Source organism: Phoenix dactylifera, chromosome 7, assembly GCF_009389715.1.
Source record: "Phoenix dactylifera cultivar Barhee BC4 chromosome 7, palm_55x_up_171113_PBpolish2nd_filt_p, whole genome shotgun sequence".
Lineage (NCBI taxonomy): Eukaryota > Viridiplantae > Streptophyta > Magnoliopsida > Arecales > Arecaceae > Phoenix > Phoenix dactylifera.
This window is the reverse complement of record NC_052398.1, coordinates 14,426,081-14,669,543: the sequence shown is the minus strand read 5'-3', so window position 1 is coordinate 14,669,543 and position 243,463 is coordinate 14,426,081. Positions and strand designations below refer to the sequence as shown.

The following is a 243,463-nucleotide window of genomic DNA, read 5'->3' as shown; positions in this document are numbered from 1 at the left end:
AATTTTCCCTAGCATTCTTCACTATGCCAAGAAAACACTAAACTTTATTAAGTTTGTGATTGTTACATTGGGGATAGATGAAGAAAATGGACGTGTTGTACTTTGAACAACTGCACTTTGCAAAAATAACAAATTGAGCTCAAATAATTGATCAACTTTAGTATAACTTTCATGTTATGCTCTCTAATAAAAGGAACAAAACTTATACAACAATTGCAGCTGAAAAACTCCTCTGTGTGGCGAAAATTCAGGTTTCTGATGTATAATTACTTACCTTGTGTTTGGTTGGGGTTACGAAAGGGTGGAGGGATGGGGTTGGAAGGATGGATGGCTTCCATCCACCGTTTGGTTTAAAAAATTTAGGAAGGATGGATGAAAAGGAGGGATTGCCCACCCATTCTGGCCCACCAATTTGCATGCTCCCAAATTGGAAGGATGTAAGGAAGGATGGATGGAGCATGTGAGGAGTGGATTTCTACATTGACAAAATTATCCCTCATTATTTTTTTTGACAAAATCCTAACACTTCTTTACTTTTTCATGCATTTTATTTATAGATATTTTTATTCTACCTATACTATTAATCCTATACTATTAAATTTTATTACTAATTCTTTTAATTTTAGTACATAATTTCCATAATTATAGGTAAATAATTATGATTATCTTCTATATTTCTATTTATACTCACAAGTTTTTAGTTGGCTGTTATATAAAATTAATCAACTATTTAACTTAAATTATAAATTAATTAGTTATTTATATAATTGATATATAAATAAATTAATTCATATATAGTTAATTTATAAAATTATTCATTAAATATTTATATTATTTTTTATATAATTATAACTTATAAAGATTATAAGTTTATGTATATTTCTCTTCTTCTTTAGTATAAATAAGTCCTATAAATTGATAATGATAATACTTTTGTACCATAGTTTAGTAAAAATATCATACAAATATCATCCATCATCTCTTTTGTTCCTTCTATGTCAAACAAAAGAGGGTTCCTATCCATCCTCTCTCTCATCCATCCTTTCTCTAGCCTATCTTTTGTACCAAACAGAGGGTTAAAGTTGTATGCTTGAATAGTTGATCATTTGGTATACTGACTTTCTTAAGAAACTTGTTTGACTACCTTGCTTACTTGTAATTCTTGTGTTATTCATCTTGAGCTTTGATGTCGCATGTTGACGTGAAAGATGTATGGTTGGAGTTGATGCCAAAGGGGTTTCCTTGTAGTTGAAAAGATATATGAGGATGAGATCTCAGATATTGCTTAGAGTTGGATTTAGTTTTTACTCATGATTTCCAATTACATATCCCCTTAATAATCCTTTGGATTTGAATTTCAAGTGTTAGCTTTGAGGCTTGTGGTTATGGAGAGATTAAAGCAATCTGTGAAGTGTCTGAGTGTTGATATATATTTGGCATTTGAACAATATGTGTAAAATGAGAAGGGACTGATTTTACTTTGTGAGCTCAAAGATCTGCTGCTTGTGCATTACAAAATATACAAGTAGAATTCCATTGAGGCTAGTATTAAATGCTAGCATATTAACTAGAAATATCAGCTGATAAATCTACAGAAGGCTTTCAAATGAGAATATCAATGGTTGCATGCAGCTATCTTGTGATTAGTAGTGGAGGATGTGATTTGGAGCCTGCATGTATATGAAGAGGGAAGTGGGTTCTTTTATTTGCTTTATACTAGTTATTAGGATCCTAAACTGAAAGGAATGGAGGAAAAGGGTTCATCTAGCCGACCCCAACTAGCTTAGGATTGAGGCTTATTTGAGTTGAGTATACTAGTTGCTATTTTGCTGGAGATATGGGGTTCTATGGTGTTGTCAACTTTATGGGAGTGAGGAGATATTAGCAGCTATGTGTGCTATGATACTATGACACCAATATGTTTATCGGTTGCCCAGCTTGATCAACTTTTCCTAGCTTATTTCTGTGTGAGGTTAGATTGCTATAGGTTTCTGGGTTAGGTTAGGATAGGTGCTAAATGTCGTGGCAATAAGGATAGCTAACATGCTATGTGGGTGGGGGTGGTTCTAGTACTGAGGTTTGGGTTATCTAGAGGGACTTGGGTTATATTACTAGAGAGGGCGAATACATGATGTTTGTATTAGTGTGTATACCTCATTATCCTATGAAGGCTGAATATATGTGTGTGCTTTCTTTTGGTGTACTTGCAATCGTGATGGCTACCCTTCCTTTGTTTTTGATATATGCTGTGCAATTGCTGCCCCATGCCTCTTCCAATTATTATGCTTGTTTATTCTTGGTTTCTAACTGCCCATCATTGTTAGAGCACTTAGATAATCTAGACCAAGTATATACAAATGCCTCAATAAAATAACAACGCCTTTGGTAGGAACTTTACATGTGCAGTTCTTGGTGATGGCTGGTGAGTAGAATTTCCCTTGCTAGTGGTGTCTAAATTATATAATTAGTTCTGATCTGTTTAAAAGTTCCTGGGATGTCGTGTGACCTCCACTCCTTGTACAAGAACACCAAGTTGGCTTCTTTTGCGGATGATGTGAATCATGTGATTTTGGTCTACTAATCAGTACTTCTGGTTTTATGCTCACAATTTAATTCAATTTATTCATTAACACATATGCTTAAACTCCGGTCCTTTTTGTTTCTATGTTGTTTCAATTGGAGCTTGATACCTTCTCATTTGAAAGATACACATATATGAGTTGAACTGTACGATCTTTTGTCAAAATTTCTTTGACAACGTCTATTATCTGATTGGTTTTATCTTTCGAGTACCATATGAATGTGATCTATTAGAATATTATGTCAATAATGACAGAGGACATTGTATAGTTGTTGACTGCAGGCTCATGGTAGACACTTAGGTCGGGGTTGAGAATTGGAGGGCCGACGAGGCTAGGGCCCTATTTTCCATTTTTTTTCCGGTATGCGTTCGCGCTCGCAAACATCGCGAACATAAACACTAAACATCAGTATCATGGATAGCACCTCACTTGATCTTACTGGGTGGGGTCTCTTTCACATCCTTTGTTTAGTTATCTACTTCACTTTCGATAACCTCGGCAAAAAAGCTCCCGAAAAGAGCTTACTGGCTTATTTCATTTGTAGTAGTTGAGCGCTTGAAACAACAAACTTGTTGTAGATATACAAATATGAGGCAGTATGGAAGATATCCTGATTTTGATTCCATGACTTCTCTCTTTAAGTTGCATGTAAAATTAAAGTGTGGTGCACATCCTCGTGTACCATAGTTTGAGATAAAAGCATGATCATACTATTGTTACATTTTAATGATAATCTTACTTGTGTGCTCCACCATGTCGTGTTGTTATGTGAACTGTTTGCAGTGCACCTTCCCCTAATGTTACATTCCCCCAATTTTGTTGGGTGTGAGGCCCAATAGTCCCACATCGAAAAGACTCGTTTCAGAGCCTGGGCATATGAGGCGGGTGTCTCCTAATCCTGAAGACGCGTTTTGGGTGGAAAACAAAACCGGGGAGGGGTGAAGGACGCTTGCGTGAAGCCTCAGAACCGGACAATATCTGGCAGGGGAGCCCCGTGTTCCCCCCTCATGTGGCTCCCACGTGGGCACTAGGTGCCTCACGTGCCTCGCAGAGGCGGGGGCGTGACATTTGGTATCAGAGCCGAGGACGGCTCTTGTCCGATGGTGGGAAGGGTATTCTTAGTCAACAAAATATGTTCGGATGACCTATATGTTCACAAACACTTAAAAGTAGCAAAAATGACGGTGAAAATGAGTTTTTTGATGCATAGGATGTATGTAGATATGGAGCAAGAACTTTTAGATCACTGGTGGCAATCTCTTGTAAATATATTGTTTTCAACTTAATTCTCATCGGTCATGCCTGATTGTTCGTTTCTCCTGCTTCTGTTCGATAAGAGAATAATATGCTTGGTATGTGCAAGCTATGATCTCAATGTGCTGCAACTGCACAATGTATTGCCCTTGCATCCTCTGTGTACTCTTTTCCTTGGTTTTCCTGTTTGAGGACGTGCCCCTTTAGTTTTTCGTATACTTTATGCATGTCCTGCCAAAAGTTCATGCACTTACCAAGAAAAACATGCGTCCATGTCTCCTAACCCTTTCCCCCCTGCCACTGTGGAACTTTGGCAGTTCTGCATGATAGGTCTCCCACGTGATCTACAATTTGCTTACATCCAATTTTGAAATTGGAAGGTGATGATGAACACAAGAACCATGTTTTTTTTTTAACTTTTCTATTAGATTTTTGTAATTGGTTTTTAATTTTCTTCCTGAAAGTGGACTGGAATTGGTCTTTAAGGAGCAAAAATGTAAGTTTTTGCGGTATTCGAGCAGTAGGAAACTGCCTACTTAAATTTGCAGGCATCAGATGCTGATCATGAGAGGATATCACTAAAGATGGCTGAGCTTTGGTACAGGTTCGCCATGTTTTCTTGAGTGATTTAATCTTTTTATTATCATGGATCTTATGTGACAATATATATGTCATTTAACATTTTTCAACATGATTTGAATTGGTTTAAAGGTTTTGAGGTAATTTGAAATTTTGGTTCTTCTGTTGAGATAATGATAAAAAGGTGGCAAGTCCTTGCATTCCTTCATAGTTTCTGCAGGCTGTTTTCACTTTCTTGTTTTCATGTTCTTACTGATCCATGTGCAGCATGCATGCATACATTGCTTCCAGGCCTTTCAGCTCTTCTTTTATTTTTGTTAATTTTCTGGCTTGTAGCTTTTTCTGTCCTTGCTTTCAGGACTTCCATTCTTCCTACAACTTTGAACCCTTTATCAATTAGGCACATGACTTGTGATCAGAACTAGGTATATGCATCATTGAAGGCTTCTATATTTGTTCTTTGTTTTAGCTTTTTACGAGGAAAACATGGAATCGATGCGATATTCTTACTGGTTGATGTGCTCATGTTGTAATCCTAAATTCTTTGTTGGGAATTCATAGTTGTCTGATTTTACTCTTGGTTTTTCATGGGGAACCTCTTCCCATTTGCTTGAGCTGCATAATCTTTGCCATTGCAATATCTAACCACCAATCATACTCTACCATTGCCTGAATAGTCAAAGCATGCCAAAGGCAATGGAGTGACTCGTCACATGGCCAAGATCTTATTTTGCCCTCCATGGCTTTGTCAACCACTTATTTGCCAATTCTCTACATCTTTTTTTGAGTAAAATAGTTGGGGATACCTAACCCAATCTTCTATTAATTTTGTCCTATTTCTAAATCTACTTTGTTGTATCGGTCATTTTGAATAATTGACGTCACGCGCCTTTGATTGGGAATGGTAATTCGAGTTAGCCATCAGATTTGCAGTACAGTGGTGATTTGCCTCCAGCTAGGGTAGGAATTTGTTTCTTTTCTTTGCAAAAACACAGTGAGGTTGGAACTAATTGCATCTAGGAGCATTTGAGAGTTCTTTTTTTTTTTTTTTTGCAGAATTTTCTGGATTGATTGGTAACTAAAGCATGTTTGGGCTCTAAAAATTGTAGTTACTAGACATAGTAAGAGCTTATCTACAAAATTTGATTTCCTGATTGATGGATGCAATTGTCATTCATTCTGGGGTATTGGTTTAGTTTTCATCTTCTCTCCTAAGGTCTTGCCACTGATATAATTTTGAATTAGTTCTTTGAGTGAAAATGCTTGAATTCGCTTCAGCAAACAGGTCCCAGCTTCCAATGCACATTTATAAATCTAAAAATTGATGTTTCCGCCAATGTCGATAGTTATTTTATCCACTTAATGATTTTCTCTCTCTTTTTTTTAAATGTTACACATTGGAGGTTTCTGAATTATTTTGTCTCTTGGTCTGAGATGGGTGATATATAAATTAAAAAAAGTCTAATGCATATATATACCTGATCCATCTATCTGAATATTTGATAAAAAAATATTAATATTACCGTCCATTTTGCACATAGATTCGGGAACAAAATCATCAAGGAAAAAGAATCTGATTGTTCTTGTAAATTTGATAAGTAATTATATTTCTTATGGAAAATCTGTAAGCTGATACAAACCCCTGCTACTATAACTTGTTGTTACATCATTATAACCAGGTGATGTTCAAGGTAAAAAAAATATATATATATATATATATATATATATATATATTAAAAATTAATTTTATATATAGTAACTTACAGAACTTATCAAACTGTTCTGTAAGTTGTCCTTCTCCATATAGTAGAACAAGGGATATATCTATGGATGGCCATTAGGAAAATTTAATTAGCCTTGTAACAGTTGATTGAGACAATTGGCCACCTCTCTAAGCAGCATCAACCACCCTAACCCATTCACTTAAAGAAGTAATGCCCAATACACCCACATAATAACCTTCCAACATAATAGCTATAACCACAACCACTGAGCCTTGTCCCAACTGACATGGACTCAGTTCATGAATCCTGATTAACATAGCCATTACTTTATAATCAGCATTACCTCTATCCTTTATTTTAGAAGCTAATAAAAAGAGGAAAACCTATGCACATTCTAATAATTGACAAGGTTCGTTAAGGAGAAGTCAGAGATACACATGTTGATAACCTAAACAGGAATAGCAGGCAGGGACAAACAATAAAATCCTAATGCATATCATAGATATCCTATCAACTTAGATTAAATAATATGCATCCTAAAAGTAATCCTACAATAATTAGGTTCTGAAACCACCAAATAAGCTTATTTGAATTATAAAAGAAATAATAATACAAGGGATCATCACTAAAACTATCTACAGCTCTATACACATCCACAATTTCTTCAAATCAATCACACAAATTCACCAGCAACAACAATGTCTTCCCATTCAGCAAGCAATGTCCTAATCTTTCCGGGCCACCCATGTTTTTTCTGATTTTGTTGGCTGCACTCGTGCACGTGCTGTGTGAGGCACCATAATACCCAAAAAAAATAAAAATTCCTAAAAACTCTTATGCATTATAGTGATTATACATCATAAAATTACAATTACATTATTATCATCAGCCCATTATCCTATCATATCACCAAGCCCAACCTTAAGAACCCATAAAATTAGACAGAGAGCTCCACCACCCAAAATAATTTTCTTGTACGAGAAAAGAAGATTGAATTCAATAATTAAGTAAATAAGAAGATACCCAATTGGGATGATAGCAGGGGGCAATGGGGAATGATGAAGAAGAAGGAGTACCCAATTGGGATGGTAGCAGGGGGCAATGGGGAATGGAGAAAGACCTAGAAGATGTCGAGGATCTCAAAGATGAAGCCATTGCAGAGGGGGCAGTTGCCGCCGCTCACCCACAGCTCCCGCGAGCACAGCCGGCAGAAGGTGTGGCCGCAGGGTATAAAGGCAGCGCCTTTGTGCCTTACCATGCACACGCAGCACACGTAGTACATCCCGCCGACATCCCCCTCCCCGTCCTCCGCCACCTCCTCCTCCTCTGCCGCCGACGCCTCCTCCCCCTCCCCACCCCACCTGTCCGTTTGCTCCAGCAGCGCCATCAAAGAAATCGTCACCGGTTGCTCCGCCGCCGCCGCCTCCGCCTCGCCGGCGCCGCTTCGGTTGGATCCCTCGCACCCCTCCAGTTCTTCTTCACCTCCTCTGCTTCCGCCACTCGCCGGAGAGTCCTCCTCCTCCGCAGTCCCCCTGGCGGCGGCGGCGGGGGGATTGTAATCGGAGACGATGGCTCCGCGGCGGGAGGCAGAGCCCCGGAAGGTGATCTCGGCGTTCCGGATGGAGACGGAGCGGGAGATGGAGCGGCCGAGGGTGGCCGCGGGGTTGGGGCGGACGGAGACGACGACTTCGGGATCGGAGATGGGGCAGGGGTGGCCGGAGGGGGTGGCCCAGACGGCGCCGGCGCCGGTGCGGTGGAGGCGGAGGCGCTCCTTCAACGACTTCCAGTTGATGCCGGCACCGGCGCCCCCGTTGACGTCATGCTCCTCCTTGATGATGTCCATCAAATTCCAGTGGCTGACGCTGCCCGGGCCGCTCTCGGCGGCGAAGGCCTCCCGCTTCTCGGCGACGCCGGTCGGCGCCGTCGGAGGATTGGGCGAATCCTCGACCGCAAGCTGCTCAGAGAGCGTCATGCTCCGCCGGAGCTCCGTTCCTTCCATTTCTGCTCAAATTTCGCTTGGAAAGACCCAAGAACCCAACCGTTCTTGGGGTGCAATCTAAGCCAAAAATCCACCCAAGAATTCGAAATCAAGAATAAGCTTCGGACTCGAAATCCCGCATCCGCGCCGATCGAGTCTTTAACGGCAACATCGGATTCCTTCCACCTGCGACGAGTAAAAGGCCCAAAATTCGCCCTTTTTCACCGAGAAAAGCCCGGAGGAAAAAAAGTGATTGGATTAAAGCTTGCGAGAGAAGGATCGGATCTCGAGGGATTTGGTAATTCGCGTTCGATTCGTTCCGCTTCTGTCGTCGTCTCCTTCGCCTCTTTTCTTTTTCTGCGAAGAAGAGAGAGAGCGAGAGAGTTGTCCGACTCCGTCTCTCCCTCCTCGCCGTCTATTTGAGTCACCCGGCCCAACGGTCGAACTCTAAAATTACTCAACCTCCCTGGCTTATTTTCCTATTCTTGTGGAGGCCAAGTGTACATTATACATCTTTCGTTCCCCATAGAAATCATACTCTACACCATGTATACCAACGTGGTGCGGTGTGCATCCTACCAATCATGGTATCTTCTTTCTATGGGCTAATTATCGAAACAAGCCATGATGAATGGAGCCTATAAGAAGAACATACGATGATCGATGTGGTGCATGTGGTGTAGAATATAATTTCTCGATTTTCATGTGGTCAACAATAGCTTTTTTTTTTTTTGATAAGTCGGAGAGATTATGCATGTCTAGTATGAAAACATCCTATAAGATCAGAAAGAAAAAGAGAATTTAAAAGAGAAGGTATGGTTTTATAGTTGTGCCAGAGAGTGCCATCGGAAAGCCAAGTAATGAAAGAGGCAATCTAGTTCGTCACTCTATTCATTTTTCTGTAGACATGGAAAGCTTAAAAAGCACTACAATCCCTATCAGCTTGAGGATGTCCTGTAGCGGTGGGTGCCCACACAACGTCCTATAATGACCTCGAATCTATTGAATTACCATAGCGGTGTCGCTTTCAATCTGAATTCGATCTGCTCTCAAGGTGAGTCTGGCATAGGTAAGACCCTCCTAGGCTACCCTCAACTCCGCACTAGGAATAGTGACTTCAAAATGCAGCTACCCCCAATCACAAGCAATCTAGAGTCCAAACTTCTGATCACAAATCTGACTCCAACTCTGTTACTGTCCTCAGATACGCTGTCGTCGAAATTAATCTTGAGAAAGCTCGGAGGTTGGGGCTCCCATCCGATGAGTATCGTTTGGGTCGTTGCAAGAGCTGGACGGGAGTTCCAGATATCCTTTGCAATCATGGCATCTCCAACGGAAGATGACTGAGAGACCTTGGCCGTCTGAAGTAAGGCTCTATCGACGACCAGCCTCGGTGTTGTCTCTTATTCTCGAAGATCCGAGCATTCTTGTCCAGCCAAATATGGTAGATAAGGTAAGTAGCCCTCAGCCCCCATGGTCCCAAAGCAGAAATCTTCATAGTTCCTTCCAAGCAATTCAGAAAGGTAGTGACGGAGGTTGTGGATTGTCAGAACCTCCAATCACCTCCAACCAGCATCTAGGTTTGCTTGACCTCGGGGCAGCAAAATAATGCAACCGTCTCCTCCTCCGGACATCTGTCGCAGGCATATGGAAGACTCAGCCCTCTGCCATGCAGTATGCTCTTGGTTCGTAGGCATCCCTATGCCATCTTCAAGAAGAATAAGGCAACTCAAGGTGAACACGAAGCTTCCAAATCTAGCCACCACTCATCCTCCACATAGGCATAGCCCTATAAAGATCACAAAGGTCACTGGCCCTCACCCTTGATCTGCAATATGTCCTCAGAGCCCACAAGCTTAAGCTATTGGAAAGATCGGTTCGTGCTAATAAAACTATGTGGCACCTCTTTCATCAGCCAATATGGGACTATAATAATTTTCCCCATGATCTAGGTATCTTCTAGTGAGAGGCCCATATAACTAATAGAAGTTGTCTCCCAATGGGCTTGGCTTTGATACTATTTGTCGGGGACTCATAGCTCAAAAGTTTAAATTATTGGGAGGTGAACTGGTTCAGACTAATAAACCCATGTAGCACCTTTTTTATTAATCAATATGGGATTATGACACCTAACTGACCTTCAAATGCTAGTGGGACTCTAAAGAGAGAGTGGCAACTTTAGATATCCAGAAAAGAGCTCGGGAAAAAAACACCATGTATTGGATATACAGGAAAATCTAGCTTGAGGTTGACGTCTGCATCAAGTTCTCATATGTCTTCGGTGTCTCAATATAATATCCATTTGGAAGGTGCTTGGTTGGTTCATCTGACATCCTTCATGGTTGCATGGAGTCAGAGTCAATAATACGTATCTAAAATATTGTTTTTGTTAGTCTAATTGGTCTTATGCTGATGCAACTAAAGTAATTCAATGGGCACCACAAGCATCCTGATCAGGATTCAAAGGCAAACCATACCGTTCTATTGGATTACTCAAAGGATAAGGACATAGGGAGAATCGTACGACATCTACTTTCTGGTATCTATGACTGATCTTCTTTTTCAGTTCTATAATTTTTTTATTTTCTAATTTTTACAAATATATTTTTTTATTTAATTTAAATCATCTAATTTATTAAAAGGAAAAAAAAAGCGACGAGGACATAATTCATGGGGGAAGTTGGATTTTGTTGCAACTCACCATGCCGTTCATGATGTGATCTAAGTCTTTCCAAATACCAACAAGAATTTTTGTGATGAAATCTTATTGAGAATGGCATATGGACCCTCAATTTGAGATCAAAATTAGAGGTTCAACTTTCCAATCATGGTTGTCCATATATCATGCAATGATCCTGAGTATGCAGGATCTCAAGCTGTCCTTGAGCATGGTGTCTTTGTTAGAGTTTTAATTTTTTAAAATATATATATATATATATATATTTTATCTTCTAATCTTTAGTTATTTTAAATATTTTAAAATATTTTTTGAGACATCCAGAAGAGTTGTGACTCTTTGGTCTTCGGATAGAGCTTATTCGAGATTAATCCTAATCCAATTCAATTTTTCTCTCTTTTTTACTAGTACTCGAAGAGTTTTTTCCATAGAAAGAGTTCTTCTACTCTTTTTTTTTTTTTTCTGGATATTTGAAGGAGCTGGTCGGGTCAAGCTTCCTCAGCAATCATGCCCGTTAGAAGAGAATTGGGCTAAAGCCGGATTGTTGTACCATGTATATCACATGCCTCATGTAAGTTTTTTTCAATCTTTTAAATTTATTTTAGTAGGTTATTTTTTTATAAAATAATAATATAATAATTTCTAGGTAATAGTTTTCCAACAGTCTTATGTACCATTTGAGGTCCTTAAATTATAGTTATGCCAATAGATTATAGATATCTGACACCTTAGCCACTCACAGTGAACCGTATAACACACTAGTATTATAATGCTGTCTATTCTTTTATACATAATTAATAATTTGAAACTCCCAGACTTGCTGGTTTGTAATGTTTCAATTGGCTCCCCTTACTTTTTGATGCTATACCTTCATATGTTCCATTTCTGTTAATTTCTTTTTATTAAACTTTAATTACATGCCAATACAACTATCCTTTTGTATCTTACATCAGATGCATCATGACTGGCACGTACTTCTAAAAGTTTTTTAGATAATTGGGCTAAAAATTTTATTAGATTCGTAGATTGGATTAGTAAAATCATAAGATGACACTAGTCTCGCGTGAGTACTGCCTACTGAGTTAAGGGACAAAATACTCCATAGAGATAGAGAAACAGATATAAAGCGAATCCAGAAAATATCTTCAAAATGATAAACAACAAAAGAAACGACCTAATTAGTAGCTCTGTTCGTCTTCCGAAACACATGCACAACCTGGAAGACGTTACACTCCTGTAGCAGCCGTTGGACGTCCTTTAGAAGTAGATGGCCGAACACCCCAGCTCCTTTTGTAGAATCCACCAATCACCTCTACTGAGTCTCTCTACAAAGTGATGCATCGAGCCTCTAGAACTTACCTCGCATAGGAGACACTCTCTCAGACAGCCCTAAATTCCGCCTCTAGAACTGATCTATTTTCTTAAGTATTCAGAAATAATTTTAGTTTGGACCAGCTAAATCCTATAGAAAAATGAAATCTAAAAATTGGATTTAGGGATACATAAGTAATTTACCCATCACGTGACCATCGACCATGCCAATGCCAACGAATACAGTTTGGATTTTCCAGAATTTTTGAACTTATACCATCTATATCATCAATCTAAGCAACTTTTATTTGTTTTAAAAATATATCCAGATATCTTTCCATACGATACTAACGAACGCAGAAATCTAAAAGGGGCTAGAACTTATCTTGCATAGGAGATACTCTCTCAGACAATCCTAAATTCCGCCTCCAAAACTGATCTATTTTCTTAAGTATTCTAGAATAATTTTAGTTTGGACCAACTAAATCCTATAGAAAAACGAAATCTAAAAATTGGATTTAGGGATATATAAGTAATTTACCCATCACGTGACCGTCGGCCACGCCAATGCCAACGGATACAGTTTGGATTTTCCAAAATTTTTGAACTTATACCATCTATATCATCAATCTAAGCAACTTTTATTTGTTTTAAAAATATATCTAGATATCTTTCCGTACGATACCAACGAACGTAGAAATCTAAAAGGGGCTAAAACTTACTTCGCATAGGAGACATTCTCTCAGACGGTTCTAAATTCCACCTCAAGAACTGATCTATTTTCTTAAGTATTCAGAAATAATTTTAGTTTGGATCAGATAAATCTTATAGAAAAACAAAATCTAAAAATTGAATTTAGGGATATATAAGTAATTTATTCATTACGTGACCGTCGGCCACGCCAATTTCAACAGATACAGTTTAAATTTTTTAGATTTTTTGAAATTATACCATCAATGTCACCAATCTAAGCAACTTTTATTTGTTTTAAGAATATATTCAGATATTTTTTCCGTACGATATCTAAGGAACGTATAAATCTAAAAGGGGCGTTAGGAATCCAACGGATCCTGAAGCTGTCACAAAATCCCGTTGGATCCCGAATTCGTTACCACCGTCCTTCAACGTCGCTCGTCTTTATTCGGAATTCAAGCCGCCCTCTCCCGGCCCCGCCGGAAACAGCACCGAAGGCCACACCGTAGAAAGCTATTTCTTCGTCCAAGAAGTCGGCCGAGAGGGAGAAATCGAGATAGATTTAAAAGCCCTTGATTCGTTGGAGAAAACCGAGGAGATGATCCTGGAATCGGTGGAGGAGGGAGGGGAATCGATGATCGGAAGTGCCCTAACGAGGAGTTTGGGGGGAATTGGAGGAGGAGGAGGAGGAGACGGAGACCTCCTTTTCCCGCCTACGAATTTTTCGATGGTGGACCGGGGGATCTACAGGTCGGGATTCCCCAATCAGGAGAATCTTGGATTCTTGGATGCTTTGAACCTGCGATCCATCGTGTGAGCATTCGTTTCCTTTTGTCTCTTTCCTTTTTTTCCTTTTGATGCGTTCTTGAGTCGGAATTGGGGTTTGTGGGTGGGATTTTGGGGAAAGGTGCGAATTTGATTGCTGGGTTGTGGAATTTTGGGCAGGTACCTGTGCCCGGAGCCGTATCCGGAGGTTAATGCCGAGTTTGTAAAATCTCGGGGGATTCAGCTTTTCCAGTTCGGGATAGAAGGGAGCAAGGTAATCTCTTTTCCCTGGTTTATTCTTAGATTTTCTCTTCTTTTCAACTAATCTTCGTGTGCATGCAATGAGAAAATTTTCCTTTCATGTGAGTAGAGATGATTATTTCAAGTTCTTGTAGGACACTTGTCTTAATTTTGATTGTTTTTTTATACCTTTTGTGTTTTTTTTCTTTCTCATCAACAATTTAGAAGATCACTGACAACGAGACATTTGATGAATCCTTGTTTTTCACAGTTAGAGATGGAATGCATCATTGAGATTTTTTTGAAAGAGATATAGCATGAGATCAAAAAGAGAGATTATTAGGAATAGACATGGATCCTTTTGTTGTAGCATGTTGTCTTATGATATTTATTAAGGGGCGCCTTTATAGGTTAATGTCATTTCTGGGCATAGGCCAACATGAAGATGCGAGGCAGACAAGAGTTCATGGGCATGTAGTAATAAAGAGAGCCTGAGCAAAGTGGAGTTGGATTCTTTCAGTCTTAGAAGAGGTGATGTAGCTAGCTTGATAGTTTTGGCATCTTCTATTAGCTTACAAAGAATCAATAATTAATTGTGGTTTTGGGAGGGGAGGATAAGGTGGTTGGAATTGGGTTGTATGGCATTGGGACTTGATGAGGCTACTCTGATGTCTAAAAGGTTGGGAGGTACATGGAAGTATGATGTGAGCCATGGTTCAGATGTGCCTTGTGAAGGTTGGGAGGTGGAAGCTTGACAAGGCCATAGGGTGGTATGCATTGAGTGTACCACTAGTTGTTTGTTTAAGACCTTCAAAGGGAAATAGGAGAGTGAGCATATAATATAACAATTGAGTGATTTGCTGGGGTATATGGGATTGGGATGAGCTGGTACATGTATTCGCTAGATTCAGGGCACAAGATAACAATGAGGATGATAAAGAGAGGTAAAATGGTGCTTGTAGTAGTTTTGAGAGATGGAAAGAAAATAAAGATTGGGAGAAAGTGGGGGAAAACAGGGTTATGAAGAGGCATGAAGATGTGTTGAAGGTGTACAAGATAGAGTTTTTGAGTACAGGACACAAAACTTGGGAGTTGAGAGATTGCATGGTGCTGCTCGTTTAGAGCTGATCGCAATGCTTCCTGATTGAAGATTGTTGATCAAGGATTCGATGTCACAAAACTTATTATGCAAGAAGATAATTACGAACAAGATCTTTAGTATTATATTAATGCCACAGGCCTAGTTATATACTTGAATACTGGATCTTATTTCAGTCCTACAATGACATATACATCCTGTTTAATAGCGGTAAGTTTGCTGTTATTTTGTGAATATTATTTATAATACTTGAGTTTCATTTGTTCGTATTACATGGCAATATGATACTTTTATATGTGATTTGCATGAAGCATGCATGGGTATACGTAGCACAACTGAGAACCAAATTTCACAATGGCATGTCAACTTATTAATATTATATCTTCTTTGTATGTACAATTTCATGCCGTGTTCATGTCTGCATTTTGAGAAGTTGAGGAGCTTATTTACCATGCTCATGGATATGCCTTCAATGCCATTTTTTATGATTCTTGCTATGAAACTCCACATCTGCAGGAGCCTTTTGTAACCATACATAAGGATACCATCATGGAAGCTCTCAGAGTCTTACTTGGTACTTAATTAAGCGGCATCGTTTAATTCAAGTTTCAGATTAATTTTCTCTCCCATTCTTTTATAGTTTGATTTTGGGCACCGAGCAATCCATTTGCTTAACTCCCTTTTTTTTTTCCCATTTGCTGGTGTCTCAGATATAAGAAATCATCCAGTTCTGATTCACTGCAAACGAGGAAAGGTATGAAATTTTGGTCAAATTAACTTGTTATTTTAAATACCTGCATATCATTTTTTTTAACTCTCTGTCTTCCTATGTTCTGAAAATACTCGTGTTTCATTCACATACATGAAAACAGCATCGGACAGGTTCCCTTGTGGGCTGTTTCAGAAAATTACAGAATTGGTGCTTGTCCTACGTGTTTGAGGAATATATGCGATTTGCTGCTGCAAAAGCTCGGGGGTCGGATCTCAGGTTCATCGAGATGTTTGATGTCTCATGCATGATGGAATGCGTGCTTGGCATCATATATCGTTACCATGGTTGTGGTTCCCAAGCCAGGCGCATTAGTTACCGAGACATGTCATAGCATACAGCAATCTGTGCTTGGCAATCATACATCATCGCCATGGATGTAGTTCCCAAGCCGGTCACCATAGTTACCTGGACATATTATAGGACAGAGGCATCTATCAAACCTGATGCCCGTTCATCTCATAAATCTCTGTTCAATTGCTTCCCAGATTTTGTTTTGGTAGGGAGAAGCAAGTATTCAGATTGTACTGCCATGTCTTTTCTATTTCCGATACTGCATGCAGCATATGTTAGGAGTCATTTTTGGTTGTAAAGATTAGATAAACTGATTCATGTCGACTTGGTGAGATATTAGTTGTTTGCAAAGCTGTGAAAAGTAATTCTTTCACTTCTTTTGTGTTTGAGAAAAATGTTACATTATTTAATAGCATTTGCCCTCGAGAGAAGGACAAATTATTCTTCGCACTGTGCATCACGCCAATAAGCTTGTCCCCTAACCGTAGGCCAATCATCAAGATGAGTGTACGATGAATGGGTCTCACGAGGAGATGAGGTGATTGACATGGTGTACACACGGTGTAGGGTATAATTTCTTGTACAAAAGAGGAGTTTGTTAGGGCATATATATATATATATATATATATATATATATATATATATATATATATATATATATATATATATATATATATATATATATATATATATATATACATGATTTACTTTTTGTTTTTGGGATGTTTTTGATTAATCCCAGCTGCCCATAGCCTTGCTGTTTCCTGGGTAAACACCTTTCCAGGTCGTGCCTTTAACAAAAGGTTGAGCCTTTAACAAAGGCATGACTACAAAAGGTTTGTACACATTTTGTGGGAAATCAAGCATGCTAGATAGTTAAGTGCTTTCCATCACCAATAAATCTAGGGGAATCAATGATTTTTTAATTCTTAGGATATTCATTTATCTCGTCATATTCATCAGAGCATGGCCACTTATTAAAGATCGGTCGATTAAATCTTTTAAGAGTTTGGCCAATAAATTTAATTAATAACTAAATAACTCGATCCCTACTCATTTCTTATCGAGCTGAGGATCATTTATGAAGCCTCGATTTGCAGCCATACTTGGCTGATTTCTTATGAGATTAGAGTGTCCATCATTCTTTTGATCAAGTTTTGGTCATATTGGGAAATTGAATTCATCTTCAAGAAACTCATAATTCAAATATTCTTCTCATTGCCTCCTAGGTCCTGGTTGAGCAGGCCTCTTAATATCATTTCTATTGATTTTAGGTGTGAGTTGCTTTGATACACCGACAATTCTTTTGATGCTTCTTTCAATTGCCCTAGTTACTTGATTTTCATTGGCCTGAATATCCCTCCTAGATGCTTAATTCCTCATTATCTAAAATAGCCTTGAGAAATAGTTGCATAGCAGGAGCCATCATCTGGCCAATCTCTTTTGTGCCATTCCTTTAGCTGACTTATGATGTTGATCTTGTAGGGACTGATCGACCATTTCTTGGCCTTGTGAATTCAATGGGAATTCCTTTTGATTACTGGAAATTTCTTCCCCACCATTAGTATCAACTACAATGAGATCATTTTGCTCAAGAGGATTCTCATTTTCAAGGTCATTGATTGTGGTGTCAACATATTCTGTATAACCATTCCCTAGGGAAGTTTCATCATAGCTTACTATTTAGGTTCCTTTCTTTAGCATTGTATCCTGCTAGGTCCCACTGAGCATGCCAAAAATATTTTCTGAGAAACTAAACTAGTAGCCGATTAGTTCATTGTTGTGCTAAATTGAGCAAATAGAATTTGGTTGATTAGGGAACAAGATTCAATGTTGTCTTAGTAAGAGGACTTAAAATTTTGCATAGGAAAATGAATAACAAAAACTAAGAACAATTATCAATATTAACTTATAAAAAGAGAAACTACATAAGATTTGACTACACAGAAATAGAGTTACACTGATTCACCCTAAGAATAATAGGCTTACGACCATCATGCCAGAGAAGGAGATAAGGGTCATAGATTCTTCTAGAGGATGCTCATTAATCATTATGGTTGAAGATAGGGAGAGCTGTTTAATGGTTGTTCTTTTGCTTTTAAATGTGACAATTACTAACAACTAAGTAGAAAATTTTTCATAGGAAAAAAATAATAAAAAAACTAAGAACAATAATCAGTATTAACTTATAGGAAGAGAAGCTACATAAGATTTGACTACATAGAAATAGAGTTACACTCATTCACAATAAAAACAATAGGGTTACAACCATCATGCAAGAGAAGGAGATAAGGGTTATAGATTCTTCTAGAGGATGTTGATTAATCATTATGGTTGAAGATTGAAGATAGAGAGAGTTGTTTAGTGGTTGCTCTCTTGCTTTTAAATCTGACAACTAATAACAACTGAGTAGAAAATTTTATAGGAAAAAGAGTAACAAGAAAACTAAGAACAATAATCAATATTAACTTATAGGAAGAGAAACTACATAAGGTTTTACTACATAGAAATAGAGTTACACTAATTCAGAATAAGAACAATAGAGTTACAACCATCATGCCAAAGAAGGAGATAAGGGTTATAGATTCTTCTAGAGGATGCTCACTAATCATTATGGTTGAAGATAGAGAGAGTTGTTTCGTGGTTGCTCTCTTGCTTTTAAATCTGAGAACTACTAACAACTTCTTTCATGCCAAAAAATTTGTAATTTAATATTGGATGCCCAAAAAATTTGTTTCTTTCATGCCAAAAAAGAGAGAATCTATTTGGTTATGTAATGATTGGAGAAATATTGTGGATTATTACTGCAGATAGAATTTGTTGAGATCTCTTTTGCAATTGAAATGAGTGTATAAAAGTTTTACCATAGGAAGTTGATAAACCTTCGAAAAGCTCCATTAATTACATTCCCTCTGAGAATACCAGTCTTGGTTCAAACAATTTACTCATCATGCCACAAGGTTGATTGAAGAAAAGACCAAGCTATCTCGTTAGTGCTCTTAAGAAAAAAAGTCGAAACATAATATTTGTATTTTCTGATTAATATGGTAAATGCGACCATGATGGAAGAAGAATGCCAAATATTCAAGATAAGTTTTACTTGAATGCCAAAATCTAAGCCAACAAATTCACCTAAAGTCTTGCTGAGGCAACCTAAAGTCTAAAGAAAGTGTGGGGGCTTCAACTTGCAAATAGATAAAGCACCAAAACTTTTTTAGGCAGCTACTAATAGGCTTAAGGTGAAGCTGGACGATAAAACTACCAACATAATAAAAGAAAGTTATCAAGAATGTAGCTGCTGGCTACTCTCCCTTCTTTCTATTCAATACTTGAATCATTAGCATTGGTGTCGATGTTGTAAACGAATTCTACTTGGATTATGCAAGGAAGAACCCACTATCCTTTTTTTAATTCCACACCCTGTCTCCATGAGAAACCCATGCATAGTCCAATTATATTGCGGTCATATTTGGTTTGAAGGAGTTAGGTTCTAAAATGAAAAAACTCGCATTCCAACCTTTTGGTTTGAGAAAGTCTGATTCAGATTCAGATTCCAAGGGAGAACAGAAATACCCCAAACCCTTAGAACCTTATCCTGACTTTTTTTTAGTTGTCAAATTCCATCCTAAATCCGATTCCAATTTCAATTATAAACCAAACATGTGAAGAAATATGATCATTTCGATTTTCTTTCTAAATCCATCTCAATTCCAATTCCGATTTCAGTTGTTTACCAAACATATACTTCTCTCTCTCTCTCTCTCTCTCTTTCTCTCTTTCTCCATGTCTAGATGGAAGGAATTTGCCTTCTCTCATGTCCAGCTCCCCTCTAAGTTTATTAGATTTTGCTTTGATCAATGGTACCTTTTATAACACTCCACATAGTTTCTTGTTTTAAGCAGATCGATGGTTAAATTATTTATTTTATTATTATATTTATTTTTTATATTATTTTTAAATTAATTAGTTGATCTACAATGCATCATATGGCCATAGATGCTATCAATCACAGCCATTCATTTTCTGAGCTTCATTCATCATGCGTCAGTGTACGGTTAAAATGAGTGGCTGTGGTTATCACCATGCGCGGCTATAATTTCTCTCATTATCCTGGCCCCTACTGCGACTGACCAAAGACCACGGCCACGCTAAAAAAATCCTTGGGCGAGACCCCTGTGGCTTTCGCCTACCGCCTTTGGCCCACTTCTCTCCCAGTTTTGGGACCTGATAAACGATAGACGTGGACGCCGAAGAAAGGGACGGCCATGATGAAATTTCGCCAACGTCCCATTGATTTGATCGCACGTCAATCAATTATCTTGTACGATTCTCAAAATTCGTGCGCAGTCGGGAAACAACGACTGGGATGAAATCAGAGCCGCCCATCTCTTAAACGCTACCGAATCAAGTGGCCTGCCACTAATTAAACGGTGCAGAGGATAAAGTATAGCTTAGCTGGCCATCTGTACCTTCCCCCGTGATGGCATTAAGTTGTAACACCGCAATTTGTCTCTGGTCGGTTGATGATTGCAATGATAAGACTTATTATTCCATAGAAATCTAGTCTAAACCACAACCAGCCAAATAATAATAATAATAATAATAATACACATTTGCAAATTCAAAGATTTTTTTTTTCTGTAATAAATGTTTCGTACAAATCGGATACGAATATATCCAAAAAAAATCAAAAGATAATAAGTCCGGAAGTGCACCGAATAATTTTCTCTCATCTAGCCAGAAAATCTTTATACAATGCTGAGGCACATACGAGACTATCTAATCTGCTGCTTTGTTGGCCTCACAATACGCATGCTTTGCACCTGGATATTCTTGAGCAGCAGGTGGTGCTTGCCCACCTCCTCTACACCTTGCTGAATCCAATCAAAAATTGTAGCCGAATCACTTTCAAAGGAGATTCATCGTCTAGCATTTTAAACCTTTTTGTAATATTGCCTTTCTGACATTATGTGTATTAATAGATTACTATTTGACTCGATACTAAAACTATATACGAATCAAATTAGTTTCTTCTTGCATTGAAAGAATACTGATATAGGATCATTACTTGGAGCAATGGTAAAGACTTGGTATAGAATGACGTGGATTTCAATTATAGAATAACTATTCTGTATTAAAATTGTCGGTGGCGGTTAGATCTGGCCCAAGTTCACCTCTATCAGAATTCTGAATTATAGAGCACATAATCGGATATGTAGTTTACTGAATTTTTTTTTTCATATATTATATATATATATAAATAATAGTAAATGAACAATATCGTTGCGAAAGATGCTATCTCTTACTCAAATTTATGCAAGCAAATTAGAATATATCTAATGATCTAAATAAAGCAATAATGTATTTGTGATATTTGTTTCATTAAGCTTATTAATTATTGGAATCATCTAAAGTTTCAGTAAATACTGCTTTTAGAGGTAGGATGTGATGGTGAGTTTAAAAGGTCCTTCCCTATGCATAGATTTAAGTGTAGTACTACAGAAGAGGTTCATTAATATCTCTTTAGGGTGCCAATTCGTTTGATATGATAGCCACTAGCACTGTACAGCCCTATGCGGTCAGAAGACTCCGACTCAATTGTGGAGCCTATCATACCTTTTTATCAGGAGTAAAGCAGAAGCAAAAAAGAGAAGGATATGGCTTTAACTTCAGCGATGGATGAATTCAGTTTTTATGACACCGAGAATTACAGGATTATTTTTAGTCTTCGAGATAATGATAGTACGGTTGGAACAGAGCTAAAATTTCATCGGAGTGATTCAGATTCGAAACGCACGAATATTGATTAAATATGGAGATCAGATGTCCTCCGCCTGATTTGCTCGATGAAGTCACCATCTGGTCTACCGGTACCGAGATGGCGCTGGGGTGACGTGGATAATGAGCCAGTGGAGAAATCCAAGAATCGGAGAGGGTATGCGGAAACTTGCGGCCTGCATCGAACATTCTCTAGTGGAAAAGAGACCTAGTAGGGGCTGCTATGAGGGTGAGGTTTTCTCTTCCCCTCTTATTTTTTACCCAAAAAAAAAAGGTAGAGATAAATTTCGAGTTTTTTTTAAAAAATAGATGAATAAAGAATTGATTAAAAACTCGTTTGTTTTCAAAAAAGCGTGTTCACTGGAATAATTAAAGAAATAGTTTATATTTGGTTGATTTTTTTTAAAATAAAAAAATAGCTTTTTTATAAAAATAATATATATATATATATATATATATATATATATATATATATATATATATATATATATATATATATATATATGCACAACAAAATAGATGCTCAAAATTAATAGAAAAAATTTATGTGATAATTATTTTTCAAAAATATCTTTAAACTTTTAGATAGAATGAAATAAAATTTTTTTATTAGAAAAATAACAAATATTTTATTTTTTAAAAATATATGCTTAATAAAATTAAGTCATTTCGTAATATATCATTTCTTTAATGATCAACGAGACATGTAAAAATTATTAATATCAATTTTCTTTAAAAATATTTCAATCAAAAAAATTCTTCTCATGAATTAAACGGATTATAAAAAATTGTAACAAAAATAAAAAAATAAAAAAATAAGAGACAAAACAGCTCTTCAAGAGCGAGATTTGATCTTATCCTTTTGCTCCTGTTTCCCCCTCGATCAGATAAAAAAAATAAAATAAAATAAAGCAGTTCATGACATGACCAAAGAGCACAGCGTACCGTCACGTTATCTGGTGCCAATCCTATTCTTTTTTTCTGTTCACACGTCAAAATGTGGCATACCCGTGATTTCCCTTCCTCCCATGGGCAATTCCGTACTATCGACCGCTCTCCCTCCGCTTTCGAAACGGGACACGTTTCGGCCCGGTGCGCCCTGGAGGACCACGGCCGTCCGGCGAACTTGACACGTTCCCGTCTCCCTTGACCCCAAGTCCTTCCTTCCTTCCTTTTTTTCTTTTTACCTCCTCTTTTTCCTCCACCAGATAAACCTTAGAAATAAAAACTAATCTCGTATTATTATCCGGAATATATTTCTTGTTATTAATCGCTCCTCGCCGTCGTTTCGCTCATCGTCTTCTTTAAAGCGGACGAGGATGGGTGCGACTCCCTCCGTCTCTATCCCTTCGGCTCCTTCCAGTTTCTTCTGGAAGCTTCGCCGGCGCTCTCGTTGGTCGCGGTATGGCGCTCTCTCTCGCTCTCTCGGGGATCCAGGTATCCATCTCGCTGTTCTTCTATCTTTTGCTTGTTCTTGGATCGGAGAGTGGGGTTTGATATTCGTAATTTGGAGATCTGGTGGGGTGCATCAAGATTTTAGACCTTCTTCGCTTCTTTTCTTGTTTGGCGGGGAATTTTCTGGAAATTAGTTGGTTTTCTTGAATTGAATGAATTGATTTTCTTTGATATGGGTGCAGTGTTCGGCTCTTGCTGCAAGATCTCCGTTGATGATGGATTCTTGAACCTGTTGTTTCAGTCGTTGCCGATTTTAACCCGTCTTTCTCCATCTTAAACGGATTTTCCCTTTTTTTAAATCATTTTTCTCTTTCCTCGAGGGTGAGATTTCTTGTTTTGATGCGAGATCTTCGGTTTTGCTGAATTTATGGCAACTCTTTAATATTTTCATGTTTCAGTCGGTGGTGTTGTTGGATTTGAAGCGCTTCTTAATTATTCGACTGGTTAGGGTGTCGCTCTCTGGTTGGATGATAGATTTGGTTTTGGTTTTGTGGGGACAGATGATGGTGGATTTGTGCTTCGGCCTGGCTTTGGTTGACAACGAGAGAGAGCACGCTGGTCGGCAATCATGCTTGGGGCCATGAGTGTGTACTGGCGTGCTCCTTCTCGTTGTCACTCAGCTTCACCCAGCAAAGCTGCTTCCTTTTGTTCTTGGACTTCATAGTTGGTGCTAAGCAGGCAACGTTGCTTCAGTCTATTGGATGGTATTCATCTCATTCTATGCTGGAAACTCACAACAACTGGATATATGCTCCGTGTTATGTGCTTACTACGTTTCCCCCTTATTTGAACTGATGTTGCTTTACTGGGTGACTGATTCTTGTTTGATAATTTTCTGATTCTGGTGAATTATTGCGTCATGTTTTCTAGTTCCCATAAACTGAAAGAAGTGTCTGAAATTGTTCAAGAAACAATCAAATAGTAGGAGATCCTGAATCGGTTGATCAGCATTGAAATTGTGGAACAGTATTTTGTATGCATTTGCTGGAGAAAATGGGTGCTGATCGCCTGTGTTTTTTTTCTCCCTTTCCCAGCCTTACGGTCCTGCTTTTATTATTGTATGGTGAATCTCATTTCAGGAGTTGTCCTTTCATTTTTTTTAATTGAGGGGCCAATTGCTGAATGTGTTCCCGAATATATTTGCTGGAGCATGCCACATGTTCATTCTTGGTATGGGTCATTTTATCATTTTGTTTTCTATGAACGATGCTTCCTAATGCCTTATGGTCCTCCTCTTATTATTGTATGGTGGATCTCATTTTAGGAGGTGCCATATATATTTTTTTTTCCCTTGAGGGGCCAATCTCCTGTATGTATTTACTTCAGCATGCCATTTTTATTCTTGGTATTTGTCAGTTTATCATTTTGTTTTGATGAATGATGCTTACTTATCGCATGATGCTCTTGTGGGATTCTGATAGTTATGTGCTATTAGTGCTGCTTCAATTAGATTGACAGGTGCCTATGTGATAGTTTATCTCATAAATGTACTCCTTCTGTGCATTTCTTGCTATGTTTTTCTTATCCTCTACGTATTTTCTCCAAGTGTATGATATTGCAGATATGATGTTTTAATACTTCTGTTGTAATGATGCTATGCGTCGCTTAAGGTACATTTTTTTTCCTGAAACTGCAAATGGAATCAGCCCAAGATTTATTTCATATTTCTGTCTTGGCTTGAGCCCTCGATTACTTTAGCTGATCCAGATTATTGTCAACATTTCATTTTTAATTCCTTCAGTAATGCGATTGATATAATGATATCTTCTTATGGATTAGATACGAGGACAATCTTAGATACGAGATATCAGATATTTGAGATTTAAGTGGACGAAGCTGACATTTAAAGGGGGGAATGGAGATAACGATCCTTAGCAGCTTTGCTGTGTAATTTATCTACATAAGTGGGTAAATTAAAAAAGCAAAAAGAAAAAGTGAACCAAGCCATAATGGTGCTGATGGCTTCATGATAGATATTCATAAAGCTATCATATAGATTGTTGATCAAAATCAGCAGATTATAATATCTGTACAAGTGAAAGTGATCAATAAACATTAATTTTCTTGATTAGGCACTGACACCTGATCAACTATGGACAACAAGATCCTTTGATCAACACAACACAATCGTATTCCTTGGACCAATATTTGAGCATCAAACACTTCCTAGATGCTTTTAGTGAATTTTGATGAGAGGAGAATCTGCGGGTGCATTTGGTTCGCGGCCGAAGTCGGAATTAGAATATTTTTAAGTAAGTTATTGAAAAATCAATTAAGTAGAATGGCTATTTTTGGAAAATTATTTTTTAAAAATAAACCTGGAGGAATAGGATTTGAATTTTGGGGGAAAAGTTGGGATTAGGTTTTGGGGGATTAGGGCATTTGTGTTCTCTCATGGTATGGAAATGAGAGTAAGACTCTTCCCAATCAAACGGCTAGAGTGAGAGTCATTCATTCTCATTTCCATTCCAGAGCCCAATTTTTCTCAACCAAACATACTCTCTTATATAGAAAATACCAATTATTATCACTCTGTAATGATTCAGATAACCTTACTATAAATAGTTGCAGTCCACATAGTCTTCATAGGAAGTTGATTAGATGTACTATATAGGTGCATCTATGTGAATGTAATTAAAGATATCCCTTAGAATTATAGATTGTAGTAGGCACAGGCATTTGGTAAGATTGTTTAGTGTGATATATCTCAATATACAATGTGCTAGATTTGTTTGGGCATCACTTTATGTAAATCAAAGGAATAATAATATAAAATGTCATACGATGGTATCACTATATATCTGCTATTTGTAGAGTTACTAGGAACTAGGGCCACGCAATGCATGTTCTAAAAAACAAATATAAAATTTTGAATTATATCATAAAGAAATTGTGAAGAGAATAGTGGGATCTCTCTCATTTTTTTCTATGCTATTATCCTTAAAAAGAGGGATTAGAATAAATCTAGTTTTGGATCAATGAGGAATAAAAGGAACCAAAATATCACCTTCCTAAAAGCTACGGATTATAATCCAATCCAATTATTCTCTCTCTAGAACATCTAGGATTATTTAAATAGGAATTAGTTATGCATTCTAGAAAAGTGGAAGTTGCATTTTTTCGATAGCATAGAAGAGAATGGAAGAGGAGGGACAAGAAAGGGGAAGAGAATAGGAGGAGATGCCAAATTTGTCGACATAATTAAGCAAACCTCTACTTTGATATCGCTTAAGTGTTGCCTATGTCTATGACTTGACATCTTTTTAAGCTTTATTTACATGCTTGCAAATGAGGGCAAATCTTTTCATCGAACCTATTTGGAAGTGGTCTATGTAGTACCTTGGTAAGCATATTAGAAAGGAGATCATGGTGAAGAATTCAATTTCTGGCTTTGTGCGATGCCTTACATTGCATAATTTTCTCTAGATAGGTTTATTGCATAATTCAATGACTAATGAGCTGAAGAGTATTACAGGAGACTTATTTGAAGTTGAAATTGTCATCCATTCTTTTACTTGGTGGGCTCATGATGGCTTCTTTGGAGGCTTTAGCAAGTTCCATTTGTATGGTTGAGTAGTTTTTGTTTTAACTCTTTGTTGTTGTCGATCCCTTTCCACCTATTGTGTCTTCTACCTCGGCTATTCGTTTGGTCTCATCTGCTTTTCGAAGTCTCAAATTAATTAGCAATAATGAGGTCAGATCATTTGACCATTTCGCTTATGCTACTTCCAACTGGACACAACCGTTGAATTTTGGGTGTGCCTAATGTAGAAAAGACATCTTATTGCTTGTAAGTATAGAAACCCAAAGATTTTTCATATTCAGGTCAAAGGCCAAACAAGAACTTGATAGTCGATGATAGTCTCTGTCTTGAATTGAAAGATTCAATTCCTAAATTCAATTGAAAACCCAACAGAGATTTTATCTTCACCGCATCTGGTTTCTCCTTCAAGGTTTTAATTAATATGATACTGAAGCTCTTTTATGGCTGCCTACTTTCTGTAGCCATTCATCGTATGGCATCATCATGCCCTTATTTGTCCACTTCAAATCCACTTGGTGTAAAAGTTAATGATTTTTACCTTTCACCATATAAGTTGCCTTTTTGCTCATTGACCACTGCATATAATTCTACCATTTAATTTGATAAGGTTATTAGCACACATGGGATTGCTCACGATTTTTAGGTTTGGCAATGCATCTACCCACCAAATTCTGTAAGCACATACGAGTGCTTCTCTTTTGGGTGGCGGAGCACACAATGCTGTGTGATTAGACCTTTACTTTAATGCTATCCAAAATTTTCTCCTTTTCACCATGTCACTTTCAACATGACAAATTTGGTGGCGTAGCACGCAGTGCCACATTTTCTCCTTTTCGCCTTGTCATTTTCAACATGACAAATTTGACATAACCTATGTAAACTACATATAAATGGAATGAAAAAATGGTTGAAAAATTTAATATCAAATTTATGCACATTATAATCTTTATATAAGAGAGTCGTTAAAAAGCTTCGCAAAAGAAGGCTCACATTTGTCATGCCTGTGCCAGCCAAGCTGGAACAGTATTCATATTGTGCCATTAGTATGCTGGCACTTTGGCATACAGTAAGACAAAACAATACATAAGATGTCTTATATTACTTTATTTGATCCTTTCTTGAACTTAAAGTGGTCCTGTGAAAAATGCTTACAGATAAAGCACACGCTGTATTTGTGGATACTGTGAGAAAGTCATATGCTGCCTCTCATGGTATTCAGCTTCTCTATCTACATCATTGTTACGTCCCACCAAAATGATTGGTAGACATAGAGAGGGGGTAGGTTGTGCATATCCCGTACCTATATGTTTAATATAGGTTTTTGGACTCATATGAACCATGTATATATATTGATTTCTAGATGTTGATTCATTCAACTATCTGATAAATAGGATGCCAACTATATATGAACTAAGTATGCACAATCTGCAAATAATAACCATACTTATTCGATGTGAGAAACATTAAAAGGCCCACTTGACTTGTTTTTTTTTATCTTCATCAGTTTATTTGAATCAACTTGAATTTGATTCCATCAGTCATGTGTTGCCTCACCAAGGATTTAAAAAAACAAAGAAACAACTTGATGCAATATTAGAATCAAATCGAAAAATTTTATCTTCTCTTTAGATTGATATTGTTTAACTAATTATAAAACTTATAGGAAAATTTATAAAGGAGAATCCGAACATCTTAGACATATCTTCCAACCTTCTCTCTTCCCTGATAGCAAGCTTTTCACATCTCCCCCCCTCTCTCTCTTCCTCTTCCCCTACACTTAAATGAGGTTGACTTTAGAGCCCCTACTACACATCGGTCCTTCCTTTCTTGTATCACAAAAGGTGGGACAAGGAGAAAGAGGTAGTGAAAGGTTGAGGAAATTGTGGTTTAGGAGAGAGAAGAGTGGAGGGTAGAGGTAGGGGAGTGAAGAAGATATGGTGGCAGGAATGAGTGGAGATCAAATATCGATGAAATTCTTGGAAGAGCTTTTTTTTTTTTTTTTTGAGGGGGGTGGCGGGGGAGTGGGGGGTGAGAGGCGGTTGTAGCAATGGAGATGACTCCATATTCGACAGATGGGAGGAGGAGCTATTTTATGATATTTTATACCTTTTTAGAAACATTTCTCCTTGTGGTTAAAAGTTCCAAAAAAGCCTATTTCTTATAATACACCACATAAATGGAATATAAGTCTGGGTGCTAAGATTTCTTGGTCTTATGGCATAGTTTCTTCAAATTTAGTGACTTTCCATGTCCCTCTATAAAAAATTGAAAAACCACACTACCCAACATGGAAAAAAGCAACTCTCATACACAATATGGGCCAACACAAACTTTGAGCAACATGTTGTCTATGCAATGCTAGTAACCATGGTCCACCATATTGGCATGTACTATCTTATACCTGGTGTATCGTACCATGCCGGTACCAAATTGAGACTCAGTATGGGAGAGCCTTTGTTCGCCGAACCGACCCGTATTGGGCGTACTAACACTATACCAGCGTGGTATTGGTACAAAGTCCGATATCGAGATGACAAATCTTGCTAGCAACCTTTTAGCGTAATATGCAGCCATTTTGATATCTTATAATCTTTCATTAGATTTATGTAGTTCTATTCTATATTGTATCTATACCATTTACCCAAGGAGATGCCATATAGAAATAATCTATTTTAGAAGGAAGGAATATAGTGATGAAATTCTTGATTGGATCTTCTCATAGGAACAATCTATTGTGTACCACACTACCCAACAAGAAAAAAGGAACCCTCAAACATAGCAATATGAGCCAAAGCAAACTTTGAGCAATATGTTATCTATGCCATGCTAGTAACCTTTAAGCATAACATGTAGCATAGTGTATGGTGCATATTGACTAATGCTTTGATTTTGCATTGGATCAACTTTATAGGCACTCTTTAATTCATGTTATAGGTCTTTTGAGTGATAGATTCTCTATGTACATTCCATCTTTACTTATCCTCACAAAAGAATATTCTTGAGGTTATTTATGGTGGGGTCAAATGTGCTAATTGAATTGCTAACCATTTCGCTGCTCAGCAACATCGGTTGCATTATAGGTTGGCTTAGAAAGACAAGGTATTTAGTAGATGCTGGCCTACTTTGGTGGTGGCAATAAAGGTGTGGCTACATGTCTAGGAGCAACATGGCTTTGTGCTAGAAGCTAAGTCCACCTTAACAAGCCCACAAGGGCACTAGGATCCTATAACTCTAGGGCTGAAATTGAATCGAATTCAGATTGGATATCCGTATATCCATATCCATGTTTTATTTGACGAATATTGATAAGGATATGGATATTAGTCGAATGCAAAGATTCATATCTATATTTATTTTAAATGGATACAGATACTGGAAGTATGGATACAAATATGGATATAAGTCGGATAACTAAACATTTATGACCATAGACTGAAAGTTATTACTAAATGGATGATAAATTAAGTTAATAGCATGTGAATGTAGTTATATATTTTTCTTAAAAGTTCATAAGTGCTATATAAAATTAAATAGGGTTACAAATAGAATCAGATATTCGGATACAGATTAGATAGCTATCTATTCATATTTATATTTATTTTTCTTTAGCAGATTTGAATACGTATACGGATATTAATTGAATTCTCAAATTTTTATCCATATCATAGATTCGAATACAAAAATAGATCAGAGCGGATATTATCCGGTCCACTTTCATCTCCATATAACTCCTTGTGTCCACATGCCTCGAAACTCCTTAGGGCTCACTCTTCTTGAGATATGACCAAGCTGGATTTTGTTGGCTTCCAAAAAGCTTCCAATCAAGGTTTATTGAATTGATGCGTCTTGCCCGTATTGGGCATACCCTTCTATATCCAGCATATTATACCGAATACCGAGCCAAGACAATTTTAGTATGCCAAATCGAACCCTATATCGAGTGTACCGATACTGTACCGGTATGATATCGGTCTAAAGTTTGGTACTTAGATGGCGAATGTTTCTTCCAATACTTCGTGTGGCATCGGTCCTGCATGTTCACTAGGACCAACTAATCATGGCTTATGCAATTAGGCTTTCTAACACCATTGTCCATGCTATAGAGCTTAAAGTGGCCCAAGAGAGGATCAGCTATGCTTTTGAGCACTTACAGGGACACCATTATGGCTCAAGAGGGGCGTAACAAGAGTGAAGGGATGTCTTTGTCAATGTTCAGACCTTTCTGGTGTGCCTACTTGACATATGGCTTCTTTCATTGGCTAGACCAAATGTTCACGTTTGACATATTTATGGGGAGGCTAATAAGGCAGCCAGTTAGGTTGCTCACCGAGCAGCCGATCATGGGGGAGTCCTTTCAGGGTCTAATCTTTGACGATGCATATTGAGGGGTATTCGAGGGCTGAAAAAGAGGTTTTTTGAATTTATCAAAAACAGAGAGGGTTGTTTTTACATGAGAGTTGTTTATATGCAACTCTTACCACAAAAAATGGCAGTAGCATATGCTTTGAAATCTTTGTAAGAAAGTCCTGGTTCAAAATGTGTCCATTATCTTCTCTAAATTTATGTTGTCAGAATCGGAAGTAGGTGCAGCAGTGGATGCAAAGAAATGATATTTTAGAAATGCTTTTAGCAAGAAAGTGCATGAAAGTGGCTGTAGATTCCAAAGGGTACATTATCGTAGATATAAGATTTTGAGTCCCGATAGCTAGGGCCTAAATCATATGATGAGGTTTTAAGTGCCACTGACATATAGGGTGTGTGGTTGACATAACAATTGCTGTATGCTGTGTTGACATACCATGTACTTGATTCAATGGGCATGAACATAGTGGCAATAGCAGTCGTTTTTTAGTGCGGGCATGGGTTTTTCAGTTCTTCTTTATTAAAAGTTTTTTATCCTTGACTCTTCCTTAGTTAAAGAGTATCCTTGTCTGGTATCAGGTGGGTACTTTCATATGATATGGTGGACTGTGTTGGCTGGTACATACCATATTAAAATAATTTTAATTTTTTTAGTTTTCCACTATACCTTCATGGCTTATGGTAGTTTTTATCGATTAACTTTTGGTAGTTTTTTTGGTTACAGGTTAGAGATACAGGTTATAAGATTGAAAAATAAAAGAATATTCTTTCCAAAAAAAGTAGAAGAATAAGAAGATTAAAAATGAAATGAACTATGATTAAAAAAATATGGAGAATAATTGGAAATACAACACTTAGGAGAGCAAATAAATGGAACTCACTCATTGCCAGTTTCGTATAGTTTCTTTGGGCCTTGTAGACATCCAGGTCATGTGCATATTGGGGCCCTTGGATTAGTATCAACATGGATATTGTTCTTATCTCTATTGCTAATAATTTGGCTGTTAGTGTCCTAGATAGTAACTATGGTACTGATACTTTATTTGATACTAGCCTATCAATCTAGCTTGACAAAATAGGAGGCAGCATAATTGTAGGAGCATATGATTGTGGAGGATCATATTAGCCAGTATATTTCAGACAATGCATATTTGACCGTAGGAGGCACCAATGGATCTGAAACTATTGTCCTGCCTATGTATTAGACCTTGAGATGTCCAGGAGACATACTCGGCATGTGCATCATTGGTATCACCAGCTGCATTTCATAGGTGAGATCTCCTGGCTCTCCTATGGTGTTACCTTGCATTTTCTACGATCTTTGCTTAGCACTTGTTCTAGAACAATTCTCAAGTCCCTTCGATATGATATTTTTTCCTCCTTCCATCTATATCATCCTCGTGCTTTTCATGGTTCTCATCCTGCATGGCATGGTCGTACAAGGGCTCACTGGTAAAATTCACTTGTAGCCTTACCCTGGCCATCAAACCCATCACTTGCCAATCTATGATTATCATGAGATGACCTAAGCAAGCCATTGCCAGAAGAATCAATAGTCTTGTTGCTTGATCAAACAAGTTCCTTAATCTACTTTTTTTAAGGGCTTCACAGCCTTCTTTCCCTTCTTGCTCATGGTCTAACAGGATGTCTTACCCTTACTGGCCCGTCCTTCTAGCTCCCCTGAGTGGCTCAACTAGCCACAACATTAGCCTCCTCGATTGGCCTATCTTCTATTGCTAGGCACAGGTAACCTGCGAGGTTGGTGTTTTTTGTTCTGCACACATTGATCAACATCTTCATCCATTGGCTCTGTGAAAAAAGTAGTCAATCTAGAAGAATGTCATGCACATATTCTTTGTCGCATTTTTTAATTCTTCTATCTAAAAAATTATATTTCTAAAGAACTATAGTGAAAAGTAAAAAAATATGCCCTTGTGTAGATCATAGTTAGGATTACAACATATCCTAAAATCAAGCAAGATAGAAAAATTGTATGATTTTCAATCTCAAAATTTATATTCTAAAAAACTATAGTGAAATTAAAAAAATTATGCCCTTGCGTGATCACAGTTAGGGTTATAACATATCATAAAATCAAGCAAAATAGAAAAAATGCATGATTTTAATCTTTTTTTTTTAGAAAACAATAGTGAAAAATAAAAAATTGTGCCTTTGTGCAGACCATAGTTTGGTTTGCAACATATCAGAAAATCATAGTAAAATTCAAATACAGTATGATTTTCATTTATTTTCTAGTCACTTTTTGGCAAAAAAAGGGAGTGAGGAGATTTTACCTCCATGGCCGATAGCCCAAGATTCAAGGAGGTAAAAGTGGTTGTTTAATGCACTAAAGACCACCCCAACGGTTGCACTTTCCATCTTGTCTCCTAAATCCTATATGCTCAGCGCCTACATTTGGTGACAAAAAAAGTCTTTCGATTTAGTTGAGTTGGTGGGTGCTGATTTGTAGCAGTAGATATGGATCAGTTGGAACATGTTTGGGCCTAGACCCATGTTAACATCCAGTTCTAGCCCTCTTCCTCTCAAGTATGAGCTAGTATACCTTGTACTGGCTGGTTTGGGCTGGTTAACCTTGGTTTTATGCGTTAAAACAACATCTTAGACCCTCATAGATTTCATATAATAGAAAATTTGGGTACATATGTGTGTTGACTATTGTATAATGTGTTTTAGAGATATATGATATCTTAACAATGCATTGAAATTAATTTATTGAGAGTCCTTGATTATAATGGACAACAACCATTGGATAAAAACTTTTGAGACTAAGATTTGTGCTGATAGTATCATATTATATAAAATCTTTTGAAGTCTAAGATGCTGGAAGTTTTCTAAGTGGACTTTTGCATAGAGGCGAATCTAGGGGTAGGGACCTTTGCCCCCCCTCCCCCCTAATCATTATAGTACATTAATAGATTAGAGAGAGAGAGATGGATTATGCTCCTCCCGATAGGAGATAATATCAACTTCTCCCGATTTCTAAATCAATAATGGGGTGCCCAAATTTAGGATTCACAATATTTTATCATGATCTATATTATTAATAATATTTTACAACCAAAATCATATATTTTGATAGTCTCTAATCTATGCATCATGTTGACGCAAAAATGGATAGCTTTCATTGTACTAGTGAGATAAAGCATTTAGATTGAGAAGAAAGCATATTGATCATGTTAAAACATGTGTAGATTGCAAATCAATAGATCTTAATGGTGTGATCATAGCGAAACATGGTCCCATACCTTTTTAACTGTTTATTTTCGCACAAAACATGTATTTTTTCTTTTGTTTCTAACATGGGTGTTTAGTGGTAACAAGTCATGATTAATGGAATGAATCTTCAATATAGATGCCCAATTGTTGATTTTGGAATCGAGAGGAATGGTTATCCTCTCCTTTCAAGATGAGTATAGTCTCTTATGTATAATAACATACATATATACATGTATGTGTGTATGACACCAACCAATTTGGCTCTGGCCCCTTACAAAAATTTGGAATACCATGCCCCTTCCTGCACACCCACCCACTAGACATCATGTCATTTGATACATGTTCTTTTGTTGTTATTGTTCCATAATTCTACATACCTCCAATTATATGACTTCTCATCAAATAGGAAATTAAATTTTATATTGTAAACAATATCCTTATTAAAGATTGGCATAAATCAAATAAGGAAATGTATTGTGTAAGCTATCTTTATTATTTTATGACCAAATAGAAGAAAGTACTCAAGTCTTGCCACTGAACTACATGGTCTCCCTCTTGGACTTGTCACCACCACAAATGACTCTCATTTTTATTGTTAAAGGCTTTTTCTGTTGGAATTTATTTTAACTTATGTTTGATTAACAAATTATTATATTTCATGTCGTTACTTTATAGATATCATAATCTCCTTCCTTCCTTTCTCATCTTTATTGCTACTCCTCTTTCTTCTTGTCACCTATAGATGTAAATCCTTTTCTCAAAAGGCCTCCTAAACCTCCTGTTCTTTCCTTAATTGCCAACTGAAATATAGTCAAACACTTATTTCATTTTAGCATCTTACTGCATTTCAGGTTCTCCTCTTTTTTGTTGGCTGGCAATGATGTCATACCAATAAGTTCATGTTCATCTAATATAAGTTGGAAAACTTGGTAACACCAAGATTTCTTTAGGGTAAGATACAAGAGACACCCTGATGTAAAACAGAAGCATGATAAAATTCATAACCATCGAGACCAGTAAGAATGAAATGCCCTCTAATCGTCTTTTTTATTAAAAAAAGTAAAATAGAAAATTATTTACCGATAATGATATTTACCAATGCGACATAAAGAAGCCATGACAACTAATTATTGTACTTAAGTAAAGGCGAGCTTGTTCGAAAAATAAAAGCATGAACTCTCTTTTGTGTGCTTATGTGGCCTTATTTCTTTTGTGTGCTTATGTGGCCTTATTCCTAACTCTCTTTTAAAAAGATTAGCATGCACTGAGAAATATCATGAAATATAAATTGTTATTCTTGTCATATTATAGTTTTCTTCTTTCAAATGTTGTTTAAGAGGGACTTGTATTGGTCTTGTTGTCATGCGATATAAATACTAGTGTTACGGAACCACTTATCTAGTCCAACCCATTTTGACAGTTGAATCATTGGTTCATAGTTTGATTGCATGCAGGTCAATGATTGGAGAAGGAGACAATCTGAGAGATTTTCTTTTCTATCTCAACCTGCCCATTCCTCTTCTCAAATCCTAGGTCTCTTTCTTCCATCACTTCAGCAAGGTGGCTTTTCCATTGTCAGCATAGCGACTCAATTTGAGCTTCGACAACAAATTAAGCTTTACTGTTGGAAAATTGCTGTTAAGATAAAGCTACTATAGTTTGAAGGTTCAAGGTTCCATATTTTAGGGTTTCCCCCATCTCCAACCTCTACAGCTTCAACAGAGTGAGAAAGTAGCCTCTACAGCTTCAACAGAGTGAGAAAGTAGGCGAGGAAGAGGAGGAAATGGTCGATTGCTGATAGTGTTACTCCCCTACCCTCGATTTGGTTCTTTATAACAATGTTGGTGGAGAACAAGAAGAGAAAAAGGCAAAGGCTTGGGATGGTATTGGTGACCAAAAGCATTAAGGTGGAGGCTTCTTGCTGGATGGCATCATTGATGACCGAGATAAGAGGAAAAGAAGAGAGCAGGGGAGGGATTGATTAAGAAAGATTGGAAGTCAAGACTCATTGATTTGAGATATCTTTTCCTTTAATTTAATTTAATTTAATTGTTCCGTGCAAGTCATGAATAGTGTGATCAAGTGGTTTAAATAGTTGAATCGCTTGATTGCATGGGTTGAGTAGGTTTTGAAAAATTTTGGGTTTAACAATGAACCGATCGGGTATTAGGTGTCAATGATTGATCAAACTAGTTTCAAGATAACTTTCTTTCATATTCTTACTCAAGAAAAGAGGCTTCTTTCCATGTTTTTCACATTCAAGTAAATACTTAAGTTTATATTTTGATTGTAAATGAGTCTTGGCCTCTTTTAAGATTTTTTACTTCCTACCAAACATTCCATTTCCACCAATCCCCCCCCCCCTCCTCAAGCTTTCAATAACATTTTCTATCATTTAAAAAATTGCATTTTGACCCAGCACCAAAAATCTATAATTTGGTCTTTAATTGAAACATTGCACCTTTATTTTGATGAAAGTTGAATTTTTAACTATTTTTATTGAACTGAATAGTCATAGTTACTTATTTACATGTAATGTCTGAACTAAATAGACATTTACTTAAATGTTATTCATTATATCAGATTTGTCTTCATCTACCTACTGAGTCATAAGGAACTAAAAACAAACTTTATTTACATAGAGATAAGTGGGAAAAAAGACAAGATAGGAAGCTATATATACATATATACATATGCTTATACACACACGTATATATACATACATTCATGTACATCGATGCATAATGTATGTATTTAAAGACACACATAGACATAGATACATACATATATACATCTAAAGAGTCATTGATTGAATGAACAACATAAAGAGAAGATGGAAAAAGATATGATAAAAGGAAATTAATGAGTAAGAGGGAGTTAATGGTTTGGAATACATGCCTATGTATCCTTTATTTCTTTAATAACGAGGATTATAGTGCAGATTTGCTGATTTGCACAGATTAGCACATATCATGTTAATGCCTCATTGGCCTGTGCCATTGGTTGTGTGCCAGTGTATGGCAAGCACTAGCACCACTTGTGGCGCTCAGAGCCTTGTTAAGGGTTAGGCTTTCAACCATAGAAAAAAGACTATTTCCCCTACAAAGCAATGCAACAATGTTTATTAAATGTAAATTTTATGTGCAATATTTACATGACCTCGCATAATTTTATAAATAGCTGCATGTAAATTACAGTGTTCATTTGCTTTGGGTTTAATGTTGTTTTGTTCAACTCAATGCACAACCTAAAATATACTGCATGTAAGTACACTAGTTTTGAAAGAAGAAAGAAAGACCTTTAACCTTTGGTGCAATTATTGTCTTTGTTTTTATTATCAGTTAAAGAAGGCTTCCTTCCTCTTTCCAACTGCTCAAATCGGTTTCTTCATCTTTTTCTCTCTAATTCTTGAATGTTAGTTGAACTTACATTCTGTTCTATACTTTTCCTGTATTCTTTTATTCTAAATCATCTTTTCCTGCTGCTTACTCTTCATCTTGTTCTCTTCCTACTTATGATGGTTTTCACAGTAAAAAACACACACAATCCAACTTAGTCAATTAATTGGGTTCTAGAGATTTTTTTTTATTTGTAACCATTAGTCAATGCAAAGCATCTTACTTTTAAAATTTTGTATACTTATTTTTTTCAGTTAACCATTTAATGGTTCATTTGAATGAATAAATTGGTCGAGTGCTCCACAGTTGAGAGTGTTTAATAAATTGTTTAAACTTTTGAAACCATGATCTTTGGAACAAAGCACAGCATTCATTTTATTGATATATTGGTGTCTCTTCCTTATGGATACGATATCAGGAAAGACCATAAGGATAAAGCAGCTACCTATGGACTGCTGCGCATTATTCATGATTGCTTTTTAACAGTGCCACTTTTTGATGTCAAACCAAATATTATTACTACAACAGTTTTGCAAATGATTTTGTTGTTTAGAGTTGAGATGTACAAGGGTTCTTGTAACACATGATGCATGATGAACATTTTTTACATTTCTAGTTTGTAGAAGCCAAGTTACTACAACTCAAGGAACTAGGATGCTGCATGTTATGGAAGCACCAAGTACATCGGGTACTTTTTTTTCTTCTTTTAGTCTGTCTGAGCGTGCGTGTGCAATCTTATGCTAGCATGCTTCTGCAACCTTCCTGTTTTTCCCTCTGTGAATAGGTTCATGAGAAACTTCGGCACAAGGTTGGTGAAGCTGTTGATATATTACACTGAATGTTAAGCAAGGCAAATGAAGCTCAACTGATGCCGGGGGGAGAAGCTCATCGCCGGTGGTGTTACCAATCTGATTGGAACTGTCCTTTGGCTTCCCCTTTGATGAAGTACAACTTGGGGTTTCCATTTCATGGTTGGCAGTTGGGGCGCTCTGATTGGAAGCCGTTGATTAAATGAGACAGCTTATTAGCAAGTTAAAACATCAGTTTGTATCCTCAGGTGGGCTCCTTGTTCTGCTAAAACCAGTGCTGTCTACCACCTCCACATTATTGTTGTCCTCCTTACTCCTTGAGTGGGTAATCAGACATACTGATGCTATTATATCAGACTTTTTTTGGGAGAGATATGGAGACTGGTAGAAGACCACTTAAGCTGGTAGCTTGGGATCAGAATTGCAAATCTTAGGCTCAGGATGGCTTGGATGTCGTTAATATACGAGGGTTGAGCTCTTCTTGGAAAGTGACTGTGGCATGTAATGGCGCCCACAGGAGCTCCTCGGTGTTGGTTGGTCATGGGAGCTCAGTCTATTATAAGAAGTCTGCCTTTGACACTGAAGAGTCTTGAGGTATTTGTCTGTTCTTCACTCTTTATGAGATAAATGAGTGATGTGATGATGTCTAATTGATAACATTATTCATTATTTTTTTAAAATCAAACATTACTGTTGCATGAAGTAATTATTTTAGGGGTGTGTTGAACCTTGAAATAGCTCTCAGGTTTAGTTTAGTTTCAAACAATGTAGAAGGGGAAGGCAATAAAGAAGAGGCAGCGCATGTGCCAGACATTTTGCTGCAGTTTTATGCCCTCAACCTCCTGATGTGTGCCTTTTCCTTTATTTTCTTTCTTGTCAATATTTATAAGTGTTTTTTTTTTTTTAAGTTTCGAGCAAATCGGTTGGGTAAGTATTTTAAGTTTTGCCAAGTCTTACAGCACTGCAATTAATTACAGCTTGAGATTTTGGCTAAGATCAAAGTGATTGAATTCATGTTAAAGATATGACGTAAAGAGCTTAGCAAAAAAGAAAAATGACATAAAGAGGTGTGGATCTTACACCTTTTACATGTAAATGAGGAAAAAGAAACAATGCTTTTTCTTAAAAAAAAGTTAATGACATGATATTTAGCATCGTCGACGATTTAACCATATTAAGCTCGTTGTTTAGATATGATAAAGATGAGATGCCTCTTGTATATACAAGAGGCATGATTGACTAGTTCTTTACATTTTTAATCAGTTTTGATCAATTAAGGTTCAATTGGTTGCTCTAATAAATTATCCTTTGGATAAATACCGCAAAGGATCATAGATGCTGAGAATGGTCTAGAAATTAGAGATTATTGCAATAGAGGAAGTTCTAGAATATCAATCTTGAAAACATAGGATAACCAACTCCCTGTGGAATGTGATTTTCTTTATTCTGTTTTTTTTTGAGTTTTTATAGTTCATAGTTTTCTCATTTAGCATAATTCTTCTCACCATGTTGTTGACATCTTTCCACTGTCAACCACGCAAGGAATATACGAGAGAGAACATTTGAGCAGGTCTTAAATATAAATCTAACTTTTTTTGTATTAAGCCCTCTATGGTTGCTGTGAAATTGAAAGAAATATAAAATAGAAAAATTAAGGAGAAAATTTCAATAGAAAGTTACTCAAAAAGCTTTTTTTTTTTTTTTAATGTTTGTCATATCTCTTAAATATAGTTTTTCTATGAGAGATTTTTCTTTTTCACTTTTCAAAATTGCTCTTTGTTGGAGAATCAAAATTTTAGGATGCTTAGAGAATATTTTGATCCTAGATTTTCTTTCAAAAGTTTTGGGGTAATTACCCTTGACTCACCTATTGTAAGATCTGATTTAACTTAGCTCATTATAGTTTACAAAGTAACACTTAATCTACCTAAACTCAGCTCCGTTCTGACACCATGCTGCACCGTTACCGACCTGTGCAATGACAGAGCATAAATTCGTCTTAAAATAAAGGTCCAGGACTCATTTGCACTTAATTTTGAATCTTTTTCCTCCTTAAATCTCCAAACCGGAATTTCTTCCACTAAATCCAAATCTTTTTCTACAAATTAAATTAAAAAAATTAAATGTAACTGATCTCCTTTTTCAATTTTCTTAGCAATCAAGCAGAATTCGAAGATAGCTCATCGAACTATATGCCTCATCTCCTCAAATCCATTGTGGAGCTCAAGCTCTGTCTAGCTCAAGGTTTAGCTTATTGTCGAAGTCTGATTCAGCTGAGCTTGAGCTAGTTTGATGTCATATAAGCAGCCAAAGGCTGCATGTCCTTGGCTTGACAAGCTTGCATGAAGGCTACGTTGGACGTGAATCATTATCTTCTTCATGTTTGGTTCTCTGTACATTTATTGCTGCGTGATAAATAACTGATAAACTCATTCCGCGCCCCTTCATCTTATTCTGGTTCCCAGTCTTTTCGAGCCATCAACCATGCTTTCTTTAGCCTCTTCCCACCTCCTACAAGACATTTCCTGGGTACGCTCTCTCTCTCTCTCTCTCTCTCTCTCTCTCTCTCTCTCTCTGCTCTTATGATCGGAAAGTAATATTCTTGTATTTCCTTAGTCTAAGCGAAAGCCTTGTCCCCTTTACACAGCTGCAGAGCCCTCCCTTCGGCAATCCTGGTCGCGAACAGCGTTTGGTGCCGCGTAGGAGGAAGCCCCATATCTCCCTCGTCAGTCCCCTCCTCCTCATCTCTTCGTTCCTTTGTATTCTCTCATTTTCGCTCTTTTTATCGTTGGAAGTTATGGTTTCCCGCTGTTGGGGTGTTTTGGTGCCTGTTGCGGTGAAATGTCTCGAGCCCCCTCGAATCAGTATCAAGTGTTTGTGGAAATGCCTGCACACACATATAATTAAGTTTGATCGGAGGAGTTTCTTATAGCACGTGGGTCGAGAAAGAGCATAATGGAAGTAAGCTAATTGTCCTTGTTCTCGAATCAATCATGTCCAGATTTCACAACTTTCATTCTTTCAGGACTTTTCCCCCACTCTTCCTAAGCTTTGGACATGGTTTTGGGCATCTCTCTGTACTTCATTACATGTCCATTCCATTTCAGTTGGTCCTTGATGCTCTGCTCTTAATTAGTATTTTTGATCGGTGCGCATGGAGAGTGAAAGTGGTGGCGGCTTGAACAAGGAGAGTAGAAGACTGCAGCATGTGAGATATCGCCCCAATGAAAGAAATTGTTTAACATCTGCACATGATAGGCAATATGTTCAGGATATGGTAAGAGACAAATGTGATGACATAGGGTCAACTAGTCACAGGTTCTTAGAAGAAGTTCAACAAGAATAGAAGCAGTTAAGATGTCCATGGAGCAAGTGGAACATATCAACATAGTTATGTACTTCCACCAACAAACTAGGCCCTATTTGGGGGAGCTTTTGGAGTACCAAAAATCACTTTTTGGCCCTCCAAAAGTACTTTCAGATAAAAAATGGTGTTTGATAAAATTTTCGGAAAGCTGTTTCAGCTTTTGCGGAAAGCTGAAAACAGCTTTTGGGGAGAAGCTCCAATTTGGAGCTTTCCGAAAACGCTGTTTTCAGCTTTGTCGGAAAGCTGTTTTTTAGACCAAAATACCTCATTTAAATCTCACTTTTTCTCCCCAAAACCCTCATCCCACCTCTTCCTCTCTCACCCATCCCCTTACTCTCCCTCTCTATCTTCTTCTTCCTCTTAACGCCGCCGTCACTGTTCCTTCTTCCTCTTCTTTTTTTTTCTTTTTTTTTTTGTTTTGGGAGCTCGTGGTTGCCCATGGCGGCAGCCACCATGCCGGCCACCACCCATGGCCGGCGACCCCTCTATATTTCAATGAAATAAAATAATAAATAAATAAATAACTAAATAAAATAAATAAAAAAAATAATGAGTGAGTGGCAAATAATCTGATCTAAATAAATAAATAAATAAATAATATTAGTAATTATTTAACCAATTTTATCACCTAGCTAGAAAATTTATTAGAGAGATAAATGGTTATTAGAAGGATAATAAATTAATTTACACTAATAATTATAATATTTTATATATTTATTATTGTATTATACTATAAATATAATATTATATTATATTATATCATAATATATTGATATGTTATGTTAAATAATATAATATTATATTAAATTATTATTCTATAATACATAATGTATAGTACTATATTATAATAATATTATATTACATTACATTAATATTATACTATATCATATATTTATGTATTAATACATATTATATTTTATTATGCTCTGTTGTATAATACTGGTAATTTTTTTTAGGGTCATTTTGTCACACAAAAGTACTTTCTCAGTTTGTTTACCAAACACATGTTAAAGTGCCACAACATTTTAGAAATGTAGTTACCAAACAGCAAACAGCTTTTTATAAACGCTCTGCTTCAGACAGCTCTACTTCCAAAAGCTCTACTACTAACAGCTCCCCTAAACAGGGCCGTAGATAACCACCAGGCCTGTAAGCCATCTCAATGCCTAGAGTGTCAAAGAGCTACATCATCTTGCTAGAGTGAATAGGGTCAGTATGTCTCCAGCGTAAATCATGTTCTTAGGATAGTGTTGAAGAAGGTGTGAGGTCACGAGTTAAAATGTGAATAAACATGGTGTTGTGGTTGTTCTAGGAATTGCAGTTCAGTTGGAATGGCTTCTATCTTTGTACATCTACATTGTGTCTTTAAACTTAGTAGCCTATTATTTAATGAGAAACTATTTTGGAAGCAGCAAGTGTACGTTAACGTTGTAAAATTGGTGGTACACATGAAGTGCCTAGAAGCTTTTATTAACTGCCAAGGCATCGCAGAGACGGGTGTCCTATTTTATCACTAATATTACAATGAAGGCAAATCTATCTTCTGGGTCTTAATGAAGGCAGTTTTATGATTCTTAATGATCACACAACTTACAGTGCCTTTTCTTCTTTCTTCTTCCTTTTTTTTTTGTTGGGGGGGAGGGGTGCCAAAATCAACATCTCAGATTTCAATTTTCAGCACAATTTATTCATGCAGCATGCATATATTTGCTTTCTCAGTGAAAGCATGTCACTATATTTCAGACGTTCACCTAAAACTTCAGATAAAGAGGGGAAAAAACTGTAATGCTGTGCATGCTCCAAAACTTCTCACAGGAAAACATCACAAGGCCTTCGACAAGCAAGCTATGTGCAACCTCATTGGGCGCCCAAAGAACATCGAATGCTGGTAATCTCCTTGTCGATGCTCCAACAGCGACCCCAGGGAGTACTGCTCCCCTAGTTCTAGCACTACAATCTACTGCAAAACAAGATGTTGCATGTTTTCACTTCCCTGGACATAACAGAGGGAAAGCAGCCCCATCCTTGATGTCGGAAGTTACTGGGCTGGAAACTTTTTTACATGACCTACCCGAGCTTCCTGAGCTTGATGATCTGTTCTCTCCAAAGGGTGTAATTCTAGATGCCCAGATGCAAGCTGCAAAACTTTTTGGGGCATCTGAGACGTGGTTTCTTGTTGGAGGCACCACCTGTGGCATCCAAGCATCAATAATGGCTACTTGTTCCCCTGGAGAAATACTTATTCTTCCTCGGAATTCTCATATTTCTGCAACATCTGGTTTGATTTTGTCCGGTGCGATACCAAAGTATATCATGCCAAGGTATAATTCTCATTGGGACATTGCTGGTGGAATAACACTATCACAGGTCGATAGAGCGGTGAAAGAGTTGGAGGAAGATGGAAAAACAGCAGCTGCAGTTCTGCTCACGTCTCCAACTTACCATGGCATATGCAGCAATGTGAGTGAAATAACAAAACTCTGTCACGCTCGCAATATTCCTGTTATAGTTGACGAAGCACATGGTGCTCATTTCGGCTTTCATGCCGAGTTTCCAAGCACTGCACTTGAACAAGGCGTTGACCTAGCTGTGCAATCTACCCACAAGGTTCTGTGTTCTCTGACCCAGTCATCTATGTTGCACATGTCAGGGAATCTTATAGACAGGGAAAGGATAAGTAGATGTCTTCAAACACTACAGAGCTCCAGCCCAAGCTATCTTCTTCTTGCATCATTGGATGCTGCAAGAGCTCAGCTAAGTGAAAATTCAGAGACTATTTTTAACAAAGCCATGGACTTGTCCTTGGAAACTCGCCACCAGATCAGGGCAATTCCAGGTGTCTCGGTGTTGGATTTAACAAACTTTATTTCTGGTTTTCCTTCTATCGACCCTTTGCGCATCACTCTTGGTGTTTCACAGCTTGGTATATCAGGCTATATGGCAGATGAGATATTATATGAAGGACATCATGTAATACCTGAGCTGGTAGGGAGTCGGTCATTAACATTTGCCATCAACTTGGGGACTCGCAGGGAGGATGTTCAAAGGCTTGTATCGGGAATAAACTTTTTATCAGCAAATTACTCCAAGGAAAATGAGTTAGAATTTAATAAGGAGGATGATGGCTGTGAACCTTTTTCTAGTATAACTATGAGAATGAGTCCTCGGGAGGCATTTTTTGCGAAGAAGAGGAAGGTCGATATTGGAGAAAGCCTTGGGCAGATATGTGGAGAATTAGTCTGTCCATACCCACCTGGTATTCCACTACTAGTTCCTGGCGAAGTTATAACTGAGGAAGCTATACAGTATCTGTTGGATATAAGAAGGATGGGTGCTGCAATCAGTGGAGCATCCGATCATCAACTATCTTCCATGCTTGTGTGCAATGTATAACCGAACAGGTAATTTTTTGTTAAGATTCTCTCTTTGGGGATTGACCCTCTCATTTAAGCTTGAAGAGGGATCAGGATAAGGTTCAGAATGGAGGAGAGCTATCTAGGACAAAGCTAAAAAATGAAGAGAATGGACTGAGATGATTTAAAAGATTATATAGTGGTGGAAAGAAATCCAGTTAGCTTGCTATGGATGGTCAAGACATTCGATGCCAAAAAAATGACAATAATGGAGTTGTAGAGCTCAATTCACAAAACAAAGTTCAAATCAGTAAAACTCCTAATTTGTCTCTTAATTTCTTCTGATGGTTTTTTTTTTGTGGGGAGTGGGGGGTGGTTATGACTTTGCTTTTATATGGTTCAATATTGAAATACGATTGTGGATTTGTATTTCTCTCTGACATGACAAATGGTGCTCTCCATTGTTTTTTTTACCTTTTTTTGACAGAAAAGGAGGATTGGGACGCCCCCCTTAAGTTGTTATTTATTAGAAAGATTTACAAAGGTTTTACTGAAGTTTTATGTGAGAGCCTTTAAGTGGTGCTCTCCATTGTTTTTTGTTGTCTCACTTCCGAACTTATATTTCATTGCAGTGGATGATGATGCATATCCTGAAATCTAAGTGGTCTAATGAATCCTTTCAATGAAATCTTGTCTTATAAGATCTATTAGGGATGATCTACAGCTTGAATTCTCATAGCTATTGTGAACTATCTCTGAATTTAAGCCCTCCCAGCAGCAGGCTTTTAAGATTGTCTTGTAATTCAGTTTTTTTCAGCCATGTCCTTCTATTGGTTAGCTTCTATAAAAGGATTATCTTTTGTGGATTTTATGTAATTTTTCTATGAGAAATATTAGCGAAGAAATATTTCATTTCAGCCTGCTTCTAACTTTTTTGCATTATTTTTACATTATATCTTTTCTTGCGAGCAAGTATATATTTTATACAAGGACTATAATACTTCGGATATTTTTTCCTTAAATGCTATTAATTGTTTTGGAGATCTCAGGAGATGGTTGACATGTACATAAGATTCAAACTTCGAGATTGGACTATAATTAAATATATAAATATATGGTCGGAGTTTAAGTTCATATTTTATTTTTTCTTTCTATTTGTCAACATTTTAATCTCTTATTGTGCCTTAGATTTTTCATTTTCCAAAACATTGGTAGGAGTGATACTAGCAAGCTAGGCACTCAACAGACAAAATGTCTAATATTGCACAGAGAAAGAAATTAGACATTGATGCGTCATAATTGTAAAAAAAATATTTTGGCTGATATATACCGACATTTTTCAAAATAGTGGGGTTGATATAATTGGTCCTGATCTATTTCGTATTTGAAGACAAGTGGATCGAGTCGGGTCTAAAAATTGGACATGATCTAAATTCTAAGTTTGGTCTGACTCTTGCATTTTCAACACAACTCGAATGTTCATATATTATCTAAATCTGCTCTGAAAGTAGAAATAATTATTATTTGCAAAATAGGTGTTTAGAAGTTCAAAATATATTATTATATACGAAAGTATCAAGAAGAGAAAGGATCTAAGAGAAAGAGGGACTTCTTCAGAAGGCTAGGCTTGTTAAAGAGGTTTCTTTTATAGATAAAAGATAATTATTTGAGAAGTGGAAGATCTTTTTGTGACTTGCTACAGGCTACTTGGTATGCTCAAAACCTAGAATTTTGAACACATTCATCAAGTTTTACCTCAACAAGTTTAGATTTAATTTGAATATGGAGTTTTCAGCAGGAGTTGAACTTCAACAAGTTTGAAATTTAGAAACTTCAAAAAGTCTTTTATTCCTTCAAGGACTAGAGAGTAGGGGTTTGTTAATTATGTGGAGATTGATTAAGCTTGGGCCTTATCGAGCTTGGCATGAAGTCAATTTCGAGCTTGAATTTATTTATCACTATTTAAAGCTCAATTCGAGCTTAATTTCGATTCTAGCCAAACAGATCGGCTTAATAATCTTAAATCAAGTTGAAATTAATTAGATCTTGGATCAAGCTCGATTCAAACTTGAATGGAAGCTTGACAAAATGACTGACGCATGGTTCAAAACTTGGGTCCACATTTGAATTCACATTTAATTGATTCAAAAAATAGAAAGCTACCAATTAAACCTTTAATCCAATAATCAATATATATAATATACTCTAAATAATAAATTGTATATATTATATGATATATAATATAAACATATTCAAGTTTTTTGGGGCTAAGCTTGATTGAGCCAGGTCATTTTTTTTTGGCCCGGCTCGAAAAATTTAAAGTATATTTTGCTTGTTCAACCTTGATCCAAACTTCGAAAAAGTATTAATATTAAAAAAAATAAAGTTGAAGCTAATTTATATCAGTAAAAATTAGTTGTTGTAAAAAAACTTCCATTGCTCACTCTCTTTAAAACCAACAAAATGTTTCCACATCATCTAATACAACGAGGGCGGGCACCCTTATTCTATTTAATATTAAAAAACTTCCATTTAATACATCATTTGTTAACGAAACCCTGTATTCTATTCTTATTCTACTTCTTGTCCTTGAGTTATATAGTCCATATTGACGCTTAGCCCCCTCTATGGACCGGACGGGCTGATTTAGCCCGGGAAACCCCGTATGCCGCCGTTGAAGCGAGCGGTCACCGACATTTTGAATTTCCCGCGCTCCCCCTTAATCGCTGCACTCTCTTCAACGTCAATTTCTCGCTCTCCAACCGAAAGCCTCACCTCACTCCACCAAGATGCGCCTCCCCTTGTCGACCCCATCCATTCTCCTCTACCCTCTCTTCCATTTCCCATGGAGAACCCTCAGAGAGCTTTTCTCGGTCTGCTAAAAGATTCCTCGGGAACCACAACAACCCTTTCCGACGTCGAACTTCTCCATTCCAGAGCAATCAAGGTAGGCTTAGCTCGAGATGGGCAGGTGGGCCCCGGTCTTCTCAATCTCTATGCCAAGTGCAGCTGTTTAGATCTTGCACACAAGTTGTTCGCGGAAATCCGTGAAAGAGATGTGTTTGCATGGACTATTCTGATCTCGGGATTCTCTAGGAATGAAGAGTATGAAACGGGGTTGAGACTTTTTATCCGCATGCTAACTGAGGGGATTTTGCCTAACCGCTTTACTCTCGCTAGTGTTTTGAAGTGTTGCAGGGGCTCCAATAATCTTAAAATGGGTAAGGGGATCCATGGATGGATTATAAGGAATGGGGTTCGACTGGATGTCGTGCTGCAGAATTCGATTCTTGACTTCTATGCCAAAAGTAGTACCTTTGAATATGCGGAGAGAGTTTTTGAAATGATGAATGAGAGGGACGCTATTTCATGGAATATTATGATTGGTGCTCATTTACAGAATGGAGATATTGATGGATCGATGAAAATCTTTAAGATGTCGCCCCTTTGTGATGTCTCGAGTTGGAACACCATTATTAACGGGCAAATGCAGAACAGGTTGGATATGAATGCCCTGCAAATTCTCTACCACATGGTGGAGATTGGGCCTAAGTTTAATCAGTTCACTGTCTCTATGGCATTGGTATTAGCTGGTAAATTAGCTCTGCTGGAATTGGGAAGGCAGCTTCATGGCCAAATACTAAGATTTGGGTATGAGCATGATGCATTTGTTAGGAATTCACTCATAGATATGTACTGCAAGTGTGGCAAAATTGAATTTTCGTCAATCATTTTCGATAGTTCATCCCAGTGTATTGATGGTCTAATGCCAAAAACAATTGCATGGAGCTCTATGGTTTCTGGGTATGTGCAAAATGGTAGGGGTGAAGAAGCACTGGAGCTCTTCCGTAGGATGTTTCATGAAGGAGTCAAGGTGGACCAATTCACTCTCACAAGCATCGCTGCAGCTTGTTCTGATGCTGGAATCTTAGAGCAAGGCAGGCAGGTGCATGCCTGTGTTGAAAAACTAGGCCATGGATTTGACACCTTTCTGGCATCGGCTATCACTGACATGTATGCTAAATGTGGTAGCTTGGAAGATGCCTGTAAAACTTTTAACAGCTTTCATAGTCAAAATGTTGTGCTGTGGACTTCTATAATAGGCTCTTATGCTTTGCATGGGCAGGGGAAGGAGGCCATTCAGCTTTTTGAAAGCATGCTGCAGGATAAGATAATGCCAAATGAGATAACCTTTGTGGGGGTTTTGTCAGCATGTAGCCATGCTGGTTTGGTTGAAGAAGGCTATAAGTATTTCAGATCGATGCAAGAAGATCATGGCATAGTTCCAGATATCGAACACTACACTTGTATGGTTGATCTCCTTGGTCGAGCTGGTTTGCTTGAGAAGGCAAAAGACTTCATTCATGAAAACAACATCAGCCATCACACTGTTGTCTGGAGGACATTATTATCAGCTTGTCGAGTGCACAACAATATAGAAATGGCAATACAGGCTTCTGAACAACAGGTTCGATTTGAACCATGTGATCCTGGATCTTATATATTGCTATCACATATCCATGCCGCGAAGAGGAAATGGGGACAGGCTTTCAAACTGAGGAACTTGATGCAGGAGAGAGGGATCAGAAAACAACCAGGTCAATCTTGGATTCAGTTGAAGAACAAGATTCACACATTTGTTGTGGGGGATAGGTCACACCCCCAGACAGATGAGATATATTCTTACTTGGAGTACTTAATTGGGAGATTGAAGGAATTAGGGTATTCAAGTAGAACAGACTTGGTTCTCCATGATGTGGAAGAAGAACAAAAAGAATCAGCTCTAAATTACCATAGTGAGAAGCTTGCTATTGCTTATGGGATCATTAGCACTCCTGGTGGATCGCCTTTAAGGGTCATGAAGAATCTGCGTATCTGTGTAGACTGTCATGAGGCTATCAAATATGTTAGTCAAGCCACAGGCAGGGAGATCATTGTTCGAGATACTTACCGATTTCATCATTTTAAGGATGGCAAATGCTCGTGTGGGGATTACTGGTGAATGGAGCTCGATTATGTTATACCTGGCAAAGCTTGCCATCAAGATACTAGAAGTTTTGATCTTGTAGTGGACTGACCTCTTTAGACCAAAAGAAAGGTATGTGCTCTTAAAACCACCATAGTTTCATGCAATACCCAATGCAAATACTAAATTATTTGTGTGGTGCAATTCAACTTTTCATTGTATAAGTTTCTGGGGAATGCAGTTTTTGCACCTTGAGTCACTGTCTAAAATGCTGCGAATTTATTGCTGGTATTATCTTTAATAATTATGATTATATTTTGGTAGTGCAAATATTTTCAGTAACTTTTTCAGCATTGCTCTTGACATCTGTCTCTCTTTGTTCTGTCTAGTTGCTGAGGAATTTGTTTATTATTTTTTCCACAAAATCTTTTTCTGGATTTCAAGTAATCTTTCACCATCAAAGTTTGCTTAATAACCGAGTCACAGTAAAGCCCATTTTACCCACTTTGAAGAAAAGGAAATCTCACCTAGTGTGTGTATGTCTGAAACAGTGTCATACTAATTCGATGCACTACCCATTCCAATGTTCTGCTTGACTCTTCCACATTGTTATTATAGTTACCTTTTATATAGTACTGTAAGACATATTTTTTGTACAAATTATATCCTCAGGGAAAATGTCATAAAAGAGTAGTTGGACCTAGGAGGAATTCAGAAGCATAGCAGAGACAAATACCCCACTCTATTTAGAGACATATTATCAGATACAGTTTATGGCTATGGCCCAAGTAAGTGGGAAGCAGTGATGATTTGAAGTCTTTATACAACCTCCACTTCTACTTATTCCTGTCTCAATCAAAGCTCATTCAGGCACCCATTCTCCTTCAAGTTTAAGATTCCTATAAGGCTTGAGTAGTGGCTTTAACTTAGTGCTTCAGAGTCGTATTTTAAAAGCTTCACTTGCCGTCAACCATGGGAGTAATTTGTCAAACGTAGTGAGGTGGTGGTAAAGGTGAATTGCAGTCCATGGAAGCAAGCTAAGATCTTGGGAGCAGTTCTGTACTTTAAAGGACCGCAACAGGAATCGTAGATGCCTTCACTAGACTTGTGAGGAAGAATTCTTCATGATGCCAATATGTTTTTCTAGTGAGATAGCTATCATCAGTATAAGTGTTATTACTCATCCATCATTTCGTCATGTAACCAACCATTCTTGTTCTGGAAGCTTTTTGACTGCATGGTTTTATCTTAAGCCAATAAAACTGTAAGAGCAAAATATATTTGATTTTATTCAAAGTAGCACCATCTAGTCTATCAAGAAAGCACTATTTGTCCCAGTATGAAATTGACAAATCTTTAGGTTCCTGCTCTATAGCTCTCTGCAATCCTGCTGTGCTTGTTAATTGAGATCTGTCTAGTGTTAATATCTTAAATTTCTTACACTTTACTCTTAGACCAATCTTAAGTTCCTAATTTAGTAGTTGTAAGCTGGGAAAAGTAAAGTACAAATGGGTCTCAACACGATGCCTTTGTGTTCAAGGGAGGGATGAAATAGAAGATCCCAGATGATAAGAGGGAGTAATAGGAGAAGGTTCTCAGAACACACAAAAAGTAGTTGGTGGCCTCAAAGTGCCCTACAAATTGGACTTGCAATCAGCAAAAAGTGGGTAGCAAAACCAACTAACCCCACCCACTCCATAATATCTCCTCCCCCTCTGCCTTCTCTCACCAAACTCGAGTTACTCCTGTCCCTGAAATCATTCAGACTTGCTAACAAAGTCAACACCACCCAATATAACAAATTTGCTTGCACTTCATTTCTTTCATGCCATAACCACCATTCTCTTTCTCTTTACCTCCTACCTCCCACTTTGCCCATCTTCTCTGTTCCATTCATGAGGCAATGAGAGACCGAAGGATGGAGAGGTTTGTCGTCCTTCCGTTCTCCATGGGCTGCGTTTCTCAATCGAGCATCGCAGTTTGCATAAGCCAACCAAAGAGAGCACAATCAGAACCACCTCCGCCAAGACCAAGTAACATTCTTCTTTCTTAGTTCTTATTAAGATATCTAGTAGAGGTATTTTATCAGGTCTGCTCCCTTATGTGTTTGTTCTTCTGGAAGGTGGAGAAGGTGAAAGCCAATCCGATGGGAAGATGAAGGGCTCATCTGTGCTTCTCCCACTTCCTCGCCCTAACGTCTCCGCGGGGTTTCAGAAGCTGATCAAGAGCTTCAAGAGCTTGTCTCAACTGTTTGAAATATACAAAGAGGATGATGAGGAGATGGAGATTGGATTCCCAACTGACGTGCAGCATGTGTCCCATGTAGGATGGGATGGTTTCAACAATGTCAGCAGCATGAAGAGCTGGGATAAAGCTCCAGAATTCCTCTCTCTGCCATCCCTCTCATTGAGGCAGTTTGAGCTGGCCATGGCAGTCCAGGCTGGTGCCCCTCCACCCCATGGTCCTCTTGGGGCTTGACCACAGTGAGGTGTAGTTGCCCTGTTCTTTTCTTTGGTTCTTGCTGTTGCTTGCTATCCTTCGGTGATGGTCATGAGAGGTGCATGTGAATTGTATAGATTGTTTTAATATGGGGATCTTTAGCATATCCTAGTCCTTTTTGTGTACATGTGAGAGCTTGGTTTGTTCACTGAGTGCAATAAGAATAATATTAAGTCTTGCGACCACAAGTCATAGCCACTTGGACTAATGGGGTATATTTCATGCCACCTAGAAGGGGCAGCATCTTTTTTGAAGTTCATGTGATTTGACAGCCCACCAAAACCTCTCCAATTGTTAATGATTTTAGCCTAAATAAGTACAAAATAAGAGGACCCAACCTTGTTTCTATGCACATTTAAAATCTCTGTCCCCTGTCCTGAGAGAATGAAATCCAATAGTCTTGTTGGTGTACATTTTTTGGCAGGCAAACCTCGACAAACCTTGCACCATCTTACATCACTCTCTTGTGATGCCAAGGGAAATGAAGTCATGGGACAACTCACTAGTTTATTAGGAGAATTGTTTCTGCTGTAGTACAGCCTAGGTGTCAAAGTTCTGTAATGGATGTAAACGGTTTTGTATCTTAGCTACCATGGTATGTACAAAAATTCTTATTGCTCTCCTTATAAGCTAGAAGTAATACTCAATCTCTTTGTTTATGATCCCATCAAATAGAATTTAAGATTTCCATAGCTAAAAGGTAGATTGGTTCAAGATTTGGATCGTAAAATCACCATATTCGAGCTAAAATATTTTGATTAGGTGCTTTCCAATCTCATTTGCATGATTCTTTGCTTCATGACAGCTTAATGTTGATGTTCTTTTGTTGCATGGTGTTGTCTTTGGGAAACCATCATTCTTTTTTATAGCTTTCCCAATGTCAAGACGTCTCTTCATCCATATCATGGCTGTTCCCCTTGAGTGCTTAAAAATACATTTGGGAAAAGATGTCTTCTTGCTTGCAGGGCTGATGTGGATTCAGCTAGATTTCTAATGGTAAATAATTTTTTAGCATGTCAAGTCTATTTCTTGAGCTTAAGTGGCCGACATGGTCCTGTTCTGATGGAGAGCTATCCACTATTGTGCAGTTCAAGGATCTTTTTTTTTTTCTAGCACAGATTTGGGAAAAAACAAGATAACAAATCCTTGCTAAAGCTATGGAAAATAAGCCTAGCCCATCATACGTTTCACTAAAAATAAGAAATATACCTAACATCTGCTAATGCAGCATCAGCAGAAAATTTAGATAAATCTTTATGGAAAATAAAGGAACCTTAAGTTCTTAATTTTCGATGAAAATTTGCTAGGAACTGTCACACCCTGATTCTAGAGCATAACAAATACCGCATATCTGCAATGTGGACTATACAAGTATATAAGGATACTGATCAAAGAGTAATAATAATAATCCTTCAATTCTTGAAAATCAATTTAATAAAGATCCAATCGATTTCTTACAAGCAAATATTTCAAAGTAGCGAGAGTTATAATCTTCCAACCAATTATTCTCATTTAAATCAAATAAAACGTCCAAAATTAAATTGAACTTGAACTAAGCTAAATTAAACGAAGCTAGAAGTTTAGATGACTCAAGTATCTTCAAGCAATCTAGCGCACTTCTTCAAGTTTCAGAATTTGAAAGTAGAAGAAGAAAAAATAATGAGTTGCACCAGCCAAGTAAGCAACATAATATATCAAAGTGAGATCCAAGCATGCCAGACAAATAAATAATCAAATAGCATTATATTGATTGAAAAGAAATTAAATCTCAAATAGTACAGGTATTTTTTTTCAAAATTTATTTTTTATAAATTGATAGTAGATCTAACACTAAACTATGGCCGCATAGCCAATAGCATTGGTCAGACAATAGATACAGAGTCCACAAAGTGCCACATAACAAATACCACTATTCTAATCAGTAGTAGTTCAGTATCGAAACTAGTTTCTCATATTATAAGTCGACAGGACCAATATATAATCTCCAATAGCAGGGTCAGGTCATAGCCGTGCTGAAATATATATATATATATATATATATATAAACAATTTCACAAACTACTTAGTGATCAAATTTTCAAAATTTATTTACAAGAATATCAAAATATGTAACATATTTTAAAACAATTATGACCGCAATAATAACATGCTTGACCTATTTAATCAAACATAAAATAGAGATCATAACTAAATTTAAAAACTAATTGTCACAATATGGTGTTCATCCTGTGAAAGCTATTGTCACAATGAGTTCTACTAAAAGCTCGTTAGCCTCCGGCCAACATGCATGGCATTGGTGTCCTTTCTCAGCTGTTTGGCCCAATAAAGTCTCAGTTTTCAGGTGGCTAAGTGGACCATTTCAGTTTAGCTGAAACAAATGTAAGTTCCACAAGGACTTACAGAAATCCGTGAACAAATCTGGAAGTAGTTTATTGCCTAAATCTGTCATGCGAAATTAACTCTAAGAACTAAGTTGACAGAAAATCTAGCAGATGCTTCATATTGCAGAAGTAGTAGATAGTTGTGTTGTCATTTCAAGTTAGGTTGCATTTTTCTTTTATAACCCACCTTCAGCAGATCCACTATTGTATACATAGTGATACCACCTATTTGTTGGACAAGAAATTCGAGTCCAATTGGAAGGGTTAAATTTTATTGGTGTAAAACCTAGTACTATATTCTAGTTTGGTTATCTCTTTCTAGTTATATACAACCCATAAATTTTCACTGTCATCATAGGATCCTTAGGCTCTATTCAATTTCCTTCATGATGTGCATCTTCCCACCGAGACAACTAAAGAATTCTGGGATTCCCTGGAAGCTGAGTATGGAATGGTTGATGTTGGTCTAGATCGGTTTACTATATCCAGGTTTTACAATTATGCCATGGTGGAATCTAAACCCATCAGTATCTGGATCCATAAATTCCAAGATGTCCTTCGAAAAGTTGAATTAACCATATGTATTTTTTCTTAGATTATAAGGTTCGAGCCTTGACTGGCACTCTTTCTCCATCTTGATCAAACTCCTCATGAGAGCTAAGTCATAAGAAAAGCTACTTAACCTCAATGGAGGTTAGTAACTCCATTAGAATTGAAGAAGAGAATTGATTTAAGCTTAAGCACGCAATCAGACTTTGAACTCAAAATTAACCTAATTGAATCTAATCAGAACCAAATCAAACCCCGAGGGGAAGAACTTCAAAAAGATTGAAGAACTTCCAAAAACTTCCTCTAAATCTCCTAATAACTTACCAAACTTGACCGAGTCAGAAGGCAAAAAAGAAAGAGATCTTTCTGCTTCGCATGCACGCAAACCAACAATGAGGTGAAGAATTGCTACCATAAAAAGACTAAGCTACTAAAGAAAAGTGCAACTAAACCTCAAGTCACCATTTTCGGAGATGGTGCTGAACTTTTTTTGGGTCGGATGCTCCAGATCCCTTAATAAACCTCATTCTTTCATCTCATGATTGGTGGCTTGATTCTAGAGCAAATATCCTAGCTCTCCACCTTTCATGAATTATGTGGATGAGGTGTAATGCTCGGAAACAGTTCAGCAACAAAAGTGTTGGAAAAAGGTCTAGTGGACTTGAAGATGACATTTAAAAAATTTCAATCCTTCATGAAGTGTCGTATGTCCTCAATATTAAAAAAAACCTAATTAGTAAATCTCTTCTTGTACATGAGGTTTACAAAATTATAGTAGAATCCAATAAACTTGTAATTACTCATAACAATAAGTTTGTAGGGAAAAGCTTTGTATCTAGCCTATTTAATCTAAGTTGGTAGTTCCTCCAAACTTTGATGATGATGTTTCTTCCTTTGTTATATATGGTCTTAAAGAATATATATATATAATGTTTAAGCAAGACGAAAAGTTTGACTCCAATCCTCCACTACGGTTTTAGGTCAAGACTTAGTTATTTTTTGCAAGTCATTTGCATGCATCTACATAATATGAAATTGAAGTAGAGTTTATCTTCATCTACATAATATTTTGATCACTTTTAACTGATCAAAGCAGCTTATTTCGAACTCGAGCCTACCATTTATTTTGGGAAATTTGTTTTTAGGGCAGTATTTTTACAAGCATCGTTCGAAGCTCGCATTCCTTTCCATTTATTTTTGCAATTTATCTTGATATTAAAATTTTAAATTATTATTTTATACAATTATTGGCAATTTATAAGAACTATAAACTAATAATTAATAATGAGATCTATATTGAGTGGTGAATTTTGGACAAGACTTTGGACTCTCCCTTATCTCTTTTCTACTCAGATTGTTACTCCTCTTCATACATATTGGATCGTAAATCTTTCATGTGCCTTGAAGACTTGCGCACTCTTACTTGGCCAATCCTTTCACCATTCTTTTGACACAATTATGGGGATTGCACCATCCAATGGCAACCCTCTTCTCCTCCTTTCACCTTGTACCTTTTCCTATCAAAGTGGATACAGACCTCTTGTTTACCCACCTACCATCACCAACCAAGATATACTCAATTCTCAAATATGTCTAATGATCTCAATTTTTGTACTATATACAATTGCAGCTTTCTTTTTCTATGAAAATCTTAGTTAAATTCAAAACTTCTAGTAACTAATGCTAACTTTATTGCTTATGTCATCAACATTTACTTTATATGAAATAATAAAGTAAAAAATGATATAAGTTTCCTTGGCTTTGCATCTAATTCTAAGTTCAAATTCATATTTTATGAATATTCTATATGACATCATTAAAGAAAATCCATACTTGATGCATCAAATTCCACGTGGCATGCTCCACTCTATTTGACAATATATAGTCATCTAAAAACATAGATACAAAGAGTGACATTAGGTGGGCATGAAGTAGCTGTTTCGACAACCTTTTGTAAATAATCATATCTATAGCCATTTTGGTAACTAATGATTTTTGCTGCTTTTAATTAACAAATCAAATATTTTATATAGATTCCTTATTTATAGTTTATATTTAATAATTTATAATATGAAAAGCTAATAATTTTTTAATCTAATTTTAAGTTTATATTTATATTTTATGAATATTCCATATGACTCTACTGAAGAAAAACCATATTTTACTCATCAACTTCCACATAGCACACTACACTCCACTATATATATATATATAGCCATCTAAAAATATTAATTACAGCACAACTCTATTTTTAATGCAAAGGGAGTGGCAATATAGGTGAGCATGAAATGGCTATTCCAGCCATATTTTACGGATAATTATTTTTGCTGCTATTAATAAATCAAAATTTTTATACAAATTACTTATTTAATCCAAGTTTTATATTTAATAATTTAAAAATATAAAAAAATAATCATATATTTTTTTATCAAGAAAGCTTTCTCAGATTAGATCAATCTAAGTGTGCCTTAATAGCATACTTTAGTCCACATCACCGCATATAACCTTCTGAAAATATTAATTAAAGCACAACTCTACTTGCAATGTAACAGATGAGTATGAAGTGGTTGTTTCAATAATCTTATTAACAAATTAAATATTAAACTTGAGTTCTTTATTTCAACTATTTTAAAATATTTTTTATATTTAATATTTAAAATTTGAAAAGCTAATCAAATATTTTTGCATGAAGTAAGTCCAGCTTGTATTAGATTGGCCCAACTACACTTTAATATTATATGTAGCTCTATAAAAATATTGGACTAAGTTCTGCTTGCAATATAAAGGATGTAACAATAGGATGCAGTGGTTATTTCATTAACTTTTTACAAATAATAATTTTGCAGCTATTAACAAATTAAATTTTTTATTTCATTATATATTTAACATTTTGAAATTTGAGAAGAAAATAAAATATTTTTGTATTAAGAAAGCTAGCTCAGATTACACCTCATTAACAAAGACCCCAGTACATGTCAAGCATAAGTAAATTGAGAAGTTATCAAAATTAACTTGGTACCTTTATAAATTGATTAGAATTTGACATTTTAATATAAGATATATAAAGTAATTTTATTTTTGATCTTTTTATTGGGTTATTGGCATTACAGTTGTGTTATTCTTTTTGGCCCCTCTGGCTTTCGCTCGCGCGGGTGAAAAGGCCACTAACGACTGGCTGTCTCGGAGCGGATGGCTGGTTTTTATTCCTCTCCTCACACTTTGTGGAGAGGAGAGCTCTTCCTCCTCCTCTTCCCCTCGTCCCTTTTTTTATCCCTCCTTCTCTTTCCCCCCTCTCTTCTCTCCTCTCTCTCTCTCCTCCGCCTCCTCGTCCTCTCCTCTCTTCCTCGCTCTCCCCCTCTGATCGAGGCCCCGACCGCCCGCCCGGCATGGGAGAAGCTCCGTCCTTTGCGATCCGGTGATGGGGGAGGCCCGCCCATGGACTACGACGGCGCCGGGATCCAGAAGCGCGGCGCCAGGGCCGCTGCCGCGGCCGTAACGGAGGCATCGTCGTCCTCGCGCGCCCCTGCACTTGATGAAGGTAAGGGTTAGGTTTTCTCGATGCCGCTCCCCTTTTTCCATTGTTGCTCGTTCGGTTGGTCGCGGAAATATCGCGAAAGATTCGTGTTTTGGGGGATTTTTTAGGGAGGGAATCTGAAAAGTCGGGTTTTTTTTTGCTGTTGAATCTGGGGTTTCCATTGGTGGAATTCGGTTCCTGAATATTTACTTACTTGGATTGAAGTGCCTTAGCGTTGAAATCAGACTGCTTTTACGGAATGTAAAAGGAAGTTTTTTTTCGTCTTTAAAGTGTTTTTATTCTGTTTCGGTGTGTTCATTGTTTGCTACCTTTTCGTCATTGGTAAGATTTGCTTGCTTTGTTAATGTCTTTCTATATCTATATTATTGCTGAGGTTCTATCTTTCTCGTATGATTTCGTGATCCCATCTGCTAGAATTCCTTTTGATTGTTTGACTTCAGAAGAAGAATGTTGCAACGAGAGCAGCTTTTATTGATGCATTTCGGTTCATGACTGATGTCAAATTGCAAACTTTGCATGATTCAAGATTTCTTTGTAAAGCAACTGCTTGCGTTGAAATTGCTAGTGCAGTCAGCACTAAATTCTATATAATCGAGACCAATTGTTGTTTTGTTGTGGAAATGAGAAATGTACTTTTTTTCTGCATATATATGGATCTTCCTCTATCTTATTGTCAAAATTTATTCCCTTATGCAATATTGGCAATTCATTTTTTTCTGCATATATTATTTATTTCGCTATTCTTGTTTAAATTGCTTTTCGTCCTGAAATGGTCCCTTTTCAGTGTATAACTATGTCAAGTTTCCCGTGGAAGCATATGGGATGTATTTTGAATCTATGATTCTGGTGCTACTGCAGAGACAATGTGGCAGATGAACCAGAGGGGAAGTGAATCTGTGGAATCTGGACTGTATCCTGAGCGTCCAGGAGTGCCAGACTGTGCTTATTACCTCAGAACTGGCCTCTGTAGATATGGGTTGACTTGCAGATACAATCATCCTCCTGATAGAAAGCTGGTAAGTCTGATTGTTTTTTTAATTGTTTATGCTGCACCTATCTGGAACTGTATCTGCTTGATCATTTTGCAATTACAAAAACATGGTCTTTCTGTCAGTATCTTTTTTGTTCCCCCCTCCCACTCCTTCGATATGATATTCCTACTGAGTGCTGATATTTATTACTGAGTTTCTTTATCAAACTATAAGCTTTTAATTGCCAATGTGCTTTTGACTAGTTATTATCTTTCTATAAAGACACTGTTTACCCTCCATTTATTCCGTTGTATTGATTGAGGCTGATTGAAATAAGATGTGGACAACCCAGGTCATAGTCCGGCTGTAAGATCTAATTATTTGTCCACAAAAACACATGCACGCACTTGGCACTTCCATGTATAGGTATTTCAAGATATATTGCTTTTCTTATAACTATCTCCACTCTCTTGGTATCAACCTTACCTTCTTCTCTACCTATTGGTATAGCTTTTCTCAAGTCTAGGGAAACCTTAAAAGGTTGCCCTACAGTTCCATGGGTGTAGATCACATCGGTGTTGTCAATGGCACTCCGAGCGCTCGCCTATATGCCCAGGCGAGGTGAGGAAGCCCCTAAGTGCCTGAACAGCCCCCAGGCGCACTGAGACTACTAAGACGATGCAATAGGTGAGCACTTGGGACAAAGCGAGAGGTGTTTGGGCAAGTGCCTCTCCAATGTCCAGCAATTCTTCCTTCCCCTTGTCTGTCCATTCTTTTAGAGATTTACTAGCTTTACTTTGAGGGTTATCTTGGTTTATTGAAGTCTATATAAATAAAGGCTACTCTAGGATGTCCAATGATTTACTTTTTTTGTTATGTTTTGTTTAGGAACATCAAACATCTTATGGGAAGTGATGTTTTGCTATCATGTTTGAATTTTAAAGCTACTAAAGGATGTCTAGTGGTTTTTATTTTTATTTACATGATATGAGAAGTGGTATTTTGATGTCATGTTTTGAAAGATGTGAAACACACTATATAATATACAAGACAATTATGATTTTTTATGGTGAAACATGAACAACTAATCTTATAATGCTTGTATGATTTTCAGATGCATATAGTGTTTATTTCTAATACATTTGCTGAACTTTTATTTGATTAGTGCTTTGCTTTCTTCAGGCAAGCACCTTTTTGGCATCTAGTACCTTAGGCAATATAAGGATCCTGTCGCCTTAAGGGCTTTTTTTTGCTTTTAATAACCTTGGATCCAAGGTTCATTGAACTAGTATCGGAGGTTATATTGGTCATCAATCAACTCGATACAGTTCAAGTCTGTACCATGCCACTTCGGGGTGTACTGAAACAAGGACATCTGAAAAGGGTGGGGGAGTGGGAGGAGGGAAAGGAAAAGAGAGAGAGGAGGGGGGAGAGGGAGAGGAAGAGAGAGAGAGAGAGGTCGAGAGAGAGGGGTTCGGATCCGGTGAGAGAGAGATAGAAGTTCGAATCCAAGGGGAGAGAGAGAGGGAGGAAGAGAGAGAGAGAGGAAGGGAGGGTGAAAGGAGAGGGAGGGGGAGAGGCCTAGATCCGGAGAGAGAGAGAGAGAGAGGCTCGAATTTAGTGTATGTGTGTGAGAGAGGCTCAGATTCAGTGAGAAAGAGATGGAAGCTTGGATTTGGCGAGAGAGACGGAGGGAGGGAGAGGGAGAGAGAGGAAGGGAAGGAGGGAGAGAGATGCTTGGCGGCAAGAGAGAGAGAGAGTGGAGTGAGATACTTACCTAGCTAGCTTCATCATCATCGTCGTATGACGACGGCATTGAACCCGCCGAGGGTGGAGTGGGGTTAGGGTGTTGAAATGGGAGAGGGGTGAACAAAGCGAACCAAACAGGGGAGAGGGAGATTATATTCCAAACCAAACATCTAAACTATGCCAGTAACCGTTCGGTCCAGTTCGATACACCCCAAACCAGTCAGTTCATCGCGGTTCAGCAATCCCTGCTTGAATCACATATCTAGCATTAGCATATAGGTGTTTTAGATTTCATGGTTGGCCCCTCTTTGTTTTTAAAAGATGTCTGTGTTAAAAATTTTGCACCAAACAGAGGATTTATGTCAGATGGAGAATTGGTTGTGAACTTTAGTTGACTTTGATGGATCATCCATTGTTCTTAAAAGGCTGAGTCAGTATAGATTGGACAAGCTTATGACTAAGGTTAAGGCTATGGTCATGCTTGCCCTAGTTCAAATCTCAAGGTATACTTGCTCTTTGAATAGTATGAAACCTCTTATCTATCTAGATAATTTATCAACATTTATGGTAGTGACTCACCCATGTTATTTTTATTTTCTGAAATATTTGCAAGTTGATAAATCTGATCAATGATGCTCTCTATATTACATGCCTTTGACTATATTCAAAATATTAAAAACCAGGATGAGCTTTTTAATTAGACTCAACTATTGATGGTTGAGGTTTACAACCACTATATGCTATTATCTATAAAGTTACTGAAAGACATTCGCAAGGTAAAAAAAAAATAAAAATCATCTAAATATTTTATGTTTTAGAATAGAAGAACTCCACATGTAACAAGACAAAACTTGTAGGTTAGCCTAGAGAACTATTTTGTATTTTATGTTTGCTGAAGACAAACAATAATGCCAAATGGTTGAAAAACTGTTTGGTATCTCTTCCTTAAATGCAAAATTAATCCTTAGACGTTATTTAACAGTCCTTATTCCTTCTACTTGGATAAACATTATGAATTTGTCTTTGATTTGTTGAACAGCTACTTCCCCTCCTCTCTTTCTCTATCTCTCTCTCTCTCAAACACTTTACTAGGAGCTTAGTTTTTTCTGGACATGCTTACACCATTTTGTTGGCTTTCTGTTACTTTATCCTTACATGCTACATGTCTCTCGCATCTTAAGGTTCTTCCTTTTTGTGTCATCATTCCTAGTTTTGCCACATATATAATCTAACATCCACGATGCCCAGTTTATGTGCTTGAACCTACTTCTTTGGCAACCAATATCTCAATCCAGAGAATATTGTGGGTATATTCTTCTGTTATGATTTATGGAATTCTTAAATTGTATAATGTATGGCAGTAACACAACTAAAATGTACTTCTCTATATCATCCACCTTACACTATGTCTAGAGTTGTGCCCATTCTTTTGTTCTCTTGTATGATAAACCTTGCATAGTGAATAAGGTATGGTGCCAATCATTGACTTTGATTAAGTTCTTTCTTTAATATTTTGTATTAGTTTATATGAAAATCACATTCCATTTATAGTTTTTGTATATCTTACATATAGACCCTTATCTTCTAAAGACTTCCTCATAATTGACATTAAAACATCAGCAAATTAAGGATACCATGCCATTTCTCTGTAATATCAAGCATAACTTGATCAACTATTCAAAGAGTTATGGACTTACGCTACCCCCATTTGAAAACTTATTGAGTCACAAATACTTGTAGTATTTATTATAATCTCATCATTTATATGCTTAAACTTTTAAAATTCCTTTTTAGTACATGTTTATTTCAACATCAGTGAGATTAAAATTTGTGGTATACGAGTTAAGTCAGTTAATTTAAGTTCCCCTTCCATCAATTGTTTAATCAAGCAATAGCCTTTGTGATCTACCTTCGATTTGTAATTCAAATATGTTAGCAGTAATGCGATTTTTTTTTGTTAATTCTTGTTTCATCATTCTCTCTCAAGCTCAATAGTGTGGTTCATAAGTTAACTCTCACAATTGTTGTTCTATATGTTTGCACACACATTCCTCTGTAACATTGATTTCTTATAAGGGTGTCAATGGGCTGTCTTGACTGGTTGCACCTACGCCCAACATCAGCATGGATTTAAAATACTTAGGCCCAATCTCAGCCTAGCCGAATCGAGGCCTGAGCCTGACCTGAATACAAGTATATTCTCAGGCCAGGTAGGTCCCAAATTCGGCCCCCTTCATTCTAGACTACTTTCTAAGCTTGGGTCCACTTTGAAGTATTTTTGGGCTTCCTTAGTTTTGAGCCTAAGCAGGCCTTAGGATCTAATATAAAAGCTTGTGCATAGTTTGTTTAGGTCAGGTTCTTCAGGCTGCTTGGTCTGGTCAATTACGTTGATGGTTTGCTTATAAGCAGGTAGTATTATACTTCTTTGATCCTGTGAAATTTTTCAAATTTTGAAGTTCTCATTGACTAAACTAGCTCACCAAATCAACCTAAGTTCTCCAACTTGAACGGCAAAATTTAATGAGATATTGCATCTCTCTCTTACCCTTTTCATCCTTTCATCTTCATCTCTACTTTGTTATGTTAACAAATTGGTATTCATGTATCCTACTTATGGTTTTGCTGATTTTCCTCCAGAATATTCACTTGCTAAATGTTAGAAAAAATATTACAATCCTTAGGGTCTGTTTGGTAATGCTTTTGTTTTCTAATGTGCAAAAAGAAAATTAAACTAGACTGAACAAATTATCATTAAACCCTTTTGTTTTTTCAGATTGTCTGTAAAACCTTAAGAGCTTTGGGCAGCAAGAGCTAATACTTTTAAAAAAGTGAAAAGAAAAGCAAGGAATGGCAGAAGATCCATGCAAATGCTGTCTCTAGCATCAATCTCCATGCACTGTTTCACTAATTTGTAGTGAAACAAAAACACAAAAACAGCAATAGTACCAAATAGGCCCTTATTCCCTTGACCCACATACATTGTTCCTAGTCCTATTGTATGCAATGTGATCCACCTCTTTTATTTACTCTTGCAAAAAAGCTACTTCATAGATAAAACTTCTCGTCTTCAAAGATGATGCCATCTATTCCTTGCTATTTTCACTTGGTATGCATTTAGACCTCAAATCTCTCTGCAAAGTATATTATGGTTGATGCTGCTTACCTTCAGATTCTTCAGGACAAAAGACTTTTCAGAGTCTAACATCTGACTCCACATCATATACTATAACAGCTTTCAAGCTTTACTATTCAATGATTTTTAAGAGATGTTACACACCCCTTGCTACATTTTTTACCTTATTTTGGCAGAATATGGCTTCATCCCATTTCTTCTTGCTCATAGTGTAGGAGCATAACCAGTAGCTTATGTTGCATAGTTTTACTCCACTTTTTAAGATCTTTGTATTTGATTTATCATTTCTTCTAAAGGGAAAATAATTAATCTGCAAGCATTTAATAAATCCTGACAGTCAAGCAAATGACTTGGAAAAAGGTTTGTACAATTTTAGTTAGTATATTGGATAGTGCTAGTTTTACTTGTGCTGATTTTTTTTTAAAATATCTTTTAAAAGAAGAATGTTTGAAAGGTTTTCTTTGCTTGCAATATTAAAATGTGGCCCTCCTTGCTTGCATGGTTCTACCCTAGTTATGGGCTATCGCTTAGATGTAGTTGAGGTTAGATGACTGAACAACAAGGCAACTACCCTTGGTCAAAGACCTTATACATAATAGATTTTTCTTTTTTCCACTCTGACATTACTGCTTCTCCTAAGGGAACTTGAACTAAGAATATAAGGGAACACTTGGTTACTTTTATCATATTCTCTTCTACACTAATCAAGGCAATGTTTTTGTGGACAAAAAAATCAAATCATCTCTCTTCAAAGTTTTTCTCAACTTCGGTAAGCAAATAGTAATATTTCAACATTAGACTAACTATTACTATTTACTATAATTTTTCTTTTTAGACAAGTGACAAGCTTATGGGTTAATGCAAACCCGAGCCATACCATCTTTATTTACGTTATGGAAGGCGAAAAAAGATAACTTATTTATGATGATAACTTATCGATATGATTATTTGTTATTTGGATTCAAGTTATCTACAAAGAATCACTTAAAGAAAAACATAATAAAAAGCTTTTCTCCCATTCAGTATAAAGATGATTGAAGGCAGAATGTGTACTATCTTTCCATGATTGTTAGCTAAACTCTATTCCATATGTTGCATGTTAATCAAATTATATGACATACAAGAATTTCTAGCCAGACATATTAAATTGTCCAGAATTATTCATGATCATAATGTTAGATAACCTAGAAATCTTTTACCATATATGTAAATGCTTTTATTGCATGTGGTTTTGATCTTGTATTGACATTTAGTTTTTTGAATGTTTTTTATGTGCACTTATATAAGAGAATTCTATGAGAATTGATGGTCTTGATTAGGTCCTGTTAAATGCCAGGCTATTGCTGCTGCAAGAATTAGGGGTGGATATCCTGAAAGAGTAGGTCAACCTGAATGTCAGGTAACCTTACGTTATCATTTTCCCCTTAAATCAAGTTCTGTTTATTTCTTTTCAAACTTTCCCTGCTTTTAAAGGTTTATTGGTAGTAAATACTTTTTGATCGATTGTTGGATGGTCAACTTGTATGTTTCAACCTCCTAAAGAAAGGAAGAAAAAGGAAAAAAAAGAAAAAACTCCTGAAGTGAAAGTGCTGCACATTATGATTTAGTTGCTTTTGGTCAAGAATCAACACATGGTGCTGCTGTGCATCAACGGTTTTTAAAGGCGCATATCTTGGCCATCTCAGGCGGTGATTGATACCAAGATGTACCAAGATAGCGGTCTATCTCAACTGAGATGGAACACTAGAGGAATTCAAAAGAAAAGAGACCAGATATCCCAAGATCTTTGCCAACATCTAATGGCTGAGATTTGAAATATCTGCTAATATGGAAGAAAAAGTTTAACCACTGTTTTAGGACTTAATTTAATATTTAGTGAATAAAAACACCATTTTGAAAACTCTACTGAAAATATTGAAAAATCGTGGCTGATACATCACTATTGTGTTGATTGATATCTCCAGGCATGTGGGCCTACATCAGCTGATGTAATATGAGCCATATTTTTTGTTTTTATCTGTGAGTGATGAAAATCTTGGTGTACATTGGAGAAAGCGGACTTGTTCCTAGCCATCTGCTTAGATGCTTGAAAACCTGGTTTATGGCTTCTGCCACTCCATATAAAAGAAGCAATCTGCTGATAACTTGTTATTTGATATATCTCTACTCAGGATTTGTATCCTTATGGAATTTAGATCTCTATATGGAACACTAACCTGAGAAAATTATGTGTTGATTCTTTTGGGAGATGTATGCTTGTGTTGAGAGCTCAAGAATTGAATGGCAAGGGATGGTTGGCGAGCAAATCTTAGCACTATAAAATCTTGAGTCTTCTTGGCTTCTGTCTTTTAGACCTATAGAGCTCCTGTATGATGCTGATTCTTTGTAAGACCATGCTTAAAGATATTTGGCGAGAATTATGCATTTAATTTCATAACAGGTTGTCTCCTTAGAATACACTTCTATTTATTCTTTTTTGTACAATATATTCCATTTGTTTCTTGCAAGGATCCCTTTGCTGTTTTTTAAATAGAGGATGTGATCAAGCTAAAGTCACAAATACAATTGCTGTACAGCTAATGTTAAGTGGGATGGTCACTTCAAACTAGTCTATGTTATTGCTTTAATGATTTATATATCATAATGCAAACTACTTTGAGTTGCTTGTTTGTGAAGCCTGTGATGCAAGTATCGGGCATCCTCAACAACCCTGCCATCTTTTACTAGATTCACCTCACACTAAGGGAGGGAAAAAGAGTTTTACATCAAGTTACAAGATTAATAGAAAATTATTTTTAATTAGGAGAATCATGGCCATCCATACTTCATATCTCATACACTGCATATGCCCAATGCTGGTGGTGTATGTTGTTTGAAGCATGGTTTGCTGAACTAGCCCAAACCGACTGGTTCAGCACGTACCGTGACGGTACTAGCGCTAACCCGTACGGTTCGGCTGTGGAAAATGGGTTAGACCAATTTTTGCTGTGTACGGGTGTGAACTGCATTAGCCCGCTCGCGGGGGCCCGCGCTCTCACGGTCCCTGTGCTGGGAACCACGTCCGCATGCAGTTCTCCGCATCACACGGGATATTTACTGCCACAAAGTGGCATTTAACGTGGGGCGCGCGCGCACAGAAAAGGTGCCGGTTTGGTACCAGTATGAACCGGAACTGTACCGGTTCCGGTATGGCATACCTTGGTTTGAAGCTAATGATGACGCCAAGAATTTATATAATTAGGCCAGTAAAGTACATCGGGGAAGAAGGGCTCATCAAAGCCTGAACTGTTTGGGCATTAACCTCCTATTTGAATTCATCTAGAAACCAAATTCCATGATTGTTGATAATGTCTGCTGCAAATAAGAATGAAATTTCATAGCTTAAAAAAAAAAGCATTCCTGTTTTAAAACATCTAACTTATGAATACCAGAAGGTAGCAAAAACATAATCTCAATATAATTTTTATGGAGGATTCCTTAATTAGATGAACTAATGAAGTGTCTTCTTTGAAGAAGCCCAGGAGATGGGCTTGCAACTTCCATATAAGTCCAAGTAAGACAGCTTGAAAAGGGAAAAAATTTTAAATGATACAGGAATCATGACATAAGAATGAAGAGAGAAAAAGAAGAAAAAAAGATCAAGTGCTGCCTGGTCGTGATGTGTTTTGCACTTCTAAATGGCAACTTGCAATAAGTGGTAGAAATCTTCTTTCATTTATAGAAACCTGCCTGAGTACAAATTTTGAACAGACTTCTCAATTGTAACTGCCACAGTTATGAGATTCACTTGAATTGAGTGCTCGTTGGAGAGTTCAATACTATATGCTGAATTGCTTGGCTCATGGCTTAGGCAAAAGAAAGAGAAAGGGGGAGAAAGGAAGAAGGTGGTTCAAGTACAACTGCCTCTTCCTATCTCCACTCCCTATCATTGATATAAAGAGCATTCCTTGTTCTCCTCATCCTCTCCTTTTTCTAAGAAGCATTATAAACTTTCTTTCTCATTTTCTTCCTACTTTAATTCAACTTGTCTTTATTCTGCACGTGGTGTTCTGATCTGATGCCTGTAAACAGTCCACAGTGAGGTCAAGGGTGGTTACAGATTTGAAAGCATCTGATGCACATCCCGAAGTGTTTGCTGTGTTGAAATTTGTCTTGTTTGAAAGCAATTTTTTTAGGATACATGTTGTCCTGGTCATGTTAAGATGCATTCAAGTCATTAACATTGACTTCAGTCTGTTATTTTAAAACTGTTTTGTGTAGTCTAATGGCATTGTCTTCCTTTCAGCAAATATTTGTTTGGACTTCATTTCTGTATTTATTTAATCTCTAATGATGAGTGATAAATCTAATTTTCTTTCTGTCTACCCTTTCTAGTATTATCTTAAGACTGGAACATGCAAATTTGGAGCTACATGCAAGTTTCATCACCCCAAAGATAAGGCTGGAATTTTTGGGCGAGCTCCACTTAATGTTTTAGGATATCCAATTCGTCCGGTTTGTGATTGCTATTTGCTTTTATTATATTGTTTCATTTGCTAAAGAATTTTAATAACCATTCCTGCATTTCAGTAGTGTTTGCATAATAATTTGTGTATTTTTTCTTTTTGGTTGTAGAATGAGAAGGAGTGTGCATATTATTTAAGAACTGGACAGTGTAAATTTGGGAACACTTGTAAATTTCACCATCCGCAACCTTCTAATGCAATGGTTTCCTTACGTGGTTCTCCTGTTTATCCTCCTGTATCGCCTGCCTCTCCTGGTCAACAGTCTTATCCTGGTGGTTTGACAAGCTGGCCCTTATCGAGTGCCTCTTTCATTCCAAGTCCTCGATGGCAGGGTCCTTCTAGCTATGCTCAATTGATTCTTCCTCAAGGGTTGGTTCAAGTACCTAGCTGGAATGCATATCCTGTGAGTTCGGTTTGTGCACTTACATTAGATTCTTGAATACCCATCATTTGTATAAAAGTTTACTAATTCTCTTGATTATCCAATATAAAATGCATCTGACCCCTGGTTCATGTCAATAATATGTGAATTTTCTTGATAGTATAAATACTCTATTGTGTTGGTTTATCATGCTTATATACATTTTTGTGTGTGTAGGGTGCTCTGTAGATCTCCCTTTTGATTTTCTTTTTTTATTGTTTGTGTTTTTTCTTTGGATTTTGCCTACTAGGAAACTACTTGTAAACATATTCTGTTACTTTTTGAGTGTGCAATTACTGAGGTGACTAACATATTCTTCTCTTTTTTCTCTTTCTTTTGCTGTCTATTTTCTACTTTTCTTTCTTCGTACCTTTTATGTTACAATGCAAACACTGGAGCCGTGACTCCATAAAAATAGAACTCCTTTTCTGCTGTTGTTGCACTCTCCTCAGATTTGGTAAGAGATTTACGAGGAAGGTTTTAAGTACCAGGTCTTACCTACCAAGCGTACTTTATTGGAATGGTAGGGAATTACTTCTCAGTACACCCCCCATACCTACCCTACGTACTAGACTGCCATGCTGTACCAACACTCAGTATGCCATACTGGTTGGTTGCTGGTACAGGTACTGGTATTGGTACATAGAACCTTGATTACAATCATAGTGTATTAGCATAATATGGAAGTTAGTTATTCAGGCTCACCACCGAAACTATATGTCCTCATGGAAAAAAATTCTAACTTAAAACATGTTACTGGTTGGTGAGATCAAGGCCATCCAGCAAATACTACTACTCTTTTTTACTGGCATGCATATTAGGTGCCAACTTCTTGCTTCCATGATACAAATTTTTGGTCTATGAGAGCCAATATTTTATTTGAGGCCCCTTTGATTGCAATATATTCTTTTCCTTTCCTATTTGCCATTGGCAAGCAGACAACTTCTGTTAAAAGATACAGATATGTAATGTTACATCAGTTGAGGATTATGAAAATCAATAAAGTCAGAAACAAGGCTTGGAGATAATATTTTGGTAAAATGTGTTTCTTCCTGCCATAGATTGTTGAATGCCATTTTAGAAAAAGAGCTCTCGTTAAGAAATTTACTACCTGGCTCCCTCACAGTCATATTTTTCTTCTGTTGGACCTCCCACCAAGAGGCATGGTGGGTAAATCAGAGACTTTCTTGTCTGCCTTTCTTAATTCATGAAGCCAGAGTTTGCAAATTATACTAATAGATGCAGGAAGTATCCTAAAACAAAATTATTATGTGAGAGGTAGCTACAGGAACTGCAATATCGGGAAGGCAATCATGTTTTTGCTTCCACTCTCAGCTTTACATTCTTAGCTTTATTTTCCCCTTTTTATTCGCACTTTTCCTGATAGAAGTTTTTGCCTGTTGTTCATGTATCTTTCTTCAATTAGTGCACATTAAGCCTGTATAAGACTTGGTTTGATCTTTACTTTATTCTTAGGCTCTACTGCTTTACTGCAGTTGATATTGTATTCTCACTTTACTCCAGCATTATGTTGGTTCTCCAATTTATTGGTATTACAACAAACAAATTGTTGTCTGCTGAAGTGTGAAAGCCAAATATGAGTCACTGCCTATGATTTCTGTTGTTTTGATTGATTTGCTTGGTCTGTCAACCCCTGTATAATGCAGACAACCATTTGCACAAGTATATATGGTGAATGATTTTGCTTCCTATGAAAGTTTATGTATCCTTGTAGGTTTATCCTAAATAACTTGATGTTGTGCTATGTTGAGCAAACATCCTTAGAAGTTAGAACCCTATATTACTTCAGTGTCCAACCATCTTCATCAGTTTCAGTTTTCCTCCCGACTCTATGATTTCTTAGATCTGATATTAAATTATTTACAGAATTTATTAGAAGTACTTTTATTGTTATGTTCTGAGTTTTCTCTTCAGGGACATTTGGGGTCTGTTTCATCTTCTGAGAGCCAGCAACAAACACCAGGGACTGTTCAAATGTATGGATCTTCTCGCCCAAGTGAAACAAGTATGGGAGTTCAAGGGACAATCTCATCATATCGATCCAGTTCAACTCCTATGGGCCAGTATGCATTGCAGAGGGATAGTGTGTTTCCCGAAAGGCCTGATCAACCTGAATGTCAATTTTACATGAAGACTGGAGACTGCAAGTTTGGTGCAGCCTGCAAGTTCCATCATCCTAAGGAGAGATTGGTTCCTGCTCCTAACTGTGTGTTGAGTCCATTAGGCCTTCCGCTGCGCCCAGTAAGTTATACAGTCAACCTTCGCATTTCCCTAATGCCTTGATTGAGGACCCATGAAAATGTTTTAATCCATGCTGAATAACTTCTGTATCTGTTTCCTAGTCAGTTGCTGGAGATGTAATGAGATCATGTTCTTTTGTTTCAATTTTTTATGTTATTGTGCAGAACTACCTTGTCCCGCTGACATTTTCCTGTATATAATTTCGATTGTTTATCTTCTTTCATATCAATATGTTGTGTGCATACAAGTTGCAGTTTTCCATTCATATAACTGATTTGAAATGGATAGCTTTACAAATTAGCAAGATGCAACTATGAACATTTCTTGATTAGCAGTAAGAAAGTGGGACTGCATGGACTGTGTATGGTTTATTATAATTACCACATAGGAGCAAACTTTCTTAATTAGTAGCAAGATTAGGTTGAATTGTGTCAATTTTTTGGCACCCATTAGCAGATAGTCCTTGTTGATTTTCCTAAAGAACACACTTTTTGATTAGGATATCAATTGATCTAAGTTAGTTATTGTGTGGTGTTTTATCTTGGATTAAGTCTTGAGTTACCTCTTTAGTTCTGGACATTGCTAACAATCAACATGCAACAACATAAAAGACACTTGACTACTGAAAGAAGCATAATTGAAACATCTAGCCATGAATTTTCTTCACTTTTTCGAAAAATATTGTGCAATCATATAACAATACGTGATAAAGATAAAAGATTAGTACATACCCCATCCAACATTTCCTAGCATTGTAGTCATTAGTATCAACATACTTTTGCTGTTTTGCATAATGTGAAGATCTTGTAGCAGGCTGAGGGACACAAACTGAGTGTTGAGGAGGAACTCATCAATTACTGAATCTATATTGGTCTTGTTTGTAGATTTTATAATTTAAATTGTCAAAGGATCAACAGTTTGATACTGGCACGTGAGATAGTGCACAGCAACTTTGTTATGATAGGTTCATAGCCTCTTAAATTTTAACCCTTGCGACACTTTGCTCATCTCAATAACCATTGCATAGTTATGTTATCAGTCATTCGAGATGCTTGTGTAACTTTGAATGTGCCAGATGAATGTCTTGATGCTCCTTTTAGGTGGGAAGAGTTTGTTCACCTCTGGTGCAATCACTCCAGATATATCTCAACATTTTAAAATATAAAAATCTAGGGAATCCTCAAATGTCCCTTCTTCTGTTCTAAAAAAATAATAGAAGGATCAAAACAAATGCTTGCATGTGTATTTTATAGTTTTCAATTATTTTTATCTATTTTCTTTTACTAGCAACTAAGGTTTTACATCCTATTACCTTGCCAAATAACTTATTAAAAGAGTAATTTATACCTAGTCAGAAATAATGATACATGTCATTTTGTTTTTAGTTTTTTAAATCTATTAATGAAAATGCCAACTTAGCAAGCAGGTCAAATTGAATTGATGGTTGTACTAGAGACAGGTTCAGATCTTTCTCTTTACCAGGGTTTGGGTGGTCCATAGTTTTTAGGGGGAGGTCTAACCCTTGTCGTATAACCTAACACTTACACATCTCCTCTAACCCTAACCCCCCCCACCCTGCCTCGCCTGCAGAAAAAAATAAAACGAACACACACCCCAAATAAAAAGCACTTAGTTGAAGATTATTCTAATATTTAATTGCAAGGCTAAAATTTAAACATTTTAGTGGATATGTAGAATGGCCTTTAATGTATGACATCCAAATAAACTTGAATAGATGAACTTGTTGGAAATATGGGCTGCTCTGCATTTGTCATGATTTGGGTGAGAAATAAGTAGGCATTTTGTTTCTTTGCTAGAATTGGAATTCTGATTTGTGGTTGACTTAATTTCATGAATCCAGCCATGCGTACATAGATTTGTGATTTGCGAAATGTACATAAATCTAATGAACAAAAAAGTGTTTAATTCTTTTTTCCAGTATTTTAAAAAGGACTAAGACATTCATTTGCCTCTTTGTAAAAGCCATGAACTGTGTTTGGATAGACTTTGGCATCCGTTCTTCCTTTAAGTCTATGGTCGTATATAGGGAGGGGAGAGGTTAAAAAATGTGGAAATGATAGGTTTTTAAGGAGTAAATGTGCTCGGGATTTTTTTTTAAGGATAAAAGGTGGGAGAAAGAGAACCCTCCCCCAACACAATTAATGGCTATTATTTTTTCAGTGCACTGGTCTTTGTACATCATTTTCCAAATTTTTGAATATTTGCCATTGGTTTAGATGGCAGTTTCTTGCATTTCAGTCTGTTTGTATCCTTTTTTCTCTTTAGGTTGGGAAGGGGGGGTCTAGATATACACTACAATGTTTAGCTTAACATTATAGGTTCTGTGACATTAGTTAAATAGAAAATATAAAATATTATATGAATGGAACTGCATTTTAAAAAGTTTCAAATTTTTCATTGCAAATCTTTTCCTGAAAGCAGCAATTTTGCTGCTGAGTGTATTTTCCTGATTTTTTAGGAAATGGTGGTGCTTACTTTGTTGTTTCTTTTTTTACCCCTCACAGGGAGAACCCTTATGTGTATTTTATTCTCGTTATGGTATCTGCAAGTTTGGTCCAAATTGCAAATTTGACCATCCCATGGCAACTCCCATGGGAATCTTTGCATACAGTCTTTCTACATCTTCGTCAGCTGATGCCCCGGTAGTTCGCCGTTTATTGGCATCCTCATCAGGACCTTCTGCACTTACATTGTCATCGGAACATCCTGTTGAAGCTAGCACTGGAAATTCCAGACAACTTTCCATGTCAGAGTCTCGGCAAATGGCTTCTGGTGATGAAAATGCTGAGGCAGATGGATCGCATGCCACTACAAGCATTGGGCCAGTTTCTTCCTTTTCCTAACCTTTGAGGTAAGAGAATCCCTGTAAATTGAGTTCCGGTGCTAGATGTACAGTTTTTCAAGAAGAGTTGAAGCTGTTCATCTTAAGATATGTTTACTTGACAGAAATCTCATTCACGTTGTTAGATCTGCACACTGTTTTATTTTGAGTTAAAGTATTTGAAAGAGAAAAGGTTGTTTATTTTTTCCCATTACTCTTTTACAAAGATCACCTTTCCTGATGGTCTGTCTGTGTCAAGCTATTGGTTCTTACTGTATCAGTTGTCTAGATCTCTAATCTAGTAATTACCTGTAGCACATTGGTCATGATGCACCACTTCTTCCTTGTCATGTTTGCACATCAGGTCTTAATCCACCATTATAGCTGTACCTTTCTATTCTTTTGTTCAACCTGGTTTTGATATTCCAAAATTCGAAGGTTTGTGGGGAATCTTCTTTATTATTCCCAATTGGTCTTTTTGATTGTGCATATCGGTGATACATAATGCTCCCTGGTGGCTGCTGACATTGTGCTCTAGATGCTGAAGACATTTGAAGTTTCCAGCTTCATGTAAAGGAAGCAACCTCAGAAATTTGTATTTTCAAACTGCACTTGCAAAGACCATCTCGCTATTGTCATTGCTTAAGCTCAAATACATCATTGTTAGAGCTCTAGAAACCTGCTGTTCTCCATTGTCCATAGGATTGCTTGGTTTCCATCACAAGCTTTGCAATAAGCTTCAAGTTTTTCAGCCAGGATTGTGGCAATAGACAGATTTGTCAATTAAAATACCCTGCTGCATCTGAATCAATTATGCATTATTGTACTCATTTTTGAGTACTACGGAAGTCTATATCACTTATAAATTGCTGTTCTTTGAATAAATTTTATCTGATTAACGGCTTCTCCAATGTGACCCTCGTTAATGTTTGTTGTGGGTCTGCTAGTTGGCAAGTAATTGAAAGGCTGCTTGGATCCAAGCTAGATGTTTTGAACATAGGTGAAGTTTAAATTTGCTTTTTGGAAGCTTTCTTGACAAGGCAGTTAGTTTACCAATTATTAGGAAGCATATACATTTCTTCAGTGCTTAGCTGAATTAGTCCTATAATTACCTTGTGATGCTGACTAACTTTTGAAACTTATTTCGAGTCACTTGTATACTGGAAATAGGAAATTCAAGGACTAGGAGTATCGATTGGTGTAAATTGTATTCCATCTGGTCAAGGTATCGGATTTGGCTTTCGTGGTAAATTTGTATGCACAGAAATTGACAGTATTTACATTTGCTCATTGCTACAGCATGAAGCTTAAGCATTATGAGCATCGAATAGAAGGTTCTTCTAAACTAGGTAACCGTTGGATGTAAAACAACCAACTGCTGCCCAATCAGTTGAAGCAAGTTATATATTTCTGATTTTAGCTATCATAGTGGATTGAGAAGCCTCTGTTGTTGATCATTTGATCTAGTGATATAATAGCTAATATAACCCTCCTTGTCTGGTTGAGGGCTCCTCATGCCTGTGGCAGCTTTATCTTTGTGAGCCTTCAAACCGAGTGGTCTGTGCCATGTATATTTGCAAGAACTCCATGACTGCGATAGCTTTAAAATCCTGGAACAGCTTAATGGAGCACAGTGTTGTGATAACTTGGAAATCCTAAGCATCTCAATGGAGTCCAAATCCTGACTTCAAAACAGTGAACTGACTGCTTAATCCTTGCTGATTCCAGGAAGGCCTGGAAATGTGGTCAGTGTGATAACTACTGTGCAGATTCAAGGCGTATCTGAACAAGTCTGAAACACAGGAGACTACTAAAGAAAGGGAAGGTTATGTCTTAGAATATTCATTCATACTTTTGTTTTATTGGAATCAAGACCATCAGATAGTTCCATATACATTGATTACATAAGATTCATAAAGCCGCCGTATCTGAGGACCATTTTCCCTATACCAGTTATACATATTCCCTTGGCCATCCTGTTCCATGGCTTGTGCTTCAGGGCGTGGGCAGGCTAGGCCATGCTTGGCTGCTCAAGAAGAGCTCCTTGAGGGGTAGGCCAGGGTCTGAAGTCCTGTAAGGCTTTCTCACATACGCATGGGGTTCATATTTCCTGTCAGATCTCATTTCAGTGGTAGAATGTCCATTAGCAGGTAAACATTGTATCCAGTATATAAAAATTAGGGGTGCAAATGAGCATAGTTGAGTATCATGCTGCTCAAACTTGGCTCGATATATAAAGGAACTGCTTGAGTTGGTCTCGGGTTCTAGACAAGCTTAACATGTATATCCTTCTGAGCAGCTGATTAAATATCAACATAGCCTGCTTGTACATCCATCTAAACTCGAGCAAGTTTACCAAAAAAAAAACTTCTCAAGCCATCACAAGTTGATCAAATATCAACACGGCCCGCTTGTACATCTATCTAAACTTGAGCAAGTTTACCAAAAAAAAAGAAAAGAAAATCTTCTTAAGCCAGCACAAGCTGTTCAATTTTGATGATCAGTGCTGTTGCCGAAGAGAATTTGTCCTGTACCTGGTAATTCTCTGCAGGGCATTTCTTCTCAACTAGCTCTTTTTCCTAATTACATGGATGCTTGTTTTCTACTTTTTTTTCTTTCTTTTTCTTTCTCTTTTTTTTTTTCAATGGTGAAGGAGGTCAGATCCAGTTAAATACATCTCATGAAAGACACACCTGCGAGAACAAAGAGACAGCATCAATTCTATTTTCAGTAGCTTATCCTATCAGCCAGACGGCTACCTGATTCCCCAAAAGAGTACCGAGGCAATGAAAAGAATCTAGTGACATCCGACAAAGCCTAAATGTTGGAAAAGGATAAGGTGATGTTGCCAGGCAACAGAACTGGCAGAAGGAAAGTGCTTGCATTAAATCCAAGCAATCACCGTGGCCTGAAGAAGCTGCCAGCTGCCCTTTAGACAACCTTTCTGCGCCACAGCCAATTCCATGGGTGGAACCAGAGCAAGTCACCTTCTTTCAGCAAGAAGATCATGCCCTCAATCATTATAGAGCATATGAGAATCTATGCGAGCATGTGTTTATTTCCGTATTGGATATGTATCATCAAAATTATTTAAGCTGGATCAAGGACTCCAATTAAATATTTCTAGGTAATCAATTAAATATTTCTATGTAGCTCTTTTAGGTAAGGTCTTGAATTATTACATCGCACGAACCTAGCACAGAGGTATCTCCCCTCCCTTCAAAAAGAAGAGCCTTGGCGCCCTAGTGTACCAATGTTGAAGATCGACACTTGGTACACACTGCTCTGCAGTACTCATAGGATAGAAAAGTCGCTTTCCTTCTCACTAGCTAACAGATAGATATTTTCTTTTGATAAAGTCAACCTTGGGTCCTCCAGTACATTCAATAATCCCACCATAGAATTGGAGTGAGAAGCCCCGCATTGACCCAAGTATGACACAAACCCATTTATACCAAACTCGAACCTACTTAAAGGAGGTCGGTTGCAGATCAAGTCATAAATTGCCATACCTAAACCTCATACCCACCCCCTCTTCTCCGAAAAACATAATTGAACCCAGAAATTCCAGTAGATTTTGCATAAAATCCAATTATTTATTGATTTTACAAAAAGGATTATATTTATTTTATTTTTTCTACAAATATATACATATTTTACGGTTCGGATGATTTTGCCCTTGGTTCTAAACATAATATGAGCGATACACAAGTTTAATAAGCCTGATAAATACTTTCTGAATGCTCGATATATATTCTTTCCTTTCAAAAAAAAAAACAAAATAGAAAAGAGTTTGATCCAAGAGTCGCACCCGTGTATAACTACGGGGCAGTTCCCCCTCTGATATGTCACTTGGAGTGAAATCTAGTGGATATCAATGGCACGACGCATCCTGGACCCACAATTTATAAACAGAGCAATATGACCACTGAGATAACACTAAGATCATCGAATACATATATTTCAAATAATTTTGGATATCCTATATAATATTGTTTAGACTATTCCCCATCTCCTCCTCCGTTCGCACGATAAGATCTTTTCATTCGCTATGTTTTAAAGGGACACAACCATAATTATGTATTTTTTCATGGGTATTTTGGTCAAAAAGTCAGATGTCATAAAGCAAAAACAGCTTCCCAATGTTTGCTAGAAAGTACTTTCCGACAAAGTTAAAAAACAGCTTTCACACTTTTTACCAAACACCACTATAATCATCCATAGTGCTTTTGAAGAGCTAAAAAATGCTTTCTAGCTCCCCAAAAGCTTTGCCAAGCAGGGCCTTAAAAGTAAATAAATAAACAAGTAAACAAGTTCAACCTACTCTTGCAAAATCAATTATTGAGTTTTTTTAAAACAAAATCCACAAGGCTTAATGATGCATGCTTTCAAAAATAAAAAATAAATCAATATCAAAGGCTCAATAATAAAAAGATAAACAGTTCTAAGATAAGGTCTGTCTGATCAGAATCCTGGATGGGATAAATCATAGTTTTGCTGGATTCCAAATGTGCTCACTACTGTACTCCAGATGGTGAATGGCACAAGATGATTTCTACTAAGTGGAGCCACTAAAAAATAAACACAGGCTATGGAAAAGTTACAGGCTAGTTCACATGTACAGAGAACAGAAGACTGGGGGACCTCGGTCAGAAAAACTTACCACCAGGATATAGTATGAGAAGGCCATGAGGGTTCTGTCAGAGAGTCCGGATGTAGTCTCATGTTAGAATATCCTTCACCAACAACAAAAGAATGGTATGAAATAGAGAGGAAAAGGTTCTCTGAAAATGAAATTAGTGTTACAATATTTCGAACAGAGGTAATCAGATATCTCAAAAGAAAACACTAATTTAAGGCAGCATCCTATGAGGAAACCATGTACCAGTGTCAGAATCTTGCCCTGATCCTATCATCAACCTGTAGCACAAGCTTTCTCCTAATGAGGCCAGTAATCATCATTACCTCGCTTTTTCACCAAGATCTGGTTGTACTCAGGTTGTGATGTCTGTAGAAGAACATGACTCAGTAAATTATTCGTTAGAGAATTTAGAACAAACATCAAAGAAAACCAGATGAAATAATTTACAGAGAGATTAAACTAGAACCAGTTAATATTAACAAGTATAAATGCCAAGATGGGACGATATGCCCATGCAGTGAACTCCCTCTGAAAAATTTGATCATCATCAATATATCCAGCAGAAAGAATATAACAAAGACCTGATTAGATGCCTTTCAAACCTCATATCTATTTCAAGCATGAACTATCTAATCAATCCATTCAAAAGAATAGCACCAACAAGATACACAAGAGTACCCTTGTCGCTAACAATTAAAGAGTGGACGTAGCTCTGTACTAGCTATGCTGACAATAAGTGTACCTCAAGCTCCTTTCATCCACAATCCCTACATAAGCATGAGGATGCCATTTGTGTGTCCGGAGAATCCACGACTGTATAGAGCTTAAAAAATAGTGGATCCTGCTAATATCAGCAAACTCCAAGAATAGACCCACCTACTAGTAGCCATATTATTTGGACTTACAGGCCCGTTGAGATTTCACTCAAAAGGACGGTTCAGATCAACCTCTTCTTCCTGATTAGATCTAAGAAATCTTTCATAACTTCTACGACACCAGAGTTCTGTTCCTGATCAAATTGAAATGCCTTGACTTGCAAGGAATTTAATTATATAGTTTATCATTTATTTATTCATTTTGTTTGTAATGATGACAACAGGGTTCATAGAAATCCACCTGGTCTGAGAATTTTAGGCTGTTTCTGGTCCTACCAGTTTTGCTAAAACAGTCCAGTTCACAGAGAACCCTGTCATGGTTGTGATTGTGCAAACACGAGCTATATAGTGGAAAGCTATCAGCAAGCTACATGTGCTTGTATCTCTATACCATTCACATTGGTCAGATTGCTGCTTATCAGACTAAATATAAAGCCATAAACACTTCAAAGAAAGCAAGTAAAACACATCAAACTCATTTCCTTTGCCTAGGTGCAACAATATTTCCACATGGAATGTCTGTTGGAACTCAGACACTAGGGTCATCTCGTAGCCAGGTCTTGGTTCTGATACCAGCCTCGATATCATCTCCATCCCTACTGCTGATGTTGTCCCTGATAGTGCTCCTAATAATCTACATGGTTCAGGTCTGGACAACCCATGAGAGGCTTAGTTGGATATGCATACTCCTCATGGGGAGGGTAAGGTTATGGAGGGATGTATTCCTCATGATATAACGACTGGCTATACACATGGGGATCATACCGTTGAGTGGGGTCATAATGTTGACTCTAGCTGTCTAATTCACTGATAGATCTAGTGGGTGAGGACCATGAATATCGTAAGATTCTGATACATCCAAGAGACCTACTTGACATGGGACATCATCAGTATCATCAACCAGGTTGCATGCTCAAGCAATGCTGAGTCCCCTCCAATCCACTCGGAGTGCGACATCATTGCTCGAGTTGTATGCTCGAACAATCTAGGGGCCGCTCCAATCAATTTGAGGTGTGATCATCAATGGAATCGCATGCTAGAACAATCCTGAGTTTCCTCCAATCCCCTCAAGATGTGACATTATCAGTCAGCTTGCATGCTTAAACAATTCTAGGACCCTTTGATATGGCCTCAACCTAGTAGATGACTAGCCATGCTCAGTGGTCCAGATCCTTGGCGCATTGAAACCACTAGGCCCACATCATAGCCACTAGGGCCATCATTAGCCGAGCTATCAATATCATCCTTACTAATATCCTAGGATGATCTGAGCAAGCCAGTATCAGAGGGCTCGAGAGTCTTGTTATCATCATCTTGGACAAGTACCTTGTCTATTGCCTCCAAAGAATTTGTTGCTTTTCTTAACCTTCTTCCTCCCAGTCTAGCTACTCCTCTAACATGATGGGTGAGGCTTACTGCCCTTGCTGGCTCCACCCCTCTAGCTCCCTAGAGTGGCATGGCTAACCCTAACACTCCAATTGCCCTAGCCCCCTGGCTAGGCCTACTAGATGGCTCTTAAGTCTCATAAGTTATGGTCGCCACTTGCCCCCACCATCTGACAATCAAACCATTTGTTAGGGTTCTCCAACTAGCCATCATCTCCTCCACTAGCGCTTGCCCCTAGCCAGCATATGGAGATGGCATGTTCTCCTCTACCTACTGATTAACATCCAACCTTGTTGGCTTTCTAAAGATATGGCTAGTCTAGGAGGATCATCCAGCTCATCCAACTACAAGTCACCCTGGTTGGATTGGTCTTCAAGCCATCCTACCATCAAGTCCTCCCATCATAAATGAAGTCCTTAACTCATGGATCTTTGAACTTCTCGTGCCACTTTCTGATGAACTTAAATTTCAACAATGGGTCTTAGTATATTCTTGGACCATATTCTCTAGCCTTCTCTATGTGAGGCAATTTCTTTGCTATGGATGAGAGCAAATATGGAGTGGTTCCACAAGCAGCCACTAAACGAGACAATCTAGGAGAGGATCTAAGCTACAATCATTCTCATGTGGTTGCAGACGTGTCATAATGGAGCCATCGCTCAACTGCAAGCACAAATGGAGACAATCATTCTCATCCATAGCAATTTCTTTGTTATGGATGAGAGCAAATATGGAGTGGTTCCACAAGCAGCCACTAAAGGAGACAATCTAGGAGAGGATCTAAGCTACAATCATTCTCATGTGCTTGCATATGTGCCATAATAGAGCCATTGCTCAACTGCAAGCACAAATGTTGCATATAAGTCCTCAATTTCAGAGCAAAACTTAGAATTGGAGCTCGCTTAGGATAATAACTAGACCATTCTTGTATCTGCTAGTGGTTGCTCCCGGCTCGGCAAAACTCTTCATGGCTTCTGTAAGTCTGTAACTGGTTTTGTCACATACAATGGTGATGGTTGCTTTATGCTTGAGCCTATATACCACATTTCCCAAGGAAAAAAGAAATATTCTTTTAACAATACCTGAATAGCGATCCCCTTGTACCAAAGTGAAATAATTCGTCTCATGAAATGAATGTCTATCCAAAATCCACATCCCAAAACTCACCCACAATTGGGTAACATAAATTTCCTTGACTGTATGAAAAATTCTTGCCACCATTCAATCTTAACAAAAATGACGGAAAAAAAAAAACATGAGAAAGAAAAATCCCAGATTCCCAGTTGACAGCTAAAAGATCGGCATCTCGAATTAGTAACTTGGGCTAAATTTTCCTTTAAATTGGGTGAGAAATCCCAAAACCTAAGATTGAATCTTGATTCTTCTAAATTCCCATAAAGCTCTCAACTTTCAGGAGATCTCGATGCAAGGATTAAAGGTTCAATTAATTTCATACAAATTCCTTTATTGTAAGCTACTTTCTTTTTCTTGGTAGGATCAGGATTCAGGACTCACCAGATGTTTAAAAATGAGGAACGCGATGAAGAAGAAAAGGAAGAAGAGGATCTCGAACTCGGCCAGGCGGACGAAGGCGAACACCGCGCCCACCACCCTCGAAAGCAGCGACTCCCGCCGGACCGGGCCGCCGCCGCCGCCTCGCCTCTGCATCGCCGTTCTTTCGGATCACTTCCCGAGCTTCCACGAGAAAAAAAAGGCGCTTCTAATTGATTAGTTATCGTGCAGCAAAATTTTACTATATTATAATATGGATATCTTAAAAATAAAAAATATTAAAAATATTTTTTTTTATTTTTTATTTAAAAGTATTGAATTGCATGACCATCTCAGATCTCTCCAGGCGTACTTAAATTTATAGCGTTGGGTTTTCAAAGTTTTCTTATTTTCTTTAGGATACGGATAATCTAGAAAATAAAGAGATAAAAACAAGAAAATTGTCTCCTAAGTCTAATAGAACTTCTAATTTATTTAAGAAGTATGTTTAGAAGAAAAGAGTGAACAAAGCTGACTAACAATATTTAAAAATTATCTTTATTTAAGATTGTATTAGTATCACTGCCAGTTTCTAGTTTTTGAAAAGCTAAAAAATGAAGCAAAGTTTCTATTTTTAAATTTTAAAAATATAAATATGTTTGGTATGGTCGATTATTTTTAAAAATATAAACTTGTAAGATTGGTAGTGATGGTAATAATGGCAATAGTGATATTTGGTAAGAATGGAGGAGGTGATAATAATAGAGCGGTGGGGGCCATAATGATGATGGTGGAGCCACCAACGGAATAACAACAAACGATAGTAGTAGTTGTAGTAATATTGTCAACAATCATGGTAAAAATGATAGTGACCGAGACGATAGTACATAGTAGACTAGTAGCAACCATGGTGATAGTAACAATGATAAAGATAAAAGAAATTCTTTTCCTCTTTTAAGAAAAATGAAAGACACTTTTAGTAGCTCTTCATTTTTTGAAAATTAGACCGTGGATTTCTTAAAAACAAAAAACAATTGATTTATCAAACTTTTATTTTTTGCTGCAATTTTCATATTTTGGTTTTCTAAATTAAAAATAAAAAATTACAATCGCACCAAACATGGCCTATATTTACAAATAATATTTTTTTAAAAAAATAATTAGAACTTCATCAGCAATCATGAGTTTTCAATAAATCGGATGTATCTTCCTCATCTGATCTACTCTTCAGACAATTCAAGATGTTTTGAAAAGCTAACCCGATGTTAGATATAATAAAAAAAAGTCTCACTCGAAAATTCTATCTATACTAATAAGTATAAAATTTCCTTCTACAAAACTTGAGCTTATTGGGACACCTGGTCAGAGTCAAATGCCACTTTGAAATCTTTCATGAAGTTGTGCTAGAGTATGACCAGCAATGGTTAGTTACACCACCAATGACTGCAAGAGTAGCTCAACTACACAAGTCAAATATTATGAGGGAGTCAGCTGCAGATCCTTTTCTCCATTTATATGGGAGAGTTATGCCATTTTGTATTTGGTTTGTTGGGTGATTTTGGATTGGTGCTTTAATCATGCATGCATCTCCTCTCACAAAAGAGATGGGGAGAAGACAAAGGCATAGACCCACCAGTCCTCCCTCCAAGCCCTGTGAGCATTCATGTGATGGGCCTCAGTATTGGTGTCCCTTTATAAATCTTGTTTTTTTCCATGATGTTTGTGGCATGCACAGTGACCATCATTTTGGTCCTGCATGCATATGGAGAAGACTTTCCAGACCGACAGATAGAAGAGACGAGAGGTGAAAGTAAAAAGCGTTAACCCCCCCAGATCCCACACTCAGAAAGCCTTTCAGCCTCCATTCCTCCACAGAACTTTATCTGCCCCTCTCAAGGCTCCAACTCGCCCTCGGCCACCTTTTCTCCATACCATTTTTCCCACCTCCATCTCCTCTTACTTCCCCCAGCAAAACTGAAGCCTCCTTGATTCTCCCCTCTTTTAAACCACAAAAGAAAGAAATCCTCCTCTTCCTCTGAAGATAGCGAGTGAGAGAGGGAGATGACTAACAAACTGGGAGCTCTCTCTCACTACCTCCTTTTCCTCCTCTTCATAGCGACTCTTTCTGATGGGCTGAGCTCAGATCATGTGAGTTTTTCCATCTTTGCTTACTTGGGCATGGATGCGAGCTCTACTTCGCTTGATTCTAATGGGATTTGTGCCATGCATCTCGGCAGGGTCCGTCGAGCGACTCAGCAGCGATGAAGCCAGTGGCTGTGCTCGGGACTTTGGCACTGAATGAGACCAGAAGGAGGCTTGGGAGCTTCCAGCTATGTGCTCTCTGTACCTGCTGCGGAGGTCCCCAAGGAATCTGCCTCCCTTCTCCCTGCTGCTATGCCATCAACTGCCACATACCTAATAGACCCTTTGGCTTCTGCTCCTTTGCACCCAGGGCTTGCAACTGCTTTGGATGCCATCTCTGATCCATATGTCTTCCATCTTGTTTATGCTTTTGGTCTCTACTTGCTTAGTTTTTACGTTGGAAGTTTTAACTTGGGGGGAAGACAGAATGATCGTCCCCCCTCCCTGTAGCCAAACGGCATTGCCTCTGCGCATTAGTACTTCATTGACAGTAGCATTATTATAAGAAGTGGACCTGTTTCTGGTGGGCTCTTTTTTTTTTTTTTTGCCTCCCTCTTTGTATATATCTGAATACATCCAATAAAATTATAAAAAAAATATTATAAAAAAATATATATGTGGCAACAAAATTTATTCATAATAATTCATCAAAATAATTCTGATGCCATCCAATTTACTGCACCATCGGCTTTCCAATATACATAAGAAACATGAAGGGGATGAGAGTCCAATGACCTTTTTTTGTTTAGAATCCACCCATTAACTATCATGGAGTCTCCTTAATTTTAAAAGAATGTGGTTGGCCCTCAGAGAATACCATGCATACTTGGGTCCCTCCTATGCTCCTTTCAGTTCTGCACCGGGGACTATCAATATCAAACAGATGAGAGGCCCTCAAGCTTAGGTGCAAGGTTCTTGTGCTCATAGCTAAGGTGTTCCTGGACTTAAAAGGCTAGTGTGGTGCTTGTGGAATTAGAGATATAGATACTGATATATGCACTGTTTCTTTAACATATGCACTCTCTTGTTTATTGTCTTTCCAAATACTGTCCAGATAGAGACACACAGGGATGGTGCACCTGTCAACTAAAGAGACCATGGATCCCAAGTTTGAATGTTGGCTTTGATATTTTTACAAGTCGCTGTAAAACAAAAAAATAGATTTGTTGTTCTTTTATGGAATTATTTTATTGGTTTTGAGATTGATATGAATCATTATTGAATTGTGCTGTGTCGTCCCAAGCCCGGCTTCCACCTCGCACGACGCCCGAAAGCGTTGTCTTGATTGGAGGCCTCCAACGACGCTTTCAAGTGTTGTCTGTTCTTTCATGCTTGCTGACACTCTATAGAAGTGTCGGCAAATTTTGGCACCATAGCCAAAATTACCGACGCCACTTCTTAGTGCCGGCAGTCATAAGTTGGCTTTGCCCAATTTTGCTATTGTGACTATGTTGTGAACTTGCACCAATCAGAAATACCAATGATAGTGGGAGTTGGATGGAGGCATTTAAAGATTATTGTCTTGTGGTGTGGGATTAGATACTGCGACACTACTTAAGTGACCTAGATTGTTTACTTACTTTTCCCTCATTTGAGCATGGAATTATTGTGGTCATGTGAAAGCAGGAAAGAAGGGAGGCCAACAATAAAAGGTGCAAGCCTTGTGCTTTCAGTCCTCACAGTACTCTTTGGTTGACAAAGAGTAACAACTTCCAAAGAGGTTAAAGTGAGAGATGAACAGGGTCCAATGGAATTGCAACCTTTTTCAGCCTTACAAAATTTTCCTAGGAGACATACTGTCTTGATGCATTTGGGATTTCATGAAATTGGACCCCACATCCTTTATTGCAATCTGTGGTGCCATGGATAGCCTCTTTGGAGAGACTTGAGGAATCTCATTGACCTCCATTCTGGATGCAGTGCACCTCCATATAATTACAATGAGGATATATTAGTAGCCTTGGGGGAATTATTCTATTATTAAGATCCTGTTTGGTCCAGGATATGTCAGGGCCTTGCTTTTGAAACTCATGACCTTGTCTGCCATTTAGAACCAGATTAATACAAACCTGGCCTTCAGCTCTTGCTGCTACCTTGGTGCATTGTGAGTTGGGAACTATTTGCCTCTAGTGAGCTTCAATGAGTTGTTAAAATTTTCTATATTGTACTCTAGAGGGCATCAATCCATTGGAAGCAATACATAAATAGATAGGCTTCATTACTCGATAGCTGCCTTCTAAAATCATTTAATCATTACATCAGGGAAAAAATATTATTAAATATGTAGAAATTGTAACTCATGATTGCATATAAGAATGATTCAAGCGCGAAATGACCCGTAATATATGCATCTATTACCAATATATCTCTATCTACTAAGCCAAATGTGTGCGCATTTATGTGATGATGGAGGTGTAATGGTTGAGCAAAAGTAAAATTGGACCATTTGTGCAAGAACAAGTAAATAAAGGTAACCTAATTTTGTAAATAGAAAACAAAATGATATTTTTTAGCTAATTTTCCTTGATGTCATCTCTGAAAATTATTGTTTGAGATTGTCTAGTTGAAAACCATGAAATTGAGCATGTTCTACACATTGGCCATGAACTACACATATCATAAACATACATAAATTAAAATTCTGTTGCTTTAATTATTTCAAAAATATGACCGAGAAAGTCAGTTGCATTGTTATAGAAAATTGCGTAATTATTACTCGATGCATCTAAGGATAACGAAAAAACCTCCAAAATACTTTGCCCTTCACTTTCGAACAAGTAGGAGTATTTTAATTCTTAGGTCGTGATTTTATGCTTTCATTTCTCCCATTTTTTAGGTTAGTCACCACATGTTGTAACGCGATGCCATGATTATGTCAACCATGGAACTTGTGATGTGTGCACAAGTGTGCCAAAATGTTTTCTCAGTCACCTGAATGTTCAAAAAATCATGCCATTCATAATCTACACACCTTATGTTTTCAAACATAAGTTAAAACAAACAATGCATCATAAACATTTGCCATGTTATAAAAACAAATCATCCACTCTATGTTAATTAATCATCCTTTCATTTTAGGGCAATTAGACAGGCCTAAAAGCCAAGAGAGGGATAGATCCAAATGCTATGCAGGTACAACTTCAAACATGTTAAAATATTTATAAGCTAGCATCCAATGTAACGACGAAAAAATATTAAGCATCCATAAGCAGATTGAGAAGACAAATTTAAGCAAAATCATTGAGATGAAGGCCATGAACTGCCACTCCAGATAGTTAAATATGGTATTAAAACTAATGAATATGCTTGCTTTTTGAGAAATTCTGCTACATGAAAGACTTTGAGTGCATCCAAGGGCTTTCACCAATAAGAGAACATTCCTATCCATCAGATCTGAACCCTTCTGAGTAGATCCATTTATTCATCTAACAACATTTTGCACATAAAATAAAAAAGAAAAAAGTAGTTACTATGTCATCAGAAAACAACTTGCGGTGTAGTTTAACACAACACCAAGAAGACATAAGGAGTCTGCTGTTCTCTGTTTTCTTCATTGACGAAGAACTGATCAGAACATCACATCCATCTTGGAGACACTTGAACAACACTTTGGCGGGGCCTTATTAGCTGCTCTGAGCTATTCCTCTTCTTCTTGTTCGAGGAGACAGTCGGGCTGAAATAATCATGACTCCTTTGAGGCAAAGCCGCAGCTTGCGAGCATGCTTTTCTCACAGGGATTACGGTGCGCTGCTTCTGTAAAGTACCATTACATGCTATTGAGTTCCTCCGAGTAGAATTCCATCTGCTGTAGTTCATGCAGCTTTGGCTCCTGCCACCATGCTGAAACATGTTCTCTTTGGGACTTGGGAAGTTTCTGCTCTCCATAGTTTCAGCCGAGTACATAGTTTCCTCCCCACTACTAGACCCATCCCCCTCATTTCGAAATTCAGAAACCTCCAATGGAGATGAACTGGACTGCACCTCACTGCAGCAATCCTCTTGGCATGAACCAACTGGGAGAACTTTATGATCTGCTTCAGAATTGGCTTGTGGCACCTCCCATGTTGCATTACCATTTTCTCTCGATGAATTTCCATGTTTAGGTTCTTCAACATTTTTTTCATTAGAGAACAAAAGAGGGAGCGGTAGAACAATAGATCTTGAAGCTCTTGGGGGGAAATTAATATCCAAGAGCTGGACTGGGGCATGTTCCTTCTTCCTAACTGGCCCAGATGTCAGCCCTGGGGATTCAAAGATGTCAGGAGTCAGAATTCCCTGCTCATGGGCTGCACGTAAATCAACAGGTGGGTTTTCCCCTTGGGAAACTTTTGCATTAGTTATACTACTTGATCCAGTCTCATATGTAGATTTTGAAGCTATCTGTGAGGATGATGGGACATCATTCTCCTCCTCGATAGACTTGAATACCTGACGCATGGTGAAGGAAGCACAAGAATGCTCACTCTTCTGTCCAGAGGACATCAGTCGAATGAGAGGCAACTTGGGCTTGCTGAGCTCATCCAAGCTGCCCTCCCAGTGCTGATGCAACCAATCACAGATGATAGGAATTGGGATCCCGAACTGCATATGTAAATCCTTCTTCCATGACAGTGATGATGAAGAAGATGCAGAAGACGATCTTGCAGTAGGAGATGAGGCAAGTTTCATGGGATCACAGACCATGAAAGCAAGATTTCCTTGGACATCAAAACCAGCAGATCCAGGGCACCATGTCACACCATCTGTCGAGAGTTTTATGAGATTGTCAGTGGCTATCGCTACTTTTCCCTCACCAACAATCAGCTCCTTTTTATCTGTGCGCCCTAAAAGGTAAACCATGCAGCCCAGATCCAGGCTCGGGTTGCTGCAGGTCTTCAAGTAATGAGGATGCTGTCCCTGTGAAGTTGAATCAGCATCCACAGTGTCAAGCCCCACAATTGTAAGATCAAGAACAGAACTGGTAATGAAAAATCTGGAAAAAGAATGACAAATAGAAGTTAGGATAACTGTTCCATTAGCTTGACTAACCCAAAAAAGAAAGAAGAAAAGAAAAACAAAAGAGGCATGAAGATTATACACCCTGATCATAAATGCAGTTATGCCATGCACTATCTTTTGTCATGAACAAAACGTATACGTTCTAATGAATAGATACATGCATTGTTTCAGCAAAAATAGATACATGCATTTTCAGAAGAATAATGCAATACAACCCAGATTAAATTCATAGAACTAGAACTGCAAATGAAGTCATATATATAGCTTAGCCCAAGCGAAAACTAGGAGACAAAAGATTAATTTGTCCCAATTTATTTAGTTGGCATTTCATATAGCCAAAACTATGGATTTATCAGAGATAGTACTTATTATCAGGAACATAAAGATCCATTTTTTGTTCAATAGTAATTGACCAGGTGAATATCTGCAAAGTGTGACTGATCTTTGGTAGTGACCCATGGCAAAATCATGTAACTAATGGATTAAAAAAAAGTACACGAGACTGCACCAACTTTCAGGATTTAAACATTCCACTTTAGGAACATAAGTCTATACAATGAAGCAATATAAGTTAAGGAGATAGTTTTATGCTGAATTGCTGCATAAAAGCAAGTAATATGTTAGTGATATGTCCTTCCTGTTAAAATTTAAGTAGTAGTTAGTTAAGTCAATATCCTCAGCCAGTCACATGATGCAACAAAATTTCAGCTGTTGACCACCAGTAAAAGGGTATTTTAGTCTTTTGGATACACATAATGTCAGCCCAACTTACATTAAACTTAATGGTACGCCATATATACTGGTTGGCTTTATGTGATGATGCATTATCCAGTAAAGTTCGAGAATTTCATGGCTGTCTTGTAAACTGGTGCAGGATTTCGAGCCCAGGCAATTTTGAGAAAGAAATAGGACTCTTGATTAAAAAAAAAAAAAAAATTCCCCCTAAGTGGAAGGAGATCTGTTTCAATCTGAACATTTTCCCTTCTGAAAAAGACATCAAACCAGATCTTGATTATTTCAACCATCTCAGATCCTAGATGTGAATACAGCTCCAAAACCCCAGTCAAAAAGAAGGTGAAAACAATTGATTTTTATCCCATTCATTTCCCTCCAAGCAACGAAAAACAAGATAAGGAACTTCAAGATCTAAGTGCTGATCACTAATCCTTGAAAAATTCATTTCTCCCTCACACTTTCTCCCTCACACTTTGCAACAACTTCCAGTGGTTGATTGTGATTGATGATGCCTCTCTTATCAATGCACAAGTGCAAAGAGGAATGTATTATATGGCCTCTCTTTTTTTTTAGAAGAATATGGGAATCCACCCATCTCCATTTACAAAATGTACTCTATAGCACACATACGTGATCAAATTTAAAATGACATAATGCACATGCATGCTAATCAATGATGTAATATGATTTGCCAACCATTCAAGCTGTTTATCTGCAGCTCATTGTATGCGGAGCTCCAGGCTCCAGCACATACATGTGATTATCTTTAACCACAATTATTGGTGTACACTTAAATTTGTAAGGATCATCATACAATCTGATCTCTATCACCATCTGCAGTTGGTAAGAAATGCTCTGTGAGTTTGTGTCTAGTTTCTCTTCGATTGTGGCATTTTTCTCACCCTAACAGTTAGTCAAGGTATCCCTAAATGCAGAAGGGAATTTAAAATGTTTTTTATAATCCTCCAAAAAACAGAAAGCAAATATGACAAGTGGACCCAAGAAAACTCTACAATAATGATGTAACTGCAGAAATCTATAGGGCTAGCAATTAGAACAAATGTGATGTAATTAGACTTCAAAAAGGAAGTAGAACTATTTGATAAGCATCCTCTTCCTTTGGTCAAAAATGTCTTGCAAATTCAAAACTTGTACAGAAATAATTTTGATGTTGTAACAGATAGATATTATCCAAGATGAGTACCATAATACTCCAAAGAAAAATTTAGGAAAAAATTAAGTTTGTACCAATCTTCGCTGTGTGCTACAACTGAGAAATAAAAGCCAAGAACAATAAGCATCAAGCTACCAAGTTCTTTCCAAACTTAGTCCAATGCTAGCAAGGTTTATGCAGACTCATCAAGATCTTGGTTCAGCATTATCCTTTAGTGTTTGCTATAACTGCCCATGTTCCCTATCATAGAGGTGACTACTATGGCAATTGTGATTGTTATTCGAGGAAAACTCATGGACAAGGCTTCCACATAACCTAGTGATGAAAAATCTTGAGATATTGTTGGCCAAAATGGCCAGTCAGCAAATTATACTTCTGAAATTAACAATATTCAACCATCAGGATATCAAATTATACTTCTGGAGTTATGATTCTATGAGGATCTCAGATGAACCAAATGAAAATAATCCATCTTATTGATGGTCGCTTCTACAAGTACATAGCCAATAAAAATTATATCGGCATATACATTAAAATGATAGCATATGATGACAAACTTGAAGAATAAATAGAACACATGTACTTCAAGCTTGCTATGCTCTTCTCTATCAAAAATGGGCCAACCAATTGAAACTGGAGATAACTATTCATACAATATAGCTCAAACAAAGTATATCCAGCAAGAAGAGAAATCAGTTGCTTAAATTTCTAGGAAAACCTGGTACCTAGAGAAGGACCACTATGGAAATGATTACCACAAAGCTATGCATAACATGATAATTTGACAAGTCGACATCAGTGTAAATAAGAATGGTTCAAGTTACTATGGCATAATCCACCTAAAGAAAAGTAATGGAAGTTGACAACTTTCAATGCATTAGACTTGTGTTAAGATCGCATACGAGACTGCAAAAAGCAAATGCTCATGCCCGCAATGAAACTAATGAGAGCTAATGTTCAACCAACTCAAGTCAGAGGAAAGGGTTGATCCAAAGATATCCTCCTCATAAGGCTGAGGTTCATAAACTTACTTTTTCTACAAAAGAAACATAAGTAGGTGGGCATGCCCAAATCACCCCTTAAATGATGCCATCAATATACCATCAACTTCCCCGGCATTTAACATTTTGTTTACTTGAACAAGAAGTATGATGAATGCATCCAACCTAGACTTAGTAGGATGCCGAGGGCAAGAACTTTGCCAAACATACCATCTGTTCTCAACCTGACAAGGAAGTGTAACCAACCATTTGATGATCTTAAGAGAATCCCAATTCTTAGACAACTTCAACTCAAGAAAGTTACAGCATCAATGACAACAATATCGCTCTTATCATCTTAATGACTCAGAAGGTCATCAGATCTCGATCAAAAAATGCCAGGCCCCGCAGTCACCGTAACATGTTACACCCCACCCCCCCACCCTCCTCATTTCACCCTAAGAAAATAAGCACCACCATCGTTATTCCAAGTCCTAGCCTTTAATAAAACTGATATTTTGAGCACAAATCTAGGGAAACTGGAGACTGTAATCGATCACAAATCTTAGTTTTGAGCAACATATTGCAGAGATCAGAAACTGAAATGCAAACTAGAAACACGAAACAAGAAAGATTGGTTGGAGAACAAGGGTTAATGATGCACCTATGGGGGACGAGGCGGGCAGGGAGGCGGCCGTGGCAGAGGCGGATCTCGGCGGCCTCGGCGGCGGCGACAGAAGGGAGGTTGGCGTGGGTGGTGAGCAGGAGGTTGCGGTGGATGAGGAAGCCAGTCCCCCAGCCGCCGCCGCCGCAGCCTCCGGCGGCGGAGATGGCGGCAAAGGCGGAGCCTTTGGTGGCAAAGATGCTACCTTTGACCCTCTCCGACCTCCCTCCCCCCGAGCAGAAGCACCACCGCGACCTCTCTCCAAAAACCCCCATCTCCCCTCCTCTGCTCTTCTATCTCGAGAGTTTCTCCGATGCGGGTGGCGGCAGGACCCTAATGCAGCGTGTCGGCGGAGCTCAGCTGGTAGCGAGAGGTTCCGGGGCGTGTCGGCCGCCGGAGGCCAGAGTATCGGGTGTCCATCCGAGACGTTACGAAGCTGACCTACCACCCTCTCAGGCAGAGACGGTCTCTCTCCCGGGAATGCAGGGGGCTTGTCCCAAACGGCACAATTTTTCACTCCTCCAACGTCTAGAAGTGACAAATGAACTCTTCTTTTGTCCAATAAATGCTCTCTCAACTTGGGAGGTGTTTTCTATTTGAATAGTAATGAGATAGAGGTAGACCAAGGGAGAGCAGATTTAAGGGAGAAGAAGGCAGGAGAGGTGGTGGAGACGAGAAGTGCATGAGAAGTGTAATAGGATCATGCAATAATGGAAGGCATGGGTGGATTTTATGGATTGAAGCAATCCTTAGGAATTCTTGTACAGTGAAGGATTCCTTGGTTCTAGCGGACTGGTAAATCACCTTTCTTGAGCTAACTTTATGTTCAGGGTGGACTTTCAGCTGTGGGTCAAGAGGGGTCCCTCAGAAAGCTGACAACTTTTTCTTTGATTTGGGCACAGAGGGGATGAGCTTGCCTTGCAAGGGGGTTATGCTGGGCTTATTTTTGTAATTTATGTTTGATATTGAATCAACTTGGCTATATTGGTTGGAGATGGAAGGTCTTTTGAGGCTGAGGAAATGAATATTTGAGGATTATATTTTTAGGGTGTCAATGCAATAATGGCCAGGTTTTTGAGAAAAAAAGATGATTTATCGTGAAAATTACTTTGTTTTTTTGTTTTTTTTGTTTTTTTTTGTAAAACGATGACTCACACTAAACAGGTGTGAATGTAGTCAATAAGATCAGAAAATAAAAAGACATACAATTGCTCAGGCACAGAAGCGTGATCCGTCCAAATAAACTCTCCAGAGTGGTAGGCAGAAAAAGAGGTAATCCAATCGGCAGCACCATTTGCCTCTTTGTATACATTTATGGACTGATAGAAGCTATACTCTTCCAATATCCAGCGGATGTCAAAAAGCAGCGGTCGTCCTCCAACAATATACTTCTGACTCCTAATCCACTCGATCACCGTAGCCGAGTCTCCTTCGAGAGCAATGTGATCCATGCCCAGCAGACGTCTTGCATAGATGACACCCTTTCATGCAACTCTGAGCTCGGCATTGACAACAGTCGTATCAAAAATTTGCCGCCCTTCTGCTGTCACCAGCCTGACATTGTGATCTTGGATAATAAAATCGGCGCCACCTCTCTCGCCAATACAGCTATCAACGTTTATCTTTTCTCAATGCTGTGATTTGTTACATTTTAGGTTGAAGGTGATGTCATTGCACATTGCGAGACGTGCCATCCAGATAGGAGGAATCTGTCCGCAAAAAGTTGGAGTTAGGGCAGTTATGTCCCATTAGAATTGTGCTATTTGGACTCTAGTATAATTTTTCAATTTATTGCCTCGCATCAAAGACAAGGCAAGGAAACAGAAAAGAAAAGAAAAAAACAGGATAGAACCACTCCCTTCTTTTTCTACCATTTTAATGAAAAAGGATAGAATGCTAGTGTATACCTTTTTACCTACGAGTTACTTGTTTTGATTGTCTAGAAATATATTATATGTTTTTAGCATTTTGAAATAAATTCATAGTTTTTCTTTACTCAAACTACTTCTAAACGTTAATTTTGTCCCTGTATCCTGGCTAATCTGTGCAAGTTGAAGTATAAAGGATCTTGCTGATTCTCTAGGCGTGAATTAAGATAGTTTTGCAAGTGCCTTGCTGATCATGTTAATATTTTTGATATTGTAGAGATTTTTTTGAGAAATGTAGTTATCGAGCAATTATGAGATATTAACATGAGGAAAACCAATGCAAATCTTAACAGAAAACTTCAGTTGTTTGACAATAGAAATCTACTTATTTATAAAAAAAAACAAAATCACATCAGGTTAATGCATGACCCTCATATTTCCATACGTCTCATTACACGTATTTGAAATAGAGATTCTTAGATATCTTTGTTGATTCATGTATATCAAATTTGATACTATAAAGGCAACATTTTTGTAAGAACTAACCAAAGAAAAGTGATCCTATGTGTTGTAAAATTATATACATCGAAATAGGTATTTTGTAGTTCCTATGAATAAAACTCTTTGGCTTTCTTTCATGACTTTCTATTGTAATAGCTTTCTGTGTTCATTTATTATTATGAAAGGAGTTGCATTTAACTAAATCATGAGCTTAATACATAGTCGAATAATGGCTGAGTTGGATGCTTACATCTACCCTAAACATTTTACTAAGAAAGCCCTTTAACTTTAGATAGAGTGAGATGAATTGTGAGTAATGATTGTCACCTTTAAAAAGTGAAAGGAAAAAGTTTTAAGGATTCCTTAACTTTGGTATGTATCAAAAGGCTTTAATCTCGACATGGATATATAATAAGACTTAGTAATTTGATTGCTAGTCTTGATTATTACAAGCCCAAAATCTAAGACTTTCATAGTATTAATTAAAAGCAGTTTTTTTGATGAATGTGCCTTCTATATTTGTTAATTTTTCTCTTGATTTATAAGTACATTATTTTTAAGAAATTAGAAAATACTATCGCTCCACTTCATGAAAGAACAAAATAAGTACATAGTCTAGAAGATTCAAAGGTAGGAAACAAAAAACTAAGCAAACATAATGAAATAAACAAGCTCAAGATAACAAAGAAATTATGTTCAGTTCATGGTAAGTGCTTGACTCTTCTATTGAGACCCTGAATAAAATGAATCTTATTATCTCTTATACAACCCACCAAGAAGCAAGCACTGCTAGATTTCCAAGTTCCAACCTTTTTCAAGCATCTCTTTATATGTGTTTTCCTCCACTAGGTCCAATATGCAGAATGTGATGAAGCCTAGTGTAGATGTGTTTTATAGATGCTTATGATATTGTCAAAATCATCTAAAGAAAGGGAAATTGCAGAGAAAGGTGCTTGGTATATGCAATTGTGACTTTGCAGACAGCTAGAGGCTCTTATCTTTATGCAAGGAAAGTACATATGATTGAGTTAAGAGTCACTTAGGAAGGTATGTAACATTAAATCATTGACTGGATTAACCGATGGTACGAGGTCTTACTCGATATTATTCCACTCCTCATTGACATTTGATGATCTACTAGCAACTTGAATCATTCCAAGTTACTCAAATATGGTGAATTATACCAAGAAGCTTTCTTTGGTATTCTTCTTCCTCAACTCTTCAAGTTCATAAGGAAATTCTATATGCTGATGCTTATAAACATGCTTATTCCTATATAATGATATTCATTCATAAAAAAAAAAAGAAATAGGAGAGCAAAAGGTACTTAATAGATGTTTAAGATGTTCTCAAGTTAATCCAAAAAGGGGGATATTGAATACATTCAAGAGGTGTAGCTATGGAGGCACATCTCCATGACCTTTTCCTTGGTTCTTAGGTTTATAAGAGCTTTAACAACAGCAGCAGCAGTCAAAGAATACATTCAAATCTACAACCCATTTTATTACTTTTTTGTAAGCATATGAAGTTTTAGATACCAAGCTATATAAATACTTGGCATTCTAGTGTACTTGAATAATCCATAATACTCTTGAGAACAAATGTTTTTAGATAATCAAATTTTATCATGTTGAAATGAAAGAACATATTCTTATATTAAAGAATCAAATTAAAAAGGTTTATTTGAGGTATTTGTTTTTCAGCTAAAGGTAAATTTTTTTTTTTCTGGATGCCTGATTTCTCTTGTCTTCAAATATCTCTATCTTCAAAAAAATTTGACAGAGCTTTTTTTGTTTGTTTGTTTCTTTTTTTTTCTCCTGAATATACAATTGATGTGATCCCAGACGATAAACTGAGTTGATAAGTCTTACCCAAAAAGGAAAAGGTGGATTTATAATGACTTTATGAAAGAAGCACAGATGGTGGGAAAGAGTAATCTAAGATAAATATCTGAAATGAAATGCTCAGAGTATCAAATCTAGCAAAATCTTAAAAGATTTCCGCGATGGTAAATCGAAAACTTAAAATGGAAGCATTTTGGCAAGATCAAGCACATACTGGTGTATATTTTATGACAAAAAAAGAAAACAAAAAAAGTGAATCGCACTAAAACTTGTGCACGGCCAAAATGGACGCTGTCCGTCGCCGAAAATCCAGATTCGAGGGTTCTTGTTTCTCCGGCATTCCACCTCTGGCTCCGGCGGCCATGGTGATGGTCGGAGGGGGAGCCACGGCGGCGGCGGCGGCGGGGCCTGGCGAGGTGGAGGCGGGGTTCGCGAAGCTCCAAGGGGAGGATTTCGAGTACTACATGCAGACCTACTCGATCATGCTGGGCCGCAACAGCAAGAAATCGGTGGTGGACGTCGACCTCTCGAGTCTCGGCGGCGGCATGAACATCTCCCGCCACCACGCACGCATCTTCTACGACTTCCAGCGCCGTCGGTTCGCACTCGACGTCATCGGCAAGAACGGATGCCTCGTCGAGGGCGTCCTCCACCTTCCGGGCAACCCCCCGGTCAAGCTCGACTCCCAGGATCTCCTCCAGATCGGCGACAAGCGTTTCTACTTCCTCCTCCCCACCCGCTCTATCTTCGCCTCCGCCGCCGTCGCCCGCCGCGTCCCGCCCCCGTCCCTCCCCCCTCCCGCCGCCGGGGTGGCCGTCCCGCTGCCTTTCGCCCGCAAGGGCCGCCCCCGCCCGTCCGATTTCCGCGACGGCTCCTACGATGATGAGGACGACCGGGAAGAGGAGGAGGAGGATGGGGTGGATGACGGCGTGGGGCACGTCGGCATGGCGGGGAAGAAGATTAGGAGGAGGGGTTCTTCCGGGGACATGGAGGGGTTTTTGGGATATGGGGTCGGTGCTGCGCTCCCCGGGAAGGCGGGACCTTCTTCGGGACAATTGGGTAAGATTAGAACTGAAAACATTCAATTCTCTCCATCCCTTGCTGGATTTATTTATTTCTTTCTTTTTTTGTGAGCCTCCGTTGCTGGTCTTATTAGATGATGAGGGATGATTATATATGTTTGGAGTTCGCTTAGATTCTTAGTGTGAAAAAAAAAAATGCTTTCATTTTTGCATTGAATTGTAGAAATCACCTTTTATGTTTTTGAATGGAGTTTGGTAACAGATTTGCATGCCTCTGGATTGGTATGGCGGACAGATCATGAAAGGTTTGCTGACATTGAAGGAAGAAAAGTGCATTTAAGGGCTTATGATTGGAGGAGAAGATTAGGGATTTGATAGGAATCTGAGTGGATAAATGTTTGGTATTGAATTCAGGAGAAATGAAGAATATATCATCAATGCAAATGCACAAACAAATGGGATTGGATCCGATCAATGTAATTCACTATGTTTCTAGTGGCTGAATGAGCATTTTCTGGGCCTCCCTCGCTCCCTCTCTCTCTTGTTTGATCCAAATGAGGAGTAAAATCTGACTAGGATTTCAATCATGGCGAGGTTTAGCTTATGCATTAAAAGATTAGATTAGGTATAGGATTGAACCCTTGGAAAAAAGTTGTTCTAATCATTGGTTTCTGCTGAATTTTTTTAAGGGCCTTAATCAAGCACCTGATTCTGCATTATTATGTATGGCTTTGGTTTATCTCAATGAGACGAACCTTCAGGAAAGTCTCAAAATTTTCAAAATGCTCTGCTATAATCAAGTTCTCTATGTCCTAAAAGTCCAGTATCAGGAATGGTGTGGGCAACCATTAGTTGGTATATTCAGTCTTTAAAGTAAGTTAAAAAAATTTTGATTAGTTTGTCCAAACCAGTGATCTAGCGTGGTTTTATTCCTCATTATTCAAGTAGTTTTTTTAAGAATTTAACTATATAATGTGGAAGGTCATCCCACCAATATTGAAAAACTATGGACTAATGATACCTACCGTTTAAGTGGGCTGTGTCAAGTATTCTCCTAGAGGCCATTTAAGGGTCCCAAGACTGAATCAGGATCTCTAATTGTATGCTTATATGCTATTTCTGACAGATATAGGTGTTTTAGGTGGTTGTTTAATCTATATACATATAACGCATGCTCATTTATTATTTGAGAGTTTTATGTGTGAATTAGTTGCTGAGGCCTGTAAAGCTATACTTTTAAGTATCATATGTCATGGGCAGATGGATTTGAAACTACTCTTTGTGCTATTTATTTAGAAGACCTGTGTTTCACCTTCCTAACAGTCCCTTAGCTTGTTACATTTTAAGCACTTATTTGATTTATTTCTTCAAATACATCAAGGCTGCTAGTATTTTTTTTCCTTTAGCAGTTTGGTCATTTGATGTTAACACACTTATTATGGATCTTCGAAATTTGAATCTTCAACTTATGGAAATCTTTGAATATTCAACTTTTCGAAGTCTTTGAAGGTTCCACTTTTTCTATAATATTAGGATTAATGTTAGTTGGTAGGTTATCATTAGTCGGATTTTCATGGGCCTGACAAAGAACTTGTTCATTTGGGGAAGGGGAGATTATTTTGCATGACATTCCTCCTTGCTAAGATCTATTCAATTCTTACTATTTTTCCTAATATTGTCATTGTATTTATGTTGAAAAGGTGTTGTACTTTTTGTATGGGATATAGTTTGTTACAGTTTTTTTAAACAGTTTCCTAATTGTTGATTCATCAACATCACAGACAACTATCTCAACTGTCTAATATAACAACCACTAAGAACCTCATAGTAAAAAAACAAAAGCTTGCTTATATTATTCTGAAGTGTTAACATGTAGCAGAGAATTTTATTCTGCTGTTAACAAACACTTATGACACTTCAACTTTCATATGTTCTTTGTACTGGCTGAAATGGTTTATGCAATAAACACAAAGCTAGTATTAGTGCCACCACCTTTTCTTATTTACCTTACATTTAACGTAACATGAAACACAAATTTTTCAATATAAAATATCAATGTTTTAAATTCGGGCAAGATGGGGGGTGTCCAAGCTATCTTGCCCCATTCCTGAGAGAAAACGAGACGGGCGGGTGCGGGACTCCAAAATCCATCCACGGAGGGAAAGAAGAAGAAGGATAAAAGAAAGAAACAAAGGAAAGAAGAAGAAAAAAAAAAGGAAGGAAAGAAGAAGAAGAGAAGGGAAAAGAAAGAAAGAAAGGGAGAAGAAAAAGAAAGGAAGGAAGGAAAGAAGGAAGAAGGGAAGAAAGAAAGAAGAGAAAGGAAAGAAAGGAAGAAAAGAAGAAAAGAAAAAAATAAGAAAAGGAAATAAACAAAGAAAGGAATATAGTAAAGAAGAATGCAAGAAAGGGAGGGTATCTATCAAGACGCTCGATCAAGATGGATCACCGGAATAGGGTGGGACAACGAGACATCATATATTATGGAGAAATTGGGGCACCACTGCTCCACGAGATTTAGAACGTTGTAATATACCATATTTAAGATATTCAAATGCAAATATATGGTTGGTTGCCTTTTGTAGAAGGTGAAATTGGAGTGGATAATATATGTTTCAATCTCTTTATGTCTAATTCTATCCGAGTACGAGAGCAAATTTGAGCATCATACTAATATCTGTATCCATCTTTGTATCTGCCAATAAGAACAAATACATATATGGATTTATACACAAGTATCCAAATCTTTATCGGTGCCATATTTATTAGACTCATATTGCTCTCATAGACCCAAAGTGGATTGGATAAATGATGGCATTATGCCTTCAAATGTCTTTCATACAGAGACATTGTTAATTTGATTGATTTCATCCTTGGCCATTAACAGTGACAATTTTAACTTAGGGTGTGCGCTTTTATATAGCTATTCTAATCAACAAGACGGTCATGCCATTAAGTGAATGCAGTTACCATTGTGGATCTTTGTACACCATTTGGTTGTTTTACAAAGATAATAAAGAAAGGTTGGAAGAAGCTTATATGTAAGTTAATCAAACATAAAGTGGAATTATGTTCTCTCATGAAGTTTGCATATACTATTGAAATGAATACATTTATGTATTATTGACTAAATAATTCTGTAACCATATTTGTTACAAACAAATATATATCGCTTATAACTGATTTATATCCATATCTTTTATGAGGAAGTATGAATATTGCTAATATCCTATGGTTTCAAATTCTAGGATCCAACTAAAGCTGATAGGGGGATGGAATTTCAGTTTGTTCCCTTCCTTTATCACGTCAGTGATCAGTTCCGGCTGGATATTTCAAGATGTAGTATTAGACGACAATATCATATATATAATATATAGAGATGTGACTTCATTATTGAACCTTTTGTGCTTTCATTTATTTATTGTATTGAACTTAGGTTCCCCTTTTGCAGCTAACATATTGGTACCCTGCCATGCTAGTTTTGAAAACTTATAGTTTTGCAGCTCAACTTCCATTAGGCGCTTCGTGCTGTAATCAGATGCCTGTGACATGTGGCATTTATCTGTTAGTACAAGTTCTATAGTATGCTAATGTTGCCAAGATGCCTGTTATTAACAGAACAAAGAACATCTTACCATCTGTGTCTGAAGTTGTCACCGGCTGCAGTAATTAGGGCCCTGTGAATGGTCTCCTTGTAGTGTTCTTAAGAAAAGAAGTTCATGCCTGGGACACTGCACTCACTTGCTAGATAAGTAATTTTCAAGTTCCTGAGTTTGATCTTTTGTATATGTAAATGTGTAGGCATACTTGTTCACATGATGGATTAAAGATTAGTTGCTAAATGGTATACTAGTCATATAGCTATAACTTTGTTAAATAATTTTGAAGCTTTAAATGGGCAATTTCTCTCTTAAATAAATCGAAATGCTTCTTCAGTGCATGTTGTGCTGCATCTTTGATGCACCAACATCTTTTCTAAAATGGTGTATTCTGCCAGTAATCTGTAATTTTATCTTCTATATTCACTCCAACCTATCAAACAAAGGGTGATAAGTGTGTAAAAAAACAAAGGTGATAAGTTATCTGCATTGACCTTAACCAAAAGGTATCTTATCTGTTTGAGGCTGCCGCTTTGAGCAAGTAAAATGTTTTATGACTGTCTCTAGCTAGTGTCAGCCCTTTGGAATTGGCATCCAACTATTGGCCCAGCTAGAGTAACATGAAACTTGGAAGGCTGGTTGGCTGGTACAGAGGCTTATGTTGTGGTTATGCACTTTAAGCTCATGCGACCAAGAAACAACTTCTAAAGTTCCCAAGAGTTTTGAACGTAGAGCGATAGAGGAATAGTTTTCGATAACAAAACTACATGCCACTTTAAGTTATCAATTCTAAACCAGAGCCAAGCACAATTTCTAGTTGATAGAATAGGTAGATTTGTATTATCGCTTGCATATGAATGAACTGGAAGCGTTGTTCTAATATGTAGGGCTCATTTGGTTTGTGGGAAGCTTTTCCCTTTCTAGGAATATGATTCCTGGAAAACAAATTCCTAGGAAGAGGATGCCTAGGAAAGTACTTTTGGCATGTTTGGTTGACCATGGGAAAGTGACAAATTTTCAAAATGCTTATGTTTGGTTGGCCATCCACTTTCCTGGGAAAGTTGTGTATAATTCCTATCATGCCCTTAATAAAAATTAGGTCTTTAATGCCTCTTTAATGCTTCTTTAATGCTGAAGGGTCTTTTTGGGAAAAAATAAAAATAAAGTGATTCCCGCCTAATGGGAAAGTAACTTTCTCATGTTTCTCATGGGAAAGACTTTCCCATGAAATGTGGGAATCATATTCCCATGGGAATACAACTTTCCCATCTCTCTCCTTTGAAAACTCCAACCAAACAAAAGGCATCTCATTACTTTTCCATTGATCACAATTTCCCTCCTTCTTTTTCTGCGAACCAAACGAGCCCGTAGATGTTTCCATATGTCACAATCTTGTATATAATATGAGAGTAGAATTTATAGCTAGGAATTTTCTTAGGATGACATGATTTTACTTTCCTCTTTTTCAGAGAAAAAGTCGGAGACGAGATCAAGGGCTGACAGGGAAGCAGATAATCATCAACTCTTGCAATTAGAAGAGAAAGATGTTGTTTCATCTGTAGCCACAGTGCTGTCTGATCTTTGTGGCCCTGGAGAGTGGATGCCGATGGCAAAGCTTCATGCGGAGGTTAGTTAGAAACAATGCCTTATTAGATATCTCATATCTGTCTCTCTCTCTTTAAAACAGGAGTAATGATATGATGATGGCTGCCATTTTCTACCATGAGTTTAAAGCAGTCTAGGCTTATCTAAGTATCTTCCACCAAGTAATACATATCATGCAATGCTGGACACAAATACATGGAAACATAGAAAAGAAGTGCTTTGTTATCAATGCATGATATGCATTAGATTTTCTGATGCAGTTTGCTTTCCAGTTCTCTTTCATATAATTGGTTGTTCAGTTTTTACTATAGTTACAAAGGCTAGAATTTATATGTTTCCAATAAGTTGTGATTTCAACACAAAATCCCAACCTGACTAGGAATTGCAATCATAATTCAAACAAGACCCAACTATGCACTGCATTTTCAATTTTTATTATTAGCTTATCCACGCTGGACATATTATATGGCCAGGACCAGATTCTCTTTTTCTTCTATTTAGTTGGTTAGCATTTGCCATTGGTTAAATCTTGTGTGGCAATTCAGTTATTGCTTTTGGATTATTGAGTCTTAAGTTGCACATCTAATAATATATATCTTTGTGATAGTCTCAGTAAGCTAGTATTGTGTGCTAGAGGTACATATATTTCAAATATGGGTTACTGTGATTTCTATATCATAAACTGCAATGGTAATAGTTTATTTTGACAAGTATTGGGTGCATCTAATCCATACCTAAGTAAAAGATGGGTCAAGTACATACCAAGGGGCTGGGCGGATATGTGTGACCTCACAATTGGATAGGCATTTTAATGGTGGTGCTGTTATCCAATGAGAGAAAGGGAATAAGGTGGATGCTGCTGTGACTGGCACTGAAGATAAAACAGGTGAACTATTGTGATCGTGCATACTTTGGCTTGCCAGGGCTTTACCCTGGGTGGAGGTGATCATATGTTCATAGCAGCTTCCTCAGTGCAGGTGATCATGTGCTTAGAGCATGCAAAATGCATCATATGGAGATGGCATGTGTGTGTTGGCATTATAATAATAGTATGTTGCAGACTTACAATTGTTCATCCTGTATAATTCTGAATTAAGTTTGATTTATGTGCATCAATATACATCATGAGGCTAGCATTACAATATTTTCCCCTTAATTTTCTGATGGCATTGCAGCTTATTTTGAAGTGAGTTTGTCTGCTTGATGGAAGACTTCTTTTTGTATGATCCATCAATTATTCATCCTTGGCAGATAATTTTGTTATATTTCCTTGCCAGTTACAGCCACCACCTCCATTTGAGTATTCCAGGACCTGCAGCTAATTAAATGCTTGCTTTATCCAGTATGTAGTCTCTTAGTTCTCAGTATATTAGAGCTTATGGTTTTCTTGCAACTTGATCCAGCTCGTTGAACAGTATGGCAACATATGGCACCACAGCAGGGTTAGAAGATACCTGACATCTGAGGACTGGTCACCAAATGAAACCAAAGGAAGACCATGGTTTGGCCTGCTGACGCTGCTAAGGAAGTACCCGGAGCATTTTGTGATCAACACAAGGTCGAAAGGGAGAGTGACCTCGGAGTTTGTCTCGTTAGTTTCCTTGCTCTCATGAGTATCGCCCGATTGTATGTGAGTCATCAAAACGGCAAGATGTTGTGGCAGTATCCTATATGATCCGTGTTGTACCTTTCGTTTATAAATATAAGATGTCTGATGGATCCGCCACCTTGGTTCAGTGGCTGATTGTATATTAGTTCTTATCTCTCTCTCTCTTACGCACAGGATTTTATCAAAAGGTGGAGGAGATTTTGAAAAAAATTTCACCTTATATTTCTTTTTGCATGTTTAAGGCATTTATTTATTTGTTCACCGGAATGACTAAGTCTTGAATTTCTCTTATATTTTTGTGCAGAACTCAGTGGATAATTCTAGCCATGTAGTTTTTTCGAGTAGGGTCAAATATATATATTTCTACCATATTTTCATACTGGATCACATATTCTTAATACGGAGCTGTTCATTTTTTTAGTGCTGCTGCTGCTGCTGCTGCTTCTTTTTTTTTTTTTTCTTTTTTTTTTCTTTTTTTTTTTGACAATGGTGGCTTAGATTCGGCAAGTGCGAATGCAGCCAACAAAATCAGCCAAATGAGATATAAAATGATCATTCAAATTTAGCTTACCCAACCTATAAGCCTGACATCAAAATATCTATTAAGTTAATTAAATTTTAAAAAATAAAAACATGATCGATAAAATCACAACTGTTTATTAAATTTTTTTTTTAAATTATCAAATCTTCTAAATGATAAATAGAGCAAGCTATTCACGAGCCAACTCTAGTTCACCGGTTTAGTTAAGAAATGGACTAAGCTAGTGCTAGAATTAACTTGCTTAAATACTAATTTACATATATTAATATATTATAGATTATTTTATTATTATTATTTATATAATAGTTATAAAAATAATTAATTATTATAAAATATAAGATATATTGATAATAAAATCGAAATATAATTAAACTTATTATTTAAAATTATATAAATGAAAATTTAGAATAATTCCAAACTGCCAGCGGTTCATAAACACCTACCTGTAAACGGAGACCGCCAAAGGTCTCTCGTGCCACCCACGCCTCTAGAGAAAACAAGCGAACACGAGGAGGTATTCCAAACCCTAAACCCTAGTTCCGTGAGGCTCGCCGAAACCCTAACCCTACCACCATGATTTACGATGTCAACTCCCCTCTCTTCCGCTCCTTCCTCAGCCAGAAGGGCGCCGCCGCCTCCGAGAAGCGGTACTCTCTTCCCCTCCCCCCACCCCCTCCCCCCATCACGATATTTGTTGTTTGAGTAATTCCCGTCGAAGAGAATTTAGAAGCACTGATCTTGTTGATTAGATTCTTAACCCGTAACAACGATTTCTCTTCATTCCTCCTTTTTTTTCGATGTACAATTAAAAAGGAGGAAGCTTTAGATTTGTGCTTTCACTGTTCAGAAGACCTAGGTAGATTGTATATATTTTTTTTAAAATGCTTTGATTTGTAGAAGTCTTTTTATTTGGCCCAAAGTTCGGTTCCCAGTTTCAGGAAATAGAAGTCTTTTTATTTCCTTCTCTAGCATTTGTTGACGCAAGCTGTATAGGCTTCACGCACGAAAGAAGGGGGTGAAAAATAAGAGTTTTTGATGTCGCTAATGTTGCGGCTTTATCTCGATCACATTGTCATCCTCTCCATCTTTTCTTGAAAGCTTAATGAGGTGTTAAAGGTGCTCAAGGGAGATATTGTATTTGCTAAGATTTTGTGTTTGAAGTTATGCTGTAAACAAAAAAGCAAAACTGATGTAGAAATATTGCTTGAGATATACTTGGATGTAGTAGCATCAAAATATAACCTTTGGTTATTTCATTATTGTTTTGCTATTTCATTGTTTCATTATTTCATCAAGATGGTGACTTATTAGGTGAATCTTGGCGATGAAAAAGGAGTCGTCAAAGGAAGGTGCATTTTAAGGAAAAAATAGAGAATACTATCCATGAGAGGCTATCATCGAAAAAAAAGAAGAGATTTTTGACCTTGCTTGCTCCAGTCAAGCTATCATCCATGAGAACTTATTCTCAGCATAGATCATCATGGTGAGAAATTTGAGGAAGAACAAGAGATTTTTGACCCTGCTTGCTTCAGTCAAGCTAGATAGCTGTTATTATGATTCTAAATTTTGGAAATTGTAGCTTGGGAGACATCTTTCTTAATTATACTTCATGGTGTTATACATTTCGAGGAAGGAAGGTGCTCATGATGTGGATGGATATCCCTTGGTTCTTTCTAAGATGGATGTTGTCAAACCTGCTAAACGTGCTGGTTTGATCAAGTTCAATTGGATATTGCTAAACATGTGGGTTATGACCCCTTAACCATCATTTTAAGGGGTTGGCGAGATTTCAGCCCAATGAATGCTAGAATTCATTTTACGCTACTTTTAGTGGAGTATGAAAATACTCCTGTATTTGATCTATTCAGGCTATTTTCATACTCCAAATCTGGTATCCAAGCACCTCCATAGAAATTTTATCCAATGCACATGTAAGATACCAGCGTATTGCCCAATGCTTTGGTATTCTTGGGTATCCAAACATTGCCTTAATGTTAAATTTAACTGCATTGTGATTGATGTCCAGAAGAAGATTCCATTTTCTGCAATAACCTGTATAGCTATGCTTAATATGCCTCTGTATATTGTTCGAATGCCCAGAACTCTATTTCTTGACATGATCTCCCCTCTAGTAGTTTTTGATTGGGAATTTATTGCTTTGTTGGAAATAGGAGAATTGAAGAGCAGAAGCCAAAGGAGCAGAAGCCGAAGGCAAGTGAGAACAAGCCTGTGATGATGGAATGATGGTAATTTGAGCAAATGAGAGTGTACTGCATTGGAACACTTCATCAAACAAGGACTGTATTGCTTATCTTGGCTTATATTTGCCAGATTGGATTTTGATGTGTGTACCTCATTTATCTGGACCAGTGTAAGTGCTTAAATATCACATCTTAAAATTTGTGCATTTACCATGTAGTTGTAAGGTTTTCCCCCATCTTCATTAGAACCTAACAGAATGGTAGTTTTTCCATGATCTGCAAGTAGTTTACACTCCTGGATCTCTTTGGCTGTGACCAGCTTGAAAGTTCATTGTAGAAAGATAGAGGTGGAGTGCTTCACCAGGATGTTATAGGAAGCCATCACAATGAAGAATAACCAGAAAAAATGCAACACTGCTGCTACCAGTGATCCATGTCTTAATTCGACATTTAGAAATTTTTGCTTTCAACATTATATCTTGATCAGAGAAAATTATACCAAATCTGGCCTGATGAGGCAATGTAATCTCATTTTTATGAACAAAAATTAGCCATACTGGTTCAGAGGGGTGGGCCCAACCTGAGGCAATAATAAATTTCTAGAAGATCTAACACCATCTAAAAGTATCTAGTATCTCATTCTTGCATCATTCTAGGCCTAAATTTGGGCCAATTGCCCTTGTGCATCTTGCCTGGTTTCCCTTCTGCATCATGACAGATATGTAGCTGCATGCCCCAAAGCTTATAGCCTTCGCTAGAAAGAGCAGTTCTATCCAAACCCTTCTCAGTTTGTCTCTGCTATTTTGACAAGGATCGCAGTGACAGATCCTGCACTTGGAGGTTTGAAAGATCTTGAAGTTTTTATTTTATTGCAAACATATGCTTCCGATGCAATGAATATACTGCACACGATATTATCATCGGTAATATGATGAGAAACAGAGACCTTCATAATTTTCTTAATGTTAGTTTTCTTCATTTGATACGCACAATTATGGTTTGCATTCTGTATAAGTTCCTCCTCTCAAGATGTGTGCTGCTATTAGGAACCAAGAAGTTAGTAACAAAACTATTTTTTTCGAGAAAAGGAGGGCTGGTCCACCTGAGTTCTCCATAGAGTTAGTGGGAGTACATATAAGATAAAGATGACAAAATAGGAGCTATCAGTGACATAAGATACCCTACACATAACGTTACATTAGGCGTTAGATGGTAGTAGATGGTTGAAAGATGACAAACAGAATCTAAGTATATGTAATTGGTTATATATTACCAAGATTCCTAGATCCTGAACTCAACAATTTAGCTGCAGAGAGCATCTCGTCACGACTGCTGTTCAAATGCCAATCATTTAAGAGGGTCATTTTCAACTGTTTCCTGAATTAATGTCTAACTAGAAACATAAAGTTCTCTTTCTACATATTGACGCAAGAGCAAGGATACGTACAGATCTTACAAATGTGGCAATAAGAATCCAAGAATGAAAAGTCATCAAGAAAATATTTGGTAGTAACCGGAAGAAAAAAAAAGCATCCGTAGCTTTCGTCCAAGGGTCAAGTCTCCAGCGAAAATTGTACAGGCGGACAGTCCTTCAAGGAATCTATGCTTTAAGACCACACCATGGTCCTTGGAAAATCACCAAGTGAAGTTTACCCCAGCGTGAACTATTGTTTGACAGTTTTTTTCCAACTGAACAAAGCTGAATTCCTTCATTCTTCTGAATAGTCATAACCAGGTTCTTTCTTTGTGCCCCAAAAATCTGGTCAGAATCGGTGCCGGATTCGTCTCCGCGTTACAAAACTTTCATGGACCGTCACGTGAGCGTTTGAATTCAAAAATATGTGCCTTGAAGTGTTAATTGGCAGAAGATAACTTGACCAAAGAATGGGAAGAGTCTTTGCTCGTTCACAATTCCTACGAGTTGCTCAAAGCTGGAAGAGATTCTGTGGTTGGACTGGTACCCATATCTTTTGTCTTGTGAAGAAGGAAAGTTCCTGAAAGAATGGTAACGAACCCACATATCTCGGTCACAATCTGTGATGCATTCTGTGAGTTCCAGTCCTGGTTCGTAACACAGTAAATCAGGAAGCAGAAAAATGGAAGCAAGATTAACATACTATGAAAACATTCAGCTTTAGTAAATGACAGTTGTTGCTGAGATTCTGGAACTAGGTCCAATATTTACCAAGACATAGCATGCTGAGTATAAGACTGAACTAGAAAGCAACAAGGAATGTTGAAACCACATGAGACAGACGGGTTGAAATTTTCAAAGAATCTAATGTCATGCATAAGTTTATGTATGAAGGAATCACTAATTAGAAGTGCTCATGGACTGTCATAAGCACAGCCACTAATGTAGTCAACCCAGTCAGCCAGCTCGAGCCAGATAATCATTACATTGTTCAACTTGGGAGCTTGTAAGGTATTGTCAAAATTTTGATTAGTGACATAATGTCATGTTTACATGCGGTGAAACCCGTTCAGGAATTTTACAGCTATTTTCCCATTCACATCAAAGAATTTGGTAATCAAACATTAATGTTGAAAGTGTTCTAACCAACCCTTAATTTCTGAATTGACTCCTTTCTTCAACATATTATAAATATGTACTATTATAATATGTACGATCCTCTACTCCTTTCTTCAACATGGTAACTGTCCGGTCCTATTATGTACTATTGATGCAGGTTAGGACAAGCTCTGTACCAAATTGATGCAAGACATGCTCGGGAGGCAGGGAGATTAGGATGCTTCTGATACCAAATTGATGCAGGATGGAAAAAGAAGGAGGAGGAGAAAGAACAAGGGAGGAGGAAAGAGAAGAAGAAGATGGAGGAGAAGAAGGCAGAGGGAGAGAGCAACTCAATATATTGTATTCTTAAATCTCAATAATGCAAACTATATTCTCAATTAACATAGCAATGAGTTTATATAGATAATCTAAAATCTTAATAAGAATCTACATAGAAATAAAATACTGGAATTCTCATAAAATTCTAATCCTAGAGTCCACATAAAAATAAAATTTTCTAATTTTTAAATAAAATAAATTTTTTTATTTTTTTTGTTTGCACCTAACAAGAGTGCGTCTAGATTTCTTATTAGATGGTCCTCTGTCAACTATGCTCTTTTAGCCACTTTTCTCCACCTTCATTTGTGACCATTAAGTCTTGCTCCACTTTTTCCCCCAATTTTGTTTTTATAGTCTCCAATCATTTCCAGTTTGTTGATGATAATCTGAATAAATTTTATTCTTGCGAACATGATAAACTAAACATGAATCTGAACATCTCAAGCATGAGCACTGAATGCACATGATGCTGTTAGAGTATTTCAAGCCAATGGAGAACAAACAAATCAACTCATATTTTGATTGCAATAAATGAGATGGAAAAAAAAGAAGACAATATTAAACATGATTTGCTTGTGCAGAACTTTTATGATATACACTAGTAGAGAGAGAGATTTTCAAGCCTCATCCTTGCCTACTGTGCAACTATTAGTCAAATGTAAACATAAAACAGGGAAAGCTACAAGTTTACTAATCACCTTGAACATGATCATGCTAGCAAAAATGGTGAGAATGGTAAACATCACATAGTAGACTGGAGATATTACAGCAGTATTGAAGGTGTCCAATGCCTGCATAGATGAGTTAAACAATTATTAAGAAGTTCCTAGAATACATGTTGATTCCCTGGAGACTCAGAATTATGATCAGCAAAATGAGAAATCATTGATAAATTTATGATGGTAATCTGAGTCTGATTTGTCTGGGATATATACAGGGGAATATTTAATGGACTTCATTACATGCACGTGCGAAAACCACAAAAATGACATGAGAAATGATGCATTTACATTGCCCATGTTACAAATATTACAACATAGCTTGGTGTCTGATGAAATGCATGATTTGTACAAATATGGAATATGGACTAAGCATTTCATTGAGTTAGTGAAGTAGCTATGCCCAGATAGTGCAAGATCCAGCTAGCAAAGGCTGAGTACTCAAAAGACAACTAGCTAGGCCTAAGGAAGCCATCATGTAAAGCCCTCTTGGCCTTAATGACATCTTACCATGGCTACAAATACTCACCATTTCATTTGGGGGAAGGGGGCTGCAAAGCAGGAAGAATTGAGAGCATCCTTTGGGAATATGCACAACAAAGACTTTTCACGATTTAAGAGGCAACTCCCAAATGCCCTTCCCTCCATCCCAAACAGGACACGAGAAGGACCCTAAATTTCCTAGGCTCTGCTTGGTTGCTGAGAAAGTGGGAGAAAGAGTTCGTTAGAGGAGAAAATGACTTTCCAATGTTTTGTAGTGAAGGGGATATTCATGAAGAAAATATTCAGCAACAATCACAATTTATATTATTTCTAGCCACCTTAAATTCTTTCCCTCACCAAAAAAGGTAGTTTTTTCGGTTAAGAAAACCAAAAGTTATCTCATTTGGATAAGACAACAAGAAAACTTGCCCATAACAAACCACCTCCTGCACAACCAAGTAACAAAATGTTTCTCTGCAACTTTTTCTTTGCTTTTCCTAGTGCAACCAAACAACTAAAAATATCCAACTTTTATTTTTCATTAAAGCAAATTTTTATTTTTCATTCACTTCCGCAGCAAACAAACAGAGCCTTAAAGTAAAAGGAATTTCAAACTCTTTTATCAATTATGTAAAAATAGATACCTCCAATTAGATCCGAGAAGAATGTGAGAAGAAAGGGAGAGGAGGGAGAAGGGAAAAGAGAAATGGAAAGTGGATCAATTCTCAAAAGCAATAGATAACTAAAAGAAAAACCCATCCAAATGCTCAAGGTTTATTCAACAAAATAAAAGAATCTCTCTCTATGCTGCATATATATAGTTTACAATGAGAAGAAAGCAAAAACACTTATAACTTTAAACTATTGGATGGAATCATTTGATTTTATTTAATTACAATTGAAAATAACTTGTAAATACCAGAATACGAAAATATTCATCCAGTGTTTCACAAGTTAGGGGCTAATTCGTTAGTTTGGTTTTATGAATTGTTTTATATTTTTCTCCTTTTCACTTCTTACTTGCTTGTGCTAGGGGTTCTACCTGGTTATGCACTTGTTTCTGTCATTTTCTTAATGAAGCCACAACCCTTTTCTTATTTTTTTTTAATAAAAAAATCCAAGCTATTATAAGGCCCCTAACATAGCTCCTATACCTAACCACGGAACCTCAAGTAACACCCGTAATATCACTCTCAATGGTCCTTCAAAGCGGTGTAGTTATGAATAGAAAATGAAGGTAAGCTTTTGTGCAATTTCTCACGGTTAACAAATTTAACTTTTTTTACCATCTTCTTTCCAAAGGAATATCTTCTGTGCAAAATTCGCAATCTCAATACCAAATACCATATCAATACCTTATCGGTTTGGCTTGGTTCGGTACGGTATGGTATGGTACACCTCTATACCAAAACAGGTCTCTAGCCATTTTTCTCAATATTTATCTCGGTATATCTCCAATACGAGCCGGTACGTACCTCAGTACGCCTTAGTGTGGGGCAGTACGAGGCCTGTATTTTGACTTCAAGTGAAGTTTCGTACCGATTTTCTTCCGATACGATACGGTACACCCCGTATAGGCGGTACGGCAGACCATGCTTCTCTACTAATGTATTCCTCTAAAATCTATCTCAACATATATCTTTTTTCCCAAAGTAATTGTGAAAATAATATGCAATATTTTCCTCTAGTATCCTTAGGGTTTTCGTTTATGGAAACAAGGATTTCAATCAAGAGATCTTGACCAGTACAGTTGGAAATATGATTTTCCACTTGGCACATAATAAAATAGCAATATTCTCCTTGTATCCAATCTTCTGTAACTTGTCATCCCCCACGAATCTATTTTGTTCTGAATTATTTCTAGTACACATTTTTAAGGGTAATAATAATGTCCTTCATGATTAAGGATATTCTAGAATTCAGTAGCATCTATGTTCTACAGCATGAAGAAAATACTCTTCATTTGCTTCTTCTTAATTTTATATCTCTATTATATTTTTCTTTACTTCTATAAACAATTCCAACAACGTTTTTCCCCTATAAAATGTCTAATCTCCACAAACCATATAATTCCTAAGCTCTCATATTCCAAAGCATTTTCTCCAATTTAGATGGTCTTATAATACCGAAACCCATAAATTGCAGCTTAAGTTTCACAGACACGCTGCAACCACAAAACATTCAAGCAGCAACTCCACTTCATATAACCTGCTATGTTTTTTATTTGTTTCGTCTACCTCCCCAGTTTTCTTTATAATAGAGTCGAGATCATGGAATGCCGTACCGGTCCGTACCGGCCGGTACGTACCGGTCCGGCCGTGGACCGGTACCGGAACGGATAAAAAACCGGTATTTCCCGGTTTTTTATCCGAACCGGCCGGTACGGGTGCGTACCGGCCGGTTCGGCGCCCGTACCGGCCGGTTCGGCGCCCGTACCGGCCGGTTCCGGCCTCGTACCGGTGCGAACCAGCCGGTTCGCACCGGTATGATTTTTTTTTTTTTTTTAGAACCACAGCGCCGCGCGCTGTGGTTTTTGAAACCACCGAGTACCGGCCGGTACGGGACCGGTACCGGCCGGTACGGACCGGACCGGTACCGGTACGGCGGACCTTGGTCGAGATACTGGAAAGGTCACTCTAGACTGTCCCTCGGCAATCAAGTTTGACCAGGCCTTATTATCATTTGTATGTCCAAAGAAATGGCATTTTATGAATTCTTACTGAAAAAAAAAAAATCAGTTTCTTATTAAAAAAAAAAGCCAGTTGTTATCTTCCAAAACCATTATTTGAAACTCAGCAGTTGCAGTTATTATTTGAACAGTTATCCATTAGTGCTTTGTTTTACGAAAACTGCATAAACAACAAATCTTATTTCTTTATGCAATCAATCACTTCATCTATGACAAGTGTTAATGGCTAAAGCCAACAGTTTAAACAAATAAGTAAACTACAAATTAGACTCCTATATTGTAAGATGGATATTATTTGCCAAATTGGAAAATGAACAGCCAAAATATTGGGTATTATTTTCCTCTAAATGAACAAAAATAGCCTTTGAAAATGCCTTGCAGATTAGTGCATTCATGTTCACAAGTCCTGATTACCTTGTTTAGATAGTTCATCTGCACAAGACAGCAGATAATTACAACAACTGTGAAAAACCAAGTCTGAGGAAAGACAAATTGATTCAATCCCTCAAATGTAAGCTTTAGGGCAATACCCACAGCTTTTACACCCATAACCTGCACCAAGAATACTAATGGATAATTAAATGCATGAAAGCATGGATATATGAAGATTAAATTAGCATGTGAAAGCTGCTAAACATACTGTTAGGGAACCCATGAGCGAGCATATTCCGACATATACTACCAAATGTGTTTGACCATATCGTGGTGCCATTTGGACAATGAGGAAAATAACCAAGAACACAACCACAACACCATATGCAATAAATCCTGTAGGAACAAAGATCTAGTTGTTAGTTTAATATCTACAAAAACACCAAGGTTTATGCAGCTTGGGAGATACACATACACATAAGTACATGTATGGATCTATACATCTATAGATGTATATGTGTATGTATATGCATGTGTTTTTGTGTGCAGGCGTGCACATGTGGTGCGTGAGAAATAATCAAATGCAAACCAAGCGATTTAGGTTCAATTATTCAAAAGCACAGGATGATTAATAATGGATAAATATCCAGCACAAGATGTAAAAGATATGCTTTTAGATGACTTCAATATTTCCATGAGCTAACATTCAAGATATTAATCAAACTAATATAATGAATTTGACTGAAGAAGCGATATCAATCTTGTAATATAATGAATTTGACAAATACAACAAATACAAAAAAGGATAAACTGATCTTACTGACGTGAAAACATTTGGCATATATTTGCTAAATTACCTGGTTCAGTGGCAAGATCCCACACTTGTGTAACTGATTCAATATCCCGTTCTTTTGGGGCATGTAAAACAATACTAGTAGAACCCACCACGCAAAGAACGCAACCAAGAACACCAAATATGTGCAGTTTTTCCTTCAGCATAAAATGAGCTAGCACTGCACTGCATGAAAGTAACTCTCAGTAGAGAAATATTGTGTATTTCTGTTCTAAACATTTTCAGTCCTGGTCTATTTCTGTACCTGACAATGATACTAAGAGCTCCCAATGGAGTTACAAGAATTGCCGGAGCAAATGCATAAGCAGCAAAGTTGGCTATCTCACCAATTATCACTACAAAACAATGATGAATTTATAATATATGTAAAAGTCACCATAGCTGTCAGATTATGCTTAAATGGCTTTAAGAAAATGAAGGCTACAAGAAGATATGATCTTGGATGTCGAGAAATTTCTTCAATGTTACAGTACTATATCATGGAAAGCCAAATTAAAAGGTTTCTCATCTCAAAGTACCAATCAAAATGCTTCTACATTACAAGTGAGCAGAAGCAAGATAATCTACTTCTGATAAGCAACTTCCTCAAAAGTCAAAAGATAGAAGTGTATTTTAACTTAAAGAAAAATTTGTTGGCATGCATTATTTGATGGGCAAAATTCATCTCAAAGTGCTAAGTTATTGGGCCACATATGATGCAAACAGAGATAATCTTTGAATTCATCTGCCAAGCTGTGAAGCTTGATGTGAGAAGATATCTTGCACTATTCTAAAGGACATCAATATGCCCCAGGAGCAAAAAATTTCTGCATCTTTCCCTTGGACACATCAAGATAAAATTTGCCCCTTAGGGTTTGCCCACCTAGAGACCCATTAAACATCAACTCCAGAAAGCCCCTTGTTCCCTTCTTCTCTATCCATGATATAAAGTCAAAATGTTCTATTAGAAGTTAATTGCTCTTTTTCAATGCATTTGCTAGTCAACAAAATTGTTTTGGCTCCAGAGACCTTGACTACACAAGTCCACATTTCTCATCATGATCATAGGCTTCATAAGTCCAATGGGCTGAAAGATAGGATCATAGAAGTATACAAGAAGGATGGGTTAGAGTAAGAGGGCAATATAATTTGATGGGCTGAGAACTAGAATGGTAGAATTCCTGGTCAAAATCAGGGTTTGACGGTGAGACTCAAATCCAGGTCCTTACTACCAGCATCCAAAGACTCTACCAACTGCACTAGTTGGCACCCTCAAGTCTAGAAGTAATATTATTGAGCGCCAACAATGAACAGACTTTATACGTAGGCAGTATGACTTAACCTTTTGTAACTAACGCATGTTGAAACCCCACCACATATGATGGCACAGATAGATCAAGTCCACTGCACCCAACCAATTGCATGGCACCATATCCAATTATATCTATACGTTGCTCATGATGTAATAAAAATGACAAAGGGTGGAGTTGCTTTAAATACAAATATGTGCTCTCCAAAGGTTTAAATCTTTGCCTATGTTCAATTTTCCACCTGCACGTTAGAAACTCTGATGCTTGAAGCTCATCAATTTTTGTCTCAACAAATAAAGAAACCAGAAAAAGGGTAAAGAACTACACCAAAAACCATCAAAGGGGTCGATCATTGTTCAAGAACACAGAAACTTAGATGTATCAAACTCATAATTTTTACTCTTTCAAATTTTTTCACACTCCTGGCCTATGGACATATTTCAGAATTTTGTAGGCTTGCTACCTAAAAACATGGATTAAAATTTGAATTTACTACACTGACAACATCAGGTCGATCTGACACCTGGTGTTGGCAAGCTAAAAAATGAGGCAAAGTTCATATATGCATGCATTTATGTGGGTATATGTACACATGGGGTGGAAGAGGCCTAATCTTTTCTCTTTCCTCCTGGTATTCCACAAGGACTCCTGTTTCTCTAACTAATTAACCACTCAGTCCAGTCATCAAGTGAATCCATAAGTGTCCACTGTGGGTTTGCAGCAAGATTGGTTACCATGAGCTCGTTAACTGTCATGTGAAACATGAACTCAATTGAGAAAAGCAAGGATTCACGATCAGGAATTCAGAAATGGTTATTGAAAACCTAAGGGCTTTAGCTTCTATCTTTGGTGACAGGCTCCATGGACTTGCTTTTCACACCAGAGCATAAGGAAATTAGATGGGATCATAACCTTTAGTCATGGAATCCATTGATAAGCTGCAGGACCATACCAGTAGTTTAGAAGAATCATATGCTCTTTTTACAGATAATAACGACATGGAGAATATACAGGCTTTGGAAGCACGCTATATGCATGATATTGTGTGCAAGTTCTCTAGATATCACCATAGACCAAAAATCAGAGTATTTATAGACTGGTGCTTCTTTGACCCATTAACAAAAGCTCTATATTCCAAATGGTGTTTATGTCTCTAGCTCTCCAGTGGGCACATTAACTCTTATGAATGCACATACGCAGAGCAAATTTATATCTAAACCCACACCAGAATGTCAAGTAAGGGCCGCCATAGCCAGCTGAACTGGAAGAATTTTACTAAGGCAGCATATATCATGAATGTAATTAATGACATCACATAGTGAATTTACATTAATGCTCTCATCTAATTTTAAGAGATAAAACTTGTTTCTGCATGAGATTCAAATGTGAAAAAGAATATCTATAATGTATTATAACACATTTTCACATTCTATAGAAAGAAAACATTAGAATGTTTTAGAAAACATTAGAATGTTTTTTTAAAAAAAAGAAGAAGAATTTTCAATAGTTTGCTTACTAGTAATCATTCCAGCCCACCACATTGGCTCATATAAGTATGAGTACCCTCCTGATCCTGCAATAAAGAAAAAGCAAAATGGCGTCACTGTTTTAATTCAGTCACATTTTTTCAATTACCACCTCTCTAAACAAGACAAACATTTCCCAAAGCACCATGCCTGAAGATGAGCCTCAATCCCCTAGCACCCAAACCCCGAAAAAAACATATATAAATATCAGGTTTTTGACACCCAAATGAGTACTGATCTTCCCAAATTCAAAAATAAAGAAAAAATAGGAAAAAATCTTTAATATATTTGATGATTGATTCAACAAGACCCATATGGAAAAACCCAAATTTCTGAGAAAGATTCAACCTGCCCTGATTCCAGTTGCCCCTGCTTTCTTGAGCCCCTTCTTCTTAATAATGAAGCTGGACCCGATGAAAAAGCTCGATGAGAGGGCCAGTGCGAGTCCACGAAGATTGTCCTTGGACAACCCCGAGCCCCCCATGGCAAAACTCAAATCCCCTTCACCGGAATCCCTCGAAACCTAATCCCTGTAACCCATTCCAAATCCAGAACAACAAAATCGTCATTTCTCTCCCCAAACATCAAAGAAACATCAAGAAAGATGGAGAGAGAATGGGAGAAGATCTCAGACCTTGGAATTTTTGGGTCAGAAACCCTATCAACACCCAGCAAAATGCTCGGGATGGATCGATAGGTTCAAAGGAGGGGGATATTTGGTGGATTCCGCTGTGCTCATGGAATTTGGAGCGAGAGAGACAGAGAGAGAGAGAGAGAGAGAGAGAGAGAGGGAGAAAGGGATTGGACTTGGACGGGGGCGGAGACGCGCAGGGCAACGGGCCTCCGCTCCACAATTTAAGATGACCTCCGAGTCCCGCGCTCCCCCGTGCGGGCCCCTGTGAGTCTTCCACAACGCGATTTATCTCTGCTGCCGCTGCATCGTCCATCGGATGATTAACGTACGGTTTGGATGGTCATACAGATGTTTCCTTGTGGAGACTCGCACTATGAGGTTTGGTTAAATTGTTCCGGAGTTTTTGGAGATATTTATTGGAGGTTTTATTAAATTTTGGCACGTGGAAGACATATTAGATGAGTGTGAACTTTCAGTTTAATTAAAATATTTTTATATAAATCGAGAAATATATTTTTAATTTTGAAAGCTATATTTATTAAATTGTTCTGGAGTTTCTGGAGACATTTATTGAAGGGTGGGAAGATTTAAAAGATAAATTAATTGTATTAGATTTTTGGCACGTGGGAGACACATTGGATGAGTGTGACCCTTCAATTTATTTAAAATATTTTTATATAAATTGAGAAATATATTTTTAATTTTGAAAGCTGTATTTATTATATATTTTTTTTTTTTGATAGATCAGGTGCATTATATAGTTTTTTTATGTGAATATATCCAATAAAATTAGAAAAAAATAGTTTAGGAGGGATGAAGGGTCTCGTAGCTGTCCTGAAGAAAGCCGCTAGAGTTTCGAGTAATTAAAAATAATTAGTTGGATTGGAGCGAAACGAGTTGTAAATCTCATATTTTTCTTTTTCACAATTAAAACCAAGCAAGAAGTGTGTTCTTTCTTTTTTTTCAGAGAGAGAGAGAGAGAGAAAGTAGTTATAGTAGTGGAGATGATGAACATTGGGTTGGTATCTGTGGGGATGAGTGGTTAATATTAGAATGTGCATGCTCTTTATAGGCTTTTTGAAGAGAGTATTCATCTGAATTAGGTGCTGAGAGGGTTGGCTAGAAGGTGAAGGGATTTTGATAATTGAGAGAGCTAAGAGTGCATTTATTTTTTGTTGCAGTTTAAAACATGAAGAAAATTAACAAACTAGGTGTCATGGACTTTTTTTGTGCTGTAAAATTGTATAATTATCTTTATTATTATTTTTTTTCATGGACAAGTGGATAAACAAAGAGATCTGTCTACTTATTCATTGAAAAAAAAAAACACACACGAAGCCTCTTAGAAAAGGTTAAAAGAGAAGGCCCCAATCACCACAAAAATATTTATTTTTATGTTTCATTTCCTCTGGTCATATGTAATGTGGTATGTCATGTGGGATACTATTCATTCATGGATTTCGCCAACAATTGCATCTCTTACTAATTATATATTTTCTGCTTCAAACTCTTGTCCTTTGATGCATCTTTGAATGTTCCTAGTATTGTCACACAGTAGTCCTTTCTTTGAATTTTGGTCTCTGACCAATCATTTGCTTTATATTTATCTTCTAAAATATTTCCCCTCTGCTACTTTAGTTGCCATAATGCTTTGGAACTGATTCTTTTTGTAACTCAAATTTCCAAGTGCAGTCGAAAAAAGAATCTGCATATCAAGTTGATGGCATTAGAAGGTTTTATTTTTGTGGCTAGTAGGCTTTTTTTCCAAGTTCAATCTTGCATGAAAAAAGAATCCATATATCAAGCTGATGGCATTAGTAGGTTTTATTTTTGTGATTAGTAGCATCTTCTTTTTATTTCGCACGCCCTGCAGCTTAAGACTTTTTACCGCATGCTCATTAGCCTTCTATACTTCAAAATATTTGAGTTGCCTGCTTTAAAATTCGCGACATAACTTTTGCCATTTTGAGCATCCATTGGTGGCTCTTTTGCCTTAAACAAATCTTGTTGTAGAATTATCACTCTTATCTGCTAATTGTTGTTGTTTCTTGCCAACTTAGTTTGTTGTTTCTTACAAGCCAGAACATTGCACATCTCATCAATGCAGCATGTATAGGCCAAGTGCCTTTCCAAACGGGCTTTTAACCATTGGAGCTTTATTTCTAGGGTTCTTCGATGATTGGATTCTGTTGAGATATCAATCTAATTGCCTCCATTGTCTCGTGAGGGTTTTCAGGTTGCTAGTTCAGCTTCAAGAACCATCTCCTATTAGAATCAGCTCGCACCGAGATTTATGCTCTTACAAGCACCTTCTCTCCTTGGCCTTTACTCATTGATTATATTGGTGTATTTTGCTTGCTCTCATGAGTCATTTGTTGAATACATTCATGCATCTTGGCTCATAATGTGGAACTTGGCATCTTGGCCCACTTGTATTTAATTTACATATGTCATTGCTTCAACTCCTAAATTCTTCATTGTCAATAAGCAACCTACATTCTATATTGTCTGGACATCTTTTTCATGGGAAACACTTATTATATGATTTATCTCTAATTTATGGGAGTTGTCAAAGAGGCATGGAGTAATTTTTTATTATACAGTGCAAGCATTGAAGCATGCACATATTTAGCATGGTCTTATTCATATATTTATTTCTTCATGCTTCTATAAACATACATCCATACAATCCATACATATATATATATATATATATATATATGCATATGCATATGTATATATATGGATTGTATGCAATAAGTTTGTGGATGCATGCTTTCCTGCTATTTTTCCTTCATAGGAGTTTATATCTGAGTTCATGCTCTAACAAGATAGTGTGTACAGTCCACTTGTTTCTCATGTTTTAACTTTGACTTGACTGAAAAGAGGGGAGTTAAAATCCTTAGGTGATGCTTTTGTTTGCATTGTCTCTTATGTGATTCTAATAACATCTAATCGGGAAGAGATCATTAATGCGCAAACAACAGTTGGCCCTTGTTGCTTCCTCTGGCCACTAAAAATAATTCAGATCTATAAGGTTTTTCAAGGTATGGAGGCATGTCTGCGCATCGGTTGCGCGTAGGAAGAATGATTTAATTACAATTTTGATTGTGTCCTATTTATTCTGAACTTCTAAATGGTGAGTTAGATTAGTGTATCTAGTACTATAATTTTTTATTGATGTTTGCCAGCTCTTTTGAAGGAACCCAATTATACTCTGCATTTTTGCACATAATACAGGATTAGTGGCAGCTGCTGCTTATGCAAAGTATGGATAACTTTTTGCAGGATAACAACACCTCTCCATTTGTTATGTCTGTTCTAGGACTTGAATTTTTTTCTGTTTTTTTTGCACCTCCTGTAAATGAATAGTTTTTCTTTTTTTAAATTCTGTTTTCCCCCTAAGTTTAAGTGGATAATTGACAGCTGACTGCTCTGTAAATGGGATTTTGTTATATTTTTATTCATCATAGAATGATTGCACACAGTGATCGTTTGAACATCTGATATCTTAGTTCAGACCAATTGCGACGGAGCTGAATGATGCTTGCGATAAGTTATTGTATTGTTTGGTGATATTTCCTGCACAAATGCATATTTTGCTGTTCAGAAAGGAATGCTAGAGTCAATTAACATTGTTTTTTGGGGAATTTTATTATGGCAATTGGCAAATGGTGATGTTCGCATTTATACCTGGCTCCAGCCCTACTTGGTGATGTTCAATTGGTTGTCATGGTGTCAATGTTGTGTGAACAAATGTTTGCTAAATGGGAAGTTTGTTCATAAAATATTATGTTCATATATTCTGGCCAAGAACTGGCAAAGCAAGTCTTCTCTACTATATTAATTTCTTTGTTTGTAAAACTAATTGCTATGGGGCGTTTCGAACACTTTAATGGTAGTGCTTAGTTGAACTAAACGACAATTAAAGATCTGTTGGAGCTGGTTATGGCTCTTTTTAGGAGTCAAGTAAGAGAATTTAACAAAATTATAGTTTCTTGTAATGCCTTTTAGAGCTCTATTGAGAGTTATTTTGAGCTTTAGAACCTCAAAATGAACTCAGGTCTTCAAAATCTCCTTGACACCAAATATGTAAACCTGAGAGAATTCATTCTGTTGGCAGTCGATCTCAGCTCCTTTTTATGAACTTAAGGATTTAATTTGAATTCCGGGGTTAAAATCTTGGGTTACTTCGTATGCATGAGACAACATATAAAAGAAAACCTTATTCCAAGAATGAAAGTCCAGCCCTAGCTGGAATTGTTATTTTGGAAATACAATGTTGGCTGAAACAACCGTTCCTTGCTGCATTTTCTAACCTTGTTTGATCAATGATCATACTTCGTATTAGTGTTCAGCATGTGCAGATGGATGTTTACTTTGGAAATGTTGGGTATCATCCTCTTTTAGATTTTGGGTTTGGACATTATGGGGAGTGTAAGTGGTACCTGAAAACCCAAATCTTAAAACATGTTAACTTGAATTCGATCCAATGGATTTTAACTTAAATTTGGTCAGTTCTATTGGATGATAAGAGTTCAACACCGATGACCTAAGCTATTAAATATGATCTATTATCTCTAAATTACTTATATATAAAAAATATTTGATTTCAAAATCTGTAGCCTATACATTAAATGGTCAAAAAAATAAGTAATTCAAATAATATGATAAGATGCGTTGTTTTTTAACCTTTTGATGCATAGGTAAAAGATCAAAATATCATACAGTCTTTTATATAAGCAGTTTAGAGATAGTCGATTAATGACTTGGATCATGCATTGACCTTCATATCCATTCTGCATGTGCTTGCTAGAGATCCCAAATCGACCTTGCTGGTGTCATTTCGCCAAACAAATAATAGAAATGAAAACAAAAAAAAAAAATCCCATCAAATAAACCATCTGCGTCGAGCTTGCTAATTATAATCCAAAGGCAACTTTGTGATCTCAGCATCAGGCGTGCCGCTCCCTCTGGTAGAGGGAAACTGGTAACATGCAAAGCCATGCAGCTTTAAGGGAAGCACAATTTTATGGAACTCCAGAACTGCAGAGGGTATACTCTGATTGGAAGTAGCAAAAACACCAAGTTTGACATGAAAAGAAGACAAGAGGAACAGAACAGAAATAAAACCTCATTCAGCCCTTTGTTAGGAAGAGTTTAAAAGATTTACAAGGTATCTTTCAAACCTAAGCTGAACAGCCAACTACTAAAATTTCCCCACCAACACTACCTTCTATCTCTGTGCTGCTATCTACCTAAACTCAAGGGAGGCCAAACAACAAAGGATGACAGAAGCCTAACACCAACCTACACAGACTAAAAGAAGAGCATAGAGCTCTCCTCATCCCTTCAAGGAACGACAACTATCTGCCTCAAGGGGTGTGAAATGTTAATACCCCCAGCGTGCCTCACGAACTCCTCCGGTGAGAAGGAGCTTCCATGGCAAACGCAAATGATGCTCACCTCCGACTTTGTGTATCTGTGGAGGAATCCAGTGATGGTTCTTCCATTGGGTCCATTCCCTGTAGTTGAGACATAGGGCATTCGAGGCAGAGAGGATGAGTCATTTGGGTTCTGATCCTCTGCGCTCGGGATTGGTTTGTTCACAGAAGTTGCACCATCGAGTTTCCCCATGGCTGAAGTGGCTGAGTTCAACACCAAGCTAGACCCTGCATTGCTGGTGATGATCTTCTCAGTACCTTCTTCACTGCCCTGGGATAGAGGTGCTACATGGTGAGACTGATGCCCTTGAGAGTTGCTGACTTGTGATGACAGTTGCGAGACAGACTTCTCCGCCATGGTGTGGGTCGTTGAATGGCTCCTTGCATCATTGCTGATATTCGATCCTGAGGGACCGAAGAACAGTGGTTAGTCCTAGATACTAAGGAAGAGCCTTATGTTCTGAATCCAGACATATAGGCATGAACAATGAGACAATGAAATGCATTTGAGATCATTTCTATCAAGAAGCAAATGGTAACTGATAAGGAGCTTACAGTATCATCCACAGTTCTCTCTCAAAAAACAAAAAACTTAGACATAATATCTTTCATACTTAAGGATTGAAAACTTTGATACCAGTAAACCTAGAAATAATATGTGCAGCAGAATTTAGAGTTATAGCATCTCGAACGCTGCAGACCTTATCAATCAACCATGGGATCTACTGCATATGAGTGTTCAACTCCAAAGGGCAGTACAAGAGCTACATGAACAGGGCATGAAGGTCCCAACAAGCAACACATCGGTTTCTAACATATAATCCCTGCGTTATTTGGTTAATGTTGCTAAAATATTGGGTTTCATTGCACGAACATCCTGAATTGCTGATTGCTTCACCATGTACCAATCATCAAAAGGTACATTGCATTTTTTGGCATTCCTTGTGTGGCTAAACTATGAAATGAAGCAAGTAAACCTTATATATGTGTAATATGATAATGTTAACTACTAATGTCAAATTATTAAAACAACAATGGCTAAAACCTCTTCCATCTGCAGTTAAATAGAGGTTGGCCAATCCTGCACAAGAGCTAATGGAAATCAAATTTATGTTCAGCATGCACCAATGATCAAGGTTTTATTGCACCCTGAAGGGCTTCTCTCGTGGTTAAAGTCATACTCAATAAGGGAATTAAAAATCCACGACCAAGCATTGCAAACATTTTAAATTTAATTTCCACACGACCTTCCTATTTCAACAACCACACCCCAAAATTCACAAGAAAATTAAACATATCAAAACTTAACTCTAGATTTAGATATACAAAGAACTTAGACATCCTAATCTAAATCCAAGAGCCTGTTTGGTATTGCTCTGTTTTTGTTTTTTCTTTTTTCTTTTTCTGCAAATCATTTGTAAAATCTTCAGAGCTTCTGTACAAAACGATGCCAAACAGGCCCTAAATTAGCCAAAGATGCAGAGTTTGAAGTAAAAATGTAATTTTTTAAACAAATTCATGTTAAAAGTTCAACAAAAATTCAAACCAGAAAAAGATAAGCGATATATACCTCGAAGCGAACCAATCTTCTGATCCGAAACCCCCGACGAGCAGCTACCAGAAGAATTAATCGACGAAGGGGCTCCATTAACCCCAATGTCATTCCCACCTTTCATATCCAAATAGCGAGCCCCATTGATGCCACCATTAGCACTCACAGCCGGCACAGCAACCGGCGAGCTCCGGCGAGCCACCTGCTGGAGCACATTCATCCCAGCATGGGTCGACCCATCGGCGGCCACCGGCAAAACCGCCGGAGCCCAGCAAGGAATCACAAGGGGAAATCCGAGCACCTTCGGGACCGGCAGGTACTGCACCTGGTGGTAAGGATGCTGCATTGCCATCGCCGGGAACGGATGCGAACCGTACGCCACCGGATTTGGTTTATCAGAGTTAGGGCTAGGGTTTCGAGCAATGCCAGCGATTCGGCCGTCGCTCTCCCACCCCGTCCGGCTGGTACTCCACCGGTCGGCCGCGAACGCCTCTCTCTCCCTCGTCGCCCGGTCTCGGGCCCTCAATTCCAGAGCCTGGACCTCCAGCGCCGCCCGATCCTCCGCCGGAACGCCATTCCCAACATCAAAGATCCCATTTTTCCTCGCCTCCCGCCGCCGGAGCGGGTCTCCGCCGTCGAAGGGAAGACCCTCGCCGGATCCTAACCGGGTAGCGGTTCCGTGACGGGTTGGACCCGGATTCGTGGCCCTCTGGGAGCTCCCGCCGATGGAGAGCCCGAGGCTGAGGTCGACTCCTCCGTCCTCCGCCGGATCCGGATCCAAAAACTCCATTCTTTTCATATTTCTCGGCATTAACGGGATCGGATCTAAAACTACAACTCCATGGCTTCTCGGAACCAAAAAAAAAAAAAAAAAAAGGATCTCGGTTGAAGGTTAGGGTTTGGATTTGGATCTTGTTCTCTTCAATCTTCTTCTTCCATAGGAAAAGAGAGGAAGAGACGAGGCGTGGCATATAATTTGTCGAGGTTTAAGGGATTTTAACCGAAGTCCAGGACGGAGAAGGGAGCATCCATACAACCACCCGTCGCCGGAGGATCTGCCACGTGGCAGTAATTAGAAACCGATGATCTCAGTGACCGACACGTATGCGCGTCTTCCTTAACTGGCTGCAAAGCGTTTCCCCCGTTCCATCCGCCTCTCGTAACGCCACCCAGAAAACTATCCCAGATCTGCTGTAAAAGGCGACTCAGCATTTGATTGAACGACCCAGATATACGACACGTGTAAAATCCCTTTGGATCATGGTGTGTATTTAGTGGGCCCGGCGTGCCTCCTTCTCTTTCTGATACGTGGTGATCTTAGATATGCTTCACTACGGTACTTCGGTAGATTATGATGGAGTACTTGATCCAACGGGTTAGCGTGGCCGCCTGCATGGCTGGAGGTCTCAACGTGGTCGAAAAAGTCGTTACGGACTGCAACTGACACGTGGCGGTCCTGCGGCCCCGTGCTCGGCGTGATACTGACACCTGGCGGTCTGGCGCGCGAGGCCGGCGGCAAGGCCACGTAATCGAGTCGAGAAGCCATGCGGGCTCGGGCCCTCGGTACTATCGCGCTAGTCCAGAGATTGCCACGTCGAGGGAGAGTGGACACTGCATGCAGAAGAGGCACGTTTCCGACAAGTATGTGCGAGTCCTTTTCGGCCTGACGGCTACGTGTCGAACGGAGACTAGGTAGCTGCTGGGTTGAAACGTGGCATTCTGGCAATGGATGAGCCGATGACTCGTGGGGGATTTCCGGGTCACTTCAATGTCGTACGTCGCCACGTCGTCAATCACGGTGCGGGTCGAGTTGTTGGGCCCACCACGGGAAGGATGAGTACGAGAAGAGTGGGAGGGCCCGCAGAACGCAGTGGACGGGATCGGTGGTGATCTTCTGACCGCGGCCCAGCTGTTTGATTTATTTTTGGGTACGTGTTTTGTATCTATTGGCAGGAGAGATGGGTCGAACTTCTGTGGTACGTACTTGGGTGTTTCTTTACCTTTACTTATCTTTTTTTTAAAAAAAATTATAAAAAAATAACCACAACTACTGGTTATTAAAATACATGAGAATTGTCATTTTAGAATAAGAATTTTGTTTTGAGTTTTTTTTTTCTTCTTAGAAATAAGATGGAAGAATTTCCATGGAGAGTAACTAATCAAGTTGCCTTATCCCTGTGTCGTGATTGGCCAACCAATTTGCCCTCCCATTAACCCCTCTATATAAATATTTTTTAACTAACATGTCAACAAATCACAGGAATCATCCTAACTTGAGCAAGCCATGTCAAAACATGCACAGGTTTGACAGATTTCTTAGGGGTTAGGAATGTTTGATTGCAAGAAAGTGGTTAAAATAGAAGGAGATCACTTTGTAAAAGGTTTCCTTTTGAAAATGATATTTGCTGAAAGTAGAGTTATGATTTGGAATAGAGGCTTCTTTTATCTCAATATCGTTATAATAATGATAGAGTAAAGGCTCATGATACCTTCCATAAATGGGATAGGAAAATCGACTGATACCACCTAAGAAAAAAATTGATGGCGAGCAGCACAATGATCGGCATCAATCAGTAGAAAATGACCCTAATTGATTCGAGGTCGATTGCTGTTGCCAATAAGGAAGATCCGTCGTTGCTTCCAATTTTTTTATTAATGAGTACATGTATAAGGCAACCAAAGAATGTGCTTTGCTCTGCACATTCTCTCTCATAAAGCATATATTGATGGACCAACATAATATTATTTTTATTTATTACGTATTAAAATAATACTAATTAATTATAATGAAATGTAAATATAACCATGGTTGACTAATATTATTTAATACTTATAATTAAATATAATATGACCATTATTGCTTGAACAAATCATATTATTTACTATTAGTTTAGTATTCATATAATGAATATAAATTGTTACTCTTTTGCCTCTGCGTCATCAAGATACTTTACCCACACTGTGTAAAAGCTGAACAGTAATGCCCATAGCTGCTTAGGGTTGGAATAAAAATGACATTGAAATAAACTCTCCACCTTCTTCTCCATGCACTGTTAGTTATGCATATGCTTTATTTGCCGTGCCATTCCATCTGGAATCAGGAGCATGAATGAGACCATTCTAATCCAAAATTCCATCATAAAATCTAATCAAGCCCCACTCAATGCGGATCCAATGGAAACTTATCATTTGGATATTACCATACACTCTCAAGCAAAATTTGATTTTCTACCGAACATAGACCAAGTCTAGAAAAACGCAGCATTATACCATCAAGTGTTGGAAAAAATAACATCGAATATATATGTTGCTTGATTGTGTTGTCTGCTTGCATGTATACGTATGCTACAGTGTCTCCATAAAAAATGAATAAATATATAAATAAAATGAGATAAACAAAATCAAGCTGGTGAACGCAGTCGAGCCTCATCCAATATGGGAAACTCAAGCTAATTTAACCCGTTACACAATTTTTTTGATCTAATTTCAGCAGGGCAATCCAATGACTGATCCCTATCCTAGTGCAAAATGATACCTAATCGACGCAACCTTTGGGAATCTGAGATGGCACAAGGGATGGCTTGATCAAATTAGGGGGAAGGGGCATTAGAGGACTAACAATCCATAGTATTCCATAACCAAACATGGACTCAAATAGAAGATGTACCTGGGCCTTCAGCGAATCTTAGCCCAGCTTGCTTTTGATTCGTAGTCGAAAGACGGTGCGATAAGAAGGAATGATAAATATTAGTCCCATATCGGAAGCTAGAAGAGGAGCTGTGTAGTCGGTTCGCCTATAAAAGAGGAGGAGCGGTGTTTTTTAAAGTCATCTTTGCGCTTGGGGCAATGACGCAGCTAGTGAGGTTATAACCGAGGCGCGTCAATTGCTGGTTGAAAACTATTTCCAAACCCCCTCTTCGGCCCGGGTTCAGCCCGGTTGCCGTTGAGAATTTCTGGAAGGGCTCCCTCTAACCCAGGGTAAAGCCCTACAAAACTCAAATGTAAATTTTAAAAATATTATCTTGCTTAGATAAATTTTTTCCGTAAATATCTTGTTACAGATTAAGATCGGTTGATAATGTTTTAAAAATTTTGCAAGATGGTATGAAATTTTACATTTAAATTAAAAATTAATTAAAATTATGAAAATATTTTATTTTTTTTTAGAAGCGGATAGTAGATTAACCTATTTTACTAAAAAATAATAGTTTTTGTTATCTAAATTATTGAATCAATTTTTTTAAGCAATATTGCAAACTAAGCGTAAAAATAAATTAAAATAGATAAAAAATTAATTTTTTTACATGTAATTTTTTTAAAAAATTATATGAATATCTTCTCGAAATGTTATTTTTATATATATCCTTATAAATATTTTGGTGTGCATTCTTACTTATTAAAAGTAGCTCAATTATTTTTAATTTAAACTACTAATTTTTTTGGCGGCATTAATTATTTTTAAAAAATATTTATATAAATTTTAATATTTAAAAGGATAATTACTAAAAAAGGCTCTGAAAAAAAAGAAGAAGAAAGCCTCATGTTTTCGTTTCTCTTCCCTCCGCTTCCCCTTCCCCTTCTTCGTCCGTCTCCGCGGCCAATGTGACGTCCTTCCATTTCTCTTGCGCGATATGCCTCTCTGGAAAACCCGCTGCTCCTCCTCCTCCTCTTCTTCTGCTTTACCATTCGAGAAGCATCTCAAGTCCATGCTCTACTCCTCCTCCTCCCTCTCCTTTTATTACTCCCACCCTCTCCCCAAAACCCTCCACCGCCGCTCCTTCCGAACCCTAGCCTCCGCCCCCCCTCTCTTCTCCTCCTCCGCCGCCGCCTGCCGCCCCTTCATCCTCTCCGCCCTCCTCCACCGGCCGCGCCCGCACCGCCTCCCCCGTCTCCTCTTCCTCGCTTCCTTCCACCCCGCCCCGAGGGCCTTCTCCTCGGCCTCCTCCGGCCAGGAGCTCGAGTGGCGCGAGGGCCACCACCTCCATCAGCCGCCGCAGGAGAATCACTTGCTCTCACCATCGGCGCCGTCCTGCTTCGATGATGACGATAATGGCGGCTACCGGGACCACCTCCTCGAGCTCCAGCAGGAGAAGCAGAGCCGCTTCATCCCCGTCAAGGCCTACTTCCTCTGCACCAGGTCCTCCCCCCTCGCTTTTCTCTCTCTCTCTCTCTCTCTCGCTCTCGCTCTCGCTCTCGCTCGCTCGCTCGCTAGTTTCCCCTTTCTTTAAGATTGATTCTTTCCTGCTGTAACTGCAGTATTGATTTGAGAAACCTGCAGTCTCAGAATGCTCTCAATGTCATCCCCCCGAACTCTCGCGCCACCAACTATGTGGTTCTCCGATACTACGATGTTAAGGGCGATCCTCAAGTAGGTTCTTTGCTTCTTGTTCTGTACTTAATAGTTTCTTCTTCTCTGTGTTTAGATTTATTTTTCTGTTATTTGATGTTATAGAGCAGATATTTACAGTAAAAAAATGGAGCTCCTATGATATGGTGTGTTCATCTTCTGTAACTTCTGCACCTTGAATTGGATAATACTTTGCTTGGTTATATATATACCTGTTCAGATTTTTTACTCAATTGCATATTTTATGCTTGCACTAAGCTGGTTGAACTTGAATGTTGTTTGATTGTACGGGAATCTTAATTATTGCAAAGCCGCCCTCAATTTGTCCTGCCTCAAGAGGGCTGTAGTATTCATCAAAGGACTTCCGCAAGCAATGATAGTTGTTGTTGCAATTGTTTTTTTAAAATCCATTATCAGTGCTTTTCTCAGATTGATTTTTTGGTTATAGGCTTTAATTAACATTTTTTTTTTGATCTTTTCCTACAAATTTGATAAGGTTTATCTGTATAAACACCTTTCCTTTATGTTTTGTGTTTCACTGAGACTGTTTTATGTTGTCATATGCTTTCATACTGGAGGTTCTTTAGAAACTAATGGAAGCATTATCATAATATGCTGCATAATAGGCTGTGGAGCCACTATAGTATGCCTAAATCAGTAATGCTGGTTGGACAAAAATTTAGACGATGTGACACTATCTAATGCATTCCTAATTTCAGGGTCTGGAAGTTGCTTTTGGAAATGAGAGTAATTGCCATTATATGGTAGTTTTTCAGTATGGTTCAGTTGTGTTGTTTAATGTTTCTGATCATGAGGCTGATGGGTATCTGAAGATTGTTGAGAAACATGCATCAGGTTTGCTGCCAGAGATGAGAAAGGATGGTAAGCATGCCAAAATTGCTTAAACCTCTTAGCTTACAATTTACCAAACCAACTCCTCATCAATCATTTAATGTTCAACTGCATGTACATTTTTCTGGAAGAATCCAATACTAAGAAAATTTGAAAGGATATAAAACTGAATTCATGCATAGGTACTTTCTTGATAAGAATCTTTTTGAATGCAGTGCATGTATGCATCTCCACTTGGATGTGACTCAATTTGAAAACGGTTCAGTGCGAGACGTTATTCTAGCTGAAGGATAACGTTGTAAATGATGGGAGCTCGAAGAATCATACAACAATGATATCATAGTTTAGATGAAATGTTCACGTACGTTGTGGAATGGGCATAGCAATTGAGATCCTCATGGCCCTTAAAAATAATCATGGAAAGTATACAAATGAGTAGATAAAACTGCTGTAGATGTATTTTAAAGAAAAAAAGGTAATACTATATTGTTACTATGCACAATCTTTAAGACAGGTATAGCCTCTTATTCTAATAATAGAAGCCAATGTCTAAGCTTCTTAATTTTAAAACTTTGCAAGAGCTGATATGACTTTGGGAGAAGGTGGTCAAATTTCTGTAGTGCGACGAGGGAATTTTCAGATTCAATATTTGAACTGTGATGCAAGTTCCATTTCAGGACATGGTTCCTCTTTCATGTCATGACTTGAGAACCCCATAGTTTTAATAAGATAAGGTTTTCTTACTTTTGGGACGAGTGATGTTTTCTGGATTTTTTTTCTTTTCATTTTGTTGTTACCATTTGAAGAATTTACATCATTCTATGATATATTTATCTCTGTGCTATTTAATTTTGTTGGTTTTGAGGTCCTTTTTTTTCTCTTTTCAATATTCTGATCACCTTACAAAAGATTTTTCTAGCATCCTTTCATGCCTTAGTTGTTGAATCATGCCCTAAGTGTAGTCTTCTTATCTCTTTTCATTATTCCAGGCTCACCAAGTGCTTGGTGTCAGTCTTTGAACAGTCTTTCTTCCCTTTAAAGATGTGGGCCTCTTTTTTGATTGCTACAACTTTCACAGTTTTTGAGATCTGCATTCTCACTGACAATAGTAAGTCTTAAATGACTTATGATTGCTTTGCACCTTCAATTTACTAAGCATTTAGTGACTTTGTTTCAATTTGCCTTCTGTTAGCTTTGAGTATCTTGATAAATGGCACATCAAGTGCCATGAGATCCAGATCTTTTTTTTTTTTTTGAAAAAAAAGAAGAACTGCTATCGTCTCTGCTCTCAAATTTTAAATTTTCTTTACTTGGAGGCAGTGTGAGTTTTAAAAACTCATTATGCTTATATATGTTTTTGTTGTTGTTCTGTATCTAAAACAATCTTATGAATGCAATGTTTGTATCCTTTCCCTAGTTAAACACTTAATTCATTGTTTTACTAGTTTGTCCATTACTTGATTCTCAGGTTTAGATTTTAACCAGTAACTCTTAAGGTCCACTACTTGTTCAGCTGCTGTGTTTCACCATCCATCATGCTTCCTTAAATTCTCTTAGTGACATTGTTTGGTTGGCGTTCTAATACATTTTCTTCTTTTCCATGATGTTGACATTGCTATTCTGTGAATACTTGGTAATTTGGATTGTGGACTTCACCTTATATGCTTGATGAATAAATGAGGAGCAGTTGTCCTGAAAGCAAATGGCCACCCATCATTTCACAGTTTGCAGAACCTTACCAATAAGTAAAAGATAAAAGAATGGATCCTTAAAATGAAAGCTAGAAAATTGATGCTCACAGGAAAGAAAGCTTATATGGAAGGCAATAACTAAATAGGTTTCGGTATCTTTGAACTCAGATCCCAGAGGATTTATGTGGCTAGCCCTTCAAAAGAACCTAAATTGACCTGTTACCCAGATAGGAAATTTGAGCTATTGGTAAGATGTCTTTCTTAACCTTTGCCACTTGGAGTACACGCATGAACTTGTACTTCTTACGCTGGAAAGAAAGAAAGTAGGTCAAACTGCCAAATCATGGCAAAATATATTGCGGTCTTTCTTTTAATCTAGATGCACTGGATATTTGATTGACTTCAGTAACTTCTTTCTCCATTTCTTTAAGAACCACATAACCTCGAGACAGCCATCTTTACTTCCTCTATCTCAGCATCTAATGCATTCTGTCATGTCTTCCATTTTCATTTCAAGATTCTTACTTGATTACCAATTTTATCATCCCCAATCAAAATTGGTGCCTCATTTCCCATAAAATTGCTTGATTGAAGACTGACGTTACATCTATCTAAAACGGCTAGCTTTCTTTTTTCTTTTCTTTTTACTTTGTCGAGCATCCTATTCTACATTCTGAACGTTTTTGATTTAAAGATTCACGAAGATGCCCGAATTATTGCTTATGACTTACAGTACAGCAAAGCTGCTTTCTAATGAATATAACATGGTCCCCCTCACCACCACTTCTAAATCTTATTCAAGTCGTCTCCTAATGCAAGTGGCATATAATTCATGGCTCTTAGCAAATGCATCAATACATCCTAAAACTTGTGACCGCTCACTAGCAAATGCCTATCCCTGATTATCAGTTCACCTCATCATTTGGATTCAACCTCATGGCTACTTCAGTGCTTCTATTAGTCAACTTAATATCTTCGATGCTATCTAGTTATCTTATCCTCTCCTTATCTGGTTCATAGATCAACTGCCTAGCTTATTATACCAGCCTGCTGGTGCATGTACAATACAACACATACCTTTCTATTCACTTGATTTTTTTGAGCCCCATTTATTTATTTTAAATGCATAAATTTGTCAGTATACTAATTCTATATGTACATCTCACTCTATGTATAGGGCACTAGTCATTCTTGTTTGTATTTTATTTGCTATTTGCTTAGAGATATAAGGGGAGTTGCTATTCATCCAAAACTTTCCATGCATCAATGAAAAGTGGTTATGGATGAGCGGCACTGATCTTTCAGAATCTAAGAGGTAAATGATGCTTTGAAGGTTTTCTTGATGAACCAGCATATAAGTGTGTGCCATTGTATGCACAAGAGCTAATGGTGAGACTAGTGGTAGTTGCAATTATCTTGCTACCTTGTCAATTGTCATAAGATTAGTTGGTTGATTATATTAAAAGAATTCAATGATTTATATTATTTATTAGGGAATGCTTTTGCAAATACAGGGAAAGACTTTGGAGGGCATGGATCAAAAAATAGTCAGACCAGATCTGAATATTTGTTATGCACTTTAGTAGGAATACATATAAGTGAGGCTTTATTAAAAATTGATGGGCAATTTATCCTGTAATCGGCCATGAAAGATGTATAGTACTGGGAGATTAAAAATTAGTTGAAGACATTTGTAATGATTATTGCATGCTTAAGCCTGAATACGATGATTTGGAGATTTACTTTGTAATAATTGTGATCAGTACATGCCGATGAGGCAATGAGTGATCGTATTCCAAATGTAAGTCAAATATGAGATATTAAAAGGAAAACTATCTATAGTGGAAGGGAAGAAACATCCAGAGCCTAGAAAGTCAGCAGCCTTCAGAGCTTATAAAGGATAGTGTTGAGATTGATATGTTGTACAACTAGGAAACATATGGTTACAAATGAATTCATGAAAGAAAGCTTAATATAAATATAGAGCTAATAGGGGGCAGTGTTGAGCTTGATATGTTGTACAACTAGGAAGCATATGGTTACAAACGATTTCATGAAAGAAAGCTTAGTAGCTGATATATTTTGGATTGATCATTTTCTCCATTTCCTTTCTTTAGTTTTCTAGACCTCTTGATTTTAGTGCAGAAATGATTGCATTTGAGTCTATACATTTCTGCGATGAGCTTTTATTACTTTGTTTCTAATCTTATCCCAATGGCATCGTTTCCATTTTGTTGAAAGTTTAATTCATTGCTTGAAAACAAAATCTTGATGTTAATTCATAGAGCAAGGGATAATGTGCATCATCATGTAATCTATTAATCATAACAGCATTCTCAATGTGAGGATGCTAAAGTCACACATATTAGAAAAATACTTGCTGGCCTACATTGCAGCAATGCATTATCCTTTATAGTGTTGAATGTCGACTACTTCATATGATTTGATGCATCTAATACCTTGCATCAAAAGTAAATGCTTCATATATCTAGGTATCTTAATTTGTATCTTTTCCTTTGACATTCCATAGTGGTTTGAATTCTTGAAATTTAGATTATGCGGTAGTGGAAAAACCAACTCTAGAGACGTGGATGCAAGGTGGGCTTGACTACATAATGCTTAAGAATCTGAGCATAGATGGTATTCGCACCATTGGAAGTGTTCTTGGTCAAAGTATTGCTCTAGAATACTATATTCGGCAAGTATGTTGGAAACTGTTCCTGATATTGTAAAATATTTAAGCATTAAAAGCAAAATTGTAACTGCTGCTTTCATTGTTTAGGTTGATGGAATGGTAGCAGAATTTACAGATATCAACCGTGAGATGGAGAAAACTGGTACTTTTACCATGAAGAGGAAAAAACTTTTTCAGTTGGTTGGGAAGGCAAACTCTAACTTAGCAGATGTTATTCTAAAACTCGGGCTTTTCGAGAGGTAATTTTCCAATACTATGAGTAAATTATGTTGATTTTGGCAAAAGGTTAAGCTTTGAATCTTGCTGCGTATTTCAAAGTTGACAGTGGTCAAACCTATGTTTGACCTTTTCAACTGTTACATGTTTGGCTTTTGTTCTATCCAACACATTTATAGCAAAGGGTTTGTATTGAAAATTTTGTACAAACCTTTTTCTTTTAATTCTTTTTGATTTGTAGCCTCTTGGTTTGAAATTATTTTACTTGATGTTTCCTAATCATAGAGTAATACTGAAAGTACAGAAAAAAATGATTGAGTTTCTGATGCATTATTTATGTCTAATCCTATTCCAGAATTTTACAAGTAATGGTTGAATCTTGTTGGAAATTGCATCATACTTGTGTGAACCTGGTTATATTCTTTCAGGTTGCTTACAAGTCTGAGAGATGCTAGAGTTGAATTTTGTGGAAGGGAGCTTCTGAGAAGTGAGATTTAATACTGGAAACATGGTCCAACCAAAATGTTCTTGGACATACTCAAAGATGATCAGACATGGTTAATCATGCTGTTCTTTTTCCCCCCTGATCAAATGGTTAACCATGGTTTGATGATGGATTAAAGCATCTTGTCATGCTGTACGGCACATATCATGGAAGCAAGAGATGCATGGCATATAGTATTACCTACGTATCTTTCATCTCTCCATGCCAATCTTTGTTAGTTTGTGCCACCATGAACTCTTAAAATATTTGCCTCAAGCCCTAGAACATGGCTGGGCATGTGTCCAGCATGGCATGATATGTGCTGCGCCAAGCTGTGATTGGCATTGGTGCAGCACGTGGTTCTTTCATCCTAAGGCTGAATATGGCCGAGGGTCATGATGACAATCTTATTCTTTTCTAACTTCCTAAGATGACTTTGGACTTCTTTTGTGTGATGTGGAGACAGATATGCAGTATGATATTTACCATATACAATTGCATATAGTTGGACCTCAAATACAACTCAGAGCTTTATATCCATTTCAAAACAACGAGATCTAACCTTAGTGTTCAGTTTGTCACCTAAAATAGAATGTATTTACCTTCTGTTATCATATAACTATGAATAAGAATAATGTCGACAAGGTTATCTAACAACTTCGTATTAAAGTAATGATGGTGTCCTAATTTGGTGGATGTTTTGAAGCTTACACCTTTGATTTACACATACTACATGTATTCTAGAGTACTCCAATTGTTTTAATAAAAGTTGAAATTCTGTTAGAAGATTTAGTTTAGGCATGTACAGATATGAATTCAATTATCATCCACTAGGTGTCTCTAGCTCCTGCTGTTCCCATGTCTTTTTTCTGACTGCTATGGATTTCCTTGTTACAATATGAAGAGATTTATACAATGTGGTCTCTGCCAGCTGATTTTTAATATTTATAATTCTATATATTAAATCATCCCCCTACCTAAATTCACCACTTGTATGCGACATATACAGTCTATTACTGTGGACTATGCAACCTGTAATAAAGCAAATTTGATGAATGAGTAGCTATAATCTGGATTACCGTCTGTTCAGTCAATTGCTTCTCTTTTACTGCTGATCATGTCTCACTTCTGTAATCTTGAAGTCCCTCTCTTTAAATGAAGCATCAAGTCCTTGAACTAATGTAAAAGGAAAGGAGTTAATAAAAGTAAAGAAACAATTTATAATGTTTAAATGCATTACCAGTACACACCTACCATTCTTTTATACTTGTGCATGTTCACATGCTTTTCAGATATGCCTGCAACCATACCATATCCATTAAGCATTCTACAAATATATATGGTTGGCTTTATAAATCCTTATTTACCTGACATTTCTTTGAAAGGCCATGAAAGTTATTATAATATTGTTACTGCTTCGGGAATCCTTCTTACTGCTTCCATCTATGTTAGCTCAGTCTTTCTCCCTTTCTCTAGCCCCTTAAATATAAATTCAAGCACCTGTCATTTGCAGGGCCTTGTCGAATATAGGCTGCATTTGCTCATTCAGTCAATCAGTTTTTATGTTCCCTATATTTTTTTTTCTTTGCATCACCTTCCCTTCTTCTAATGTACTTGTTCTTCACTCTATCCTCTGTTGTTGAAACTGAATCAGATACAGATCAGATTTAGTATATCCATACCCATATCCATTTTTTGTTTGATGAATGCAGATCGAACATGGATGTTAGTCGGATAAAAAAATTCATATCCATAATTGTCTTAAATAGATATGGACACAAAATCGAATATTGAATCCATGGATATAAATCTGGATATAACTCAGATAATTTAACTTTATTACCTTTAAATCAAAGATATCTCTAAGTGGAAGGTAAATTAAGTCAATACCATGTTAATATTGTCACTTAATTCCTTTAAAAATCCATGAGGGTTATGTAAGATTAAATAGGACTACAAACAAAGCTGGATACAAAAAATTTCTTTGCCGAAGCTTTCTGTTAAAAAGGGGGGGGCAATCCTGTAAGTCAATGCAGTCAAGCTAGTGGGTAGGGAGGTCCAACTTTGCAATCTAGTGAGTCGAGGAATGAGAGCCAATAAAGCAGTTTTTCTCCAATGGATAGGCTTAGTTTAGCTCACGAAGAAGACGAAGACCTCGCTGTCTTATTTCAGGCCTTAAGGCACAAATGCCCATGTATATGTTGGGTGTTAGCTCTTTTCAAGAGCAAAAGACCCCTTAGGGGTCTAGATATGGAAATGGATATGCATATTGGTTGGATGCTCAAATTTGTATCCATGTCCCGTATAGATTCGGATATGAAAACGAATCTGGATGGATATTATCCGTTCCACTTTCACCCCTATTATCCTTTCTCATATATGCACATCCATCTCAAAAAGTATGTTTTAACTCTTCAACTTCTACAAATGCTAAAGTTGCATTTTTTAACTTTTACAAATGCTAAAGTTGCATTTTTAACTTTAGAGAGAACATAATTGTCTAGTACAAAGAAATATCACATTTAATTTAAAATTTTTTACATCAACATTGGTTTTAAACTCCATTAAAAATTGCTAGGAGTAGAAACATGGGCATAATCGAATAGTTCAATCATCAACCATCCCGGTGGTTCGATGTTGGAAGTGAGATGATTGTACACCAAAGATTATGGTTTTAGCTAAGTACGTTCTGCTATAGATATCCTTTGTCAGGATTTATGGTGGGATCAAAAGTGACAGAATTGAAAAGGTAAACCATCGTTCTATTACTTTTTTATATCCAACTTGATGGTAGATGCAAGTTCAGTCCCAGAAACACATTTCCAGAGTCCGGACTATTTGCTCCATTTATTTTTGTTCTTAAAAAAGCTTAATGGACCTTTCATCTTGGTAGTCTGATTAAGGAAAATCATCTATGTCTAGATATTTATATACATGTTCAACGAAGTTTTAAAATTCTTTGGTGTTCATCTATTTGTTCTCCATTTAAGTTGTTTGATGGCACTTTGTCTTAAAAGCATATGTCAGCGTTCATTATAAAAAAACATATGCTGAAACTACATGGCCATAGCTATTAGCCTAGAATTATAGCCGATTCATGCTTTATAACTGTGTTCTTGCTTCAGGTCTGATATTGCTTGGAAGAATGCAAATTATGCCCAGATATGGGAATATCTTCGGGATGAGTATGAGCTTACCCAGAGATTCGGAAGCCTGGATTTCAAATTGAAGTTTGTTGAGGTAAGCATTTCTTTCAGCATATTGCTTTCTTCGAAGTGTCAAATCATGTTGATCTAGTTTTCCTGATATCTTGCTGTTCTTTTTTTGCAGCACAACATTCGCTTCCTCCAGGAAATTCTTCAGAATAGGAAATCCGTTTTCTTAGAATGGTTAATCATTATTTTGATTAGTGTGGAGATCCTGATTTCTATCTATAACATTGCTCGTCGTTCGCTATGATACAAAAGCCTTCCAATAACATTATAAAATAAATGGTGATAGAAATTTAAATTTCTTGTGTTCCTTGGTTTCATATCTCCTGACTACTTAAAATTTATCAGAAAAGGGGCTTTATCTTGGTTCTTTCTTCCTCTTGTAAAAGTGGTTATATTACTGCATCTACTTTTGGCTGTGTGTCATGATCAAGACGCACCTCTCATCAAAAGCAGCTGAGAATTCTAAATTTTAGTGCAACAAAAAAAAAAAAAAAAGCTTGTGATGTTTGTGCCAAAGATCTTGATTACTAAAAAAGAAACGGCACTATTCTTATTTCATATTTGCAGGTTGCTTAGATATCTACATTGGAGTGATGTGGTAAAACGAAATTAACGAAGTATCCAAAAAAAAAAAAAAAGGTAAATCAGCCAGGATGGTTAGTTCTAAGGATAGATGCATGGTAAGTGAATAGGGTTCTGCACAATCGTCTTTAGATTTGTTTGAGGCGGCAGGAAAATCCTGCATCTTTTCGATTACTACTACCGCATTATCCGCAGGAAGCATTCACGTAAAGTCGTTCGTTCATACCAATGTGAATGCCATCATAATACAGAACGCATGGTGCGCCGGGTGAGAGATTTGGTGCATAGGAATTTGTTTGAATGCTTTCTCGGAAATATGAGCCGTTCCCGTTTCACGCAGCAATTTGAATGCTTTCTCAGAAATATAGAAATGTTGTCATAACAATTCATGCTTGGTGACCTCCTCCACAACCCACCAACCAATCCTGATGGAGAACTAAATATCAGGCAAATCCTAGTAACACAAAGCCCTGGACAACCGCGGGGTATTGGTGGTGCCAAGTGGTGGCTGGCCAGGATGGATGGCGATGGCAGCTATGGACATTGTGCACCCTAGATGGCTTTTGTTTTTAGTTTTTATCTAGAAGATGATATTATTGTTTAGGATTTTTTTTTTTTTTACATGTATGCCTTCCTAAATATATAAAATTGCATGAATACTCTCGTAAAAATTACTATTTGCATATATATATATATATTTTGCATATGCACCCGTAAAATCAAATGTCGTTAAAAAATAAACGGCTTTAAATTAAATGATTGAAATACCCTAATGGGTAAATAAAAAAAGTTATAAGGGTATAGATATACATAATAATTTGACGAGGGTATTTATATAATTTTTTATATTTAGAAAGGTATACATTCAAAAAATTTATTAGAAGAAAATCAAAACTCAGCTCGAACTTGCTAAGTTTTTTATAATTCAGTTGGATCGACAAGTAAAAAAAAAGATTGAGCCATATATATATATATATATATATATATATATATATATATATATATATTGCATATGTACCTGTAAAATCTAATGTCGTTAAAAAATAAACGGCTTTAAATTAAATGATTGAAATACCCTAATGGGTAAATAAAAAAAGTTATAAGGGTATAGATACACATAATAATTTGACGAGGGTATTTATGTAATTTTTTATATTTAGAAAGGTGTACATTCAAAAAATTTATTAGAAGAAAATCAAAACTCAGCTCGAACTTGCTAAGTTTTTTATAATTCAGTTGGATCGACAAGTAAAAAAAAGATTGAGCCATATTGTCAATTTTTTTTTTGTTTAAGATTGGGACTCGGGTCAAGTTGAAATATTAGGTGATCATTTTGGTAACGCTATTCTCCATTTGATTTTGCTATAATTATCATTATTAAATTTATGACATCTATATATTTTTTATTATTTTAATCATATCAAATTTAAATTAATTATAGATGCTTAGAGTAGTAAAATATTTTTTAGTGATTTGTAAATATTGAGTTGTTGTTTGTTTTCGATTCAAGAATTTCGTAAAAGCAATATGACTCATTTTATAAGAGTTGATATTACAATGAGATCATGTGGCATAATAATATTAATTTTTTTTGCCACATTTTTTTATTAAGAACAACTAAATTATGTTTATTGAATTTTGATCATTTTTTAAGTGTATACCCTCTCAATATGCGTAATTGCATGAATACCCTTGTAAAGTTGTTATTGCATATGTATCATTATAAAATTTTCTTTTACACGTCTGCCTGTAAGGGTATTTTGGTTATTTCAAATTTAAATCGTTTATTTTTTAACATCATTGGATGGCATGGGTACATGTATAAAAAAGAAAGAAAAAGAAGATTATATATACAAAATAAGTATTTTATAAAGATATACATGCAACAAAAATTAATGGAGTTAAAAAAAAAAAAAAAAAAGCGTTTTCAGTTCCATGAGATGCACACTTGGGGATCAATCTTGTGGTGAAAGGTGATAGAACAGGTGATGGACAATATTACTTTAAGAAATAAGATATTGAGCGTCCAATATTAAGACATCCAGTGGATCAATCATGCGGGGAACAGTGACAGAATAAGTGGTGGGCTATATTACTTCAAAAAAAAAAGGTATTGAGGGTCAAATATTAAGACATTCAGTGGCAAATTCGTTAATTGTTTCTTGTCTTAAAAAAAACTTTTGCCTACTTTAACTGTACATACAATAGATTTTAAACATAGATAAATAAATAAATATTGTTATAGAACAAAAATATATTTATATGGGTGGGAAGAAAACGGAAACCAAAAAATGGATATCCAAAATGCCAGAAAAAGACGCCGTCTGTGGGAATCGAACCCACGACCACATGGTTAAAAGCCATGCGCTCTACCGGCTGAGCTAAGACGGCAGGATGTTGTTTCTTTGCACGATCATATTATAAATAAAAGGAAAAAATCCACACATAGCTCAACCAAATTGACTTATAAAAAGCCTATGCATGAATTCAATTTCGTTTTGGTAACTAGCAAGTATATGTTACAACGAAAAGGTCTAAGATGAGATGTCTTCATCTCTCCCCCTAACCTGCATATCGCACAATTCCTTGGGTAAATTGAGCCAGTGATATAAAGGGTGTGTGGGATCTCATTTAGAGGTGCTATTTAGTCAGCCTAGATCCATGCATCGCCTAATTCGGACCCAATCTGTTGGAGGTTGAAGTATATGTAAATCCGCCCATTGCCCATCCAAGAATCAAATCATGTCAAGTTAGGGTAGAATCAAGTAGCGATCGAGCTAGGTAGAGATTAGGCCCAGGTCTAAGTTAGATTAGGCATCGACAATTCTGGATCTTTTGGAAAGCTCACATCCTTCCTTACCATCAAAACATAACTACTTATTTTCGTAAGAAATGCGAGGGGCATAAGTGTAAAATTTATATATTATTTGATAGACTATCGAGTATAGGTTTGATTTTGGGTCAGGTTGGGTCAAGTCCAAGTATGGATCAAGTTTGGGTTGGATCAGGTTTGATTCGAGTAAATTTTAAGTACACCAAATACAAACCTAAAAAATTAGGTTAGTCTGATCCATACCGACACCTATCCAATCTAGTCCCATAGTTGAATCGGATGCAAGGGTTTAGGGTTCCTTACCTGCAAGCATACCGGTCTGTACAAATTGAAGAATCTAGTGGTAATCTCAAGAATATTGTAACTATTTGACATTATGCGAAGACTACAATCAGTAAAATTAAAAATACAGGCAAACAAACACATGCATTGACCAGGCACCTAAAAAGTTATAATTCCACTTTTTATCCATATGAAACCAGAAAGTGATAGATTGACATCACTGGATTGTCTTATATTTTGTTCTTGCTTGTCATAAAATGGTGTTCCATCACATAACATGAAGGAAAACCAAAAATGCCCTTGATTCTGGACCATACTCCCATCAGCTGCATCATAGTGACAAAACATTCGGACAAAGTGTGCTTTTATTTTTTTTTCTTCCTTTTTGCACGAACACAGTTAATGCCATTATATATTTATATTGGTGAGGAACAGAACCTGAACTGGCAATGCCCAAAAGTTTTTCTAAGTTGAGTCGACCCTCTCTTTTTTTTATTAATTATTATGAAGCCATAATAAAAACACAGAAGTTTCCAAATTTCTCCTTAGATACAGATGAGAAATTTTTTTTTTTGTATTTGTAACTAAAAGATGCATAACATTTGAAGACGATAATCAAGACATTTTTGTATCTCTGTCCCCGTCAGATGACAAAAATCCTTTACCAATTCTCAACAATAAATACAATAACGAACATGACTTTTTCCAACATATGGAGCTGAAAAAATTGTAAACACTGACTTATCTGAGAATAACAGCATTTCATTTATAGACTAGTCTCTAAAAGGTGCATCAAGTCATCAACTTCTTCTACCATATCAACAAATCATAGCTTGAGAAATCTCCATGTTCAGCCTTTATACATGATAACCTAAAAAAACCCTATTCAACGGCAATAAGAATATCTACTGAAATACGAGAATCATGCATGAGCTGAAGAATTTCGATCAAGGAGGTATAGTTCGAATAAAACACCATATAAGCATCACTTTATTCATGTCTGAAAATATGGGGAATTTATATGATATGACCCGCACTATAGAAAACCTGTTAAAGACACGCTTAATGTGCTAAATATCTGTAGTTCTCAAAATTTGGGATTAAGAAATAATACAGCCGTAAATACCCTCATAACATCAGCACTAAATGCCTGTCAACTTCAAACTTTGCGAATAAGGGCCCAGAGGCAGATGCGAAAATTGAGAATGCTCCAACAAAATTTATTTTCGACTTTCTGCTAGGACACAGTTGCTGAGTAGATATTGTTTGAAGAAAAAAGTTTTTGGAGGTCCTACTTGTATAGCTAGCAGTTCACTTGCCACCCTTCTTCTTGCGCTGCTTAGCTGCAAATTGGAGACGTCCAAGATTAGTTTCAGAGGAAAACTGATGCTTCTGTAAAATGTAAATAGATAACAAACAGTACACTATGAAACAAATATAATATAGCTTGAATAGATTTACCCAATCTCCTTTTAGCCTCAGATTTTGCAAAAAACTCCCTCCACTCATCTGTCAAAACAAACACGTCTTCTTCTTCATCTTCTAATTCCTGGTCCCCTCTCCATTCCTGTTGTTGCAACCTGCTCACAGACAACGAAAATATCCCTAAATCATAGAATCCATGCAATTGTGAATAGACAGGAACCATCTTGGAGAGGAATAGGAAATCCATGTGAAAGGTGTTACAATAAACCCTCGATACAATAGAATGAGAAGCCCGGTGAATTTAATAACGATGCAGGAGTTAATTTAACATTAAAGATGTATAACGTTAACAAGCAATTTTCTCCTATATATTTGACATCAGCTGTGATGCCTTCTTTACTTAATGTTCCCATAAAGCCATATTACTCATTAATGTAAACCTTATCAAACCCTTCTCCCAAATTTCACCCAGGCTCTCTGATAGTTGACAAATTTAGCAACCAAAGTTACTCTGGACATTCTCATATTTATAATATTACCACAATCAATTTTCCGTCATATTCTAACTCTAAAAAGTTAAATTGTTAAGCTTCTTCCATTGTAGTCTTGATGATCATTATATAGGCTACTTCGACCACACTTCACCTTAGCATTCTCATCTCTATGACACCTACTTATGTGTTTGGACCCCTCGGACCTATTTTTCACCCTACCAATGAAACAGTACTGGAACTGTTTTCTTTCTTACAAACTAGAGTATGGCACATACAATGCACGTGTGATCTTAAATTTCTTTTAAATATTAAAATTTATCCGAAAAATAAATAATAGATGCTAGAGCGAGGATTCGAACTTTCAAAGTCATGGTTAACAAGCACATGCTCTAACCAATGTGGGGTGGGAAATATGGATAACACATGGACGAGGAAGCATGGAGTTGGGAAACATAGATGGTCCGACACACCTCAAACAAACATGGTCACATCAGAGGATTTGGTGTTATATAGTAGAAGGATTTGAATGTTCAACTATCATAGTATGCAGTATGTAGCAATCACAAGCTTGAAGCTCACCTTAATTTTAACAATGTCCATGAGTATGCCACTCAAGATCTACTAAATACTATTTCATCCAACTCTATATACTCCAAACTGATAAATCCAAAAAACTGGTCATCGTGGAGCATCTCTTGGCCATCAATTCTAAGAAAGTCCTTGTTTCATCTATATTCCCAATAAAATAGAAGTCCACAAATTCATATTTTCTTCAACTGAATTTGAACACTTGTCCTCTATGGTTTTTCTCCTTATGTTCGAGCTAGCATTCAATACTATTATAATTTATTTTTTACTGAACTATAATTTCTTTCATGTGCACATTTCAAACCCTACTTGTCTTTGGTTTTACGACAAATCCACATCGACATCTTTATCCTAGCTAAGGAGCAGTTTAGTCCGCTGAATAATGGACATTTTGTTTCATAGCAGGGATGAGCAAAGGCACACAAGAAGTTGGAGAAATCATCACTTTCCAATGCATACATGGACAACCTAAGCTATATTATGCACTAACATGGATCTGTCAAGTCCAACATATCATACTTAACCTTGCAACAAAAATATAGTATCCACCAGAAAATGGACCTAAACCACGTTCTCTTAGTTTTTTTTATTGTTTTATATAGAGGCTTAATTTTCTTCCCCTAAAGTCACAATGGTAAATTATAGTTCAGTAAAAATCAAGAGGCACACTTTTATCTTGTCCACTCTACTCTAATACCTTTTAGGATCTTATGCTTCCACGTCTCACTCATTCTGTGTGATGAAAATAGGTAGTGAAAAAGAAATAGTTCATGATTTTTTTTTTCAACTTAGATGTAGCTGCATCTTAACCTGCTGCAGGTTCCATTAAAGTTGCAATGCTAATACACTATTTCATACAACTGTTCTAAGCCTCTTTTTTTCTCTTAGCTACTTTGTTTCGTAATTTCTTGTTAACATTCACCATTTTTTATTTCATCAGAGTACTATATCACTTGCAATGTATGCATTTTGGTGCCTTGAAAGCATGACATTATAATTGCCATTACAAGCGCGAAAAAAGAAGGGTTATAACTTATTCCTGGTTAAGGCTGACTATGACCAAGAACTCCTGAGTGTAAATATAGGTGGTTCAAAAACCTGAGTTGACCTTCAGATATGACATTAAAATTGCCGTTACACCAACTTGATATGTCTTTCCTCCTTATCATTCCCCAGTTAATTCCTGCAGTAATCTATCATATGCAAACCAGATCAATAAAAAAGCATATGCATGGAAGTTCTATTTTCTTTTCATAATGCTTCTCTTTACATCCAAGAAATAGATGGACTCAATGGCCAACCTTCCTGATCTGAAGCTCAATTTCACAGAATACCTATAATTCGTGTTCGGTCCTGGTACAACTATCTCTCATAGATATGTGCTTTTGTATATTACCTAGTCATTCCTATAAATAGGACTATCCAAACAAATTCCTCATCCAGTAAAAGCAAACAAAACTCGTAATTTATCATTATCTCATAAGACATTTTAAGATGTCATATAATCAATTAAATCCCATGGTCTTGCAAAACAGGAAAAGGAGTACTTTGGGAAGAAATAGAGAAAGGGCCCAACTTTTTTCACATTCTCGCGGAGGTGGAATCAAAAGAACCGAATTCCACAAGTAAAACCTTAGCACAATGAAAAACCAATACCCATAATAAGAACAATCCAAGTCATCAAAATCTGCCACCAAAACAGAAGCACTGTAATATAACAGAAAGATTGAAGAATGGAGAAGAATCTATCTAATTCCAACACATACCCGCGTGCTGAACTGTCCATGGTTTGGGCCTCGGAAACTTCCAAGCTCTCGACTCCCGCAGGCGTCGAAGGAATTGGACATGGGTTCTGGATAGGCTGCGAAGAAGGCACGACTGGTGGAACTTGAGAGAACTTGGGGCAAGAGAGGTTGGAAGACCTGGGATAAAAGGGGAGAGGGCAGCCGGTTTGGTGGTGGTGGTGGTGGTGGTGAGGGATGAGCAGGAGAGGCGGGCAGCTACAAGGGCAATGGAGGAACAGAGGGAGATGGAAGTGGGGAAGTGGGTGGTGGTGGTGGTGGTGACGTCGTGGTGGTGGTGGTGGTGGTGGTGGTGAGGGCAGAGAGACGGGATGGTGAGGGTGGGGGTGGAATTGAGGCTTCATTCCTTCAATTTCGGGTTGCATCTTGCAAAGCGTCATGGGGTTTTGCTAGGGTTACACTGTGGCTAGGAACAGGAATGGCAGCGGATAGGGTAAAATTTGCTTTAACCCTTTTAAAATTCTGCTCCTGATCCCATCCCAATTCGGAGTAAAAATTTATTCAAAAATTTCAGACCCATCCAACTAAAAAATAATAATAATAAAATCCGTCTGATATCCAAACCTGTCTAATTAATCGTCATTCGAACCAAATTATTTGATTGGATCCGATACGTGACTCGAATTATTAAAAAAAAACAAATTAAAATAAACATAAATAATTTGGCAAACACTCTAAATATAAATAAATTTTATAGCTTAGTGGTAAAAATAGAGGTCATGTGTTCTTAAGATCTAAGAGATTTAACTCCTTTCATAACACATATATTTTTATGAAATTTGTAATATAATATATACATATATATATTATATTGTATCTTTTCATAACATATATATTTTTATAAAATTTGTAATATATATATATATATTATAATTATGTTTGGTTAGCAAGTATTCGAGGGAAAAATTCTAAATATTATAGAATTTTAATCAACAGATTCTAATAGAATTTGAGATGGATCAGATATCCAAAAAAACTCCGCCTAGCTGCTATCCTTATTTATGGCTATGATATAATATCATACAACAACTTCAATTAAACTATTATAAAAATATTATTTTTGAACCATATAATTTGTTAAAATATTTAATACTTTTTTTTAAAAAATGGAGGAAAATATTAATAAAAATAATGATCATAATTTTTAGTAATAGAATAACATGTTATATTCATTACCTTTTATTCTATTACCATGGATGGTTCGCCCAAGCTATTATAATGATTATTATAAGATTATTTTTAAATTTTGGGGCAAGACCCGGTCTTTGATAGTTAGACAAGTGACGTAGGATCAAATTCTACCTTCAGTCAAGCTAAGAGGGCTAAATTGAAGTTGAGATATATTTGAACTAAGATTATTAAGAATAAAGTATGGCTATTGTAACAATAACTCTTTTATTGTATAACATGAAATAACTATCAATGGCAAAAAAGAAAACAAATACGATGTCATTATTTATCCAAATTGTTGTTCATTGAATTAGGATTAATGAAAGAAGAGGTTGCAGCTAATGCGAATTAGTTTATTTAGTTAAACAAAAAATATTGAATAATAACCCTTGTCCATTACTGATTATGTATAACAAAACAAATCCCTCAAAAATCATTATAGCAGCCATTGTAGTGCTGTAATGACCCTTCCATTAACCTTGCCTCATCTTTCATCCCTTTTTATTTTATTATCAAAAAAACATTTGTAATTTTCTGTGGTCCAACCATTACTAAAATTTATTGCTTAATATGTAATGGAAATTTAACTATTAAAGTGTTCCATTTGTTATAATTTATTATATAATCATAATGCATTTTAATAACAGTAGTGAAAAAGGAAAACAAAACATATTCTGTGCATTGCACAAGGCTAACATTAATGATATCAGTATTAGTGATAAGTATCTGCCTCGAGGCTAATTTGCGCAGAGTTTTTTTTATATATATAGTTTTAGCGGGCACCTCACAGTATACGAGTACGGACGTACATAATAAAATCAAAAAATAAAATATTGCGGAGAGTTTTAGATAGCTCTCCCTCCTGCATCCACAGAGTACCACTTGAATGACTAGCCATATAAGAAGCCACCCAATCGGCGGTCTCATTAGTCTTTCTATAAACATGCTTGCCATGGAGCCAAGTGCGGAGTTTTTTCAGCAGCAGAATTTGACTACTGGAATCTTTTATCTATTACAATTTATTTTTTATATATGATTTTATGCATAATGCCAAGCCACCTGTTCCTTGAGATTTTTTAACTTACGTGGCGAAACCCTACAACACGGTTCTTATCCAACCCATCTCTCTCTCTTTCTTGTTTTTAATCTATCATGAAGTCGGGATCTTGTTTTCGTTTCTTGTCTTCCGAGGGTTGGTTGCAATCTGAGAAGATTTAATTGGCTTTGGTTAGAATTCGAATGTCTTACTTCTTTGCTATTTCAGTAGATTGGTTGGTATCGTCTCCAAAGTTGGTAGCTTTTCTTGTTTCTTTGGTGCTTGGAAAGTAGGAGGTGATTTGGGAGTAGGATACTTCTCCCCGGTTCCTTCTTATCTTTATATGTTTAGATGATCTCAAAGTTCTAATTGGTGCTTTCTATGCTATTTTCAATAGATTAGTCGGAATAGTCCATAAGGATCGGATCTTCTTGGTTTCGTTCGTCTTTGGAGGATTGGGGGTGATCTGGGAAGACACAATCCCGATGGCTGGTACGGTAGTGGTGGTGCAGGGCAAGAGCCAGAGCCTCTTCAATGGTGCTGAGAGCGAGGGTTGCTGCGCTGGAAAGGGGCCGGGCTATGCGTCACCCCTCGAAGCAATGACGGGACCTAGAGAGACCTTACTCTATGTTACTTGCATTTACCATGGTGAAAATTCTGACATTTTTTTGGTCATTTGGATGATTTTTTGCTTTTAGGGTTCAGAAAATTTTATCTGGGTTTGTTTGTTTTTGTTTTTGAAATAAGATTCATTGCTTTGCATCTTCTCCTAGCCAGGTATATAGTGAAATATGCACGTATATTTTATTAATTTTAATGGATGAGATTCGGGTCTCTATGGCTTGAGTTGCTTGCAATTGAAAAGGCTTTCATTTTAACTGAATTACGAAGCATATGTTCTTTATCTTGGAGGGAAGAAGGGATCTCATCTAGGTTCAGTTTGATGTGTTTTCCCCCCCTTTTTTTTATGTGTGCATGAGTGCGCATATGCATGATTCCTCTTGGACTGCTTGGAGAGTAGCCTATTTTCTCTATTTATATCCATAAGGTTTTATACAGTTGCGATAATGAGCATGTTTTTGAAACCAAAGAACAAGTATTGCTAGCTACTGTGACCTAAATGAAGGAGGGCAAAAAATCAGGTTTTGTACCATTTATATTTCTGTCAGGGGCTAGTCAAGTGGTTCCTCTAATGTTGCTTAAGAAGCATCCTTTGTTGTGATTTTTTTTTTTAAATCTGTATGAATGAGATCAAGGGTAAACTAAATTAACTAGTATTACTTGCTATCCAAGAGGAAAAGGAAGGCAACTGATATCAGTTGAGTTCTGTTGATGTTTCTGATTTTAGATTTTTCATATTTCTCTTTGTATTGCTTAAGGAATATTCTTTTTTATATAAATATTTATCTGGATTTCCTCTATTTGAACTAGTGACAAGGGGTCTATTTTTGTTGACTAATATAACTAGTATCGCCTGTGACCTGTATTAAAGATAATGATGATATCTTTTAAATCTATTTATGTTATAACTTGAGGTTTGTAATTTTTTTTCCTTCCAAGGACTAGCCCATTTTTTATATGTAAATATTCATCTGGACTCTAGATGGATGAAATCAGTCAATTGTCACCTTTAGTAAAGGTAAACATTGTTCAGTTAGATTCATATTGATGCTTCTGATTTGAGTTTTTCTTACTCTTTTCCTTTTGTATTGCTTAAGGGCTAATCCTTTGGAATATATTTATCTAAGTTCTCCATAAACCTGTTACAGTTGAAAGGGCCATTTCTTTTGACTAATTTAACTAGTAATGCTTGTCACTTTCAATTAAGATAACAATGATTTTTTTTTTTTTTTTTTTTTTTTTTTTTTTTTTTTTGATTTGGCTCGGTATGTTTCTTACTTGGCAAGCTGCGAGTTTCCACTTGTAACACAGGCACTGGCTCCTTTTTTTTTTGTTAATTAGATCAGCACTTTCATTGTTTATACCAGTCACATTTGAGATTCGGCTGGTCATTAATTAGAAAAACCCTGCAGACAGGAATTCCTTTGTCTTTCCTCTTTATGTCTGTCAAGAGATGGTTTGGCTTATGATCACTCATTTATTCTGGATTCTGAGGCTCTTCATTGATTGCCTTCCCTTTCCCTTGATTTTAGATTTTCCTTTTCTCACCATAATGATTGCCTTTCCTCTCTAATTTTGTGCCTTATTCGTGAAACTTGGAAATCCAATGGTCTCTTTTAGGAGATTGAGAAACAAATTTTCTTATTGAATCTAGAAAACCCAAAGGCCTATGTAGGAAACTGGAAAGAAAAATTAGTATTGTGCATTTGCATATTTGACCATTTATATTCCCACATGTTTCAAAGTAGATCCTGCCTGATTTTATGTTGGCCCTTATTGGTTCATCCACTAAATAGAGGCTCTAGAATTTACAGCAACACTTTCTTTACATGCTTATGAAATTTCTACACATTGATTATGAATAATTGATTATGATTGAATTATCCTCCAATTGTCTCTCTTAGCTTATGGTTTACTGTCCCGGGCTATGCTATTGAGCATGCAATGCAGACATAGAACAACCTTATTTTAGGGAGACCCTCTAGTGATCTGGACAAATTGAAGGGATCCAAAGAAATCTATGCAAAACTTTTTTCTAAAAAAATTGCCTTTACTTTTATAGAACAACGAATATAGACTATGGTTGCTCTTTAATATTTTGCTTCTAGAGCTCTCTCTCTCTCTCTCTCTCTCTCTCTCTCTCTCTCTCTCTCTTTAATTCCTGTGTGATTTGGACTTTGGAGTTTGTCTACAATCTTGTTGTAGGTCCGTATGCTGATTATTTTTGGGTTTGTCTCAACATGCTGAATACTAATAGCTCTCAGGCATCTTACAATGTTAAAACTATTATCCGTATGCATTTTAAAACTCATTAGACTTTATCAATCCCTTGCCACATCTATAAACAGTTCTGGAAGAATAATCCTTATATCTCAGTATATTTTGCTAAAAAATGAAAAAAAAAAAATCGTTATATCTCAGTCCAAATTGATAACTATACACTTCATGCTGATTGTCAAGTCATATATTTCAGAAACTTATGATGATCATATTTTATTATAAATTATTTGTCAAACAGCTGTTTGAAAAGTGGAGATCATTTTCTTTTCCTTGAGCAGTTGTTCATTTTTTTCTTCTCAAGTCCATGTTTTTCCAATTTTTAATTGATTTTTCAGAACTCTGTATAAAGAGAGTGAATTATTTCTTAAATTTATCTTTACTATAGCATAGTAATACTGGTAACTCTGTCAGAATCATTACTATCCAATTTCATATGCTGCATGCAGTTATTTGGAAAAATCTACGTCATGTTTTCTATTGTCCACAGGAACTGAAATAGAGAAACCTGATTACTTGGCAACAGTGGACGTTGATCCTAGCTCACCAAGCTATTCTAAAGTTATCCACAGGCTGCCTGTGCCCCATATAGGTGATGAGTTGCATCACACTGGTTGGAATGCCTGCAGCTCCTGCCATGGTGATCCATCAGCAGTTCGGCGTTTCCTGATCTTGCCTTCATTGCTGTACGTCCTTTCACTTACCCTGTGGTGTTCATTGTACTTTAGCAAATCTTTTTTCTTGTTGACTTGATAATTTTAATTGTCCCTCTCCATATCTTGCAATTTTGGCATCTTTAACACGCTACACATGATATAAGATTTGTTTTAAGTTTGAATTATTGCAGTTGTTGACCATCGCTTACCTGTTCATGCTGGAAAGTAAAGGGCATGGTTTGTAGGCTTTCATATGATAAAATTCCATATGGAATGACAAAAGTATTTACTCTCAAATTGAGTTTTGCCAATTCAACCAATTCAACTCAGCTAAGCACACAATTCTGATGAAACCATGTAGCTGATAAAGTAATACCAGATTCCTTTGTCCTAGAATTATGTGGTCTTCTAACCGCCATGGTGCAATTCACTATGAGATTATTAAATATTGGAAATCATTGTTGGTGGTAAGAAGAAAATTAGAGGTTTGTCCCCTCATAGAGTTCACCTTAATTATAGGATAAGAAAACTAAATGTATAGCTATCCTCAATAAGTAGTATATTTTGTTTCCAAAAAAATTGGAAGATCATAGATTGGGGAAAATGGAAATTGAGTGTTTTTCTTAATGATTTCACTTAAATTATAGAGGAAAAAAATGATTGTTCTAGTTATCCTGAATGAATACAGCATGTGTTCAACATAACTGAAGTGTTTACTTCTGTTATGCTGTGTACTAGTCAAGTCCTTATAGTATCGATGCGTGCCTCAATCCTTCCTGTGAGGGTCATGCTTTATTTCCTGATGCTTCACAGCTTTTTTTTTTAACCTTTCCAATCATTGTTACTATGGATTAGTTCCCCGCTATTATTTGCTGAGTTATTTTCTTTTTTCTTTTTTCCCCTCTTCTATTAAAGGGAGGAGAAGCCACCCACTCCTTTCACTTGCACGGTTATCATTTGTATTAGTATATCTTAAGAGGTTTTAATTTTTGAGATGCTATGGTTCCTATATTTTTTCAGGTCAAGCCGCATTTATGTTGTCGATACTGCAGCTAATCCAAGAGCTCCATCTTTGCATAAGGTGGTTGAGCCTACAGATATTGTACAGAAAACTGGATTAGCATATCCTCACACTTCCCATTGCCTTGCATCTGGTGAAATAATGGTGTCTTGCCTTGGAGACAATGATGGAAATGCAGAAGGGAGTGGCTTTCTTCTCCTAGATTCAGATTTCAATGTGAAAGGAAGGTGCTATTTTTTAGTCTTATTCTCCTGACATAATTATGAGCATCTTTCTGCCTACCTCGAATGGTCATGATATATAAATTGTTATCTACCTGTTGGTAGAGCACCTATATTTATCTAGTTTTAACCAAACATATTCCTGAACCGTTTTCCTGCTTTTATACCTCTAGAATATCGGATGTAGCTCAATATTATCAACAAAACTAATATGCAAGTTTATTCTTGCTTTACAAAAAAAATTTTCTATAATATTTAACTAACTTATTTGGTTATTGGCAGCAAAATATATTAGTGAGGGGTGGGGTGGGGGGGAGGGTGGAGAGAGTATTGCACCTACCTCTTTGTACTTTACTCGTCCTGCTAAAATAGATTCTTAAATAGAAATTTGATATCTTCCTACTCTTACTTTATTTGTTTTAGTGAGAATGAGTATTTAAATTTGGGGGTGCATTGGGGCTTGTCTCAATGGTCACACCCCTCTGCTAAGAAACCAGAGGTTCGAGGTTCAAATACTGGGTGGTGCATCCCCATGTATTTGAGCCCAAGTAATTGAAGTATGGGTGGGTTTCCCTCCCTTTCTCTCAAAAAAGTAACTTAATTTTGGGAATGTGCCTTCTCTTTATTTCTGTAATTTTCAAAAGGAATGGATGAGGAACAGACAAAATAGTAGTTAGAAATCTGGGAGCAATATACTGCACTCTACTTTTCTTTTATTTTCTCGAATTGACCTACTTTGCTTTGATTTATGATTTAAAATTTGGTTCTGTGGAGGACTGCAAATGATTTGGTTGGACAGTGGTATGCTTGACCCTGGCTGAACTTGGTTTCATGTTTGGGTCTTGATTTTGGACTCAAATCTAACCCATTGATTGATCTAGTCAGATCAAGTTGGGTCCATGGAAAAGATTTTACACCAAGTCAGCTGGGTTTGGGGCCAAGTATGACCGAGATCCAATCCGAAATGTTAGAGTTCGAGTCAGGGGTTAGATACAGTTGGGTCAAACATCTAACTATTATTTTATAGCTAAAAATATAACAATTAAAAATTAAACATAAATAATTAAAAAAATTTAAATAAAACTAAAAAAATCATTTTGTACATGATTTTTCATTCAATTTTCTTTAATTTGATCCAAGAAAGCGATCATTTGTAATGTACGAGTTTACAAACTATATTTTTAAAAATACATATTTATATACTTTAGAATATTATAAATAAAATCTATCAAAAGAAAGAATTAATATTTAAACACAATAAGTAAAAAGTAGGTGGGAGGAGATGGGGTTGTTGAAATGAATGAAGAGGGATTAATTTAAATTAGGTTTATTTGATGAGTTGACAAGACAATTACGGAGAAGAAGGGGTATTATATAATTTAGGTTTTTAGGTCAAGCTGGATCAGTTTCGGATTGGAACGATCTATTTTTTGTTCACCCAACTTAGACACTGATATCATACGGGTTAGGTCAGAAAATACAAAACCCAGACTCTAACCCAATTTCCAAACCAGGTCCATTTTTTAACCTCGAACAACACAGGTCTCCAAGAACAAATCAAGTCAAGAATGGGTTGGGTCATGGGGTGACCCACCTATTTGAAGCCCCACCTACTTGAAGCCCTAGTTTTGTGGGTGCTAGATGAAGTAGGAAAGAGAAAGGAGTTATGCTATTTGAAACTATGAAATTCATACATACATACATATACATGTGTGTGTGTGTGTATATATATATATTATGTGTGTGTATATACATATACAAATATATACGTATACATATGCATATACATATATATACATATATATATATATATATATATACATATATATACATATATATACATATATATATATATACATATGCATATACATACATACATACATACATATATATATATATATATATATATATATATATATATATATATATATATATATTTACAGATACATTATATCTGCATATACATATACATATACATATACATATACATATGTGTGTGTGTCAGTGTACATGTATAGATAGATAAGTACTTACATATCTACATACATATATGTGTATGCGTGGAGGAGAAAGATGAGGATAATGAAAATAATTTTGGGAAAACAAGGTAAATGGAAATTTGCACTAAATGAAGCTCTTTGGAGCATGATGATTTTTGAAGAAAGCAAAAGAGAAGGACAAGAGTAGAAAAGTTACGAAAAACACATAAAACCGATGTAACTATTTAGGAGACATAAAAGCACTTTTTATTGTTGATTGTTGGAGAAAATATTTTTGCAGGATACTGAATGAGCTGAATATCTAAGGATAATTCTGCATGGATAAAATTGTTGCTGAAGAGTGTCTTCATGGAGAACAATCTGATTACTTGTTGCTAATCTGCTCCCTATACCCTATCATATATGATATTAATATCATCTTTTTGACAATGAGATGTTTCTGAAATTTCTCCACTGTACATTTCTTTAAAAATGACAATTGGGAAAAGACAGTATATACATCTCTCTCTCTCTCTCTGTGCTTGTGTGTCTTTGTATGTGGATGTGCATGCACTTCGTGTGTATTCCCTCTTATCTATACATAATAAAGTGCATCAATCTTTTTACTCTTCAACAGGCATTTAAGCTTTTAGAAATGACCACATCATAGAATAATAATTGGAAAGCTTGAAGGCAATAACAACATCATCATCATTTTTTATATTTTTTGAGGGAATTATTAACATCATGATGATGTTTTAAAGCACTAACAAAAGCCTGCCTTTTACCATAAAATTTCTGTCATTTCAGTGAATTCATTTGATTCAAATATTTAGCTTCCCATATTGTTTGATCTGACTATATATTGCTAGCACTCAGGTGGGAAAAGCCAGGTCACAACCCACCGTTTGGCTATGATTTCTGGTACCAACCTCAACACAAGACCATGATTAGTTCATCATGGGGAGCTCCTGCAGCTTTTACAAAGGGCTTTAATCTCGAACATGTTAAAGATGGACTATATGGAAGACACCTCTATGTATACAGCTGGCCTGATGGTGAACTAAAGCAGACATTGGACCTCGGCAACACAGGGCTTCTACCCCTGGAAGTTAGTGTTAAATCTATTCTTACTTAAGATCAGGAATATCCATATACTACAAGCACATTTTAAAAGTCATTACTGTTTTTGGCAGACAAGATTTCTCCATGACCCGTCTAAGGATACCGGTTTCGTTGGCTGTGCTTTGAGCAGCAACATGGTGAGATTTTTCAAGACTGCAGATGGAAGCTGGAATCATGAGGTCTGTCTACGTTATCTGTTTTCCTTTCCTTTTTCTGTAACCCATTAGACATTTATGTTACCTGGACTCTGATTTAATGCAATGCATACATGTTGACATGATTCAACATAATGTATGGGTATGACACTCATTATGTGCCTAAAAGAGGAAAACTTACTATTGAGTCCATGTGAAATAGTCAAATTAACATCAATCAACTTTTAAGCGTTTCAAATTGGTCACTTTGTCACGTATTTAAAATCCACGCCTTTCTGAATTTGCCTTTACAGGTTGTGATATCGGTGCAACCATTGAAGGTGAAAAACTGGATTCTTCCTGAAATGCCAGGACTGATAACTGACTTCCTCATCTCTCTAGATGACCGCTACCTCTACTTTGTCAATTGGCTGCATGGGGATGTTAGACAGTACAACATCGATGATCCTGCTAAGCCTGTGCTAAGTGGCCAAGTATGGGTGGGAGGACTCCTTCAAAAAGGGAGCAATGTAGCCTATGTGACAGAGGATGGGAAAGAGTCACATTTTGATGTGCCTGAGATCAAGGTGAGAATCATGCATTCTCTAGTATCGCATTCCGTTCCAGTTTGATAATGACATCTTTAACCATTAATGTTCTAGCATGTGCTGCTCTTTCTGTAATGCTGTGTTCTTGATTTGAAATTAAGCATATACACACTTTTAGTTCTGTTCTAAAATGACATTTCTTTGTTGCCTGTATGGAGCTTCACCATCAAATTTACAAAGGGGTTGTCTGAATGCAAAAAGAAAAGGGCCATTATTGAAAGAAAATGATAGCCAAAAAAAGAAATGAGGAAAGTAAATGGATTTTGAAAATTCTGATTTCATGGTTTACTCTTGTTTATTTTGAGTTTATGAAATTGATGCATAACAATATCCATTTATTATTGTTTTAAATTAAAAACATGCAAGTTGGCCCAAGAAAATCTGATACAAACTTAATCTTTTTTTAATGCTTTTGCTAAAGGCAGAGAAAGATGGTCAGCAGTAAAAAAGATGTATAAAATTGAAATCAGTATACTTTGTACAATATTTAATTCAATGATGTGGTATACAGGCACACTATAAAATTATAGTTTGCATCTTCGAGAGCCAGTAATATTATTAATATCATGACTTTCAGTACACTGAAATCTGTACACATGATGCAAGCACTTGTATAATTGATAAGGAAAACTATTTGTGATTGGATGCTAGTATCTTAATTTTAATCAAAATTTTCTTATATCAGGGCAATCGACTCAGAGGCGGGCCACAGATGATCCAATTGAGTTTGGACGGCAAGAGGCTGTACGTGACCAATTCCCTCTTTAGCGCATGGGACCATCAGTTCTATGGCCAGGATCTTGTGAAGAAGGGTTCTCATATGTTACAAATTGATGTGGACACAGAAAGAGGAGGGCTGACAGTGAACCCGAACTTCTTTGTTGATTTCGGGGCTGAACCTGATGGTCCTTCACTTGCCCATGAGATGAGGTATCCTGGTGGGGATTGCACCTCTGATATATGGATATAAATATTTGAAGCTTCTCTAGAGGTACAATGGAATGCCAAAAATAAACTCAAGAAAATTGGACCAAGGACATTGTACAATAAGACTGCCTTTCAGTGACTTGTAGTGAGTGCAAAGAGAATAATGCTGAATAAACCTAGTTTATGGTGCCCCATCAATGAAGCTTTTAAATAAGCAATCCTGTGTTTTCTACCTTGAATTAGCTAACTATATGTGCAAGGTAGCAGTTGAAAAGGCAATTTTTAATTTTTAATTGATCATTTATCATGTGAGTTTGTTTCCTCTTTGATGTTTAGCTTGAAACATATATTATTCATTCTCCACTCTCGAGTTATATTTCGGAAGTAATTCTATGCTAGGTTGAAGTGAGATGTGTATGTCAGTAAGTTAAAAATCTGCTTAGATCTGGTAGATTGTTAAAAGAAGGTAAATCTTATCTTCTTCATCCTGGTTGGAAAGAGAGCAGTGGTTTGGGAATGAGCTTGGCTTCTTCTGGTGTAAATTTTGGATGAGAGCCAATAAGTGAACGATATTATGAATCTTTAGATCCCTCATTTCAGTTAATATGATAAAACGAAACTCGATTTATTCCTTGGACAAAGTTCATAATCATTGTGAATCAAACAGTTGCATACAATCTTTTGGAGTTGTTATCGAGGTGTCGGTGGATCCTGCCAATTTAAGTGGTTGACTGGCCAGAAGCCAGAGAGATGCAAATAGTTGCTATCTATTGTTTCTGGACCGGAGAATGTACCACCTGATCATCTGAGCTTGTTAATTACAGTCGATATGCACTCCATAGCACTTAATTAGGCACCTTCTAATAGCCTCTTTTTCTCAGAAAACATGCCTTCTTCATTGACCATCATCAAAATCATGCCTTATCTTCAATTATCATTGAAATCGATAATAGTTCAAACAGCTTATGATCAAAGAAAAGTGAAAATAGAGAGAACGATAGATAGCAAAGACAAGCAAAAATTCATGATCACCATTCATTGATCATTAAAATCCTGCCTTCAACATCGATCATCACCAAAGTCGATAAGCAATAAAAACAGCCTAAGGATTAAAGAAAGGGCAAATTCAGAGGTAGCAAAACCAAAAACAAAAATTAAAGGGCCAACAACTTTCATTCCTCCACACCTTGACTTGGAGGTGTTGCTGCTGCCTTCATTTTACCCTCACCTGAAGCCTAGTACCTGTAGTGAGGGGGCTTGTAGGGGCCCTCAGTTGGAACACTGATGTACTCAGCCTGGGATGGAGTGAGCTTGGTGAGCTTGGCTCCCAGCTTGCCCAGATGGAGGGCCGCGACCTTCTCATCCAAGTGCTTGGGCAACACATACACCTTCTTCTCATACTTGCCGCTGGACTTCTCCTTCCACAGCTCCAACTGAGCTATCACCTGCAACCAACCAAGCCACAGAACCCCATCACTAACCAAATACAAATGCTGGATGGTCTTAGTAGTGATGAATCCTCATGAGAGCTTCTAAATGCCTCCATGGTCATTATAGGGGCAAAATTTACAGATGAAGATAAATAGGATCTGCATGAATTAGCAGCGTAAATTCTGGATTAATTACCTTAATAAAGCTTTTATTTTCTTTCCGTTGACCACTTTTGTGACTCAAACCCATGCAGCATCACACAGAAATTACCATTTTAAATTTTAACCATCAAATTAGAAATTTTATGCACATCAATTTTCTAAGATTAAGCTACAGAACCTTAACTGAATGTGAATGTCGGTTAGCACCCTTTTAGCGACATATAAATGCACAACCTTTAAACATGATGTAGTCATAAAAATTTTTCTCCAGAAATCTACAAAAGCATGATTCATGAGCAGATTAATGGCCTGAAGCTGTTCCTTTTAAACTGATGATCAAGCCAACAGTGACACACCCAAAACAAGCCACAGAGGAACATACCAGTAAACTTGTACATGCACTTATAGATTTGCCATTTTGTTGTTTCCCTCAACTGACAGGTTCTTTATGCTAAAGTCTCCAAACTATTGTAATAGCTGATAAAAAGCTTATGTTCAACTCTTTGAAAAGTATTTAGTATAGTCATGCTGGAGCATTTGAAGGTTAAAATTTAGAAGTCATTCAATACTAAATAACTAAGGAGATTTATTTGCTAACACCACCTAGGAATACCAAACCTGCTCGCCTCTTTGATAAGTAAACCTCATCTTAGATGAATGTCCTCTACCGAAAACCAAGATTTCTTGTGAAAATAGAAACTGCATCGGCAGGGACAAGTTTAGCAATGGTATGTTCCACCTAATCATAGGTATCAAAACAACCAAGAGTTATGAAAGAAACTAAATGCACAAATTGAGCGAATTATGGACATCCTCCATGCCACGAGGCCTCTTTAGTTTTGCTACTTGTAGATAAAAAGATCGATCAAAATTTCCAAAATTCCTATTTCACAAAAGATGCTTATTGTGATCAGAGATTTCATAGAAAATCAAACAAACTCATCCAAATTAATCAGACAGCAGCAAATATCAAAAGAAGTTGATAAAAATTTCGTGCAGTTGCTTAATGCAAAGCACTCGAGAATGCTACCTGATTGGTGAAGGAGCAGGACATGACAAAGCTTGGGTGGCCGGTGGCACATCCAAGGTTCATGAGACGCCCCTCGGCGAGGACAATGATTCCGGTGTTGGTCTCTGGGAAGACCCAGCGATCTGTCTGGGGCTTGATGGTAATGCGCTTAACTCCTGGATAGGTCTCCAGCCCATGCATGTCAATCTCATTGTCGAAGTGACCAATGTTGCAGACAATGGCATTGTTCTTCATCTTCCTCATGTGGTCCACCATGATGATATCCTTGTTCCCCGTGGTGGTCACAAAGATATCAGCTTCAGAGACGACATCCTCCAAGGTGAGGACAGGGATGCCCTCCATCAGGGCCTGGAGGGCACAGATGGGATCAATCTCGGTGACGATCACACGGGCTCCAGCCTGCTTGAGGGCAGCGGCGCAGCCCTTGCCCACATCTCCATATCCACACACCACCGCGACCTTGCCGGCAATCATCACGTCGGTGGCTCTCATGAGCCCATCAGGGAGAGAGTGGCGACATCCATACAAGTTATCGAACTGTTGAACCATTGTGCATAAGCCCAATTCAGAGATCAGAACTCTTGAATTCGAGGAAAAAAGAAAAAGAAAGAAAAGAGTGAGATGGGAACATTGGAAAGTGAAGCATCTGATCTAAAATCTGTGTCTGGATCAAGATCTATGGACTGCTTAGGAAGCTCGAGAACAAGTGAAAAGCGTCACCAAAGTAAAAAAGATCTGATTTTTTAGATCCTTAGGAAGCTCGAGAACAAGTGAACAGCATTACCAAATAAAAAAAAAAAGATCAGATTTTTAGATCTGGACCACATCCGACACAGAAAGAGAAAGAGGGAGTTGAAGAGACAAAACTCTAGATCTGGATCAGGAGATAGAAAAAGAACACTAGATCCGGATCCAATAATAAAACAAAACCATAGATGACAGATCAACCGAGCGTTGGAAGAAGAATAAACGAAAATGGCATGCTATCTATCAGGCTAACCTTGCTCTTGGTGACGGAGTCGTTGACATTGATGGCGGGGAAGAGGAGGGTCCCATTGGCCTGCATCTGGTACAGCCGCTTGACCCCGGTGGTGGTCTCCTCGGAGACGCCGACGAGCCTCTCCTTCATCTTGGTGTACTTCTTGGGATCCACCTTGAGGCTGTCCCTGATGAGCCCAAGCACGATCTGGAACTCGGCATTGTCGGTGGAGGCCGGGTCGGGCATCTTGCCGGTCTTCTCGTACTCCTCCTCGGCCTTGACCCCCTCGTGGATGAGGAGGGTGGCGTCGCCACCGTCGTCGACGATGAGGTCCGGCCCGCCTGCGGGGCCCCAGTCGAGGCAGCGCTCGGTGCACCACCAGTACTCCTGGAGGGTCTCGCCCTTCCAGGCAAAGACGGCGACAGAGTCCCGGGCGATGGCGGCGGCGGCGTGGTCCTGGGTGGAGAAGATGTTGCAGGAGCACCAACGGACCTCGGCGCCGAGGGCGGTGAGGGTCTCGATGAGGACGGCGGTCTGGATAGTCATGTGGAGGGAGCCGGAGATGCGGGCACCCTTCAAGGGCTGGGAGGGACCGAACTCGGAGCGGCAGGCCATGAGGCCGGGCATCTCCACCTCCGCGAGCTCGATCTCGAGCCGGCCGAAGTCGGCCTGGGAGAGGTCCTTCACCTTGTACTCGCGCCCGGAGGAGGTCTTCCCCACGAGGAGAGCCATGGCGACGGCTTCGAGCTCGAGACTCGTGGAGAAGTGTGGAAAAGATGGGATTTTTTTGTTCTTTAGGAGACTGCCGGGATTTTTAGGGGGCCGAGAAGTGGGAGAATGGAGGCAGGGTTGGAGGGTATATAAATAGGATTTTGGAGGGAAGTGGACGGTGGGGATGTTGCTGATGGATTTGATCATGTGCCGTTGCTTGGGATAATAGCTGAATCTGGTTGGTGTTTGATGTGAGATCTGGTATGATTGGTTGCTGACACAGTGACAGACATTATTGTACCGAACTTGGTCAAAAGATTAGCTCTAGAATGCACATTTATGAAGTTCCCAATGAATAGTTGGAGCACTATTAATGTGCATCAAGATTTGTGCAAGGATGATCTTATTCTCTTTTATTTAATGATGGATATAGGATTAGGGTACATGCATTCCTATTGGCACTAGTACTTTATTGTTGATGTGAAATAGCTATCTAACTAAATTTCTTACAAGACTTATCATTTTCTTCCTCCACAAATTTTTCTTTCAATTATTTCTTGTGTCACCCAATTGGTCCAGATTTATTTCATGGTTTATCAACTTTATGATATATTTGATAAGTTAATATAAAAATTGTTGTGGTTCAAATTTGGCTCGAGGGTGACCACGCCGGTGGAGTCGAGGAGCCGTCGGTGATTGAAAGGAGAAAACGAGAGCCACCTCCTGTGCGACGGCCGCGGATCTGCACAAAGGCTCACCGGTGTTTCCGGTGAGAGCCCTCCAACGATCAAGTTAGAATGGGGTAGATTTGGTCCAGCCCAAAAGTCTCTTAGAAGTTACTTGATCGAGCTATTTATGATCTCGGTGGAGTGGGCCAGGTGGCAGAGGCACTGTCAGCCCTCATCATGAGGGGGCATGGCTCTAAGATGAGTGGCGCGCAGCTTAGGTTGGCTGGTGGCGTGTAGTACTGCCCGTTCTTGAGCACGGTAGGGTGTTGACAGTCGCGGCAGGGTATAACCGAAGTGGTCAATGTACCGTCTGTTGAAGGCCGGATATGGAGACATGACATGGTAGTGTTGCAAAGTACGGCCACGCAGATGGACGTAGCCGCACACATGAGCGCGGTCGTTAGCAAGGCCGAGCTCGTTAAAAGGTCGCGTCATGCGTTTGGCGAGGTCGGCTTGACGGTGCTGGGAGTAGCTCGGCTTTTCGGGTTCCGAGGCGTGCTTGATGGAGCGCTCCGAGCTCGAAAGTCGGGGCGTACTGCTGAGGTAGGCGCCTCGAGCTTGGTCGGTGCGGGTTGGCGAATACTGGAGGCACCCCGAACTTGGTCGGAGGAGTCGGCAAATGTCTGAAGTTGGTGGAGCCTTCGGCAGAGTCCCGAAGTCGAGCTGACTCGGGGCCGAAGTGTGGATTCGACTGGTTGGCGTTGACGTTTATTGGGCTAAAAATGGGCAGCTTTTTAGTTATGGGCCGGACGATCCATTTTAGCCCTCCATCAGAAATGATATTTAGTTTTGTTGTCTATTTTTCTTGCTTCTTTTAAGCTTCTTGTTTGCACCAGCAAAATATCAAGACCATACATTCTTTACTCTTCTTTTTCTCAAATTTTAATATCTAAAATATCAATAACTTGAGTATGACATGCAACTACTTGGTGGGAAGTAAATGTTGTGGATTGCGAATTCTTACTCAACTTGATAAGGATTGACTTGATTTACGATATGGATGAATCAAGTATCTCCAAAGACACGGCCTAATTAAATAGCTACGAACATAATCTAAACTCGTAGGGATTGAATTTGAGTGGAAATCCGAAGTATTTCATGCAAAATTCAGAATATTGGGCTGCATAAACCTGATTTTGATAATTTTTGAGCTCAAGAATGTATCGGTTGGATGGTTATGATCCAGGGCCTTGGTTTAGGATCGCATCTTTGCCTTCGAAGGAATCCAATGACTTGGGATATTGCTGAGTTGCCTTCTATGGAATGCTTTCAATTGGTTTATGACCTTTTTATTATTATTATTTGATCACTAAACTAGTTCATGATCTTTGCTACCTCTCATTTTTTAAGTTTACCTTTTTAGCATTGCTCATCTCTATCCTTCCCAACAGTTTTAAAGGTTGCAAACATGCATGATAACATAAAGGGAGACCAGTGAAATTATCATAAACCCACTTATGAACCAATTAGTGCATTTCTTTTTGCTTTTTCCATGCAGTATGATGTGATCTTTCTCTAATATCTTAAAGTTTTGAGAGTTTAATTAATGTATTATCTCCCCTTCTCAGTCCTGAAAAGATCTAGTGGTGCAGGTTGATTAGATAGTGTAGAGGTATCATCCCAAACTACTTGGAGCCTGAGACTCAGTCCAACCCTTGATGGATCTAGATAGAAGCAGTCTTATATTAGGTTTAACTAATTATAACAATATCAAGTTATGTCAGTTCAGAACATATTGACTTGTTCCAGAATTGTGAGATCAATCAAATCCAGGTCTAGATTGCAACTCTGGATAAACCAAATTAATTGTTTCCTAAGCATTTCTATCAATAAAAATCCAATACCTGCACTCTCAGCATTTCCACCTTTACCTACTCAAGAGCTAGAAATAGACAAATACAATTTTATTTTAAGGGAACTATCACCTTCCAAATTTCCAAGGGAGTGCTGCATCAAGACATGACATATTCTCTCTGCTAGTGTTCCTTAGGCCCCCCTCTAGTTATAGTGATGCCTCAAATTGCAGCCATAACCTCTAAAAAATTTCTTTCAAATTATATCACAACCTTGCACTGGCCATGAAAAATGTAACTAAACCATAGAAGTATGGATCAACAATTCAAACAATAATAAGAGAAAACCTAGCACGATCCGATCTTAATCTTTAGTAGTTGATCCAAAGTGCATATTAGATTTGTGCACTTGGGGAGCATAGCAACTCCAGAATCAAACTCAACCAAGAAGCACCAAACTAATGCTCAAGTCAAAGTCCTCTACGAGCTAGCACTCTTTATTATTGAGTCAACATAGAAGAACATCTCATCTTCTCCTCCATCATTTGGCTATGCAAACACCAAGGCAGAGACATCCATGATATAATTGAGCACACCACAAATCTTGTCACAAATGAAATTAAGAATATCTTGAAACATCTTAGAGAAGGGCTTGTCGCGGTCTCATGCGGTGGTTTTAATCGTCTTTGCAACATGGCTCTGGGGTCTCTCAACCTTTCCAGCATCATGGCAGTGGAGCTTGCAGAGAACATGAAGACAACGCTCAGTGGCTTGTCTGAGATGATATATAAGGATGGGAAGGAGATGGTAGAGACGGTGGTCTTGGATTTTGTAAACAACTATAAGAATGCTATGGACTATGTCGAGCTAAATGCTTGATTTCCTCTAATATATATGTATGTATGTATGTATGCATGTATCTATATATGTTTGTATGCACATTGAATGAATGTGGTATGCGTACGTGCGTATAATTTCATATAGTTTTCATGTTGCAAACCATATGATTGAACTTTGGTGTTTCAAACAGGGAATACATAATAAATGCTCGGCCCTTTGCTGAATTCCATTTTACAAATAGTCCTACTACATAGTTGGGAAATGCTAGGCTTAGTCCTACTTCTAATCCTGAAGTCAAAAATGGAATTGGAGATATTTGTGTACATGCCAGTAGATAAAAAGGCATTCTTTTAGTGGTGGTTGTGTGTGTTTCTCATAGTATGAGCATCTTTGTGGTTCCCTCATGAGGTTCTCTTAGTTTATGATCTAAAAATGGCTGAATGGCATCTCTCTTGTACAACTTAATTTGACAGAGGTTCAAGAAGAGGGTCATATCTCATTTTCCTTTTTTTTTGGTGGTTGTGTTTTTAGATGTCTACCATTGCTCTCATAGGTTGGTATTTAATGTTAAAAAGCTAAGGTCTTGTTGTGCATGATAGTTGTTTTTGTGTTTTTGTTTCTCTACAAATTGGTGAAGTGCTATATGGAGATTGATGTTAAAGATAGCATTTGGACAAAACTTCTCAATGAGAAGAGGAGATGGATGAGGAGAGGACCAAATGTGAAAAATTCAACTAAAAAGGAAACATGCAGAAGAGGAGAAGGAAGAAGAGGAATTTATTTTTTTCTTCTAAATAATAGCTTAAGTATGTATGTATTTGCTTCTTTATTTACTGTATATCTACTTCATTTTTTCTTGTATGCTATCTGGAAAACAAACCTATAGAGGTATAAATTTATTCCTGTCCTCTTTTTTTTTTAGGGGAAAAAAGACAAGTGGAAATGGAGATACATGAAGGAGCTGAAAGGGAGTTTTGGATCCGAAGCACATCAAAGTTATAGTAGCCATGGCTATACAATATTCTGCATTTATACTGCATTCTATTAAAAACTTATATTCTTTGATTTATACTTTTTTTTTAACTATGGACATGCTTTTCTTGTAAAACCTTGCCATGCTAAAGTACAAAATCAAGTTAATTCACTCATATCATCATGACAATCCAATCATACCATTTTGGAGGGGGATAGGGAGAAATGGGTTAGTTATTATCACAAATTCTCTTCGATGCAAGTTATACATATTTTACATGCAGCTGAAAAGATGATAGCTTTAGCAAACATCTTCAGGGCTTGTTTGGTTCGCGGGAAACATTTTTTCTTCTAGGAATATGATTTCTAGAAAGAGGATTCCTAGGAAGAGAATGCCTGAGAATGTACTTTGGGCATGTTTGTTTAAACATAGAAAAGTGACAGATTTCTATAGTGCTTATGTTTGGTTGACCATCCACTTTTCTGGAAAAGTTATGTGTAATTCCTATTATACTCTTAATAAAAATTAGGTCTTTAATGCCTCTTTAGTGCTGAAGAGTCTTTTTGGAAAAAAAATAAAAATGGAGTGATTTCTGCCTCATGGAAAAGTTACTTTCCCATGTTTCTCATGGGAAAGACTTTTCCATGAAATGTGGGAATCATATTCCCATGGGAATACAACTTTTCCATCTCTCTCATTTGAAAACTCCAACCAAATAAGAGGCATCTCATTACTTTTCCGTTGACCACACTTTTCCTCTTCTTTTTCCGCGAACCAAACGAGCCCTCAATGTAGAGCAGCAGTTCTACCAAGTCTTTTGGGTCAATATGCAATATGATCTTTGTTGGAGATATCGCTTGTACTTCTTTTTCTCTCATGCATATAACATAAGAATCTAGACTTGATCAAATGTATAAAAATATTTATGGAGAAATTGTTGATTACATTCTTTTATACTTGATTGAAAATAGAAAATCTTAAAATTTCAAAACTCGACAATCTTTCCGAAAGGTTGCAGGTCTTATGAGAATTAGATATGAGGCCCACCTTAATAGAGAGGCATTCATGGCTCCTACACCATGTATATTTTGCATCCCTCATTCAAAAGTCTGATCATCTATTACCTTGTTGGCTCATGCCTATGGACAAGCTACTATCTAGAATTGTAAGGCAATCGTTTGGCCCTTGTTTGATTTTGAAATTATTCGCCTCGGAATAAATGATTCGATCTCGAATGAAATACTCCTATCTTGCTTTAATTTGGGAAGTTATTGTGTTTGTCTACCAATGGAACTTTTTGTTCATTTATTGGATTTTGTGAGACAAAAAATGAAGTTGTAAATTTTTTAGATACCTATTCTAGTTCAAGGTTTTAAAAAATCGAGATATAATCATCTTGATAGATTTATTTATCATTATGAGAAAACTATTTCTCATTCAAGTAAGAGTTTTCTAGGAAATCAAATTGGAAACTAGTGTGTTTCTTTTGGAAACTTCTTGGAAAATTATATTTTGCAAACAAAGGCTCCAAGTGAATAAGCTATGAAGAGAACATGTAGGGCAAGGAGTGGGAAATTTTAAATCAAAGGTTCTTTTTGATGATCTTGAGCAAATTGTTGTAATAAATCAGGGATTTTATTTATTTTATTTTTTATAGGAGAGTAAATACTTGTGAAAGAAGAATCTTTATCAATATTTGTGGATTAGTTTGTAGCTACTTAGCAACAGTTTTTATATATTTTTTATGTATTTTTAAATATACTTTTGTATAATATATTTGCCTTCTTTACAATCATGTTTCCCACTTTGTAGTAAGATCTTTCTTATATTGTTTCCCACATTGGTTTCTCCTAATAACAATTATGGTTTATTTTGGCTTGGAAAATTTGGAAAGTTTTGAAATATATTGAAATCTTAACTGAAATATAAGGAATGAGATATGACACCTCACCCAATATGGTAAATCATGAATTAAAAATGATTCTAAAACATTAATTCTTAAATTTATCAGTTAGAACATCTATTTAGGAAAGTAAAAAAAAAAGGAAAAACTTGTCAAAAACTTTACTAATTTGGTAACGAGCATCTTTGGATAATTGCTTCCTAGTACAGACTAGGATCTCATGCTGAGGTAGAAACCTTGATCCAACTTGAAAAGAGAAAAAATAATTAATAAAATAATTTTTGGCAAGATAAAAAGTTAGGTCAACTTTCTTAGTCTCCATCATAGTTTAGAACCTCAAAAAATGATTGAACTTGGAAGTTACTCAAGTCGAATTGATTTAAAGACCTGGCCATGTATCTAGTGAGTCTCAAAAATCAAGACTTCATTATGCACACACATTATATTATTATTATTATTATTATTATTATTAAATATAATTTAATATTGACTTTTAAGAATATAAATTGAGATATTTGTATATGGATATATAAAGCCCTAAGCCTATAATTTATTATTAACATACAACCATATATTAAATTAATAATTAGAGTAAAAATTAAAAAAATACCTGTGATAATTAGACATCGAGCGTCGGAAGGGTGCAGCCATCTGCATACCCTCAAATGTATGATAGGAGTTGGGAATGAGGGGTTGTGGGGATGAATTAGAGAATTAGGTGTGTAGGTTTTTGGGTAGGGGAGAAATAGAAACTTCAAATGTTTCACAATCCATTTGTATTATATATTTTCATACTAAATATATTAAAATAAAGATATCCTTCAAAGATTTGCATTAGATAAAAATATCAAAAAAAAAAAAGAAGATGAAATTGAAATGAATTATAGTTGGTGTTTAAGAGTCAATTAAGAGAAATCGAGTCAATACCAATTTGAAATCTGAGCTCTACAAAAGTTGAATCTCATGTCGGGTCAGCCCCAAAACCTGGTCAAGTGAGTCCACTTTGACAAGTTCGCCCATTTAGGGGCATATTCGTAAATTCACTCCCAGGCATAGCCGGCGCGTGAATCACGCGTGGCCAGGTTTCTTGCCATACCGGTGCGAATATTTTCTTCTAATTATCTCCGAACCAAACTCCTCTCTCTCTCTCTCTCTCTCTCTCTCTCTCTCTCTAACCTTTCTTCCATGGCCGGGAAAGTCATGCAGGCGGTCGAGTACGCCGGTTACGGCGGGGGAGTTGCCGGCCTGAAGGTACACCGAAGTCTTCCAGAGATGCCCCTCTCCTTTGCTTATGTTTATCTTCTTTTCTTCTACTTTTGTCGTTTGTTTGGTTTCATTCCTTCGAGTTCTTGTTTCCGGAAATAAGAATTTATATTTCTTTCAATGATAGGAGGTTTTGTTTGTTTAATTTCTTTTGCCTGGATCTTTGTTATGGAGTGGATTCTATTCATCTTCATCTCAATTCGGTACCCGAACCTTAAAACGATGTCATGATGTCATGGATGACCTTTTAATAATCCTATCGAATAAAAAGTGTTTTTTTTTTTGAACTTTTTTGTTATTCTCGTCATGATGGGGTAGTTGGTTGACTCGTTGTCTGATGAATAGAAGTCTAAATTATCAACTATTTAGTCTAAATTATGCACTGTTGGCGATGCCTAAACATATATACTAACTACTGTTGGGATGGGGTCCATGTGTCAACGGATTTTTTTTTATTCCTTTTGTTTTATTTTTTTTGTACGTGTGGATGTTGAGTTTGGTGTATTGACTATGGAGTAGTTTTCTATTTTCTCTTAAAAAGAAGGGTTTTTCCCCTGTTCTGCCAAAGAAAACATATATTAAACCGCCTTCCTCTTTCATGCATGTGTTTCCAGCTTTTGATGAATTTTTTAGAAAATTAAATATAGTTTCCAGATGCATTTTTCAACACTCTTTCTCAAAGTTGTTTTATTTAATAGAACCTCCCTTTTCAATTTTTTTTTCCCTTCGAGGAATCATTCTTTAGTGTATCTTGTACAGTAAAATTGATTATTTTTTGCATCTTTTTATGAGCAATTTTTTTAGAGTAATGCTGTAAGGTGCCTGTTTCATGCATACGAGTCCTTGTATCGCATGGCATAAGGGGATATGATTGTAACTCATGGGAATAAGTGCAACTCGCAGTGGGTGGTTGAATGTTCGGTTGCCAACCCAGCAAGATGTGAACTTGTGCAACTTTTTATGTGAGCTAACCAGCGACCCAAGAATTTCCCATCTTTTTATGTTTGTGGTAGTATAAGGACTTGATATATGCCTCAAATTAAAATTTAATAAGCCATTGCGTAATTTTACATATTTATGAGACTGTTCTTTAAAAGCGAGGTTTTAGTTTGCTGAAAAATAAATGACAAACGACCATCAAGTCATCTCTTAACATGCTCGGTTTGAGGCTCTCATGGTATCAATTGAGACACCATGATGGTGCTGGTATCAAAATAGACATGCAAGACCATTGTTTGATGCAACCAATGTTCAAACCAACTTTATGGGTTATAACTGTTAGTTTTGTAAGACTTTGTGCTATCTATGTGTAGAAGAATGCTGTATTCTTAATTAAAGTACTTTCACAAGTCTTTATTGGAATTTATGCTATTGCAGCATGTCAAGGTTCCAATTCCTTCACCAAAGAAAGATGAGATTTTGTTAAAGCTGGAAGCAACAAGTATAAATCCAGTTGATTGGAAAATTCAGAAAGGAATGCTTCGACCATTTTTGCCATCCAAATTTCCCTTCATACCATGTAAGCTTCCACTCTTACCAAATGAATGGGATAGTTGTTCTTTTATGCACTTGTTGTGGTAGTTCTTCCTTTGGAGTGCTCATGGAATGCAGATGCAAGTTTAGCTTGCCTACTTTTTGGTCAAAGACTTCTTGGTGATCTGATCAAGATAATGAATTTCTGTGTAGATATATTCTGTTACGCACCTCCTATTGCTGATTCACTGTTAAAATTTTCAACATTTTTTCAGGGAATTTTCTTATAGGCCATTCTTTCCCTTGCTAAAATATTTACTAGAGGTATACTATTAAATCTGGATGTTACAGACTACCTTACGAACTTAAATAAATTGTTTGGTCATCTAGTCTTCTACAAATGCCTTTAGTTTAAATTTGGAAATCAGGCTTAGGATCACCTTTTACTAATGCATTTGTTTTCCGCTTCGACTATCTATACTTAAACTAGAGGTAGTTAAGCTGTCAGGAGACTAAATGGTTAGAGCATATGGTGTATTGAAGAGGAAAGAGTTTTCTCCTGTTTAACAAGAAGTGGTAATTGGTCTTTATTGAGGGAACCAAGGGGGTGCAAGATTCTCAGAAAACTGTAGTATAGCATCTGTAAGTTTGTAAATGCGCTTGTCCACTGATTTAATCTTTTGTTAATGTGCTAATTATGCTCTAGGTAGTAAATGGTTTAGGCTATAGAAGATGCAGTATGTTCCTACAAGGAGAAGCTAAACATTGAGGTGGACAAAGGTGTAAGCCTCAAAATTTCAATTCAAATTGTTTAAGTATGCCAAAATTATATGTAAATTTAGCGTACATAACATAAGAACTTAGATCATGATCAAGGTTTAATGGGTAAGGCTTAGACACTTGAGTCCATTGAACAGAAATTCTGTCTCCAACTATCATATGTCTCATGCCACTGGTGAATGATGAAGTAATTATTCGTGAAATTGTTAGTAAGGGTGAATGGAATAAAGGAAAAGGTTCTCCAAGGATATGGAAGGAGAAATTTAAGAGAAAAATGAGAGTGAGAAAAATGGGATTCAAGGTACATGTTAAAGGAGGTTTCAAGAAAATTTTATCAATGGGAATGGATTTAATCTGGTGGAGTACCTTAAAATCATGTACAAAGATATGGGTTGAAAGATATGGAAGGAGATCAAATCTGAAGAAAAGAAATGGACGGGAAGCTTTGAGAAAAGGTGTTATATTATGGGAAGCTTTAATTCTAGTGTTTAGAGAAATTTGAAAGACAAGATCAAGGAGGAAGAGAGATCAGGAGAAGTTTGAAGAAAGAAAAATGCTGCCCGCTTGCTGCCTATCAGTCCCTAAAGTTGGTCAATTTCAGGTTAATGGAGATTGAGGGCATAAAACGTCAGGCTCGGAGGGCAGCGGGATGGAAGACGACCAAACAGAGAGGTATATGATGTGCCATACTGCTATTTAGGCAAGGAATTGGAATAAAAAACATGAAAGTAACACAGGTTGAACCAGGAGGAAGTACATTATTAGCCATACACACAACATAGTTTGTCGTACTAGCCTGAATCGGACGTTATAGGACGTACTATACCATACCGGTTCGGTACTGGTATCCGGTACGGATGGCATACAAATACTCATATGCCGAAAAGACTTCATATCATACTGTACCAACACCGTGTTGGTATGGCACCGGTACGAGGGTTCAGTATTAAGATGGCGAATTTTGCACACAAGTATGCTGATCTTTAGTCTTAAGATACCCTCAGGCCTTATAACTCAAGACCCAATCATTAGGTACCCTCAAGCCTACTACTTAGGGCCTAAGCCTTATGTCTTTATTTTAGCACAAGAAGACCCCAAAATGAATTTTTCATATAAAAAATTCTATAAATATGTACTCCATCGAAGTCAAAATTTGAGACAATATTCAACATGTTATCAGTCCTTATGCATATAATTTATCCTTATATCTTTATTTTAGGATCCAGAAATTAAAATTTACAATACTCTTTCTTTTTCTCTTTTCTGATACATGCATCACAAGTAGCAACAGGCCTATGTTTTGTGGAGTACTATTTTTTCAATTGTTTTTTCTAGTTAAACTTTTGCCTGATACCTTCCCCTGTTCTTTCTAATATTGCATTCTTTACTGAATGGAGCATTGCAGAATAAATTTCATAATGCATTGCCCTGGTGAAACAGGTGCTGATGTTGCAGGAGAAGTTACTGAGGTAGGTCCTGGAGTGGGCTCCTTTAAAGCAGGTGACAAAGTCGTTGCCATGCTTAACTTTCAGGTAAGTGATGGACTTTCTAAATGTTTCTTCCCACTTGGTTCAAGGGAAGGTAGGAAATAAATGAAAAGAAACCACATAGACAGTACAAAGTTAACTCCAGTTGTAGTTTAGGCTGCCTGAACCAGATAAAAATTTAGTGTCATGACAGAGTATGCCAAAATAAAACAGATTATAGTTCTTTTTTTTTTCAAGAGGGAATTGAATTCTTATTTTTCCATCACCATATCTATCAAGATTCTCATACTCTCTCCCCTTTTCAGACTAACTTATCCATGCTTCAAATGTGCTTCTTTTAGCATTCTAATTTTGAACTGTCCTTAGTTTTGTCACAAATCTGCCTGAACATCATCCTTTTATTTGTTGCTTCACAGAACTTCAAAGCCTCACTTTTGTTATGTTATTGTTAACGTGTGATTTTTTGAATGGAGAACTATTTTCCAGAATTCATTGAAGCAAATAAGAAAGTAGTAAGAGATTATGCTGGACGCATGCATGAATCCATTTTTATAAAAACATGCAAAGATTGCTGTTTTGGTTGATCAAAGCAAAATGTTTCCATTCTTGTGCGATAAGCAGCCATACTTGTGCTGTCTATTGTCGTTATTGTGTCTGCTATCATGGCAGTGCTGTTGGATGATGTGTTAGGTTCGTAATGGTGGATAGATAGTACTATATTGATCATGAAGTCATCGCACTGCAAGGTGGATGCTGCACATCTTATCTATCAATAAGGGCCTGGCACATCATCAAAAGAACATTGAGTGCTGTTTGAAACCAGACAGCTGAATATCTACTTGGTGCCCAATCTCTTGTTGCTTGTTTCACATTCTTCTAAATCAGGACTCACTTTTTGACAGAATGGTGGCGGGCTCGCCGAGTTTGCTGCAGCGCCAGTGGCCCTTACAGTCAGTAGGCCTTCTGAAGTATCTGCAGCTGAAGGTGCCAGCTTGCCTACAGCTGCTGTTACTGCCCTCCAGGCACTGAAGTCTGGTGGGACCAAGTTCAATGGTGCTAATGGGCCATCAAATGTCCTGATCACTGCTGCCTCTGGTGGTGTGGGACATTATGCTGTCCAGCTTGCCAAGCTTGCAAACCTCCATGTGACGGCTACCTGCGGTGCTCGTAACATAGAGCTTGTGAAGAGTCTAGGTGCAGATGAGGTGCTGGACTACAAGACTCCAGATGGTGCAAGCTTGAAGAGCCCATCAGGCAGGAAATATGATTCAGTGATCCACTGCGCTACCGGCATTGGCTGGTCCACCTTTGAGCCTAATTTGACTACTAATGGAAAGGTCATCGACATAACTCCGACTTTCAAGAGTATGGTTGCTTTTGTCTTAAAAAAGGTGACCTTCTCCAAGAAGCAGCTGGTGCCCTTGCTATTAGCGCCAAAGGGGGAGGACTTGAAGTTTGTGGTAGATTTGGCGAAGGAAGGTAAGCTCAAGACAGTGGTGGATTCAAGGCATCCTTTGAGCAAAGCAGAGGAGGGTTGGGCTAAGAGCATAGATGGTCATGCTACAGGGAAAATCATCGTGGAAATGTGAACGATCTTCAAGCATTGATGCCTCCATACATCTATAGGAAAATATGAGGACTGTGTGGTTGCTGTTGTCATTTGAAGCTGTTGTTCTATTGTATGTGTGGTGCAGGACTAGTTTAGAGACTCTTGGTTCTTGCATGTATCAGTAACTGCATACTATTTCTGAAAGACGGGCCTTGCTTCATCAATTTCAGGCTTAATAAATTATTAATTTGGCTGAAAATTTTAGGAGTCGATTCTTTTTGGAACTCTTCTTTCCACCCCTTGTGAATAATTCAATATATAATTTCATCTCTCTAGAGCATACTTCAACATCTGGGCTTTCGCCAGAAAGCAATTTCTCAAAAAGAATGATGCTCATTAACTTGCTCTATTTGTTACTCTCAAAAAAAAAACTTGCTAGTCTGGGGCTTTCTGAAAGTAATATTGTATGTTCATGGTCGCTAGCTTTTATTATTCGAGATCTATGTACTTTCCGATCAATTGGTTACTTTCCGATCAATTGGTTGAGCTCGTTTGAGCAGTTCGGTTCAATATATGTTATGGCTTGCTTGTTTTGCTGGAGTAAATAGCAACCATGCCATTGCCAAAACAAGAAAAGAAAGATAGAAAGCATGCTTTATCATGATCCTATATGCAACCATCTTCTCTGAATTTGTTTCACAGTAAAATCAACATAATTTGTTATTATAATCTAGATATTTAGAATATTTTCCTCGTGAGCACATGAGCTGGTCTCTTACTAGTTTACATTCTAATTCTCATCGTTAGAAGAAACAAGATATAAATTAATTGTTTTGCTTTATAGGCTTTTGTAGGTTTACTTAGAACATGAGCCATTTCTAGCTACCTAGAAATGGTTTTTATATCATCTTTGTGTTTTTTTAAATATGTTTGGTATAATATTTTTGCTCTTCTTATAATCATGTTTCGCACTTCTCGTGATCATATTTTAACCATCATTTCCCATTTCTCGTATTTATATTGTTTCCCTCGTTAGTTTCTCCTAATGAAAACTATAGTTTATTTTGGATGGATGAAAAATTGGAAAAATTGGAAAAATTGGAAAAATTGGAAAAATTTGAAAGTTACTGAAATCTTAACTATATATAAGGAGCCAGATATTAATATTTCTCCCAATATAGTAAATCATGAATTAGCAATGGTTATAAAACATTAATTCTTAAATTTATCAACTGGAACATCTATTTAAGAAAGTACAAAAAAAAGATAATTTAAAAATATTAGCTGATATATTAATATTATAACAAAAGATATATTTGAATTTATAATATGCATGGATGATAAAGGGCCGGGTTTTTTTTTTGATAGAAAATGCCAGTAGATAATGGACACTGCAGCCAAATTTATTAGACAGATGTTCATTTGGATTAGTGATGACTATTTCTTCACGCATTCAACTGGGTCATTTCTTTGAGTAAATACATTTTAAAATCTTTTTTCCATCTTTTCCTCCTTGTTTTTGCAAATGCATGCATGATTATCAATTGATATGGTCAAATAAGCAGCTCATTTATTGTGGAAAATTGTAAATTATGGCTTTGATTCCTGTAGAGAACTCTTTGGTGGATAATCAAATGAGAGACTGCATATATATTATGTGAATCGACATTTTCGAACTGCGAAACACGATGCGATCGGTGATAAAGAAGATCCATCTTTAGTTCCATTTGTATCCTTTTCATCAAATGGGAGCCATCTAGTTCAGTTTGCAAGCTGACAATTAGTGAATTTGTTTCTTGAGGGCTTATTTTCACATTCTGAATGAGGAACGAAATTTCCTTGGATTGATGATTAAAGATGTTGGTTCACGTTTGAATTGCAGTTGATGAAACGTCTGATGCTGATCTTGCCACTTGCAATTAGGGATGACACACAGTGTGAAAGGATATGATCTACATTTTTAGAACTTGGCTCGGTGCAGTCTTCATAGTTATTAAGACTGGGAGTTTGTGAATAGAATACGCAAAGAAAAAAAAAATTGCAAGGAACCAACGCAAGCGGTTGTTCTGCTACTTTAAAAGATAAGTTGGGGGGAAATCCTGCTACAGTGCCACTTATGCCCACAGTAGAGAAAACATGTTCCGGCACTAATTTTAAAGCTAACTTCTTATTTTATCTATAAGGTTCGTGTGGTTAGGGTACATCAGGAAATCATTTATTTGAAAACATGACTGCAGAGAAAAATAAATTTTATAATGTTTGGTTGGTGAAAAAATTACTTCAAAAAACAGCATCGAAAAGTAGAGTTACTGCTATTGCCAATTGTTTTACCATATTTGGTTAGAAGTAATCTCATGTAGCAATATTACCAAATTTTCAATCATACTCTTGAATAAACAATTCAAATAATGATTTTTTTTATTCAGTCTATTTGTTGGCAATTTATATCCACTTACATGAAGACCGCCAATATGAGCCATTTTGATTATTTAAATATAATGAGTTAACAAATATTTTAAATTAGATATATATATATATTAGAATATATATATTTCTTAGAGTAAATAAATGTTAGTATATTTTTGATATATTAATAGATATATTTATTATAATTACAATAAATATATTTATTAATAAGTAAATATATTAATGATCAATAAATCACATGTTAAATTTATTGATATTTAATAAATATTTATTAATAATTAATATTAATACATTAATTATATTATTATTTATAAATAATATATTTAAATTTTAAATATATTAATTATAGAAAATAACATGTGTAATTAATATATAGTAATGATTAATATATTTAGCATAAAAAATAAATAATTAATATAAATAATTTATATGAATATATAGTTATATATTTTAGATATCTATTACATTAATATAAATAAAGTAAAGAAAATTTAATAATGAATATTATATATATTAAAATTTATTATAATTCATATACAATAAATATACATTAATATTAATAGTTATATGATAAATATTGGCATAATATATTAATATAATAAAATATATTAACATAATTAATATACTAATTATAAAATATAATAATATAATATTAATATAATATAAATAAGAGCATTTTCATCAAGCAATGACAATTTCAAATTATCTCCACTCAAAGACCTAGCATGAGAAAAAAATACTATCTCCCTAATGATATTTATTTTATCTTCTCTCCGTACAATAGATCAGTTATTTTATCATCCATCCCTTTTTTTTCATACCAAATATGGTATTTTGATATGGAAATTATTCCATACCAAATTACCCTCAATAGAACAAACTCTGAAAGATTTAACAAATAACTCCCATGGCATCCACACAACACTTGGAGAGAATTATAAGATGATGACAAGATGGCCAAAATGTAAAATCGTTTCTTAGCGAAAGTGATGTGCCTACCCATCTCCATCAGATGTCTTTTGGGGCTCTGCATAGGGAACCTTTAGAAAGCATAACTTCATGAATGATCACCTGCACTGATGAATGAATGCTTCAGCTAACACAAGTAAATGCCTCCCGTAAGCTACTAAATAACCCAACCTTCCCCGCAAGGCAAATAAAGTCAGCAGACCACCAAATAACAAAGAATGAATGAATGACGATAGCCTCTTTCATTTTCTTATATCTTTTTTGCCCCTCTATTTTACATTTCTAACTATGAAAAGATTTACATGATACAAATCAAAATTGTGTGGTTCTGCAGCAAGACCACTCCCTCCTCCAAATAAGAACTCAGATTCTTGAGATAAATGAAAACTTATAGGGTCTATCACCATCTCGGTTCATTGGTATGGATTTCAGATATTGCATCACATGAAGTTTCTACCTGAAAGGGCTCTTGTAATTGGTATGGACAATGAAATGTTGATATATCCAAGTCCATTTGATGGGGAGCATGCAATGAGTGGTGACAGTTTCACCTGAAGAATCCAGGACAATGTCACTAGCATATGCTGGTAACTGCAAGAAGTCCAAGCTCATACCTGGTAAAACAGGATTAGAGTAAAAAGGCAGCAAGAAAAACAGGCATCTATTCTGCCATGCTGCCATACCTTCAATGCGAATCCAGGGATCAGCATTCGGGCATAAATATGATATGTGGTATCAGAAAGGAATGACATATGGCAAAGCAATAGCATCCGCTGACTCGATCCGTAATGCTTGGGCCCACACCTGGGGTGTTTCATCAACCTCAAACTTCATCTTATGCTTTGGCCGGACATGATTACTGCTGAAAAGCCACTCTTGATCATCAGACTCAGGCCATTCTTCCATTTTGGGAACAGAATATATCTGGCTTAGATACTTGGCATCAGGGTGAGGAGGTTTCAAGAAAGCTTTGGCCTTCTCACTAGTTCCAATAGGAACTAGACTCCAGTCAGCTGAAGGTGTCTTGGCTTCTACAATATCATTTATCTTCTGATCCTTAATTTCTAGGACTCTTTCTGCCATGGCGTTATTTATGACTCCGGGATTAATGGAAGAACATGATGTAGCAACAGGAGATAACCCCACTGTTCTGCCATTCTCCATAGGGAGGTGGGAGGAAGGTACTGCTCTTGAAAACTTGTTAGGCCGCACATCAATCTCTGTGGGCACATGGCAAATACAGTGATGTAAAACTGAACAAAAACAATAGGAAGTTTACAAAATTCCAAATGGTGTCCTACAGGAAAATTATAAGAGAAACTAGTAAATCAAACTCACCATGCAAAAAACCATTCATCTCAAAGTCTTTCCTCTTCTTGGTATTAACATCAGTGCCAGATCTCTTGTCATTGTCTTTTTGAGGGGCTAAGGGCTTCATATTTAGACTATCTATCTGACTCTTTTTTCCACTGTCTCTTCGTTTCTGTTGTTCTTTATGTTTGTGCTCACCTTTCTCTCTTATTTTTTCCTTCTTCTTTTCCTTCTCATGGTGTCTATCTTGATCCTTTCCTTTGTTCTTCTCATCCCGATTCTGGTCCTTGTGTTTTTCTCCCTTTTCATCATATACTCCCCTCTCTTTGATCTTCTCCTTCCCTTCAATCTTTTTATCTGCATCCTTTGCCACTGATTTTCCAATCCCATCATTTCTTCTTTGCTCTGCAATAATGTGGTTAGGAATGATTTCATTACCTTTTCTTCCTTCCTTCTCCATTGCAGTTGCAAGGCCCACGCCATCAATTTTTCTTTGAATGGAACCAGATAAACCAGAGAGACTATCTGCTGATCGGCCCATCCCATCATGTGGCCTTTGCACTGTAACACTGGATTTTGAGAAGATTTTGTTACTTGTGCCTCTTTCCTTCTCTGATGCAGTTGCAATGCATGGGCCCTCATATCTTCTTTGAATAGAATTTGCAGAATTTTCTGCTGGTCGGACCATCCCAGTGTTTCCTCTTTGCCCTGAACTAATGCTGTTTGCAACCACTTCATTACTCGCACTTCTTTCCTTCTGCATTGCAGTTCTGGAGCCAATACCCTCAATTCTTCTCTGAAGTGGACTAGGAAAGTTATTCTGTGGATGGCCCATCCCATCATTTCTCCTCTGCATTGTACCAACAGGATTTGAAACCATTTCATTACCTGCAACTCTTTTCTTCTCCACCACAGTGACAGTATTCGATTTTTCGTTGGTTCTTTGAATTGAACTGGTGAAGTTTTCAACCATTCTGCTTGCAGCCCCCTTTTCTTCATCCTTGATCCTCCTGGCCAACTCCCCTGTAAATTTAAAATTCTCGCCTTCCTCAGCCTTCGGGTTGCATTCCCCAAATCTGTCTGCATGGTGACCCTCGGTCTGTTCTTCAGTTCCTCTATTCTCTGATAGCCTGCTTTTGTCCTTATCTTTATCCTTTTTCTTGTCTTTGTGCTTTTCTTTTCGATCTTTCTTTTCTCTGTGTTTATCTTTACTTCTGTCTTTGTCCTTTTTCTCTTTACCTTCTCTATTTTCTTTGTCCCTCTTCTCTTTTTTATGCTTTTTCTCTTTGTTCTTCTCCTGAAAATTGTTTTTCAGTCTAGGTTAGCTACAAATTTGACCACAGCCAAAAGTAAATCACCTCTCAAAAAATTCAATCACTCGATATTATGGCAACACGTTGAAGGATAAACATGTTTAGAAGATTAAAACCACAAGGCCACAGCATAAAAATACCACTGTCAATGTCCCTCTAATATTTCAAATATAAAGATTACAAGATGTATAATATTTCAAGGACTACATGAACCAACGACAGGACAGTGTGCCCAAAAATGGGTCAGAGAAGATACTACACATGACTTACTCAAAGAGGAATATGCAACAGACAATATGCAAAGAATCCACCTAAGGAAACAAAATAAAAACACTCCTTTTTAGAACAATATATTGAAAGAAGAATGAATGAATGCAGAGCTTTCTATTGTACTTTGTTGTATGAGATGATTAAGAGGCAAAGTAGAGGACTCTCATCTCCCTTCCTAAACAAGAACTCAAATCTCACCTTCTCCTTAATTTGATGGAGTAGCACTACCAGGATGATGGAAGTCTCGATGATCAAATTAGTGAGAACACATCAGCAGAGAAGGAGAACTATGTTAAGAAAAGGAGTTTTGTTCAATCAATAACTACCATTCACAATGAAGCATGATTGAAGTATCATGTGACCTTAGTCCATGCCATAAAGCCACATTTTGTGTTAGCAAGTGTGTGCATGTTCAGCAGTACATACTCATACGTCATCTTCATTGGTCTATGCCCATCAAAATTGGCCATGGCTCCATGCTAGTACGTTCTAACCAGCACAGACTCAATTCTATTATTATGAGTCTCAGGACATGGTCAGCATGGCACAACAGTTGATTTTTTTATATATATTTTATATTGACTAAGGAAACGTTGAAAGAAAAGTATAAAATTACAGAGTGGAAAAATGAGAACAAAGCAAAGAAAGTCAACAGGCAATCAAAATATTACAGGTGCTTGTTCATTTTGAAATATTATTAGCAACGACATGATAAGAGTATATCAACATAATATAGTGATTACACAAGATTTCTATGCCAACAAGAAGAAAGTTCTTTTACATTGACAAAAAATTATGTTTTGCATCTTGCTTGACTTAGAACAGAACCTCCATGAAGCATGCAAGTATATACATTATGCCATTCACATTCTCAAAGACAATCAGATTTGGATTGAGGGAGACAAGGGCATGGTTATTTCTTGGATTGACAATCCTAAGTCATATATTAGTCTTCCCTTGAATAATAAAGTCTACCGATGTCCAGACTCGGCATAAAAGCCTATGATGTCTTCCAAGAAGGTAACAAGCCAGCAGAGTGGCCGGTTGGGGTAGGGAATACCTTAACCAATTGGCGAACCTAGACTTGCAATTACCATCTCAGTTGTTGGATCAGGTGCTAGCTAATGCTATGGGCCATTTTATTATATACAGGATAGCTTTAAATTTGTTTTTCAGGGACCTGGACGCTTTTGTCCCCCTGTCCTCCCCCTCGGAAAAAAATTATTGTTAATCATTATCACTATTAAAAATAAATAAATAGAAAAGGTTTCTACAAAATACCAAGAAGTCTTCACCTAAAAGAGAGTTTATCAAAGCACCAACAACGCAGTGAACACATCTTTGAATGTATACATAGATAGCAATATGCTAATTTCATAAAAAACACATTTATATATTTATGTCTGTATGGTGGTACCAGGTCTTGGAAGAATAACAAAGAATCACATATTTGCACAAGTTGTTTGATCAAACTTATGAGTTATGCTGTGAAAGTAAGGGAGAGTCGACCATGGAAGCAAAACAGACTGCAGGGCCCTGGGACTTATGAATTTTATATTGGTACAGATATTAAAATAAGTAAATAGGAACTCAAGAAACCAATTTAGCTTCATGCTATAAAAGTCAATCATGGATGAAATCTCTTTGCTATGTGTATATGCGCTTATCTTTTGTGATTGTTTACCTGCAAGAATGAGAAAAAAATAGAAATTTTTAGACTGTCAAAGACAAATATGGAAGAACAAGACAAGTTTATGAACAACTCATGTATAGAAGTTCCAGTTTTAACACACCTCTACCAGAGCTCACTAGCAATCAAATAATTAAGGAAAGATCCCTTACTGTAGGTTGTTTGCAGAAGATGTTGTTTATTGATGAACATGGGAATGTTGTAGTCAATTATATGAATCAATTATATGGATTAAGCAAGTTGTAGAATTTTGATGTTTAAAAGCTTGATGAACCAAAACTTCAACTATAAACTGAACTTTTATGAGATAAAGGAAAGAATTAAAGAACAAAATCATAAGGTAGCGGCAAAGATCTTCCTTGAAAAATTGCATTAGCTACCTATCCAAGGGTAAATGACTGATGGTTGAATATCATTAAGATGTAATCTAAACTACATCATATAGTTAGAAAACAAGCATTATTGTATCAATAAGAAACATGGAGCCACAGCATAAGATCAGTATAGCAAAGATAAGGATGCCAACTTGGACATGGAGTAGAATTATGAAAGGTAGCATTGCAAATGAGAGCATTAGAGGAAAGTCTCGAGTGAGAGTCACACCAAAGAAGATAAAATAGGGGAAAACCATCTGACTTTATAAGAACATGTGGCATAAACTACAGATAGCCCTAGCCAATTTTTATTTCGAATACAAGTTTAAGGTTCATAAAAGTCCGACCAAAAGCAACTTGGATGAAAGTAGTATGAGATTTATTACCAGATTAAAAATGCATAAGTTAGAAACATTTAAGAGATGGAATTATGAAACAACCTCCGCATAGTTTGTGCTAGGAAAAACATGATACCGATATATGCATGAACACAGCCTTGAGTGAATATACCAAGTAAAGGAAGTGTTATAAATTAGGATAAAGAGAAAATATAGATGCAACATTAATACGATAATTTTTAAAAAAGAAAATTCAATATCAACTATTTCTAGAGATAAGACACCAAGAAGATAAAAGATCTCAACTAGAATCAGAAATCTGTTGATCGTTTTCTTTAAGCACTTGCAATTTGAGACAGGTATAAGAGGGCTTTCAACGAACATGTATCAGGGTTTTGGATAAAGCCTTCACAAGGATTTTAAAAGAAGAAAATGACAGAGGACTGCATATTTAGGTTTTACTGGAGCATAGGAGCTATGCAATTATCGAATGGATATTTCAAAGATAAAGATGAATACCCGATGATTTTAGATAGCAAATGAACTTGTCATAACAGGATTCCAACTGCGGACAAGAACAAGGTGACAATACAAATCTGAGCATGCATCACAGACTAGTGGTTATAAATGGAAATGGCAGAGCAAGAAGAGAAGGGATGGGACAAAAAGAAGAATGGATTCAATTTTTTTCAGTTTTTAATAAAATAGATTGTAGAAACTAAAATTTTTTGCATCAAAATATGATGTGACAGCAGATTAAGGCGATAAAAACTAAAATAGTTCATTACTCCTCAGAAGAGGGAAAAGTAAGTGATGTTGTTCAAAATTCTAAGATTAAGATATACATGGACTAATATTTACTGATACAATTATAGGAGAAGAAACCTAATCAGCGACCACTTATCTTAAAGGAAAAAAAAAAGGACAGAACAACCAAACAATGCAAAATCTGGTAGAGTACAATGATAAGGGCCATTAGAGGCCTTGTCCAAAAAGAATTATCTTTATTATGCATCCCACTTTTAACTTAAGAAAAAAAATCCATATAAAATTAGAACTATATAGCTGACATTTTTTTTTTGCTAGAAATATAGCCGACATACTTAAAAAACAAAAAAATGACAAAAAATGATAGCAAAATCAAGATAAAACTTAAAAATATAATATTCATGGCCAGTTTTGAAAACTGCCAAAACTGGACCGAAACTGGTCAATTTTGGCTGAAATTGACTAAAACCACCAAAAAAACTATGGGTCAATTTGGTTCGCTATTAGCTGAAATGGAACAATGTCGAGAAACTAATAGATTTCTGTTGAAAATTAAAACCTTGACCTATAAAGGATACCGGCATAACTATGCAAGATAGATGGGAGAACTATGTGGTATAAAACCAATACAAATGAATATTATAATATTAGATACATGGCTTGTAAAGGATGAGGGATTCTTGTTTTAATAGTTACTAAAAATTTTAAATAACGATGATGAATGTATTTCCGGAGAGTTGAATAATGTTTTACTGCATTAAAGATATTTCCAAAGATACTTAAAATAAGGATTCCTTCTAGGCTCCATGTTTTACGGAATCCACATTAGGAAATTCGGAATCTTTGGATTGATTGATATCATCATGAAGTTATGCAACAATCCAGAACCTCACCTAAAAAAGCTAGCTGAAAAGTATTATTTAGGTTCCTTAACCCTATATAAGTACCAAAGATCTACCCAATGCCTAGTCGATTTGGGATTAAACACACACCAGCATGGGTCCTCGCATACTCCTTTTCTTTAAGCTCTAGCGTCCTCACCAGGTTGAGAGTCCAAATCCATTCAAATCCAATTATAAATATCATAAATCCACTCACAAACACTACGATAATGGTCTGTGCTACAATGTACCTTAGTCTATATGGGCTATGGACTGGGTCCACTCCGATATTATTTATAACAACCCAGAACCTCACCCACAAAGGCTATCCAAAAAGTATTACTTGGACTACGTAGCTCTATATAAGTATCCAAGATCTATTTAATGCATAGCCAATGTGGGACTAAAACACACACCCACATAGGTCCTCACAAGTTACACAAGAAATCTTCAAAAATGTAGAGGAAGAGGGAGGTCGGCACCCTGCTTCACTAGAACATGTTAATTTCAACCAAACAAAATACATTTCCCAACAATAAATCATACATCCCTAGCAAGAAAGGAGATGATGTATCGGCAGGGCTTTAGACTCAACGAAACACAAGTCTGAAAGTCTCCGAAAGATGAATAATTTAATTAACTAGCATATTTAATCAGGTCTTGGAAACAACATTTCTTTGAATGACTCAAGGAAATGTATTTTGACGTTAATTTCTAAGAAACAAAGGGATGCACATAATTGCATCCTTAGTATGGTTATGTAACAAGATAGAAGATCACAAGAATGTTTTCCTGCATAAATAAAAGAATTGGAGAAGAGGGGGATGGAGAAATATAAGATTGATGTACATCAACTTTAAGAAAGCAAATAACAAAGAGCCGTTATGAATGGTGACTTTGCAGTGCATAGCAAACAAATATTAACAAAAATCAAGAAGACCTATATCGGGATGTTATATTGATTATAGTGAATTTAGCATGTTTCTTAATAAAGAAGACCTATATCAGGATTTGGCTTTAGGCTATTAAAAAATATAAACTTGTTCTATTAGGAAGTGATTGTGCATTTATTGAATTTGAAATTTGCCATTTGTATATGTTATTTGTAAATGATCTAACATAAATTTACCAAACAAAAGGTCGTGAAGATCAAGTAGAAACGCAAACGATTTTATGAAATATGAAGATACAATGATTCAGAACATAAAAAGTACAGTTAGCTCTATTGCCTATTTGCTGATTGAAGCATTTTTTAAGTAAGTTCGAAAAACTTGTAAAAATGTACCATATTTATCCCAGCTTAATTAATAGAAAAGGTCAATTCACAAAAAAGGATAGAATTAAATTAAAATGTCAATAAATATCCATCTTAATTCTCAACATACATAGATTGATTAATGATAAGAATCAGCATGGTAAAGTAAAGCTAAATCGACATGTAGGAGTTCGTCACATATTAAATCTTAGAAGAAGTGACTTTTGAGGGCAACAAGTGTCCAATAGAAAGATAAAATGTCAAGAATTGTGTCTCATAAGATACGAGATTGTATAACAAAATAAATTGTAGAGTAAGAATATATGGCGATTCATCCCAGCTTAATCATAGAAAAATGCAGACATAACAAAAACTAAAGAAAAGGATAGGAATAAATTAAAATGGGGATAAATCCATCATAACCCTTGGTAATATAGAGATCAATTTACCAAAAAACAGCAAGAAGATCAGGCAGGAAAATGAATACACTGAAGAGAGACTACGATTTCATAACATAATAAAACTTGACATAAAATTTTCCTTGAGAGTAACAAGGGTCGTGTAAAGCCTAAATGAGGTTATAGGCTAAAGTTTGCGCCAAAGAGATAAAAAATAGAACATACATGTTCTTAGATAAAAGATTAGGGTTTGGATGTCATAGTTACAGTTATTGTGTTTCCTGTTTTATTCTAGAAGAGAAATAATACCACAAAATAACACCCAAAAAATGAAAAATTGAAATGGAAGAAGCTGATAAAATTCCAAGATCCATTAATGATAAGCAGAACGTAACTTTAAAGAGTTGAGAATATAGAATTAAGGACCAAAAGTATATCAAGTATCAAAAATGGTTGAAGGAATCCAACAGAACATTATATTCAAGAGATTCATGGACCTTTGAGGATAGACTTTTTACTTAAACATGCATTCATCAATATTTAGTTTAATATAAGTGTTGATGTAGAATGCCATCTCTTCTGTCACAGCTTTATAAAATTGAGCATCAGAACACAATTATGGGATCACCACTTTGGATTCCTAAGCATCAGCTTGGGTCATTGAGTGTTAGAGATTATAATTATTTTAAAAAAAAAAAAAAACTCGGAACCCGGCATGTTTTGACACAAAGGGCAGCCCAGTGCACGAAGCTCTCGCCACTACAAGGTCTGGTGAGGGTCAAATGTACGCAACCATACCTCTGCATGCGGAGAGGCTATTTCTGTGTTTCAAACCCGTGACACATAAATCACGATAGAGCAACCTCACCGTTGCACCAAAGCCACCCCATTTTGACATCAAATGGCAAATAAATAAACAAGTTCATTTCTTGCCAAAAGCAAATGCCTCGAACTATACTTATCCTATGTTACAAATGATTTGCCCACTCTCATTCATTCATAATTCTCTATCTAACAAAATTTTCAATACAAAGTTTAATTTAAACTAGCATGGGTGTAGGATCCACTTGTTAGTTGCCTTTTTTTCGTTCAAACTGATGAACGCTTGGACAACTAATTACCCTAAACATTTTTAGAGACCATACACACAGGATAATCATAGTCACCCACACCAATCAAACAACCTTTTTCTTATCAAACATGGTCAGCTATATAGTTGGAATTTAAGTTGAGGAGACTCCACGGAAGAATTGAGTAGATCCTACAACCAGCTGTCAACAATATGCTAATGCCTTAGAAAATGGTCAAATTCCTGGCAGAGGCAAATTTAGGCAAAAGAGAGACCAATGAAAGCTATAAAGTTAGTTGGCATGCAGGGGGGCTACAATATGATCACAATTTAAGTTGTCCAAAATTCTCATAATCTTGGAAGACTCTAGATTAAGGGGGAAGATTAGAACTTACAATACAGGAAGCTGTGTTCATTCCTAAGGAACAAATGAAATGAAGAGGCAAATGAAACACAGTCCCATTTTTGTGAAAAGAAAGAACTCCAATGTGCATCTCTAAAATCACAGATGCAGAACTTCTGTTTGTAAAAATAAAGAGGGAGTTGGAGAATGCACAAGCAAAACACAATCCTAAGCCCATGCTCTTGTGAGGGAGTTGTATCAGTGAATGTTCAAAATCAAGAAGAAGAAGGCTTCTATTACATTATACTGATTTCCAAAGGAAAAAAAAGGGAATGAAAACAAGGATCTAGTCAAAGGGACTTGAACAATACCATGATATGCAAGCCACAAATAGTTCAAGGACACCATCCATCAAATTGAAAGGAAATTGATACTGCAAAATAACAATGATGATTCATTATCAGCTTGTAGCAAAGAAGTGGCACAAGACTTCATAGCAGAAACTGGAGTCAGATTCCGAAAGCGGTGTTTGTTACTATGAGCTCGTTTAGTTCGCGGAAAAAGGAGGAGGAAAAGTATGGTCAATGGAAAAGTAAAGAGATGCCTCTTGTTTGGTTGGAGTTTTTAAAGGAGAGAGACAGAAAAGTTGTTCCCGTGAAAATATGATTCCGACGTTTCGTGAAAATATGATTCCGACGTTTCATGAAAAAGTCTTTCCCATGAGAAACATAAAAAAGTTACTTTTCCATGAGCCAAGAATCGAAACATTTTTATTTTTTTCCAAAAAGTCCCTTCAGCTATCCTTATTTGATCCAAAGCATTAAATACCTAATTTTTATTAAGGGTGTAATAGGAATTACACATAACTTTTCTAGGAAAGTGGACGGTCAACCAAACATAAGCACTCTGAAAATCTGTCACTTTTTCATGCGCAACCAAACATGCCAAAAGTACTTTTTCAGGCATCCTCTTCTTAGAAATCCGCTTTTCAGGAGTCATATTCCTATGAAAAAAATGCTTCCCGCGAACCAAACGAGCCCTATGTATCCATGGTTAATGCAATGACTATGTTGTTACACATTTTCATCCAACTAAAAAATCATTTCAACATAAGAAGCAGACTCAAAATAAAATTCATTAGATCTTCATTGCAATGATAATATTCATATGTCAATTGTTTAGTTAGTACAATAAAAGTCTAGATGATCATCCCTGTTTTCCACAAAACTGAAAGATGCAGTTCCATACCAGAATAATTCATCACATATACGGGTTGCAAATGAGAGTCAGCAGATTTCTATATAAAACAAGGACTAGTAAACCAGCTTAGTAAATTCTTCACTCTGTCATTTCACTGATAATAGAAATTTCTTTGACATATCAGAAAATATGTTCCCGTCCTGATAATCATATGGATAAGCAAAATTTCAATTGCATACTGTATCAATCCTCAAGAATTCCTTAAGACACATGTTACGTCATGTTGTCTGTACACCAAAATCTCACAACAGAAACTGCATGAATACACTCAGCAACAATAACAAGCAAGTTTGATGGATATCAGTTCTTGCAATAAGTTTATCTGTATAGTTTTGGCTGGAATATCACGCTATCCATGCTCATATTTGTAGTATCTTTCTATGTATAGGGCAAATCTTATAATCATGAACCTCTTTAAATCAGAACCAATAAAGTCATAAAGATTAAGATCAACAAATATAAACATAAGATCTTGCCCGCATCAAATACTGACTTCCTAAACATACAGTCGAAATTCATGAAGGCAAAGATTTACGGGATAGACAATCAAGCGAACAGTCAATTGGATGACGCTAATAAAATGGGGCATTTAGTGGAATTCAAAGCAAGCGCATAGAAGATGCACCTTGGCTAGTAAATCTACGTTGTCACTCCTTGGCTTCTTTTCATATCCTGGTGGTGGAAACGGGAAGCAGCGAGACATTGCACGGGGACCCTGAATCAGCTACAAGACTTAGTTTCCAGTGCAGCTGTTCCAGTAAGGGAACCGACCGCTGGCCATGCTCCTGTCCATGCACCATGTCCCCAAACTCATTTCCAGCTTCAAAACCTCGCCATTGCCCTCATCACAACCCGTCACCACAAAGAGACAAATGACAGCCCAAGGAACCTCCAAATGGAGAGAAATCAAACTATAAACAAACTTACTAAACCAGTAAAGCAAAATGACCTCCTACTGTCTTTAAACCACACATTCCGAATCCAAGGGGAGTGTCAAAAAACCTAAGCGGTCGTCATGGCACCACCCCTAGCAAATTCCAAGATCCCGTTTGCAAGAATAGTATCACCAGCCAACCAAGACACCAATACACATGCAGGAAGACAATCGCTTGAAGCAACTATACCGAAATTGGAACAGCACCGAGATAATCTTTAAAGTGCAGTCCACTTCCATGTCCTAAACCATGAAGAGTTCCAAGTTTCGGGAGCAAAAACTAGAGATAATAAAAGAGCCTTCTTTTTTCAACAGGAAAGAGAGACCCGACAAGCAGAACTGAAACCGCGGCAAGAACAAAGATCCAAAGGACCAGAATCCATAATCCGATCTGCAGAACACTCCAGAAGCCCCAATAGACTGGTCCGCCGATCCCAAAGTCGAAGCTTTCCAATCCAAAAGGCCGAACCCCAAGGAACCCGACGCCGAGGGCGACCGGGACAAAGGAGAGGAACCCTAATCGTAAAAAGATTGGGAAAAGGGGACTTTTTGGGGTTCCCCGGGACGGGGCGGATAGGGGAAAAGGGGAAGGAAGAATGGGACGGATAAGATCGAGATTTCGAGGAGAAGATCCAAAGCTTCGAATTCTAGCAAAAGTAAAAGCTTTGGAAGAAAGATTTGAGGGCAAACAAGGGGCGAGGGCAGGAAAAGGGCGAAAAAGAAATCGAAGCTTTCCTCTATTTCTCGAACTCTCTGTAATAATCTCGATAGAAATCAACTTCTACTCCGAGGTAGGACTTGTTATTCTTCGTAGGTTATGCGCAGGAGCGGACGGAAGGGAAGCCGCGGCCGCTTTTCTTCCCTCTCGCTGTGATCAAAAACCCCAGGGGGAGGAGAAGGGTGAGGATCAGTTGTGGGAGGGTTATTTATAGAAGGCCATGGTTAAAGAATTATTTTAATATAATACGGTGTCATTCGTTCCAAGATATAGTTTTTTTAACGTAATGTGTTTCTGGAGGCGGCGAAGCCGGTAATTCCTGCTAGAATGGGAAGGGTGACTTTTTTTTTTCCCTTCTTTTTCTTCTTTTATTTTATGTTAAAACTGTGATCATGGAGAGACAAGAATGGCCTACAAGCCTTTAGTTATCAGGATCAATCGATACTAAGCCAAGAAAAAAAAAGTTAGTGTTTTATAATTAATACTATGTTTAGAATAATGATAATACCTTTGTATTAATAAGAAAATTTAAACATGGTTTTTTTTAGAAATTCAAGTATGTGTTTGATAGAATATAGTGAAATCCTCGTTCAACATAAAATTCTATACCGTATACCGTATACTCTATGCCATAAACCGTATACCCTATATCATATACCCTATACTATGTATCCTATACTATATACCATATGTCGTATACCGTATACCCTAAACTATATACCATATACTATATACCCTATATCGTATACTCTATATTGTATACCCTATATCGTATATGCATACCCTATACCATATACTGTATACCCTACACCGTACACTCTAAATCCTATAGCCTATACCATATACCCCATGTTGTATACCATATCCCGTATACCCTATGTGTATACCATATACCTTGTACCGTATGCCATATATCCTATACCGTATGTCGTATATCATATACCATATATTGTATACTGTATATCCTATATCGCATACCGTATACCCTATACCGCATATCCTATACCCTGTTCCCTATACCACATACCCTATATCGTATGCCCTATATCGCATACTCTATACTGTATATCCTATACCATATATCCTATACTATATGTCCTATACTATGTACCGTGTACGTTATATTGTATACCATATATCCTATACCGTATACTATATACCTTATGTTGTACACCCTATACCGTATACCGTAAATCCTATATTGTATACCGTATATCCTATACTATGTACCATATATCCTATACCATATATCCTAAATTTTATAGCGTATACCGTATACCGTACACTGTATTATCCTATACCCTATATCCTATACCGTATATCATAAATGTACGGTATACAATACCCAGTTCATTGGATCGCTTTCTGATGTTTGTTGCTTGGAATTTTTATGATGCCCTTTCTATCGCTTAATGCCATTTGATTACTCCTGAATTCCAAACACAAAAGCACGGGGTTATGCTTCATACAAGGGTAAAGAAAGAGAGATCATAAGAAAAACATCAACAAATTTGTAGGTGATTCAAATCTGATAAAAACTTTGTGCGCTCTAAATCCAATCATTCAGATGCTCAAGAGGCCTTGAAAAAGGGTTGCATATATAAATTCTAGTTAGCAAACAAACTTTTCCCCAATTATTTTGAAGTGATGCATATCATTTTCGTATTTCTTGGAATTTAGAGATCGTCTCTATTGTTATTTGCCATTTGATAGAGCATTAGACAAGCCCAAAAAATCCAACCATTAAAGAAGTAATATTACTAACTAGTTCATTTTTTTCAGTCCTATAGTGGAAGTATAGATGCAAATAGTTTTGTATTTGTTATTTTATCAACTAGTAGAACCTAGACTACTTGTGATTTTCTTGTCCAATGGCCGCATGCATGTGCTTATTGGACCAAAGTTCCAACATCTAATTTTATATATTCTTGAGTAATCTTAGGCTTTAATGGGTATCAAAACTACTGGAGGTTCTTCATTAGGTTGTCTGTCTTAGCTAGCTGCTGGTGGCCATAATAACCAACCTTAAACTACAAGCTTCCAACTTTGATTAGAGCATTGGTGGGTTTGTCCAAAATCCAGTGTTTGTATAGGGACACACTTTTGAGTTTCTCCACAGAGTATGAAGCTCTTATACTAGGCTTTTCTTTCACTGCCTTCTCTTCTTCCCACTACTATTTTATTCACTATATTGTTTTCATCCTTTCCACTATTTCCAATTTTTTAGTTTTGGATAGTTGAAGGTGTCATCACTCATCAGGCCATCTGTTCCTATGTGCTTATATTGTATTTATAGGCATCCAAACAGAGTTAGAGATCCATTGTACCTTATGCTTGTGCATATCAAAACCCTATATAAAAGGGATAATATTACTATTAGAGCAATGGCTAGTACACAAATACATCTTAAGTATTTTTATGAATAATAAATTTAACATTGTTAACTAATTAATTGACTCCAAAAGCTTAAGCTAATAAGGAATGACTCAATAATATGTATCGGGCTTAAACCCCCCCCCCCCCCCCTAATGTGAGTCCCAAACCACAAACATAGAAGGATAATTGAATCAAGATAGAGACAAGTCAAATAAGAATCATGGTAATGTAAGAACAGTTACCATATCAATTAAATAATTGATCCAAAAGCTTAAACTAATAGAAAAATAGGTCAACAACATACATTAGGCTCATCAATTATCATTATATTCTTAAAGCATATAATATTAGGTCTGTTAATAGGCTAAGCTGCTCGGGCTCGAGCTCGGCTTGTTAGTCAAACGAGCTTGAGCCCAAAATGAGGCCCGTTAAAATTCGAGCCCGAACAGCTTACGAGCCCAAATGAAGCTCGTGACTTAATACGACCGAAGGAGTTCGGGATCCGACGGTCGAGATCACTTGGAAACCTGCATCCAACGATTCCAACCCAAGGCCAAGGCCCTTCTCTCCGACCCCTCCTCTCCAACCATCCTCCTCCCCCAACTTGCTGCGGGGCTGCCCACAGCATCTCCACCGCCGCTGCTGCCTTGCTGGCCAAGTTCGGAATTGAAGGGAGAAACGACCACGGCGGCGATCCGCTTGCAAGTGTGCTGGATGTGGGCAAGGAGGATGGTGAGGTCGTCGCCCATGTCAGCCCCTCCCTTCTCGGCGTACTCCAAGAGGGTTCGGTGGTCCCCACCGCCCGACGGACCGATCTCCGGTTTGGCCCTTAGGGAGGAGACGATGACCCATTTCCACCGCCACCGCTGCCCTGCCGGCCGAGCGCGGAATCGAAGGGAGAAGTGACCATGCCGGCGATCCACTTGCAGGCGTGATGGATGTGGGCAAGGAGGACGGCGAGGTCGTCGCCCACATTAGCCCCTCCTTCCCAGCGTACTCCAAGAGGGTCCGGTGGCCCCCGCCGCCCTAATGGACCGATCTCTAGTTTGGCCCTTAGGGAGGAGATGATGACTCATCTCCATCGCCGCCGCTGCCTTGCCGGCCAAGCTCGGAATTGAAGGGAGAAGCGACCACGGCGGCGATCCGCTTGCAGGCACGCTGGATGTGGGCAAGGAGGATGGCGAGGTCGTCGCCCACGTCAACCCCTCCCTTCCCAGCATACTCCAAGAGGGTCCGGTGGCCCCTGCCGCCTGATGGACCTATCTTCGGTTTGGCCCTTAAGGAGGAGAGGTGCCCGAGCTCAAGCTCGGGCTTGAGCTCGTAATTGAAACAAGCTTTATAAGCTCAAGGCCGAGCATTTGCTTTGCCAAACAAGCCCGAGCTCGAGCCCAATACAGAGCTCGGTACCGAGCCCGAGCCTCGCAGGCTCAGGCTTAGCTCGGCAAGTTAACAAGCCTATAATATATATATATATATATATATATATATATATATATATATATATATATATATATATATATATATATATATATATATATATATATATATATTATCACTTATCTCTTCAAGGTAAAACGAAATTAGCTTTATTAAAGCTTTTTGGTTGCTACATAGGCTAAAATGAGTGATTATCTATTATTAACTATGGCATGGGCTATCCGAAAAAAGTATTGGAGTGAGAATATATTTGATGCTCATTATTTTTCTGTTGCAACTTGATTTTTCTATGATTTGAAGTATGGCCCTATGATATAGTTATCGATAGATAACGAGGTTACTTCATGCAAACCATATTCTTAAAATTTTATTTGATTTAATTTATGTACATGTAAAAGTTGTTTTGCTTGAATTCTTTATTTCTCTAACCGGCCATGGCCTATATGAAGCCTTGGTCACAACCATTGCGGGCATCATTCCTTCCACCGATGGGACCAATCACTGCCGTCCATCACCTGTCCTTCTCTTTGATCATGAGATAATGTAAAGGAGAGGAGTGACGATTCACGAAAGGCGAGAGCCTGACCCACCATAGCCGATGCTATATAAAGGCGCAAGATATTTTATCGCTGCGTCACCGAGAGGTTAAACCCTAACTCGCCGCCCCCCTCTTCTTCTAAAACCCCCTATCCCTCCTCCCATCTCCCTCCCTTTCGTTCCCCGAGCGACTTTTCTGAAGGTAAGATCCTCAGTTCTTGAGGAAATTCCCGTTCTTTTCTTGCTCTGTATCTCCGGTAATCAAAGATCAAATCGATTTCTTTTCTATCTATGAGTTTCATATTACTCTGCTGTTTTTCTGACCAAATTTTTGGTCCATCTCCGTTTATGTTTTAATGCTTTTGCTTAAAGATTAGCCTCGAGCAATTGACTCGTAGATGTAGAAAAAGAGGGGTTTGATTTGATATCTTCCATTGTTTCGATGTATTACGTGCTTTAAGAGTATAAAGGATTATAGAAGTTATAACATGAACACACTTATTTCTTTTATATTAAGAGCACACTAATGGTGTGACTACCACCTGTTTCTTTGACTCTTATGGCTTACTGATCTTTGAGTAGTATTTTGATCTTTGAGAGAGAGGCTACCGGCTATTTTTTTTGATTTATATGGCTTGCTGTTTTTTTTTGTGGTTTTGATCTTTTTGTAACTATAAGCTTGAAAGCTGGTATGGGTAAAAATGCTTTCTACTTTCTACTACTGGTTTCATTAACTTAAGGTAAGTGTACTTCTTGGAGGTTTTGGTGCTGTATGCTGTGTCTCTTAGCCGAAGCTAAATTGTTCTATGCTGTTTTATGCATACAGATGAACCTTGTGCATTGAAAATTCAACTGCTTCTTGTTTATGAGTTTCTGGAGCTGTTGCTTTGGCTGGCTTTACAATAGTGTTAAATATAGGATCTGCGTTTCTTCTTTTTGCTGAAGTTCATTGATTCATGGTAATGGTCTGTGTCAACAACAAATGGGATAGTGCATTTTAACACATGAGGTTACTTTGTAGGTTATAAGAACAACCAGGTTTTAAGAGGAATGATGGTAAAATTTTTGATGTAAGCATAAATATTAGTTAAGAATTGAGAATGAATTTCTACAAAGTGATGAATCAAAATGTTGTCCGTGAGTGAATTTATATGACAAGGAATAAGCTGAAGCCCCATTCCTATGTTTAACTCCAGAAGAAAAAGGGAGGTTCCAAGCTCTGCTGGTTAATCTGTAGGTATCATGGTCTTGCAATATCAAGCAGATTTTAGAAGACAAGCTGCTAATATAAATCTGTGACTGTGAAGCTGATGTGCAATATTAATTATTAGAGGACTACAATATGTCATTTTGGGATTTATAGTTTTGAATGTCGAGGATGATTATAGTGCAATGTTCAAAAAGCAATGGATGCCACGCAATTGTTAACTAAGCTGTATCAAAAGTTAACCAAAAGGATCTGCTACGTCGGCATCATTGATTCAGATTTACATGGGGAAAATGCATTTACTGTAAAAGATCTGAGATTGGCTGGTAATATAACAAGGTTTGTTGCAACGATGCTGAATTTGAAGACAAGCTTTCGTGTATTGGAAGTATATTGTGACATATCTGAGTGTATGTTTCTAATTTTGTAAAATAGGTTTCTTGAGTATTGGAGTATCTGACAAGTATCAGTATCCCGATGTGGACACGGCATGTGTTTTGAAGAATCCATGCTTCCTATTTTTTTATGAATAAATATGGGTTATTTAGAGAAAGCCATGTCTATCTATTATATATGCATTTAATTACATGCTTGTGTATGTATGTTTGAAGGAACACACCCACAATACTGGGCTTTTGGCTTGCTTATGCTTGGACCATAGTTGGCTTGACCTGGTCTGAAATGAGAACAGGTTTAGGAAGAATGGGGCTTAAACTAAGCACAATGGGGCTTGGACCACGGCCCCTGGGTTGGCTCAGGCTGATTAATTATTTAATGTGGTGGATCTTTGAGGGAAGCTATCTGTGAAGCTCAAAAGAACAAATGGTTAGATTGGATTCTCTAATCAGTCATGTTACTATCAGATTTAAGACATTTGGGATATTTTTATTATCTTATTTTTTTTAACTGGAGATAGTGAAATTTGGTTATTCCCTTGTGTATCTAATTATCAAATGTTTGTTTGTTTTTCTCTGTCTTGCTACTCTGTATCCTTCATCAATGTTCAAGGAAAACAGGTCAATTATTTTTCCTGCATCCACAGAAAGCATAACTTTCACTGTTATGGTTGTAAATCAAAGCTGAGCAACAACTCAGCTATTGTCATGGATTAACAAGATGGATGCTGGATTTTCATATCTTTACTATTTAAATCCTGAAGGATAAAAAGTTGTAGTTTCAGTTATGTTGCACTAGTAGTTATGTTAGTATGAACTATGAGAAACTTAGATTGTAACTATTTTCCATGTATGGTCTTTATTTCCCAATAATCTTAGATTGGAATTGAACTCAATCTTTGAGTGCAGAAGTTAAAGCGATTTCACGTTGTATCTTGATTTCTTTACCTCGTGATACTGTACACTGAGCTGGCTTTTTATCACGAGATTACTGTTTGCTATTCTAAGTTAAATGCTCAGGTGTTGAGTTTTCGAGTGTTATAAGGCTTTGTCATGTTTATGTAAGAGTGGCAATTGACAATTTTGGTTGTCTATATAGTTTATAATTACTGTTTGCTATTCTAAGTTAAATGCCTCAGGTGTTGAGTTTTCGAGTGTTATAAGGCTTTGTCATGTTTATGTAAGAGTGGCAATTGGCAATTTTGGTTGTCTATATAGTTATAATTTTGAGATCATCTGCACTTTTTCTTTGCCAAAATCCTTAAGGGTTTCACTTTTAAAACCCTGAAGGTTATAGGAAGGATGTCTTAAGGAGCTTTGGATGGTTTAGAAGGACAATGAGGATTAATTTACAACACTTTTACATGGATGGAATCAATTTTAGTTACTGGAGCTGGTTTGATCTTGTGATCCAATGACTGGTTGGGTAGCACTCCTACTAATAGGATGCAGGTTTTCCAGCGCCTCGCGACCCCTCAAAAGCAAACACACTTTTTTTTTTTTTTATGGAAAAAGAGTGAAAGCAGACAGACACAAAGTTACATATAACTAAGTAGAATATCTATCATGGCTCTTGAGCTCTTGGTGCAATTATTCTACTTGGGATTTTGTTATGCACACTTTGTTTTACTTTCTCCTTTTTGTAGCAACAAGATGAAGCAAATGAAATACCTTTTTTTTTCTGATATGCATTTCCAATCATTTCATTGGTATTAATCAGACAAGATTATTTAAGGTTACTCACGTGAGTTTTGAACAGATCCAAACATCTTGGAGGGGAGATGGCATTCTGCAACAAACTTGGTAATCTGGTTAGGCAAGGGGTTCTGAAGAATGGTGTATCAAGCAGATCAGTTCCTATGATGCATTTGCTTAATTCAACCCGCTATATGTCATCCTCAAAGCTTTTTGTTGGCGGTATGAATGGCTTCCATACTATATTAGAAGTTTTGAACTATTTCATGTATGCATCACCTTTTTTGTGTAAAATGTACATTTTAGTTGTTTTTTATGTCACTTTCAGGTCTTTCCTTTGGTACCGACGACCAAACGCTTAAGGAGGCGTTTAACTGCTTTGGAAATGTGACTGAAGGTTAGTGAATAATTTAGAGCTGCACTTTGGAAGTAAAGACCTAGTATAAACACAAGATCACAAGTTAGCAATACGTGGATGATTATAATCTTGTTAATGGATGGAACACCCTGAGTGTAAAACAAAATGGTGATTTCCATGAGTCAAAATTTATGCTACATGCATATGTACGTACATACATTCACATACATAAATAATTTTTGGTTTGTATAAGTTAGGCAAGCAAGGCAACATATGCCATGTAATTTATGGTGCATGTAAGAATTGGTGGGTACCTATAATCAGCCAACTTGTTGATACAAGTATAGCAATTCTTGGATGATTATAATCTTGTTAATAGATGGAAATTCTTGAGTCAGAATTAATGCCACATACATAATGCATGCTTACATGCAGATATCATTTTTGGTTTGTGTAAATTAGGTAAAGCAAAGCATATACCATGTAACTTATGGTGCATGTAAGAAATTGGTGGGGACCTGTAGTCAGCCTACTGTTAGTGCCAAACAGCTCATGCCCTTAATTGTGAATTAACTTTATTATTTGATGCAGCAAGGGTTATCACTGATAGGGATACTGGAAGGTCGAGGGGATTTGGGTTTGTAAATTTTGATAGTGATGAATCTGCCAGTGCTGCTATGTCTAGCATGGATGGCCAGGTTTGTCTGCCTTTTTCTATTTTGTTTTTGAACAACTCAAATTAGTCTGATATGTATGTGAAGATTTCTTATATATCACTTGCCAACTGATGGCTGCTTAATGTTGATCTTGCTATCTTTAGGAACTACATGGACGGAACATTCGTGTAAGCTATGCTAATGATAGACCCACTGGTGGATTTCGTGGTGGTTTTGGTGGTGGATATGGCGGCCGTGGTGGTGGTTTTGGTGGTGGCTCTGCAGGTCAAAATGACTTTGATGGGGATTCTGGCAGGGGTTTTTGAAGCCTTTGTCGATGAAAATCTAAGGTTATGCTGCTTGCTTTGCAAGTCTATGCATTACCATCAGCGTTTGTGGGTTCTCTAATTTAGTTTTGTTTGAGACTGAAGCAAATCATTATACTCAAAAGACCGGCATGCTTTGAAGCACTAGACTCATGGTACTTGAAATAAGGAATGGAAAATTTACTTGATTTGTAACACATTATTTTCAGTTGTAGTGATTTATTTTCATGCAATGACTTTTCACTCAAGGAGTATGATGGAAATGGAGGGAGGATCTGGGAAAATTCAGTTTCATGAGGAAGAATTTTCAAAGGTTCATAAGACATGAAAATTCATGGTTATGGGTATCATTATATATATATGATGAAGCTGAGATTTTGCATAGCTGATTGCATCTGTTTTAATTCTATGATCTAGGACAGCATCAAATTTTAAGTAGGTTCTCTGCTGTCTTTGCTCTCTTTGCTATCCTTGGCAATGGGATAACGCATATAAAGCCAGAGTAGGTCAATGTTTGGAGCTCGCCAGTGGAAACTCTGGTAAGTCTGATGCACAAGGGCTAAACCAACCAGCTGTGCTTTAATGTTTGATTGACCTAATATTTCTATTGGAGGTAATTCTATTGATTTGTGATCTCAATGTCACTGTGATATAATGATTCATGTATCATATTAGATAAATTACAGTCTGTTTTTTTCCGCCAGCATACAAGATTTGATGGATGTCTTACCACACGCATGTATGTATGCATGTATGCATGGATGGATGTCTGCGTGGACGGATTGATGCGTGGATGCAGGTGCGGACACGTGTGTATGTGTATTATGTATGTATGCATGTAGCTATTGCCTGCTGTTTAACTCCGGTATTAAGCTTCGTCTCTCACATTTGCACCATAAGAACAAATATACTTTTGTTTTGAAAGAAATCCTTGAATATTTGTGGATTTTGTAAAAATGATTAAAACTTGAGAACGCTAAGTGTAACAGCATGGATACTTCTTGACTAAAAGTATATGGTTATAATGAATCAGGATTGTCTTAATATTATGATATAACGAGCAGGCACAATCTTCTGACTGCTTGTTAATCTTTTTTCACTTGATTCAGGCATTTATAATATGTTTTTATAATTCTAATTCAGCAACCTTGCATATATTACTCTTGGAATAAGCGGTCTTTAAAATCTCAAATTTGCCTTTGCCAATGATAAGGCGAGAAATGGGATTAGTTTCTGTGATTCTCTGTTATTCTATATTCGGCCCCTCCCGCATCATATGGGTGAAATTTTAGTGTGAACGAATGTTAGTTCTGCTTTATGTCTTGACAAAAGCATAATGTTTGCTTCATTGTATGTGTTATGGTTTTGCATCATAATGACAAATGAATATTAATTATATTTATACATCAATAGTTTGAATAGCAAAATGTCACAAAATTCAATTGAATGTTTAAATGAGTGTAAAAAAGCATTTGCTGTTAGGGTTGGCTATAATAACCTAAAACGAGCACCTGTAGAAGCAAGCAATCATCAAACCTGTGAAATACTTATATCAATCAATGTAACACAACATTTAATATAAGTAGCCAATGTTTAGAAATTAGTTATAATTATTTCCCTTTCTGCTGCTGCTTTTATTTATAGAAACACCAAAACAGAAGAAGCAACCACATCATCGCATTATTGTGAATGATGGGATTTGATGGATCTTGATCACAATGATGAAAAATTTCTTGTAAGAGCATAAATTATTGTATAGCTTTAATCTCGGCATGAATTTTCCATATATATGATTTTCATGATATAGAAAGAAATCTTGGATGCATTAATCTCTATATGGTATTAATCATATAGAAAGAAACATTTTGATGTATTTATCTCTATGTGATATAAAATTGTGTAGCATAGAAATTTTTAATAATTCAATTAAATGTCGGTGGCTTGGATTCTAATACAATCTAGATATGCCAAATTTATTTTGAAAATGACTTTTTTTTGTTAAAGATAAAATAGAAAACACACATATTGAGAATAAAACTTCCACACCCTCTAGTAGAAAGAATAGGATAATAATAAGTAATTTCACCCAAACCTAGGAGAAAAAGAGGTAAAATTGATAAAAATATTGGTAATATGAATTTATAACCTTCCTCATAGAAGATAGTCACTCAACCTACACAGATACCCTATCCTTTATGGATTTAGAGTAATGTTTGAAGTCATTGATAGTGAAATGGACCCACTTCTCAAAAATAACACTTGGATGTTTAATAATTTATCTCATGGATGTAAAAGTATTGAATAATATGATAAATCAATATAATCAATTATTGTTTTTGTTGAAAGAATACTTGAACAATTTGATAAAGTTTTAGCATACAATTTGATTCTAGTGTAAGACGTAAAAAAAGGAGTGATAAAGAGAGTGTCTCATGCCAATGTCATTACAAGTAGTAGGATTTTTGAGATATCAAGCTGATTACACTAGGTTTGATATGTATTACTTAATAGGATAACTTAGTAGATATATTGTCGACCTATTGGAGTAGTATTTCTTATTAGAGCCGTGAGATATCTGAAAGGAAAAAATAAATTATAGATTACCTTTCATTGGGTTATCCGTGGTACCATAAGGCTACAATGATGCAAAGTGGATATCGGAAGTGATGAAACAATATTAATAAATGGATATTTTTTACTATAAATGAAGCAATTGTCGCTTGAAAATCATCCAAGTAGATCGTTAGTACATAATTTACTATGGAAGGTTTAATAACACAGCTGCAATCCAAAGGTTTAACAGCAAGACGCTTAATGCGGACCTCCAGATTTATAAGGTTGAGATAAAAACTTGCAAGAGATTATTGAGAGAGACATGAGCTCTCTCAAGTTTATCAAATATGAAAAAAACTTTGCTAACCCTTTCACTGAAGGGCCGCCTAGCAGTTTAATTAGTCTACCGCCAATGGCTACCCAACCTACGTGAGTGAAGATCATACGAACTATATTCAATGGATAAAATCAAGGTAAATTTGTAGTTATGGATCATTTTATTGTCTTTTTTTTGGGCCAAAATTTTATTGTCCTTCATAATGGATGCTCTTCATGGACCATCAATACCACACAAGGACAAATTGTAAAAATAAGATCTCTAGATATGAAATAACTAGTTGTTTTTTTGTGCTTTAAAAGGTAGAAGAAGTTGCTGGGGCCTTGGCCCCCTTGTTCTACCAAAAAAAAATAGGTAGAAGAAGCCATATAAACACGCATCTCTTGATGCCGTTATCATTGATAAGTTGAACTTCTTCCAGGTCACCTATGAGAGCAGAAAAATATGAGTAAAGTTGGAAGCTTCATTACCCCAATTCATTGGTTGATGGCTTGATGCTGCTTTCTATCCTTTTCATGAAGCTCCATTAAAGCTTTCATGAACCGAGTTGGATCTACCACTCTCTTACTCCTAAAAAGTAAGTTATAGAACAAAATAGATAGTTTTACTACGTCTATCACAATGACAAAATATGAGTAAATTTGAAGGCTTTGATACCATCCAACTAATTGACAAATAACACACTATCGATCCAAACAAAATTTCAACATCCAACTAGATGCTCAGTTGTGCCTTCCTTTTCTTAGATATTTGTAGAGGTGCCTCTATAGAGGTTTGATTGGAGAGTTAAGTACGATCTACTACTGCTCTTCCACCAATAAGCTAAAGTTACAGTCAAAAAATATGAATGATGCTGAATTCTCCAATTCCATCTAACTAATTGAGATGTAATGCTCCGCAAAATAGTAAATATCTAATCAACCAAAAGCAATCAAGGAACACTCCCATATAGGTTGCATGGAAAACTAATTTAGATCTACCAAGCCCTTTTTAGTGAAAATTAAGATGCACTCCACAAAATGAACAAAAGAATCCGACCCCTCATATTAACAACAAAAGAATGGTATGGAAACTTGAAAGCTTATCCTAGGGAGTCCTTTGTGTATCAGGCTTTTTCTTCTCAAAAAATGAAAAATAAATCACTCTCCAAGGATCCACTAAGTTCCAATATCTGATCATATGCTCTAGTGATTCTTTTTTTTTTTTAATATAAAAGAAGAAAGATATTGGAAACCCCACCATAAACGACTCATTGGCAACTCAGTGATCCACCATTTCCCCCTTCCAAGCAGCAAATGAATTCAAAGTCAACAGAGTAAATAAAAGGACTGGGTGAGTCAGTCAAGATCAAAGTTAGGCATAATTAAGCCAGCCAAACCTCGTTCTTGCTGCATACAGTAGTCAAAAATTTTTCAAATCTCCAGCTCAACATGGTCACACAAACCTAGACTCATCGCCCGTATTAATACCACAATATTGAACCACCAACAACTTATACACTTTCCCAGACATATGCTTCAGATCCAAGACAACCATCTCCCTTTGATTCTCCCATGAATGCCACCCCCACTTGCCACCACCATCTGCAAAAGTTGACAACAACTAAGTTTTTAACCATTTAATTACTAACTGGACAGATTGATGAGATATAAAATATGAGAGAGAGAGAGAGAGAGAGAGAGAGAGAGTATGGAAGAAGAAGAGAACAGTATGCACATAGTATGAATCTAAAACTGTATGGATTTACATCCCACAGCAAACCTTTTTTTTTTTTATCACAAACTCACTTCACAAAGTTGCACAAGTAGTTAAAAAACTAAGCAAAAATACTTTTCTCAAACAAAAAAAAAAGAAGAGAGGATCCGAGATGTCATCCTTCTTCAATCCCAGCTCCCCCTCTTCCTTGTTCTTCTTTCCCTCGAGGCAGTGTCCATCCCCTTATCACCATCTTTATTATCGACTTTATTATCATCTTTAATCCTAATAAAAGTATAAAACCCATCATATATATATACTGACAGCAACAGCAGCAAACAATTAATCATAATACACAGTTACAAAGTCCACGTGTCGCCCAATGGTACCCGTTGCATCCTACGCGGATGCAACCCTTCCTGTATTGGCATCCTTCCCCTTCTCGCCGACACTCCCCTTTCCCCTCTTCCCCTTCCCCTGAGCGTGGGGCGCCGCCACTCCGTAGTACTCGACGTACCATTTGACGAACCGCCGGAGGCCGGTGGCGAGGTCGGTCGTCGGCCGGTATTTGAAGTCCTTCTGCGCCAAGGTCACGTTCGCATGGGTGTACGGCACGTCGCCGTTCCTCGGCATCGTCACGACGTTCTTCTTGGCCTTCTTCGCCAGCAACTCTTCCAAGATGGCGACCATCTTCCCGACCGGCACCGGTGACGTGTTGCCGAGATTGTAGACCCTGAGCTGCGCGGGGCCGCGCTTCTTGCCGCCAGTGCCGGTGCTCTTTCCGGCGGTGTCGAGCGCGCCGAGGCAGCCCTGGACTACGTCGTCGATGTACGTGAAGTCGCGCTGGACGTCGACGCCGTCGCGGGTCTTGAAGAGGGTGATGGCATTGCCGGATAATATGGCTTTGGTGAAGAAGAAGTAGGCCATATCGGGGCGGCCCCAGGGGCCGTAGACGGTGAAGAAGCGGAGGCCGGTGATGGAGAGGCCGTAGATGTGGTTGTAAGTGTGGGCGATGGCCTCGCCGGCTTTCTTGGTGGCGGCGTAGAGGGAGGCGGGGCGGTCGGTGCGGTGGAGCTCGGAGAAGGGGACGGCGGTGTTGAGGCCGTAGACCGAGGAGGAGGAGGCCCAGACGATGGCAGGCTGGGGGTCGGCGTGCTTGGCGGCGACCTCGAAGAGGGAGACGAGCCCGGCGACGTTGGAGGCGACGTAGGACTGGGGGTTGCGCATGGCGTAGCGGACGCCGGCCTGGGCGGCGAGGTGGAGGACGTGGGAGAAGGGGACGACGTCGAACAGTTTGATGAGGAGCTTGGAGTCGTTGATGTCAGCGTCGATGACGAGGATGCCATGGTGGGAGAGGAGCTTTTGGCGGGAGCGTTTGAGGGAGGGATCGTAGTAGGAATTGAAGTTGTCAAGGCCGAGGACGCCGTCGCCGCGCTTCTTGAGGGCGAGGGAGCAGTGCGTGCCGACGAAGCCGGCGGCCCCGGTGACGAGGACGGAGAGGCCCCCGCGGCGCCGCGGGGTGGCGGAGCGCCGGACCTCGCGCTCCCAGGTAGCCCCGCCGTAAGAAGAGTAGGACGAGAGGAGGCTGCGGTGGGAGTGGGCGGACGCGGCGGAGGGGTGGTGGCCGGCGAGGAGCGGAGGGTAGTGGAGGGTGAAGAGGAGAATGAGGACGACGGCGGTGAGGAGGGTGGCTCGGAACAGCAGGTTCGTGGAAGCGGCCAGGAGCTTCGTACTATTAACTCGCCGGATATAGCTGTTATACCGTTCTAGCTTGGTGGTCTTGCTGGTGTCCGGCGGAGGAGCCATGATGATTCACCGGGGTTGGTGACCGGATCCCCGGAAGGCTTTTGACCTCTTTGGTGGTGGTGGTGGTGGTGGTGGTGGGGAAGAGGAGCGGCGGTGGGGAGGTGGAGGGAATGGAGAGGGGGAAAGGATTGGATGGATATAAAAGGATCGATGGAGTGTGAGAGTAAGAGAGGATGAGCGAGAGAGCGAGGAGGGGATGGTGTGGACCATGGTGATGAGGTTGGTGTTGGTTGGAAGCCACTTTCTTTCTCTCTCCTCCATTTTCTTAAGCTTATCTTATCATTTGCATGTGTTATGAGATCTATATACATCCTGGCTTTCTTTCTTACTCGCTGTCTCTCCTTTTACCATCACACTGCCACTGGAGAGATGAAGTCAATCGCTTAAACTATGAAATGGAATTCGGAAAGCAACCAAGAAGAGAGACACTATGGAACGTAACCAAGGGGCCGAGACAAGGGACTAGACCGTGGTAGGGTCCCATGAGGGAAGTTTGGTGACAAACGTGCACCGCGGGTGACTGTACCTGGTATACCAGCGATTGGATCTCTACCTCCGAAGCATGGAAAGCTGTGGCAGAAGGGATAAAATTGATGAATTATACTTTCTAGTACGAATATATACAATAAAATTAGAAGATAAAATTAGGTTTGCATCTCGGTACCATATCTTGTACTGATGCTACATTAGTATAATATTCATATGGTACGGTATGAAATTTTTTTGACATATTAAGTATTGGTACGTTATTTATATAAAGTACCGATATAGTACAGTATATTTCGTATCGTCTGATTCAGACTGATACAGCGTAACTTGAAATAAAATATCATAAGATCGGTGAGAAATATTGATAGAGCCCCTCTACAGTGGACCACCAAAGTGATCCACAACATAAGTTGCCACCGACAGGTCTGCAGCCTTTAATTATTTATGACTATGAGAGTTTAAAAAACGTGGGTTTGCTTGAGTTTAATGGGACGTACGGCCGATAGCTATTTAATTTTGGATAGCAGGGCAACGAAATATGCTAAGAGAGTGATGTTTGTTTTTTTTTTTTTTTTTTTGGTAGAAGAAATACGTGGAGAACAAATTACATGCACAGCTTATTCGTGAAAATGGCCATCTTGTTTTGTGCATTTGTCGTCCACTCATATTATTCTGTAGAATTTTATCTTTATGCGGGTGGCGGATTTTGTTAAGTGTTTACGGAGGACTGTACCATTTTTACTGAAAAATTGATGTCTACTATGGATAAAAATGTAGATTACAAACAGTATTTTCTTCTTCACACCTTAACTTTTTTATTTTTGGTCATGCATGAAAACTTATCTCCATAATTCATCTATCAAAATACATAGTAGATATCATTAATTTGCAAAACGTAACAACTACTATCTAAAAGTATATGACTTTTGTAATATGCAATTTCTATGCAGATTGTTCGTAAAAGTTGACATATGCGGCTAACTTGACCGATGCCAATTAAAATATACTTAATTATGTATTTTTTATAAAAATGTATAAAATCTAGTAAATTGCTAGTTTTGAGTTGTGGTTGTTACCGGTGGCAAGGCAAATCTATTTCAACAACCTAATATTTTTCATCTCCGATATCTAATTTATTCTCATTTTGTAAGATTTTTGCCTCTATACAGTGTTTGAAGCTTTTTTTTTTTTAACCTTTTAAGATCAGAGTGGGACTTAAACCCCACCTATCCAGTCTATCTCATCTAGGATGAAGCCTAGGTCCCAAAAAGACCAAGTTAAGCTCATGAAACTAGGGCTCTTTTTAGTTAGGATCGAAATGAGAGACAATGCACTACAAAAATCAAACTTTTGCCTATTGCCTAAGATGATGAGAGATGGTAGTGTTAGATATTAATGATATCTAACCAAGAAACGAGGGTGTGATATTTTGGTAGTCTCAATATAATTCAAAGGGCATCAAGATGATCTACAAAAAAAAAAAAAAAAAAAAAAAAGGAGGGCATGAAGATGGGTTTAATGTTAAAAAGAAAAGATTTAAAGGCAGCCACGAGATGATGCATGGGGAAAAGGTAAAAGGTGGCCCTTCGTCTCATGTCGCCCGCGGCTTTGATTAATGAACGGAATAACGTTCGTGGACCGTGACATTTAACCCGTAGAATACCTGAGACAGCGTACCTCATTAGCCGCGAGCCAACAGTAGCCACGTGTCTTGCTCCATAGGTTCTGATGTGCCTATCGATACGTGTCACTTTCTGATTGCACATGCATGAAGAACCAGCTAATTCTCTCCATCCCATGCATGGACCCATCAAACGGTAGGACTTCAACCCCTCGATCCATTTCTATCTGCACTTCCTTCGTTTCTAATGGGAGGCAAGCACTGTCCTTGGTTTTTGACAAAAGCTCACCCCTTAAGTCCAATACGTAAGTTGGGCATAAGTTTCTTGAATTCTTCCCCTCATGGTAGATGAAGGTGCATCCTCTGCATCCCAATAGCTTCATGCAGCTTGATATATATACATGTGATATGTTTTAGGTCATTCATGGTCCGAAGCTACGTAAGTTTCATGCAACTTAGATATTTTTTATAATATAGTCAACATTGTTATATAACATTGCACAAAAGAGAGCACATGAAACACCCTTCACTAGATAGGGACTTCATAGATGGTGATAGCAACACAACAAAGTAGGCAATACCTATTTTGCATTCAAAATCGCTACCTCAATCACCTTAGACAACATTTGAAAGTTATATGAAATAACCGGCTATTAGGGTTATTTAGATTATAGTGAATAAGCCTCAATACAAACTCAGGCATGCATTATCTCAGCTAGATAATCCTTTTGTCAAACTGGATAGGCACATTTTTTTTTCTTCTTTTCCGATGCCGGTCCATGCTATTTATATGTATTTCATAAAAGTAGTAAAGTTATCCTCAAAAATTGTAATAATAATATGTATTTCATTAAATGAGATTACAACTTTTCAGCATAATGTTCATTAACCTCTTTCTCCTTTGGTTCCAAACAATATGCATATATAAAGATAGTTAAAATTAACGAAGCGATCGAAGTCTTCATTATCACTCCATGTTCTGAGAATGCATGAACTTTCATAGTTATTTTGTGGATTCATGCAGTACTTTTGAGAGGAGAGGGAACCATATATGCATGAAAATTAATTTGTCGTATAATCTCACAAGATGTAGTATAAATAAAGTTGGGTCATGGACTGGAAATCACATGCCTTGCCGCGTATTGTGAGCCCACTGCTTCCCATGAGAGAAAGCATCAACTTTCCTCGCCGTGGTAGGGTTTGCTTAGCCTTCCACCCCGTGACAAATGGGTTCGAAGGGCACATGCCTTTTTGGCCTGGCGGTGGGACGGGTTTATATCTCCGTCCGGTCCTCCGAATGGGAGAGGAATTGGCACCACTTGAAATGAATGAGAGGAAGAAACCAAGGAGCTAGGTTTCCACTTCAAAATAGAATCCTAGAATGGTGGCCAGGTCCCACTAAATTCATGCATTCATTTATCTCTCACTTCATTAATTATGTCAAAAATTTATCACTAAGTACGTATAAATATTAATGCCCAAAGATAGATGCCTCTTTGAGAGATGGCGAGGGAGTCTGTTACTTTTCAGGCCATGCATATATATCGCGAGGCCAATGAGGCGGCCGACTAGATGGCGGCATATGTTGCGAGCCACTCAGGAGGTACCTTATGGGCTGGAGAGAGAGATGCCTGGACCCCTTCAGGGCCTTTTGTTTTCCGACTCCATTGGGTGTATTCATTCCCGTATTGTATGAAATGCCCGTTCTAGCAAAAAAAAAAAAAAAGATGGATGCCTCTTCTTCATCTTGCAATGCAATATCATCATATATTGCATCAAATATAGTTTGTTCGGTTTCATGAGATGAGGGACAACCATTTATATCCGAGATGGATGACGTAGTAGCTATCTGGAATTGTACAGAATTCTAAACATGTACCACAAAAGATCCATGCCCAAACACAGATTTTACTAACACTGCAGTACCAATAGTTTCTTGCCCATTGACAATAAACACTACCAACTTTGCTAACAGTTGTTGGCCATTGACATTAAGGACTCACTCATATCATAATATATTTAGACTTTTATTGACTTGGCTTATATAAACTAAGATGCCTCTAAAAATATGTAGATACTGGCATTAACAGATCAATGAAGATGGCTTAATCTCTTCTTTCAGTATCTCCTTATAGACTTTTTATTATTAAACATTAGAACAAATGACATTATAACAAATGTGTGATTTGTCTTTCACTATTATATGTCAATGATTGTTGGGACATCGATCATCTTGAAATTTCTTCAAATCTTACACCACGATCATGTTGACATGCCTCGGCTTATCAAGCTATAAAAAAGGCATTATTTTACCAAGTTCTTTAGACGAAAATGTGACTCTTCTTTTGTAGGAACGAAATCTGATTTGATATGAATCATATACTAGTATATTCGTATCTATATTTACCTTATTTAATGGATACAGATACATATGCTGCTGATGTTAGTTGGATGTAAGAATTAGTATCCATATTTGTTTTAAATGGATACTGATACAAGTCGAACACGAGATGTATGGATATAAATACTGATATAAATCGGATAATTAAACTTTATAACCATATAATCAAAAATATTACTAAATGAATGATAAACCAAATTAATATCATATTTATGTGGTCATTTATTTATCTTAAAAATTTATGAGTGCTATATAAAATTAAATAGGGTCACAAATAAAATCGGATATTCGGATTCGGACCATATAGTTGTCTATTCATATCTATTTTTTTATGAATATAAATACGGGTATAAATATTAGTGGATTGCTCAAATTTTTATCAATAGTCGGATAGATTTGGATATAAATACAGACTCAGTTATTATTCGATCCACTCTCATCTCTATTGTTTTAGCTTCTAATATAAACTTTTTAAATTTAATTATTTCACAGAATAATGGGTTGATGGGCCACCAAAAGGGCCGAAAAGGGGCCCAATGCGAAGAATAACTTGGTGTATACGTTGTCTTTATGCGTCTCTCTCTCTCTCTCTAAACTGTCGGCAGGCACAGCGTCCATCTCCAAGGGTACGCGAACTCGCGGTCAGTATAAGCGAGAGTCAATAAATCTTCACAGCCTTTTATTTCCAAGTCAATTGGGAAGTGCATTTAGGATGGGGACCAGCGAATATCCATGGAAAATCCTCTCATCAGCTCTGTTTCCAAGCTTACCAAAAAGATTAGAACAATAATTCTATAATGGCCGATGAAAGGGTCCCAAACTTCATAAACATACCTAAACTGTACTTACTGATCGTGCTTATAAATAATGATCATTGCAAGATGTACTTTCCCTAATGGTTTTAGTTGCTATCATTTATAAGATATCATGATACGAAGAATTTGGTTTTATTCTTTTAGTACTCCTAAGGTCTTAATATTATTATTTGCTTACATAGAATATATGTGAGGTCTAAAATATGCATAGCATTGTTGTTTTCTTTTATATATATAGTTTATGGCGAGAAAAAGCTGAATCGGACCGAACTGCCGACCTTGATTTATAGTAACTAATATACTACAATAACAAATCAAATAAGAAAATGTTACTAAATCTTGCTATCAAACGAAATATTAGAACGATGCATAAGGATTTTATCTCAATGGCCTTAATGTAAGCATAATCGTGCTATTAAAACTATGCCTATGAGTACTGGAATGGAGCATATTACAAGCAAATTATGGAGGGAGGTAATTTTACACTTAATAATGAAACCTCTCTTTATCAAGCTCGCATGGTGAACATGGAAATTGGTGTAAATTGAACGGAAGTTTGTCTATATCTGGATGGGTCGTATAGATCACATGGGGTGCTAATGATCCCTTGTATGCTTACACAACTCATGGGGTTCTCCAATTAAGTCTTTTGCGGTGTCTTCAATGAGATACCACCAAGCTAGTTAAATTTTTTTCTATCTTGAAAGATAAATGAAAGGGTTTAGTTTTAAGCTTCGCCCAGGGCTCGAAGATTACACGATTCTGCAGCAAAGCGATTTCTAAGAAGTACCATGCACCATAGATCTAGAAGATATCTCACGTTTGATATCGCAATTTTAGGTCATATGTAGGGTCAATCAATTTTTTTTTTTTTTTTTTTTTTGTATTATCACTAGTTTTGGTATGCTCTATAAAATGTAAAACGAATAAAATTGTAGAAGAATTTAAAAATTTTTCAAGAGATTTCTTCATTTTTTTACCACCCACCCCTAAACATCCAATTCTCCACTAAGAATTTAACAAGCACTACAATTTTTAGAGCTAGGTGCACGCATCACTAGTTAGAAATCATTTTCCTTATCAACTTATCATCAGTATCCAAAAATTATAATAATTATTACATTCAATAGTACCAACATTGCTCTATGCTATCATTCTTTTAGGCATATTTGATTCAAAATTGTATATGGTCGCATTATGTCGATCACTAGCCCATCATGCAACATGCTTAGGGGTGAAAGTGGATCATGTTGCCCAAGGAGACAACCCAAGAGGGGAGGTGAATTGGGTTTTAATTAAATCTTGACCAATTAAAAGTATAATGAGTAATTAACTAAATCTAATGCAAGCAGATTAGTTAGATTACTAGATGCAGTGAGTGAAGTGAGAGAAAGAGACAATTAGCCAATACAAACACAGTAAAGTTTATAGTGGTTCGGAGCCAACTCTTACTCCTACGTCCACTCCCCAAGCCGCACTTAGGAGTTCACAATAATCCCTAGGATTACAGCCGGTTGTTTTACAAGCTCACAACCCAACTTGTTGTTTTCACGAGTTTATAACGAACTCGGTCGGTTTTCATAGGCTCACCGACTAGAACCACCCGATTGTTTTCCGGATTCACAATCAAATCCAGTTGGTTTTTCCGGATTCACCAATCACAACCTTACACCGTTGGTTTTATCTTTGGCTCACCAACAAACCTTACAATCCTTGATTCAATCAGGGGATTGAATCAAGTAAGAAAAACAAAGGTTGAGAGTTCACAAAGAAAGCTTCTAGAAAGACAAGTGTGAGAACAATATAAATAAAGTAGAGTTAGAAGCCCTCAAACATATTTCAGATGAGGAAGTGGGGGCTTCTCGATTTCTGAGTCTCCTCTTGAATATGTCGAATGATGGAGGACAATAGTAGAGCCTTGAATGCGAAGGAAGCACTTTCAGATTTGAGTTGAATGCACCTCTTCCTTCTTTTTCTTATATTTACTCTTTTGAAGTTCTTGGTAGTTGAAATGCTTTAATGCTCAGATGGAATAGCTCCCTTGTTATCTGCTACTGTTCACTCTGGCTATTTAAGTGGTTCCATTTGAAAAATAGCCGTTAGAGACTGATTTATAGCCGTTCTGTCCCGTCTGCACATCCTGACAAGTATTCGTTGGGATCGGAGTCGACTCGTGCGATCTGGAGTCGACTCGGCTGTTGCTAGAGTCGACTTATTCTTTACTGGAGATGACTCGCCCACTGTTCTGGATTTGAATTAAAGTGCTTGTCCCGTCCTGTAGTCGACTCGGACCAAATCTGGAGTCGACTCGCCAATATCTGGAGATGACTCGACACTTAGGAGACGGCTCGTTCTCAGGGTTCCAGAAACCCATCTTTCTGTTTTTCTTCCTCGAGTCGACTTGGGTATTCTTAGAGTCGACTCGGCTCTCTTGAAAGGCGACTCGAGATCTTCAGGAGATGACTCGTTCTTAGAGTCCGAAAAACCGATTCTCTGTCTATTGAACTGATCTGCCTCGGAGTCGACTCGCGCTTTGTTGAAGTCAACTCGGCTGACTTGGGGGTCGACTCTGAAAATCTTGGAGTCGACTCGTTCACAGGGTTTCTGAGATTGGTTCTCTGTCTTTCAGACTGCTTTCCTCTGGGAGTCGACTCGGACATATTTAGGAGTCGACTCGCCAAACGTCGGAGTCGACTCGGTAACATGGTCTAAAATCCATCGTTCTGTCTTTCTGTCTGTTACCCTTTGGAGTCGACTCGGAACCGTCGGGAGTCGACTCGGCAAGCATCGGAGTCGACTCGAAACCTTTTGGAGTCGACTCGCCGACAGTGTCTGAAACTCTTCTTTCTGTCTTTTTATCTGTTCTCAGTCGGAGTCGACTCGTAGAGCATCGGAGTCGACTCGACCTCGTGCCAGAACCTTTAAACCATTCGGAGTCGACTCGTAATCTTTCGGAGTCGACTCGGGATGCAGACTTTGGTTCAAATCGAGTCCAATACTTATCCAAATTACTTTGAACCAAAGCTTAAGGCACTTAACTAGAAATTCACACATATTTGCCTGAAACACTAGATTGAATTTATTAGTACAACATAAAATATACTCAAACGCTTTGAGCTCATCAAAATCAAATAGGGGTTTACTCAATCACTCCACAGATCAGATAATATTCGACCGAATTCATTTTTGTATCTAAAACTATCTAGATTTGGATAAAAATTTGAACATTCGACTAATATTTATATACATATCCGTATCTATATCTATCAAAGAAAAATATATATAAATATGGATAGACAACTATTCGATCCGTATCCGAATATCCGATTCTATTTGTAACACTATTTAATTTTATGTAGCACTCATAAATTTTTTTTAAATAAATTACTATATTAATATACTATTAAATTAATTCATTATCCACTTAGTAATATCTTTGATTTTATGATCATAAAGTTTAATTATCAGACCTATATCCGTATTTATATCCATATTTTTGGTATCCGATTTGTATTCATATCCATTTAAAATAAATATGAATATAAAATATCGTATTTAACTAACATACGTATTTGTTGAATAAAACAAATATAGGTATGGTATACTATCCTTTTTTTTTTTTTTTTTGGCTGAAGACAAAGTTTGCTGAAAATGGAAAGTTAAAGATCTCGTTTGTGCGGTATATCAGATCTTCCTATTTCCCCTCTCAAATCAATCACATCTTATTTTTGGACACCAAGTAAGCATGGAAAATGAAGTAACAAAGTACAGTCATGCAGCGAATCTCTGATAGTATTGCCATATTGGGGACATATCACATTCAGCGAAACTATTAATGGGATTTTTAGCAAAAAAAAAAAACTATTAATGGGACCCTTTTTGCGTTGGTTTCTTCATAAGATCTTTACCATTTGCATAATAGCCCTCTAAATCCTAATATCTGCAAACACCTCCACGAGATATGAAAACACTTAGCATGCATGATTCGGATGAGGGTTAACCCATGGATCAAATGACAAGTTTATCCCTCCGAATATATTATGTTTGAAGCGCTGCATTTTCCTGCCAAGAAAAGTTATGTTTTTCTGTTAGTGTTAACCCCTCCAATTATTTTTGTGTCATTTTCTTTGTCCCATGCAATCATCAAGATCTAATTTTGCACCATTTTAAGCAGATGCTAAGTCTTACAAGCCAACCGTTTCGATGTATATCTTCTGAATGTGTTATTTTTTTTGGTGAGATTTCAGAATATGTTACTATAAAAACGGCGAATATCTTTGGTTCCGTTCGAACCTTGTCAATCCAATTTCGGTGCACAAACCCTAATTGCTTGGTTCCAATGTTCCAAATTTGATCTGAATGGACTAGGATTGGACCAAAATCAGTTCATTAAATGCAACAATTCAGTTGTGGGTCCTTTTAGATTGGATATAGTGTTGGTGGACAAGTACCTAATGGTATGTATGATTCTAGGCCTAAAACCATGGCTTAACTCCAAACAGGGACAAGCCAAGTAGGACTTGAAAGAAAGCTATATTTATAGTTTTCTTTTTAGATTAGTGGGTAGGGTCAGCTACACAAAGAGGGTAGCCATCCCTCTCCAAATTGACCTGCACTAGGCCATAATGGTGCTCAATTGTGCCAAACAGCCTCTAAAATAACCACCAAACACTGAGTTGAACCACACATTATCTTTTCTAATTGCAGTGTTGTTAGGTGGAAAACTTTTGTGTGCTGATGCATATGTTTAGTAGTTAGAGTGCTCAAGTTCCATGACATACCTTTCAAACAATAGTTGGTCCAAGTCTCTGAAGACCAATATTGCTACATTGGTCCAACCTAGACTGAATCTAGGTTTTACCCAAATGATGAACATGGTTCGGATCCGAACAATTATTGATATAAATTTAGATTTCCATTTGCAAATCCTCCTCCTCCTCTGTTTTCTAGAATCTATAACCAGCACAAGTGTTCATAAACTTGGATGCAGTTTGGCTGAAAAATCATCAACAAAGAAGGAAACTCCATTATAAAGCAAGTTGATGTCTACAAAAGCCAATTATAAATTTTTTTTTGCTTGTAATCTAAAATGACTCAGGTTTGTGAGCCAGATCATGACAATACACCATCTCACTTGGTTATCTATGTGGTCTCTTGACTCACTCCTGGATTTGTTGCTCCCAACCCTAATCAACACAAAATTGCTCACTCTGTTGATCCGAGCTATAGATATGCCTTTATTCTAGCATATACATACCTTTGTACACCAAATTATATGCCACTTGGACAATCATCATCCTATTTTCTGTCAGTAGATTAATTCTCTTGTATTTAAGAAATTTTAGAGACATAATATGTGCTTCGCACCAATGCATCATGACATCGTAGGGTATAATGGCATTAAGGCTTCATGTGCCCACAGGGTCATCCCATATTTGAGGTTCCACCTACCAAACCACACTGTTTGAATCTTAGGCTTTCAGAAGCTTCATGAGGTTGGCCGATAAGCAAAGATATCCTCGGTCCCATAGGCGAATCAGAATCCAACATTGTGCTAAATTAACCAATGATAATATTGCACTCTTGGTTAGAGCGAAGCCATCATTCTCAAACAAACAATCAGCATTCACAAGCAATGCTTAGCATTGATTCAATGGAACATTTAATAGCAACCATACATTTCTTACCTTCTATGTATGTATACTTTTAATTTTGAATCTTTGAAATAAAGATGAATATATTTGATAAATAACAAAAATATGTGGAGAATTATGGACCGTTGGCTTAGAGTATTTATGTGATAATACATAGTAGAGAAAAATTGAAAAATTAATTGCACTCACTTTTTTTTGTTGAGGAAAAGGAGGCAATAATATCACTCACTTGGATGTGTAATATTACATGGTTGGTTCAAAAGGAAGATATAGGATCAGGATACATTAACTCAGACTTACCTTTTATTCTTAATTCTACCTTTTGAGGATAGAAAGAAGAATCGATAAGAGAAATCTTTCATAAATAAATTGTTGATCTTCTATTAGGCAAGCTGCAGGTTTCTGAATCAACATTAGAGAAGCCAATAATACTGCATGCAGTGAACTTCTCTCATTGCAGAAAATTTTTCAATAATATTTTATCATTTTTTATTTTAAATGGTAAATTATTAAACAAGAAATCGCTATCTTCGAATATTAATAATATCAATTAATGTTACCATTGCTATTAAATAAATAATACTATATGGAGTGCCTTTTCCTCTTTTTACTTTGTTCCTTTTTCTTAGTTCGGTGAAGTATATCTTCTGACTTTTATCTATGAAAAAAGAACAGTTCACCGAACCCCACGGTCTTCATTTGATGGTTAATTTTTTTTTAAAAAAAAACTTTTTTAATTAAAATTATCAGAATATGCAGGTTAGCAATCATGTTTTTTTCCTCCATCTAAAATTTCTTATCATGTATCCAATTAGCATAATAAACCATCTCCATATATATTTTTCTTTCTTTTCTGAACGATATCTAGGATTTGAATCTTAGCCTCCTCCGAGGGCAAGCCCTTAGGGGAAAGGTGCTGGCCATATTTTTCTTTCTTTATTTTTGTATAGTTGAACTATATATACTTTTTAACGAAGAGCACATAAATATATCATTTATATATATATTTTCCTTTCCTTTTGCATATGTTATCACAAGGTGCTCAAATAGCTGAAATCACACACACACACACACACACACACACACACATCTATTTACCTATGTATGTATGTCATATTATCCTCATATCTTTGCAACCGATAATTAAAGATTATGCCTTCTTTCATGCCTTCATTTCTATTTGTCACCTTTTTTTCTATTTACCTGCATATGTTATCACAAGGAGCTTAATTGGCCAGGTTACAATATCATGCCACCTCTTATATTTGCAACCAATAACTTAGCATTTATGCATGCATTTGGTTTGCTAATTATGCTTGCAATGTCCTTACTATACTCTGTGAGCTTTGCATCCTATACAGCTCTTGGACACTCTTGTTTACTATAGAAGTTTCAATTGACAAACCATCCCTAGAGTGGGAGTTGACAAGCCTTGGTTGATTGTTAATAATCTTCATAATGCAAATACAAATGTTGCTACTATTTACCGTTTAATATATAGCACTAGAAGTAATTAGTGGATTTTATGGGATTGCTTGCACTCTTATCTCAATTGTTACTCAGGCCAATTCACGTGGCCTCTTCGACGAACATCAGCGACAGAGACATAGTGAATCGGTTCGCATGCATTGCAATCAGCCTTATGGTCCTACAAGTGCCGCGACAATCTTTACTAAGTTCAAACAATTGTCGACCACCAAATCCACTGGTCCACCATATTCACCCTAGCCCACAAGCACAATTTTCGGGCGTGGAATATAATCCCAAAGTACCCTAAAGACTCAATTATAGTCAATTAAGAAGATGGTTTAAGATTCTTGCAGAGTGCCCAAACAGCATCCATCTTTACAGACCATCTCCTCTGTAAATACTCCTTTTATGTAATAAACTTGTTTAGCAACACCATGCAGATGGGCTAATGTTATGACAAACTGCTATCAGGCTATTGTTTAAAGCCATGTTGACACCCAAAAATGAAAAAGTGATGGCTGAAGCTAATGATGTGGCCTGAGCTAAACTGTGTTATGTGCGGCATGCTCTGCAGATTAGGATGGTTCTTTTGGAAGGCAACTCCACGACGATCATCGGATGAATTCTGGTTTCGGAGGAGTCGGCGACTACCACCTGCTATTAAGAGATATTCGGGCCATGGTTCGTAATAGGTTAGCTATTCAGGTGAAACATATTCCGGAAGGTCAATGGTGTTGCTGGTTGAGTGGTTTCATTTGTAGCTCATCATTCAAGAATATACTTTTGGGCGGTCGAAGCGGAGTTGTCGGGTGCTTTTCGAGATGTATTGTTTTCTGAAATTTTTTTTTATATCCGTATATATCTTTGTTGGATATTTTCGTTTTCAGTACAAAACAAGAAGCGGAGGAGGAGGAGGAGTTGCTTGAGGGAATGGCCAGCTATAACGCGTCGGCCCTGGGTCCCACCACATACTGCATGCGGATTCGTCGGTGGCGACTGTGCCTACAGTTAGTCGGACGGTTCGTCAGAATGCTAGTACGCGTTTTCTTTCTTTTTTTTTGGGAAAAGTACTTGTGTTGAATGCGAGGATTGCAGTTTTTCCGTAAAGCATCTTGCACGCGGGAGGTGTGAAGTACTCGGTGAAAAGATGGTAGTGAAAAAATAAAAAAAAAAAGTTGTTTAGACTTGGATTCACTGGGTTGTATATTTGCCCTACTAGGGAGATGGGGAGTTCAGGCTGAATTGGAATTTGACATAAATCCACAAGTTTAAGTAATTAAGTTTTGAACCCAGCTTGTATGTAGACCATTTCATCTTTGTTTTTTCACTATATAGGACTATTTTTTATAGGTCAATTTCCACATCTTCTTTTATAATTTGGATGTCTTGAATTTGAGTTTTGAGTAAAAAGTAAAATTTAAAATGTAAAAAATATGGATTTCAACATTGTTTACAAATGGGAGTTCATGGATTCGAGTTCTGAGTGAAAATAAAATAATAAATATGGATTTGCAGCACTCTGTTTATGAATGAAGATCTTTGACTGGGGTATTATGTTAAAAATAATATAAAAATTAAAAAAATAATGATAATGTAGTATTTTTAGGATTTAGAGTGTTTTTTTTTTTTAGAGCTGGAGGAGTGTGAATCCTTAGATCAAAGTCCTCGGGCCATTTTCATGGTGAAAAGTGATAAAAAAGGTGTAAACTGCAAAGATATTTTTATTTGGAGCCGTGGATTAAGTTAATCAAGATGTCACTACGTAATAACTTAGGACTTCACCCTAAAAGACTATTTGGAAGATATTAGCTGGTTTTTTTTTTTCTAAACAAATATCCAAAAGATATTATGGTCAATGTGGGATTATACACAGGTGAACATGAATTCTTATATATTCTTTTGTTTAAGACATAACGCCCTTGCCAGACTAAGAGTCTAAATCCAATCAAATCAAATCATAAACATCATGATCGATCTATCATTAGTCTTAAAAAGAATTGTGGTACAATATTCTCTTAGTTCGTATAAGCTATGGACGAGATTCACTCTAATATCATTTTATTTATAACAACTCGAGACTTCACTTAAAAATACTAGCCATAAGATATAAATGAGTTCCTTAGTTCTGTATACCTGATGTGGGATTAAATACATGCCATCACAGATCTCGCATATTCTTTATCCTTTGATGAAAGGAGGTCTAGAAAGTCTCTCTTTTTTTTTTAAAGAAAAAAAAGAGTAAGAAGAAATCATGTTGGAAGAAGATGATCAGATTGCTCTTTACTAGATTTAGAGGTCTACTTTTGAATATTAAGAAGAATTCCAGAATTTTTTATCCTTTTGGTTCCACTACCCGGATACTCCGGGATAGCAAGACTAGAGGGATATCCGTGGATTTCTCGGTATATTTTGGTTGGCCTCCCACTTCCGGAAGTCCACTCATAGCTGGGAACGGTGATGGAGTTTGGACTTCGGCAGTGTGCGTGCGTTGAAAACAAAGGAGAAGACGAGGTTTTGTACCTTACAGCACACGTTGATTAGATAAAAATGTGGCCAAGTCAATAGATCAAGCACTTGTCTAACTGGCCTTTTGGATGCAACCGAAGGGTAGCTTCTTTTATTACCAAGTGAAATTTGGCCAAACAAACCAAAGTCTCTCTGCATTCACTTGGGTTGGAAACTTCACTTGTTCCACTTTTTTTTCTTTTAATGACTTTGTTCTAGAAAACACAGTTCTCAAAAGCAAAAGTTTTTACTAGAACATCATTGCGAAGCCAGCTCTAGAACATAATTCTTCCATAAGCCAGCTCTAGAACATTGTTGATCACTATGGTCTATGCTTCCATAAAGGAGATAGAGGAAGAAGACATGGTGATAGGGAATGAATAAGCTTTCCTTCTTGATATTCTCATTCTCTTAAAATTATTGTTGATTCATATTCTATGATGCTTATGACAAAAGAAGAATTTGAGTAGGACTTCAGAGGAGGTTAATTAGATTTTCTCTTAAGGGAAGGAGGGGAGCATATGGGAAGCACTTGGCCTCTCAAGTACATAAAAGAGTATGTCACTTTAAAGATTGGCACACAAACACACACACACACACAGAGAGAAAGAGAGAGCATATAGTGGTGAGGGCTCAATTTAGTCATCAAAGAGAGATTCTGGACAGCCCAACCCCACAGAGTAATGCCCACACATGGGTGGGGTCAGTGAAAGACTTTGGTGTGGTGAGAAGGCTGAGGTGCCTTTAAAGTCATCTTTGGAAGCTTCATCACCACCCATTCCATGGAGCAATCTTGGCTGCCCCTTCATCTCCTTTTATCCTTGGTTCAGAAATGGATGAAGCATCAGATCCAAAGGTTTATATTCCTTTCTCTGGGGGGTATTCCTCTGCAAGCTAAAGGACTCTATTTTCCACTGGTAAGGAGGATCACAGTTCAACAAAAGTGAAATATGGAGCAACATTACCTGTAAGCTAAGACACCATGCTGCGAAGATTGTCTTATGACAACAATATTTGTATATTATATATAAAAAAAAACAACAATTTTTGTATCTTTTAGTACTAGCTTATACACAAATATGATAACAATAATAGTTCGAATGTGCTTAATAATAATTTTACCTATTATGTATTCAGTTAGTGTTAGCATATTCTGCATAAGGATAATCTCAATCTAACCATATCAATTTTATATGTTCTATAGAGTATTTCCTTACCTGATAGCTGAAATATTTCTTATGGTTGAAAACAATTTTTGGATGCTAAAGGATGATCTAGCAGCAGAGTTCAGTCATTTATGGGAAAGTATATAACTTGGCAGCCATATATCTGGGTTTGAGTCAATTAGATGGCTGATTTACTGTAAAGAAAATATGATTCTGGAGAATGCGTCGAGCCTTCTGTTCATGGACACTCATGTGAGTTTGAGGTTTGATATTTGATTTCTAAGCTAAAAATAATGTGAAGCTCAAGTTCGATGCATGAAGATGTCTGCATGTGCTTGAGAAAGTCCCAGCTGACTCAAGCTTGGCTCGATTATGCCCCTACAAAAGCCACATTGATCTGCCAAAGCATGTTATTCTTGGATTCAGAGGTGCGACAAATAACTAGATTGTTCGACTTAATATTCCAAGTCGACCTTGATAGATCCGAGACTTGCAAAGATTGAGCAACACCCTTTGTTTCTTGAGAACTCGAATAATTTTCGTAGTGTTAAAGTGTGTGTCCATAGAAAAGGAGGATGACATGGTCTGAAATATCTTTAAAGTTGGCCTTGGGAGGACCTGAAAAAAATTGTCTTCTGAGGCTTCATTTGGCCAGAGGATTTAAATATTGTCATCACCATCTTCCTCCTCAAAGCCTTTTCCATCAAATTTAGGGTGTCATACAAAACTCAAACTCAGAAGGCTCCTCGGAAGGATTGCTATCAATCTAATGTCAACTCTATAAAGAAATGGTGCTGCAAATATCCTCGCCAATAATTTAAGGACAAGAAATATCATTGAAGCGTGTTTCAAGATATCTTCTTCCAAATCTCTCCTCTCAGTCCAGTCTTATGTCCAAGATTTTTGTCAGCAGCATTAAAATGCCACCTACATCATATTAAACCCAATAGAATTTTCTTTTCTCAATGCAGCAATCTGCACCACAGGAATCTAATTGAACTCACCATTGGCTGTACCTAACTATGTTTAAAAACATATCTGGATCACCCGTAACATAAACACAAGAATCTTTCAAGGACCTGAGAACTTCTAAAGAAGAGCAGATCTCATAGGGTTTGGATTCTAGAAAACCTTCAATATTCTTTCAGCCCAGCAATTCCAGACACATTTTCCTGCTGATGTTCTTCCGAAAATTTTCAGCGTACTGCTTATCTAGATTATGAGCACAGGAACCGATTTACAAGTGCAAACGAAGTGCTTTTAGAAGATTCTCATCAATAAGTATTTAATTTAGCCAAAATATCAGGCAGTGAAAACTTCTATTCTGCTGCTGCAAGCATTGCCATGGACTGAAGATACTTCCAAAAAGTATATTGAATGAACCTTAAATATAACGAAACAAGTCTTTCCCTTCTTTATTTTTTTTCCCTGTATTAAGGAATCATCAACTTGATAAGAATGTATTCACATTTTATGAAAGTAATACAACAGAAAAAAGCTGAAACGTCTTCATCATTCTTATAGATTTTGTTGACAACATGGCATATCAATCCTTGTGCTGTTTCTCCCTTGCTGCATGCTATTGCTCCTAGAGAGACAGATGTTGGCTGCTTCTCAGGTTGCATTGAGCAAAAAATTCGAGGAAATTCAAAATTATGAACATTTATGCCAGCTGGAGAAATTCTCCAGTCACAAACTGTACCTGCCCCATTTAAACTTGGACAGGAAACAAATGTTGACTATAATCAGATCAAAACTTGAAGATGCAACAAAACAAGGTCAACCCCCTGATGCAGTACTGTTTGAAATAGTCTGAAGAAACAATGCCTTGGCAGCAGGATCAGTTGAAAACTGACCCATAACAGCAATTGTCGCCGTGCTGCTCCCCACCTTCTCGATCCCTCTTGATATCATACAAATGTGGCTGGCTTCCACAACCACCATTACTCCCCTACTGAAAACAACATGAACTGCCTCTGCTATCTGCCTCGTGAGCCTCTCTTGCACTTGGAGTTTGCAACCATAGTAATCAACCACCGACTGCAAAATGGATCGCTCGATACGTTTGCCTTCTTCCTCGTCAAAGTAACCTATGTGCACCACGCCATGGAATGGCAGTAGATGATGCTCACACTGAGAACAGAAAGGCAAATTCAACACAGAATGGATCTGGCTTTGGATATTAACAGCATCTGCTGTCTTCTTATGCAAACTCAATTTACCAAGATTGAAACTGCTCATCTTTAATTCTAGGTTAGAACTCTTAAAATTCATTAGCCACTGCACATAACGATAAGGGGTGCCAATAAGTTCTTTTCTCATTGGGTCTTCACCAAGAGAGTGGAGGATTGAGGTTACTGCAGTAACCATAGCAGCATGAATAGCTCCTGGCTTGGAAGACATTTTACCATTAATGGGACTCTTTGTGCTATGCCCATTGCACAGGGGCACCTCCAGAGACCTCGACGGGCACCAAGACTGAATGGGAAAGCAGTTTTTACCGCACCCTTCCAAGTTCATGCCTCTGAGCTTCAGAAGATCTAAGAAGTCATTCCAGAAAGAGTCGCTATTATCCTCAAAAACTCCAGACCTGGAACAGACTGAAACCCGCATCCACCCTTGCATGTCCAATTTGGATGGATGCTTTGGGTTGGGAATGCACCTTAGAGCTTCTGGAAACTGGATGTGCCAACAGTGAAGAGCAACAGCTGCACCGGCCGGGTTGATGCTGTTCTGCAGTGCTGAACAAATGTCATCCGCCAGACTCTGTGGGTCTTGAAGCCTCTTGGCAAAGACATCTGCAACCCTAGAAAGCTTGCTTAGGCCAACAACTAGCTGCCCTGATGGGACATAACCAACATGGCACTGAACACTAAATGGAAGCAGGCAAGACTCGCAGTATGAGAATAGGTTGATGTCTCGAACAACCACCAGGCCACCAGCTCCTCCTGCATAACCTGTCCCATCGTCCGAACCAGCTTCTGGAAACAGAGCACCTTGAACAATGTCCTTCACCTTTTGTCTATAACCTAAAGCAAAAAGTAATTTGAGTGCATGGAACTGTTGAAAAAGATCAAATCAAGCTTCTCTCTTTAATCAGTAATGAGACATAATTACACAGAATCTGTGAATAAATAATCTATATAAGAATGATGCAGCTAGACATTCACTTGCAGAATAATTTTCCTGTTTTTTTGATACACTTAGTTTTTTAATATAATGTGCAAGAAGAGAGATTGGAGTTCATCTACTAACACAACATGTAAAAGAAATGGACTTAGTTAATTCCACTATCATATTATGAAAAAAAAGAGTCAAGTCATCAATAGTAACAGCTCAACTCAACTAAGCCTTAATCCCCAACTAGCTAGAGACGGCTACATGAAACATTTTCCTCTATGCTGCTCTGTTTGTTTAAATTATTAACGTCAATTATTGAGGATCAAGCCATCAAAAATTGAACTTAATAATTTAATCAAGTGACTGCTTTTTAAAGATCACAACAAAAGCATCAATGTGGCATTTCCATCCTAAAATCATAGATTGGATGGTAACAAAAAACAACCACTTGCTTATAGAATGAAAAAATTTGGCTACTGAAACATAATGAGCTTTATTTAAGCAAATATTACAGAATGCTTGATGATGCAGAAAGATGATACAATAAAGGTAAACTATTGTGCTTCTTCCAACTACCGACGCAAATTCCACCATGCAATTTTCATACAACCTAGTTCTGCCTTAGCATAAAGGGAGAAAGACGCCTTGGATGGGGCTGGGGTGATTTTAGGTGCTAAAGTGGGAAAGCAAGATAGGCGAAGGTGCCCATCCAGCAAAAGAAATATGTAGAAGTTAAAAAGAAGTCCTTTGATCATAGCTCTATTTGGTTGCCAATAAAATGCAAGAAAAGATTACTAAATTGAAGAAGAAAGGAAAGATGATTGGAACTAGTGATTTGTTGAATATGATTACATATTCTGTTGCAAAGAAAGTTGTTAAGATCATGGTATACAATACCGTTCTGAATTGCTCAGTTTGGTCAGCATCGTACCATAGCAACCACGAATCGTGATAGTTTGTGGTCTCATATGGTATTTGGCCTGAAATGGTGCAAACCAATCCTGCATGATCGAGTAGCTCAAAACTAGGAGAGAAAGGGCTTGACACCGTTTTCTCCCTTTGTTTTAAGGTAAGGGAGGAGAAAAAAAAAGGAGAGCAGAAAGTAGGCGAAAGAGGATGGAGGAGAGAGTGGAAGGATGAGCAGGAGTTCTAACCCAGGTATTTCCCTCTTTTTCTTTATTTATGTTACATCCCATAAATGGATCAAAATTGAAAAATATGGAACATCATGCATGATTTCATGATATCTAGATTTTAGTCAGGTCTACCCAATGATATAACTTCTTTTAATTTTCTCATATTTTATTTTTTTATTAAAATATATTTTGGATAAACAATAATTAAAAATAAAGAAAATGTTACATTTCAAAAATTAGTATCATACTAAGGGTCTAACATTCTATTTGTCATCTTTTTGACAGCATTTGCTTACCTTTTGGACATTAATTGCTTCTCAAATAAAAGCCTCACTTTAGAGTAATTTCTAGATTAATTGGGTTATTAGCGATTAATGTGGGCTGAAACACGTACGCAGTACCTTCTATCAGAGGCTACATTATCCATAATTAAAATTAAAATTTAATAAAAATTATTATTAATTAAAAAATCATGAAATTTCAATAGCATGTAAAGATATTTCAAACATATTTTTGGAGCATTTATCATATTTTTCCAATAGTTATTCAATTTATACATATATTATAAATTTAACATAAAAATATCAATTGAATAAGCATTTGTGAAATTTTTGCAATTATATAAATATCAATTCTTGTTTTTAGGAATTTTTCAAAATTTTCTTTTTTAAAGTAATTTTAAATTCAAAAATGAATTAATCCATAAAAGTCATTAAAAATTTTGTAGATACATAACAAGAATTGATGCGATGTTTCCTAGTGTTTGATGATAAATGGTTTTGAAAATTTTAGGATTAGACAGCCAATAATAAAGCCGGAAATATGATAGAAATATGTTAAAAAGAGGTCACCATGGCACTAGGGCCAACTAGGGCAGCAAGGCCAGCTAGGGAGGCAAAGCCAGTCTAGGCGGCAAAACCAAATGAGGTGGTTTGCTTATATGAGTCAACCAATAGAGTCAAGGAGGTAGGTCAAGTAAGAATAAGATGCTAATCCTCGGACATTCTATCAAATAATGCAAAAAAAGAAAAGAAGGCAAATTTATTGGGACAATAGAAGATGAGCCAGTTCACAGTGAGTCCGAGACTATCAAGCCCTCTGATGATAGATTGTCCATGTCATCTAGTGATGCAAACAATGATGACAATGACTCTTCAAGTGATGTTGGATACGATGGTCGGGGTGAAAGCAATGGACAACAAGGAGGTGGGATGCAGTTTCCTTTGTTACTCCATTCATTGGTGAGTCCCAGTGAGTATATGATGTAGGATATGGACCAAGGCATAGGGCTAGGAAGGACATCATGGCATAAAGGAGGGGACCTAGAGGTGGTGGAGACGATACCAATCTGGCAGATAAGGTGGTGCATCAAGTGGAATCTTAGCGTATTAGGATCCCTCGAGTGCTTAGGATCATCATCTTATACCGGATCATATCCTCCCTACCGAGTTATGACCCATATGGTACATGACTTCTGAGTCTTCATATTCGAGTGGGTATCACCCTCCCCAGAATCAGACTATGAATTAAAGATTTGCTCAGTCCTTTTTTAGATTCCACCACCACATCCGACAAAGCAGTAATATTAATATGGCCATCCAGTACATACAGGCTACAATATCCTAGATGGGTACAATATTAAGGCTAGAGTCAAATCCTCGACCCCAATATGAATGTGACATAAACGTGTATGAGGGACATCAACACTCAACTTGAAATTGAACAAATGCACGTATGTCGCATTTCCAATTTTTAATAAGAGTATTCTATATTTTCAATGTTATACTTAGTTAATTTAACATGTAATGTATAGTCACTTTTCTCTAGGCATGATAAAAAATTAAAGTGTATTACATTTGAAAAATCAAAAATGAACTCACAAAATCTTATTTTCTATTCAAAACTAAATAAAGAAAATTTAAAAACCTCGAAAACAAAAAACAGAAAAATATATTTCTTGGTGTACTGATACAATTTGCTGCGATAAGGTAACTTACTCTACCGATCTCCTACACGTACGCAGTCTAGGACCAAGGTGGCAAACCTTGGTTAAGATAAAGTTGAATTATCAAGATTGGCTCGTTTTTTTGTCATTTTTCCAAAACTACAATCTTTTACAAAAGAAAAAATTGCAGGCCTTCAATAGAATTGGCCCTTCTTTATTCCTTATTTTTATTTCCTTGCATTTCCTTTTTCATTGCCGAACAATTAGATAAAATATTCCTCTCCAGATAACTATCCTTTCTCACCTCATTAGCAACCAAACTTGTGGCTAGTGCTATTCTGCTAAACATTTCAGGAGCATAAAATATAATTTAATTTCCAATCCTATCATAGGACATGGAGAACAACTAAATTGAAAGTCATTATATAAGGAAGAAGGGATAAAAGAGAGTTTTATGCAAGATCAATAAACAAGGAGACATTAATGATCAATTTTTGAAATTAAGGCAAACAAAATGCCAAATAAAGTTGCCCTAGGGATTTCTGGTGCAAGGAGATAGGAGGTTTTATGGGTTTCAATACAGGTCCTTAGTAGACCTATAGCTGAAATTCAACTGGTGGTCAATGCAAGTAGATCAAAGATAATGGAACAGAGATCAAAAGAAGGGATCGGTGTTATTGGGGAAGGGTGGCGAGGGCAAAGATGGGGGTTGGAGGACCAGAAAAATCCATTTTTCCAAAATAAACCCTGTAGAATGATCTTTCTTCCAACATTAGAAGACCTGTTTAAAGACTTTTTTAAGACTTTTCCTACAACTAGAAAGTAAAACTCCTACAGAACTTAGCAACCAACCCTTTCCTATTTATTTGATGCCAATCAAGATCTTAAAAATATAAGATCTATACCCCACCAATCAGTTGTCAGCTTTAACTCCTAAAAGAAGAAAAAGATGAAAGCTTCAAGCATTGGTCTAAGGATTAAAGTTTTGGTTTGTACCCATCTGTCCTCACTTCCCTAGATCAGACTAGTAAGATACACGGCCCTAAGATGGATTCAGGAACCTGATATATGAAAAACTAGGTTGCCCATTTGGTAATGATGAAAAACGAACTAGGACGGTGACTAGGATGTCTAATACCCACTGTACTAACAATTGAGATAGCCCGAGGTTCCAATAATTCAGAAGGACACCATTTTCCATATACATGATACCCGATGTTGGCCCAACGTAGATTAGACAACTAAAGTTCAAAAATCGATTAAAAAATGTTCAGACGATCATTATCAAGCTGTTGCAATGAATTCTAGAAAACTACCATAACCTACTAAGACCTAACAACATGTTCGTCCAAACTGGTAAAGAGGGCTCTACAACTTGGGAGACTTTATATAAAATTCAAATGATATCAAGCACACTCTTAACATTGTATTGTTATGCACCTCTCTTATCTTCATTAGCTCATTTCATAGAAACTATCTTTTCACATTTTTATTCAAGATGCTAGAGTACAGATCTCATTTTGGGTGATGAAAAGATTCTTCATTCATTCATTTGTAATGTCGACGTGGAAAATCTTGCAGCAAAAGCAAGTCAGTAAAGCAATCATTAACATCATTCTACTCTACCTATCAACCCTTTTATTTTAAGAATACCGAAGCTCCTATCTCTCTGTTTGTGTGTGTATACAAGCCCATTTGTTCCATGATGGTCTGTGTTACCAAAGTCCCTAGTTTATTTAAGCAGGCAATAGACACATGGCCAACCCATCTTTAAATTGATAAAGGAATATGCTGGAACTACAGTAATAAGTAAAAATGATTGTACCATTTAATTATGGTTAGATACTTCCGCAATTATCAGATAAAGGTTTTTATATTAAACCCTTCAGTGTTCTTTCTTGAGTAGGAATAAAGTTTAGGCCCAGCTTAAAGGCAAGCTAAAATGTGATGGAACTGTTTAACAAAGATGTAGTTAATAAAATGATTCTCAATTCTCAGTTATAACTTCCAAAGGGGGGAGAATCACTTTCGATCTGAACAAATCCACATGTAAATTTCAAGGTTCCAACCAAACAATTTTTTGTGAAAAAATTGACTATATATAAAAATTCGTGCATGCCTACTTTTATCATTTATTCATTTCCTCAAATTTCAAGAAGCCTTTTTACAAGAAAAGTTTTCAAATATTTGGAGGACATGCTACAATGGGTTTCTGAGAAAACAAGAAAAGTCAATTTTTGACATAGGATTGGCTACCTAGTGCTTGAATCTCATAAAATATTTAGATTATAGTGTGCTATATTGCTATGGAACAATAAAATTATAAGTTATACTTTTAAATGATTTCAATTTTTTTCCAGATGAAATTGCCAAAATGCTACATCTGAAGGTCCATTCAATATCTTCAATAAGATGTCTAACTTATTTCCTTAAATCATTATTTTATCTAATATTCCTTTTAAATGTATTACATTCCTTCAATTCTTTATTATTTTTGGCTGATGCTACCAAAACTAGAGATAACTACTAAGACAACCGCAGCTGCCAGAATCAAAACTCATGAGCCTAGTCAAAGTTGAAACCAAGTTGTTTGACCTTGAGCAAAGCCAATTTAGTAAGTGAAGTAGACTAACTGGTTACTTCCAAACTTGTCCAACCTACCAGCTTGCCTAGCTAAACGTAATAATGTTGTTTACTTGTATTTTTCTTGGTAATTGTGAATATTTTATTTTCCCTTATTCTATATTTGCATATCTTTATATAGCTTTGCGTCTTTGTGGTTGACTGATAGCATGTCAGATTATGTCTTGTGGTCAAATCATGGATATTGTAGTCTAACATATTTTTTTACCTGCAAAAAGACAGGCAACTAAACACAAGATGTGACTTAACTGACTTCAACCACATAAAGCAGTTAATTCAGATAATGTTAAAAGCAGAACCAGTTCAGGTCAGCTTTGCCCAGGTCCTTCAAAGATTGCCGCACTCCAGCTGGACTTGATACAGAGCATTTCTACCAATACCTAAATCTAAATGCAAACCAACTGGTGGACACCAACAGCCTAAAGAAGGATAGTCAATGGATGAGGACGGGTACCAAAGGACTGGAGACATGCCATAACCAATTAATAACATACAGAACCTGAAATAAATAAGAGGTTTACAAGGCATCTGAAAACACTATAACCAGAGTTCAGATGAAACTATGGACATGAAGTTATTCTTAGATGCAAAACATTAAGCTGCACGAGGAATGAAATCTTTCACTACATATTCCACTTGTTTCATCATGTTCTTGTTTAGAAAGTCCCAAGAGTCCACAACAAGTTTGGCTGCATGTAAAAGAGACTTTTAAAGCCAACAAAACTAGCATAAGTTTAACTTCATATGGTCCTCTCAATTTATATATGCTTCATATAACTTGAGTAACATTAAAGAGAAAGTACATCCTGATGAGATGGAGTATTTTGAATATTGAATTGAGTAAACCTTATAGGTGATTCCAAGTAATCTGCCTCTCCTAACTTTCATTTCTTCACCTTATCCAACTTCTCTTCATATGTCTACATTTTAATAATAAGATGGATGTTCTATAATTTCACACTTGAAGGATTTAACTCTGCACGTATTTGCTAAGCAGCATTATTTCTACCTCACAAGCATCATATCACTATATCTACGATATCACAATTCTTCAAATCAAGTATTTCTTCGCAGAGTGACAAATGTGAGGGCTTTGCTATCCTAGTATACCTCTCTCTCCCACTACCCTAGTATACAAACACTTGACTACAAGCCTCCAATCTTCCATTACTTTGGAGGAAGGTGTTGAGCATGCATACAAAGTAGCAGCACATAACAGTGAATCATTATGAAACTAATGTGATGACCATGGCTTAAGGCCCCATTTGGTTCAGGGCTAAAGCAGAGCAAGTCCCCTTTGTCCCTCCTCATTCCATTTACAGACACCTTCCCTATTGAGTTAGAGCATTAGGTTTAGAATAGATATTTCAGAAAATCTAGTGACAATCAAAATTGCTCTACCTATTCAATTCAACCATCCATTTCTTCCCTCAAATAATTCCACCTAATTGATTTAACCTGTTTTGCTATCCCTGAACCAAACAAAGCCCAAGTTTGACATGTACACAAATAATGAAACCAATTTGATGACCACTACTCATGTTTGACACACATATGATGATGTGAACGTAGCTCTGAATGAATGATACACCATTGTTCTCCCAATGTTTATTCATTAACAAACTTTGAATTCCACTAGCTTTTCGACCATCTCGTATCCAACACCCATAGCAAAAAGGTTGCAAACTTGAGACTCCCAACTTCATGATAGTATCAGATGGACATAACAAGACCAAAGTCTCTTACAGTAAAATATTTAATTAATATTTTAACTTTGTCATATAAAATACAATATTGATATGGCTCTCAGAACCAAAATTTGAGTGGAGTAGCTCTAGTGCAAATGTAACTTTGGACTCAGATATGGTGAGGCAAAAGGGGAAAATTATTAAGAGGGCAGCAATCATTGTGGAGGGAGAGTAGGCTATGGAGATGTTTTAAAATGAATGTATGGTAAAAACAAGGAGTTACAAATAAATGTCTACAGAGAAATGAGTAGAATCTGTGCCACAGTCACAGGAAAATGCTAGGAATATGCAACCACAGAGAGAGAGAGAGAGAGAGAGAGAGAGAGAGAGAGAGAGTACATGTTGTACACAAAGGGCAAAGAAATAGGCATGCCTACAAAACTCTGGGCAACATCACTAAAATGGTGCAATCACATTATGAGCAAGATTCCTGCAACATGCAACAAAAACTGTATGAATTCATTACAGTGAAGGAGAAGATTTATCTGAGAAGTCAAATGGAATGGAGACAAGATGCCCTTGCAAACTATAAATAGAAACAAATGTTACAGAATTTGAAGGTGACCAGAAATATTTATTCTGGTAGGAACAATCAAAGATGGTGCTTAATCTAAATTCTTCTTAGAGTATTCAAACCCATTTAAAATTGACAAATATTCAGTTCTGGAAATAAACATAACATAGATTATAATGTCATAGAAAGATCCCAAGTTAATGCTGCTAGTTGATAGTAAAAGGACAAGAAAGCTAGCAATTCATCAATGGTCTCGTTAAACTGGAATTAATAGCGAAGCTGGGTGCAACATGGACCACTTCATAAAAAACACACCCATAGGCAGGTGGATTTGTGACTTTGTAAGCTCAGTTCAAGCAAAAAAAAAAAAAAAAAACTTCTGTCCTTAAACATTTTACTACAAAGAAAAGTTTGGTTAGAAACCAGTCATTAAGATAAAAAGGGAGAAAAGGCAGAAGACAACTCTAAGTGTTGTTCTGTAATGCTGTCGTTTCATACCTTGCTGCTTTTACCATGGTTAAATTACCGACGAACCAAGGTGCCTTCTAGATGATATACGATGCCTTCCAAAAATGAATCATAATATTTCATTGGAAACGTTAAAACAATGTTCCAAAAAGCAACAAAGATGATTGAAAGTTCACTTAGTTTCCATCTTACAGAATTCTTACAGAATCCTACCTAAAAATTCCATCCTTTCCAAAACAGAAACCGATGTCAAATTACAACATAATTAAGCTAAAGATCCCAGCTTTCTGGAACAAAGCAAAGGGCCAATACCCAACAAACAGATCTACGCAAAAGAAAGAAACAAATAGGATTCGGTAAAGAAGACGAACCTCTGGTACCCTCCCGGAAGGCCTTGGCGACGCGGAGCGGCGTCTTACGGAGCCCCTCCCGCTCGGGGTCCTCCCCGAGGCCTTGCAGCAGGAACCTGACGGCCTCCTCGATGGCCTGCGTCGCGTCGTGCACCGAGCCCGATCCGGCCTCGGCGTCCAGCTCCTCCTCCTCCGTCTCCTCCAGCCCCACCCTGTTCTCCAGCTCCCCCGCGAACCGCGCCTCCTCCAGAGCTCCCATTCGCCGCCGCCCCGATCTCCAATAACAATCCAACCCAATCCAACCCAAGAGAGAGACCAGAGCCCCAGTCAACGAACGGAGGCCGTCAGGGTTAGAAGGAAAGCCACGAAAGACCGGAGAGATTGAATTGCTCCTCGGGATGTGTGGATCGGCGCTGCCCCGCCGTGTTTTCGTTTTCGTACATACATAGGGCTAGTTTGGTTTGCGGGAAAAGAAGGGAGGAAAGTGTGGTCAACGGAAAAGTAATGAGATGCCTCTTATTTGGTTGGAATTTTCAAAGGAAAGAGAAAGAAAAGTTGTATTTCCATGGAAATGTGATTCCCATATTTCATGGGAAAGTCTTTCCCATGAGAAACATGGAAAAGTTACTTTCCCATGAGGCGGGAATCACTCCATTTTTACTTTTTTCCAAAAAGTTCCTTCAGCATTAAAGAAGCATTAAAGAGGCATTAAAAACCTAATTTTTATTAAGGGCATAATAGGAATTATATATAACTTTCCTAGGAAAGTGGAAGCACCTTGAAAATTTGTCACTTTTTCATGGTCAACCAAACATGCCAAAAGTACTTTCCTAGGCATCCTCTTTATAGGAATTTGTTTTCCAGGAATCATATTCCTAGGAAGGAAAATGCTTCCCGCGAACCAAACGAGCCCATATATGGAGAGGAGAGGAGGAGAAGTGGAGAACGGGAGTAGACCTGCGGTGGGCCCCTCCAAGGGAGGAAGACGAGTAATTATTGGCTGGACCGGCCTTCTGTTGGTGGCGTAATTATTGGTGGGGCCTTCTAAGGGAGGAAGACGATACAGCCTTCCTTCTTGGATGGAGCCCACTATAGTGGGTGAGTTGGTGGGTGAAGTTTCAGGTACTGCATGGATGGAGTAGCTTCTAATGCTAATTATATTAAAAAATTGTTATAATAACAATATTAACAGCATGGCTGACTTGGTATTTTAACTCTCATTTCAAAATTCAAAAAGGAGAGGAGAGGACAAGTTCAGATATATATATATATATATATATATATATATATATAGATATTTTTTATTTAAAAAGATATTATACAAGAGTGTAGTAAAAAGAAAAAGATAGATGGCCAACATTCTCTACATTTGCATAAAAAATTGTATTTTAATATATATATATATATATATATATATATATGCAGAAAGGAAGAAGATAAATTTATTATGAGTCCAAACAGCAGAAGCTTCAATGTTGGTTATATGCATGAGAAGAGATGTTATGAGCTAGGCAAAACTTCTTTTAATATGATCCATATATTTTTATTATATTCGAAATATGATTATTATATGACAATAACAACTATGTTCAATACTTTTATTGGCAAATAAAATTATAAATCAGCATTATAAAATTTTGCACCTAAAAAATACAATGTTATGTATATACATAATATTAAATTTGGTGTTATATGAAACCAAAATTGAAAGCTCAGCTCAACCCACAACATTGAGTCATTTAAATTATTATTGTTTTATACAACAAAGCAAAGGTAAGCTGAAATTGTGATTGCGGCTGTTAGCATTATTATATGGTTTTTTTCCCCAAAAGTTGGACTCAGATGCACGGCGCCGCCCCTGCTGGGTTTCGAACGTGGAGGGTCCGCGAAGCTGTCATGGGTCCCACCATTCGGTGACCGTGGCTTGCGGCTTTTAACGGGGCAGTATTGGAGTCAAATGCCCTGGTCCCGTTCTTCTTGGAATGCGCCAAAGCGGACACCGTCCCAATTTTTGTGCTATGAGTTGAGGCTTGGGTTCCCTCCCTACCCTCAATGGTTCCAGAAAAAAATTTATTGGATCCGGATCGAAACCTCCAGTATATTTTATTCATAATTTATGTGCGTTTTCTTTTCCATTTTTCAGAATATATCGGCATATATTAGCCACTAGATTGGCACACAAATTTGTCCTGAAAATTGGACTCAAATATGAGTCAACTCTGGAAATGCCTATGTCGACCATTTTGGATACGGGGTTGAATTTGATGTTGTATTATTTGGATTTGGATTTGTACAGTATTAGTGGAGCAACTTGAAGAGATAAAATAAGAGCTCATTAAACCTAAGCTAATGTAGAAATATCAAGCCAACATGGCACAATTACACAACTCGACAGTCAACTCGGCAATAATTTAGATCCAAAATTTTCAACTTGAGCACGACAAAGAAATCTGGTTGCCACTTGGATGGGGTTAGATGGATCTAATTATATTTTATTCTAATGGACCTTGATCATAAATATTTCTTCTCCAGATCTAGGTTGAGTGTAATATTATGGATCTACGTATCATCATCAAATAAGGCTAGGTTGAATATGGGATTTAGCCTGGCGTCTGGTTAATCTAATTGCCCAAGCATTCAGATTAGGTATACTCATAATAACAAGATCTGGTCTATTTTCAAGTTTAACCAAACCATGCCCCACTCTAATAAGTTCTAGAACTGGAGGATATTTAAACTAAGAGAGCTGAAATCAATAAAACTTGTGCCATTGTGCAATGCGCTGACCACTTATTATGGGCACTTCGGCAGGCATCGGCTAGGCAGGAGTTGGAGGCCTACAGTCCAGTGCCGGGCAGTACCCAGATCTTTCACTTGCTGTTCATGGATGATTGCTTGCTGCTAGCCCGGGCGATGAGGAGATCAGCCAGGGCACTCAGGGGGGTACCGTGTGGCTTCAGGTCAACAGGTCAACTTGGCCAAGTTCGCTATATGTTTCAGCCCGAAGACCCAAGCCGGGGTGAAGGAGGCCATTATGGAGATCTTGGAGATTGGGGAGCAGGAGGGTATCTTAAACTATCTGGGGGTCCCGATCACAGGCCGGCGTTTGCGCAGGAGAGAATGCACTTCATTGGAGCAGAGCATTAGGAGGCTTGAGAGCTGGCAGGCGGGCACTCTGTTTATGATGGGCAGGATCATACTGGTACAGTCAGTGCTCAGCTCAATCCCGATCTATTTGTTATCCCATACCTTAGTGCCCATTGCAGCGCTACGGTGTCTGAAGCGTCGATTCAGAGACTTCATTTGGTGTGGACAGAGGGGCAGAAGGGGCGTCCATCTACTAGCATGGGACACAATCTGCCAGCTGACCAGAGATGGTGGGTTGGGAATTCACTCACTGATTGAGCGGTGGGAGATCTTTGTGACCAGATTGGTAGCTCGATTTATTCTGGAGCCCGCGAGTCTTTGGGGCTCTCTGATGAGGGCTAAGTATGGGGATCCGGTGGACCATGCCATTTTCTGTGTGAGTCGCCGCAGCTTCTTCTTATGGCGAGAGATTTGCTCCCACGCTCCCTTGGTGCTACCGGAGATTCGGTGGAAGATTGGCGATGGTCGAGTAGTGGATGTGTTGGGGGATAGCTGGCCGGCCGATGTACCATTGAGCAAATGGCCCACTTATTTCGACCTCGGAGGGCTAGAGGGGCGTAGAGTCTGGGATTTACTGGTCCTTGGCATTCGAGGGTCGGATGTGGACTTGGTGCGATGACTGTTTGGCGAGCAGTTGGCTAAGCAGGTACTGGCAGTGCCGCTCCTAGCAGATGTGTTGAAGGATCGGCAGGTGTGGGGCTAGACTAGTAGGTCAGTGGTACGGACCCGAGACCTTCTCGGGCTGGTCGGGAGGCTTGTAACACGACAGATTGAGGGGGGGGGGGGGTGTGGATCTGGCGCCTGCGTATCCAACTCCGTGTGACTTTGTTTATTTGGAAGGTGGCCTAGGGTTGCCTGTCCACATGAGAGTGTTAGCCCGGAGGGGTGTGAGACTCGCCCCAGTTTGTGAGATTTGTCAGGAGGCGGAGGAGTCTATCTTCTATGTTTTGATCGGCTGCCAGCGGGCTGCTCGGGTTTGGGCGCGTGCCTCGGATTACTCTGATCTGCATCGGAGGTGGGCATCGATTGATCTTTCTCGCTGAGTCTTCTTGGCGGCCTGACAAACTGGAGCAGGGGATTAGGGCGGCTTATTTGGCTTACCATTGCTGGCTGGACAGAAATACCCAAGTATTTGAGGATAGAGGTGCGCACCCGAGAGCGGTGGTGGAAAGGGCCCTACGTCATGCAATAGAGGTCTTTGACACCACTACGTTGTCATCCGTTGGGTTGGCCGGAGAAATCTGAGGCTCCCATTCCGCAAGCATAGTGTTCAGGATCAAGCTTGTCTCCTGGGAGCCCCCACCCCCTGGTTTTCTCAAGGTGAATTTTGACGGCACCGTCAGGGCGGGTGGTTGCAGTGACGCTGTGTTTGCATCAAAGATCAGCAGGCCAGACTAGTGGCGGCTGGGGGGCGGCGTATTTTTGACCAGAGCCCTGTCGGGGCCGATGTTAGGGCCGCTTGGGAGGGTGTTTCCTATGCGAGACAGGTGCTGGGTGCGAATCACATCATTCTTGAGGGGATGCTGCCACGGTGATCGAGGAGATCCTGAGCTCTGGGTGGTCTGATGGGAGCATGTAGTTGATTCAGAATACTCACCGCCTTCTGGGCGACTGTATTGTATTTCGGGCTATTCATGTGTACAGGGAGGCCAACTGTGCTACGGACTGGGTGGCCTCCTATGCAGCCCAACACTCCAGAGATGCTATCTGGGACAGACGTGGCTCGATTCCAGACTCTTTATAGTTTTTGCTTCTTTCTGATTTTTTGGGCTACACTCATACTCGTTGTGTGTGAGGCGCCGATGCCAAGAAGAAGAAGAAGA

At 37.4% G+C, this 243,463-nt stretch overlaps 19 protein-coding genes, 2 long non-coding RNA genes and 3 other non-coding genes across 49 annotated transcripts; 13 read left to right on the top strand and 11 right to left on the bottom strand.

Annotated features, from left to right (window-relative positions):
- Nucleotides 1-6,465: 6,465 nt before the first annotated feature.
- LOC108511419 lies at nucleotides 6,466-10,678 on the bottom strand. The gene has a single exon (XM_039128375.1). It carries the CDS (start codon nucleotides 8,136-8,138, stop codon nucleotides 7,260-7,262), a length of 879 nt encoding a protein of 292 aa, XP_038984303.1. The 5' UTR covers nucleotides 8,139-10,678; the 3' UTR covers nucleotides 6,466-7,259.
- A 2,429-nt stretch (nucleotides 10,679-13,107) lies between these two features.
- On the top strand, nucleotides 13,108-16,338 carry LOC103710597 (tyrosine-protein phosphatase DSP3-like). The gene is made up of 5 exons (XM_008796398.3): nucleotides 13,108-13,611; nucleotides 13,744-13,837; nucleotides 15,419-15,476; nucleotides 15,613-15,656; nucleotides 15,775-16,338. The coding sequence occupies exons 1-5, from the start codon at nucleotides 13,397-13,399 to the stop codon at nucleotides 16,003-16,005; spliced, it is 642 nt and encodes a 213-aa protein (XP_008794620.2). The 5' UTR covers nucleotides 13,108-13,396; the 3' UTR covers nucleotides 16,006-16,338.
- Nucleotides 16,339-22,947: 6,609 nt separating this feature from the next.
- LOC103710598 (arginine decarboxylase-like) lies at nucleotides 22,948-46,185 on the top strand. Of its 10 annotated transcripts, none has more exons than XM_026806032.2 (8): nucleotides 22,948-23,180; nucleotides 23,699-23,902; nucleotides 35,796-38,427; nucleotides 38,524-38,796; nucleotides 38,905-39,142; nucleotides 40,704-41,077; nucleotides 41,196-41,273; nucleotides 43,731-46,185. In XM_026806032.2, the coding sequence occupies exons 6-8, from the start codon at nucleotides 41,033-41,035 to the stop codon at nucleotides 45,306-45,308; spliced, it is 1,701 nt and encodes a 566-aa protein (XP_026661833.2). In that variant the 5' UTR covers nucleotides 22,948-23,180; nucleotides 23,699-23,902; nucleotides 35,796-38,427; nucleotides 38,524-38,796; nucleotides 38,905-39,142; nucleotides 40,704-41,032; the 3' UTR covers nucleotides 45,309-46,185. The 10 variants fall into 10 exon arrangements, with proteins under 10 accessions (XP_026661833.2, XP_017699151.2, XP_017699152.2 ...); XM_017843664.3 differs by having other exon boundaries at nucleotides 22,954-23,180; nucleotides 35,796-35,901; nucleotides 38,356-38,427; nucleotides 38,524-39,142; XM_017843662.3 differs by having other exon boundaries at nucleotides 22,951-23,180; nucleotides 35,781-38,427; nucleotides 38,524-39,142.
- A 1,353-nt stretch (nucleotides 46,186-47,538) lies between these two features.
- On the top strand, nucleotides 47,539-50,346 carry LOC120103701 (pentatricopeptide repeat-containing protein At5g04780, mitochondrial-like). The gene has a single exon (XM_026806029.2). The coding sequence runs from the start codon at nucleotides 47,934-47,936 to the stop codon at nucleotides 50,268-50,270; it is 2,337 nt and encodes a 778-aa protein (XP_026661830.2). The 5' UTR covers nucleotides 47,539-47,933; the 3' UTR covers nucleotides 50,271-50,346.
- A 188-nt stretch (nucleotides 50,347-50,534) lies between these two features.
- On the top strand, nucleotides 50,535-52,982 carry LOC103710599 (CRIB domain-containing protein RIC4-like). Its single transcript, XM_008796406.4, has 2 exons — nucleotides 50,535-52,267; nucleotides 52,357-52,982. Exons 1-2 carry the CDS (start codon nucleotides 52,138-52,140, stop codon nucleotides 52,710-52,712), a joined length of 486 nt encoding a protein of 161 aa, XP_008794628.3. The 5' UTR covers nucleotides 50,535-52,137; the 3' UTR covers nucleotides 52,713-52,982.
- Nucleotides 52,983-58,837: 5,855 nt separating this feature from the next.
- LOC103710600 (zinc finger CCCH domain-containing protein ZFN-like) lies at nucleotides 58,838-83,495 on the top strand. 4 transcript variants are annotated; one of them, XM_026806037.2, is made up of 8 exons: nucleotides 58,838-59,201; nucleotides 60,057-60,214; nucleotides 66,388-66,450; nucleotides 69,426-69,545; nucleotides 69,666-69,959; nucleotides 71,913-72,239; nucleotides 74,765-75,111; nucleotides 83,480-83,495. In XM_026806037.2, the coding sequence occupies exons 1-7, from the start codon at nucleotides 58,853-58,855 to the stop codon at nucleotides 75,101-75,103; spliced, it is 1,650 nt and encodes a 549-aa protein (XP_026661838.2). In that variant the 5' UTR covers nucleotides 58,838-58,852; the 3' UTR covers nucleotides 75,104-75,111; nucleotides 83,480-83,495. The 4 variants fall into 4 exon arrangements, with proteins under 4 accessions (XP_026661838.2, XP_008794630.3, XP_008794631.3 ...); XM_008796408.3 differs by lacking the exon at nucleotides 83,480-83,495 and adding an exon at nucleotides 75,496-75,955; XM_008796409.4 differs by lacking the exon at nucleotides 83,480-83,495 and adding an exon at nucleotides 75,620-75,921.
- LOC103710601 lies at nucleotides 76,905-83,677 on the bottom strand. Of its 2 annotated transcripts, XR_003386361.2 has the most exons (4): nucleotides 83,500-83,677; nucleotides 79,967-80,089; nucleotides 79,745-79,817; nucleotides 76,905-77,774 (listed from the first exon to the last, which is right to left on the bottom strand). It is a non-coding gene; the product is annotated as an uncharacterized LOC103710601 (transcript). The 2 variants fall into 2 exon arrangements; XR_003386358.2 differs by lacking the exon at nucleotides 83,500-83,677 and having other exon boundaries at nucleotides 76,905-79,865; nucleotides 79,967-79,976.
- A 927-nt stretch (nucleotides 83,678-84,604) lies between these two features.
- On the top strand, nucleotides 84,605-86,125 carry LOC103710602. Its single transcript, XR_604651.4, has 2 exons — nucleotides 84,605-85,623; nucleotides 85,713-86,125. It is a non-coding gene; the product is annotated as an uncharacterized LOC103710602 (long non-coding RNA).
- Nucleotides 86,126-88,904: 2,779 nt separating this feature from the next.
- Nucleotides 88,905-95,017, bottom strand: LOC103710603. The gene is made up of 2 exons (XM_008796415.4): nucleotides 94,169-95,017; nucleotides 88,905-90,589 (listed from the first exon to the last, which is right to left on the bottom strand). Exons 1-2 carry the CDS (start codon nucleotides 94,441-94,443, stop codon nucleotides 89,194-89,196), a joined length of 1,671 nt encoding a protein of 556 aa, XP_008794637.2. The 5' UTR covers nucleotides 94,444-95,017; the 3' UTR covers nucleotides 88,905-89,193.
- A 3,502-nt stretch (nucleotides 95,018-98,519) lies between these two features.
- LOC103710604 (FHA domain-containing protein FHA2-like) lies at nucleotides 98,520-106,447 on the top strand. The gene is made up of 3 exons (XM_008796416.4): nucleotides 98,520-99,440; nucleotides 104,469-104,626; nucleotides 106,008-106,447. The coding sequence occupies exons 1-3, from the start codon at nucleotides 98,666-98,668 to the stop codon at nucleotides 106,215-106,217; spliced, it is 1,143 nt and encodes a 380-aa protein (XP_008794638.3). The 5' UTR covers nucleotides 98,520-98,665; the 3' UTR covers nucleotides 106,218-106,447.
- Nucleotides 106,448-107,191: 744 nt separating this feature from the next.
- Nucleotides 107,192-111,897, top strand: LOC120111371. 3 transcript variants are annotated; one of them, XR_005512599.1, is made up of 4 exons: nucleotides 107,192-107,401; nucleotides 108,926-109,125; nucleotides 109,275-111,380; nucleotides 111,646-111,897. It is a non-coding gene; the product is annotated as an uncharacterized LOC120111371 (long non-coding RNA). The 3 variants fall into 3 exon arrangements; XR_005512598.1 differs by lacking the exon at nucleotides 109,275-111,380; XR_005512597.1 differs by lacking the exons at nucleotides 109,275-111,380; nucleotides 111,646-111,897 and having other exon boundaries at nucleotides 108,926-109,227.
- LOC103710632 (probable magnesium transporter NIPA2) lies at nucleotides 110,319-120,555 on the bottom strand. 2 transcript variants are annotated; one of them, XR_005512596.1, is made up of 10 exons: nucleotides 120,375-120,555; nucleotides 120,089-120,270; nucleotides 119,731-119,787; nucleotides 117,170-117,260; nucleotides 116,930-117,090; nucleotides 116,341-116,468; nucleotides 116,115-116,252; nucleotides 113,058-113,227; nucleotides 112,508-112,600; nucleotides 110,999-111,016 (listed from the first exon to the last, which is right to left on the bottom strand). XR_005512596.1 is itself a non-coding variant. In XM_039128374.1 (9 exons), exons 2-9 carry the CDS (start codon nucleotides 120,222-120,224, stop codon nucleotides 110,870-110,872), a joined length of 951 nt encoding a protein of 316 aa, XP_038984302.1. In that variant the 5' UTR covers nucleotides 120,225-120,270; nucleotides 120,375-120,555; the 3' UTR covers nucleotides 110,319-110,869. The 2 variants fall into 2 exon arrangements, 1 of the variants encoding a protein (XP_038984302.1); XM_039128374.1 differs by lacking the exon at nucleotides 113,058-113,227 and having other exon boundaries at nucleotides 110,319-111,016.
- Nucleotides 120,556-125,486: 4,931 nt separating this feature from the next.
- On the bottom strand, nucleotides 125,487-128,364 carry LOC103710605. The gene is made up of 2 exons (XM_008796417.4): nucleotides 127,389-128,364; nucleotides 125,487-126,223 (listed from the first exon to the last, which is right to left on the bottom strand). The coding sequence occupies exons 1-2, from the start codon at nucleotides 128,179-128,181 to the stop codon at nucleotides 125,727-125,729; spliced, it is 1,290 nt and encodes a 429-aa protein (XP_008794639.2). The 5' UTR covers nucleotides 128,182-128,364; the 3' UTR covers nucleotides 125,487-125,726.
- Nucleotides 128,365-131,198: 2,834 nt separating this feature from the next.
- Nucleotides 131,199-131,356, top strand: LOC113462957. The gene has a single exon (XR_003386371.1). It is a non-coding gene; the product is annotated as a U4 spliceosomal RNA (small nuclear RNA).
- Nucleotides 131,357-131,729: 373 nt separating this feature from the next.
- Nucleotides 131,730-142,240, top strand: LOC103710607. The gene is made up of 7 exons (XM_008796419.4): nucleotides 131,730-132,507; nucleotides 132,627-132,738; nucleotides 133,437-133,599; nucleotides 137,814-137,962; nucleotides 138,043-138,194; nucleotides 141,781-141,895; nucleotides 141,986-142,240. The coding sequence occupies exons 1-7, from the start codon at nucleotides 132,002-132,004 to the stop codon at nucleotides 142,112-142,114; spliced, it is 1,326 nt and encodes a 441-aa protein (XP_008794641.2). The 5' UTR covers nucleotides 131,730-132,001; the 3' UTR covers nucleotides 142,115-142,240.
- A 2,530-nt stretch (nucleotides 142,241-144,770) lies between these two features.
- Nucleotides 144,771-144,843, bottom strand: TRNAK-UUU. Its single transcript has one exon. It is a non-coding gene; the product is annotated as a tRNA-Lys (tRNA).
- A 1,682-nt stretch (nucleotides 144,844-146,525) lies between these two features.
- On the bottom strand, nucleotides 146,526-150,316 carry LOC103710606 (uncharacterized histidine-rich protein DDB_G0274557-like). Its single transcript, XM_008796418.4, has 3 exons — nucleotides 149,841-150,316; nucleotides 147,029-147,147; nucleotides 146,526-146,910 (listed from the first exon to the last, which is right to left on the bottom strand). Exons 1-3 carry the CDS (start codon nucleotides 150,254-150,256, stop codon nucleotides 146,879-146,881), a joined length of 567 nt encoding a protein of 188 aa, XP_008794640.3. The 5' UTR covers nucleotides 150,257-150,316; the 3' UTR covers nucleotides 146,526-146,878.
- A 1,723-nt stretch (nucleotides 150,317-152,039) lies between these two features.
- On the top strand, nucleotides 152,040-161,972 carry LOC103710608 (selenium-binding protein 1). 6 transcript variants are annotated; one of them, XM_008796424.4, is made up of 8 exons: nucleotides 152,040-152,152; nucleotides 152,480-152,730; nucleotides 155,471-155,666; nucleotides 156,657-156,884; nucleotides 159,737-159,968; nucleotides 160,054-160,161; nucleotides 160,431-160,703; nucleotides 161,410-161,972. In XM_008796424.4, the coding sequence occupies exons 2-8, from the start codon at nucleotides 152,568-152,570 to the stop codon at nucleotides 161,692-161,694; spliced, it is 1,485 nt and encodes a 494-aa protein (XP_008794646.1). In that variant the 5' UTR covers nucleotides 152,040-152,152; nucleotides 152,480-152,567; the 3' UTR covers nucleotides 161,695-161,972. The 6 variants fall into 6 exon arrangements, with proteins under 6 accessions (XP_008794646.1, XP_008794644.1, XP_008794643.1 ...); XM_008796422.4 differs by lacking the exon at nucleotides 152,040-152,152 and adding an exon at nucleotides 152,159-152,273; XM_008796421.4 differs by lacking the exon at nucleotides 152,040-152,152 and adding an exon at nucleotides 152,185-152,378.
- A 681-nt stretch (nucleotides 161,973-162,653) lies between these two features.
- Nucleotides 162,654-166,080, bottom strand: LOC103710610 (adenosylhomocysteinase-like). The gene is made up of 3 exons (XM_008796425.4): nucleotides 165,274-166,080; nucleotides 164,274-164,810; nucleotides 162,654-163,096 (listed from the first exon to the last, which is right to left on the bottom strand). The coding sequence occupies exons 1-3, from the start codon at nucleotides 165,982-165,984 to the stop codon at nucleotides 162,887-162,889; spliced, it is 1,458 nt and encodes a 485-aa protein (XP_008794647.1). The 5' UTR covers nucleotides 165,985-166,080; the 3' UTR covers nucleotides 162,654-162,886.
- A 7,235-nt stretch (nucleotides 166,081-173,315) lies between these two features.
- On the top strand, nucleotides 173,316-179,011 carry LOC103710611 (chloroplast envelope quinone oxidoreductase homolog). Its single transcript, XM_008796426.2, has 4 exons — nucleotides 173,316-173,451; nucleotides 174,841-174,982; nucleotides 177,157-177,248; nucleotides 178,106-179,011. The coding sequence occupies exons 1-4, from the start codon at nucleotides 173,386-173,388 to the stop codon at nucleotides 178,790-178,792; spliced, it is 987 nt and encodes a 328-aa protein (XP_008794648.2). The 5' UTR covers nucleotides 173,316-173,385; the 3' UTR covers nucleotides 178,793-179,011.
- A 3,061-nt stretch (nucleotides 179,012-182,072) lies between these two features.
- LOC103710612 (DEAD-box ATP-dependent RNA helicase 42) lies at nucleotides 182,073-195,257 on the bottom strand. Of its 4 annotated transcripts, none has more exons than XR_604653.4 (4): nucleotides 194,044-195,257; nucleotides 183,487-184,756; nucleotides 182,832-183,368; nucleotides 182,073-182,762 (listed from the first exon to the last, which is right to left on the bottom strand). XR_604653.4 is itself a non-coding variant. In XM_008796427.4 (3 exons), exons 1-3 carry the CDS (start codon nucleotides 194,119-194,121, stop codon nucleotides 182,884-182,886), a joined length of 1,833 nt encoding a protein of 610 aa, XP_008794649.2. In that variant the 5' UTR covers nucleotides 194,122-195,257; the 3' UTR covers nucleotides 182,073-182,883. The 4 variants fall into 4 exon arrangements, 1 of the variants encoding a protein (XP_008794649.2); XR_604654.4 differs by having other exon boundaries at nucleotides 182,073-182,739; XR_604655.4 differs by having other exon boundaries at nucleotides 182,073-182,699.
- A 4,213-nt stretch (nucleotides 195,258-199,470) lies between these two features.
- LOC103710613 (glycine-rich RNA-binding protein 4, mitochondrial-like) lies at nucleotides 199,471-204,388 on the top strand. The gene is made up of 5 exons (XM_039128373.1): nucleotides 199,471-199,622; nucleotides 202,782-202,939; nucleotides 203,046-203,114; nucleotides 203,667-203,773; nucleotides 203,896-204,388. Exons 2-5 carry the CDS (start codon nucleotides 202,804-202,806, stop codon nucleotides 204,055-204,057), a joined length of 474 nt encoding a protein of 157 aa, XP_038984301.1. The 5' UTR covers nucleotides 199,471-199,622; nucleotides 202,782-202,803; the 3' UTR covers nucleotides 204,058-204,388.
- A 3,823-nt stretch (nucleotides 204,389-208,211) lies between these two features.
- LOC103710614 (UDP-glucuronate 4-epimerase 6-like) lies at nucleotides 208,212-210,689 on the bottom strand. Of its 2 annotated transcripts, XM_039128372.1 has the most exons (2): nucleotides 209,160-210,689; nucleotides 208,212-208,530 (listed from the first exon to the last, which is right to left on the bottom strand). In XM_039128372.1, coding segments are annotated over exons 1-2 (1,290 nt in total). In that variant the 5' UTR covers nucleotides 210,449-210,689; the 3' UTR covers nucleotides 208,212-208,529. The 2 variants fall into 2 exon arrangements, with proteins under 2 accessions (XP_038984300.1, XP_008794651.2); XM_008796429.4 differs by lacking the exon at nucleotides 208,212-208,530 and having other exon boundaries at nucleotides 208,667-210,689.
- Nucleotides 210,690-227,928: 17,239 nt separating this feature from the next.
- LOC103710615 (GTP cyclohydrolase 1) lies at nucleotides 227,929-238,935 on the bottom strand. The gene is made up of 2 exons (XM_008796430.4): nucleotides 238,515-238,935; nucleotides 227,929-229,598 (listed from the first exon to the last, which is right to left on the bottom strand). The coding sequence occupies exons 1-2, from the start codon at nucleotides 238,750-238,752 to the stop codon at nucleotides 228,349-228,351; spliced, it is 1,488 nt and encodes a 495-aa protein (XP_008794652.2). The 5' UTR covers nucleotides 238,753-238,935; the 3' UTR covers nucleotides 227,929-228,348.
- Between the last annotated feature and the right edge of the window lie 4,528 nt (nucleotides 238,936-243,463).

Coding starts and splice junctions, on each gene's coding strand:
- LOC108511419 (XM_039128375.1), bottom strand. CDS start 8,138: ATGGAAGGAACGGAGCTCCGGCGGAGCATGACGCTCTCTGAGCAGCTT.
- LOC103710597 (XM_008796398.3), top strand. CDS start 13,397: ATGATCCTGGAATCGGTGGAGGAGGGAGGGGAATCGATGATCGGAAGT. Junction 13,612..13,743: donor TTGAACCTGCGATCCATCGT/GTGAGCATTCGT, acceptor AATTTTGGGCAG/GTACCTGTGCCCGGAGCCGT. Junction 15,477..15,612: donor AGCTCTCAGAGTCTTACTTG/GTACTTAATTAA, acceptor CTGGTGTCTCAG/ATATAAGAAATCATCCAGTT.
- LOC103710598 (XM_026806032.2), top strand. CDS start 41,033: ATGCTTTCTTTAGCCTCTTCCCACCTCCTACAAGACATTTCCTGG. Junction 41,078..41,195: donor TCCTACAAGACATTTCCTGG/GTACGCTCTCTC, acceptor CCCTTTACACAG/CTGCAGAGCCCTCCCTTCGG. Junction 41,274..43,730: donor GGAAGCCCCATATCTCCCTC/GTCAGTCCCCTC, acceptor AACTTCTCACAG/GAAAACATCACAAGGCCTTC.
- LOC120103701 (XM_026806029.2), top strand. CDS start 47,934: ATGCCGCCGTTGAAGCGAGCGGTCACCGACATTTTGAATTTCCCGCGC.
- LOC103710599 (XM_008796406.4), top strand. CDS start 52,138: ATGAGAGACCGAAGGATGGAGAGGTTTGTCGTCCTTCCGTTCTCCATG. Junction 52,268..52,356: donor ACCACCTCCGCCAAGACCAA/GTAACATTCTTC, acceptor TTCTTCTGGAAG/GTGGAGAAGGTGAAAGCCAA.
- LOC103710600 (XM_026806037.2), top strand. CDS start 58,853: ATGGCTGGTTTTTATTCCTCTCCTCACACTTTGTGGAGAGGAGAGCTC. Junction 60,215..66,387: donor ATCCTCCTGATAGAAAGCTG/GTAAGTCTGATT, acceptor GTTAAATGCCAG/GCTATTGCTGCTGCAAGAAT. Junction 69,960..71,912: donor CTAGCTGGAATGCATATCCT/GTGAGTTCGGTT, acceptor TTTTCTCTTCAG/GGACATTTGGGGTCTGTTTC.
- LOC103710603 (XM_008796415.4), bottom strand. CDS start 94,443: ATGGGGGTTTTTGGAGAGAGGTCGCGGTGGTGCTTCTGCTCGGGGGGA. Junction 90,590..94,168: donor GCCCGCCTCGTCCCCCATAG/GTGCATCATTAA, acceptor TTCTTTTTCCAG/ATTTTTCATTACCAGTTCTG.
- LOC103710604 (XM_008796416.4), top strand. CDS start 98,666: ATGGACGCTGTCCGTCGCCGAAAATCCAGATTCGAGGGTTCTTGTTTC. Junction 99,441..104,468: donor ACCTTCTTCGGGACAATTGG/GTAAGATTAGAA, acceptor CCTCTTTTTCAG/AGAAAAAGTCGGAGACGAGA. Junction 104,627..106,007: donor TGGCAAAGCTTCATGCGGAG/GTTAGTTAGAAA, acceptor AACTTGATCCAG/CTCGTTGAACAGTATGGCAA.
- LOC103710632 (XM_039128374.1), bottom strand. CDS start 120,224: ATGGGGGGCTCGGGGTTGTCCAAGGACAATCTTCGTGGACTCGCACTG. Junction 112,601..116,114: donor AGATGAACTATCTAAACAAG/GTAATCAGGACT, acceptor TCATCTATGCAG/GCATTGGACACCTTCAATAC. Junction 111,017..112,507: donor CTAGCATGATCATGTTCAAG/GTGATTAGTAAA, acceptor GTTACGAACCAG/GACTGGAACTCACAGAATGC.
- LOC103710605 (XM_008796417.4), bottom strand. CDS start 128,181: ATGCCGAGAAATATGAAAAGAATGGAGTTTTTGGATCCGGATCCGGCG. Junction 126,224..127,388: donor GAAGATTGGTTCGCTTCGAG/GTATATATCGCT, acceptor TCGGTCCCTCAG/GATCGAATATCAGCAATGAT.
- LOC103710607 (XM_008796419.4), top strand. CDS start 132,002: ATGCCTCTCTGGAAAACCCGCTGCTCCTCCTCCTCCTCTTCTTCTGCT. Junction 132,508..132,626: donor GCCTACTTCCTCTGCACCAG/GTCCTCCCCCCT, acceptor CTGTAACTGCAG/TATTGATTTGAGAAACCTGC. Junction 133,600..137,813: donor GCCAGAGATGAGAAAGGATG/GTAAGCATGCCA, acceptor CTTGAAATTTAG/ATTATGCGGTAGTGGAAAAA.
- LOC103710606 (XM_008796418.4), bottom strand. CDS start 150,256: ATGACGCTTTGCAAGATGCAACCCGAAATTGAAGGAATGAAGCCTCAA. Junction 147,148..149,840: donor ATGGACAGTTCAGCACGCGG/GTATGTGTTGGA, acceptor GTCTGTGAGCAG/GTTGCAACAACAGGAATGGA. Junction 146,911..147,028: donor TGAGGCTAAAAGGAGATTGG/GTAAATCTATTC, acceptor TCCAATTTGCAG/CTAAGCAGCGCAAGAAGAAG.
- LOC103710608 (XM_008796424.4), top strand. CDS start 152,568: ATGGCTGGTACGGTAGTGGTGGTGCAGGGCAAGAGCCAGAGCCTCTTC. Junction 159,969..160,053: donor CAGGGCTTCTACCCCTGGAA/GTTAGTGTTAAA, acceptor TGTTTTTGGCAG/ACAAGATTTCTCCATGACCC. Junction 160,162..160,430: donor ATGGAAGCTGGAATCATGAG/GTCTGTCTACGT, acceptor TTGCCTTTACAG/GTTGTGATATCGGTGCAACC.
- LOC103710610 (XM_008796425.4), bottom strand. CDS start 165,984: ATGGCTCTCCTCGTGGGGAAGACCTCCTCCGGGCGCGAGTACAAGGTG. Junction 164,811..165,273: donor ACTCCGTCACCAAGAGCAAG/GTTAGCCTGATA, acceptor ATGGTTCAACAG/TTCGATAACTTGTATGGATG. Junction 163,097..164,273: donor CCTGCTCCTTCACCAATCAG/GTAGCATTCTCG, acceptor GGTTGGTTGCAG/GTGATAGCTCAGTTGGAGCT.
- LOC103710611 (XM_008796426.2), top strand. CDS start 173,386: ATGGCCGGGAAAGTCATGCAGGCGGTCGAGTACGCCGGTTACGGCGGG. Junction 173,452..174,840: donor GGGGAGTTGCCGGCCTGAAG/GTACACCGAAGT, acceptor ATGCTATTGCAG/CATGTCAAGGTTCCAATTCC. Junction 177,249..178,105: donor TTGCCATGCTTAACTTTCAG/GTAAGTGATGGA, acceptor ACTTTTTGACAG/AATGGTGGCGGGCTCGCCGA.
- LOC103710612 (XM_008796427.4), bottom strand. CDS start 194,121: ATGTCTCGCTGCTTCCCGTTTCCACCACCAGGATATGAAAAGAAGCCA. Junction 184,757..194,043: donor ACGTAGATTTACTAGCCAAG/GTGCATCTTCTA, acceptor AACAATTTTCAG/GAGAAGAACAAAGAGAAAAA. Junction 183,369..183,486: donor GATGAATGGTTTTTTGCATG/GTGAGTTTGATT, acceptor ATGTGCCCACAG/AGATTGATGTGCGGCCTAAC.
- LOC103710613 (XM_039128373.1), top strand. CDS start 202,804: ATGGCATTCTGCAACAAACTTGGTAATCTGGTTAGGCAAGGGGTTCTG. Junction 202,940..203,045: donor CTCAAAGCTTTTTGTTGGCG/GTATGAATGGCT, acceptor TGTCACTTTCAG/GTCTTTCCTTTGGTACCGAC. Junction 203,115..203,666: donor CTTTGGAAATGTGACTGAAG/GTTAGTGAATAA, acceptor TATTTGATGCAG/CAAGGGTTATCACTGATAGG.
- LOC103710614 (XM_008796429.4), bottom strand. CDS start 210,448: ATGGCTCCTCCGCCGGACACCAGCAAGACCACCAAGCTAGAACGGTAT.
- LOC103710615 (XM_008796430.4), bottom strand. CDS start 238,752: ATGGGAGCTCTGGAGGAGGCGCGGTTCGCGGGGGAGCTGGAGAACAGG. Junction 229,599..238,514: donor CTTCCGGGAGGGTACCAGAG/GTTCGTCTTCTT, acceptor TTTTTGCTTTAG/GTTATAGACAAAAGGTGAAG.